This window comes from Neodiprion pinetum, chromosome 2 (assembly GCF_021155775.2).
Source record: "Neodiprion pinetum isolate iyNeoPine1 chromosome 2, iyNeoPine1.2, whole genome shotgun sequence".
Lineage (NCBI taxonomy): Eukaryota > Metazoa > Arthropoda > Insecta > Hymenoptera > Diprionidae > Neodiprion > Neodiprion pinetum.
The window spans coordinates 3432623-3683164 of record NC_060233.1 but is presented as its reverse complement, the minus strand read 5'-3'; the positions used below and the strand labels follow the sequence as shown (position 1 = coordinate 3683164).

Below are 250542 nucleotides of genomic sequence, written 5' to 3'. Positions count from 1 at the left end.
GCAGGATTTCTGTGATATCACCTTAACACACACACAAACCAAACTGAAACATCGATGTACAAAGTCACATGAAAAGTTGTTGCCGTTCCTTTTTTTCTTCTTTTTTTATGTTCATCATCTTCTTCCTCGATTCTTACTTTTTACTCCATCTCCGTTTAACGAGTCCTTTTTTGTACATATATTATTATATGTAATATATATCGTTTCATTACCGATTTTTAATCCACGGTTTGTTTACATCATATATCTTCTATGTTACAAGTATATTTTTTTATATTTAGAGAACTTTGAAAATATATTTATTTGCGGTTTTTTGCTGTTTCCGATAGTATGCTAACGGGATTTCGATATACTCGAGAGTAATTATTGCGATGTGATATAAATTATTACTGTTAGAAACAAATTGATTGGAAAAGAATCGTGAATAATTCATTTCCGAGAAAGTTATCCCTCTACACGTATGCATGTTCAACATAAATTATAAGTTTTTGGGATCGCTGATTGCGAATCTGAAATGAGATTTAATAATTCAAAATGGCGGATCGAATATGGCCGAAGAAAATTTCAAACCAGATCAAATCCGGTGAAAAAAACTCTGTCCAAGGATTTTTGGAGTCGCTGATTACGAATCTGAAGTCAAACTTGGAAAATTCAGCATTTCGAATCCAATTAGGAACACCGAAGACCCCCGCGTAGAGTTTTTTCATCGTATTCGATGAAATTTAAATTTTTCCTCCGCCATATTGGATTCGCCGTATCAGATCCGGCATCTCAAATTTTTCAATATTATTTTTTCGTATTTTTTCAGACGCGGAGACCGCGAACGAGCCGATTTTGTTCCGATTGATCAACCGACTCGAATTATTTTTCCTCAACATCGGTTTTTGTTTTTTGCTCTTTCGAATGAAACTATAAAATATATCAAAAAACTTTTCCGCTATTAAGACTAGGTACTAAAATTTACGAAAATTTAGTTTCAGATGCACAGTTTCAAAGAAATACTAAATAATCGATCGATCGATTAAATTCAACCGATCCAACCGAGTAGCGTTTGGTTATTTTTTTCGAACCGATTATTTTCAGCTTAGCGGCCATCGCGGAGCGCAAGCAACGCTTTTACAATAATTCACATGTGAATCGTACGATTGTTATTTAAAATCTGTGTCATTGCGACAAGGCAAGATAGAAAAATCCGCTATTCAAGGTATAATTTGAGGCATAAAAGCGTACCGTTTTCGGCGGCAATTCCTCCCGAGTAACAAAACTCGCTTTGCTCGCGTTACACACGTCACGAGGCTTTCCATTGGAAACCTTCGGTTTCATTCCTCGGCGATGATCCGCCCGGAAATGAGGCCTTCGATTTCGCTCTTTAATGCCCAAAGCATCTCGATTCGGCGCATCTCTGTTAATACCTGTAAAGAAATTTCGCATGAAAAACATTTCTGACAAACAAACGAACAAAGAGAAAGGAAAGCGAGTTAATGTAAAAAAATTAAAGCATATCTTTAAAACTAGATAATTATTTAGACAAAATTATTGTAAAATGGATTAACCGAATATTTCACAATACTGTGTATATATATTAAAAATAATTAATTTATACATAAAAATATCAAATAATTATATAAATCCTGAAATATTTTTTTAACATCACATTTCTTCTATCTTGACGTACAATCTGCACACATTCTACTTTGTTTCAAGAAATTTTGACGATGAAACGAGGTTGAGAAAAAATAATAATCATAATAATAATAATAATAATAATTCGTTTCAAACAGCGTATAAAAAAATATATATGTAACGTTCGATATATCGCGCGTGCAAAATAATCTTTAAGAGAAAGAAGGAATAAAAATTTTTACACGTATAAAAGTTGATTTTGAGAAGATGTAAAAAATTTTTTTCTACGGTCACTTTTTCTCATTAAAAGTTTCCGCAATTTCGTTGAAAAATATAATTGAACAATGGCATAATTTGATGCACGCATGGATGCGTGAAAATTGCGCACGCAGTTTTATAATATTATTTACGCTCATGTGCGTACATAAATACATATCTAAGTAAGTATTACAATACATACGCATATAAATACATACATATATATATACATATATATGTATATTTACACAGTGTGAAGTGACGATATTGTTGTCGGTGTAATTAGAAATTATTATAAAGTAACGAACCGAGTCTTGCGTACAAATTTGTCGTATTGCGTGTATATACATATAAATGTGTATACTAATATAGCGTCGGTTCTTGTAACGTGACGTCACAACAACGTTCAACAACTTTAATTCTCGACCGTCTTCGTTATACCTACCTTAGGTGGAAAATTTAGTTCAAGGATTTCGGTGTCCGTTTGATTTTATACACGCACGTAAGGGTATAACACCTGCATATATTTATATGTCTAATAAACAAATATATATATATATATATATACATATATATAAAGCGACGGGAAGATCAGCGACAATACAATTATTACATTATATTTCAATAAACGATTTCGTAATACATGTGTACAAAAATCGTTATCGGTTAAACGTCATGTTATATAGCTAATTTTTATTTTATAGCAAAAAAAATAAAAAAATTAATAAAAAAAAAAAATTGCTCCTGCACGTAAACTTGTATTCTATATATATATATATAATAATAATAAAACAACGACAAAGATTTTATTTTCATTCAGCGAGATATATTCGTCGTTAAGGAATTTGCAATCTGTATTTACGCTTTCCCTTAATTTGTTGACGTTTTCTTGGAAAAAAAAGAAATGAATAAATAAATAAATACATGAATAGTAATAACGTCACTCAATAACGCGAGCATCTGAATCATTGAAAATCTGTCGTATGAATAAATAAGGTAAAAAAAAAAGAAAAAGAAAAAAGAAAAAGAAAATACTTCAAGGCACGTCGTAATGTTCCCTGTTTTCTCTCTCCGCGGGTTTTGCTGACTTTAAAATGCTGCGCGTGTATCCCACGTAACGTAAAGAAGAGTACTACAGAGGTATGTGTACCTGTACCATCGATATATAAAGAATGAAATTTGAGAGCTCGAGATGAAGCCGACACTCGCCCTGCTTTCCCTTTAAAACACGGTACTTACCGTCCTACGGTGTACGCAGGTTTTCTTTCTCTTCTCTCTCTCTCTCTCTCTCTCTCTCTCTTTTTCTATCTAATTATTATCGTTAAATTTTAAAAGATATTACGCGTATACAATCAGTATACAACGTATAGAGAAATACAAATTTCTATACAACATTCAAGTTTTTTTAATTTATTCTGCACACACAACGCGTCATCGGCAAAGAATATTATATAGGCGTTTGGTAGAAAGTGCGGAAAAGAAATGAACTTTTTGGAATTATACATACGTATATAATGTAAGATATATTATATAGGTAATTAGAAAACTTGTTTTAACGTGACTGGTTTTCTCTTGTTTTTTCTAATTTATTTATAGGTATGTGTAATATTTGTTGTTGTTGAAAAAATATACAACAAACTTGTTACAGGTATCGAAATGCATATAAACTGTAGTTTGGATGTATAATGAAATAGAAAATTTGGCGTTTTTTAATTCTATAATATGATACATGGGGTGGGTTTTAGAAAGAAATTAATTTACGATTTTCCACCGTGGCAGCACCTAAAATGTTTGTTGTTCAGGTTAAAAGAAAGATTCTGCGATTAGACGATAGTTCTATAACGTTACGTGAGATAAGATCGCGCTCGTTTGATTTTTCGCTTTTATTATCACGTTTGTTGTTTTTGAATTTGTGAAAAAACACGTTGCGACATTTCGATTGTTATTTCTTTCCCGACTTGTTCGCATTCGACCCAAAGATCACGATCCGTAACGCGACGATACAGCACAACCGGTAATCTTATTCTCCTAAATAAAAATTTCATATTGAATTACAACCGTTTTATGAGATTGAATTAATAACGAAAAAGTCGTCGGATACGCTTCTCGAACATCGACCGGAGACTTGGCATCACAAGCGTGGGTCTTCTTTGTGACGTAAATTGATATCGTGATTGATGTAAGTGATAAAAAAAATTTTATTCGCGATACTTCGTAAGTTGCAAAAAAAAAAAATCGTATCAAAATGAAAAATCAACTGAGCGCGATCTTCAACGTAACGTAGAAAGCTCATCTTTCGAAAGAACCTTTCTTTTAACCTGAACAAACTTTTTCGGGAGTACTGTGGTGGAAAATCGCTAATTATTTTTTTTCCCAAACACGCTAATACACGCGATGTAACAATTTCGAAAACATCGAAGCACGTTGTTCTATTAATAGAAAAAGCGCAGGCGTCTCCAGGTGATTTCATATATCGATGAATATCTCTTTAAAAATAATAATAACTGGCCGGCTAACGACGTATGAATGAATTTCCGAACGTCGGGATCAAAGAGCCACAACCGAACGTCATTCGTTCTCTTTTTTCAACCGGGTCTCTCTCTCCCTCTCTCTTTCTATTTCTAAACGTAAATCGCATCCGGGTCTCACGTTCCGCCTGTCGAACAAACCGTGCAACGAACGTTCTTTTCCACGGATTCGTTTAATCGTTTTTCACAAATACTCAATTGATTTTCACCTCTTGATTATTCATGGGAGAAAAATTTTTTTCCCGAAATCGATCGCACGCGCACTGCAAATAATCCAACTCAGAGCTTGGGTGTGATTCAGGAAAAATTACGGAATCAAAAAGGTTAAACTGTGCATCGAAATGGGAGAAGTTTTCGATAATTTGACAAATATATATATATATATATCGATCGATACTTTTTTGGTTATCGCAACGCTGAATCAGTTTCTTCGGTTTACTCTACTTTTTTAGTCAAACAAGGCATTAACGTCAATTTATTATCGCGCGAAAATATATCAACGGCGATCGTAATGATAAAGAATAGCAACGGACACCAGACTTTCCGGTAACGGCTGGAAAACTAATTTTCATTTTCTACCCGGAACTATATTTTGTCGACTTTGGTAAAAAATGAAAATAACCAAGGACCGAGAGGTAACCGAAACTAAAAAATTTCTCTCGGTTTCGATGAATGCGAGCATTAACGGGATTCGCATGACGGTGACCCGGTTTTGCGGCAAAGACATCCTCGTTTTGTAATATTCCTAACCCGATACAATGATACATAAACGTAATACATACATGTATATATATATATATATATATATATATATATATATATATATATATATATATATATTTACATTGTACAATTGTACATAGAGCCAGGCTTCCCGCATTTCACAATATCTATAAATGTACACCCACATAAAATGTGCATCATTTTATACATACCTCGATATTCGCGTGAAATTCCCGTTCGCATATTTTACATAGGTTATATTATTATGTGGTCCGTATTTGATAATAATAATAATAATAACAACAACAACAACAACAACAACAATAATAATAATAATAATAATATAGTAGACAAGCTTCGATTTCAGTTTCGTCGATTCGCGACCAGAACGTTCGTTCGTTTATTCTCAATCGTTGATTTCGCGATATTTGTAGTAAATAAGTATTATTATACATATGTTACAATATCGACAATAATTTACATCCGGAATGCGACGAGTGACGCGGTGAACTGAAAAACCCGGTGACGAGGCGAGCTTATAATTAGATGATGATGCGTAACAAGGGACGAAAAAATGTTTGCGATTCGTTTGCAAAAATTCGGAATTATTGTTGTATAAATTTTTTGCTTTGTGTCGGTAGAAAATGAAAAAAACACCGCTGATTTTTCGAAAGTTTTCCAGGATTTTGGAAACGCGCGGTGACTCGAAATAACATTTACACGAGGATGGACGATTTTAAAACCGATGAAACGTTTTTTTTTTTTTTTTTTTTTAACACATCTTTTCGTCACAATTAGAAAATGTGATAAAAATGCGCTAAATATGTATGCTAAATATATATATATATATATATATATTCTTTTAAACTTTTATTCCTGATAAAAACAAAAATCAAAAATAAAATCTCATCATTTTCATCCCATTTTCGAATATTGACGAGAATATATGTTTCGGAGTATCCGATTTGAGAAAAAAAAAACAAGGTTTCATACGATTTAAAAACGTCCGTCTTCGTCCAAAGGTTATTTCGTATCGTCGCACTTTTCCGAAACGGCGGAAGAATTTCGAAAAATTATAGTCATCATTATCGACGGAAACTAACCAAAAAAAAACACAAAAATCCATTGGGTATATGAAAATCCAAGAGAGTGAGGTCCGTGTGACCCGTTGGCTTGACGCGGAATGCCCCATACGTATATTATTTAACGTATTCTATTTACAGATGAACTAATTATAGTTACTTGCCGCACATTTCACGCGTCATATGCGTAACAAATGCAGATATAGTACGTATGCAATACGTATGCACAGGCTGTACAATTTTTCATCGGCATGCCTGCATGTAATATCATGACGTTAAGGTTACGTCAAGAGAAATCGATAACCCGATTATATATATATATGTATATATAATATATGTGTATATATGAATATATACATATGTATACATAAATATCAGGGTATAGCCGCATTGATTTACGTACACATAATATCTCATGGATACGTATAAATTGTTCGTCATTTTCTTAATTAAAATAATACGCGAACAGATTAAATCACTCACATTTGTGCACTGAGAGATATTTTTAGTTCCGGTTACCGCTCGGTCCTTAATTATTATCATTTTTTTTTCCAACAATATTCAAACAGTTTTTTTAACGATACATGTTTATCCTGATAATCTTGAAAATAGAACCGCGATTTAACGAGTATTTAATATGAGCTATACGGAATTGAATGAATAGGGAAAAACCTGATGAATTCTTTGGCGAGCAGCGGTTAATTAAAACGGTTGTCGTCAATTAGAGTGAAAATTTTTTTATGTAATACACTGACACACACACACACACGCACAGGCAGGCTGATAAGAAAAATGAGGCTGAAGTTGGCTAACGTTATTGCGATGATTACATCAACGTTTCGGAAAATCGTTGTTTCGCAAAATTGATTGCGGAAATTTCTTCAATATTCAGTGAATCGCAATAAAGAGAAATGTATTTATATTCAGATATTTTCCGCGTACTTCAAATTCACTGTCAAGTTGCAAGATAGTAATTTTCTCCCCTCACACACACACACACGATGTTTCGTTTCGTCAGCGTTACCGACTTCAGACTCATTAGGAAAACGGTCATTATCATTATCCGCCATGCAGGATCCGGTAAAGTATAATATCGGTCATTCATCGATCGTCGTTGTCTGGTTAAATTTTTGTCTTTTCATCACCTTTGACGATGTAAAGAAAACCATTTCTTTTTCTAAATTTAAACTTGAATCAATTTTTTCTAATTCAAACGAAACTTCTTCACCTTTTCCAACGACTAGAATCCGAAAAATAGGTTTTCAGAAAAATCGTATAGCTTGATAAATCTCACAAACGAAACGATGGACATGAAAAATCGCCGCGTCTCGTTTCATTTGAATTTCAACGTTCAACCGACAAACGTATACAAAATTTTTATGAATAAATTATCATGTTTTTCCTAGATTACATATTATTTAAAACAAATAGAAAAAAAAAATGGCACAAATTTTTTTTCTTTTTTTCTCTTTTTTTTTACAACTTTTCTTTCTTGCACTTTCGTTTTGTTTTTTCTTTTTTTTTAATTTTCTCTCCACGTTTCTCTTCGCACTAACGTTCGTTCTTCGATATTATATTCATTTTCGTACGCGTGTCGTTTGTTTTTTTTTTTTTTTTTTTTTTTTTTTGCATTTTTTCCTTCATATTTTGTGATTTTTTCTTTTCGCAATGTATGAATAATTTTACAAAAAATAAACAGCGGCAATCGTTTCGTCGGAAAATTTTACCCCTGTTTTTACATACTTGACAATTATTTGATATGCCGGTACACGCATGTCTCGAGAAAATCGAAAAAAAAAAAAAAAAAAATCAAAACTACACTACGGTGTAACAAAGAATGGATAATTTTCTGATTAAAAATTTTTATCATTTAAAGTCAAACCAAATTTTATCGAACGATCGATTAAATACATCGTAACTCATAAATTCTTTACACGTGTTTATAAATGACGCACGAAATTTTTATTTTTATTTTCTTTCCATCTTCTCTCTTCATGACGAATTTATTTATTGCAATCGCGATTATTGCCAGGTAGACTGCGGAGAGAAAGAGATGGAAAAAAAAAAGAAAGAAAGAAGAGTAAGAAGAAGAAGAAAATAACATACTTTGGACACTAATCTCGATGTATATATATTATATGCGATTTATGGAACTTTCGAGTTATTGGCGTATAATAAATATAGCAAAAATGGTAGTGTAGATATTTATGTAATACTATAATTATACATCAATATCTATATAATATATATATATATATATATATATTTATTTATTTATTTTATATGTTAGAGGATACGAGAATATGCTGTATACAGAGATGAAATATTGACAAAGGGATGTGATATATTTATAGTATATGATGATATTAATACATCGTTTGTGAATATCTCTAATTGTCGTTTTTCATTCGTTAGTGTCATGTATAATATCGTAAAACACTCGAGTGTATTGTACATAATCTACGCCTATATACATTGCCTATATATATATATATATATATTATATACCTACCTTTCTCTCAATTATGTACGTACAACGTTATACTTTTACCTTTCTTTCTTACCTTGTACATAAAGTATACACATATATATATATATATATATATGTATATATATCGTATGTGAGGAAATGAGGTATAATATAAAATATATCGCGGTATGAAGAACGAAGGTGTACGGTGTAAAAGCATCCGACGTTAGAAAGTTCGTTATTAATTTATATAAAAGCTCCATTCATCAAATTGGTACAACAGATATATTATTCTTCCGATTCTCCTACGTATGTTTATACACACACACACACATATATATATATATATGTATATACAAGTTTCAATAACTGATATTTTCTCTCCCGATTAAACTATTTTTGCATACAGTGGAACTTCCACAGCGGGGATATTGATAAATTAACAAATTTTCCGAAATATTCAATTCCGTGCTTTACTATATTATAAGATTATATATAATATTAAACACAGCGGCCGCGAGTTTCCCGATACGTGGCAACATAAAAATTCTCGAATCATCGTTCAGGAATTTTAATCGGACTGATAAATTATACATGATATATATTATACCTGTGCGAAGATGGAATATTTTATACGGCGGTTATACCTTTACACATAATATATACATCTTCGCGGTATCGTGTATATATATATATATATATATATATATATATATATATATATATATATATATATATATATATATATAATACAAGCGACTTTTTAAACTTTTCAATAAAAAAAAAAAGAAGGTCTAGAACGATGCAGTCACGTGTCGTTGACCTGTGGAAATGTGCGCTTCGATATTACGTTGAGGCGGTAGAAATAAAATCAAATTAAACTGTGGTGGGAAAAAACGATGAAAGGGGAAGAAGAACATATAATTCGACGTTAGATTCCTGTCGAAAAAAAAAAAAAAAAAAAAAAAAAAATTAGAGGTACATGCGTACAGAGCCTCCAGTTTTTTTCTCTCGCGACGGAAAGAGAAAAAAAAAAAAAAAAAAAAATACTACTTGTATGTATAAATACTGTGACGATAATTTGTACCCGAAAGAGTCGATAATCGGAACGAAGATAGAAAAATAAAACAAAAGAAAAGAAGAACAAAAAGTTGAATAGAACGATGGAAGCAAAGTGTTTGAAAAAAAAAAATAAAAAGTGAATAAATAAATAAAAAATAAAACAATGATTAGATATCGCTCATCGATATCGTATAAATTATTGGTGTATAATACCGTATAATATATGCCGACGATATGTGAAATTATCCGCAGTCGTAAAAGTAAATCGATTGGAAACGCGACGACGATGCTGATCGTAATACTCTTGCAATGCTTCCTGGTTTATATTACCGCAGATCGAAGCCCATAGCCATCCTTATACGTACATATATGATATTATACACCTAATCGCAGAAAATTTATAATTATTAATACATCGTTGTATTATTTATACATACGTACATCCACATTGCGAGGTGATAAAATAAAAATAAAATTCGTTACGTGTATAAATTTACTTATGTATGTATTTATATATATATATATATATTTTGGAAGGTTTTTAAAAAAAGTCGAAGAATAATAAACGATATATGTATATATAAGGCATTCCATCTCAAACCAACCTACATGTGACACTCATCGTCGGTTTGTTTTTGTTCTTTGTTTCATGTTGTTTTTTCTTTTTTTTTTTTTTTTTTTTTTTATTTTGAATTTTTAAATATGCTTCAGAGTATGGAAAAAAACGTCTTTCACTGCCGATTTTTACTGCATTGAAAAACACGAACACCCAATTTTAGAACGAACAGTCCGAATCGATTGATTTCAAAATGTTATCCCGGATTCTTTGCTGAAGAACGAAAATTTTGAGACCAAGACGCAACTGGATAAGCTTTTGGTTCGGACGATACAGGCGAAACGAGCAATGAAAAAGTGGTAAAGATCGAATTAAATATGAATTTGAAAAAAAACGAAAATTTTTTATTCTATTCGTTTTTTTTTTCTCAATTTTTAATTAGTCGTTTCGCCCGTAGATTCTAAACCAAAAACTTGCCCGCATTCATCTTGGTCTCGAAATTCTCGTTTTTCAACAGAGATTTCGCGAGAATTCTTCTTCGGCTGTTCGTTCGAAAATTGCAGGGTTTTCAGGTTCTTAAAAATAAGTAAATAAATAAATCAATAAATAAACGCCTATTGTGAGGGTCAGACGCAGGTTGATTTGTGATGGAATACCTCGTACGTATTTCGAAGGTTTTTCCAAAAATCGTGCCACGCGATTTCTATACCCATAAGAAACCGCCAAAAACGCGACGATAGAAATAACGAAGTCGTGTCATAATGACGTCGTCATCTATTGACTTGAGAGAGAGAGAGAGAGAGAGAGAGAGAGAGAGAGAACCGGATCTATCTTGAAGATGGTCTTCTTCGAACGGTAGAATTATACTATATATTTATATGGGGCATTCCACGTCAAATCAACAGCCCATGTACCTCACCCCCTTCGATTTTGATTATTTTTTAGTACGATGTTTATAACAATCCAAAGGGATCTCGGAATTGTTTTTCAGATTGCTTTAACCACCGGTGAAATTTGACAAAAAAAAATCAAAAAACCAATTCCGAAAAGACCAGTTTAAAAAATCTGAAAAGTTTTACAATGATTCTATGATTTACAATGTCACTTTTAAGCATCGCTTTCGATAATGGGATCTCAACGTTTGCTATTTTTTTTTTTTTTTTAACGAAGAAAAAACAAAAAACTCCAACTGTGACATGGAAAAACCCAAAACTTGCGAAATAGAAAAAAAAAAAAATGATAAATATTGAGATCCCATCGTATCGTAGAATGAGTATGATTTCTGTCAAATTTATAAAAACGACATTTTAGGAATTGATTTTCCATTTTTTATAAATTTCACCAGCGGTTGAAGTAAATCTGGAAAAAATTCCCTAGGCAGCTTTGAGTTGGTAGAAACATCGTACTGAGAAATGATAAAAATCTAAAGGGATGAGGTAGATGGGCTGCTAATTTAACGTGGAACGCCTTATATACAGGAGTATCAGGATCAGCGCGGGCTTTTTTTAAATCCCACATCATGTGCACGATGCAGGCTTCCAGCCTTCCTCTAAAGTCCATCACGTGATTATAAATTCGCGATTTGTAGAAACGGCCTTGGCTGTACGTTGTACGTATACATGTAATACCAACCTATAACTATAATGCCGTAGCAGAAAGGTGAGAGGCGGCGAACTTCACGTTTCTCTCACAAGTCGGCACACCGTTCATTTCTACCCACCTTATTTTTTACGTATACGTCGATATGTGGATGACTTAACGAACAAAATCCACAGAGGAAAGGCGAATAGATGGAATATGATAAAGGTACGTCTGTACGTATTATACACATGTATGAGTATATATTACATAATGTATGTAATTCGATGTACCGAGACAATCTTTTGAAACTTGAATCAACCGCGCATGCGCCAAACAATTCAATCTCATTGGTCGGCGAAGTCTTCCCGCGGCGATATTCTTGTCCGCGACGCAGGCGGGCCAACCTACGCAAAATGTGGACGTTTCGAATTTTCAAAGAGCGTAAACGTTGAATTCCGACCGTTCTTTGAAGAATCAACTTTCCGACCCGATAACAAATGCTTCCCAAACCTTTCCGAGTCACCGCCTCGATTATTCGAGATTCTAACCTCGAAAATTCGTATCAACCACATCGCCGGCAGAAAGAGTTTGACAGCTGAAAATTCGGGTTGGCCAGCCTGCACGAACAGCCGATAAAACTCGCGCATGCGCGGTTCATTTTCAAGTTTCAAGAGACTGTCCCGGTGTTATCAAGACTTCCACGAAACGTAACGAAGGTACGACGATTATAACAAATTACGATTATGTTACGTGCTTGATTAGAAAAATATTACGATAATTGGTAGCGACCTCTAAATATTTTCCTACCTCCTCCAGTTCTTACGACAATTTTTTTTCAGTAGCGGTCAAAAATTTTTCGAGAACGATTTATCTCTCGTCTTCTCACTCACTCTCTCTCTCTCTAGTAGGGAGAGACTTCCACTTTTACGAGAGCCTGTAGCTCCCATATTCTGTACTTTATACCTCTGTGAGTTTCCTTCCTGGTGTCTGCATGCGGATAAAGGTCAAATGGCATCGGTCAATTATCCGGCTGTGCAGCAAGCTTGAGCGAAAAAATGACGGACGGTGATTCCGGAAGCGGAATCGATCGTTCATCACGCTTCTTGCGCAAGTTTGATCAGCACATTCCGTAAGCCGATCTGTCTATACAAAGACCTTTCAAACCTACGTTATAGTGTCTATATAATGACTGTCCATCAGCGGATCCGCGAAAAATTCGCTTCGGGCTTTCTGCAATCGCTATTTATGTATGTACAATATTCGATATGTAGTGTTCTTTTTTCCCCGTTTTTTTTTTTTTGTTTTTTTTTCATATTGTTTGCAATAAACAACCTTCGACGAAAATTTATTTTGGCATGAGAATTGTTTCATCTATATGGGGCATTCCACGTCAATTTCACAAGGATCTAACTCTCACCTTCTTGGATCTGGTCTGCAATTTTTTATGTTGTTGTTTCAGCTCTGAAAAGCTTTCCCGTTTTCGTCAGATTTCTCGTATCCTCCCTCAAGGCTCCTTAACTAATAATATGTTGACAGTGATTGCGACATTTTTGAAAATTATGAAAAAAAAATCACATAAATTCTGTGGCCAAAACCAAAAATATTCCAACTAAAATTGAAGTGTGGGGCAAGCAAACCGGTAATTTTTTATCAATTTTTGAACTTATTTATACATTTTTTTTTTAATGATTATGATTTTTTTTTACCTAAAAAAAAATGTATTGACTGGTTAAATAAATCAATGAAAAAAATTATCGTTTTCCCTGCCCACTTCGATTTTGTTTGAAATATTTTTGCTTTCGGCCACAGAATTTATGTATTTTTTTTTCATAATTTTCAAAAATTCAGCGATCATTATCGAATCATCATCGTTTAAGGAGCTTTGGATGAATCGGGGAGGGTTGAAAAGATCTTTGAAAAAAATGAAAAAAAAAAACCAATGATACGCTTTTTAGAATTAAAACAAATCTACAAAAATGACTTGATTTTCGACTTTAGAACGACATTGAATCAACAGTTAAATATTCGAAATTATACGAGCATACTTATCTCGTTGTATTGCGGTTTAATAAATTTCAGACAATTCGCGAGTTGCACGGAGGTAAAAAAAAAAAAAAAAAAAATACCTGGAAACGCGTGAATCGTTGCGATTAAACGTTACGCTAACTTAAACATGATCGGCATTGAGCGATCTGCGTGGCCGATTGCCGAGCATTCTGAGAAATGCACTTTTGCGCAATCCTGGAACAATAGGATGAGGATGAGGATGAATCTCGAATGCCGATGAGGCAATATCGCGAAGAGGCAAAGGTGAGTTGAGAAGAGGAGACTATCCGCCAGCTATTAGAGTCAACGATCTGTCCCGGCTTCTTTCTCCTCCACTACATATAGCTGGTTTTATAAGGTCAAGGAGAATGATTATTTACCGAAAATCGATCACTTCTACGAATTTCTAATCGTAAAATATTCCACAGAAAGATTTTTAAAGTAATCTTTCAATTATCGGAGGGGGAAATAACTCGAGATACGAATGAAACGATAAATTTTTTAGTTGAATTAAATTGAATTTATTCATGAATGTGATTCGACTTAATTAGTTTTTTTTTTTTTTTTTTGATTCAAATGAATATTTTTCGTTCGGATAAATTTCTTCGATTCAATTTGATTCATTTTAATTTATGAATTTCAATTTTTTCTAGATAATTCTCTACAGCTCATTCTAATTTAAGTGAGTTTCAGAAAAATTGCAACTCGTTCCTGTGTATATATCCTGTTGTTTACGAATAAATTTTTTTTTTTTCTATAACTCTATTAAATTTTTTCTCCTCTCTGTAAACAGATAATTCTAATTCAAATAAACTTGACTCAACCTTCCATATTTCAGTTATTTCTCATTTAATTCGCATTATTTCCGATAATCTTGAATATATCAGTTAATTCTCATTAATTCAGGTGAATCGTAATTAATTCACAAAGCTATTGACACATCAATTCAACGAGTTAATTCCCCCACGCAAGTATCGTCACGTACATACATACAAATATGTATAATATTCTTCGAACCAAGTTCTCGGATCTCCCATCTTATTTAATTTTCATCTCTCTTCGATTAAAAATAAATTTATAAAATTATGTCGTCGTTGCGAAGATCGGTCATTAAAGGCGCGCATTTTTGGTTATCATATTTTTCTTTTTATTCTATTTTCAATTTTTGTCCAACTTCACAGACATTTATTATTATTATTATTATTATTATTCATATAGCGCGTGTAATTTATGACTAGGCATAATATCAGGTAGGCAGATGGATCGCCATATATATCCAGGATATGGATTGGTTAATAATGTTAGCCTGAAATTGCGTGCCTGCTCTTTGTCACGTGCCGAATGACGACACCCGGATCAAAATACGTGTAACTATGAAGACGACGGAGTTGGAGGTGATGACATTCGTTACTAATGCATCATCGACACTGTCTAATAATCACACATCTATACCGGGACGATCTGTCGATACTTGAAAATGAACCGCGCATGCGCGTGTTTTATCGGCTGTTCGTGCAGGCTGGCCAACCCGAATTTTCAGCTGTCAAACTCTTTCTGCCGGCGATGTGGTTGATACGAATTTTTGAGGTTAGAATCTCGGATAATCGAGGCGGTGACTCGGAAAGGTTTGGGAAGCATTTGTTATCGTGTAGGAAAGTTGATTCTTCAAAGAACGGTCGGAATTCAACGCTTACGCTCTTTGAAAATTCAAACGCCCACATTTTGCGTAGGTTGGCCCGCCTGCGTCGCGGACAAGGATATCGCTGCGGGAAGATTTCGCCGACCAATGAGATTTAATTGTCTGGCGCATGCGCGGTTGATTTTCAAGTTTCAAGATATTGTCCCGGTCCTTACTCTTGCCACAAAACTGTTATTGTAACGTTACGTTCACTTTACATATGTACAATAAATATATCTACTATGTACAGGGATCTTCTGTGCAGTAATTACGTGAAAAAAAAGAATGCAATTTTTTTTAACTTCTGAGATAATAACAAAGTTACATATATTATAGTGTAGGTGTATATAGGTATATATAATATATATATATGTATCGATGTATGCATTCGTAATTTGTATGGTATATGCAGAGATGAGGAGGTATAAGGAAAGAAAGCGAATAATAAAATTTACACGCACGAGGCCGTGACCCACCTCGGCAAGAATCACATGACGACCGTCGCATATATTATACATATATGTGTATATATAGGTATGTATAAATGTATGATAATATCTATAATCTCATGAACGCTCCGAGCGCACGCGTTTAGCGACTTATTGTTATAACAGTACGATTAAATAATAGAAAAAAAAAAAAGAAATTTTTCATCGAAAAACATAAGAATTTGTAAACGAAGAAGAAGAAATAAGAATCCACGTATTATAAATGCCACAATGCGGGAAGGATGAAAAATTTCCGGAAATGATGAATCTTCAGAAAATGCGATACAAGAAAAAAAGAAAATAATGTTAATAAAACTTGAAACTGCATTACATATCGTCGTAGACTTTGGGTAATTGAAAAATTTATTATTATTTTTCAGTTTACCTGATTCTTACGCAATAAATTTGATCGTTTTCACTAAATCGATTAAAGTTATGGTAAGTATGTACGATACGCACGTTGTACAATAAAAATTGAACAAAACGGTGATCGAATTTCAATGAGAAATTTTCGCTTTCTCTTGCAAACGGTTTATCATTTGTGACGGAAAAGGAAAACGAGAGAAGAGTCTGTTTTATTCAAATTTTTTCTTTCCCCACTTCTACTTTCGTTCATAGAAAGTGTAATTCTTTCCACACAATAATGATAATTATTATTATTACAATAACAGTCAACGAATTCTGTACAAAGAAATATACAAACAATAATAAACTTCAATTTATACAGTATATAAATACGAGTGTTTTCTGCGAAGTTGAAATTGCAGGATTTATACGCAACGTAACTAACAACATCCTAGTTGGTCGATAAGTAATGATGCTGATGAAGATGATGACGCATGTATTTATCTTTGACATGTAACAATTATTTTTCTTCATTTCTCGCAAGGTATTCCCCAGCATTTCAAACTCCGCATCGCCTCGAAACAATATTTAAATATGGATCGAAGATATTAACTATTAAATATATATATATGTATATATATATATATTATTAAATATTAAAATATTAATACTTACTCTCCTGATACGAGAACGATAAATCAAGGTTCCCTGACGCGTCACAAAAATATTCAGATCTGTCCTTTCTAATCGGTTTATTATAATACTATACACACAATACATGATACACAGAACTCACAGCACGAGGAAAGAATTAATCAATCACAGCTCGAAAGCGCGTTTCAACGACCCGAAAAATTCTTCTCTGCAGTTATTTTACACGATACGTACACGTATCCGCTATACGTCGGTCGAAGTTTACAAGTCTACGTCTATATACATTCATCTGTAAGTTGTAACGAAAAAAGGTATAACCTTGATAATCTCTCCGTACGATAAGCTGGACAAATTTTAAATTTTTCTAGTTACTGTAACAAATGAAATTTTTCTCAGTGTAGATTTGTATTTGTATCTATGTATCACGTATATTTTAACGTGTAAGTGTAGTTGTAAGAAATGATACCTCTGATCGAATAGACTTTAATAATGTACAAATATATCTCCACATCATGAATATTCATTCACTTCCGCGGATTGTTCCGTCACCAGTATAATACGTACAAATAATACGACGCTCACCGTGACGTCATATAATAAACCTGTGCTCGGTATTGTAACGGTTACAATTATCGTGCGGCTGGAAGTTATATGCGCGAAAAGATAGAGAGAAGAAAAAAAATTCCCCAGACCCGATAATTATCGTGAGAGGTTTAGATTGGAAAGTAAAACTTGGGGGAGGAGGGAGGGAGGGAGGGAGGGATACAATGGACATTTTTTTATACATTAACTTGAGTAAATTGTGTCTCTTTGTTGCGATAAAACGAATAAATGAATTTGAGAAATGAACAGAGAAAATAGAATAAAAAAAAAAAAAAGTTCATCGATAAGCGAATCGAATATCGCCAGATATATTTTTTCTTCTTTTCTTTTTCATACTTTTAACTTTGTTCGTCGTTCGAATCTTTCATTCCACCTTCGTTCCCCCCCCCCCCCCCCCCCCTGCCGACATTTGTGTGTGTGTGTGTTTCTTTTTTTTTTTACCATTTTTTCTCCATTATTTCTGTATTTTTGTTGTTTTTACGACTGGCAATGCGGGATTCGTTTATAACTATAATAACGCGTGTCCTTGAATTAAACCGAATCAAGGAACAAAATATCGTGAATGGATTATTGGCTCCTGCACAGATAATCCGTCTAATTGTTGTAGCGACCTAGAATTCGCAATCTCTGCGAAGATACGGTTTTTTTTCTTCTCTCTCTCTCTCTCTCTCTCTCTCTCTCTCTCTCTCTCTCTCTCTCTCTCTGGCTCTCTTGAGCCAGGATGGAACGTGACAAAGCAAAGCAAAGCAGAACAAAGATGTCACTATTTTGAGTAAAAGGGGTTACCCAGTTTCATTGCGTCTCATCTTCTTCGCTCGTGATGTTTGTTCAATGATTTGAAAGAAAATCGTTAACTCTCTGTTCCAATAGACGATGATAATGTCTAAGCCTAACCCCGCGGCATGTACGAACTAGTTTTGGAAGTCGGGCATGTTTGCTCAGTAATGAAACACATGCAGGATAGTTAAATGGAACGCATGGTTAGTTAAGTTTAGTTTGGTTTAGTTTAGTTTGGTTTCTTCGTCGTTTCTTTTCCCCGTTTTAAAATCCCTCGGGCTTGAACGTAGGTCATTATCTATACATTATTAGAATATAAAATTTATGTCGATATTTGAAGGACGGTATCGGAATTTGAGACCTTGCGTCACGATAATCAACCGCGATCGAAAAAAAAAAACAAAAAAGAACAAGACATAATAACTATTATTTATTAATAAAGCGATCTTTTCATCTTCCTAACTCACGTGATATTTCGTTTATGATAATTATGATAATGATGATAATAACGGGAGTTTTAATTGTTACCTTTGAAACATTAATTGCTATAGTACCTACGGTCAGAGGAAATTAGAAGGTTGGTGGTGCTGCAGTAGAGAGTTTCGATCCACCTCTCTCGAGTCGTGGAAGCGCGTGATACTCTCTTAAAGACGAATCCACCGGGACCGTCCCGGTCAAAAGTTAGGGAAAAGAGCAAAAACCGTTTGAATAATACCCGGAAATGGTGAGGCAATATCCTTACTGTTGCGACACGGAAATTTAACGAATATGAAGAAACTCGAACAACGTAAGCAAAGATATCAACAACAATTCGAAGGGGTGGGAGAGGAGGGATGAAATTCCGAAAAGTCAAAGTTACGAAAGTGCGAGAATGAGAAAATTGAAAAATCTGAAACATCGAAATTCCGAATGATCGAAGATTTTCAGTTCCGTAAATTTCTGGCTCGGTGAAATTTCACCATTTTGATCTTTCTTTGTTTTTGATTAAGGTGCAGAATCCTGGTCATTCTGATTTTCGGTTTTTATCTCATTTTTTACACCCACTCGTTGTGTATGTATACTATGCGGTCCGAGTATATTTTAATTTTCGGAATTTCACTCCATCGAAACTTTATTTTTCAGAATTTTTCTACATCGTAACTTTGAGCCGTCGGGTTTCCAACCGTTCGAAACTTTTTTGCTTCGTAAAAGAATGAAGAGTTTCCGGAAGTTGAATCCCGCCCGAATTTAAAAAAAGAAATTCCAATTAAAACATTCAGAATAATCAAACTCTGACGTTTCCTATCCAATTCGAATGTTCCTCGGCTCATCTAACTCGAAAAAAAATTTCCTGAAAATCATTTAAAAAATCCAGCATTACGGTTTGTCTCTGATTTCGTTTATCGCTCGAGCTTTTTTCAAACTATTTTATACGTTTCCTCCCAATTTTTGACTAGGACAGTCCAACCGATTCATTCTTAATTGTGCCGTACGAAAAGGGAAGCACGTTGTACGTGAGTATATCAGCGTATAATACACGCGTACGTGCAGACGGACAGGCTTCTGGCTGAAAACGGCGTATAATCGAGCCTGTGTTTCTGTTTCTCACGAGTTAGGCCGGCAGTCACGCGCGCGTGCCTCAAGTTCTTGTGTAACGCAAAATATCCAGGTGGCGGATATTCGCGTCTATAACGTACTGTCTTCGAAATATTCAAGACTCGTGCGTTTCAACCGCCGAGGTACTTTCTTCCGTAAATTACGAAAACTCAACTTTGAACTACACAATAATACTTTCTTCTCAACACGTGGGCCAAAGTTCTGCTGCTGCACCAGGTTTTACGAATTCGAAAGGGGAGACATTTATCAACTAGGTTAAATAGCCACGGTCCGTTAGAAAACGCGAATGATACATAATTTATTGCCCGGTGTAGAGAAAGAAATCAAAAAATGAATAAATAACGTCAGAGATTTATTAATTCGTTTAAAACGGTCAAATTTACCTGTATATAAATTTGTTCGCGTATATTTTCTAGAAAGTTGATTACGGTATCTCGATAATCAATCGCTCGCCAATCGCGATGGCATTTTTGTACCGTAATACGAAGTTACTGTTTACCCAAACGATGTGAAAAGTGGGCAAAGAGCTCACGTCTCCGTATGACGAAGAACTGTAAATTGTTGCGTGGGGCGTATGCCGGAAGTACTTTAAACGACTGCTTAAAGAGTAAAAGTATATACGAAGGCGAGGGGAGTTTCACTTTTTCTTCCATCAAGACGTCTTGCGTCGATGTTGTTTTACTGACGAGTATGTAAGAATTTTCCGTCCGTTCGTGATCTGTCTGCCACAATCTAAAAAACGAACTTCGCGAGGATATTTACACGACTTAACGTAATCTTGTGCAATATCTCGTGACCGACTCCGCTGCTGTAGTAACCACGATATCACGATATATGCCTGCGTAATTTCAACGAGCGAGAAACGTGAAAGCTGGTTTTTAAATTTGAATGCCGAATCGATCCTCGATAATATCGAAGGCGTGACCGGCGATGCTCGGCTGTCGCGGTTAAAGCGCGGGAGAAATGTTGCAGGTTTACCAACTTCGCATATTTATACCCAGATTCAGCGGTTTTCAATTGTTGCAAGTCGCGATTCTACGATAGAATCCGAATGTGTGGCTTAGAATTCTTAAAAAAAAACCTTGAGGAGTGATCGGGTTTATCTAGCCAATGATCCTACGCTTGTGCGAACAAAAATGCCAACCTTTGCAGATTTTCCAACACTTCAGTTGGGAAACTGTTCCGTTGATTCACTTCAATGTTTCAGATTTTCCAGGCATGCAGCGTGATGGATTATGGCACGAATTACAATGAAGAACTCACCTGGTAAATTGAAGTTCTGATCTCCACGTTGAAATCTCCCCTCCTTCTTCTTCTTTTTCTTCTTATTCGCCGCATGCCTGATTCTTTTCTGTCAATTCACACAGTCACTGCACAGCACTGAGCACATCCTAAGTTCGACGTTCTCAATTTCACGCTCATTTTCAACACGGTGAGCAGGGTCTTTATCAATCGCGAGGTTGGCGGCCGTTTCTGTTTATTTGTTAGTACCAAAAACTTCCGCTCGACATATGAGGCAGCACAACCTGCGCGGGGTGATCAGGTATTATAAATATTACCTTGGAGGTGAAGGGAGCTGCATTGAACTTGATTAATATATTTATAGGTATATTATTTATCGAAACATCAGATTAAAATACGAAGATGAATTTCATCGCTAGGCAATGCGTAAAGGTGATAAAAAACGAAATAACAAATCAAACTCACGTGTGCGGCCTCGGAAGAACGTTGTCTTACAAAAGTGCCTACTCGCTGGATAACCTCTATCCGAAAAGCAGCCTAAAGCTTTACACGCCCGATTTTGTGAGTAATTTGTGTTGATATTTCTCTATTTCGTTTAATTTTTCCAATAGCAATCACTTCGAAATACTCGCATGGCCGCTTTTACATGCCGGCTAAAAACATAACCTGAACTAGTACATCATATTTGATACTTCAAGGCACCCGAAGACCCGAATGTGAAATTCAACGGGTTCATACCGATGGATCAACTCCAGATATCCTACAGCAGAAGCAGCGGACCTGGAGGGCAAAACGTAAATCGAGTAAACACCAAAGTTGACCTGAGATTCAACGTCAAGAATGCTCGATGGTTGAACGACGAGCTGAAGCCAAAGTTGTTAGAAAAGGTGAGTTAAGAATACCGAAGCCTGGAACAGGAGCACGACGATACCATTTCGGCAAAGTTTTATGACCGCCTTTTTTACAAACCTTTATTTTCCAGTATAGCACGAAAATAAGCAAGGATGGAGACCTGATTATTAAATCGGACGTGACTAGATCACAGCAGCTAAACCTAGCCGACGCTTTAGAGAAGCTGAGAACCGTGATCAGAGAAGTCGCTAAACCTCCGCCTCAAATTACAGAAGAAACAGAGGAGAAGTTGCGAAAAAGACACCTCAAGGCAGCCAGAGAACGCCTGATAACTAAGAGAATGCGATCAGACATAAAGAGGAGCAGACAAAATTCGGATTCCGATTTTTAAATTCTTCAATGTCTTCAGTTTTACACCGTAAACTCTTCGTCAATTGAACAGTAAAAATTGATTTTCCCTTAACAATAAACTCTGGCTTGCACAAAATCTACTGTGAAATTAGATCCAGAGCCAATTGCGGTGTATTTCGTGCTAAGTCTGTTATCGTAAGTGTAAATCAATCGTGTTGATCAATAAAGCTGAAGAAAAGTAGTTTTAACCTGAACGCATTCGCTAAACCGAACCTAGCAGCCGGCGCGACACTTACTCAATAACTTTATTCCGGATCAGTGTTTATATTCGTCACAAATTCCGATAGGCACGCCACTGCTCGGCTGAAATTTTTGTTTTTGTCAAAACCTGAATCTACACGACTGCCGATTTGACTTACCAACAGAGGCTCGAGTCTCCGAAGTCGGTAATTCAGCAACACATCGACCGCACTGCGTTCCAGATTCCGTCTTTATCGGCAAGAGTGACCGCCTAGAGACGAAGCGTATAGTGCTATTTGCGTCAGAAACGGTATTTCATACCGAAAAATAAACTCAATACGTCGCGAAGAAAATGACAAAATTTTCAAGACAAAATACGTATGCTGCGAAGCCACTGAGGACCCGATCGAATCACTCACAGATCGAACATGTTGAATCATGAATACGCAATCAAAAATCGCCGTGGACTGCGAATCAGTCACGCAATCAACGGACAATACGAGCCCACATAACGTGTGTACGAAACGTTGCCGAGCAACCGCGGCGAGTCTCTAAACGTAAACATTGGACGTTCTGTCGTTCAGTCCGACTTCCCGAGGTTCACAGAGTTATAAACACGGAGAAATGTCGTTCCGGGATATGCGGAGTAAGTACGAAACCTTATTGAACCTGAACAGTGAAATGAAGGATAAAAATAACGCACAGATACGCATACCTCTAGCTTGTTTGTCCATTTTCAACGAAACTTCCGTCCTCAGATTTCACCGAGATGATGCGAGTTCTCGGTTACCCGAGGCTGATTTCTCTAACGAACTTTCGGGTGCCGAATTTCCCCCTTGTCGCCGAAATACTCATCTGGCTTGTCAAGAGGTTTGATCCCGACGCGGATATTCCAAGTGAACACAACGCGGAGCAAGAACGCGTGGCACTTGTTCGAAGAACAGCTGAGTTTATGGTGGGAGGATTTGAATTTTTTGGGATTATTGCGCAAAGGACCTCGTGAAATCCTTATGAAAGATGGCTCGCGGTAAAATTGGCTAGATTTTCAGTATGTAGTATAGTACATATCCTCCCGGTCAAAAGTTTTCTTAGCCATAAGTTCCAAGAATCAGTAATTTCCGAGAGTTCGTGGATGGAATCAATCACAGCTTTCGGCCTATTTTTTTAGAATCAACTATGCAGTTTTTTGACGATTTATTTTATCTCAAGTCCCCTTGAAGCTTTATGATTCATGAAAATCACGAAATCGATAGATATCAAAAAATCTTAACACCCCTCTTCCGATGCCTGTATCTCGGAAACTACTGATTTTTGAGACTCGTGTTCATAAGAACTTTTGACTCGAAGGATATGTACTATAATTTATTGAAAATCCAGCCAATTTGACCGGGAGCCAATTTTCATAAGGATTCTGCAGGGTCCTTTGCGGGAAAAAGTTGCATTCTTCTACTTTTACGCTCTTATTTGCTTGTTGCAGGCGGTGAAGGCAAACGTGAAACTGAACACGAAGAAGCTCTACCAAGCTGATGGATACGCGGTGAAGGAGTTACTGAAGATGACGACACTGCTGTACGACGCCCAAAATCGTAGCACGGAAAAGGCGATCCTGATGGGCGATAGCATGGAGATAAGCGGGGCTAACTTCGACATCTCGAACAGGATAAGCGAGCTAAAAACTACGAGGCAGCTGGCTAGTCAGCTGACGATAAACGGGGCGACGCTGTTCGACCTCCTGGGGCGGGAAGTTGAGCTGCGGGAGGCGAGGAACAGCAAAATTTCGCGGCAATTCGACACTTCGGAGATCGAAGTGGCGATGAAACACGTGATAGAGAGCATAGGACAGGAGATAACTGACACGAGGAAGCAGATCGAGAACATAAAGGACACCGAGCAGACTCTGGATGCGAAGATCGAACGGCGGCGAACGGAGCTCAGCCGGAACGAGAAGCGTCTTCAAACCCTGAGGAAAGTGCGCCCCGCCTTTATGGAGGAGTTTGAGAAACTCGAGGTCGAGCTTAAGGCCCTCTACGAGGATTACCTCCAGAAGTTTCGCTACCTCGCTTACCTCGAACACCTCCACGAAGACGCCGCCAAGGCCGAGCAGGAGAGGTTCGAACGAAGGCAAGTATCCCCGTGAATTTATTCCTCTAGTCCGAGACCGAATTTTATTTTCACCTTCAAATTGTACGCAGGCAAGCCGCGACGAAGAAACAGCTCGAACAACTGAGAGGGGAAGACGTTACGCTGGAGGGACTCCTCGACGGAAGTGACTCGATATTCAATTCGAACCAGGAAACGATCGGCCACAATTTGGCCGATGCCGAGAAGCAGCTTCAGGAACGAATCGGCCAGGGGGTGCGGATCAAGACCGGTAAGAATTGGCCGGAAGCGACGGAGAACCATCTGTATGATTTCAAGTCCGAATCACTCTTGACTGAACTGCAAACCAGTAGGTCCCCCCTTTCGCACTGACAACTTCTCAACGTCCCTCCCAGTGAACGATGAACATATTGAAATATTAAAATTCATGAAAACAGATTCGTTTTGAAGTTTGTCAATTCGAGGTTTAGAAGAAATCTGCCGATTACATGAAACGAGAACTTCCTTCGACTTCTTTCGATTAGAATTGTAAAGCAATTTCAATCCGATCCAATCTGTAACCATACACAATTCCATCCTATTCGATTCATTTTTTTTACAAATTCTAATTGACCCAGAATATTCCCTGTCAATTTATCACAATTCAAGAATATAAAAAATTAAATAAAAAAAAAATGAGATGGCAAAACCGATTTTCGCATAATGCAAAATTATCGCCGATTTCTTGTCTATAAAATATTGCGGATCAGCAGAGCGAATTTGTTTCAATAAGTATTGCAATATTTCTTCGCTTACTGGGCTCCTATCGCAAAACATCTTCCATTATTATCGCTTCTAACTCTTTTCAATCTCCCGATTTTGTTCAGGCATGGACGGCGGATCATCCCGAGGAAACGCTCAAGCGTTGCAGCGTCGCGTTTACGGAAGCATGTCAGGACGACAGCGCGCGGGAGTTGGAACGGCCCTGGATTTGAACGATAGCGTCGGCTCGTTGGACAGCGACAGCGATCTCTTCATCGACGGAGACTTGGAAGACGACGACGACCTCCTGAACTCGGAGGGGGACCTTGAGCTGGGAGTATTGCACCCGAAAAGCAAACAGGAAAAGCGATCGGTCAGCAAGATAGATCATTCGGACGAAGATTTTTGAGCGAAGAATGATTAAACGAGAATAATTCTTTCGGTTGTATCGAAGCGGATGGGATGTTTACTCGATACGGTTGAAATCTGACCGAAAATCCGGGTGGGTAATTGAAACTAGTTTTTACGCTATTTCGTACAATGCGAGGCTTAATTGGATTGTAAGTACTTTTTGCTCGCCGTTTCGTTTCTTCCTCATTTCTTTTTAATTCGACTTGTTTTCCTTGTCACGATATACAGTTGTTATTCGGTGTACGGATCGGGGATTCCTGTCATCACTCGCAACGTCAGTCAAGGCTGAATTGGAGTTTTTTGAATCGCGGGAAATACGCATAACACAAACCGCGGGCATTCTCTGAACTCGAATCTGATTCATCGATCTTAATTAGCTGCAAAACGCGATTTGCAACGCCGTGAGTGATTCGCGCTTTCGCAATTATATGCTCGATAATGATGATAACGCCGAGTGAAGACTTCCGTTTCAGATATATTTTGTATAAGGATATATACCTATATGTATATACACACCTAATTCTGTTTTTGTCACACGGAGATTGAATCCAAGTGAAAAAAGTTTCGGGACCAATTGATCCAGCGATATTTCAGATCGAAGATTCTGGTGTTTTTTCCTTCCTCATATCTGAGCAGATACCAAGGGATAACAACCGAACTGAATTTAAAAATATTGGATCTAAATAATTACGACTTATCGTAATATACTGATTTATTTTTCGATATAAGTATCTTTTGGCATTGACGCTATCGCGAAAATGCGTACCTAGTTGGTAGAATACAATGTTACGTATGTGTTTTATTGTAACACGCATAATTCGTACTCGTGTCGGCATTGTGTGCGTAAACTTGTGTACCTATGACGTGTAAGTTATACGCGAAACGGATTAACGTTACTTTCGATAAAGAAAAATGAAAAATTTTTTATTCGTAGATTCGACTTATACGTTGTATTGTGTAATAATAATATACAAATCTATATATATACACCTGCCTAGATGCACATATATACATGTAATATTGATTATTATGTAATTAGGTACTTTTATATATATATTCTATAATATATGTATACATAGTATTGTGGTAAGACTAAAATCACACAAAAATAAATTGTACAAGTTTAAAGATGTATTATATATATACAACCGGGTGTCTTAAGAACTAGAAAAACAAGATCCCGAGTTATTATTATTATCATTATTATTATATTACATACAATATAATAATAATAATTACATCGTTATCGGAATTTTTTCATTTACCTAAACATTTGTCATCACTTTTTCTTAAACAACAATCATTGGTAACATAAGGCAAACCTCGAAATGTGTGCCTGGAAGGGAAGAAAATTTTTTAACCAATCACTAACAAATATTATCCATAATAATAAATATTATTCATTTGAAAGTTGAATAATTAGGAAAAAACAGCTCACATTTTTCGTTACTATTAACTATTTAATGATGTATTTTTTCAATTTTCCATGTTATGTAGATATGCGTCCGTGTTGCTTACCTCGTATTGGCTTTACTTAAAAACATGTAATAATTTACATTCGTCTATTTGTTTTTTCATTTATGCGAAAAAAAAAATTGTCCCACCTATTAGTCAACTACAAACAATAACCACTATACTCTGCTTACACGCATACAAATTTGTGCACTTAGACCGGAATTAGGCTATGCTCGTTTCGTTTTTTATCATTAGGCTGCAATTCTTGTACGAGTGTGCAGGACTTTGTTTTTAATTTTCCTCTATACAGTACGATTACGATCTTTGGTTTTCACGAATATTCGATTGACTTTGCGTTATCAGTTCGAAAGACGTTCGAACTTTCTAAATTCAATGCTGCGTGACATACGTACATAATATAGATAGGTACGTATGTTTCTATCCCCTAATTACACGTATAAATATGTATAATGTATATGTATACGTGACGCGGTAAATAAAAATCAATATATATAAAATTACATATTATTATAAAATTGCAAACAAGCACCAGATCCAAACTAATTCGAGGCAAGGCCTTTTTTAAATATACATATACATACAATTAATTATACGAGATAATCTTTCTTCGTAGAAAAATATCGTCAGTCTACGGTAATTATTATTTTATTCCTTCACTTTTTGCTTCTCTTCTTTCCGTTTATTGTTCTCATCGTCTTTTCGGGGAGTTTGCATCTTCTGTACCTTCAGTTTCGCCCGGTTTAGTTTTTCATATTTTAAATACAAACATATCTTCACATAATTATACAATCATATTACATATCTCACCGCATATTATTAATAATTGTCATTGTTATTATTGTTATTATTATTATTATTATTATTAGTTTTATAATATCGTATTATTTCGTCGACTGAACACGTCGCACATATTGTTTAAATATTATATTATATATTATGTTATGCATAAAAATTGTCCATTTTATAATTCAATTTTCCTTTCACACACGGCACGTTATAATCGTGTGGTTGAGTAATTGTCTCTTTAATTAATTAATTAATCAATTAATAATTCAATCAATCGATCGATCGTCTATCTTTATCACCATTATAGATTAACGTTGCGCGATCACGGAATAAAAATTAACAATAATAAGGATCCGATAATAGTTGATCACTCATATACACACAGATCTCAATTCCCTATCTGTATATTGAAATAATAAATACCTCTAATTGGATAGTTATTTTCGTCGTTCAACACAAGAAGATGACGAGGGAAAAGTACGGTATTAACTGCAGAAGTAATAGGTATAACCAGATAAATAAATAAGTAAATACAATTTGCAGGCAACCGGAAAGTTTGTTGAAAACAGTATTGAAATAAAATTATATCCTTCTAAAAGTAAAAGGGAATTATAAATCATAAATGAAACTTTTTTAATATTATAAGGCTGTCGTCAAAAATGATTGTTGTTGTTTTTGTCGTCAACGTTGTAATTATAGCTGTAAAAATACGTCCTCGCGATTATCGGTGTCCCGTGGAAATTTTTCACGTAAAATTCGGGAATAACATCGGGTTTTCGCTACCTGCTCGCAGGCTGTACCAGCGGCGAGGTTTGGGGTTTAGATTCGGTCAGGGTCGCCGGGGCCGCAGGAACGGGTTCGAGGTCTGGGAGTGAGCACTTCTCCTTGAGCTCGGCGTACCTCGTCCTGACGTTCCTGGCCAAATCCTGGCCGTACCTGTAGGCTGTTTTATCGACAATGGACTGAGTCTTTACGCAGTCATCGCCGCCGAATTCGCAGACCCTGTAATGGTGGAGGATGGCCGCCTCGGCCGGGACGTTCAGGGTCCCGTGTCCAGGTGCGAATTCCCATACAAAGTGATTACCGGCCTCGACGATGTGCTCCGGCTTACAGATGTACTTCGAGCGCTGTTTGTGCGGGTGAAGCTTCGTTTTTCGACGCGTTTTTCTCAACGTTATCAACGCCGCTTCCTCGGCCGTTTGGCTCTGCTTCACGCTCGGGTCGTCGCCCCATTGCAGGTAGAAGAATGCGTTTTGAAATGAATAAGAGCCGGTTGACTTGGTGCTGACCCTCTTTCCCAACCACCTGCGAAATCATACGTACAAGCGAAGATTAGTCGTTAGTTTTTCAACCGTTCATTAAATAGACACTCATTGCTCAATTTCCGTTTGTTCAGCTTCTCTGTCGCCCAATATTAGCTTTCACACTTTGTACTATAAGGTATACATACTCCCGTGCGACAAGCGAGTGCGCAACAGCTCGGAACGACTCTTTGATCGACGATCGTATTCTTCAGAGTCAAGGCTAGTCGAGGCGGTGAAGTAGTTTCTTTCTTTTTTCTTTTTTTTTATCTATTTCTTTTCTTTTTTTGTTCACCGTATTATTTACTCGTATTATAATAGTACAATACATTAGTCATTACAGGATATACACTTTATATCGCTCGCTGTTACAGCAACACGGAAATCGGGCCAATTGTTTGTCCTCGCTTTTGTTTTCTTTTATTCAAAAAAATTACATTCAATGGCTAAAATGAGGAGGGATTCAACAATGAACTTGAACTGTTCCATGGTCAGTTATTGTAACCGTCTTCTGAGCGAAACAATTCTATAAGTTAACAAGTCTATGTACCACCATTGGTAAAATGGTAGAATAGTAACGAGGCGAATGAAATGGTAGCGAAAGAGTTCAGGGTTATAGATTCCGTTGAACGCACTACGAATTTAAAAAAAAAAACTATTTGTTTTTCGTTACAGTAGCCTTGATGTGAACTGATTTTGTCTATCAATGAATCCCGTAAAAACCGTTTGAACCGCGTTTTTGGATTTTAAAATACGAGAGAATTTTCTACCTACTGTTACCGCATGCAGTCCTTGACTGTTTTCATTTTTTACACACAGCCGAAAAGTGTAATGGTTCGCACGGGTTTCAAATGACAATGAGTTTGTGGCTGCTTCCTTGTTATTTCAACAGAATAACTTGAACCGTTATTGGAACGACTCTTAAGTTCACTAGAATTTTCTAGTGACTTTAACAAATGAATTTCTTCTCAGCGATATACTTGGGTTCACTAGAATGTTCTAGGAACTGTAACAAATAGACTTCTTCTCAACGATATACTTGGGTTTACTAGAATTTTCTAGGGACTTTAAAAAATTAACTTCTCAGCGATATGCTTGGATTTACTAGAATTTTCTAGGGACTGTAACAAATGAACATCTTCTCAGTGATATACGGATGAATTCTCTGCTAGGAAACTGCGGCACCCACCTTATGAGTTCGGGTATCGTGTCGTTGTGTCTGGGAATGATGTACTCGTCGAGGTCGAGAAAAGCGACGTACTCGAACTGGTACATGGACCGGTACAAACAGTCGTTAAGTGCGGCGAACAGACCCTCGGTCCGTATTTCGAGCTGAGAAATCATGTCGAGGTGATGCCATGGAAGTAACGTCACCAGGGGATAGTCGCTCCCGGGTGCCGAGCGAGACTCGTAGTCCCTGATGACGCAGCCAGCCTCCTGACCCAGGGTGTCGTTATAGAGGGTCACGTGAGTCGCGCCCAGCAGCAGGTGTAGTTCTACGAACTCAATCAACTGCATGACCTGTGTGGCCAGACAACAAAGGGTTAAATCGCGATCCAAAGCTACAGGAATCTGCAGAAGCTACTTAGGAGTAATTCGCTCGGTAATGAACTAGGTGATTCCAATCCATTAACATCGCCGTCGAACGGCTTCCATTGATTTCTCTTCTATCATGCGGTTTTCGTTCATTACTATGTGTACCAGGTGATTTCCATTGACTTGTTACAATGTTATCCCTAATTTTCAACGGTTACGAATCGATAGAATCACTGGAAATCACTTGGTGAATTAGTAATCAACGAAAGCACACGACGAGATTGAAGTCCATAGCTGCATTCAGTATCGACGAATCGAAACCATTTGGCCTTGAACGCAAGACGCGAAATGATGTCCATGCCATGATTACCAACACTTCAAATGATTACGGTTATCTCGATTGATTCCTCGTTATTTCAAGGAACATTACAGTCATTCAAATTTCTTTGATTTACAACTCGATTTGGGACGGTTAAATTTACAAGTTTTTTCAGCGAATCCCCCCTGTGCAGAAGGAAGCTTGGAGATGACGCTTATAGTTACCCTGTTGAACTCGAAGTGCAACGGCTTCACGCAGACAGCCAGAGGCTCCTTTTTATTCGGCCTGTCGGAGGGGCGATTTTGTATCAGAATCCTGTGCGCCGGCGGGGCTTTTAGCCTCGACACAACGCTAACCGAATTCGGAACTGCGTTTGGAACCGGACCCTCCGCCGTTTCTGGAGGCGTTTTTGGCAGTGGACAAATTACGAAGGTCGCGCTGTACTTGAGATTCCAATTCTCCCGAATTGTCTGCGAATTCGGATAAAATTACAGTTTGTAGCGTCAATTGGTTGATCAAATAAATAGTGTGGTTATCGTATACAGTAACTTGACTATTTCTACTCATTATTAACCCTCCAACGACCATATGATTTTTTACTGACGTCCTGAGTTCTTTTTCCCCCACTTGGGGCTTTTCAAAAATTTCCACAAAATTCAGGTAATCAGTTTCAGGTGCCTACTCGACATTCCAATAGTTTGCATTACAAAATTTTTCGATCAGTTAATTAGTAGAAATGGTTAAATAATGAAAAATTCCCGAGATACTGCGATAAGTGAGAAAGTCAGGGTGGACAATATCGTGCATGTTGGCCGACGGAGGGTTAAAAACGAAAGGTTTTTTCTCCCTTGCGACTTCAATTCATTATACGGAGAAATTCAAACTAAAGGAAAGTAAACTAATGACGATCCCTTTTGGATCTCGACAAGTATAATGGCGTTTTAATTACCTTGACCTTAGCGGAAACGGTAATAGATGCCGTGGCGTTACCGGTCGCATGCAAATTGTACCACAACCGGCACCAAACTTGTTCCGGTCCCCTGGTTTTGGTGGCCCCGATGACCCTGATCAATCCCGGACCCTCGCCGCCGTTCGCACGGTTATCGTAATAGGCAGAATAGACGAAGAACTTGAACCTGTTGGAGAGAAATTCGGAACTGTGAGAGTAGTTCCTGCAGCAATGACACCGCGTGCAATAGAGGAAGACGCTGCTACCAATTTGCATGACGCGGAGGCATTGGCGTGATTTAGAATTTTTTAAGCAATCCGTAAACGGCTCTCGCGAGTCCCTGTAACGCGAACTTATGCAAATGGGACTTATAAACGCACAAGAGGGTCATCAGTTGGAGGGTTCTTGTTATACACGCGGATCCTCTCAGCAGAGTACTGAGGACCGGGGGCTGCAAAGCTCAGCGCTCCTTCACAAAATCTACGATAGCTGAAGCGGATAATTTTGTAATATCGATTTTACTGGATTTAAAAAAATAAAAAACAAAAAAAAAAACGTCGTTTTTATATACCTAGTACTCGACTCGGAATTATAATCGATTCACGTTGTTCCATCGATAGACAATTAACCCTTTGAAACATAAATTTTTCCTTGCAGTAAAATTCCTTAAAACTGGATATATAAAGATTCTCGAGGTCACTGATTTCAAAAATGAGGTCAGATCTCAGAAATTTTCCCAATTCACAATGGCGGATCTAGTATGAGCGAATAGGATCAAATTTTGTATTTTCAATCTACCGTATTGGATCCGCCATCTTGAATTTTGAAATTCTGACGTCGGATTCGTTTTCAGCGATCCCGAAAACCTTCGAGTAACAAATTTCAAAAAGCCGATTCAAAAAAGATGTCTCGTATATGAAATGCTATGCCGAAAAGGTTTATTACCCAACTGTACTTGCACAACACGTAAATATAGATATATATTCTACTAACATATGTTTAGAACACTGTTCGAATGTTGCAGCTGTTATCTGCAACATGTATCTGTGCATGTTATCAAGCTATAGCATGCCGATAAGCGGTTTAATTTATTATTATCGCATTGTTGCGTCGATCGTTATTATCATTTGATTCCGATTCTGAGTATGACGTGCGATGCGTTATTTTCTAAATCGTTATCGTATTGTATAATCGTCGTACGCGTGCGCAATCAACATCAAGTTATATATTTGTGAGATTAAATCTTCCGCCTCCGGCGACCCTGTAATAGGAAATTAAAATACCATAGATCACTGTCGAGCGTAATTCATGTTGTCGATGACGAATAATTACTTCTCCCGTACAAATTCTTTCAACGTGGATTTTCACCGCGTTAAAAAGAAACTGAACACTTGAGCAGCTAATAATCGGATGAAAGAGTACGTGACAACGTCCGGTGACTCAGGTGCTTATAAGCAATCTGAATTCATCGGGATCAATAACGAATTGTAATTAAATTGAAAGCAAGTACGTTGTGTTTTCAGTGCTTGGAAGAATTTATAACCACGTCGTATAATCGATAGCCAACTGAGTGAATTTTTTTAACACAGATGACCATTTGTAAAGATAATAAATCACTCGGCAGCGGAAAGTTTGATTATGGTACATATATTCTAATTGGAGATAAATATGTTCTCCCAAAAAGGCGGGTGTTCCTGAAGCGAGTAAAATCGTGCAAATTGCGTTCTGTCAATCAATCGAACGACGAGTGTATCTCACAAATCGGAGGGCGATCATTAATGCACGGAAACACGAGTTTCACCCCAGATTCTTGAGCAGCATCGAACTGATTCATAGATAATCTTTGCGGCGTTTATCTCAACTCAGCCAATATCCCAGTCCTTTTTACGACAGTTGTTCACCCAAGTAGTTTGCCGGTAAAATCGAGTTTACCTGGTGTTTGTCACGTTCAGCCAATCGGCGTGGGTCAGTCTCAGGCTCTGATTAAGATGGGGCAGACGGGATTCCACGTTTGTAGGGAGGCTGGGTAATCCGCGAGGATCGGCGAGGGATGCGACCGGTTTTCCACCCTCCGCAGTATCCTTGACAAGGAGTCCAACATGGTCGTCGAAACCACCCTTGACTCCGGTGTAATCTTCGGCCTGTCATTTTAAAATACCGAATCAGAAGCTGAGCAGTTGTGGGAAAATTTTTACAGTAACTCTTGGTGCGTTTAGTTATTTAATTGATTGTGTCAAAGATTGTAGAGTTTGGAAAAGAGTGAACCGATCAAGACCGTGCTAATCAGGTTCGAGTCACGTTTGCATTTGTTTGCGAACGTTATCGAGATACGTCTCGCGATAACGATTGTGCATGTGATATTCATACCATAGCGACATTGAAGTGATCGATACACGTGCCTAGTACGAAAAAAACCTATACGGATCACTGCATATCGCTAACGAGGATGAATTATTATTATTACCCTCCACCCACAGCCCCAAATACTGCGTCAGTTCTTCCCGGTATAATTGGCTCCACCTGTCGACCCCGTTAAATTCGCGAAACCCGGTGTTTCTACGAGGATAAGACGTGGACTGATCGTTATTTCCAAAAGTTGGATACACTTGACCTGCAGAGAAGCGAAAAAAAGAAAAAAAGCGGCACCTAACAAGAGGAAATTGATTTGTTTCAAAAATTGACGGATCACCAATATACTTATGTATGTGTAAGATAGAACTTGGACACGTTGAAAATGAAGGACAAAATCACGAACAATAGGCGGAAGAGATAATTTCTCGACAGTTATTGAATGACGCTCAATTTGTCACTGCAGCATTGCATTTTATGTCTAGATAAATCTGTCTAGCAAATATATGACACTGGTTTCATGTTGACGCAGGATTACAACTGTGAATTTCTGAATTTCACGAGCTAAATTCTCAATTCTACAAGTTCCGACCGACGGCCACACAATTATGCATTTGTTCTTGCCATCATTTTCTTCAGCATGAAACGTTGCCCGATAATTATCGACCGGTGGAAACGATTATATGTCCAAAATTGAATCCCAAGTGTAGAGAAATCATCGGCGCCACGGCCATCTTGATTTTGTATTTTCGATTATTTCGCACAACTCTGCACAAGGTACAATTTTTCACGGTGAATATTTTCGTTAAAAAGAACGAAGAAAAGTCTTCAATATCCGATTTAAATGGAGTGATCTGTACACTTTTGCATGCGATTTTTAAATTTATGATTTACAAAACGCTAATTAAACGAACGACCGCGCAACGAGGGAAATAAAGAAACAAACAAGGCGCAAAAATACATCTATGCAAGGCCATAAATGCCAGCGGCATTAAGCGGTGGCAGTAATTAACCCCGTCGGTAAGGAAAAGCAGGGGTGAAACCGTTAATCACACTCACCCCAACCTCCTCGTAATCTGGTCTGTCCGGGGCGGCGATCAGCCTGTGACCATTTCTGTGACCGTTTCTATGACCGCCAAGTGCCCCAGTACCTCCGACATTTGAGCCGTGCCTGTCGTCGATGAGAAATATCTCGGTCAGAACGATCAGGCCAAAGACCGCGAAGAACATCACCACCAGCATGAAGGACATGTTCGCCCTCTCCTTTAGGACTCCGGCGCTCCGGCCGCCTCCGGGACCCCCCCGCCGGGCCCCCATGCCCAAGGCTCTCTGAAACGCAAGAGGATAACGATTAAAGGGTCATACAAGAATGCCAAGTGACTCCCGGAGCTGTTAATTTCCACATTTCCACGAAATCGCGAATGTAACAAGCAGTTTACAACTTAGTATATGTAAGTGTATACAAAACACGTACAGTAATGTTCATTAATGCATTCCCCTTTGCGGCTAACTTCGTCTCGGTCCGAAACAAAATGCGAGTTCGATTCTATACGGGTTATGTAACAATGACTGACGATGCAGCTAACGTGAGAGATCGGGAGTCATTGTTACATATAATTCGTATAGAATCGAACTCGCATTTTGTTTCGGACCGAGAACAAGTTAGCCGGAAATGGGAAGGCACTAATGAACATTACTGTACATATGAATTACGTATGAATGAGAAACGAATTGGAATCTTATTAAACTTACCAGAAAGTCAGAAATTCGGCACTGAAAAATCATTGCGGAAATTGATGCAGATTTTCGGTAAACAACCGCGTTAATTATTGCACAAGAAAACACTAGCTAATCGAGTGATCTTTGCACGTTAATGAATAACCGTGCTCGCGGTACGCAGGCTAGATTATAATAGAGTGATATTTTATTTCAGACCCCGGAAACGGCCGGTGATATGTGTACAGATGTTCTCAATTGAGTCTATAATATCGGACGGTAAAATGTGTGTCGTTTTGAAGTCGCCACGTCGGCGTAAATTAGTATAAATCGCCCTTCGGCGTTTCGATAAAACGTGAACCCAAATTATAAGGATATTCGAATGACTGTTACACGCTAGATGGCTCGTTAATTCAGCTGACACTTTACAAACACCAATTGTGTAAACAGTCAATACCAGTTTTCTTAACGACGTTTCTACCTAAAGACTGAGAACCAAATTAATGTCCGATTAGATAACGGCTTGGGTGTAATATAACATCAAATCCGTTCAATGTATCGAAATTATGTATATAATACGCATACTTCCTCAGTCCAGTAGTAGTAATACTTCTCCCGAATCAGCAACATTCGATTATATAGATCAGACGACTATCTTATACACCGAAGGTGCGAGCATTTACCGTGGCCTCCAAATCATTGAATCGTTCTAGGTTTTAAGATACATTGTTCGATAGGAAATCGGCTCACCTAATAGAGTTCCAGACGTCCGGCTCGAAGTTATGTCATACATGGAGATGTCGGCATTTGATTCTGAAAGAGGAAAAATAGAAAAGAATTAACCATCAAAATCCAGGGTACCAAAAACTTTCACCTTGCTTCGCGGAAATGACGATTAAATAATTACAAACGGTGGTGGGATAGAGGTAAAGGAATTTTTAAAACAAACGCTGCGGGAAGGTGATAAACAGCAATAAATCACCGGTTTCTACATAGGTATGATGTGTTTTATCCGTTGTATGTAGTCGAAGTGATTTTTCGCTTTTCACCCGGAAGAGCGATGGAACGATCGTATTTTTCAAACCCTCAACAACGCGGTAGATGGCTATGTAGCTAGGTATGTATGTAATGTAGGTACCTGTATCGTATGTGCATACGTGATACATAAATTCGTTCCGAACCTTTCATATTTACGGCCCCAAGGTATAACGTGATGTACGTATAGATAAGTCGACAATTTCCAGCAATCAAACGACCGGAAAAGAATATTTTTATGTTGGTAAATGGGATTGTATACATAATTTATTTCCGGCACTTTACATATGACATACATTCTACGCGTTCTAATGCTGTTATAATTTGCAGTCCAAATTTACGATCATGTTGTACGCGAAATATATTTCCATCGACATCCTATTAAACTGTCAATTCATATCCGATCGAAGGTAATTTTTTCTTTGCTTTTGTATATTCTCCGTATACATTTTTATCAATTTCATATCGATTCAATTCGATATTTACAGAATGCTATATATTTATACGACTTTTTTTTAATGTCTTCGGTGCACTTCTGTCTTTGCACAGCTGACGATGGCCAATTTCTGTTGGTTCAATTGATTCGCAATAAAGTGGATATGACATCGTGTGAGCGCGTGTTCGCAGAGTATAAAACGAAACGAAGGATAACGCGAATGTTTTGAATATTCAAAAGGAATGCAGTTAATTACGTTGTACGACAAACGGAGAGAAAAGTAAATCAGAGTCAGTTTTGGACAAGTATAATGTACATTTACCGTCAGAGCCGAAAATAAACGATGTAGAGACAACGAGGCTTTGAGCTCGACGTTTTATTTCTCCGATTGTTTCTCGGACGCTCGTTTTTGCCCATTTTCAGCCCTCATCTTTCTTATACGGATTTTCTGGCTCCGTACTTCGACAATGCCTGCAGTGTTTAATATTATATATAGTTTCGCAAAGATGGTAGGAGCAAAATTGATTATCTTTCGTTGCTCAGAAGCTCACTGGGCCGCAACTCAGGAAATTAATGTTTATCGCAAATTATCATGCGGTTTTGTATCAAAGAGATGCTCCTCTCTCTTCGCTTTTCCCGGCAATTTTGAGCCGCTTTCGGACCGCTGAGCTTGACGAGTTTACGTTACTTGACTGCAGCATCACGTTGGACGTACAGAGGAAACCCGTTGACGTAGAAGAATGATTGTTTGAAGCTTGGGTCAAAAACATAAATGGCGACGGAGATCACCGGAGAAAATTTTTCGCTCTGTTCGATCAATATCTCGAATTTATATTCCCGTCGCTCGACTCTCGATGTACCCGTTTGTATAATATCTGCGCAAATGTTTGCCATACTAATGTTAAATATACATGCATAAATCTTTTCACCGAAACTTGTGCAGAAAAGCTTTTCGCGATATTGAAAGGTTCTACAAATTGCAGCTCCTGCCTGACGTTGACAGTAAAAACTAAGTTTCTCCGCGTCACAATTTTGTAGAAAATTTCCAATATACCCGCTTCGGAGAAACTGTCGATACGGAATGACCAATCTAAAGTTTACTTCGCTTTTTCAGCGCGAATGCTCGATAATTGGCAAGCCAATATGGCCGCCCTTTTCCCCGCTTCAGATTTACTTTCGGCAATAAAATCGTTCCAGGCACTCGCCGATTATCGGGAGTTCTTTCACGCGAAAGTAAATGATGGCAAGAATGGTCTTACATCAATCTGAGCAACAATTACCGTCAATTATCGCCTTTGATAAGGAGAGTAAATTCTCGAATCCGATTACGGATTCGTGAAAAAATTACTCGAGTCGAGTGCCACGGGTTGAGTTGGCGTGGTGTAATGCATATTAATATATACTCGTATACGCAACATTACACGTTTGATATTATTCAGCACGAAAGCCTGAGAAACTCCGGATGGTAACACCGCGGGATATACCGATATTAAATATGTGTGTACTCCTTGCATGTACGTACATACATGGGTCCATAAATGTTGCATAAAAGGGATGCGGAAGGGAAGAATATACGCGAAAACTTGTACAAGCAGACGCGTTATGCCTCCGGCGGCTTTCTGAAGCTTACATATCCATGCCTCCGGAATGATTTCCCTTTCAGGATTCCGGAGAAACGAGATATGCGTACCGTGAAGCATCATCTCTAATTCATTCGAGAATTTCACACTTGCACAGGAGTGCGGTGGCTATTTTTTCAGGAATTGTAAGTTCTTTCCAGGGTGTGGCGTTCTCTTTAATATCGCGTGGCGGGAAGAAAAACACAAACAAAAAACAGTAATTGATTAAAAGTGTAATTTTGCAAGAAGAAAAAATGGAGCATAAAGAAAATGTTCATAAATGGGTGTAATTGAACGTCGTGTCAATTGTAACTCAACTCGAAACTTCGAGCGTGCAGCTGTTATTACATGTATGAGAAGGAATTATACATCTTTCTCGTGCAGATACACATTATAGGTATACGTATCTATGTATATACACTAGACACCCTATATATACACGCATAAGACCTGAGAAAATGACTCAGTCACAAAGTTTCTTGCCTGTTGCGCAAGAATCGATCGATATACAAGCTCTTCACCTTTCTCCGTAATATACATATATATATATATATATACCTGTACCCATATACTTACATATATGCATAGGTATTTCTCTGATTTTCCCGGTGTTTGATACTGAATTTTTTATATAAAGTCGCTGCCCAGAATCAACTGGAAAAACCTTGATGCAATTTATAAATTGTTATCCCATCCCATAGATTGGGATAAAAAATTTCGAAGAGAAGAATATTGAGCTGAAATTATATATCTACATGTAACTGGGTTCAGTTATATATTACGTAACGCCGTAATTTTTGATGAAAGAAAAAAGTGCTGGGAAAGCTCGGTAACCGAACCGGAAAAGTTTCGTTGCTAAACACAGGCTATATATTGTACATTGAATATAGACCACCCACAGCTTCTGGAGATCAGTAACAATTAACAATTCCTCGCAGGCGTATGATTTAAATCGACGAATAAGAACGGAAATGGAGTACGTCAGCAGTAAACGCTGTCCCCCCTTTTCTTGCTGCAGTGTCAAGTATGAAAGAAGACGTTTCTTTTTTATTTTACACTTATTTTATTCGCGTTGTCACTTCTATTCTATTTTATTGTCTATTTTACGGTCAGTTTTTACTGTGTCTAGATACATACGTACGTATACTTATAGGCATATATTGTACAAAGCCTGAAGCAAAGGCTTTGAGACGACTCGATAATGACAATAATAACCTTTGAATTGAAAGAATGTCAGAAAAAAAAAAAAAATTAAATTTCGATTCATGTTTTTCCGCGTTTTATATTCATCACTGAAGAGCCCCGCGATTGCGTGGGCGAACGGTGAGTGCAGGATGAAAGCACACCTTGTTATACACGCATCTATGTATTACAGATATGTATAATACCTACATGTATATGGTCTACCTACGTGTGAGGACGTTTTTGAAAGGAAACGCGTGAGGTCCCCGACGACGCGAGATTTGTAAAAGTCGACGAGCGAAATACCTCGAGGAAACATTTAAACCGTAAACAAGTTTAAAACCGCATGCATATAGGGTTGAAAAATAAGCGAAGCGTGAATCTATATACACGGGATACGAAAAAGGTGGATGGATGTTGTGCACACAATTTCATCTGCCGCCTCTGCTCAACACGCCTTGAAAAATGCCTGAGAGAAGAAAATTTTCTCACTCCGAAACGGCTCCTAACTTTTATGTGCAAATGTATATAATATGTATACATGTATTGTATATACACGTTACTGCAAAGGGAGTATAAAGTTGAAAAAGAACGTCGAAAGAGTGACGAGGGAAAAACGGGTGAAAAGGGAAAAAAACTGACACAGGAAACTCCCAAAAGACGTCGAGTTCTCTTAAACCTTGTAGCTATACCTTGTCTAAACTTTACTCCAGCAATCAGTTCATCTTTCTTTTCGGTTGGGGGGAAATCGTCCATTAATAGACTCGAATTTCAACCTGCGGGTGTCTCCTACTTCGAGAAGTCGAATACTTGGCTATACAAAATTCGCGCAGCTCCAATTGCCTCTCTGCTGACGTTGAGTGGCGAGTTTCGCGAAAAACTCCCAGTATGTAACTTGGGTACTCGACTATACAATACGGGGAGCCGGGTTTCTTATAAATAATCGAAGGAGCCCGGCACCGTATCCTTTTACAAGCAGCACCCGCCGCGTAGGCTGTTTCTTGAATAATTTTCACTCCATATACGTATTAAGAAAGAAGTTGTCCGATAAGTCTTGCCTGCCGGGCGTTAATGGCTCGCGACATATACAGCAGGCCACGCACAGAATTCTTCAAGATTATTCATGAAAATTATTAGCCAGAGATATAGTACAGGTACTTAGGTATACAAGGCCGGTTATGGATACAGATTCTCGTACCGACATTTACCGACACTTACCCAAGACGCAAACCTTTTTATGGAATGTTCGACGGTTAGGATTATCCCCACTCTGACTGGCTTAAATTCTCGAAAAGGGTTCGCGTCTTGGCTAAGTGTCGGTAAATGTCACTATGGAAATCTAAATCCAGAACCGGTTGTGTATACCTACTCAGGTACTCACCTAAGCTGTGCTTCTATTCAGGTACGTAGGCCGAGCAATGTGGCGCCGAAACGCCGATAACTTGATCGTCTAGGCTAAATTATTCTAGTATCAAGTCGCCGAACAACTCGTGCAGGCTGTCAGGCTTGTATTTTTCTACGTCGAGATAATTTTTACTAAAAACTGGAACAAGTATGTGTCCGCGAAATATCTTATCAACACCTGCTAGGCAAGATTTAAATTCTGCTCTTGTGGTTTTCCTCTACTGCTATTAACTTAAATCAACTTAAATGCACAGGATATCCTGTTTAACCGTTTCCGTAATGAAACATATGTGTGTATAATGTAATTCTCGAATATACATAGGTATACCTATACGTATATTCTTCTATAATTACGTTTGCACGATATGTACAATTTGGTGTATATTACTAGAGTAAAACTTGATTTCAACGTGATTCGAAAATGCTGCAGAATTTCGCCAACAAGATTGTTCGTTCTTAAATTAGTCGTCGGAAGATTATCGATAAAATTTGCGCATTTTTTTGCCTGATTATATTCAGCGTACCTACATTTAAGATAATTAGTCCCAATCAGATTACCTGCGCCCCACGATTCCGAATCACGTGTTAACGATTTGAATAATAATCCATGCACGTATATGTCGACTACACACAGGGTGACCCTTTTTGAGAAGAAAATGAAAGATCCAGCGACAGTTTAATATATTTTCAGCATTGTTTATATGGAGGAAACTGTCTCCCTTCATATTGTTTCACTTTCCCGTACAATTATTACCATTTTCATGTTTTCACGCTGCACCACATCACGCGCCTTCAATCACTCAAATACCATTTCAAATTCAAATATATCATACCAGCCAGTCATCTTGCAATGAAAACTTCAGGGTCACGGAAGTGGTAAACATATAACTGCGTAAACTGATTGCGTCGTGTTTAACATCTAGTCAACACAGCTGTTCAAATTTACGTTGGATTGTCAAGAATCTCTTTACGTATACTAAAATCCCGGTGGATTTTAATACACAACTTACAACTGTAAAAATTTTCTCAACAACTCAAAGAAGATACGTGAGACATATAATATCACGATATGAATTATTCGACTTTATAATAATCGTAATATCCAGATAGACACACTCGAGATGTTCCCCAGTACAGATCCGGACAACGTCTATTGAAAGCCGTTCATCGGCGTTTTATTCCGTAATTGAAGAGTACGTTGCAATTTTTATTACGGCTTCATTTCCTTTATAATCGCTCTATCGATTATAGTTGAAAATCGTGGCACAAACGGTTAAGATTATTCAAACTCGATACACAAAGTTCATTGGACTTTATTTATACTTTTAGATCATGAATTATAACAATTTCAACTACCGCTATGCCGTCATGAACTCAGATACGTTATTTTCGTCCGCTATGCGTATTATCACACAGGTGTGAAACACAATTTTTTCGACCACTGGCTCTGATTAGATAACCACGCATCGCAGGAAACGTCAAACTAGCTTGACTTGTTCGAACAGAACGTCGAGCGTCATCACATTGCTTAATCCGATGTTTGGTGTCGAATCATGAACGATCAATCGTACACCGTACGGAATTTAACGATTTCTTGGCGATTTTGCGGGTGCATAAACGGGGCTGGGAAAATTTTATTTCAACTCGGCCTAATTCATACACGGAAAGAGTCGATTACAATATTCTCAAAAACCGAGGGCGTATCTAATCGTTTCGACGATGCACGGTTCCACCGAATAAATGATCGTAGTTAAATGTGTACTCGGACTAAATCCTCGCCCAGCAGATCGCGTGACTTGATGAAATAAGGCAATGACGAACGGCCTTAAACCACCTTCTGCAAAGTGTCGTGACGCTCTTCAGACGTAGTTCTCCATGCAGGGACTATGTTGACACACACACACACACACACACACACACACACACACACACGCGCGCGCGCGTAGTTTGATTCAAACACGAGGAGGTAAATGAAAGTAAAAATATGTTTTTATCGACACGATTGCCCAAATCTAAACATTGCGACATAGAACGATAACTTTTCATCGATGTCTTAAAAACAGCGTGTCAACCTTCACTGGAATAATGCATGTATCGTGTCTGTCTGACGTACCTTATACGTACCTACAAACGTGGAGAGCATAGGATCATAAAACTGTTGCGCTTTCAGCATTGTCGGATTTTTCTTGTCCATGAAAAGTAGCGAGTAGAAAATACGTAACTGTTATTAAAATATTGTGATCGAGTAGGCGGTAGGTTATTAAAACTTTCACCATACTAAGCCGCGTTTCTTCTATAAGTTATTTTTCTAGCCCGGCTGCCAGGGATTGCTATGATTCAAGCTACCCACTTCGGCGCCTCCTACACTCTCATATAACACAAGAGAGTTTTAATTGAAACGATCAATTACTTCCAGCCGATGGAAGCTCGGCTCTATCGAATTGTTCCGCGGTACCTACCAATAATGAAATGCACGCGGTGATTTTTCAGCTCTGCACTTTTTATCCCCATCAACTCGAACTTGACCGTATGGATTTGCAATTATGGATTCCAAAAAACATTTCTGCAGCTGACTATACGAGCAAATTTTAGAAAAACGACCACGATGCTTATCAACAGAATTACGCAACGACGTACACGATATCACTAACCGCTATGTTTTAATAACCCAAGAAAATTGCCGAGATAAGAATTTCGCACGAGAAATACCTTGTACTTCGTTCACCGATACCGCATATCGACAATTAATATACATAACGAGATTTTGGCCTAGTCGAGGAAGTCAAGGCAACATATCCTCTGTTTATTGACTAATTTTTAATATCGTTGCCGATTATGATCAGCCGGATAATAATCAGGCGAAGCGAATACCAGCATGATCAGGTGTGTAGCTGAATATGGGGGGGGGAGAAGATGTCTTGTGCAATAATTCCAATTGATCCGAGTGTAGGTACTGTCAACGGACGATAAGTTCTTCTTCGACATGAATTTACGTCGGGGCATAGAATTTACGAGGGAAGAGAAACAAGAGGAGTGTCACTCCAAGTATAGTGGATAATCCATTCGGCACACAATAACCTACCGATGCTGACGGGTGCCCTGCAGGACAGTGAAGACCGTCGAATACGCTGGTACTCCTGCAGAGGCTACAAGCTTCCTTATATCATGCCATGTCTGCAGGTGGCGATCAGACATCAGGGCGGACGTTGATCTGCTCCGATTCCAACACTGGTCGTATTCGTTGTCGTCGTCGTCGTCGTGATGCGGGCGAGTCGAATTATGACTGGGTTCACATTGAACGAATACTCATCGGACGTAGCAACGTTAACTCAAGTCTGACGGAAGCATTCCTCGGGCCCGTATCGTCGTCATGTCTTCTCCGATTGACGATAGGCGAAAACTGCGGAACTGTGTTTGAAAAACTTTGGCAATCTCCTACCGGCACTTCCTCAGGACCGAATTGGAATCTATTTTTGAACGGATAGACCCTAACTCGTCCGCCCAGCACCCGGTACTCACTCTCCGAATGCAGAGTGGAGTCACTAAGCGGTCTAGGGCGCCGCGACGGACGCCGTCTCAAAACTCGACGCCAGCGCAGGCGCCATGTTTCTCGATCGATCGACTACCCTGATACTGTGCAATGGTGGTGGTGGTCGCGATGTCGTCCTCGGGGTATCACAGCCGTTTCAGGCCGCTCCAGAGTCCATCGGGAACCAAGGATTGAGCCGAAAAAGTTCCCACCTTGAGGCCTGCGGAAGAGCGTCGGAAGTCGTTGCAGCCTCTAATGGTTTCGAGATATCAACCACATTCGAATCGTAGGATATCACACTTTGAAGAGAACCACACGCGCTGTGCTGGTGTGATAAGGCGACTCAGTTTTTCCGACTTTCGATGATCAATGTAACGCTCTGGCCAGGCTGCAATCGTGTATTCCTGCATAGCCGAAATATAGGGATGCATGAGAGATAACGGGGCACGATAGTACCAGGCGCTGGGTTCAACCTCGTATAGACGTAGTCGTTGCTACTGAAATATTACCGGCAACTTATACTCTCCCTCCAGTGTAGGTATACTATCTCTCAATGTTCTGCGATGCGGAGTTGAGCTGGTTATAGCGGATATCTAAGAAGTATACAAACAAAGGTTAACGATTACATGAACGGTATAGTTGTCCTCAATTTAATGATAACGGCTAAATGCTCAACTTATATAATATTATACAGCAATTTTCATCAACTGCTGGAGGTATACGTATTATTTGCCAGCAAACGCAGACAGAAAGCAAACTCAAGAGGCAAATTATGTGAATAATCACTCTTTCCCGCGATTAGGTCTGGACGCTTTCCTCTGTACGATTTATCTCGGAATACACACTTAAGCACTGGCATTTCAGATGGAGATAATATACGCGTCGGTGACTTGTTAACCCTCGAGGCGATACAACTATCTACATTCCTCCGCCCACCAGCATAATTGCCGCCAAATCCTTTCATGCACATCTGTATTCGAAAACCTGATTCAGGAGAGGCTTAGAAGTACGGGTTTGGCATTTCGAGTCGAAAATCTTTCACCTTTGTCAGAAGTAATAGGCTTAAACGACTCGAGGATTGGGTTTGGTAATCAGTGAAATACTTTTTGGGGAATTCGATCATCCGGGGTGCCGCGACCCAGCTTAATCTAAATGTAAAATCCGGTTGCCAAAAGAAAGAGGAAAGCGACTTTTATACCGTGTCTAAAACCTGCAAGTTGCGAAAAGATAAGAAAATTACAAATAAAGGTAAAACACAAAAGACGATACTTTATTAGTAAATATGTACAATCAATTACCACAACAATTAAACTTTAGGTATCGGTTGGAAATTCGAACCGTGTTGCGATGTAGGAAATGCACGAAACTGATTGACCGATAGGTGCGTCATGGTGCCTCCATATTATTCCTTGTAACTTTCAAGGTGACAGAAGTATGAACTTATCTGACAATCAGGTTTCAGTTGCACAGAAATACTTTGTTCTCTAAATCACGATCGTCGTTAATGCAACGTTTCATTCCGTTCGAACCGCGTTGATTTCTGCTGAAAATAAACGCTGCATTTTATTCAAGTCATTAAGAATGACTATGAGGGCGAATACGATGAAAAAAGAGGCTGACCGCATCCTGCGTATACAGTAACGACCCTGGAAACTGCGCGCTTTCTAGGGCGAATTATGTCACGAACTGACCGACAGTAAGTTACTGAAACGTTGACCACAAGCGTTGATTAACGCATTGCGGTAAACAGACGATGTTTGTAGAGTAGATGAATTAACAAGTGATTCCTTATCATGGGTAGGACAGAAGTCAGAAACGAGGTCTCCGTCCTAAGTCGGACTCATCACGCTGCACGTAACGCAGTATAAAACGGTTCGATTACCTTGGAGAACAAACATCCCGTCCAACGTCCGTGCGGTTCTGAACTGTTGGGCAAGCGAGCTGTCGTAGCTTTCGAGGGTTTGCCGAACCTCTGGACTCCAGTTCCAGAATATCAGCATCTGCTTCCTGGACTCGAGATCGGTCTGAAGGTACTTAAGATTTTTCGCTACCGTTGCGTCGATGCGATACACGTGACGACCGTCCAGAACAACCGGAAGAGTTTCCCCGCTCAATTTGCACCTGTGTGAAAGATCGTGGATGTTGACATGAGCCGAGTTGACCACGTGGTATCACAACCATCGCTAGTCTCTCGAAACGAGATTATAAACATCGACGAGGTGAATGAACCTACGGAAATTTCACCTCCGACCTCTTGGCACCGATTCGGTATCCGTACGTGAATTCAAATCGTAGTATAAATTTCGAAAAGGGCAAGCTTATATATTTGGTATTTCTATGCAAGCTCTGGAAATTGAGAGGAGATCCGATACGGGGATAAGCCACAAGGCTATACGGAGTTCATGCTATCCAGTCGAAATGGGAACGAACTCAGTGAAATAAAATTGAAACTTGTACGACAATCGGAGAGTGGAATCTTGTTACGAAAGTCTCGAAAAGTTTCCCGTACTAATCGTTCGCGGAGGGATTGTTACTACCGTTTAGTGCAGCGAGTGTAACAGAGATTAAACATGGTGTCGAGTAAAAAATCTGTAACGAATTAAAAGACATTTTCAAGTTATTCAAGGACATTAAAAATATAATATTTCCAGGGCATAAGAAAAATTCAAGGATAGTCTCCAGTACTTTTGAAGGATAAGCAAAATTGAGACCATATGATAAGACTTGCCTGTAGATAACTTGCTCCCGCAGATATTCAGCCGCTGGAAAACTCAGGGATTGCCTCGGCGTTATTATCAGTATACTGATGCCGTCGACCGTTTCTTCCTGGACCAGAACTCCCGGACGAGCCGTAAAGTATAAGAGTAGCACGAGGTTTACCACAATTCCAATAATCATCCCGTCCTCGAGGCTCAGGAAAACACAGGAGACCAGCGTCACCGTCAACGGCATCAAATCGATCTCTGAGAACATGAGGTTTATTCCGGTTTTTCAGCGCGACAATTTCACCTGTCTAATCAGCCAACGCTGTGTTCGAAATCGCGAGTGGACTACTCGATAGCGATCAGGATTATAGAGGTCGGTCAATACCGCGTACATCGAACAATTTGTTCGAAAGCTCGTTGACCCGTAATTTCCCGGTATCTAGGTACCTAATCGGTAAATGAACTGGCCGACAATTAAGGCCGACAGAGTATGGAGGACCCTTCAATAGCAGACTCAGCCACAATGGTGAAATGGAAAGGTGAACGTATGCGTTTGCGGTTGAAGTACGTTTAAAGGTATACCTCCTTCCTCATACATCTAGGACAAATCGATTTATCGACCCGACGCCATACGCCGTTAAAAAGCCGACGTTCCTCGTAAAAAATACATTTGATCGTCAATTTTTTGTGTAATGGTGTATACATAAAAGGTATACACAATTGATCAACGAGACGATCGAACGTTGAAGGTGGACATGGAACTCTTTTTCGATGGCGAAGCAAAGGATCAGGAATCCGCGGGTACCTAGTCGAACAAACGTGCAAGCTTCGAACTCACTCTTAGTCCTCCAGAGTACCCTGAACGTCTCGAAATCCAGCATGTAGTACATGGCGACGATGATGACCGCAGCGAGGCTGGACTTTGGAATGAACTCGAAGGTCGAAGTGAGGACTCCACAGGCCAGTAGGATCAGGGCGCCGGTGACGATGCCCCCCATTTGCGTTTGGACTCCTGACGCATTGTTGACAGCCGTCCGAGTGAAGCTTCCGGTAACCGGCATGGAGCGAAAAAAGCTGCCGAGGATGTTGCAGACTCCAAGAGCGGTCATTTCCTGGGTGGCATCCAAGGGACGTCCCTTGGCTGGGAAGCGAGTGTAAATACCAATTGTGAATTGTTGAAGAAATGTAAACCGTCGCTTATCTTATTCAAGCTTTGATCAACTCACCGAAGGTCTTCGCGATTGCGATGTTCTCGAGTACGGCTATAAGCGGCAGGGAGATCAGGCTGCTCCCAAATCCCTTGACGATGGTTGGGAAATCGCTCGTCTGATTGTTGTAGGTGATCGAGAAGGGGGGTGGAACAAAGGGTGGAAGGCCCTCGGTAATTTTTCCGGTAAGTTTAAACGGCTGGAGGTCATTGAGGTAGAGAAGGTAGGCGACTAGGGTGGCGAGAATAACGACAACGGCATTCCGCGCCAAGCAGATGACCCACATAGTCTTCCTCCAAAAGTTTCCACTACGATTTGCGGGAAGGTTCTGCCGCGCAAAAAAATTCCGGGGTGTTAATTTGAGATAATGGGAATCAAATCCTTGGACTACTATGGACGCGGCTGCGCAAAAAATACTGTGTATTAGCAATTGGTCCGCCGTTTTTACACCCCGTCGACGCCACCTGTTGGATCCTGAAACTAGGCCGTTGTACGGACGGCGTTAGGAAAGCGCTGGAAATTTATGACCGATTTTTTCGACCCGCGCCACCCTCGTTTAATTGGTTTCGGGTCGTCGCTGTGGCAGAGCCTGTTTCTTGCTCCAGTCGTGAAAAGTAAAAAAGAAAAAAGAAAAGAAACCATCACGGGAGACACGGTAGAAAGAATGTACGTGATCAACGAGAAAAGCGCTCGCGATCTAACAAAGAAGGTACCCTGCAAGGTCGACCTCTCCGATTTAATTTCTTTTGTAATATGTTACGGTAGACTAAATACTAAGCGATACGTCTTTTCTCTTTTCATCTGCCATTAAACACTTTAAGGGGGTGAAACCACCATCCAAAGTAAGGCGTGTCATGGGGCGATTGGGGCAGTTTTTTTTTTCAATTGAGAAAATTACACTTTTCACTTCTCGTTATGAGAAAACTTTCCCATTTGGATTGGTTAAGAAATAATTATGTTCCTGTGGGTGAAACTGCCAAATCATCCCTTGACATGCCTTACTTTGTAGGGTGGTTTCCACCCCCTTAAAGCGTTCAATGCCGGATGAAAAAAAAAATACGCGTCGCTTAGTTTTCAGTCTTTTATAACGTATTACAAAAGAAATCAAGTCGGAGATATTGACCTGCGATACCTTCCGCTTAAGACGTGGCAAACGGTAAGGAAGGGACAACCCTTCAGCTGTCTCACCTTGAGTCCGACAAGCAGGAGGATCGATACAACGCCCAGCAAAGTATCCCAGAGACTGGTATCCGTGATGTTCTCAAATACTCCGACAATCGATTCGACGAATCCACTTCCGCTCACCGTTATTCCCAACAATGATTTCAGCTGGGAAGACCCGATTGTTACGGCTGCGGCGTTTGTGAAGCCGGATATAACCGGCATGCTTATGAAATTCACCAAAAAACCCATGTGGAGAATACCAAGTAGGAATATTATGCAGCCGGACAAGAAGCACATAAGTACCTGTTTAAAATTTGCGTAAATTCACGGTTAAGGGGATGTTGTAGTCGGTCCTTACCGACCGAGTAAAGTGTCACTTGTTTTCTGACAATTGTCACTGACAATTAACGAAACAAGTGACATTCGTCGCCGTCGATAACCACTGACTATGAGACCACGTAGAGTGAAACAAACTTTCCCACATTATACTCACAGCACCGTCTGCTCCATACTTCGTGACACTCGATTGAACCATAAGAGCCATGATAGCCGTTGGTCCTATGGTGATGTCCTTGCTGCCGCCGAGTATCAGATAGACGAAACAGCCCATAAAACCGCTGTAAAGTCCGTACTGAAATCGAAACGAATAACAAGTCGTCATTTCTGGACGCAGGATTACGGGGTGTACTGATTTTTAGGATTTTTTTAATAAGAAAATGAAGACGTTTGGGGCAATTTCAGTTTGAGGGCTTTGGTATTCATAGTTTTAAGAACATCGTTCAATTTTCACATTGAATTTAATAACAAAATGGCGGCATGGCGCATACAAGTAGCGAAGCTTGAAGGAGCTTTTTGGACATGATCGATGTCGGGATAAGTAATTCACTCTTTCTAACCTGAGCGGGTAGTCCGGCAACAACTGCATAAGCTATTCCCTGAGGAATCGCAGTTAGTCCCACGGTGAGACCGGCCATTGCATCCTGGAATAGTTTATTCCACGTGTAGAGTGGCAGCCATGCGACGATCGGTATCCTGCGCCGAAGCAATTCCTTCGGGTCACATTTCTGAGACGCCATTTCCCTGCCTGAAAAAAAAAAATCGGTTCGCAGCATGTATCAATAATCAAGAATCAAGATTAAGATTTGTCGTTGTATTTAGAAGGTTATATGCGGTGCGCGTGAATAATTTGATTGAATACACAAAGCACTTTCGAGATTAGAGAAAGAAATCTGAACTCCGTTATCGCCTTTAATAACCAATTATCTCTTCATCCGAATTTATTTTAAAGGACCCTTTTTTTGTATCTATGTAATTTTATCAATCTGGTAGAGCTTTCGAGATCGCTTTAACGATACAACATCGGATTGTGATCAAACACGAGTTATAACTGGAGCTTTTACACCGTGGCGGTATCGTAAATTGATAAAGGACAGTTTCCCAGGTGTTGTGTATTATAAAACTTTACTAAATCAACACGATAACATACAATAATTAAGAATTATCGTCGTCGTTGCTTGATTAAAAATTTTATTAATCAATGCTGATCTATTAAAAACAGCGAATACGTGTATTCCGATTACCTGAATGAAATCAAGTGTACTTACTTAAACTTAAACGCATTTTCTCCCACCAATTACGGTGTATATAATCGTGTGACGTTGATTTTCAGTCGATCACAAAACCGTAAACTATTACTCCCAATGCTCACAAATCTGACTTTATAAATCTTCCGGATAGCCTGACTATTTTTTTCACAGAAATTATAACTAACGAACAAACTACGAGACTACATAATTATACACACATATGTAACGACACTTGTAACCTTCCAGCCGAATTCACGCATCGTCAAGCAAAACATATAGTACTTAAAAAACACACATAAGTAACGAAAAAATTAAGAAACAATTTAGCACCGGATTTTATTTTTTTTTTATTCAACTAACCTTCGAAATTAAACTTGTACATACAATATTATTACACGATTGTTATTCATACTTGTGCGAAATTTGGTTGACTAAGCGGAGAATAAAAAAAAAAAACAAAAAAACAGCAGTCTTATATCTTCATCGGCAGTCGTCCGTCCACTCTGGAAGACTAAACAATTTCTCAAACGTAGATTTTAATCAAACAGCAGCTGTAACGCAGATCTTTCAAGTCCGTAACGCTTATTCGCGTTACGATAGAAAAAAGAAAGCAGTCAGACCAGTTTCTACGACTGAAAACCGCGGGAGTTTCGAATTGCGGATATCTTCGGGATTCGAAATTCGAATACCGCGGGTTTTAGCTGCTCATCCGTAAGTCGGAAAAATCGAAATACTACGCTGTATTTTATTTTTCTTTACCTTTCTCGCCGACGGACGCGACAACTTTCCGCATATTCATGGGTCTCTTGGCGTATAAGTCTTGAAAGTCCGATCACGAGGCGAGATTAATTACGCAGAAAAAACCGGCAGCTCTTCGGCAGCAACGCACCGTGTGAATTCACTTGGACTATTGACAGTACGATTCCTCGTCTACAAAGAACAAAGATTTGACCCACGAAACTCAAGTGTCGAAATAGCAGTGGCGTCGCTATCGCTGGGACTTTGCAGGTTTTTACTGATAAAGAAAGTCCGGTAAATACTGTTAATTGTATCTGTCAAAAACAGCGAAACACTGCGGGATGCGGAGAAACTGGAAGGCTTTATAAGTAAAGGTAAAATTTACGCTGACAATTAACTTCCCAAACTTACACAGTTTCGCAGTTTGATGATTTTCCCCCGTCTTCTCGCTCTTCGTCGGCCATACGATTCCAGCATTGAATTCCTCCATTATTTCCCTATCAGTTCCTGCAGCGCGGTGTGAAATCGAGAAGTAAAAAAAAAAAAAAAAATGAATTTTCTTATTTTCCTGTCCCTACTACGCAGACTTTTTAACCAGCGTTTCACCGCAATTTTTGATTCATTCGTTATTGATTGAATTATCTGCTTTATATCAGTTTCCTCGCGGTTTGGGTAGAATTTCAATACAACTATAATCAACCGATAATCAACGCCATGACTTGCGGCTAACGTTATATACGCTATTAGAAACGAAAATACGTTCAGACGGAATACCGAAGGAGAGGGAGAAAGAAGAACAAAAACAAAACTTATCGATAAGAAGAGGGCCCCGAAATTTTTTGTAACGTGGTTGACTGAACTGGAGATAAACTTAGATTACATACAGCCGGTTTATTTTATTACATTATTATACTCTGCAAAGACTCGAGCGGGCCGCAGTCGAGTTATCATTCTCATTGAGGAACGTACATTGTATATATACATGTGGGTGTTAACAATCAACAACAAAAAAAAAAAAAAAAAGAAATAATCAAAAAAAAATTAAGACGGAGGATAATCTGTACGAAATTGACCTACTGCGCGTTTTTATAGAGGGATTAATAAATACAACGTTCGCATGATTTTAAAAGTCGTGTTTTTTGATACTCGGATTACACACCGGTTAAAAACAAAAATTATTATTCATCGTTATTTATCCGAAATTTAGTTCACTTGCAATTACCGTGCGGTGAGTTTTGACGTTTAGAATTGAAATTAATGTGTCAAATAATTAGAACGTCATAAATCACTGCAATGTGGACTCTCAATCTCGAGATTATAATTAATTCATTCTACGCAATAGGCTGTAATTATTTCCTAAAACGGAGTGAGTACGGTAATAATTGTCAGATACTGGTACACGTATAACAATATCGACGATATTCTGCACCGAGAGTAAACGTCGAGGTGTCGAAGAAGAGAAATTAACAATTGTTGTTACTGAAAACACGCCGCGCATTGACTACGTCAATTTCCTTTCTGTTTTTTTTTTTTCTTTCATCACACTTTTGCTTTTCCTATCGTTATTAACGTAGGCGGTTTTTTTCTGTCCGTATTTAATACTCACGAGTGGGAACTGCATAGTAGGACATAGTTTACCGGGACTTATATTCCGTAGCACTAACTCGTGCAGCACACGACGGTTAAAACGCATTAAAAGCATACACTGCAAAATTCCTCGTCTCCTCCAGCCAAATAATATTATATGATATTATATTATATTATATTATATTATATTATATTATATTATATTATATTATACAATCATACGAATAGCGATCGCTATTCTTTACATGTATAAATGGATTTTATTATCAACGTCGTGTTTTTCGCGTTTCAGGTGTGTTGCGATACGACGATCACTTTTCAAATATTTATAATTTAAACAGATGCCGATGCCGAATGTTGCATCGATCCGCGATCATCCGTTTTTGCGCGCAAGAAAGCTGGCGAGACACTGATACAAGTATGTTTCTATCCACTCTCGTGAATTGTTGAATTTTAGTTGAAATATCCAGCAGCTAAAGAAGATATCGACGTGGTTATATATACGAGGCACGGTATATTATAATATAGGATTCACGTTGGCTGGATACGCCGTGAATTGTCATTATACGGACTGGCAATAGTGCAAATTATGAGAAATGATCACGTTGCGTAATTTTAATGCCGTGTACTTATTGTACATATTGCAAGTTAGTATGTGTCGCACATTATTTCACTTACCATCCGCGGAAACGAAACGTTGTAATTTACTCGAGATACATTATACAAGGTTTGCTTTGCACGAATCACTCACGCCGGAAGTAGTATTAATTTATAACCGGAAACCTTTCCCTCTCTCTTCTCCGGTGTAATATTTGAAAGAGTAAAACGAAAGAAAATAAAAAAAGAATTGACACGATTCGATTCCAGGCGATAAAAGAAAAAATGAAATCATTGATATCTCTACAAGTTTATTTCTTTCAACCTCACGAGAATTAGATAATTGTTACATATTCAATGTATTGTACAGACATTTAAGTTGAAATTTCATCCAGTTGTATACAGGATAAAATGAAAACTCGAAACTGTAATGAAAATGACAAATTGATCGATAATTTTTCATCAAAGAAAAATGTTGTTTCTTTTTTTCTATTTCTGAGACGTATTAATTTTATAACAGTTTAGAAAACTGGTCACAGTTTAACAACACACTGTTTTAATATCGATAAGCGATCGATATTAATATAATTCTGAACACTTACTCGTGTGTAATTGGGTGTGTAAGACGAGAACGCTCTGCTGATATGTTACGATCATAGTACGACACTTCGATTGACGTTCGGCAGAGTGCAGTCATGAGAACGGATTATAAACATGCAACAAACAAGAGTCTGTAAAGCTGATAATGATTTTTTATCCTCGCTCTAACGTCTCTACGTCTATAACCACAGATTATATTATTATACGTACGGATCTGTATAATACCTTATCTCATCCCAAACGTGACACCGCTGCGTCACGCTATACTTGGCTCTTAACCCTGATGCAACAGTTATACTCGTTTCGAGAAAATAAAAAAAAATTGGAACGAGGACTGTTCACTCGGTGGAAATGAGGCATGGTCCGTTTCTGAATATAGGTATTAGATCTGATTGACCGATTCCTCTCATAGAAAGTCTCGAAACAGTATAACGAGTAGGCACGAGTCGATCGGTATTACTCCAAGTCCACTTTTCACGGACGGAACATTTCGCATCTCGGGTCTGCAAAACTGCTCACTGCTCTATTCCAAACAGCTGGAATATCCTTTCTTCGATTCCATTCTACTTCAGGTTGATATTCGCAAAGTACGAACAAAGCGATCCATTCGAGCGTTGCATAAAGGCATGTATACATATATATATATTTACAACTTGTCGTTGTACAGTCCTTGAGCACCGCTTCGGACACCGAGGGCTATTATTATAAACCTCTCGCGGTGTAAAATCCTGCTGAGAATCAACGACCATACATCAAATGGAGCCTCAGCAGCAGCTAATGAACGTTCGCCTGAAATATAAGGTCAGATTTCCGATAGATCCCTACGGTAAATCCTGTTCCATTCTACACACCGTGTGTTCAATATTATGCACACTCGAGGCTAATCAGCGCCTAGATCAAGGCGCACGTAATACTGGTCTAGAACCTGAAGCAACTTATCAATATTCATCGCTGTTGGAGTCCCTGCGATTTCCTTTGGACAAAGAACGGATCGAAGGATAGCGCACAACGATGTGGATATCGGTATTCAGTCGTCTGATATATTTCTTTTCATCGATCAATAAAATCAACTTGGCCTGGCAGTCACGTTTGCAATATCAAAGTTACGTAGCGAATCGCGTGTACGTTAAACTTATTTACGTATAGATCTATCTATGATAATTTGATCGGGAAATGTGCAGAGAGTTCCACTCCACGAGTACAATTTCATATAACCGCATAGATTGACGAGACCTAAGGATCGATGGATCCTTGGGTACAATAACGGCGAGGGTCGGTCATCACTCATCCTGATCCTGCGGAATCGAGTCGTGACGTATAGAGTTTTACGACACTTGATGGAATGATAAGAATGCAATGTCAACGGTGCAGGAGATAAATATTTATTCGATTGTGGTCGACGAAGCGTTTACTTCACAGGTGTGGGTACCCGACTCCTATGCAGCTAGCGATAGCTTCGAATAACCCAACAGCGATATCTTATTGGTCTATTTACCGCGGTGTATCTACCTACGTTGGGTTACAATAGAATGCCTCCATCCATGGAGAACGCGGATGGAAAGCCACGGCTCCTGCAGAGATTGTTGTGTAGTATTGTTATACCTACACACCTATTCAGTACTACCGAGTTATTAATTGTGGGCAGTATCGCTACTGGTCAATGTCACGGCTGTCTCTCTCCTCGGTTTCTCGTTTTTGATCGATCGTAAGAAAAGGGGAGGAAGTAGAGAGGAGGAGTAGAAGAAAAATTAGAGGGATAAACGAATCCGACAATCGTCAGATGATATATTTGATAAGCAGCCGGCTCCTGGAATATCATGTGTATAAACAGCTCGAGTTTGGCTTTGGTAAGTGTAATAAATACCCACAAGTTAGGTATTATCACCGGTCAATAAGAATTTTAAGTATCGTTTACAGGTATAAAATTTCCATTTCTTACACGTAACTGATAAAGAAAAAAAGATTTTTATTAGATTAGGTTTGCTTTTATAGAAATTAGAACCATATTTCGGATTTTAAGAAAAATTATCTATTTTCTCAAACATTTATTGTAAATAGCAACTAAACAAATTTCAGTTTTGAATTTAAATCAATTTTATTCAAAAATAATAATTAATCACGTGTTAATATTTGAATATATAAATTTTCAGTCTACGAATCGAATGATAACCAAAATCTTCGTTTATTACTTGTAAAGTTTGCTTTTGTCTTTTTTATGTTAATAAATAAGTATTGAAGTTTTTGGTTCATAGCTAACAAAGATAAAAGCAAACTTTACGAGTAATAAATCAAGATTTTGGGTATTATTCGATGTAAAGAATCCAAATTTATTTATTTATTTATAAACTCGAAAAATAATTTGTTTTTTGTTGCCCCGTGTTATACGTGACGTTAGAATTCTTCCGCGTAACAAATCATCAGCGCAAATGTATGATGTAATGTATAACAAATTATTACAAAAAGAGCCAGAGAGCTGAGCTCCTTTACCGATCCCGGATCTTCAACTGACCTGCAGAATTAAATCGTTCGCATGTATATCGCAATAATCGTTAACTCGTTATTCCCTGAAGCACTCCGGGCTAAATCAGGTCATTTGAATGCTTAATCTCTTCGTATATTATACCTTATACAGACAAATTATTCGAGTATCTACTCGACCGTTAATATTATTCTAACTTATTCATTCGGTTCTTTAAAACCCTCTTTTGTCTCCGTCCAGGGGTAGAACGATTTATACCAGAAACGGATTGTCGCGACTTGAGAAAGCAGCATAAATTTGAATTGAAAAATAAACAAATGAACGAAAGAATCCCCACCATAACAATTATCCATATCCTAGGTATATTACGTGTCGCGTACAATGTAAAGTTGAAAAATTACCAAAATATATTCGGAACTAGATGCGCAAAAATTGAGTTTGACCAGCGTTCCGATCCTAGGGAAATTTTGGGGGAAAAAGAATGTTAAAAAAGTCATTCGCAGTCGGTAGGACTCGAACCTACGCTCCCAGAGGGAATCTGATTTCTAGTCAGACGCCTTAACCACTCGGCCACGACTGCTGATTGAACGTTGTTTATTTATCAAGTTACTTATTCAAACAAATTGCTAAACAAATGACTAGCTTGACGATAATAAATTTCTTCACCTCTCATCTTTGCCACGCAATTTCTAACGCGTTCGAGCGATACCTCGAGCAGGTTAACAAAATATACATCATTCACACGTGACTCAACGTGTCACAATTACAAGATAATATTTACATGCAACCGTCGTATCTCAATATTGTTATTGCTATAAATTAAATCATACGGAGCATGTACTCACGGAGCAATGGCGAAGGTTCCCCATCATTTTCTAATCGTACATCCGAAGACGGCATGTTGTTACGGAAATCGATAGACAGTACGGGGCGAGCGAAGTAATTTTTGTTGTTGTTTTTGTTATGATTATTACTATTACTATTACTAATATTATTATCATGCGAAAACTGATCAGCACCGCAGGTGTAAACGAGCAGCCGACGACGGGTACATTGTACTCTAGACTCTCGGATGCATCTGTTGGTATATGCTATACGTATATTCGCCTTGCAATGAATACATAACAATGAAATGGGTGACTAACTGTTTGCAATATTTAGTTCATTGCCAGTTCTTATCTAACCCCCGCGATGTGATGATCAGAATTCACAAGGTGGGGACCAAAGCAATGAACTGATATACGGAGTGATTAATCAACCCACGCGTGGATGCGCGGATCTTCATTACCGACGGTGCAGTCATAGATCGCTGCAGCGAAAGTTCAAGACTCAAATTCGAATTTTCACGAACGATACCTTATTCGGGGGTTTTAGATAATCCAGGAATTCAAAATGGCGGATCGAGGGAACTCGAAATTGATTAAATTGGAGGAAAAATTGTAGCATTTCCGTTTAGGTACAGCGAAAATTTCGTTTAATCGATATCATCGGACATTAATACCCATTGTGCACGTTGTACAGTCATCGGCAATAAATCATAAGTTGATCTGACCAAAGTCTCCGCAAAGGTGACTCGATCGTAATCCGTTTAATCGCAAGGTATTACGCGATGCTCAACGGTTGAATTAACGCGAAATAATAGGTATACATATATATGTAGCTGTACAGAATTCTCAATTCGCAACGCTTCGTTGGTTAGCTTACGTATAGGTATGTATACGTGTATATCGCAATTTCGATTAACAGCCGTATATACCATGTATACAGAAGTTTGCAGCTCCGCAGCCGAGTTTAGGCAACGATTATGTAACCCATCCAGGCCCAATGTATTACCAAATTACCGTGTGATACGAATTACAATTATACGAATACATATGAAATACCGCGTGGAGTACACTCACTGTTACATTTTCCATTTACTCACGTTTACCCCGCGAAACAATTCGCGAACGTAACCTGTAAGTAGAGTAGCATATGTACAACGGTGTTATATTTTATTAGAAAGTCGCGTGACACGCACGGATATTCCCAACAGATGACTGTGTTATACATGAGTCGCGTTAAACTGGAACGATACTGCGACACTTTATCGAAGCATGTCAAAACTGCATGAGCAACTGCAATATCCTTGGGGCAAGAAAATCTGTGTAATCCTGCGCGAACATGACATATTATGGAAGTTGGACCGAGCTACGTTTCAAACAACTTTCAAACCCGCTACCCGCCGAGTAGAACAAAAACGTCGATGAGAAGAAAAAAACCGTTGAAAAAATACTCAGTCAAAAAGACTGCCGAAACCCGGGATTGAACCGGGGACATTTAGATCTTCAGTCTAACGCTCTCCCAACTGAGCTATTTCGGCGGATATGGAGAGTTGCAGTCAAATTGCTGGAAAATCTTGCATCCCGGAATTGCGTAACTCGATTAATTTTAAATTGCAATAAAACCGTCGAGCTTTGATAAAAGTTGCACTTTCAATAATGTATAATTATTATGTTTTCTATTGGACTTGGTTACTGTAAATAATCGCGGAAGTCGATGATGATGATGCGTAACTGAGCGAAATGAGCAATGACTTCAATCAGGTATCACGATACGGTAAACACTGCGTTTTACGGATACGCTTTGTACTCGCATTGATAATAAGTTGAATTAATATGAGTCGAAATAAGGGTTATTTATCGGAAATACACAGCGATGAAACGAGTGATGCGACGCCTGATTATCGGCGTAATCGGCAATCGGCTTGTTTCTAAGTAATTTGGGTTGCTGATTGCAAGGCGCAAAAGCTCAGCGATGAGCATCTTGTATTATAATTTCGAATGCATAAGCGGTTCAACTGTTTCACGATCAGTGGTTCTCAACTCCGTGATTACCGACACCTCACGTCGTTTGAGTACCCGTGTCTCGACTTTGTAATCATGAGATACTTGATGCGAGAAATCGTTGATAGAAAACAGCACGAATTCATTGTCGAGTAATTTGTGTGTTATAAGCAAAGAATGAGAATCGAACGAAAGCATTGACGAGAGAATGCAAGGAATCTCTTGCAACACGGCAAATCGTACGGCACGCAGCTGAAAATATGTGCTTACAGGTATGTAGTATATTACATGGAGATTAGGCACGTACGAGCGATTACAAGAAATGCTTACGATGACGAAAAATGAACAGTCGAATAACACCGAGGAGGAACAATGCGCGAGAGATCCTTCTCGCTTGGAATGAAATTTGATTGTAAACTGTTTTAAAAAACTGGGATAAACCGCAACTTCGCGGTATGCGACTTCAGAGCATTAATAGACGAACTGAAGAAAATAAGTGAAAAAAAATCGTACGACGAGGATGGGATTCGAACCCACGCGTGCAGAGCACATTGGATTAGCAGTCCAACGCCTTAACCACTCGGCCACCTCGTCCGATGATACGTACTACTTTGCCAAATTATCTGACGGGTGACCGATGACGATGTTTCGTTGTTTCGTTTGAAATTTGAACGCGACACGTGAACAAGGTAACAGCCTCGAACTTGCGCAACGAGAAAATTACTGCATCGCATTGTGCGCTATCAGTTCCGTCTCGCTGACTAACAACAACTGAAATTCTTCCGCATAATAGGATCGCATGCCAACGACGACGTCGGCGCAGCATCTGTTACACAGCTTCGATTACTTGCTGTTCTTGTCGAAATTAATCTTTCGCTGAATTATGGAAAATAGAAAACCGACTCCCTGCATGTGCGCATAACAATCAGAAATTGGCACTGTATACCTACGTACATTGCTGGGTAAAAAATACTTGGATAAATGTAAAATGCCTACAAAAACGTAACTAAAATCGGTAAATGTAAATAGTTACTTTGAGAAAATTTTAAATTTTAAATGCAAAGCGACATTTGCATTTTAAATGCTCATTTTAAACAAAACCGTTTCAAATATTACCCAGCAATGTCTATACATAATCGCTGAAACGGTTATAATACAGGTTCCTGCATCTATTTTATACGAGACTTGAGCATCCGTCAACGTAACAAGCCAGTTCCGAATCATCGCATTTAACCGTTACATCGACGATGGACGCAGGTAATCAATTAGGTAGCAATTATCTATGCTGCACCGCAAGGCTTGTACAACGTGTATATAAATGAATACGGAATATACCGCTATATACAAAACCGTAATTAGATGTGCAATTCAGCTCAACACTCTGTATAGTATCGGTATGATGTTGTATTAGACAGGGTTGCAAAGTTTCACCGAGAAACGTTCAACGAACAACTTTATTTCGTCAAAATTTTCATCGATAATACCATTTTTCGACGTGATAGAGACAAAAAAAAAACACCAAATAACTCATTCTCTTACACTTTCAGGTTTTCCAGGACCTGAAACCTAGTTTTCTCCAGAAATTTTCCCAGTTCTAGTAAAGTTACTAAAACCTAAATCGTTCAGCTTGTTAACTCCGTATTCGGTTCAAATTCAATTCGAATTGAAGAAAAATATTACATACAAGAAAGTCAGTTTAAGCCAAATTTGTTTCCTCGACGAAAGAAAAGTAAACTCGTTACCTCAAAAAATCATTTCAAATTCCCATGATAGAAAACTGGTATTTTAAAATTTTTTCCATGACTAAATTAAAAATCCCTAGACAATTCCAGCTTTTTCAGGCTTACCAGATGTATGGCCACCCTGTATCTAGACCGTCCATGTAAGGCATGATATATCATATTTACATACGTAAATATTTACGTACATACTTTCTGTCCTCGTGGTCTTGAACTTGATTCAATCCCTCCTGCAGTCGCGCTACGAACTCATCGGCCTGAAATATCATCCGCGTATGCCGTGTTTTTTTCTGCGATGTTCGCTCGTTTCTTTAGTTTGAAATTTTTCCCGCCACATTTTATACTCGTATAAATCAAGCTGCTGCAATTGATCAGCGACAGAATCGCTAACGAGATAAACGATGAACAATGCGGTAAATAAACAGTTATCAGCGACAGTATAGAACATTAGTCTATAGGCATAACGATGATAATAACACGATACGATAGAATTGGTAATCGCGGGTATAAGGCAAACACACCGCTTGTATAATTCTCTGGTCTATATTGCGTCATTCTTTCACTTGTGGATTAAAGAGTCCGGCTTATGTATTCAAACTTTCACAAGCACGCGAATATACGTCGGTATGTTTAATGTTATACCTACATGTTTATAATATAGCTCGTGAACCGGTTCACAAGGATGATTAAGGCGCTGCAATGTACGTAATTCGCGCATTCCAGCGTATTATGTGCACGTACATTATCTTGCAAGCTCTTCGCTTTTCCCCATGTTTCGATTGAATAACGATATCATACGAGTATAATGGTTTATGGGTATAATGTGCGTACAAAGAATTGCAAAAACGCTGCTGAATCATCAATTTTTAAAAGACTAATGCAACATACATCATAATACATATTTCACATATTCGCATTCCGTTATACAATTCATTGTAGAGCGTATAATTCTAAGGTGTCTTGCGATCAAGCGTTGCGTTTATTTTTATATAGCCATATGCCTTCGTTTTCTCATCGTCAGCTGTATAATGTCTGTATAAACATTATTTACAAGTATTATAGGAGGTCTTTACATTCGTATATAAATAATATAAATAACCGAATGCTTCGACGTATACAATACTTTTTCAATACGCATTAATTGTACAGTTTGAACACAGCGTATAATAAATGCTAGTACGGTATTTCTGAATCTTAAATGACGAAGGTATGTTACGATTGTAAACAGACTGTAAATACCGTGCTGTTCTCGTTTATTATTTTTTCTTTCTTCGTGACTTTTTCTAACAAATAAAACTCCGGCAGGCATGGACATGTCCGTCGCATAAATATTCTTTCACGGTAAATGATGTACCTACTTTTCTCTTTCACATTCACCGATAGTGTTCGAAAATATATGACGTACAATTTTCGCTGTACAAAAGAATTACGTATACACGTGTGTCTGTCGATACTCGTGTGCAAAAAAATATTCTCGTTTCATAAGACGTGAGTGTACCATAGAAATTTCGTGAATATTCAATGCCAACTTACAAATAAATATAAACGTTGAAGGGTGTCTCGTGCTTAGTACTGTAATGGTACATTATGTACCTATTCGCATGAATATGCATCTCCTATCGCGTACGTACAGAATACATAAAAAAGACTGAAAGATTTCCGGCAGTTATTACATAAAGAATGAGAAATTGCAAATACACGTGCGTTTTATGCTGTAACCGCAGGATTACATAAGACATTTGTATTTTATTATATTAAGTGGTAGACAAAATACGCACGTTTATAACATGTGTAACAAGTATGAATGCTTTTTTTGTAATTTTCTATTTCAAATAAAACACAACATTTTTTTTCCATACATCCGCAGTCAGTAAACGCGATGGAATTTGAAATAACGCGTGGATCGTGTAAAGACTCATTTTACTCATGCTAATAATTCTTTACAAAGACGTTTCTGTTTCCGTCAAATTATTGTTAGCAAATTTCTGTACGTCAGGGATGTAATAAGAAATTTCTCAGCACGTATAATAATAATAATAATAATAATATTAATAATAATAATTCAAACCCTGATCGTATCATCGCGATATCGGGATTGTTTGATTTGTATGTAGATAATATATAATATGAACGTCAAGGGAATGATGATAACATCTGGAATGATCGGCGATTCCGATTCATCCCGATAATTAATCTTTATTTCGATACCGTAGTCTTACAATTAATTGATGACGAAGACGATGCGACGGCAATGAAAATAATTTCAAAATAATTCAGAATGTCTGCCATATCAAGAAGGCGCCGTGGCTTAGTTGGTTAAAGCGCCTGTCTAGTAAACAGGAGATCGGGGGTTCGAATCCCCCCGGGGCCTCGTATGTCGATTATTTTTTCAATCCGCGATTGTTTTTTTTTTTTTTTCTACCGTACGTATATTCAACGTTTTGTCGATTAAAATTTTCACCCATCAATTTGTACACACGCTTCGAAAAATATCAGAATGATACAAAAGATGTGTATATCAATTGTTTCAGATCGATATGACGAATGAATTCTAACCCAGTTGATTTTTACAGTAATATTCATCAACGCCTTAACCATCCGGCTAACTTGTTTTCGACTCGAAACAAAATGCGAGTTCGATTCTATACAAATTATGTGACGATGACTCCCATTCTCTCACGTCAGCCGTGCATCGACAGTCATTGTCACAAAATACGTATAGAATCGAACTTGCATTTTGTTTCGGACCGAAAACAAGTTAGTCGGAAGGTTAAGGCGTTAATGAATATTACTGTACAGAAAAAGTATCTGAAATTTCGATTTTACGATACGACGATTGTCCTATTTTAATTTTATTTGGGGGGTGGGGGGGTTATCAATAAAAATCTAGAATTTCGACCAGATTCGGCAATAGCTTCGTCCGCCATTTTGAATTTATAGTTTAAGTCAGTAAATATCAAGTCGGAGACAAAACATTGTCATTACCAAAGTTATACGGAATTAGATATCCTGCACAAGTTTGGTTATGACCATTTTTAGTAAAAAATTGAAAATTGCCGGGTTATCTGAGAAAAATTAACTCTCATTAAATTCAAGATGGCTGTCAAAGCTTTAGTTTTAGACTACCGATATGAACCCCCCTCACAACGTTTAAAAAAAGTTAATAATGGTATCAAAAAATCGACATTTCAAATCTACATTCCGCACTGAGAAAAATTTCATTTGTCATAGTAACTAGAAAAATTCAGTAAAACAGGTATCGTTAAAAAAAACTGTTTGAATATTGTTGGAATTACGAAAAACGAGGTACGCCTAACCATTTTACGCTACTGTCGATCCTTTTCTGGTTATTTCAACGCAAAATCAGTTTCTTCGGTTTACTCTACTTTTTTAGTTAAACAAGGCTTTAACGTCAATTTATCGTCGCACGAGCGTTAAAATTTCGCAACAGTTGCAAGAAAATATAGCAAAATCGATCGTAACGATAAAGAATAGCAACGGATACCAGAGTTTCCGGTAACAGCTAGAAAACTAATTTTCATTTTCTACCTCGAACTATATTTTTCGATTGTGGTAAAAATGAAAATATTTAATTAAGGACCGAGCGGTAACCGGAACTAAAAATTTCTCTCGGTGCGACTGGACTACATATTTATGCCCTGTAACATCGGCCGTCGAAACGACGCGACATGTTATATCACGTATACCTACGTGTATGTAATAGCTGTATAGAGACGAAAATTGTTGTTTATCTATATCAGCAGATCATTCCATACCCTGTACATGATTATACTTCTACACGCAGACCCGTTTCAAATCAATTGCAATTGATTATTGCACCCTGTCACATTTCACAAGCTGATAATTAGCTGGGATAGTACCTACGAGATGAGCCTGAGACTCGGTATGTGAACATACTTACATGCATGGTGATGCATGCGATGCATACACGTACAGGTATATAACCTATTCCAGCTGATATTGTAGTTGCATGACCGTGGATCGCGTTACAACCTTGGCGAATTCAACGCAATTCCTGAGAGTGCCGGCGCATGGCGGCCGGTCATTCTTAATTGGTTCGTAGTAGGTAAACCGGGTGCATTTCCTCCAACGACGACAGCAAAAATATACGACATAGTTCTTTACTTTGCGTTATAAGAGAAATTCACGTGTTAAAGGATGTGAAGAAAAATCCCATCTCGGTAGGTATATTTTAATCACCGTTCAACTTTCTTTCTCATACATATATGTTAGGGTCGTTCACTTTTTGACTTTTTTTTTTAAGCTGGGCCAGTAAAATAATTTGTAACAAAATACGGTAAAAAAAGAAATTGTCGTAAAACCTGGAGGAGGTGGAAAAATATTTAGAGGTCGCTACCAATTATTGTAATATTTTTTATTTATTTTTATGTGTATACCTTACGGACTTATATATATGCATATATATTAGTTTATTTATGTTTTTTTTTTTTTTTCTTCTGTATCGTGGTCCAATTAATCGTTCACCAATCAACGGCAAACTGGTTACTAACAATTCCGCAGTTGGCTGTACTCGTCTTTTATCCGAAAGATTAATCGTCTCGGAGAAATTTGGATAACAGTTTTTTTTCACCGAAACAGGATTATCGCATCAACTTTAATGTCCCTATTTCGTTTTCGGTACTGATTGTTTTTGAACAACGATTAACTGGACCACGATACGAATAAAATGAACTAACATGAGGTGTAGACATAAAAATAAATAAAAATTAATACAATAATTGGAAGCGACTTTTAAATATTTTCCTACCTCCCCCAGGTTTTACGACAATTAGTTTTCCTCAGTATTTGTCGCAAATTTTTCGAATGGAACATCAAAAAAATTAAAAAATGAACCACCCTGATGGAGATACACATGTATCTATATATATATATACATACTATTCCAACCCTGTTATACGGTTCTTAATTGTCTGCACAAATGCATCACAAGCAACCATGCAACAGGTATACCGCATACATGTCTACGTATGTAAATAATGTCGGTAACCGGAAATGGCTATTTATACATACACATTCCCATCAATGCTCTCCGGATTTAATCTCGACAAATCAGGTGTGTGTGTGTGTGTGTGTGTTTGTGTATGTATACGGATATACTGCAGGTACATAAAGAATAAATTATTATGTAATACAACCGCTCCTGCGGCCGATTAACGTTGTCTAATAATAAAAATAATAATTCAACTTCCACGGGAAGTTCCTTGAGAGATCCAGGGGGCGATAAAAGAATAGGGAGAATAAAAAATATAAATACGAATACACGCAGAGGCTCGATATTTCGTTTTATCTCCGATGCAAACCGTGTACCTGTTACAGGTATAATCACTTTTTGATCAACGGTCTGCAAATATTATATGCGTATAATACATATATTGTGGAAGTATAGCTGTATATAAAAGTTTGCACAAATCCTCGTGCGGATTCTCTGCAAACATTGTGTAAATATGTATGTAATACACATGCCTTGGTTAGTAAATGAAAAGTAAAAAAAAGTTTATGTACAGTGTGTGTTTATTCGTAACAGTAGACTGGTATCAAAAATAGGAGAATTTAAAACCAGTTTATCAAACACGCGATAGAACTAACCGAATATCATCCGGGATGATTAATTGAATATGCGATAATTATATATGCGAGTGCCTGGGGCGAAATAAAATTGAGAAGAAGAGAACGATGAGAAATGAATTTAACGCTTTATTGTTATTATATATAGGCGATCATGAAACCACAACGTATAAAGTGCGACAGACTAGAACTGGACATTCTTCAAGGATGAATGGTCCCCACAGTCCGAATCAGAAGTTGTAGGAGAAGGGAAAAAAAAAACGTTGTAAAAAAAAAAAAATCTCCAGCAATGCTAGTTGCGCTCATGATTTTCTAGGCGAATGAAACAACATTATCACAGCTACTATAATGTAATACAAATGGATGTAAGAACGTTTGAATAACACAGAAGCTAATCGCTTGATATCGGCAGTTGAAAAAAAAGGTTTTAGAATTAAAATTTTCAAAATTATTAACCTTCGGTGTTATTTATCGGATTCTAATATTTGTTGGGCTCATTTTTGCACTGAAACAACAGAGTCTAATCAATTGTTCGAACATTCGAGACGCAAAATCTTAATGTTCAGATCACACGAATCTCACCTCGTGTTGTACAAATTTGCTCAAATCCATCTCTACTTCACGGTGATATACCTATGTTGTTTCATTCGTGTTCCCCATAATCGGGAAAATAATACCGGTGAAAATAACTTAAACGGGTTTTCCTGCTTTCCTAACTTTCGATTCGTACCCACCGTTTATTATAGGTAGTTATTTTTCTATTGCTCGGCAGCTTTTCCTTACAATGTTAAAAATTTCTCTACGAAACTTCCCACACTGTATCGAAAGTTTCATTCGTAAATCAAAAGTTCGCTCTACATTCAATTTATAAATACAGTAAATTTACTACACAATTTAGTAAATTCAAATTGCTTTATTCTGTTTTACATTATAAATTTTAATAAAGTTTAATGCAAATACATAATAATTTACGTAGACTGAGAGAATTTTTTAGTTCCGGTTACCGCTCGGTCCTTAACTATTTTCATTTTTTACCACAATCGAAGAATATAATTCTAGGTAGAAAATGAAAATTAGTTTTCTAGCTGTTACCGGAAACTCTAGTATCCGTTGCTATTCTTTCTCATCACGATCACTGTTGCTATATTTTCTTGCAACTGTTGCGAAAATTTAACGCTCGTGCAACGATAAATTGACGTTAAAGCCTTGTTTAACTAAAAAAGTAGAGTGAACCTCAGAAACTGATTTTGCGTTGCAATAACCAAAAAAGGATCGACAATGGCGCAAAATGGTTGGGCGTACCTCGTTTTTCGTAATTCCAACAATATTCGAACAGTTTTTTTAACGATACCCGTTTTACTAAATTTTTCTCAGTGCAGCCACACCGATTTTTTAAATTTGACTACGGACTTTTTTACAGTAAATTTACAATAATAATTAATGATTACGGAATACGTGGATAATTAACGACAAGTCTACCAGACCGCTGGTCGTAGTCGTCGTAGGTATCGCGACGACGAGCACGTGGCTGTGTTTTGAGAGTAACGCGCATGCGCGTTGGATCGTTGGATCGTTGGATTGGGTTTAGTGACAGGTAAATTTTCACCTGTCACCCCTGCCAGTTCTCAGTTGCAGTCGGCGCCTCGATTCGGTCTGTAACAGCGGTATATTAGCGTTGGACTCCGGCTGGAAATCCGATTTCGAAGCAACGAATTCGATCGATAATTATATCTTTGAAAAAATACAAGTATCTCCTTAAATCCGTATAACAGTGTGGGAAATAATTTTGAATCTCGACTGTAAAAGGTATAACGATACGTGAATTATAAATATTAATTTTTGTATAACAACCGATTGTTTGATCAAGTGCGCTGCAGAGATGTAACGGTGTTTAATTAAATTCTACCGTACACTTAAGCTACGGTGTTATTTTTTCCCCCCCCCCCCCCTCCCCCCAATTTTTATTTCCGCTCAAACATATCGGTTAATTATACAAACCCTAATCGATATCTAAAATATACCTGCATAAATATCACATGTTAATGTGAATAACACAGTGACGTCGTATTACGTTTTTGGGTTGTTTAAAGAATAAGGTTTGTGTACCTCTTCCTAACAGATACGGAACAAATCTTATCACATACCCGATCGTAACTAACAACAAATCGAATCTGGTGTGCAGTGTAAAGTTATTAAGGCGTGCATAGTAACACTATAGTGTAAATAAAATTTAGCGAATAATCGATGCGGGAATAATCTTCGGATATAATCAGGTATGTATTAAATTGCGTTAAATTGAAAAAAAAAAAAAAAAAAACAAAATTGCATCAAATCGATCGCCAAGATCTCGTCTGCGCAGTGCAGATATCGTTTTAAAAATTATTACAGCGAGTCGATTTACAGCTGTGCCGATCGACACGTGGCACCGATCGAAGATCGATCAAACAAACCGATCGGCTGTATCTGCTTCAGCGACGGTTTTATAAGCGAATTAATCACTGGCATGGGAATGCGTTTGTAGTTTGAAACAGCAGCGTTGAAAACGTTAAAATCGAAACGAACACTCTTTCCCGCAGCAATAATGGTACCTCCGGACAGCGGTCCGAAAATTTAGGATGAAAACACCCGCAGGGTTCGGCTCAAATATCTGATTCTTAGAAATGAAAATTTTCGTTTCCTAACTATCTACGACGAACCTTTAATAGGAAGGCTGTCGTGACGTCAGCAGAGGGATCGTCTTGCCCGCAGGAATTCGAGCTCGGGATGTTTTCTCCGGACGATAGACGTATAGATAAAAGTTCTAGAAACGTCGGGTGCGACGGAATCCACAACGAGATTATAACTACCGGACGAACTTGAAACACGAAAGATTTTCAGCGTTGGGAAACTCGGAATCGAGTGAATTTTTTTATTTTAATAGAGTGTGAAAAACTGAAATACGAAGTGTAGCCGTAATTTCACCCGTTTAATTCTATCCTATAGAGAAAGCACGGGCGTCGTTTAGAAATACGTACATACCTACGTATTTACCATATACGTAGAATGTTGGCCTGACTGACTTACTGACTCGGGGAAACTTTCGAAGCACATGCCGCACGTGCAAATCTGCATCTTCTATTCCGTCGGCTATTCGACAAACTCGCGGCTCGTTTTCCAACCTGAATCCGATTCGCGCCTCGTTAGAGAGAGATAGGCGAGGATATTTATTATTTATTCCTTTACCTTATACAACTTTACGCCTCGATTGATTCGAGTTATTTCAACTGTAATATCGCCTTTATTTCAAGAGCCGTTGCCGAACGTTGTCGAGATTAATATTATACGCAATGTTGGAGAACTTTAATTAACTAAACGTAATTAGTCACGTTTCATCAGGTCCACTTTATATTTCTGTTGATAAATGTGACGCGAATTTCTGTAATTTTAACGTTCAATTTATAATCGCTGCCATTTTTTTTTTTTTTTTTTCTTCCCTCTTCTTCACTCGGCGGTACACTGAAAAATGGTTAATTAAATTCAAAAATTTTCGTCAATCCGCTGGGACATTTTTATATTTTTTTTTTAGTCAACCGTGTGTAAACGTTACATTATATCGCATCGCGAATATTATATACGAATTGTTTTACTACATGTATTCACGCGAACGTGTGTATAACTAATTGTGATTGTGACGCGGTAAGACGAAACTCTGAATATCTCCGAGCTTGTTGTTCGTAGAACTTTTTCACCGACACTGAAAGCCGAGAACGAAGAGGAGACTGAATTCCACGGATTATTTCACCCATATCGAGATTTAATTATAGCCGTAGGATCGTCTCGAGATCGAAATACTATAAAGGTAATTTTTCTTCAGGTTGATGTAAGTAGTGTTCGAATATCGGAAGGACTCGAGCTTTACGCGTGTTCTTTTTTCTTCTCTTATCTTAATTACGGTCGTTGTATACTTGTATATACTCTGTTTCGAAGAATAATAATTAGCACCGTTCACCGTCATGATTGCCATTTCGGTCTGTATTACCTTGTGCCTTGTAATCCCGCAGAATTATCCGCAAATTGCGATCGTACAACGGAGATAAGCACGCTGTTAACTTTGGCAATATAAATATATATATATGTATATGTATAGACATCGTCGTTTCTTTCGATTGATAATTTTTACCAATACGTTTCTCAATAGCACAGACGAGTTTTAATGCTAATTGTCTTATGTGCCAATACCACGCTTGTATCGATTCAAATACGTGTCTCAATAACGCGATTGAGTAGAATAAAACCGAAGGTTTAATTTTTGAGTAAATATATAATATGGTAAAAGTTATTCCATCGGTATGGAAATAAAACGTGCGACGGTATGTGAAGATTCCAAGATTTGATAATAGTGCAAATTGTATTCCATAATGTCAAATCTGGCGAAACGAATGATTTCTTCATTCGAGATAAATAATTTTCCTGCAGTTTCACTGGATTTTTAACTCAGTTAATATTTCTTTTCTTTTCATTCATCGATATGAGAAGAAAATTTGTCGATATATTCAGTAAATTCGAACCAATCGTTTTGCTGTGTTCATAATTATGTGATCAAGATTAGAATTAACTTAGGCATAAGTTTACCGAAAATTAGACAATCGCTTTGAAAGAAAGCAATGATAAGGGTTGTGAGATTAATTTACATGAGATTAGGATCGGCCCACGGGCAGTCACACTGCGAAAACGAATGCGATAACCGACAATGGGAATTTCTAGTCTGTTAGTTATGCCTATGAGCTTTGAGTCGGTAGGAAATGGAATTGCAGTCTCTGAATGTTGGAAAAGGTTGATCGGCGTTCACATCACCGTTCCTGACCTCAGAAACTTCTTTCGTTGTTTTAATCATCAGGGTGATCAGGGGACTTTGTCAATGACATTTGACTAAGGTATGAGAAATTAATTTAAAGATGATTAACCATGGAATACAGGGATAACGGTAAATACCAGGTATAAGGAACTAGAAACGATCCGGCAAGAAAAGTATTACGCACAATATAATACCCATATCAATGTCAAAATCTATTGAAGACATTTCGCACCGAGTCGATCTCCTCTAAGCGTAATTCGAAACTACTATTCGACAAAGACCGTTAGCACAAAATATACGTTTAAATAAATTAACGAGCATTAATTTTACCGTTAAACAAGCATTCAAAGTGCAAACTGCGGTTTTTATACACACGTAACATATATTATACACATATTTGTGTGTGTACAGTTCAAATTGGTCAACGTGATGATTACCCTCCAATGACTAATTTGCGCAGTACGTCTATTTATGGATGTAGTTGGAAAATAGATTTCATGCTAAATACACAATTACTACAGGGATTCCCCTTTTATTTTTGCTTTTTGCAGATCGTTGACAAATTATTCGTCGAGGAAATAGTAATTAAGGGGGTGAAACGGAGTGCAAGAAAAACAAATCTCGGTACAATGGAATCCCCCTGAATTTTGTCGGTGCAGGAAATTCTTGCCAAACGACTAGGTACCGAACCACGGTCTAAAAATTAGTCCGAAGCAGACGCTATACTACGTTCAGCAAACCGTCCATCTCTTCAGCAATGACCAAGTACAGTGTCACGGACGAGGATCAAAACGAGGACGCGAGGCAAGTTAGACTGACGGGCTTCACTCCCGCCGGAAATCCAAATCCCCCATCGACCGTGGATGACGATCATCACACACAGTCTCAACCGGAAATCGGTGACAGACTCAGCGCTCCCGCACCTCAGGAAGCCTCCAAGATCACTTTCGGCACTCCTGGTAATTAATAGTTTTATAGTTATAAATCGAATAACCGAATGGATTGGAAGTAAAATTAGTAAATAAAAACGACCACAAATCGTGGATCTGTACCCTATGCAGTGTAACGCATTGCAGCCTCATGAAATTCGTTTGAGGCAAAAGACTCGGACAAATTCTTCAGGTTTGTTAATCGGATGTTCCATCTTCGATAAAGCTACTGGGTTAATCATGATCAAAACAACACCATTGATTAGCTGTCACCCTATCGGTTTGCCACTGCATGTGTGTACAAGTATTTCACAGCATGTTTTGCACGATTGATATTCTCGAGTGAAAATTTCTATCAAATAGTATGTGGCTGATATAGGTGCATAAATACACCGGTCGGAAGACCCGGCAAGTGTGAACGTCGTCTGTAACTTCCTTCGTTTTTCCTTCTTCAGCATTCGACGATGTGGAACGAGGCCTCGCGTGTTCATCGGGAGCAAAATGGGTCTGTCACCGGATACGAAGATCGTGCACGAAGAAGATACTTTATAGAAGAATACCGATATTCGAATGGCTACCAAAGTACAACAGAGGGTATGCGGTGAACGATTTGGTCGCCGGTCTGACGGTCGGTCTCACTGTAATTCCGCAAGCCATTGCCTACGCAAGTGTAGCCGGAGTTCCTCCGCAGGTATTTTTCCCCCTCATGAGCCTTGATGTTCGTTTTTTGTTTTAAGGAGTTATACCTAGTCAGGAGGCCGTGAAAAAGCGATTTTTCAAGGATTTTTCACGAAGAGACGTTTCAATTTAATAATATTAAAATTTATACGCACATTGGGGTAACATGAAAGTCCATTTTGATATTTTTCATTGGTGAAAACAAATATGCGCGTAACTTCGAGAATACTTGTCGGATCAACATGAAATTTTCTGTGCATGTACTTAAATATATGTATCTACATGTCATTACGATAATGAAATTTTTTTTTAATAGAATTTTGAAAAATCCTGACCAAGTTAATAACCCTTTAATGATTTTCTCAAACCCACTTCGAATCGTTTCAGTACGGTCTCTACTCCTCCTTCATGGCTTGCTTCGTTTACACGATATTGGGCCCGTGCAAAGACGTGCCTGTCGGCCCAACAGCGATACTGGCTATCCTGACCAAAGAAACTTTGCACAAAGCTAATCTCGGTCCGGAGTTCGCTATCCTGTTGACGTTTGTCTCGGGCTGCGTGATGTTGTTGATGGGCATTCTACAGCTGGGTAAGTCCGAAGGCGAATCCCGATAAAGAAACGACCGCGCTTAAAATTCATGCTTTCCACTTTTCTCCTGCGACAGGTTTCTTGATAGACTTCATATCCGGCCCTGTTTCGGTTGGCTTCACCTCTGCGGCGGCGATTATAATCGCAACATCCCAAGTTAAGGATATTCTCGGGCTGAATTTTACGGCAGCGAAATTCTTACACGTCTGGCAATCCATCTTCGAACACATCTCGGAAACCCGGCTGTGGGACGCTGTTCTCGGTGTCGTCTGCATGATAGTTCTTCTACTCCTCAGGGTAAGCTCGCCAAGTGAAACTATATATTCATTTGATATGGCGGTGTCATCACCTGTCGAGATAAAAATAAATGTAAACAACAACTCTCAGCAGCCTGTGAAGCTATAATTGCACCTTGCTCCAATTTTGTCTATTTGTTAAAGGAGTTATTTATCCCGCGTTAACTTGTGGAGGTACAATCTTGCGACATAATATCGTGCGTAGGCTCGATTGCGTTAAAAATTAGGAGGAAATTGAATGACCGTATTTCAAATCATCGCATCGCAGTACCGTGTACACACCTAGATGTGTAATGTTTATCCTCGAATTGTTCATATTATACCTACGAATACAATCAATGAATGACCACCAATTGTGACGCAGAAATTAAAGGACCTCCCGATCACACCAAAGGACGCTAAGGAGCCGACGCCGTTCCAGAAATCAATTCTCAGTTGCCTGTGGTTCATATCAACGTCCAGGAACATATTGATAGTGGTTATCTGCAGCGTTGGCTGTTACTTGATCGAAACCCACGCCGGCACTTCGCCCGTCGTCCTTACCGGCTATGTCAAGCCTGGATTGCCCAGCTTCGAAACGCCGCCCTTCACTGGGGTTGGTGGGAACGAAACTTTCCTCCATTTCGCCGACACCCTCTCGGCTCTCGGATCCGGATGCTTCGTTTTGCCGCTCCTCAGCCTCCTCGAGAGCATCGCCATATCCAAAGTATTCTGTAAGTTTAAAAGCAATTTTCTGAAAATCTCGTTCGTAATAACGCGAGCATGTTTTACGCATTCTTCCATTCGTGTTTTCCGTGCTCGAAGTATGCGCGAAGTAAATAAGTCTTTTCTGTACTCCACGCATGCGCTGTCGCGAACAAATCTGACCAATCTGACGTTACGCGATCCTAACCTCAATTTCGTACTTCGTGGGAAAAACGCGTAACATTCTCTTGTAATAAAGAATCGCGTGCAACAAGGAGGCGACGGTCTTTTCGCCTCGCAAATTTTCAATATTCGTCTTCGACTCACCTACGACTCATATTGCAAATAAAACTTACGCTCGGCTCGGAAAGACCGAGTTTGCCACCTTGTTGCACAATCTACTTTTCGACAAACCTCATCATCCAAATCGTATTTACCCCGGTTTCCTACCTTCTTCTTCTTCTTACTTCATCAAAATTTCCAATAATCCACGGACAATTCTATACATACCAGCCGGATTCATTCAATTTCCTCCAGCTGGCTTAAAAAGTCAGTCCGCGAATTGGAATAATTTCCCCTGGGGATTGATACATGATCGTCGATATCCATACTGCATACATACATTATATATATATACATACCTATATCATGAGTAGACGAATAGTTTGTTAAGGTGTATGAGTTCCATCTTTACGTACGTTTGTCACGTGATGTATAAATTATTCTTTAGATCACGGCGTACAAACGTGTTCCTATTTAAAATTAAGTTATCCATACATGACCTGCACATACCTGTGTATGTATTATACCTATGCGAGAGAACTGGATCCGCGAAAAAAAGAAGATAAAATATAAGAACGTCATGAGCAATATTGATATGAGATGTAAATATTTCAAAGGCGAAGGTCACCGATTACAGACGTTTCATTCTCTTTTCTCGACAACTTCCTCTACGTTTGCATATATTATTATATATTACAGATACGTATTACCGAATTTCAATTATCGTCGCGAAATAAATTTCGTCTCCGCATTTTTACAGCCAATGGCAAGCAGATTGACGCGACGCAGGAGATGTTGGCCCTGGGCGCCTGCAACATGGTTTCGGCGTTCGTATCATCGATACCAGTTACAGGCGGCTTGAGCCGCGGTGCCGTCAACAATGCTTCCGGGGTTAAAACGACGATGGGCGGTGTTTACACCGGGCTAATGGTCCTCCTATCGCTGCAATTTTTAACACCGTACTTCTACTATATACCCAAAACCGCTCTGGCAGCGGTAATCATAGCGGCGGTTGTCTTCATGGTCGAGTTTCACGTTATCAAACCGATGTGGAGAACAAAAAGTAAGGCGATATATTACACAGGATGGGCAAACAAACAAAAAAAAAAAACCCGGGACCGATTTGAAAGATAAATAAAATGAAAACGTGTTGACCGATTTTCGAAAACTTTTTTTTTCGCTCGAAAGTAGAAGAAGAACAAGTTTTCAGAAGAAAAACAGGTTTCGAAAAAGTGGGATATAGGAAAAAATTATTATTCAAAGAAAGTTTTCGGAAATCGGTCAACGCGTTCGGATTTTATTCACGTTTCTAATCGATCCCGATTTTTTTTTTTTTTTTTTGCCGACAGTGTGCACCGTTACTATTGTTATTTAAATTATTATTGTTATCGTTGACATTGACGGAATTACTCGTGTTTTGGAATCCTAAACTGGGTATGAATGGAATTACGTTTTGTATGTGAATGTAGCCCGGAAGTACATATTACCGTAGTACAAGAAACGTCTATTGAAATTATAGTCATTTTGTATAATACATTTTTTTTTTTTTTTTTTTATCTATCAATGACGTATTCAATAATTCGTGTGTATTAGTTTTGATCAACTCTTTTTCCGTCCGCGAAGGAATAAATATCGTTAAATATCCCACTGACTTGACCTCAAAATCACCCATCTCTGCAACAGCGGAAGAAAAAAAAAAAAAATGATTACAACCGCATTCAAATTTTACCGTCGTCTCCGACGAAGATTACAGTAAGCGGAAGTCTAAATGATATTAAATTTTTTACCACCACTTACGAATATATGCTGATTCAGTTCCTATTTATGCGGAATGTGAAACGATCAAGCGAAACCCGTAAATTACGGTTCTTTCGATATTTATTTGTTTCTATTTTGTTTTTATTTTTCAAGAAATCGACCTAATTCCGGCTTTCGCCACGTTTCTTTGCTGCTTATTCATAAGACTGGAATTGGGAATAGTTATCGGTATTGGAATCAACCTGTTGTTTCTTCTCTACGCTTCTGCCAGACCAACGCTCAACGTTCGCAAAGCAACGGTAAGTGAATTATCGGATTGTGATAAGACAAAAAAAAACAACAATGACCTAAAGGAAAAAGCAGGTTGAAAATAACATTATGAAATCGCCGAACGACATAATCGCATAGATCACAAAGAAACGACAAGGCAAGAAACATAAGGCATTCTAAATCGTTGTTTGCCAGTATTTTTGTATAATATATCTATATATGTTGGCTAATAAGCAGCGTTTAATATCCCCGAGCAATGCGTGATGAGCAGTTTCACAACTTTGAAGAGGCGTTAAATTTGATCATCACGATAGCGTCTAAATATCTCTACCATTATAATTTTTATACCGCAGGCTTCGCGAGTTTTTGGAATACTATAATAATGTATATATTTTACGGCGTTGAAATATTAATTACTGTAAATTTCCAGCGTATGCGATATATTCTCGAATGCCTATGTGTGTATGTAATTGATTTCCTAAAAATATACGCCCATAAATTTAGAACACTCGTTCTTTTGGAATTCAAATTCTCCCATCACTTATATTCACGTTTTACAGAGCGCCAGTGGGTGTGAATACCTCGTAATCACACCTGACAGAAGCCTAGTCTTTCCAAGCGTCGAATATGTCAGGGCAATTGTCAGTAAACAGGGATTACGACAAGGAAAGACCGTCCCCGTTGTCATCGACTCGACTCACATACAAGCTGCCGATTTTACAGCCGCCAAGGTGAGAGTTTTCGGTATTCATAACAGATCGATATGCAAAATATAAGTGTGGCCAAGTTATTAATTCGATGTTGAATTTTTACACTCGAGTGAATACAGGTAGTAAATACTAGTTACGTTAAAAAATAATTTTCTGTCGTGTTTTGAAGGGTATCAAAATTCTCGTACAAGATTTTGCTAGTCGCGGACAGCCGCTGTTATTTCATAACTTGAAACCAAGCGTTGTGGAAATATTTCGCGGTGTAAAACCGTCCGATCTTCGATGCAGCGCAAGCGAAACGGAACTAAACGACTACCTCAAAGGTAAGAAATATAACGACGATAAATTTTGGATTTATCAGCGATATTTCAAAGCTACGTGACTAATAATTAACGTTGATTTAATTCATTTTAGAATTCTCCAACTTGTCAACGACTCCGGTAACGAGACACTGAGAATCTGAGGCCACTACAAGTATGTAAATACCTGGAGTAAGAATCTCAACTTTGCGGCGCGTCGTGCACTTAGAAAAATATTTAAATCTCCTACTATCGTGAATCTTTGATTTTACGAAATAATTCAGTTTCATCTGACTCGATGAAATAATTTCGTGCAAGAAACAGTTTCATCAAATTGACGAGATTATTGTACGGAATTATTTTATTGCTTTGTCGAAACTGCAAAGTCGGGACAATTTTTAAATAGCGTAAACCTAATTATTTCATCGAATCAAAGAATCAAGCTCAATGAATTTTTTTTCTCACGTGTATAATCGAGAAGTTCTTCGCTGTGGCAGTGAACGCCAGGTTACGCAACAGTATTAAAATACATATACTATATCTATACGTATACATATGCTCCTTGTACAGTAGGCAAAGATATTGAATATTATCCACAGAAGTGAATGCGGCGTAGAATAATTAGGATTATTGAAATATGGCTCAATAAAAAATGATAATGAAAACTCGTCATGGCGTCTATTTATCGTGACAAATACGCAGAACAGTAATTAGTTTAGGAATAACGAAGTCGCTCGCAATCGTTCATCACTAAACATGGTAAAACAGTCGACTTTACGTTCAAACAATCTCCCAACAATTTCTTGGGTACTTATAAAGTGGTCATAAAAATACGTAAGAGTAACATTGTTGTTTGTTACAAAACCAATTACTTCCTCGTTTTTCATTTATTCGAAAAAACAATTGGTTGCACAATCAGTTTTAAATTACTTCGACGTTATTGCTTTGGTTGCACCCCGGTCATTACCAAAGTTTAAACGGTAATAAAAATAAATTCATTTGGCTATAAAGATATCAGATGTCACGGCGACTGCAAATCAACTTTAGACGACACGTTAATTTGATAATGATACTAGAGTCGCACTATTTTAGGACTTATTTCAAAATTTAACCCGAAAAACTATGCATTTTAACAGAATAAAATGCTCACGGTGTGTCAAGTTCGAAAATCGCAAAAATACTTTGAAATCAAGACCTAACTCAGGGCCACCCTCTCAAAATTCTGTCACAATAAATTAGTGAAGCTCGTCAGTGCACTTGCAGTAATTAATTCCCATCTCTCGAGCCCCTCCGTCAGGTATTGCGACGTAAAAATCTGGATTCCCCTTGTACCTGTGGAAGAAAAGAAATCTACAACACGTTCTGCGCGGAGTTCGATGATATTTTTCGAACATTGTCTGAGCAAAATGAAAAATGGCAAATACAGATCCACGATTGTCAGATACGAACTTCTGTTTGATGTTTTTGATTAACTCGTCGACAGAGTCTTTTTTGACCAGGGTAACGGTGCAGCCTCCAAAGCCAGCACCAGTCAACCGGCTTCCCAGAACGCCGCGAATTTCTCTAGCTGCCGAAACAAGGCTATCTAGTTCCTGGGATGAGACTTCATAGTCCTTTTGCAAAGAGTCGTGACTCTCATTCATCAGCTGTCCAAACTTAACAAACGAACCTTCTTCCAGAGCCTGTGCAGCAGCGACAGTTCTAGATATCTCAGTAATGACGTGACGGGCCCTTTTTATCAGCATCTCACAGACATTTTGCGCTTTCAAAACTAAAAAAATCGATTTAAACACATATGAACACAAATCGAGAGTCAGAATGTTGAATCGGCGATGAAATGACACGTAATTATTCACGGTCGTGCTTGTGTATATGAGTCTACGACCTGAATATCTGTGCAAAACTGATAACGCGTTATGCTCGATAATTTACTGTCTAAATCAGCAATGGTCGCCTCTCGCAGGCTCTTCAAATTCAGTCTTCTTGCAGCCACGTAACAGGCTTCTCGACGCTCAGTGTACTGGCTGCTGGAAAGTTTGTGCGGAGCGTTTGAATTCGTTATAAGAAAAACACAGTCCTCTTGAACCATTGGAATATGTTTTGTACTCAAATTTCTGCAGTCAAGAAGCAGGGCATGACCTTCCTTTCCCATTACCGATATAAACTGATCCATTATCCCACATGGAACCCCAGCAAACTCATGCTCGGCTTGCTGGCATGCTACGGCCTAAACAATAAGGAGGATATGCATATTCTCTACTTTTTACGTAACCCTCATAACGAGCTTCCCCACCAAGGACAAAAGAAGGTGAAAAAATGTCATCTTTACCTTGATATTGAGCTCTATAGTTCTGCAACCACTCAAAGCCTCCAATAAAGTGTATGTAGCAACCTCTAGGGCTGCGGAACTGCTCAAGCCAGCACCAACAGGCACGCTTGAAATAATGAGTGCATCAAATCCTGGCAAATTGCCTGAAAAGGATATCAAGGGTATGAAAATCAGGAGTTATGCGTTTTTCCAATTGCATAACAACGAAATGAGTGGAAAAAAAAACACTATCTCTTTATCTATCGCTTATGCAACAGTACCATGCATTCAGTTATACTATTACGTAAACAACGAGTGCAATATAAATGTGTGGATATGTTTACAACCAGCAAGCTGCTGTGGGTTCATAAGATAATCTAGTATAATTCCGTGGCAAAGCTTATCAGAACATTGTTTTGTTTAGAGGTAGATTTACATTGATTATCAGTCATCGTAAATCTACATTTATAGATTGTATGATATAACAAGAATGAACTGCAGGTTTATATGAAGATGTATCCAGCTTATACCAACACGTGAAATTTGCAATTGGTCCTTTCACGTAGTTTGCCCATTTTGGTTCTCCAGATTTCATTTCATCCCGATTACTTATGTCAAACTCCGCTCGGTCTACGTGTCCAATAGACCCACTCATGGTTATAACAACGCATCTGTGAGATTGATTCGGTCTGGCTGCAATTACAGTTACCATTGGGAGTGCCTAAAGGATATGGATTGCAAATTTAATCATCGCACACAAAGTCTGGAAAAAAGTATACTTTATCTACTGCATCTCTACCGGCGTCATCAATCATTTGCAAAAATTGAACATGTACTGACAACGACTTCAACTAGTCTCTGGGAGTCTGTTATATAAACTATCTTGTTGGTTAAGAAAAATTTTATAATAACGTGAAACCAGCTGCTTCAATATCATCGTCATAAGGTCACTAAGTATAATGATAGTGAATTGTGTACGAATTTTGCAGAAATTGGACAGAATTGTGGTCAAAAAAAATTGTACACTTAGCAACTTCGCAACTATTTGAATGAAAAAATCAAACGGCAAATCATTACCATCGGCAAAACGAATCCCTCGTTGTAATCTGTGTGCTCACCAATTAAATTTACTCGTCCAGGTGCACAAGCGCAAAATGTGGCATCTTCCCCAAATTCTTTAGCAAAGGCTTGAAGTGCTTTTACTCGAAGATCATTTTTGTCAGGTATAACAGTAGCCATTTTCAATTATACTTGAAACCTTTGACTTTGGAGACAACTGAAAGTAGTAAGCAAATTGACAAAATCTCTTACACGAGCAGCTGCAGTAAGAATTTTAGAACATCTGAGAAGATTTGTATTCTGATGTACGTCAATCGTAACTACATTTCGGCACATATAATCCAAGAGTAAAATAACGCCGGCTAAAACTAAATTGCAAGAGCTATAGACAATGGGTTGAGGTAAAATGAACGGAGATTAAAATAAGCAGTTCTCACTGCTGGTGTGAAAATTTGTCGATCGATGAATTAAACTTACTGATTTACGAACATACAAAGAACTGTGGATGTTCCAAGACTTAACACCGACAGCAGGGTTGCCAGATGGCCGTTGCGAAACAGGGTCGGATTTAGGGGGGGGGGGGGGGGGGGCAACCGGGGCTACAGCCCCGGGGCCTCCACGAAAGAGGGGCCCCTACAATTGAGACTTCGAAAAAAAAAATTTCAAATTCCAACTAGTATATAAACACTAGTAAAAATTTTTTTACGCTGTTTTCGCTTTTAGAAATTTTTCTGCCAAAAAAATATCTCAGACTGACGAATACGTACAATCACGCACCAGGACCAGAACGAGAAACGTGAGGTTGAATCCGCTTGATTACGGGAAAGCACAAGACGCAAATCTGTCACCGAAGGAGAAATACAAAGTATCCGCTTTTATCCCAGTGGTCGACCAGCTATGCGTTTCGCTTACCGAAAGATTGCATGCTTATGAAACTGTACGTTCGAGATTTGGATTTCTCAATCACATCGACAAGATGGATGCTGAAAATCTGCACGCTGCAGCAGAGGCATTGGTGAAAATTTATCAGGATGATTTAGAACCTAGTCTTGGTAATGAGTTGGTTCAATTTGTATCTTTGATCGACTCATACAAAAAGGACTATGGAAAAGACCAATCTCCGGAACTATTTTACTACCAAATTCTCGAAGATCAAAATTTCAGAGCTACATTCCCAAACTTTGAAATTGCACTGAGAATGTATTTGGTTTTGATGGTATCAAATTGCACGGGAGAGCGCTCATTTTGAAAAATGAAAATTATAAAAAATAGGCTTCGAACCACGATGGGACAAAATCGTCTATCAAAGCTTTCTCTCCTGAGTATTGAAAGTGATCTACTCCGGGAACTGGATTTCAGCGAAATCATCAACGATTTTTCGGCAAAAACAGCTCGGAAGATTCCGTTCGTTAACGCTAGAATTTAATTTCAGATAATTCTCGTTTCCGATTATATTTATATGTTTGTTAAATAATAAAATAATCTATCCTTGGTTCCACAACAAATTATTCATTGAAAAGCTCAACGGAAAAAAATTGTCCACTTTATTTGGACCATAATTTGGGGCCAGGGGGCCTCCACTCCTTTGTTGCCCCGAAGCCTCTCGACCTCTAAATCGGCCCTGTTGCGAAAATATCGTACCAGGCTGCACAAATTTATCGTACACTGATCGTACGATGGTAAAAAAAATTATCGTCCTAATTATCGCCTATTATTATAAATTATCGTACTAAATTATGGACACAAGATAAACATGCACTACTAACAGTAAGAGAAAGGAGAAAACACTGGAAACAGAGAAGCCAATACATTGACGAGATCGAGTGATCGACCAATAACCGCCTAGCGAGCGGCCTAGCGCTTTATCGCTCTCTGTTGTTCTTGTTATTTGTTATTGTTCTCTGTGTCTGTATTTCAGTAATAACCTTGACGGCCATCTAGCGGGAAGAAAACTTATCACAAAAATACCGGGTGACGTTCTGACGTATCAATTAAGGAGCAAAAAAAGATATAGGACAATCTCACATAATATGGTACAATTATCGTACAAATTAGTACGATAATCGTGTATCGTACGGACGGTAAATATATCGTACATGTACTATAGTTATCGTACGTATGGCAACCCTGACCGACAGTGACTTAGATTGATTTTCGTAATGTTGTTCGAACTGACGTAAACTGATAACTTAATTAAAAAACAATGTCGTCTGGTAGGAGGAAACCAAGGATATTGAGTGGTTACCGAAGTTCGAAAAGTTGTGATATAACGCGGAGGTACCAAATAAATCGTTCCTGATAAAAAGTATAATAGCGAGTACATAGAGGACGAGTAGTGCGCGAATGCATGGACGCTCAATAAACAAGCAGCTGTCGGTAAACATGACAATAAATGTCGTGAAAAGGGGGAAATACCTCAGATTTTAGCTGCGTGTATCATCGACGAGGAGGCCTAATCGTAACACTATGCAATGTCGGTCTCAGATCCTCTCATTAAGGAATTGAAAGGTAATTATCCGATAGTTCCTTTTTACCCCTCGGAGATACAGGTTATGTAACTCGGCCGTATTTTGTCGCTGTGAAAACTCGAGAGATTAACGTAATCGAATCAACTGGAACGTCAGATAAGTACTGATTAAATTTTTTTCACCTCTACGTCGGTCGAGCATTTTATCAGTTTCGATTAATGGATTTATATTATCGATCGATATTTTATTTTACTCCCCCCTTTTTCTTTCTACATATTTAATTTGAAAATAAGGTCAAGTGGCGCCCTCTCACGACCCGCCATCGGTACTAAAAAGTATTTAAAAATAGGATCAAAGCTTGAATCGTTTAACTAATCCGGTAATTGATTTAATGTAACTAGGCAATTACAGGAAATACACAAATTGTATGCTTTTTAATCTTGCAAGGCTGGACCAGAAAATTAACCGAATGTACGGGGAATATCGACGACAGCAATCCAGATTTACCGTCGTTTTGCAAAAGTCTGGAGAGATGCTTGCAAAAAGGTGTTCTGATGCGTATGAATGCTATAGGATTTCCAAAGTTAGCTGAAGCTTGGTACTGGATGGAAGAGGTTCTGGCTAAAAATCAAAGGTTTAAATATCTGACTGAATTCATTTTATGCAGGATTGAATGACTTGACTTTAATTGACTTTCTCTCACTTTAATTATACATACATGAATTGCGGATTGGTTGATGAGATAATGAATTTCAGCTACGCATACACTTCGGCCGTGGAGGCGGTCAAAGCGAACTGTAAAGTTCGCTCACCCGTTGGACGACTAAGGCTTTTGATTAGGATTTGTCTTACTCGTCAATGCCTTCATGTGCCTATCCAAATATTAGTAAGCATGCCAATAGAGAATTACGTATGATTATGATGCAAACTATTTTTTTTTTTCGTCAGGCAATTTTTCACGTGTACGTTGTTCGTGCATCTGTATAATAAGTACAACTTTCAACAGGCACAGAATAACTCCGCGTTTCCACTTGCCTTGGATTACTACGAACCCCAAAGCATTTTGGGCGATGAAATTTTAGGGGAAATACTACTATCCGTTTTGCTGCAATGCGGTAAATTGAATTTTCGATTGAATTTGAAAAATGCCAGTTTCCTGGACGACACATGGCTGCTTCCTGAGTGCTCAGCACTTGAACTCGTGCCTTGTAAGACAATGGGCATGTCGGTTTCGTAAGTTTAGATGATTAGATATTGATGATGCAAACGCATGTAACTTTAAGTAGCGTCAATCTCGTTCACGTAAACGCTCGATACTTATTAATAAAAATCTCTTCTTTACGTTTCTGTCCAGCTTCATAGAGGGGAAGGCTCTGGTCGTCAATTTAGACGAAAATTCAGTCGCTGCCGAAGATGTAAGAATATTTTGTAAAATCATATTTAGCTACAATGCATAAAATTATTTATAATCAATGCAATGGCATAATTATTGCGATACTCTTATCAGGACAAAATTGAGCTTGGCGATGTCTTGGATGAGATCAACGGAAACGTTATAACTGCTAGCGCCAAGGGAAGACTTGGAAAAATCATGAAAAAGGCAATAGGACAACCCATATCTCTTCATATCATTAAAGTATGGATCAAATGGTTATTTTTCCTATGACACGACTTACTAGTCAGGCACCGTCAATTGCGACGTATTGTTGACGTGATTTTACCACAGCAGTTTTATAACTGTTTTAGTATCGGTATAAACAATCCAGAGATGTTTACGGACCAATTGTTCACCTGATTCGCAGCTCAAATATCGATCATATGAAAAAATTACTACTCCAGAGAAGTCCGATTCTGAAACCCGATTGTATCGGAGATGATAAATCAGGGGTAAACAACTCTAATACAGAGAACGAACAGCTGAAAGCTGGATTCGTGCTCAAGTACTGCGGTTCTATTTCTACTGGAACGGAAGGTGATGTAAGACAGATCGAAAAAGCCATTTGGCGAATCTTAAAGTCTGAGGATTTCCAGTCGACAAGTGTCAGGTTCGAATGCTTGGAGATAGGAGTCAGAGTCACACGGGCAAACGATGATAATGTAAGTTTTATTTGGATCAACGAGATATTTAGCTTTAGCCATTGAGAGATATTTTTGTTCTAACTGTGTACTGTCTGGTATTTCTAGATCATTTCGAAGCACAGCTATATGGAAATATCATCATGCGGGCGTACTGCTAATATTCCAGACTACTTTGCGTTCATTGCGGGGTAAGATAATTATCAAAGTTACGTGCAATTGTTGGTGAAAAATTGTAACAATTGTTATGTTATCTATCTTGTTTCAGAGACAAAAACTGTAACGTGGCGACAAAGTTCAATGCCTATATATTTTTCCATCACAACGAAGAAGAAGTACAAACAATTTTGCAGAGTTTAGGCCAAGGTTTCCAGCGAACACACTTTGCTGTATGAATGTTCGTTTACATTGTCAAATTTGGCTAGGGAATGCCTAATATTCAAGCTTATGTAAAGGAAACAGGGCTGCCGTAACGGTGGCTGAATAATTCAACGCAGATTGACAAGCTGTTAATAAGAATACAATATATTCCATCAAGGAATTAAGAAAAACAACAATATATCAATTAATATGCGATATCAAAAGAATTTCAAATAAATGTATATTTTCTGCCTAATTTAACATGTACAATGTATACATCTTGTAGATACCGCGTTGATTTTAATCTTCGTGGTTTTTACAAAATAAAAATCAATTCCCCAATTTTAAGTGTACCTAGAAGATTTTGTTTCTTTAGTCTCTCGGCCGCTCAATTTTCCCTCAGATAAATTAACGCAGACTAAAATGGAACCTGATTCTGCACACAACGCATCGCTTCGAAATGAGGATACATACGATCGAAGTCCACGCAAGGAGGGCGCGTTTTTATTTTTGAATAATTGAAGCGAGCGAAGGAGAAGACAAACGAGATCGAAACAAAAACAAGAGGTTGAAAAAAAAGGGTTGCCACGGGGTGAAACTAAAAAAACAAAAATGGGTCCTGAAGGGCCGAGCGATGAAGGGCAGAGAATGGACCGCTTCGAAACCTCGAGAATCGCCTAAATCCCGGCGCGCGCGTCTTTAGGGTCAAGGCGCGATCGCCCGGCCATCGTTGGCGGTGAGTGTGCGCCGTAAGATTGGTTCTGTCATCTGTCGTCAGCTGCTCGGCTGTCGTCGGCAGCAGGCAAAGAGCCAGAGCGAGGCACCGAGCCGACGGCTGACCGCGGAGTGTGTGCGTATCTAGTGCGTATGCAACCGACCGTCTCAACGAACTAACCCCGGACCGATATAAGGATAGAAAACATGGCTGCGAACACGATGATTGAATATTTCTACGAGGACGTTATTTACCGCGTGGACAAGCGAGGTAACGTTGAGTTTGGCATCGTCATGGGAAACGACGACCCCGACTCATCGGACGAAAGTTCGGACAACGAGGAGAGTCCGAAGCGGAAACAGGGAGAGATCCACGCTGTCTGGCACCCCTCCGGCGTTGAGGAACTCGTCAATTCTAAGAAGGTGATAATTCCCGAACGAGCTACTCCTCCCAGCTCTCCTTTCCCATTTCATTCTGTTATCTCTATCTATCCCTATCACTCTCTCTCATTCTCTTTCTCCCTTCTTACGCTACCCCTAAATCGGAATCGCTTGCCACCCGATCAATCAACCGGTTCGCTGCGTATAAGCTTTACTTTCACGTCATAAAATACCGCATATCCTACCGATATACACTTCAATCAACGTATCTGCAACTTGCCAAAATGAAGAAACGGCGCATAACATACTTCGCATTTCACTGGGCGCTAATTTTGAATTTCGAACATACCCGGAATGTTCACGATATTGAAGTTTGTAACGTTATCGTATCGAAACATTGGGGGAAAAATCACTATTTTCTTATTTTTACAATCACTTGGAAGGAAAAAGAATTTCAAAATATAAGTATGTTTTATTTTATTATGGTGTACTGAATTCAAATAATTCCAAAATCGCGAAGTAACGGTTTTTCCTCAGCATGAATCGTTATGAACTTCAACATGGTGAATGTTTCATCTAATTGAAACATGCTATTGTTAATTGGGCCGTAAAGCATCGAATGTCTCGTCATTTTGCTCAAGATTATACCTTAACCTTTTTTTTAAGCCTCCCCATTGTTAGGTAGTTGTTACATCAACCAATTATCCATTTGTTGTTTAATTTTTTTTAGATACATCTGGCTGACAGATCACTGATGCCAGGTGACGTTGTACGTCGTATGATTAAGGGAAAGGACACGCAGAGAGGCTACTGTCGAGACATCGAATTAACCGCTTGTGTTCAAGTCATTGGAACTAAACAAATCTTGACTAATGTTAAAAGTGAAGATTTGGTGCCACTGGAGGTGCATAGCAGTTCGACGTTACTTTAACATCAGTTTTTACAGACATCCAATCTAGTCATGTCTGATGTCAATGTTGAAACGAGAGTATTTTTTGCAATACGATCTGTCCTAATGTCAGAATTCAACATTTGCAGGAATTTTCTACGGACATAGCCGTGTGCATGGATTCTTGGGTCGGTGGAATTAAGATGGTCCATTCAAAATTATGGCTGGCAATGCCGGATGGATCACGTTGTGTGATAAATGAAATAGATGCCTGTGCTCTGGAACAGTTTGAAGAAAAGCGAGAAAATGTAACGTGTAATTCAACACTGATCTGTGGAATGAGCATCGGATCAATTTCCGATACTTCAATGCTCACCTTATACCACCGATCCTTTTTTATTTCAGGATAACGATTTTCCACATTCCTCCGAATTCTATCCAGGTCAAAGCCTCTGGGGGCCGTTACATTGTCTGGAAGACGCGCAATGGATTTTGTGCACTAAGGAATTAAAGGCAAAGAGAAAGTTGAAGCCGCAAAAAATAACCAAAGTTGTTGTTGAGAAAATAGAGACTGATTCAATAGGAGTTCACTGGCAGTGCAGAGCCTACTCCAAAGACGGAGCTGGCACGGATCAGGTGCAACCAAAGTTTGTAGTGGAGGGTGAAGATCTCAAAAAATTAAAGCTCCTCAATGTATTTGAACCCTCGACACTACAAGTCGGGGATCGTAACTTTTACACCGTTAAGGAAAATGAAAATGTAATCAGCCGAGAACAGTGGAGAAAACAGCAAAGAGAAATTTTCAACGTACCAAAGCATGGCCCGCGGAAATCCCGGGTAAACGTTAGCGTTACCAAACCTGTTGACAATAAACCTATAATTCTGGATCGTCAAACATCCGAGCGATTGGAGGCTAATTTGGCCAACAATCCTGTCAACAATTCGCACAGTTCCTTGGCAAACAACAGTTTAATGCCACCACCACAAAATACCACTGCAGAAAGTTCCGATGATTGGGATACAGAAGATACAGGGTCACAAAGTGACACAGCTTCGGTTAGTAGGAAAAAATCTATGAGCAAGTTCAACGCAGATAGTTGTTTTTGTGAGCACAATAAAACCTACCTGCGCCTGTATAAAAATTACAGGTATCCAGCGGCTGTTCTAGCGTAGCGTCTATGGGCAAAAAAAAGAGAGGACCTGCCCTGATGACGAAGGTTCTGAAGAAAAAAAAGTTGTGCAAAGCAAAGAAGAAAGTTGCACCTGTTGCACTGATACCTGGAACGAAAATAGTCGTGGAAACTTTGTCGACGAGTACAAAAGCAAACGTAGTCTGGCAAGACGGGTCCGTCGAAATTGGTACTAACACACATACTTTCTTTTTCCATATTGAAACTCTGTGTCAATACATGACACTATACTGACAAGGTTTATCATCTATTCAGGTATTCCTTCCACCCAGTTGTATCCTATACATCACTTAGATGACCAAGAATTTTTCCCTGGTGACTTTGTCGTCGACCAAAAAGAGGAATCAAGAATGTATGGTGTCGTACAGAGCGTTGATCATCAAGGCAGAACGGCTAAAGTAAAATGGTTCAGAACATACACTTCAAGCCAAAGTCCTCAGTGAGTAAACTACAAATTATTTGCCACAATTTTTAACAGTGTCCATAACCTTCGAGCCAAGTGATATTTATATTTCAAAGTCCACTAAAATCTTCGATGAATTAATGATGGGATTATTTTCACTAGGCCAACGATGTTACAAGAACGCGAGGTCAGTGTTTACGATCTGAAAGATCATCCTGACTTCCAGTACAGACCTGGTACCTTAGTTATTCGTATAGCGAACTTCGAAGGCGAAGATGCTGGATGTACAGCTGGGCAGATATTAGATAATTATCCAGAAGGTCGAGTCAAGGTCTGGTGGGCCGATGGTCACGTCAGTATGTGTTGGCCCCAAGACTTATATAAGGTTGGGGAATACGATAGTGATGAGGGAGAGCTCTGGGACGACGTATCATCAGAAGCCTCATGGGAAACTGAATCTGAAGATTGCGTTATTGCTGATCCAGACGGTGAAGATTATTTTCGTTTCATTTCAATCCATTATGAATCTCTTTTACTCAAATACCGATGGTTAAAATTTTTCAATCTTCATCGTACTTCTGACTCCAATCATTTTTCCTGCACCCCGATTTTAGGTACAGAGCAAACAGAGAACATAAAACCAAAGCTAGCTGCTCACATTGAAAAGGCGAGAATTGCAATGTCTCGATTGGAAGAGATTTTCACCCAGAACCCATCTTTACAAACAACTGAGGTGATGAGGAGACTCCTTGAAGTTTACAAAGATTGCAGGTACATGGACAAGCTGATGGGGACATCGTTCTTTCACGAAAGCCATTTCCAAGGACTTTTGGAACGCGTCCGAGAACGAGGCAGAGCTAATGTGGCTCAGAGAATGGCCGACCAAGTAACCAGACTGTTTACGCATCAATCAGGAGGATCCGAAACTGACGCCGAGCAGGATAACATTGAAAATACGAACATAACGAATACGAACATAACGAATACGAACAACCTTCAGACGAGCAATAGCACTTTGAAAACCAAAAGTACAACTGTGAACGAGGTGGCAATATCACCTGGTAGCCAAGATAGTACTGCCAAGAAACAATCGAGTAAAGAGGAAGAGGATGAGATTAATCAACTATTTATTGATATTAACCCAAATCCCGAAGATTCCGGATTATTTTCTGCAGAAAACTCTAAAAAAGAGTCAGGCTCAAGTGAATCTAGCGGAGAATTCCTTCTCAGCGAAGATGTTAACAACGTGGCGGATCGCTCGCCAGGTATGGAAAAAACTGAACAAATAAAAGACGAGAGCATGGAGAAAGCGATGGCAAGATCTGAAGAAAACGTCGCTAGTTCTCACGTTTGCGTGAAATTATGTACTCTGATAAAGGCTCAACTGGTGCAAGCTCACGCAGAGGTTTCTAAGAGGTTTGGCTTGTCAAAAATGTCTCTCTCAGATGCCGCGAATAATTCATCCCCGCAGAAAAAACCGAAAGAAGAAGAAGACAAGCCGATTCCGCCTCTCTCAGAACCCTCCGAAATTTCGATTGAAATACCACCGCCAGTTTACACAGAAGGCGAAGGCTTCTCAATTGAAGACACTGCTCCTGATAGCCATAAATTCAAATTGACAATGTTTCAACCGACAGACCCCTCGAATTTCTTCAGAACTGTTTCCAAGGAGTTGAAGCTACTGAGAAACTCGTTGCCCCCAGGTATTTGGGTCAAAGGATTTGAAGACAGGATGGATTTGTATTCTGTAATGATTCGCGGGCCCGAGAAGACGCCTTACGAAGATGGTCTCTTTTTATTCGACTTTCAACTGTCCGCCGATTATCCGGCAGCTCCTCCCTTGTGTCACTACATTTCTTACTGTAGCGATAGACTAAACCCAAACTTGTATGAAGATGGTAAAGTGTGCGTTAGTCTTTTAGGGACTTGGGCAGGACGTGGGACAGAAATATGGACCAGCTCATCGACTCTGCTGCAAGTTATCGTTTCGATTCAAGGTCTGATCCTTGTTTCTGAGCCCTATTTTAACGAAGCTGGTTATGAAAAGCAGAAAGGATCTCAACAAGGCCGTGAAAATTCTAGAATGTACAATGAGATGGTTGTTCTGAAGCTCGTTCAAGCCCAGACAAAACTTCTTCAACATCCACCACTAGTTTTCAAAGAAACGATTATACAACATTTCAAAAGACATGCAAAAAAGTTACTCCAGCGCCTTGATCTGTGGATGGAAATATCTGAGCAACACAATAGCCAGCATCCATTGTCACCGATCACACCTACAACGTTCAAAGAGATAGCCAACTGTGGTAAGTGTGTAAATTATTCAACCGAAACCGTGCAAAATCAGTAAATCTTCGCGTCAGTTTAATGAAGTTATTCTAAAGTATTCCAACGTCATCAACGTTTTGCGAAAATAAATCGTGTATAAGATTTATTTCTTTTCTTTGCAGATGAAAAAATTCTTCCTGAATTTCCTCTGATCCCTGCATCACGTGGATTCTGCATCACATTGCGAAAAACTTTAGCAACTTTCAAAGAGGTACTTGCGAAAGAGGGAATAATGAGCAGACCTCCGAGTCAGTCAAACAGCGGAAATACAATGGAGTTGAAAATTACCGCAAGCGAAGTGAATGATGGGGAAAACATACGTGGTGTAAAATCGGATACTGTGATTAAACAGGCTAACGTGAAGGCAACAACAAACGGCACTAAAGAAGTAAAAAAGGTCATATCGAATGATCAGTGCAGTAAGGAAAATTCGCTAAAAAAATCTGAGATCATGTCGACGAGTATTTCTGCGACTACTGTCAGCGAGACGAAAAAAACTACATCCGAGCGTAATACCAGCTAGCCTCAAGGTAAATCTAAATCTTTAGCTTATAAAAATTACACAATTATTCGGTAATATATTAATTAAATGAATAATTATTCTTGAAATCCGTATGTTTATAGTATCTATTTATCAAATGCTAAATATCGTTATCGATGCTGTGGTTATAGTTATGCCGCTAAACTTTAAGTGGGTAATTAGGAAATTGACTGTATTTAGTACCTTGATTCAACTCATAATACATGACAATTTGCGATCTGTAATAATTTCGGTTATTTTGTGAAATAAGGCGTGTAAAAGACAACGTGCGTTGTTTATTTATATATTTTGTTTTACCATCCTTCGAGTTTGTAGACAAATGAAAGAACAAACTGCACGGAAATCGACCGAAGAGTTAAAGGACACAAAGACGGGTTAATTCTCAAGTATTTATCATAAAGTCTGCCGTTGTCATGGAATTTTCGGAATATACTGACGTAGATAAATATTATGCTACGAATCTCTGTCGCCAGTAACTCTTGCAATGATATCATACAACATTGAGTATTTCTACGAAAGGTTGTTCGCAAAATTTAGACGCTAATCGAAAGTTTCGAATATGATTAGCTATACGAAAATAATATTAACTCTAGAAAGAAATTATACCGCAATATGCAGAGCTAACAAGTTGATTGAATAATATGATAGCTATTGAAACGCTAGAACGTATGTGAATATATTATTAAATTATAGAACACCGACTCTAATTCTTCTATTTCAGTCAGTCATATGCAATCATATGCCATCCACTAATATATGATATTATAAATAAAATGATTAGAGGTAGGCTAGTCTAGTAAAACATTGAGGTAGAAACATATTGGAAGAAAAAAAAGTTTAATCATTATTAGAGTCTAGAAAGAAATAAAGACTAGACACTCTTCATTGAAGCATCAAGGTTTCTTTTCTCTCTATGTAATTGCCATTCTCAAACGAATAGGAGGACAAAATGCAGGTTGTCTTTTCCATAAATGAAACCAGTATTTAATATTGCGTTAAAATCATCCACCGTGACTATATTATAAGTTTAACATTTAGATACTTAAAAATTGCTTTAAATTGTTGTACTATTCACGATTATCAATTACGTACATTCACGATATTACTTCAGTATTATTGAGATACCCATGTATTATTTTACGATGTCTTTTTCATTCAAGAGTTGCGCACCTGTAAATGTGTCGTTATTTTTTTGTTTATTTATTTCATATTTTTATATTTCTAAACATTGTTCTGTATCGATAAATCTTTCCCGCACCCTGTACAGGTTGTAATTTGTTTCTTCTAGTTATACGATTTAGTTATTTCCTGTTGCTATAAATCCTATATTACACATATATTATATGTAAACGTAATATTGTCTAACATGAGATGGTCTCAGAGGATAAAACTTTCTGCTCAGTGGTGAAAACTATATTTTCAAGTTAGGGTATAATTTAGTGTAATCGGTTTCGTTCGCATTTGTAGATATATGTTTAATTTAGCACAGCTTAAACACTGATTTGCCCCTTCTAAGGGAAAAATCAGATTGAAAATATGTATAGAGCAAGTTGTTGATGATACAAAAAAAAAGTTTAAAAGGAAAACTTGACTCTAGCAAACTAAAGGACATCATGCTTTTTTAATGATACTGTGATTGACGAATTAATTTGTTGTTGTAAATTTGCTATAAAGTTATTTATGTACGTATATCACGCCCAGCTTTACAGTAGTTCAAAGACAAACTTTTTCTGTAACTATCATTTGTCAGCTGTCATAGTGGTGTGGTGTTCCTACATTATCATTATTTTCGTCAAGAGAGGAATGTCAACAATAAATTGAAGACAGTTCATTTGTTTTACTATATGAAATTATATAAGAACTACACACAATTCCAAAGATCCTAAAATTATTACTTCGTCTTAACTCAAGCCCCCCCTAAGATTCTTTGAATCTATAAACAGATGAACAGATTCTGTAAGAAGCCTCAAACTTTTCTACTTCTGTCAACTATCGATGGTGCTGTTTATTAAAAGATAAAAGGAAAAACGAACTTTGAGCAAAAAAAAAAAAAATTACAAAGAAGATGAAGAAGGAAAGAGTTTCGTTCATTTTATTGTGAAACGATGGATTTATATTGAATACAAAGAAATTAAAAATATGAAGAAGTAAAATAAAAATGAAAATATATAGAAGATAAAGTGAATAATACATGAACAAAAGAAAACATACGAAAACGTTGGAACGTGATGTTGGGATGCCTTGTATATGTGCCAGCTATTTATATTATTATAAACATTACTTGTAAGCCATGAAGCTTCGTTTCCGCTATACATATGTATATGTTTTAATCATGATACTGTTGAAGAAATGATTCATTATCTATACCAACAAATAATTAGTCCTACGTTATATGTTAACGAAAAAATAACAAAAACAGAAAAAAATGGTACTCATAACTTGGTATGTATATTACATTGATATATTATTATAAATAAATTATGTAATCTTGATTTTGAATCAATAAAAAGTCACTAAGCAATTAAGTAAATAGATGAAATGGAATTTGTTATTACCTTTCTCCTTTCTGTTCAACGGAAAAAAATGTTCTAAAAAAACCCATCATTTTATACCTGCCTAAATTTTCCGTGAAAATATATTTTTGTGAAAATAATGAAATAACTTTAATAACTCATTTGTTACATTACAGAAGTCAATTTTCAGGGTTTGCGCAATTTTGTCCTCCTTTTTGTTTTGTCACATTTGTCATTTTTCGCGAATATGCTATTGACCAATAATTTAATAAACTAGCTCAAAGCCTAGTAAAACACTAGACGAAGGATGCAGGCGAATGTGCTGGCATAGGTGGAGGGGGTAGACTCATAGACCTACGTTCGGTTTTGTTTTTTAGGGATATCAGCAAACATTTGATCCCTGATCATTCTTATTGATTCATTAGTTTGACATGCCGGTATTGTAGAATGCATACTGGTCGGCTCATCTCAAGGCATCTAATAATAATAAGAGGTAAGGTAGGAATAGATAACTCGCTATAGAAGTTTCCTGGTACGCGCCCTTTCCACGCATTATGCTCGAATCTTGTTCGTAGAATATGATTAAGTTTTGCGATTGAGTAAAAGTATGAGTAGTACTATCTAACGCAAGGTGCAATTGAACAATTTAACTAACTAAAACAATTTAACTAACTAAAATTTAGGGATAAACGATGCGACTCACCGTTGACTGCACTCATTCATGTTGCACTGTAAGCCTCGACATCTAAAGTAAATCCTTTCCACCCAACTGTGAAAAAAATTCTTGGAGGAATCACTGAATAAATTTTATATTCCTGGATGGGAATTACTGATTGAATTTCACATTTATACAAAATTCACTCACAAATTAATTTATATATTCCAGAGACCAGGTAACAACTGACGATGAAAATTGAACCGGCGAATTTCGATTCGGGCGCATTGGCGATGTTAGTCGACTGACATAATACCGCGCGTGCTCCACCAGACAACGAATTAGAATTATAAACCAAAATACTTAGAACCACCTTGCACATTTTTTTTCTCTTCGAAAACGACAAATTATACTAAGAAGCATACGTCTAGCACGTCTAGCACGTCAAGATCCCGCCGTTAAATTGACGGTAAATGCTTACGATATCGGCGCTTCGATCGTTTGTTGATTCTCAATTGCTTATACGGGGACGCTATGGAGCACAAATCCCGCCAAACTCCATTGTCTTATCAACTCTCATATATTTAAGTAACACTGGGTAGCCGTGGACTGAAGAGAGATATACCTACATCACTAACTACTTCGGGACCTACACATGCCACGGAGCAATATAGTGCGTGCCAAAATTAGTTGCCAGCGATAAAAACTCCCTGGGACAGAGGCGAAGTTACTCGAACTCGGCAGCGCAAAAAAAATAAAAGATTATTGACAGCGTGGGAGCTAATATCGGAACGCACTCATAATTCAGTCAAAGCTGTAGGGACTAGCGATATGCATCGTTCTTTTACATAAGTGCGTGCGTGTCAAAACTCACAGTCAAACTCTTACATCATGATCAAACTGTGAAATGTGTCGCAGCGCGTAACACTTCGTATTCATTCCTATTGTGTATTGAAGTTGTCACTTGGAAATATGAATAAGTAGATAAGAATACATGAAAGTAGAAATATCGTATAAAAGCTATCGAGTAGCAATCTATCGCTGCATACCGCGAAACGACGTTGAAAGAATCGAAAGAAACTAACGTTGTTCGTTTCTATAACCTGCGACGAACTTTTAACATCTGTCAAACGAACATACCGAGAGAATATCGGGAGTAAATTTTACACACAATGTTTGCCAGGAGTAGAGAAGTTCGACACATAGCGAGGGAAACACTTTTCGGAAGCTTGCGACGTTATACCAAAATGCAGACAGTTACTCTGCAAGAAGCTGCACTCGAAGAACGATGCATTCTAGTAGATAACCAAGATCGTCCTCTTGGAGAAGCTTCCAAGAGAGATTGCCATCGCGTTGGTCAAGACGGTAACATTCCTCTTCACAGAGCCTTCAGCGTATTTCTTTTCAATCAAAAAGGAGATTTGTTACTCCAAAAACGATCGGCAAACAAGGTGAGTTTCAGCTCTTGATTGATCAAATTTTTTCCAATCTCATTCACTTATTTAAACATTCTATAATCTGTTCATTTTTAATTTGTACTATCAATTTTTTTTCAGGTCACTTTTCCAGCGCATTATACGAACACATGCTGCAGTCATCCCTTGGCAGAGATACCTGAAGAAATGGAGGAAAGGAATGTAATGGGTATTCGAAAGGCTGCTCAACGCCGGCTTTCTTACGAATTGGGAATTCCTGTTAATCAGGTTGAGCCAAACGACTTCACATACCTCACCAGGATTCATTATCACGATATTGGGGATGGACACTGGGGCGAGCATGAGATAGATTACATATTATTTCTTCAAAAGGAGAACATAACTCTTGATCCTAATGCCGACGAGGTCAGTGAAGTTCGTTGGATCTCCAGGGGACAGATGCCAGAATTCTTGAAACTCATAGACTGTCCTCTCACTCCATGGTTCCGACTCATTCTTACTCATAAATTACCCCTGTGGTGGGACAATCTCCAGGCTCTTGAAAAGCTGCAGGATCATACTTGCATACAGCGTTTTCAATAATATACTTCTGAAACATTTATGAATCTTTCACGAAGTTGAGCAAGTTTTGTATAAACCTTTGTAACCGTATATAATTCGCCGCACACATTATTAAATTATCTAACATACGTTGAGTTAAATACCCAGTAAGTCCCTATTCTTTATATTATGTGTAATTAATAATTCTACTTAACAACAAGTGTAACATCACAGTTTTCTAATTGAAAAACAAGAGGCAATATAACAATTCTGTCCTAGACTGATGTACAAATTGTATTTTTATATGTAACATAAATAATCTGACTCTGTATAATAAAAAATGTCTCTATATTTAATAATGAAAAACATGTTTAAAAACCCATACCTCAGACCTAACTCCCAAGGCCAAGTTATGCAAGATAACGAACATTCTATTTCGTTTAAAATATACCTGTAATTAAAATACGATTGGGTAGAAAATTATCTATAAGCAATTCTGTCTGTTCTACTTGCGCGAAGTTGAAAAACATAAAATTTGATAAACAAATGTATAGTGTGTATACGGAGGTTTATGTCAATTATATAACTAAATTTTTAAGTTTCAAAGCTAAAAGCACGGCTAAAAGCTAGACTACCCTAGTTCCCTTTCAGCTTCTGTTTACATTTCGCAAGCCTTGAACTAGGGATATTTTTTAGTGTTGGCGGTACTGCGGATAGTTGACGTGTCGTTCGTGGTGTCGTTACTTGCGTCGTGTGGTCTGCATTGCTTGCGTGTCGTGCGGGGACCGGTGTTTTGTGCGCGTATGGCGGTGTTTGTGATAGGTCTTGTATTCAGGTAAAATTTTCAAGAGTAAGAGAGTGATCGAGGTTGTTAAAAAATGCTGCCTTCGAAGGCGAACGCACCGCACGCGAAGAAAGTCCTGTTCCCCGACAAACAGCCGACTAATTCACGACAGGTGAAGAGTTCAACGCTAACTAATGCCGCGGGTCTAAGTTCGTTGATCACCTTTACTGTTCTGCTCCTCGCTTGGATATCGGGATTCGCATCCCGATTATTCGCTGTTATTCGTTTCGAGAGCATTATCCACGAGTTTGACCCATGGTACGTACAGCTTTATCTCATAATTTCCACTTTCCACCTATCCCACTTCACTAAATTCTCGTGAAACAGTCACCTCCCGATAACCAACTCGATATCAGGTTAGAGATATCCATATCAGTTATTATAGGGTGGTTTCAAGTAATTAAATTATTCTTCATTTCAACACCTCCTCACTCAGCAATTGTTCTTTCTTTCTTCACCAATCGAGTCAAATCAAACTTCTTATCGCCGTCCTTATCAGATCCTTTCACCACTTCGAATCTCTTGCCTGTACAACATTGGCTCAAAAACTATTCTTTATGCAAACCCCATATTCATTGTGAGTCATCTAATAAACATAGGAAATATTATTTGGAAAAATATTTTTTTCACATAGCATGCAGTTTTTTAATAAAATTTAACTTTCCTGTTCAAGGTTCAATTATCGAGCAACGGCGTACATGGTACAACATGGATTCTACAATTTTCTCAACTGGTTTGATGAAAGAGCATGGTATCCACTGGGTCGTATCGTTGGTGGGACGGTTTACCCGGGTCTCATGATAACATCTGGATCAATACACCACATTCTCCACTCTCTCAACATTCCTGTACACATAAGAGACATTTGCGTGTTTTTGGCACCAGTTTTCAGCGGCCTAACTGCCATTTCAACTTACTTCTTGACCAAAGAATTATGGAGCGCCGGAGCTGGTTTGTTTGCCGCTTGCTTTATAGCTATTGTTCCAGGATATATATCCAGGTCCGTAGCCGGCAGTTACGACAATGAGGGCATTGCGATATTTGCCTTGCAATTCACTTACTACCTTTGGGTAAAGTCGGTTAAGACCGGCTCGATATTTTGGGCTGTCCTCACTGCCCTATCCTACTTCTACATGGTGTCCGCCTGGGGAGGATATGTTTTTATCATAAACTTAATCCCACTTCACGTATTTGCACTGTTGGTCATGAATCGGTACAGCAATCGGCTTTTTACAAGTTATACAACATTCTACATTCTTGGTCTACTGCTCAGTATGCAAATACCATTCGTTGGATTTCAACCGATAAGAACTTCCGAACACATGGCTGCTGGAGGTGTGTTCGGTTTGCTGATCTTTGTCGCAGTTTTCAGGTAATACAATTGACAAGGAACTTCAAATTGCATCAGTATTGTCTTAGACAATAAAGACTAAACGCGATGATTTGGCACTAAAAAAACCGCTCATACTAATTATATGCTCCTCTTCCAGGTATCTTCGAACAATGTTAACCAAGTCTGAGATGAAGTACTTTGGTGGTTTTGTAACTCTCACAGCAGCAGCCCTTCTGCTCATTCTCGTCATTCTCACTTACTCAGGACTCGTTGCTCCCTGGAGCGGACGATTTTACTCCTTATGGGACACAGGATATGCTAAAATTCATATTCCCATAATTGCCTCTGTCTCCGAACATCAACCTACCACGTGGTTTAGCTTCTTCTTTGACCTGCATATTTTGGTTACCACCTTTCCCGTTGGATTGTGGTACTGTATCAAGCATATTAACGACGAGCGCGTTTTTGGTAAGTTGGTGCAATTCTTCGCTTCTTGAATATATCTCATCAAAAATTAATCCCTCTGATCTGGGAGTGCAGAATATTTTATATCTAATTCAAATTCCCTTTAATTTGTTACAGTGGTGCTATATGCTATAAGCGCTGTTTACTTTGCCGGTGTTATGGTTCGGTTGATGCTTACTCTGACGCCAGTCGTATGTATGTTGGCCGGAGTAGCTTTTAGCGGTTTACTGGAATTATTTTTAAAAGAGGAAGATAAAGATGGGAGTGATCGAGAAGGTGGAGAAGGAAGCGAGGAGGAGAGCGAAGAAGAAACAGAACGAAGCTCCCGACGTGCCTTATATGATGAAGCGGGAAAACTGCGGCGCATGAAACACGAGAGACCAAAAGGTTCAGGCGACGGTCTCGGAGCGAATCTCCGTAATGGTGTAGTCATTGGAATTTCGATGCTACTAATGATGTTCACTGTTCATTGTACCTGGGTGACGAGTAACGCATATTCTAGTCCTTCTATAGTTCTGGCATCCTACAGCAATGACGGCGGTCGATCAATACTCGACGATTTCAGAGAGGCATACTACTGGCTTGCCCAAAATACACCAAATGACGCAAGAGTAATGAGTTGGTGGGATTACGGCTATCAAATAGCGGGCATGGCCAATAGGTGAAAAGATTAATTTTGCTATTCGCTGTTCATATCTATGTACATTTTACATCACTCATTTCAAATTTATTGTTGTCAAAAATCGGTATTTATTAAATTCAATAATATTCACCAACAGGACAACACTTGTGGACAATAATACATGGAACAACTCGCACATAGCTTTAGTGGGCAAGGCAATGAGTTCGAATGAGAGTGCTGCTTACGATATAATGACATCGTTAGATGTAGATTATGTGCTGGTTATATTTGGTGGGATGATCGGTTACTCTGGCGATGACATAAATAAATTTTTATGGATGGTTCGTATAGCCGAGGGTGAACATCCGCAAGATATTAGAGAAAGCGACTACTTTACAGAGCGGGGTGAATTCAGAGTTGATTCAGAAGGCTCTCCTACTTTGCTCAATTCCCTTATGTACAAACTGAGTTATTATCGATTTGGAGAAGTCAAGATCGACTATCGTTCTCCCGCAGGCTTTGATCGTACTCGTAATGCGGAAATAGGCAACAAAAACTTTCAACTCACATATTTGGATGAGGCGTATACCACTGAGCATTGGCTTGTTAGGATTTACAGGTGATTATTCTATATTTGTGTGTACGTATGTTGAAACTTCCTCTACTATATTCATTCTACTCGGTATTGATATTTTTTTTGTTTTTCATCTACAGAGTGAAGAAACCAGAAGAGTTTAATCGACCCAGAATCCCAATAGCAGAGCGCACAATTAATCGAAGGACGAGTTCATTTCTCAGCAAAAAGGTGAGCATTATGTTTCGTAGGAACGTTTTCAGACATTTTTTGAGATGTCCGTCGTATCGTTTGGTTCACTGTAACAAATACACCACATGATCCAGAAGCGTAGTTGAAATTATGGGGGGGTGGAAATTGATGTTACAGACAGCGCGTCGCAAGAAGGGATTGATCAAGGGTCGACCCACCGTTGTGAAGGGGCAAAAACCGCAGAAAAAAACTACTACGTAACGCAATAACCATCTGCAGTTCTTCCCAAACGACTTTGGACGATAATTTCGAGAAAAAAAAGTAAAAAAAATAAAAAAATAAAAAAAAAAGATACAAAAACAAAACCAACATCACCGTCCCCCTCACTTATTAGGAGTTTGAACACCTATCTATGCATAATTCTGACCTGTGGTGAACATGAGAAATGGAAGACTACTGTGTAACTCGAATTAAAAGAGAAAAAAAAACTCGAACGAGAGAGAAAGAGAAAGAGAGAACGCGAGAAAAAAGTACAGAATAAATTGTGGTGTAACTATTAATTAATGAACTCTTTTAATCACCTGTTACGAATTGTATTTATTTATACTTTCTAATGTAACATTGTAAATTCGACATCGAAGATTAATTTGCTTAGTCGTATCATGCCACCGACATGTTCTGTAAAAGAAATATACGAATTGAAAGTGGATGGATAAAACATACGTTTGATTTATTGACAATATCAAAAAACAACAACTAACCAACATAGAAGTTGGTATTTTCAATTAACACGAAACGATTGCAATTTCATCTGAATCCAGAAATGATGTCAACTTAGATTATTATGGATGAATAAAAATCTAATTCAATAGGATCCAGCTTTATTAACTGATTGAAGTATTATTTGCAAAATGCTTACCTCCAAAATACATTGATTTGAATTGTTTTCAGGCTGATTAGTATTTTCAATGTATTAGTGTTGTGTGCGTAAGGTGGCATGTTGCTGACTTTGTATTCACATATTGTATATGTATATATGTGTTCTTAGTTGGAAATATAATTGTGTTTGTGATAATGATACGTTCATACGACAGATGCGTGAGCGTGTATTTTGCCATTTCAATGGTTAGTAGTTCAGAAATACAATTAATTAAGATTATCTTTGTGGTAAACTTATTTCTCCCCAAAATTAATCATTACCTCTAACTGTTGTCTCTTTAAATGTACATAATATTGGAACATTTTTTTTTATCCAATAAAGATTGACGAGGTAAATATCGAGTTTCAATGCAATCAAATTAAAAATGACTCATCATTTTACACACTTAATTCCAATATTTTAGAATTGATATAATATCATACCATGGTTTTATTTCAAATTTTCACCTATTGAACTAGTGAACTCCGTTGTAAAAAGAAAACTCGAATTAGACAGTAGATCATATATTTTTACAAAAGACTGTATTAAAAAATTTGTGAGGCTGTTCTACAACCTTACATGAGAAATTTATACTGATGGACTAAATCAAAATCGATGTTATTCGATGAGATCTAGTATTTTTATAGAATTCAATTAGAGGACATTTTAGTAACAAAATCAATGACTAGTGATTGAATAGAAATTTGGTAAAATTTCGTTTGTAACTCTTAGTAAACTGGATGTATGATATAACAGATAATGTTATTGAGTATGCAGTTCAGTCCAAGACTTTCAGAGATTTGGCTGTATTAAAATTTGACCAACAAATACGCAAGTCTTTTGATTTGACTTATTATCATGCTATTATGTCATTTTTTTGATAAACAACTGCATGCCATATTGTTATTACTACACAGTGAGTAAATATCACTGCACATACACAGATGAATTCACGATGGCATAGATATACGGATCTAAATGGTTATTCTGAAAATTATATCTCGGCACATTTTCGTCCGACGAATCTATTGCAAGATCTATATTCACAAAAACATTTACCATTAATTTTTATAGTGTCCTTCGTAACAAAGTTGTAAATCGATAGGTTATGTTTCGCCAGCTGTCAAAATCAGCTGATTCGTTATTGGTATCACTGTAAGCTTATTGCAGAGTGAGCAATATTAAGAAAAAAATTTCTAGTCACTGCGTGAATGTTTTTCCTAGTTAAAAATATATTGAAAACACGTGCGTGACTCCCTGCTCAATAATGCTTGTGAATAAAATGTTTCCAACTTAAGTGAATTAAAAAACATAGTAAAAATGTAAAGTATTTAAATTCATGGATATCATAAATTATATAAGAATCATTCAAAGTATTAATAATAATTATAAACACGAGCACGGGTTGGCATAATGGTTCAACATTTGCAACCGGCGTTGAAATCCTAATATTATTTTATTAAGTCTGCATTTAACGTGTATGGTAGATAAAATTTGGAGGCCAGTCGTCGGCGGAAATAATGTTAACGAATAAGAATAAACCAAATGAATCGTAAATCGTAATAAAATAATGTAGTTTATTAATAATTTTGTTTTTTCCGCCCTTACAGGCGGAGCTCAGGGAATTTTAAGTCCGCATGGCGACTACTGTCAGCAGCGGCCATTTTGCTGCCTTCACATCTGACATGTCTTTCTAATGTTATTATCGATGCATACTGGGTTTTGTACTAATGCCTCTATAATTCTTATTAAAAATTGTGCATTCGGACTAAGTATCGAGTGTTTTTGATCATTTCATACGACGGAGGCGAGGCTCGAAGAAATCTGTTTGACTCACGACCTTGGCAAAGCGTACAGTAAATAAATATACCACACTCGAGTATCCAGTTAAATTATCCACATACATACACACACACACACACACGCACACACACCAGCAATATTTTGGAGCCTAAATTTTGATGAGTAAAAAGTAAAGGTGTTTTATAAACAGCGCCAAAGCTTTAACTTGGATCGATCATCCCTTAGTGTTAAAGTGCCTTGCATTTATAATTTGTATGAAGAAAGAAAAAAAAAGTGAACATAACCAAAAATCAGTGACCTGCCCCAACGTCAAATGTTTTAATCGAGATGTCAAGACAGAGGCAACTCTTAATTTTGGCTAAATAATGATTCCGTTTTTCTGTGCGCTTGATAATTTCCATTTATTCCGGTACCCAATCTTGTGTTTGTAAAAAACCAACCGACTCAATATCAAAGATACAAAATGTGTATTTGAACCGAAGAGAGATCGGCTAGGCTCATGTTTTCAAGTACTGTGATCACAGACTGAGCTGACCTTTGTTTAGTTACACAGTAAAGTATAAAATGCATAGCATGAAACTACCATAATTAATATTGGATATCCTCAGGGTCTAGAAAACTGAAGACAAGGAACAAAGATGTTGCATGGATCGGCGTGGATAGCCAATGCTGATAACGTGTTCGTTGTGCATACAGAAAGCGCTACACATACAGCGTAATCCAAGACCTAGCCCAAGGAGTACGGGTGAATTTTTTGATCATTTGGGGATGCAGGTGGAACGGAGGAAAGCAGACGAAGCATACGGCGAAGTTACCTCGCCTCCGGTGCTCAATCATGGACAATAAGTTGAAGTTTTCAGACCGGCTAAAGGCTCTGCTCAAAACTGAGGCTCGCCAAGAAGTGGATCCTTATGTATTTAACGAGCCAGAGCCGCTTACCGCCATAAACAGTAGGAATGTCAAGAACCAATCTTCCAAGAATTCCAAGCCCAGTCTAAACCATAAAATAGTTAAGAATAACAGGGCCAAAGGCAAATGTACAAGACAGAGGGTCAAACCTGAGTCCGGATCGGTAGCTGCCTCAAGAATAGTGAACAGAGACAAAGAATCCGAGGTCGACGTCGAGGGAACAGGACGGGGTCTCGAGCTCAGGTTTTCAAATTCTATTCAAAGGAAGCAGAGACACCTCGAAAACCTGCTTAGGTTGAAGCCGAAAAGACACAGACGAGACCACATGCTTCTCTACTATCCTAGAGCCGGAGACGAGATGTCAGACAGCGATTCGAGCGGGGATGAAACTGCAGTATATCAGCGTCACTGGTTCTCTGTCGAAAATACAAGCGGAGTGAATAGATCTGCCCGATTATCGCAGCTACGGTCTCATCTCAGACGACGATTGGCTCAGCTACAGAAAAGTAGACCTGAATCGGAGAGCCAGCTGCAGGAGAAGGCTCAGTGTTTGCTAGAGGCTGCTTGGAGAGATCCTGAGGCAACAGCCCGAGCCTTGTACGATTCGCCAGGGAGCAGTAAAGCGGTCGATAGTCCTCTTCTGGTCGGCACGTTGTGCGGTGTTGAAGGCTGCTGTCAGATATCATTACCGTGCACCCGCCACTGCTCGCGTCACATAATGATCAATGGGGATCAACTTCTGTTCGAGCATTGCACGGCAAAGTTTAGCGACAACACGCAGTGCTGTATACCGGTATTCGACGTCGCACACGAACTACCACTTTGCCCTGAACACGCGAGAAAAAGGGACAATTATCATCGCAAAGCTCAAGAGTCAAAACCGAAAAAAGCAAGGAAGAAACCGACATCTCCGACCATATCGAGACCGAAGCCTAAAGCCAGACCCAAGAAACGAAAGAGACCATCATGCAGTAGATCCGAGACTAAAAATTGCGGCGTTATTCAGGATCAGAATCATTACGTGAACCAGATCGGTACCAGCGATAATCACACAAAGACTTTGAACAATTTAAATGCTCCTCAAGGTACGTCGCACTCCTCGGGCCTCAATTTGGGCCTTGGTCTTGGGTCCCTTGGTCTTGGCACAGCGCTCAAGGCCGATCTCGGTGATCATGAAGTATTCGCCTCCCTCGACCCAGCCGAACATGATTTTGGCAACGTTCTCAATAACTTGCCCGCCGACGCGTTCAATGACTTATTTATTGGTAATACATGTTAATAAATAATACAACAAATGAAATCATTTCTTTCCGTTTATGCTATGTGTTCAAGTTACGTTTATTTCTAGAAACAGATTGCGTTTTATATATCTGAGAATCGGTTTTAATCTCATATTTATTTATCGGTATCGTCTCAATTTGCTTACAACAGTTTTGGTATTCATTTATACAGTTATCGGATCAAATATTTAAAGGGCTGTTAGAACGTCGTTTTCTGCTGATATCTTCGAGCAATTCTTTGAAATCATTTGCAATCACAATTTCACATTACTTAGTACGTACATTGCAACTTCAAAATAAGTAAATTAATCAAATGAAATGTGTCTTTTTTTTTCCACTGCTGTGGCCAAAAACTTCAAGAACTGTCGAAGAATAGTGGTCCTCAAATAATCCTCTAATCATTCTGGACACGCATCACAATGGATATGAGAAAACTATAATTCTTAGGAATTGTTATTGTAGTAGCCCGCATGTGTAGTCGAAGCAAGATTGGCAGTATAATGAAATAAAATGCTGCGGCCATTAGAAAAATGCGTAATGCTATGCATTATATGCTCGTTCTGCTATGATGATTTGAATGTGAGCAATGAATGCGTAAAAGAAGCAGGGATAAAAAAATCTAAGTTGTCGTTATTTTAACGATCTCATGAAGAGCATGCAGTCTATGTTTTCACTTTGGAAGTGCACGTAGGAAATTTAACAAAAAAAAAACAACAACATTCTTCAAACTCCCAGCTCTCGAATTCGCTGTTTCTAGTCTAACGTTAATCCTACCAAAATCTGAGCTAGAGCGAAGTGATTTTGAAGTGGTGCCTAAGTCAACTTATTCTTTAATATCGGTTCCTTAATGTACAACAAAATCGTCTTGTATAACTGCGACAAGAAATATACAGATAATTCGGAAAGATTTAATTTTATAAATTTAGGCACGGTAGGTTTGGGTGATTAAAGGTAATAAGAATGGTACATGCCTTTTCTGAAGCACAGTAGTAGTAAATACTGCGCCGAACGTCCCTGTTGTGTATATATAAATAAAGGTCAGATGGTATTTGATAAATACTCTCTCTCTCTCTTTCTCTCTCTCTTTCTTTCTTTCACTCACTTTTTACTCTCTGTGTTCTGTAGCGGATCATGGTGTAACTGCAACTCTCAATAGCTAATGTTAACTAATGGTAGAAAAAATATGTACAAAAATAAGAACCGTGTTGTCTGATAAAATTCCCGGCTATGTTTTGTTGCAGAGAGCAGAAACGGGGAGTACGAGCCTTCAAGAGAAGAGGAAGAAGAGCTGGAGCGGGCTTTGGAAGCAGTGGATAAGGATGTTCGCAATTTAGAGCGCATGGGTCAAAGTCACGGTCTTTTAGAGCCTGCTTTGCTTGCCCAGCTCATGTCCGACATTGCTTCGTAGCCCCCTCCACCCCTCGCACCTCATTAACGCAACCCTGAAATGATTAGGTTCGCCCGTGTTCCTTATAACGTAGAAAAAAATGCTGTTTGTGTCTGTGCTCGAAAAATGAAATATTGTACTACTAACTGTGGATGTATAGTTATTACAATTTCTGAATATTGTTAAAGAGTGGTATCTATATTGAATGAGTATAACGGCTCAGTCGGAGTAGTGCGAACAAGAGGATAGGTGTTTTATCATATTTTGAGGACGTTGAATTATACCCAATAAATACAATTAGTGATAAAAATTTCGTTACCAATCTTAAGTTTACTAAATTGATAATATTGTGGGAAATTTTTCATTCAAAATATGACTAAGACGCCCTTTTGTTCTCATTATACCTAATGGTTAATTGGTAAAGAGATATTTCCTAATTTTCCTTCTTTAAAAGTAATAATTCTTCATCTTATAATCATTATGGAATTGGATCAGCTGCACCGTTGCACAGGCACACGACTGAATTGATAAGAAGCGTACCTCATACACATAACACATCTGTTATATCAATCGTGATTCATACATCAAAATGTTATAATTAATAATATTAATATGAACGCATAACGATCGATATTTTCGCCAGATCCACGCTGTATTATATTCATCTAGACAATTATTAATTATTTGTTAGTTACAATTAAACAATAGCATAACAATGAGAAATTCAAATGGAGTTTCGAGTTGCAAAAACTGTGAATTGCAACCTTTGCAAACGTCCGCGCAAAGTCTTTATCACCCGTTTAAACGAAAGAACAGGTATTTCTTTTCTAGTTTCATTATTTCAAATGGGGATTAAACTTTCAGAATTGTTAGCTGGTCGCTATTTATTTATTGAAACACTGTAAATCAAATATTTGTGTAAATTATTTGATTAAAACTACACTGGCGCTATGTCAGGAAGTTTTTGTCAAAAAAAAAAAAAAACAAAAAAGAAAAGTGTACAACAAATTGAATAAAATATCACAATTTTGAAAGATTGTCCCTCCAGATATGATTGCGGTAGTGCAACACCATAAGGTGTATCAAAATAAATTTGTTATACGAATTAAATATATGTTGCGTGCAAGCGAAACAAATAAGTAACCAGTGAGACTCCATATTGGAGGTTCAATACTGTTGTATCCTTACTGTTAACGGTTACTGCTATATTTAATTGTATAGTCGGCAGTTATATTATCATTAATGGGAAATAAGAAATGTCAAACGTGAACGTAGCACCATTGTCCGCTGCTCCTAATGTACCTATATGTTTATGTCTTGTAACATATTATAATTACTACTCTGATTAGGCAGTACCAATTATAATAAGCATATTTTTTACATCGCCTCGTAGCACTTAGTCATATCTTTCCCCATTTCACACATTTATTTTATACAAAGGAAAAAAAAAAAAAAAAGAAAAGAAAGAAAAACTAACAGCGCATTTTCATAAAACTAATTCATTGTCTCCGCACATTAATAATCCCATTTCTGACTCATCAGTTCTATCATTCGTATGCTACAAAGTATGAAATTAATCTTTTTGCTTCAATAATTACCGACCATATTTTCATCAATTGATTTCAATGTACAAAAGAATTCGTTATTAACTGCTACAGAGGCTAATTATTCTGGTGCAAACTCAGGATCCGAACGTTACAATGACTCGATAGTAAAAATTTATAGTAATCCATGCCCTGATTGTGTCTAGATAAGCACGCAAGGCCAAAGTTTATGACTTTGAATAAGTAATGCAGAACCGCTGAAACTTTCAACCCTGCACGTGTTAGTCGAACGACAAAATCATCAGAAGACGAGACCATGATATTTTTCATACCGTTGAATTGAATCTTGAAAACATGATTATATCAAACTTATCGTAATCACGTTTACAATCATGCTTGTGATTTTGATGAGGCATTGATCTCTTGTAACTGAATGTTCTAAATTGACATTGACATATTTTTTATTGAAAACCAAAAACCGCTTATGAACTGTATACAATAATGATTGAATCTACCCTGTCTAAACATGAAAATTGATTTGATTTTTACAATAAAGAATTGCGTATGCTGTTATGGTAGATAATTCAACGAATTTAGATGTGAAAAAAATCACATTGTAAATTTGGAGCAAAAAAGAAGAAGAAAATAGCCAAGTTCATATCGATGTGGTATCAATGAGATTTTTAAAACTATTTTGAGTTATTGTTCGCTGGCTTCTATAGAGACTATATCGACGTAATTCTTATTGGAGCACTTCATAGCTCTGGCAATCCACTTTTTCCGCGCGACTTCTCTTGCTGCCTGACTACCCCCATATTTCACCGAGCCAGGTTCAACTGGATACTCAGCAATTAATTCCGGATCATCCCCAAACGTTGGCATACTTATAATTTCGTGCACCTCGTGTAATTGCTGAAAATATTAAGATTCTCCAGTTACGTTTCTCGTAGTAGCATCGAAATATGTACCTGAAAGCCACAGAGTCCTAACTCCAATTTTAATTAGTTGAATTGAACAATGGGACATTCGATCAAATTATGTATCAATTATACAGATAAGATTTTTTTATATCTTCATTCCCTGCAAACGTTACAATGTTATTAATAACAAACGTTAAAAATGTTTATTTATTGTCCATACGTAAAATTGTATCACGATTCTCATCTTGTTTCTCGATTTATTTTTTCTTCAACTATGAAATTTATACTGAAATACGTAATCGTCACCTGATATTGGTTGATGAATTGAATGAACATGAATTAAGGAGCCTCGTAATTATATCGTACGACCTCTAGAGAATGAAAAATGTTTCCCAGAAATAACAACATAAAATGGTAAACGAAACCTTTGACGAAGTTACAATTGTATGCTATAACGTTGCAACATTTTGTTCAGTAATAATTTCAGCTTTTAATTTCTAATTCTTAAACGTGGATCTCTAAGTCACTGCCAAATACGATGAAAACAGTAATAGAATATTACCTGTTACAGTACCTATGCTAGTTTAGATTCGATAAAAATTCTTCATTCATTAAACAGTTTAATATTATAAGGTATTCATGTATAAATTATTCATCTAATTATGATTAATATGCATAGAAAAATAAATACGAGTAATTGGAAACAGGATTTCAACAAAGCTTCTTAGATCTCCCAACATGGAACTGAAAATGTGGAGTTAGAATTCTATGGATTTCACGACAAGTAAAATTTAAATCCATACTCTGTTTACCGTGACTAAAGCGAAACTGTGGAGTATGTAGTACATTTGAATGAAAATATAGCTGCGGATATTGGCAATTAGAGTGAAATCTACGTTTCGTATCAACTTACAATTCTCTTTTGGACTCCCTCAGAGTCCCTCTTTTCCCATTTCTCTTTTTCCAAGTCAACGCTCGTCCGATCATCTGGCTTATCTTCATCCACGTTCGTACGCATAAGCATCATATCATAATCCGAACGCGATTGACCTAAAATACCTACTTTGATTCCTAAGTTTTGCAGCTCCGTCTCATCTGCCAGTAAAGCTTTTTCTAAATACTCAATTCTCGGGTCATGTGTTTCAAAATACGGAATTCCTATAATTCGACACATATTTCACCATCATTTAAAAATTTTCACTCGATTGATATACAAAAAAAATAGAATTTTAAGTCAGCTCAACTAGATTCGTATTTTTAAGTTTATTTAGTTACGCGGATCAACGTTTCTCAGTTTTTGAGCTTCGCAAGTTCTGTCATATACAATGTGTACGCTATTTCTTACCTATAGATAAGACACGATAGTCACAGCATGTGTTTATGATTTGATAAGGCAACGGCGAGTTTCTTAAGAGCTTCCTCTTAGCAGGTATTTTTGGCCCCTGCAAAACGCGAATCTCATCCTCAGACATAGTATCTGTAATTAAATTGCCGCACAATCGTTTTGCTGTGTTGAAAGAGTCTGTTCTGAACAATCGATGCATCTCTATTTCTGAAATACGAATATATACGATATTCATATTAGGTATCACGGATAGTAGAGAGCGCGACAAAATGCTTCATAAAATCTACCGCATTCAGTAAGCGTTGTTCAATTACAGGTCTTTACATTTGCAGGTCTATCTATGAAATTCTATACAACAATTAATTTTACCATCAAGTTTTACTGTAAGAAACAAAAATTGAGAATCTCTAATCCGACTTTTTAAGATGGTAAAATAACTGCAGAGAGAGAACTTCTTCGAAGAGAAGAATGTTTTTTATTGCAAAAAGTAGCAACCGACCAATGAGACATGAGTGTTTTCTCTGTAGAGCAATCCAGACGACTTTATGCGACATCCTGATTAGAGTTTCAAAAATTCTCAGATCTTTTTCTCCTTGCGATTGTCCAGACGGTTCGTCACTGGGTGATTTTTTATTAGCAACCATGTGATGGTACGGGAGACTGTCCTTGGCTCCAATTAATATATCGCAATATTCTCGACCGACCAGAGATCGTAGATTCTGCATTTCATCACTCTGCCTCAACTGTCCACCTGATGCTAGAGGATTTGGAGCTTTTCTTGCCGTAGCTGCTCGCTTCTGGCACAAATCTTCCCATACTTCTATGTAATGTTGGAAATAGATTATAAGAGACCTCAAAAATCGATCCACCACCGGCTCGTGGAAGAAGTTGATAAACTCTATACTGATCGGATTTATCACCAGGAATATCACGATATCTTTAATATCTTGAAGGGTAATCACATTTGGTTCGGTGGGGCCAACTTTTCTCATCAAGTTTCGCCTAAATTGCATCTGTTACAATATCATAAAATGAATTACCGGAGATCTAGCACAACAATTCAAGCAAAGTAAAAGTTTTGAGTAGCTCAAATAACGTGTTTCCTTTTAAGACCAGTTTGATAATTTTTACCTTATCGTCCGGACTTAAGGTTTCAGCAAATTTCAGTTCTAAATATGCATGTGGACAGTAGACATCGGATTTTTTCGACTTTTGAGGATGTTTTCTGTGACCATTGCCTGCTTGTTCACTCTCTTGTTTCGGGGCTCTGCTATGATATTATCAATGTGCATAAAAATCGTAACAAGAATATATGCCATAGGCAAAATCGATGTAATTTGTACTAATAAAATCGTATCTTAACGTCGAGTCATTAGCGAATTTGTGAACTGGTTAGATGCTTTGAAAATATCGTACGATTTGGAAATTCATTTATTCTGACTAACAGTATTGAAGTTGCTGAATTCAATTTATTCAGAAGCTGGGCTAAGTAATGGTAAGTAATTTTACTTCCGAACAAACCCCAATAAATACAAGCAGTCGTTGCTTTCGTCCCATAAAAATCTTTTTTCACATGGAACACTCGCCTGCATAATTAATGTTTTTCATAAGTTCGAACCTAGTTAAAAATTAACATGAACGATAAATTATGTTTGAATGAAGCTAAAAAGAAAACATCAGACTGTAGCACATGAACTGCACTGGGTATTGATCAAATAATAATCGCCCTGAATTTGAACTATAGCACTATAATGTATTGTGTTTTATCGTGTGAAATGATACCTTACAAAGGTAAGTTTCATTCGTGGAATAATAGGGAAATAAAATATAATATAATACTTTGAAAGACTAGGAAGGCTGATATGATTGTATATCCATCAAAGCCCCATGCTTCCTATAAAGCATATTCGTGTGAACTCATAACGTTATAAAACAATATATAAACTCAAAATTCAGTTACTTTCAACTTTTCAAGATTTAGGCCTTGTAGAAAAATAAATTGAACCATAACATTAATTATTTGAGTACTTTAATTTTCATTTGCTCTGTCCTAAACCTGTAATAATTGAAGTAACTGAACTTTATCTTCACATTTTGCTGTGTGAATATTATGAACTTCAACTTCATGTAATCGCAAGTGTTCATATAAAGCGAAAACAAATATTGAAACACGTTATTGGACATCAAATAATTTGGGAAATAAACATGAATACGAAATGAATAATCAAATATGTTTAGACTTGATACGTTTATTAACAATTACGGGATTCTCACAACAGACTAAATACGACTACTTTTAGATTCCCTAAGGTAAAATCCTGGCATTGTATCTAAGATAGATTTATCCTCAGGAAAAATGGGTTCTGCAGTATTTTTGTAATACTCCTCAGGCACTGTGAAGTTCTTTTTGTCAATTTGAAATAATCTACATCTTACTTTAACCTGTTCTTTTTTATTTATTGTAACGGTAATGTAAAAGTCTTTGCCCTCCATTGCTGGATTTGGTCCTGAAATTGGTTTATCGGGTAGTGTTATAGATTCATCTTGCAGGTGAAATCCTGATCTGCGAAGCCATGTTCTGATATGCCATTTTTCCAACACCCATGGATTGGTGTTTGACATTAAAACAGGCAGCGTCCTAGTCGACAAAACATTAATCGTGCGTTCTACATAAGGACTGCTATATCGGCTGACTTGATCATCTGCAGCCGCCTTAGTCTTATCAATATTTTCCGGAGTTGCATACGTCGCTAATCTTGGCAACAAAAGCTTAGTATAACCTTTGTTACGTGGAACCGTAACTAGGTCTCCTTTGTTGCCCAGGCCTTCGACGTACGATGTTAAAATCAATTGCAAATCTGGTTTCTTGCGCACATTGGTATCCTCGACAAGCTCGTACACAAAGTGTCTTCCTCTGAGGACTTTCGATGGACCATTTTTCTTCGCGAGGCCAGGAGGTGTTCGCCTCTTCAGTATAAATGTGTTCTGAAGAAATGACAATTTCACATACATGTTACATATGCGTAGTGTGAACAAATCGAACGTGCGAGGTTACGACGCGCATTGCTTACCCGTGTTTGTTGTGATAAAAAACCATTATATGCGGCCAAAAATGGGGAAGACAGGTACTGAAGATTCTTTGACAGGTTTACCGAATTATTCCACATTTTTTATATTAAATTCCCTCAACGAGAGAGGGCCCAATTTATTGAAAATCAACTTTAGGTGCCTAACTACCCGGTATAGTGAATAATATTATAGATATTATAGATGAAATTGAACAAAAACTGTTACCGACGGAACGGACAGTATCTGCAGAGCCTGCACCACTGATCACTAATACGGACTAGACAAGCTTCTGGGACTATTGCCTCTACATCATCGATTTAACTGTTTTGTTTTAATTTTACAGATAATCAGGGGTCTGTTAAAAGTTGGGCAAGCGCTATTAAACACCAACAAACGATCATAAAACGATTCCGCACAAGCAGAATTAAATTCGATCTCAAAATACAATTGTGAGGTGCTGACGTCGTTTGAACTTCTTAGCCGAATTTGTTTTATTAATAACGACTCAACTATTGACTATCAAACGTCGGGAACTTACTGTCAAACACTAGCAAACGATAAAAAAATAAATCGATTCATTTGGGTGTTAATGAGGAGCAAAATATGTGGAGATTTTATCCCGTCATAATCCTGTCGAATGAGTCGATAAGTGCAGGAAAATAAAATTATCCTCAGAGCCATTTGGCGAAGCATTTCGGATTCGCTGAAAAGGTTTATCTGGGGTCTGCCGTCTTTGCAAATATCTCTGCTCAACGCCCAAACAAATATCACTATATACAATTGTGTTTTATAAATAGAATAGTAGTGCCCAGTAGTGCCTAGACTGATTAATTGGGCAGTCAGTAAAAATTATACAAGCGGGGAATAACGTAAATCGTCTTGATTGTTTTTGTTTTTTTTTTCGTTATTGATCTTGATACGAATTTCCATAAATTATATAATAAAAAAAAAAAGATAAGGATTATGACTCAAGGCCACCCAAGGTGATTTGAATTGTGCCACGCGAACGGCAGTACGATCGCCACCGACAACCAGAAATGCATTACACATTTCCGGTTTATTACGGTCAATTCGTGGATCTACTTTTTGGGTGGAAAAAAAGTATATTTTCAAAAGTAATTGGTTAAAAACAAAAAAATCCAAAGAAAAAAAATCACACCAAACTGTGCGGGAAATTCGGAGAATTCCTGTACTTTGAAAAATTTCACATTACGGAAATGCGGTAGGCCTTCGAGGAGTAATACATCTAGCTGTTATAACCTTGTTACATTGGGGACATCTTACCATCTGTTTCCACCAAAAAAGTTGTCAACTCTGTGTCTATTTTGAGATACGAATTATTCGAAGAATCTGATACATAGGTCACTGAATTGTGAATTTCAGTACGACTTTGATACTTCTGTAAATCGTACAGCCTGCCAAACTGATCCAGCATTACTTCTTATTACCATACATTATACACGCTGCACTGTATCTCTAACAATTTCATTGCAAGGTTCTCTGGCGCAAATATTAAACGTCGTAACTTTAATTCAAAGAATTCATCTTGTTATATTTAACGTCTACGTCTTGTCATCGTCTCTTGTAAAGAACCGTTAAAAGTCATGTAAAATGACGACGGCTCATTCGATAGTTACAGATTCATAAAGCAACTGAACCCATATATAAATGAAAAGATTACAAAATTGTAACTGATCTGAGACAAGAAAGTATATTCCAATAGAGATAATTATAAAATTGTCTAACTGGAGCCAAAAATGTCAAAATCAGAAGATCACAACGACACAGACAACGCTTGCGTTGTATGTTTCAAGAATGTTGAGATTTACAGTATCGGAATGTGCGAACATCCAGTTTGTCACGACTGCAGTACTCGGATGAGAGTTTTATGTTGCCAGAACGAATGTCCTATATGCCGCCAAGACTTGCCAAAGGTTGTGTTTACCAGAGAAGTCAAGCCGTTTCGTCACTTGCGAAAAGGAAACCTTTTCGACAAAAGATACAACATTTATTTTGACGATGAAGGTATACAAGAGAGGTTCATCAAGCTGCTCGCGCATTCTTGTGACATTTGCAAAGAGAGACAAGTATTCAGCAACTTCAACAGCCTCAAGGATCACATGAGGAGACTTCATGAATTACACTATTGCGATCTGTGTGTTGATAATTTGAAGGTATCGTTCCCAATCAATCTTTCGCATTCAAACATTGTCTACAATAATTGCAGAAAATTACATTTAGTCGTATCCTTAAAAATTGACTGCAAATTACTCGAAACTAAATTATACACCTACAAATTTCTATTCACAGATTTTCTCCCATGAGAGACGGTGCTATACAAGGTCAGACCTTGCCCAACATCGAAGGAAAGGAGACGTGGATGATAGAAGTCACAAGGGGCATCCTCTGTGCGAGTTTTGCGATCAGCGCTACATGGACAACGACGAGTTGTTCCGTCACTTACGAAGAGATCACTTGTATTGTCATTTCTGTGACGCGGATGGATTGCACCAATATTACAGTACTTACGATTATCTCAGAGATCACTTCAGGCTCGAGCATTTTCTGTGTGAGGAAGGTCCTTGCGCGGAAGAAAAATTCACCTGCGTATTTAGATCCGACATTGATTTGAAAGCACATAAGGCTAGCATTCACGGTAAACAATTGGGAAAAGCAGCTGCTAAACAGGCTCGGACTTTGGAGCTGGAATTCACTTTAGCACCACGAGGTGATAGCAGAAACAATCGAAGGATGCCGGGGATTTCGTCACTGACTAGAAATACCAGGGAACACAACAGTAACAGAGATTACAATAATCGGGAATATAACAACAGAGATTTTCAGCAGGAAGCTGGGGCAGTTGGTGGAGTTGATTATTTTCTGACCACAAATGAGCCAACCTATTTAAGGCAACCTTCTGTTGACTTTCAAAGCACTCAAGAGTTTCCTACGTTGGGCAACGCAACTCCGGTGGTTCCAAACCTAGGTCAGACAAAGAGTAGAGGAAACCTGACGATACGAAGCACAATGAGACCCACGACTTTGGATGTGACAGACGAAAACTTTCCTGCACTAGGTCCAGAGTCTTCTAGTGCTAGTGGAACTATTTCGAAAACTGTTAATTTGAGTGTCTCTAGCTCAAACAAGCTTGGTCCAAGTACACCACAACGCCAACAGAGCGCTACTTCAAACGTATCCATTCATGTTAATCATAAACCGAATGGTACTGTAACTACGAGAGTCTCGGGACCTAATATTAGGATTCGGCCCGCTCAACTGTCTCGAGATTCCGACTTTCCAGCATTGGGAAATCCTGAACCTAGTACAAACCTAAACACGGCACAATGGACAAAAGTTACCTGTACAAAGACACCGCATAACGTTGTTCCCAAGTCTAAAAAAGTTGCACCACCACCGCTGGCACCTTCGCCACCTATAGCATCCGGCAAAGATTTTCCGAGTCTCTCCAAGTCATCGAAATCCAATAAGCAATCAACTATTTCTGTTGTACCGTCCACACCTTCGTGGGTTCAACCACAGACATCCGAAACGAACAGTGCGAAGGCTACGAGTGATTTTACTAAAGGAAAGACCAAAAAGAAAAAAGCTAAGCAGATCACAAATAGTAGTAATTCTAGCGGCAACGAATCCAGCAGTTCAAAATCGAATTCAAATGCCTCAAATTTAAACAAAGATAAAGAATCATTTAAGAATGCCGAGGATGTTGTCAAAAAAGAAAACAGCGCATCGAAGAATTCGACTGATGAACCTAAAAAAGTTGAAGATGTTAAAAGCGGGGGTGGAACTTCGAAAAGTAAAGCAGCATCGGCAATGGTGTCTGAGGAATTGAAGCAGAATGAAGAAGTGCCTCGGAAGGATAATGAGCAATCTAAAAAAGAGAAAAAGAAATCGAAAAATGTTTCGCAAATCAACGTTAGTTCCATGGACAACACATTCAACTCAGCAAGTTCGGTAAATGGGAATAGTAGTACAGTTAATGCTCAGCCAAATACAGTCCAGAGAAAACGTTCGGAGTTAAAAATTGATAGCCTAAAATCAACAAACAATAATACCAATTTTGAGGATTTTCCAGCCTTAGGATCTCTTCCAACCAGACCCCCAGGATTTACAGAACCTCCTCCAGGTTTTGGATCAGCTCCGCCACCTCCGCCAGGATTCTTTGTCACACTGAATAGTGTTCAACGTCCGCAAAGTAATGGCTTGACCTTCACAAATAGTTCGGGTCAAAGTTACTCCATTTTACCAAACAACGACAAGCAGCAAGATAAACACTACGAATATGTACCGCCTCCAGATTTTTCCAAGAGAAATAAAAATCTAGTTGCCAAGGTCAGCGAAGAACTTGGTGTTTCAGAAGCGATAGAAGAGTTTCGATATCTTAGCGGACTTTTCAGACAGGGTACTTGCAATGCTCAGGATTATTACAGTCGTTGTCGCGACTCGATGGGTATGTCAGCATTTGGAACAATATTTCCAGAACTTCTCGTTCTTTTGCCAGATATTAGCAAACAACAAGAATTATTCAAGATTCATAAAAAAGAATCTGGTTCAAAACTCAAAGGGTTAGATGCGTGTGCAACATGTGCCCAAGTTGTAAAAAGCGGCTCTGACTTGAGAGCTCACTTATCCAGCCACGCCCTGGAAAATCATTTCCCTGTTCTTGGAAAAGTAGCACCTATCCAACAAAGTAACAGTTGGGTGAGAAAATGAGTACATAATTCTCACATGTGCAAACATCGTAACAAACCTGTAGATTATTGTAAGATTGTTAAAAAAACGAATACCCATCCCTGCAGTTTATTTGATCTTAACGTGCACTCGAGTTTTGGGTATCGCTAATTGTAGTCTATCGAAATTTTAACATCATAGATAAGATGCACTACTAAAATTTTATAAAATATTTATACCATAAAGATGAAAATGGTTAATGAAATATCGACAAACTTCACATTTTCTCACTTATTCTGGAAATACAGGGAGCCTACATTTAATTGGAAGTTCATTGACCATTGCGCCGATTTTAGCAATAACTATAAGAATTTCTTTACTAAGATATTAAAGAAGAGCTCAATCGACAACTATAGATGAAAAAAAAAAGAAAAAAGGAAATAGAAATACAAATATATGTGGACACTGCCAGTGAACACAATATATTATATCAGTACATTGTTAGCTATGTTCATCATCTATGAAATTAAGCATTTTTTTTTTTTTTCATTCTAACTCGGTCAAGTTTTCGTTTTACTGCTGAATAATAACCAAAGTTCTGAGCAAAGAACGGAATACAATTTCTTTATATATTCATTTTTTTTTAACAAATGTTCATGTCATCACGTATGATTCGTAAGCTGTTGCTATGTATATATTAAATACTTATGAACGATGAGTTTTCCTATGTAATTATGTAATAATATATATAAATATATATATGTATGTATATATTTATATATATATATATAGATATATATATAGATATATAAGGTAATTATTAATAACATAGAAAAATAGGATAACACCAATATTAAGAATATTTGATACTTGATTGCCTAGTAGCCCTGTATCGAAATGTGTACCGTAAAAAGTTTTGTACAATAACGAAGTTATAAAATAAACGAGAATAAATCTTAAGACTTGAAATGATTTTCATAAAGTAAAGCGATATGATATTTCGTTATGAAAATTCATCATGAGAATTGGGATATTATTTTTTGATTTATTTATTATTCGCTTATCAACTAATTTCTTACAATACAAACCACTATTTTCAATGATGAATAGATCTTAGCAAGATATCTCACAATTTAAGTTCTTAGCTTATAACTATGAACATGACTAATCTTATAATTTTTTCGTTCTCTTCTTTTCTTCTTGTCAGCTTGACGTTACAAACAGTCTGTATTGTTGAAGGAGACACTGGTTGTGGCTTATTTAATTGCACAGCCATAGGGAAAATTAATCAAATTTATGCGTAAATATTACTTAAAACTATTTATTAGTAAAGCATGACTAAAACTTGAGTTGAGTTAAAATTTTTAATTTTCTAAGACTCTCGTTACTTCACATTTTCCATAAATATCAATTTCACAAAATAATACATTCTTTTTAGAAAAATGTGAAGATAGATAATACTAGAATTAGTGCAAAAGTTTTAAAAAATATTACAAGGGTGTTGAAGAATTGAAACGGAACTTTACCCCAAAATTTACATTTTTCAAAATTCATTTACATTAGCATTCTTCAAGGAATTGTACATTTGCTTTTTACATCTGGCGATTTGTTAGTACGACAATGAACACCCAAAATTTGGACGCATTCACATTCCAAGAATATTAATTTTAAACAAAAGAATTTAGTTCAGATTCTGCCACGTAGGAATGAAATAATGAATCAATGTGAAAAGAAGGTAGTACAAATGTAAATGAAGACGAAGCGGTACAATTGCCGGTAACTACGATATCTTCAATTACTTTTCCCTACGCCAGTGATCCAATATAAGATAAACATTACAATTAATTGTTGGTGACGAATCACAAGTTGAAGATTCTATCACTTTTTAGCCAACTCATTGCTGAGCCAATCGAGCCCTTCGTAGAGTCCGTGTCCTTGGGTGGCGCAGGTGCTTTGAATGTACCAATGACGCCCTCGCAGGGCGTTAAGACCTAATTTGTCGGTGAGTTCGGCTGCCGACATGGCGTTGGGCAAATCCTGTTTGTTGGCAAAAACCAAAAGAACGGCGTCCCTCAGTTCGTCCTCTTGTAACATATTGGCTAGCTCTCGTTCTGCTTCAGCGATACGATCTCTATCGCTGCTGTCTACGACGTAAATCAGTCCTTGCGTATTTTGAAAGTAGTGCCTCCAGAGGGGTCGGATTTTGTCCTGACCACCAACGTCCCACACCGTGAAGCAGATGTTTTTGTACTCTACCGTTTCAACATTGAAACCAATGGTGGGTATGGTCGTCACGATTTCACCCAGCTTAAGCTTGTAGAGGATGGTTGTTTTTCCGGCAGCGTCGAGACCGACCATCAATATACGCATCTGCTTTTTGCCAAATAGGCGTGTTAAGAGGCTACTTATGGTCAGGCCCATTTTCGTCGTTTGAAAAGAGGTGTCGACTCGACCCAAACCTCAAAATAAATATACGGTCCTTCGTTTCAACTGCGATCCGGCTTCCCTCGATTCTATTCTACGAATAAGTCAATGACCGATGAGTTAGCTTCTCGTATGCACGAAGGGTTACGCTGATCGTTTATATTACACACGAATGTCTCTGCGTCAGATTCCACTATAGAGAAAAATCCACTGATACCGTTCTCAGTCGGAGCAAAACGCGTAGTAAACGTCACCGAAGAGTAACAAAAGTCACCGGAAATAGCTGGCAGAAATCGCCATACGTAATACGAACAAATCACACCGTAATAACGAATAATGTGATTTGATCTGTCGGTAAAATCGAAAAACTAATTAACATTTATATTAAGCATTGATAAAATGTGCTCGGTAGCTGAATGGGTAATAATAAACATAAAAAGAAAACAACAACAAAACTCATTAGACGTATGAGATAGGTAAAGGAACTTCGCGAGTCATTTTCACACCGCCATGTTTTATTAGCGGAAAATTTGAAATTCAATAGTCAGCACAACTTCGTATGACGCAGTGTACGTATGTGTTTTTCATTCCTTTTTTTACTATAGACATATTATTTTCAGCTTCAAAGTCAAGTTTCATTCAACAAGTTCATCGGTATCTACGTGATTCGAAGTAAACATAACGTTCCAACGTTGAATTTATCTAGCAACAACAAGATATATATATTGTATACATATGTTACGTACATTATTATACTTACGATTGTTTCAGCGTTATTCAAATGATCCATGGACGTATTAAAAATTGAGAGATGAAGGAAAAAATACTTTGACCGTGATAAAGGTTCCCGTTCGAAGGCTAGTCATTGTAAATGACTAACCGTAAAATTTATTTGTACGTAAGTAACAAATATGATTAATCAATTGATACAACAATGTTGAGAAAAAAACAACAAACAAAAAGAAAAGAATGATACAAATTTGGTGTGACAAGAATAAATAAAACATAATAAAATAATAATAAAAGAAAAACACAAATAATAAAATTTGGCGGTCAAATTGGTAAGTATGTAAATAAAAGCGTATAATGTAACATTGTATAAATGTAAAAACCTGTTGCAGTGTACATATTTTGTATACTATAAAAGACAATAATTATATTCTATGAATGATTGTTATTAGACTGGCATCTTCAACGATTCTAACAATTCATAAATAAGATGATCTTCAAAATAGCGGGAACGATCCTTAGATAATTGGGATATTTGGGAAGTCTTGGATGATGGATATGCATCTGTAAAAAAAAATAAAAAAAATAAAAAATCCTGTTATACGATAAACGTGGTTATACACTAAACGATATGAGAGGGATGAAGAGAAAGAAAAAGAAACAAAGAAAAATATATATATATTTAAAGAAAAATCGGCCATCCATAAAATGAAACTTTATCAAATTAGGAAGAGGTAACAAAATCAGCAATAATTGTTCAAAAATTACACAACATTTGTGCAGAAATAGATATTTAGAAAACTTTTCTCTTCACATTTAGGACAACTTTTATTATTTACTGCTTTACTGGTCATAATATGTAATGTTATTACGTATAATATTATTAATATAGTAATAATCGTTATATATATAATATGTATGTACATATATTTATATAGATATATATGTATTTATAATAATAATAATAATAATAATAATAATATACCTTGGTAGATAATACACGTTTATTATATATAGTATGTTTTTTCTTAATATATGATATATATATATATTTGTGTGTATACATATATATATATATATATAAATATATATATATATATATCATCAGGATGGTATAAATAATATTGTATTTGATAAAAGCACTTTTTGTTGCTTATATATTATCGATCCATGTTACTTACTAATTTTCATTACAGACTATCAATTGTTATCGTTATTGTTACATACATAATATATACTTCTATACTGCTCCTTAATTTGCTGCGTGACTATCTTTAAACACACGTACGTATAGTTGATTATTTTGCAGTTAAGCTTCAATCGTTTATTCACCTTGTCCGACAGACGCGTGTTTCCGTCCTTAGTTGCTTACATTCTCATTTCTACATTACATTATACATATATTTTTATTTTTTTTTTTTGTTTTTTTTTCCGTTTTTTATCTCCGCATAATTATTACGTTGCGCTTTAACCGGCTGCCATGTATGGTCCTTCTCAATTACTCAAAGAAACAAACATTTTGATATTCCAAATTCATTGTACGTATCACTCAAAAACCCCACATTATAGTTTGCCTCAAAACCACAAGCGAGAGAATCTGGCCTAGATTTGACAATCTTATTATTATTATCAATTGCACGAAAAAATCAATTGCTGATACTTAAAATTTTTATATTCATTTTTCCCTGCCAGCTGTGTGTGAATGACATTTTTAATGCAATACTTACCGCATTATTGCATGCGGCATAAAATTATTCAACTTTTTACAAATTAGCAGAGATGATGACGTGTGATGTCTGTGTATGCGTGTACTGTGTTTTTGAGAAGGGGGGGGGGGGCTTGTTTTTAATTTTATTTTTATTTTTAAATAGTTTTTTTTTTTTTTGTTTCTATCATCGATGCAGAGTATAATAATATGTTGTAAGTACCGAATCCTTAAATTACACTGTGCTCGTACATTGTTTACGACACAAGAACATCAAGCTGGCGTAAAACACACATATATACACATATAAATATATATATATATATATATATATATATATATATATATACACACACCTAGGTACTAAGCGCTAAGTCTTACAAGATCATTTACGCAATGATTTATTATTATCATTACCATTATTTTTTAATCGTTTTTTTTTTTTTCATTTGTTTATTTATTATTATTATTTTTTTTTTCCACCTTTTCAACCGCTACTCAGTAAAATGTTAATTAAAAATTCATTATTCATTACGCACAGAGTACACAATTATTATCTAACGTAGAGTGATTTCTGTTTTTATTTATTTTTTTTTTTTCAATATTTTTTTTTTTCTCTTTCGTGTGCCATTAATTATGATTGTGTGTAGATCACAGTATACATTAACTGTGTTAATATACAGATATAAAATTACTTTATACCTTAATATTCTTATATTGAATCGAGTTTAATAGCTAGTTTCGAAGACATGAATTAAGCCATGTACTTTGGCTTGCATTTATACTTATTTGTTAATTCGTCTTTATCCTCGATAGGGAATTTGCATGATTTTTGTTTGTTTGTTTATTTTATTTATTTCTTCTCTCTCTCTCTCTCTCGCTCTCTCTCTCCTTACACTAACACCTTATTATCAATCATACGTTTTATTATATACTATAATTATTCTCTCGTCCCGGCTGTCAAATTGCCAAGTTTAAAATAATAACGTCTATTCAACACATAATTTAACTAATTATCATACAAGAGTACGTTAGCGCAATCCGCGCCACTTGAATATATAATAAGAATTTTCAAACTCATTCTCGGCTAGATAATTTGTTTTATTTATATTTTGTAAAAAAAAAAAAAAAACATATTTAGACAATAATCAGCAAAGTTAAAAAAAAAAAAAAAGGTGTAGGTATCTATTTTGAACAACAATTCGTTACCATATACGAAAGTTCGTTCGGTGTACAAAAAAGTCTTCCTTAAAATAATCTTCACAACTCACTCACAATAATGATAACTTACATTTCAGATTTCTCTAATCAATATTACAGATTAAGAATACATCTCGGAGAGTTTAGTGTTTCCAAGAGCCTTTAAAACTTTAATACAAATCGGTAAAGAAAATTAAAGAATCATTCAGCTAACGTGATAATAATTCAAAATATTCTGGTGATGGTTTTTCATTTATCGCATTTATAGGGCAATGGCACATCGGAGTGACTGGTATAAGGCCTTTGAATAAAAATAATAATAAATAATAAATAATAAATAATAGCAACAACAACAACAACAACAACAACAAAAACAAAAACAAAAACAGCATAGACAATCGATGTTTCGGAGAGCCAGAATTATACTCGTGCCAATATAATTATTTATAATTACTCTTCGTCGTTACTGTATTTCAGAACAAGTTTTTAGTTCTTTTTTGTTGTTTCTTTTATTGGATCTGCTTAGGACTAAATATTATATCATTATTTATTTATTTAATATTATTTTATTTTATTTCTTTCATCGTCATCATCATTATTACGTATGTATATATATTTATATATATGTATATATATATATACCTTAGTATATAGAGTTTTAAAGAATGTATACTGAAATATTTTTTACTATTTAAAAGACGTTGCACGCTTATTAAGTATTAAATATTTACCTTCGAAAAAAAACCTACGGAGGATCACATTTATTATGGAATCGATTTCACGTTCTTTTTTGTTTTTTTGTTTTTTTTTTCATTCTTTCTTTCTTTCTTTTTTTTTTTTTTTTTTGCAGTTTTTCTTCTTTTCTACTTACAGTCCCATAGCATAGTTATTCAATTAATTTGCATCAGTAACTTAATGATATAAACTTGTCCATTCGACCTTAGAATAATATTCACAAATATATGTTTGATTTTTTTTTTTTTTTTTTTCTTTTCAAATTTTTAATTACATGTTACCAGACTTTCTTCATTCAAGGTAACGATAATATTGCTCACTGAGTTAGTCGGAGTATGTGTATAATATAAGGTGATGAATATATTCGTTATTTTAAAGAAAAAAAAAAAAAAACTGGCCGTTTACCAAAAAACTTATCTATTAGAATACCATACATGTGTGTATATATATATATATATATATATATATACTTTTTGAAAATCGGATAAGATCAGAACTTTTGGAGGACAGATTATTGTTAAGTTTATTTTGAGTATTAAAATTAGTTGAAACCACTGAGATGTAACCTGCGGGCGTTTTTGGATATAAATGAAATTCATACGATTCCAAATATTCGTCGCCGTTCCATTATTATCGATTCGTGTAAAATAAAATGTCTCTCAGCGATATTGATGAAATCGTTGCGAGTATGTAAAATTGATATTCAGAGATAAGAAAAATACTTTAAGCGAGGAATAAAATAGCTGCTTCGTTCAAACACATTTTCTGCTTAGCAGTCTCGAGAAATCAGGCATCTGTAATTTTTCTTTTTTTTATTATCATTTCCTTCTGTACTTTTTTTATTTATTTATTTTTATTTTTTTTTGAAATCCAATATCAACACAACGTTACTGGAACTTGGCTCAGACCTTTTTTGGTTTAGGCACTATGATTAGTCTAAACGATGGATTTGTTTTTTTGGTTTTTCTTTTTTTTTTGTTTTTTTTTATTTTTTTATTTTTTGTTTTTTTTTTTTTTCTTTCCTCGTTAATTCACGAATTACAATCCGCTTTTGTCAATTAAAAAACATTACGCTATGGACAAATTGTTGTACGAGTTTAAGCCTCCTCGGTTGTTCCAACTCAAGACAAGACATTTGTATTCAATTACGGGCAAACGGTCGAAGGATTATTATTATTATTATAGTTCGTCATCAGTGTCGTGTTATGCTCTTGAGAAATATTTAATTAAGCAGAGTCACGTTGAAAAAAAATATTATAATCCATATTTAATAAAATTGCAATAGTAATAATAATAATAATAATAATAATAACAACAATAATAAACCTTAATTCGTCGTTTCGAGTCCAATGAACAAATATTCTTGCACAAAATTGACGAATGAAGATTTCATCTTTGACCGATCGATATACGCAATATTTTCATCGCGTTGCCGATATTGTTACTAATTTGAATGAATTTGTCTCTAATTAAAGCTCGAATTAATTGAAACACACGGTTCTGACAAATATATTGAAATAAAAGACGTTCGTTCCACAGTTACACAATACTTAATAACGCGGATATGAATACAAATCGTCATCGGATTTCGCGCAATCATTGACGATAACCGATTCCTTTTTTTTTTTTTTTTTACCTTATCTTTCGTCGTTTACAATTACGTATATACCTATATATATATATATATATATATATATATATATATATATATATATATATATATATATATATTGTTGTATTACATTACATTATGTTATATTGTATTAACTTTATACTCGAGAGTTATATTATTATCATTATATCAATATAAGTGGTATTTACCAACACTTACCGCCAAAAATATATTACCTATGTGTGTGTTTAATTAATTACGTCTCTTAGAAATACATTATATTGTTTTAATGTCTTCTTACATACTATGAAGGATAATGCCTGGTCATCGGTGATTAAATTGTGTGTGTGTGTGTGGGGGGGGGGAGTAAGTTCGTTTAAAAAGAGTGCTGGAAAGCACATAAATCAGAATAGATAACGACGAAGACGACGACGACAGGTGGTTTATAGATAAAGAGAGGACTTATTGTTTTATCCATATATTCAATGATCAGCAGATTATAAACGCATTTTATTATTTAATTTATTCATACCGTCGATAGATATATTTATAAAATATTCATTACACGTGGCTATAATTTGTCACGATGCCAATTTACCAATCGAAGCTTCAGACTATGAATTGCCAAAAGCATTTTATTCATTATTATTCAATGTTTCTACATTAATATCACAAATATATTCATATTTTAAAGCTTCTAAATTTTATTCTTCCGATTACTCTTCTGCTCAAGTAATCGCATTTTCATGGACCTTACCGAATTGTTTCTCTCACTCTCTCTCTCACACTCTCTCTCTCTTTCTCTCTCTCTCTCTCTATTTTACATTGTTAGGCCCGGTGTGTTTTCATCTTTAACTTAATTATTTATTTCAGGTTTTTTCTTTCTTATTTTTTTTTTTTTTTGTTTTTTTTTTCTTTCCCATCCTTTTCATTTTGATTCTAGATATCCAGCACTCTTCTTCCCGTCGTGAGATCTTTAGTATATTAATACGCGATGCATTAACGCCGCGGGTGTTTTTTTTTTTCCATTTATTTATTTTTATCTTAAACTCGGAACAAGTCGTCGGACAGAACCGCGATTGTTGTACAAATAACGATAGAATACACGTGTGTATAATTAAGTTTTTTTTTTTTTTCGTTCTTCCAAACATTAATATGTCTTATTCATTTATTGAATATTACTTCAATTCGTTTTTTTTTTTTTTTTTTTTTTTTTTTTTTTATCAAACCACGATTACAGATAATGCCACTCTGCATGCGAAATTGTATTCTCGCAAGTTTATCATTATTCGTCATTTAGAGCAGGACTTCTCATCAATTGCCACTTTGGCGTACACGTATATTTCCCTAAATATATATATATATATATATACACACGTCATTGTGTATATGTATTATTATTATAGGTATATTACGCACGACAAGAATATCTAAGGGAATGATATACTGTACAGGATATTTTTTTATACTCGGCAACGTTATTAAATACACGTCCTTAATCCGATTAACCAATCGACTTAGCGAATATATATATATATATATATGTGTGTTTACTTTATTTTATTTTACGTCATTTATTTATTTTCTTTTGCGTTTTTGAAATTTCTCTTCATTCATCTCCTTCGTCATTTCGCGCAAGAAATGAACAACGTATTTTCTTTTAGCAATTTTCATCACAGGGGGGAGAAGAATGTTCTTGCTTCGTTGGGGGAAAGAAGAAAAAAAAAAAAAACAACACAAATAAATATTTGAAACGCAATTTTTGCGTACGCGGGTGACATTTTCTTACCGTCAAAAATCGTACGACGAACAAAAGTGTTGGGTACAATATCGTTGATAGATTTGCGAGAGACGTTGTTCGTATAGTCTTAAAATATCATTCATTAATTATTGTACTTGACTCTACCGGACTGTAGTCAAGTGTTTATTATTTATACATATATTTGCTTGTTTGTTCGTTTTTTTCTTTTTTTTTTTCAACGAAAAACACGCATCTCAGAATCACGTCCGCGGAAGATAATTTCAAGTATATCTATTATTTTCTATGAAAACTTTTACGAGAGACGCGTTCCTTCGCCGATCAGAGAAACCTGTCAACAAATACATACCCGTGGGTAAAATTGCAGGATCGCGCTTGATACATTATTTTTTCGTTCAATCTTGTTAAGTAAAAATCCTCATCAAATATCATGTATGTTCGAAGTATTGCCTCTAAGCAATAATTGTATCGTGTAATTATGTACGATACGTAAGTTAGTTGTGATAATGAAAGAGGAGTTACACTGTTGGTAAAATAATTTTCTCTCGATTGCTTTTTTTTCTTTTCTTTTTTTTTCTTTTTGTTTTTCGAGTTCGATCAAAAATCAAGTTTGAAACGAGAAAAAAAAAAAAAATATATATATATATATATATAAAAAAAAAACCCGCAGCGTTCCGTATCCTATTCTTTTCCCTTCTTTCTCTCTCTCTTTCTCTATTCACATTTCGACGCGTCTTCCTTGTCGAAGAATCGCTTGGGTTGACATTCACGTATCTCACGAAGCTTTTAGCTTCATCGGGATTGTAGCGTATATTTTTTTGAGCAGAAGTGGGGGGTAGATTACACCCTTGGTGTTACAATTTTTACCAATATTTTTTTAAATTGTTTTATTTTAATATAATAATAATAATAATAATAATAATGATAATAATAATGAAATAGGTATCATTATTCTACTTAGGTACAGCTGCTTGATACTTTCTCTCTCTCTCTCTCTCTCTCTCTCTCTCTCTCTCGAAAAAAAAAACAAAAAAAAAAAAAAAAAAAAACACAAAACGAAAACTCATTTCAATGTTATTTTAAAACGAGATACTTTTAGTAAAACTGCTTATCGTTACAGAGATACGCGCGTGTATCATCTGTATATATATATATATATATATATATGTATGTATGTACGTACATATATGTATACGTATGATCATAGTTGAACGATTATTTTCAAATTAGGATTTTATACGTCAACGCAAGTGTACGCAGATAGTTAATCGTTTCACGTTTTTGTAATTGTGTACAACGTACGTGATATAAAAATATACCAAAGCCCGGCACGGGAGGATAAAAAAAAAAAGAAAAAACCGAGAGATGTATAGGAAAATAAGCTTATAAAACTGCATAATAATTTGTAGTCGCTTGTGCATGCGCGCGTGCGTGCGTGCGTGCATGTATAGTACGTATGTACATATACGCATGCATGCGTGTTCGTCGCAAAGAACAAAATTGTGAAACAACTAGATACGAAAAAAAATATCTCATTTCAAAATATGTCGTGACACACGCACACTGGCTCTATGCGGTACAACCACATTATTTGTTTTTTGTTGTCGTTTTTGTTTTTGTTTTTTTTTTTTTTTACTTTTCTTACAAGACACAATAACCGCAATTCAATCAATTAAAACAAGTATACAATAATAATGACAATAATAATAATAATAATAATATACCAATATATATGCGTGTGTGTGTGTAAATATATATATATATATATATATTTAGTATCAAGATAAGAGAATGCACTTTTTAGTTGTGTATTTTTTTTTTTTTTTTAAATATAATGTTAGTAATGTTTTTTTTTTGTTTTTTTTCCTTTGTTCTTTTCATCCTCGCGTTCACTTAAAAATATTTAGGTATGGTATTTTTTTATTCTTCTTCACGTATCGACCGTCTCCGTTATGTAATACGTTATTTTTAATTACAATTCTTACCAATGTATTCATTCATTTACTTTGTTTCAATCATAAATCGTAAATATCTGCGATAGTATGTATCTCGAGTATAATTTAGAGTGAAATGAAAATTTAACCAGTTAACGCACACACGTATGTACGTACATACGTATTATATGCATAAGGTATTAATTAATAAGTATTTTGTTGCTCTCGGAATAGAATAATAATTAATGTTCTCGAAACTAGTTAAGGAAAAATTCAAAATCACCCGCCCTTCCGTATCTCCATTATACCGACAACACCGATATCGCGCGATTAAAGTCTTAAATCTTAATTAAACCTTGATTAGATCTTAATATATTAAAGTTCGTCCTAAAGTATCTAGAATAAAAAATAATGTGTGATCACTTATGAAACTAAGAGCGTGTGTGTGTGTGTGTGTGTTTGTTTATGTGTTTATTTTTGTTAACTTAAAATACTCAACAATATTAATAATATCCTGTATCATAGAGTTCTTACATCGATAACCTTTATTAATCGTAATAATGTTACTTAACATTAGAAACTTACACGGTTAAATATGTTAATATTTAATAAGGTAAAATCAGTTGACGCTAAGGGTTGCTGCGTATATATTTGGTACATGGAACTTGCCGTTGTTGTTTTCTTTTTTTTTTTTTTTTTGTTTTTTCTCTTTCTTCTCTGCGGATGTATTTTTTATTTTTTTTTTGTCTTTTCGTACCCCCCCCGCCCCCCCCCCAACCGGTTTTCGGTTTAATCCCTCAAATTCATTTCATCTCACGTCCAGTCGTCATTTTCACATCAAGTATTTTAATCATAAAAAAAAATAAAAAGAAAGAAAAATAAAGAAAGAAAAAAAAAAAAAAACCAAAAACCTCAAACCGACAATTCGATATACAATTTATATTATTATCGTCATATTCGTTTATTATCATCTTTCAAAATTTATCGTTTCGTCTGTTGCGCGACGTCCGAATAAATCCTGACAATTATTAATCATCGTTCAATTTGGTTTACAGTTTCGCTACATACCGTTTTTTTTTTTTTTGCCCCCCCCCCCCCCCCCCCCCCCCCCCCCCCACAAGTAGCCTTACGTTTAATACAATTTTACTTCGAAGGTATGATTATTATCGTTATTATCTATTATTCATTTATTTATTCATTTATGTATGTATGCACGTATGTATGTATGTATGTATTTAGTTATTTGTTCATTTATTCGTTAATTCATTCATTCGTTCATTCATTTGCTCTAATTTTAACACAATATGCATCTTTATCGCTATGATAAGTGTATTTATTAAGGCCTTATTGTTGAGGTTCGTCGAGAACATACGTTACATGACGTGATGTGAGGTTTCACGATTTTCAACTGCCTCCGAGATTCATACTGCAACGGCGATATAATTTGTATATTCGATTACTCGTACAATACCATTGTAAGAGGATTAGGGAAAAGATGTAAAAAATGAAAAAACAAAAAAAAAAAAAACAAAAAAAAAACAAACATCGTTCTCCTCCCGCACCTAAGAGAGTACCTATAATTTTTGGTTGAAACATAGCGAATGCACCAGAGCTTAATTCCTTTTGTATTCACAATGACCGCAATCAGGATAAAATTGAATAAATAAATTTTATCTCTAATCTTTTAATTATAATAAAATTCATTTCCCACAGGTTGCATTGATTTTGATCAATAATATCAGTTCTATGGCTATTTAAAACAGTCTTAAAAGTAAACGATTTATACAATACGAGCATTCGCGTGCGCGCTAAGGATTATTATAGTCATGATGATCGTGGTTGGGGGCAAAAAAAAAACAAAAAAAAAAAAAAAAAACATTTCATCAACTACGATATCAGTTGAAAATCGCGAAGAGACATCTCTGAACCTTCGTACAAACACCGCGAACGTCTTGGAACGTCTTTTGTTACACTGTTTTCGTTTTCACATTTTCCTCTCATTTCAATTATACATTTTATTATTTAATTGGCACCCCGTGAGGCACGTACGCTCACAGTTTCCCAAACACACGTCGCAAACTTAAAGTAAAAGTACGACGAAACATCCGAAACCCTTCGAGTTCCAATTCCTGAATTCGAGCAAAAAAAATAAAAATAAAACGAAGGGAGAAATAATAATAATAATAATAATAACAACAATGGTAAAAGTAATAATAATTGTAATAGTATCTTAACGCTAAAAACATAGCATAGATGTAGAGACATTATAGTCGGTGTTCTGCTTTGTAGTTTTATTTAATACTCACTTATATAGTTGGCATAAGATTGCAATTTATATATATATATATATATGTATATATATATTTTTTACGTTAACGTATCGTGGAACATTGTTTAAAATGGTAAAGTCTGACGCAGAGGGATGTTAAAATTTCACATATTCGTTTCAAAATCTTTTAAGAACACTTCATTACTTATTTCCTTCGTTATTAATCATAGTCTACGTAGTGTCACAGCTTTAAAATTAAATCTACGGTGTGTGTGTGTGTGTGTGTGTGTGTGTGTTTTTTTTTTTTTTTTTTGTGCCCAAACAGTATAATTTATAGACAAAAGTGCTGGATAACTGTATCGAGGGAAAAATTAAAAAAAAAAAAAGAGAGAAATTTTTAATATTAACAATAAATAAAGCGGCGTGAAAAATCTTTCAACGTTTAATCGTGCATCGGGAATTGAAGAGTGTAAGATCACGGGACGTTGCGTTTTTTTATTTTTTTTATTTTTTTTTTTTTTTTGTTGTACGTTTTTCATTCGCTTTTTACTATTCCTTCTTCTTCTTCTTCTTCTTCTTTTTTCTTTCTTTCTTTCTCTTTACACAGAGTCATCGGCACGTCTCATCCGGATTTTTGATTGGGTAAAATTTTGAATTTTTTTTTTCCTTTCATTTCATCTGATCTAATTTGACTAGCTGCTGCGTTGGCTCGCTGCTCACCTCTGTATCACAAAATAAAAAGCGTGTCCTTTGTCCCTTCCTTTACGTTTCTTTCCTTCTTACCCATTTTTTTTTTTTTTTTTGTTCATTCTCCGCAACGCTCGTTACATACAAATAACAAATTCCCGCAGAACGATACTCGTTAAAATGTCACTCGGACGGTGCGATATTATACCCTGTTTAACGCGTACGTGTATGATTGACAAGATTCGCCGAACGTGACAATTCAATAATACTGCGACGTCGATGTTGAAGGTAAAAAAAAAAAAGAAAAAAAAAATGAAAAAAAAATGAAAAAAAAAAAAAAACGTACCGCCCAACGATCAAAATCGGTTCTCGTTTGGCATTTCAACTTGCATTTTCATTCCTGACGAAAGGTTGGCAGAGAAAAGGCTATTTGCTTGCAGCTAACGAGGCAATAAGGTCACTTGTGCACACACACACATATATATATGTATATATATACACACATACGTATACGTATACATACATACATATATATATATATAATCTAAGTATCGACGCACGCTTTACTTTTTTTCCCTTCTTTTTTTTTTTGTTTTTCTTTTCCTCTCTTCTCTTTTCTTTTCTTTTCTTTTCTTTTTACTTTACGCTACATTTTTAAACAGAACACATTCAATGCCGCGCGCAGGCTCTTAGGACTAGATTTTAGGCAGGCTTTCTAACATGCATGGTAATTTGGGGCATTAAATAACGTCAAATTTACACATATTGTTATATTATGAAAATAATAATAATAATAATAATAATAGTAATAATAATAAAAATCTTGAACTATTGACTATACGTACATACATACATACATACATACATACATACATATATATGTCGATACGCATATCGATAGTTAAGATTTCAAGATTATTCGACAAATACGTTGTTAAAAATATTTAAAATTGAACGGATATGAAGTGACGTCGATAATAATACTCTTTAAGACTTGTGCAGGGGAGTAAGGAAGGTATAATAAAAGGAGAGTTGTCGTTATTGAGAAGAAAAAAAAAAAAACCAACATATTCACGCCACGCTCTCTGTAACAACATATTACAAAGTTACAAACAACTATGTACCGATCGATCTCTTCGGACGATTAAACGATGAGAAATATATTGACTTGTCGTTCCAAAATCAACCCTGTTCTAAACGGTCAGTTAAATTAATAAGAAAAATAAAATATACATACATATATATTTATATATACGGTATGAGCAGTCTTCGATGAAAGAATAGAAAAAAAAAAAACAACACTAAAATGAACAAAAAAAAAAAAAAAAAACATGCAACGCGAGCCTTTTCTCCGTACGAGTATTGACTATAAATATATTTAAAATGAACGAAAGCTGGAGATTTTATGCATTTAAGCAAGGCCACAAATACGCCCTCGATACCCGATATTCTTAAATTACACGCTACTCCGTTACTTAGGCACTGAAATATGGAATTTCCCTTTAATTATAATTATTCATTAATTTAAAATCTAATATAATCACTCGCTACTGGCCGGAGCAGGTTGGGCAGTCTCTTTTAAGAATGTTTACAAGATGCAATTTTCGAAACAGCTGTCAATTGTGGAGTTTCATTTTACTTTTTCTTTTCTCGTCTTCTTTATCAACGAAACGACGCAAAGGTGATGCCCGTAATGGAATAATGATTGTAAATTCTTGGTTATTTCGTTAATTATTTTCGATATTACGCAACGATTGTGAATTCGATATAACCGATTGTGTATCACAATGTTTTTTTTTTTTTTTTTATTTGTTTTTCACTTTTTCTTTTCTTAATCACACACATACAACGACCCAATTGTGCGGCAAAATTTCCAAGACGAGATAAAAGCTTTTTTTGTTTTCAATTTTTATCATTAATCGTCGTTGTTGAAAGAATTTTTTTTTTTTTTTTTTTTTTTAAAACACGCCGCCAACGATCGATCCCAAAATGACTGCCTGTTCCGTTTTGACCCGTAAAATTTTACCTAACGCCCTGTTTGGAAGAAAAATAAAAGAACAAAACAAAACTCAAAATTATCTCTACGGTGGATAAAATAAATGACAATATTATCTATTTAAATTACAATATTCAAATAAACGTTCAATTGTACGTAGAGAGCGCAATCGAGTAATGATGCACCCCGACAATTGTGATATTTTAAATAATAACAATTGAAAATTAATCAATACAATAATAATAATAATAATAATGATTGGCAACACAATTAAGCGTATATAGAGCAGCAGCGTTATTATTTTTGTCTCACAGATTTTTCCTCCACCAGTTGCCGCATATAATCTGCGTAATGGAAGAGTCGATTCTTATCTCACAACAACAATAATATTAATAATAATAATAATAATAATGATAATGATAATAACAACAACAACAACAACAACAATGATAATGCGCGTTCCGGGAAAACGTAAATTTTAATTAAAGACTGCCACTATAGCTAAAATTGAGCCGTATCTATAATTAAGTATTCATTAGCAGTTATTGGTTGTATGCATACATATATGTATATGCATATACGTATATATTAAAGTACGAAATTGAAGAAACATTGAAATAAATGGAAATAATGACAATATATTGGATTTCTGGCATCGATATATATATATATATATATATAAATTCACATAATAAAATACATCGTATGGACGTATATCGAAAAACGGGTGTAATATATTCTCTTGTGCAAAGATTGGCTTATTGCATATAAAAAATGATTTATCGCATCGACTCGACCCGCAAACATTTACACTCTGCCAATGACGAAAAATTACCGAATGAGAAAATCGTGATGATTTTCACAGAGACCTTTGGCGAAGGGATGTCAATTTTCGCTTTTCTTTTCTTTTCTGTTTTTTTTCTTTTTTTTTGGAAGATGCAGCTCAATATTAATCCATGTGACATTGATTGCACTGAAATCTAATGATACGCGCGTCATCGTCTTACATGCCTAAGGATTACTTATTACATATTTAAGGGTAAGCTTATGGATTATACATATATATATGTATACATGTTTATATGCATATACACGAGTATATACAACCACCCACACACATATATTCATTAATTTTAATACATCTTATAACGTGAGATTTCCTCACAATTAGGATAGTCACATTATTGGGTGCGTTTCATTCCTCTCTTATCTACATTATTGTTATTTATTTATTTACTTATTAAATTTTTTCATCTTTAGCTAATACGCAAGTCCTTTTCTCTGTCACCTCAATGAAATGCAATCGATTGAAACGGTAGGTTTGATTTTTTTTTTTTTCTCTCTCTCTCTCTCGCTCTCTCTCTCTCTTTCTTTCTTTCTTTCTTCCAGTGGCATCGATACAAATAGTTGTTTTCTTTTTAAATATTATACCTAATGTGATAAACGTAACGATTAATATGCAATAAAGATCCAAGCACACTTTGTGACAAAATTGACAAACGAACGAAAAATGATTATAAAACAAAAAAAAAAAACAACAAAAAAACAACCTATTATCCTCCACCAGATCATAAATGTTATTTATTAAAACAATGTAATCATTGTATTACAATTATTATTATTATTATTATTATTATTACTAACAAAGGAACAGAGGCTAGAACAAAAAAAAAAAATAAATAAAAATCCTTTCAAAGTATATGGGATGAAAAAAAAAAGCTGTGACAATTTACAGCAGCTAGTAGCGATAAAATAGACAGTCGTCAATTTGTTAGAATATAATCTAAAAATATGTTTCGTATTGATATTATTTCAAGATATTGATCCCTCGTAGGCTTTTGTTTTTTGTTTCTATTTATTTATTTATTTATTTATATGTTGATTTTTTTTTTTTTGGCTTTAGATGAGTATGAAAAAAGTTCCCACAACTTGTTATTATTAAGTTTATTCTTTCGAGGCATTAGAGAAATTGGCTAACTATAAAACATTTTTAAATACATAGTCCGTATGTATGTATGTATGTATGTATGTATCTATCTATTTATGCATGTACGATGTGTGCCGAATTGTTTTTAAGCTAATGATCTCACACGAGCACACGAGCGCACGAGCACACACACACACACACACAGAAACACACCGACGACACAATAATTATGCATATTTGTACGAATGTATGTTATGTTACTTGACGCTTTATTGCACATCATTGTCGAATTTGTTCCTTTTTTTTTTCTTTTCCTTTCTTTTCTTTCTTTCTTTCTTTCTTTCTCTTATCCCCAAAGACATTTTCATACATTCTCAAATTATTCTTTCGTCAGCTGTTGTTGTTATTGATTATTTTTTTATTTTTTTTTTTTTTAAAGCGGACGGGACGTTCAGCTAATACTACAGCTAAACCAAAAAAGTTTGATTCGTTGACGGACAAACGTTTGCCGCATACGTACGCACAGGGAAAGGAGTGGTAAAAAAAAAAAAAAATAGAAAAAAAAAGGTCCAAAAAACAAACAAGCAAACAAACAATTTGGAAGTATCAGAGATACAGAGATTATTATCGGTTGTGCAGAGATAGGTTGCAAATGAGGTCGTGACTCGGCGTGCCATTTTTCAGGTACTTGGCTTCCTGACCTTCCTATCTTCTCCTCCTCAGTCTATCGCAAATTTTATAAAATACGCGTGCTCTAACTTTAAGTGATTTTTGTCTCTCTCTCTCTCTCTCTCTCTCTCTTTCGTCCGCGACATTGTTTCGTTACGTTTTTATTTTTATTTCAACGGGTTTTCTTCTTCTTCTTTGTTTCTTGTTTTTTTTTTTTTTTGGTTTTCTTTTTTTTTTCTCCCTCTCCTTCTTTCTTTCCTTCGAACGTTCAAACTTACGTTTTTACACGCGTACAAAAGTGATTGTGGTTCAAATACGAGGCTCGCTCGCTCCTCTCTCCATATCCCTAGAAACAACGCCGTCGTTGGCCATTGTGAATCGTTATTCCTCATCATTGCTACGTACGCCGCTGTCTTCGGTTTAGAAAGATCGATTATTTTCGATTTTATTAAATTATTCATTTTCCGATGTATTATTGCATAACGTTGTTGTCATGTCTAATTGCCATTATTGTTATTGTTATCGTTATCATTATCGTTAATGTTATTATTATCATCATTATCATTATCATTAAAATATTATCATATCAACATATTGTTTTCATTTTTCCTCCTTCTCGTCATATCGAGCAGAATCTTACAACCGGATACGTCCGCCAAGTATCACCTATTACAATTTTATTCTCACTCGCAACGAGATATTCTAATCGGCGATGACGTTGCTGACACACACACCCCCCCCCCCCCCCCCCCCCGCCCTTTAAATTTAAAAACATTTTACTTTAAGATTGAATATTTGTTATTTTTGATATAAGGAATTTGAGATCACAGGTTTGCAAAGGGAGGCGCGGGGTCGGAGGGGAGGAGCGGGGAGGGGGGATTTGATTTTCTTTTTTTTTCCTCGCCGAGGCCAAATCTTTCAAAAACAAACGCACACACTCACGCATCCATAGTCGAAAGAGTTTTTTTTTTTTTGTTTGTTTGTTTGTTTCCCTCTCTTTGCCCCTAAGATTTCGGTAAACAGTACGAATAATCAAACAAGCACGCTTAACCTTGCTCTGGTTTATTCGCGACGATGCTCATTTTTATCCCCCGCCAAGGAATGGCGCGAAGGAAAACAAGGGGAGAGGGGCGGGGGGGATGAGGAGGGGGAGAAAAAGAACCGACAACCCCGACGCGATTATTACAACGACAAATAACACAACTTTCACGAGTAAATGTTATTAATTATACAAGTTTCGCAATGGAAAACACGTATTTACTTTCGAAGCAAAAGTTTTACTGTTATTATTATTATTATTGTTGTTGTTGTTGTTGTTGTTGTTGTTGTTATTATTACAAATGACGGCGTTCCTTTGGTTTCCGGTAAAATTTTGCGTGTTCCGACTTGTTGTTCTTTTATTGTTTTTTTTTTTTCTCATCTTCTTCCATTATTATCGTTATTTTTTACGCCGGTACAAACTATTCACTGCGCACGATTGAGCCGCTGGTAGGTTGCTACGATTTCTCAAAAATACAACAATAAATCGATTGTTTCAACGCGACAAACTTGCCCCGGTGTGATTTTACACAGAGCACATAATATTATCATCAGAATCTACCAAAACATGCGAATCGTTATTTCTTATACCTCTAGGATCGTCAAGGTTTTTCTTTCCTTCTTTTCTTTTGCTTTTCAATTTTTTAACCTTTTTTTTTCTTTACATAGGTGTGTATATATATACACACACACACACCTATGTAAACAAAAAAAGTGTACACATATATATATATATATATACACACACACGCTTTTATATTAACATATAGATATTCGTATTGTTATGTGTATAATAATTATGATATTTGTTTGTTAAATTTTTATTATTATTTACCATTTATTATTTTTTACCTTATAATTTAATTATTATTCAGCTTTACTCTTTAAACATATTTTAATGTTGTTACAATAATAGTTGTTCTTATATTTGTTATAATAATAATAATAATAATAATAATAATAATAATAATATTAATAATGTAGTTGTCTTGTGAAAATACGTTGCAGTGAGTAGTACGGGGGGCATGTTATGTGTGTTGCGTCGCTGGCCTTTCCATCTTATAGAATGTGACAAAATATTCTTGAAATAATGACGGAATCATTGTTCTTTTCTTTCCTCTTTTTCGTTGTTCGCGGCACAAAGTATTATGACTGATTGTATTAAGTTAGAACTCGTATTTGAAAACTCTCTGTTAAAACGGCTTGTTTCGGAGTCTTGATATTTTTATAATAAAAATGACTAGTTTTACTGTTTTTTTCTTTGTTTTTTTTTTTTTTTTCTTTTTTTTCTCCCATTCATTCATTCATTCTTCTTTTTCTTCTTACTCTTTGTCTCAAAAACGTTGGTAATTTTTCTCATTCTTGTCTTCCAAGAGGAAAGAAAAAGAAATAACCTTCGAACCCTGCACAAGAGTGCAAGAGTAAATCTATGAAACCGCACGACGACGAGGCAAATTATTCGAACACAGTTAAGTCTTACGATAAATTTTCAAAGAATGTTTTGCCAGTTTGTAATATCAGAATCGGCAAGCGGTGTGCGCGTAAAATTGAACAACGAATGGAGCAGTTTGGAATGAACGTACACCACCGAACACACAACATCCTAAATACATATGGTCCTATCCCTAAACATCCAAGTGTGTGTTTTAATATTATTATCTTCGTCATACGTATGCATATATACATGCATATTACACACACACACACACACATATATATATATGTATATACACATATGTATATGTATGTACGTATGAATGAATCATTTGCCTTAAAGTATCGATATCAATTTTACAATTATATAAATAAATACCCTTATATAGTCACTAGTTACATCTAGGATACCACGTGTTTACGTTGTGTTTCACATATAATACTAAATTTGAACTGCGTCTATCCATCTTCGATAATCTTATTGTTATTTTATTCATTCATATATATATATTTTTTTTATTACTTTATTTATTTATTTATTTATTTATTTTTATTTCCATTATTATTAATAATTATTGATTTCCCTTCAGTTTCTATTTTCCTCATCCTTCTTTCCTTCGTCATTCATTTTTATATTTCTTCTTCTTACTTCGTCTATTATCTGACTAATCTTGGTGTCTGACGTTTCGACAAGTCGATAGTAATGATTAGCAATTATCCGACTATGATTGGGTGATTGTTTGATATACCATAATTCAATTAATAAACCGAGGTAAAATCTAGCAAAAAAAAAAAAAAAAACAGTAAACGCGGTAGAAATAAACCGTAGTATATAGACTATACCATACATCTTAAAATAGAAAACTGATTTTGTATAATGAAACAAAAGAAAAAAAAGCCATTCAACATTCACTTCGTCTCTCGTTAAATCGATTTCTAAAATTCAGCTTTCGTTCACACTCTTTGCAAAAATACAAATAACAAGATTTGAAGGGAAAAAAAAAAATAAATAAAGATAAAAATAAGTAATATACTGTAACATGATAAACTATTGCAAATGGATCGAGTATATAGATTAGGACACATAAATATTTTGAACTTTAGTAGTTTAATGCAAGTTTGAGTTACCCCAACCACAGTCAAAAAGCGACGAATAAAATATCCAATTTTTCTCAGAAGAGACTTAAATGCTACTATAAGGACATACTCGTGTATTGCGGAAAATGAGAAGCTGCTATGTATAAACTAACTTGAACCAGATATTGGTAATTCGTCCATGGCTCGGTTAATAAATGACCAAATTAATTATTATTAAAATAAACGGTAAAGTCGGCTATTTTTTTATATTCTGAATAATCATTGGATACGTCAAAGAAAGAGTGAAAAAAATTGATAAAAAAAAGAAAAAAACAGAAATAAAACGATAAACAAACACGTCAAGTTGTATAAGTATAATATTACAACGATGAATAAACTTTATTACTTCAAACACACTCGAAACGACGCCGAATTATATAACAAATAGAATGAATTTGAACATATTTTGAACAGGATTTAAATCAATTCAATCGATACGTTTCTCAGCTTCTCTTAACATATCTTTTCTTTCCGTAATTTCAAACGGTATAATTGCATAAGCGTGTGTGTGTGTGTGTGTGTGTGTGTGTGTGATGTGAAATAATGTCACACAAAGATTGGGGGGCGGGAGGGATAGAAAATAAAGAAAATTGTGATACTTGAGTAATAATTTATAAATATTTGATTTTTGGTCAATTTGAGCCTTGGAGCGTGATTTTGAATTATCCGTACACGTCTAGTCCACTGACTCCGTAAGTATCCGTTCGACTAAGAGAGTTAAGTTTCATAAAAAATTAAAATACAAATAATTAATAAGAGTATCTTATTATTTAATTAATAATAAGTGGTATTAAGAGCAGTGATAAGGAATTATTAAGGTGCTGCCTCGTAGGTACAGCGTACAACCAATAACATAGCACAGTCAGTGGCCACAGAACCAGACTTTTTCACTGATTTATTCAGAGATCACAGATCGATACACAAAGAGGTCGTTCCTGTTGATGGATATGTCGGTGGAAATGTCAGTGGATTTTTTGATAATTGTTAAATTATTAAAATCCGATCAGTCGCAATGAATTTTTTAGGATATCTCAGATATTTCCACGGTTCGAACATTATTTCTTATTGTTTTTTTTTTCTTTTCTTTTCTTTTTTTTTTTTCTCCATCTTAGTCGGTAATTTATTTTATTTATTTATTTATTTTAAATCCTACATTCATTCGTTCCTCCATTTCTTCGTCTCCTGCGTTATGCCTATATATATAGTGTAAAAAAAAATTATATATATATATATATATATATATATATATTTTTGTTTTTACACTTATTCTTCCTTCTTCTTTAATCCATTATAATTTTCAATCATCGGGTATATAAAAATTGACTATTTCAAGAGTTCATACAAATATTGTTCATTGTCTTGTATCAGTGGTACGAGCTCTCTCTGTTATATACTGTGTGCAAACGTTTCCTTAAATTATGAGAAAAATCCTACGTATTGAGAATATTATTTATATATATGTATATATATTTATATATACATATATCCTATGTCCTTAGTGTTATATATATATATATATTTGTTTGTTTTTTTTTCTTTCAATTTTTTTTTTTTTACTCTTACATGGATAAATATGCTGCTTGCAACATATGAAAGAAAGGGGCTGAGTAGAAAGAGAAAAAGAAAACCGACAATAACTTCTCGAAGCGTGATTCCGAGTGTCGCCGGGAACTGGATATTTAGACTAGCTGACCCCTGACAACAAAAGAACCAAAAAAAAATAAAAAATACACTCCGAGAAGAGAAATACTTCATTTGCTAGTTAAGTCTAAGCTCTGTATCATAAAAACTGTTAATTATTACTGGGTTTAGAAGCGAAAATTCATCAACTTGTTTCGTCGCGATATACTTTGAGGCATAGAGAAAAAAAAAAATTTTTTTTTTAATTGTACAACTAAGCTCAAAAATATTTTATGCAACAGACATTCGGCCAAACTTGTTGTACTTACACACACACATATATATGTATATATATATATATATATAATAGCTGATTGAAATTATATAGTAACGTGAATACCCTGTAAAGAGTTATAATCAATCATTATTCACTGTATCCGACGAATTTTGTTCAGAAGATTTCGCTTCGATGGCCAATTAAACGTAAGGAGGGCAGGTGAGAGTTGATATATTAGTAAGCCTAACGTATATAACCATAGTAATTCATATGTTACATATTGTATTTATATATGCTGCTAACTATATTTTAGTTTTCCTACACCGCTTACTAGCTTTTTCTATTTGGTCGTCGTGTTCGAGGTGGAGTCTACCGCGAATCTCAATAATAAAGATGGATAAAAGTAAAAACGGAAAAAAAAAAAAAAAAGAAAATTACAATTCCTTAAGCATAATAATATTGTTAATAATAATAATAATAATAGTTATATTATTATTAATAATAATAATAATAATAATCAAATTCATTGAAAAACGCTTAAAAGCTAAAATGGCATGTGAAGTCAGATCCTATCGATTATTATCAAACCGCTAACAGCCGCAAAACTTTTTCAATATACAGTGTACATTAATTATCATCCATCCGTCCGTCCATCGATTCTGAATATTAAAAGTTTTTCTTCCTATTAGCAGAGCATAAATTATTGGCCTAAGAACAAACAATGAGATAGATAGAAAAGGAAGGAGAAAAGAAAAAGAAGAAAAAAAATAAAAAATAAAAAAATTACAAATAAATAAACAAATCACTCAAAGTCGAGTGACACGCGATTTGAGCCATGACAATGATTCTTTTACGGCGAACATTCGTTCGTACGGAATTTTCATTAATTATCATTACTTAGTACTTTTTTTTTTTTTTTTTATCGTTCTTTCTTTTTTCTTTTATCGCTCCGTTACCTTAACTTACACGAAAAACAAACGCGAACTATCTTAAAACGTCTCGTCAGACAAGACACGAGATATCACATTGCAAGTGTGTTACTTAAATTCTTAAATTATTATTATTATTATTTTCATTTCCTCGTCTTTTTTTTTTTTTTGTCCCAAGCGCGAATTCGAAAAATTTTATACGCCGATAAATTCAAATTTCGCCCGTGTGACGTCTGATTTGTTAAAAATACAATTGAAACAAACTTAATTCGTGTTTCACGCTCATCTTCGTTTTTTGCGATCAATTGAGACGAGGTATGAAAAAAAATCTTTTTGAAAATCATCGGTTTCAAATACTGATGTGCACTCTTCGCGATGAATTTCCATCGCGTTTTAACCATTAATTGTTAATGCATATTTGTGGTTGTATTTTTTTTTCGTTTTCGTTTTTTTTTTTTTTGTTTTTTTTTTTTTTTTTTTTTGTTTTTTTCAAATTACGCTGTATACATATACCTATATATATGATATAGCGCCGCTCGCGCTTTACTCACATGCTACCAGCACATCTTCACAACATTTAATATTCATAATAATAGCTAGGGGCAAATATAATAATAATAATAATAAATCATAAATCATAATAGACAATAGCGGTAATAGCTCGTAATAAATATATTAATATTAAAAATCGTATTGTTGCATTACTTATCCAAAGATGTGTGTGTATGATAATATAGATATATTTTTTCCTTACCAATTAATATGCAATATATAGATAATAGATCAATCAATAATAATAGTAATAATATAGACAATATATATATATATATATATGTATACACGCACACGCACACATGTGTCATATTAATTTATTCACCTTATCCTTTTCTAAACGCGCAGAGTAATTGTAAACCTAAGCACTAGTTTACAGTATTATTATCACAACAAATATCTTCCTAAAATTCGAAGTTCAATCTTCGAAAATAAATTACTCGACTACGCCACGCGTCCCACTCTCAACGGGTTTTTTCATAAAGTTTCTTATCTTTTTTTTTTTTGTGGTTTATTTGTTTAGTATTGTTTCGTTTCGTTTTATTTCTATATTGGGTTTTTTTTTCCTCCAAATATATAGGTTCTCATTTCTCTCTCTCTCTCTCTCTCTCTCTCTCTCTCTCTCTCTCTCTCTCTCTCTCTCTCTCTCTCTCTCTCTCTCTCTCTCTCTCTCTCTCTCTCTCTCTCTCCCTCACTCCCTCTCTCTCTCTCTCTCTCTCTCTCTCTCTCTCTCTCTCTCTCTCTCTCTCTCTCTCTCTCGCTCTTTCACACATTAAACTTCGTCCCATCATTTGTCGCATTCTTCCTTAGGACATATATACGTGTGTATATGACGTGTCCGTATACTTAGGTATGTGTGTGTGTGTGTGTGTGTGCGTTTGTTTGTGTGTGTGTTTGTTTGAGTGTTTGTTTGCAATTGATTGGATTTCCTTGTGTTAATTGCGTTACACAGGCGTTATCGTAAAAGCAATTCTGCGCGAATATTTTTTTGCGAAGCTAAACAACAGCTTTGTTAGTAGAAGAAAAAAGGAGTTTTTTTCTCTTTAAAATAGAAAAAAAAGAAAAAAAAAGAAAAAAAAAATCAAATGCGATACTGTTCGATCAATGTAAATCTGTCGCGCAAATAAGATGTATGGTATCATCACTGCTGTTGACAGGCCAGTTTATAATTCTTCATTTTAAACCATGTATAATATTATACTATACTGTATTTTTATTTTATTACTTGTTTTTTTTTTTTTGTATTTTTTTGAATTTTTTTATTATTAATTTCAGTTAAATATAGTTATAGTATACTTATCTATTCGTTATTATTATACTTATGTTCATAATCGTTAGTATGTGGATTTAGTATTTTTTAATCATTAAATATTATTACCTTATATTATATATAATATATATATGTATGTATATATATATTTTTTACATTGGTTAGAACTTCTTCTTCTTCTTCACAATTCATTTATTAAGTAAATCAATTTAATATAGAACGGCTCGTTATGAGCGGCGTTGTCGTGAGATTGGCTTGTCATAGTTAATATTTTTTACTTAACTTTAAAGTCACTTAAATTAAGTTTTCCCTTTTTTTCTCTGTTTCTCTGTTTCTCTCTCTCTCTCTCTCTCTCTCTCTCTCTCTCTCTCTCTCTCTCTCTCTCTCTCTCTCTCTCTCTCTCTCTCTCGCTCTCTCTCGTTCTAACACTATGTATTCTTTCATTTAAACGTATATACGATGTGTATGTATGTGTATGTGTGTGATTCCATCATTTTATTGCGCAGTATTTTTTTTTTTTCTTTTTTTATACGTCGATCGGTCTCCGGATGGAGATTTTTACTTTTTTTTAAATAGGTTTTAATTCGCTGTTTATTGCGCGTGTCTTGAATTATCGTACTTGTCGTTTGTATTAGAACCAGTACGAGGCAAAACAGGTTCTTCGACAAACGATCAAATGACCGACACTGATTTCGTTCGACCATTTCTGCCCTTTTATATCACAAGAGGCCCGCCAATACTTTGGGGGTATTTGGCGATATAATTTTTCGATTTGAACGTATTCTTTTTAAAATTAGATTTCACTTCTCTTTTCTAGTTTAGTTTTTTATTTAAATGTTTTTGTTGTATTTTGTTTTGTTTTCTTTTTTTTTTCTTTTCTCGCTTTTAGTTTTAAACTCTATAATTAATGGTACAGAGACACATTGAACATTGGCACGACAGGTGGCATTTTAGATTTACATAAGTTTCATTTTTTTTTTTTTTTTATTTTGTTTAATTTTTTTTTTTTTGCTCCCCCCCCCCCTCCCCCCCCCCCGCTTTCCTTTTAATATAATAAAATTTATGTTATTGCGATAACATTTGGTATCGTTGCGTCCTTGCTTTGTTAAAAAGCTTAACAAGCTGAGACGTCAATGCTCGTAAAGTTTTGATTAGATTGGTACAGTCTAAGTTTGATACTCGTTTTAAAACAGTTTTCACGACTGCACGAGTAATAAAATGGAACACTCTTAGACATGATCTAAGACTTAATAATTCTGTACGGATCAATACAGCAAAATTTAATAAGAGACAACCAAAAATTTTTGTCGTAGCATACAGTAAATCCTTTTGATATATATGTTTTTATTTTTCTTTGTCCCTTTCTCCTAAAGCATTTCAAACTTTCCACTTCTACCATAATTGCCACAACAATGTATGTATCTTTCAATGACAATTTAGAACTTCATATGTTCAAATACACGTGTAAGTATATTGTAATTTTTTTTTTTTTCTTATCATCGGGGTGTTTTCCATTTAAACTGCATGCATACATATCTCACAATCAATATCAAGAGATGATCCCTGTAACCTGTAATGACTTTTTAGGGAAGCACGAGTCTTCTCATGACGATTGAATCAAGTGTATAGACTATATTAGTCACATAACAATTAAATATCGCTCTTGTAATTGTAACATTTTTTTTGGCTGTTTCTCAATTCTTTGTTCGACCTTAATCACAAAGAATGAAGAGTTAAGTAATTCTTTGTTTTTTCTTTTCCTTTCATCATTATTGTTATTGTTTTTTTTTTCTTTTGTTTTTTTCTTTTTCCAATTTGTGTCCCTACAATGTAATTGACATTATGAGAAGACTTTCAACAGTTCCATTTAAATCCAATAAAAATGTTCTCAATTGTCACATTTCATCGGTAATATTAACATTCGCCGACTATTTTTAGTACAGATGCTTAACCAAAAATAAGATAATGTGCATGTACGTAGAATTGTTGGATAATATCTGGTCTCAAGATAAACGTATCAAAATACAACTACTAACTCCTTCGACATTCTTGGAACAAGTAGAGTAAAATTCTAGCAAAACGAGAAGGAAAAAAAAGAAATGAAAGGAAAAAGACAAAAGAAAATCGAAAATATGTAATGTATGTGTATACTATATATATATGTATATATATCAATCCATATATATATATATAAATATATATATATATATATATATGTATGTATGCATGTACTTGTACGGTCACAATCGTAGTAGAAATACGAGTCGTAAAATTTATCGAAGTTACATCGTTTTATACCATTCTTTCTCAACATTCGTCATGTATTGAGTATTTCGTGTCTTATTTCGCATGATATTGGGAGCTGCCTACATGGACTCACCTCCCAAAAGATCTCCGGGCAGGTAAGAATTCAACGAGCTTGGCGTAGCTCTTTGTTGATCGCCGCTATCGATGCCTGCGTTACTCCATAATGAATTACCACCGGGTGGGGCTCCCCAAAGCTGACTTGAGCTACCGCCCCACGTGTCTGGGGGAGGACCGGCTTTGCTGGTAGTTCTGAGACCCCATCCAGAACCCGCCGTTCCAGCGGTTTGTTGCTGACCGCCGTGGCCGAGATGTTGCAACAGTGTGTGAACCTCACTGTCAGCAGGAGATTCGGCAAATATTGTCGTGTTGCCAAGAACGCAGTTGTTCAGTGCTCCTTGTGCCTAAATATATCATCAACATCGATATGGTGCCAGAAACATACGTGAACTGTGTTGTGCATAATAGATCACAAACAGCTGAATTTATTATGTGTACGATTCTTGATATTAAAATTCAAATAGCACTCGCGCAATATATGGTTACATTAATGTATAATTTAGTTAAAAAAAATAATAAACAACATACCACGGTAGTTTTTCTATACTGAATATTTTCCGAGGAAATCAAAAGATAAATATAGTACCCAATGCGCAGAATAAACATTGCAAGTACAAGGCTTCACAGTGCTCAAGTTGGGCAAGTTTAGAGGAAAGCTTTGTAAACATGGGAGGGGGGGTTACTAGAGATCTGATATTTTTTCATCGTAATGACTAAATACAGCAAAATTACATACACACTAGAGTGTCCGTTAGTTTAGTAGTTTTGCAATTTTTTCGATTGCACCACTGAAATATGTTCATATTATAGAAAACCAAACCTGTATATACATATATAAAATTTTCAAACAATATCAACACGTGCCAGGGAGGGTGATTGAAATTTTGAATATAAGATACATCGAAATTGTCGATGTTTTTTTAATTGTTTTTCCTTTTCTTTTGTAAACTAAAATGAACCGATAAAATCAATTTGATGCGTAAAAAAAATGTTTATATTTCCAATTGAACGTAGGGGAAAAATAATAAGGGATGAGTGGACACGTAATCCGTAAATAAAGACACTCAATCAAACCGTTAAAAATTATTTTCTTGTGAATTACAACTAAGAATAAGTAGACTTTTGAGATTCAGTATATATTGTTTTTTTTTTTTTTTTTTCATTCCTATGTCAAGATGGAAGTGTAAACCTTGTTCTCAAACATCGAATTGATTTTCGAAGTCCATTTTGATTTATAAAAGAGCAAAAAAAAATTAAAAAGAAGAAAAATAATAAAAGTAACTGACTGGCAAAAATACGGGGGTTTTAGAGGAAACCTTCAGTTTTAGTACTTATAGAGGAAGAAAGAAAAATAAAAAATGGGGCACTTTTGGAGAAATAGGGGAACCACTGTGTAACTGGCGAATATAGCCTGTGAAAAATTCGTTATGGCATTTATAGGAAACGTTTACGTAACATTATCAATTGATAACTGAGAGTTTAGATTATTGGAACAGTTGTACAAACAAGTAGCGTGAAATATGAAAAGAATTGGTCCAAGGTATGACATGATGATAACGCAATAGAATCAACGAGAACATACCTTGATAGCTTCATCTCTCGACGAATATTTAGCCAAAGCAATTCCGTGGTTCAAATACAGTCTGAAGTCTTGTACAGGCCCATGCTGCATGCACAATGTCTTCAGCGTAGATCCATCGATTTGTGGCGTCAGGTTTTTCAGCAAAAGCCAAGTTGAGACCCAGGCAGCATTACCAACGGCACCGGATTGAAGACCCCATGAACTGGACGATCGATTAACTCCGGCCAAACCAACCCAACCATTACTGGCACTTGCACCGCCCTTGCTTCCTAAGCCAGGAGGAGGTCCTCGAGCTTTGCTCATCGGAGCGCCCCACAACTCAGAAGTAACAGCGGTAGGCGGTGGAGCAGATTCACCCCAGGTATTCTTAGAACTGCTCAACGAGAAAATATTAATTCAGTTACATAATGACACAATGTTCAAATTCGATGACAAGTGTGCAGCAAGCAACTGTTCTCTATTTTTCAACACATCAATAAGCCTACCTGGCAAAAACGCTGGGTGTCGTTGCTGGCGGGTTGAAACTCCAAGTCGAGTTACTCAGACTGGGGATCGACGTGTCCGCGTTAGCTGAAGGTGGCGGCGAGGTTTTGGTGGTCGATGAAAATATTGCGTCGGGATCTTTAATGGCAGCAAGCGACAAAGGCGAGCGTACCACTGATCCGGGAGTAATACTTGGATCATCCTCAATGCTCTTCATCTGATTCCCCTAAAACGTTATCAAATATAGGTGGACCCGGACAATCCTTAAGTACTAAATCCTAATCACCTATTTATCAAGTATCAAGTAGGCCTGCGATATTTATGCTCACTTTAGTTCGAATCTAGATGCTTAACAGTTTATTTAGTTTTGGAAGTCTGATATATACATATGTAATTGCTGCCAGTATTGGGAGTGGATTACCTTCCATGGCTTGCCAGGTTCAAACTCTGGTACCAGATCGGTGAAAGCAGCACCACCGGGTTGCCAGTCTTTCCCATCTGTAGAATCACTGGTACCAGCGTCTGGCCATCCGCTGTCACCAAGTCTGGAAGACCAGGTCCCGTCTCCTTGTCCTAGTAAAGGATTCATGTTAGGACTGCTGTGTGATTGAGTGAGACCACCTGGTGTAGTCGGCGGTTTGCTTGTAGTACCGGGAGCTCGTGAAAATTCATTAGTACCAAGATCGCCTTCTTTGTCCAGGGATGGTAGCTTCCACTGATTCAAACGAGACTGTTGTTGGCTCTGCAAGAGAACGAAATTTTTTTAATGACAAATTCAAAGTATCCAATGTTCCGATTTTCACAAGGTATTGTTGTCAAATCATCACACATTTTATAAATCTTCTAACAGTAGACGGAAATTTGCAAATTAAAATACATTTTCATTTATTGATTCTTACTACTTGAGGCTCCTTGTTCATGGTCAAGTCACTGAAGGTATTTTGCAACGCAGACATAGGATCATGTACAGATGTTTTATAATAATCAGATGCTTGAGATGGCGTTGCTGGATGTTGTTGCTGCTGTTGTTGTTTCATGTACGTTGCTTGTTGAACTGCAATTTGATTTTGCAGATTGGCGATCTGTTGTTTAGTCTTAGTTATTTGTACGCTAATCTGCAGTCCCGTTTGACTGTTTCCTTTCAGCGTTAACTGCACTGAATGTTGCTGATGCAATTGTTGAAGCACTTTGATTTGCTGCAACAGCTGGTTAAGTAGGATCAAGGTCTGAGGAGCCAACGGCTGGTTCAATATCTGATGATTCAAATAGCCTTCCTGAACAGCCAATTGAATTTGTTGTACGAGCATTCGGAGTTGTTGGGTAGAGGGCTGATTTTGTGGCGTTCTTGACGTCTGGACATACAGAAAATATGAAATTTGATTTATAAAAAGGTGGGAAAAAAAAGGATAAAAAATAAAAAAATAGAATTATACTCAAATATAAATACGTCGCATTGTACTAAAAGTTTTCAATATCTATAAACAAACAATCGATCTACTTCTACGCGAGACACGTTACATGATTCAACTAAAAATATACATTATCATTTAGCGAACAGAACATATTCGTTTGACAACCTAAGCATTGCAGCAACGAGCAGCAAAATTACACGCGTCACAGAATTTATTAGAATACTAATTTTATAAGTTGATGATACAATATTTATTTAATTTTTTTTTTTCAAATATGAAAGGGGGAAAAGTTGAATCTCTGTAAAATGTATCAGTCTTACAAAATCAAGTAGTACAAACTACGAAATCAAGACAAAATATGAGAAATAGTTACATATCGGAATCCTACAATGCAAAAACGAAACACAAAACATTCGGGATCTCCTATTAGAGTCAGTAAAATTTTTGTACATTACCAGGAATTTGAGGAAAATGGTAATTGTTACATTTCTTCGAATAAAAGCGCATATAATTTTCATGCAACACAGGCGCAATAATACGGGGACGACCGACTCACGGCACAGGCAAAAACGACAAGCAAATCTCAATCAGTTCAACGACCACAAAACAGTCGATGTGTTTCAATATCCATCAGTTTCAAGACCTGTGGTTATCAATTTTTACTAGAAACGACCAAAAACCAAAACATCTTATCAATTCAAATTCAAAACAGACTAAAACAAAAAAAAATAAAACAAAAAAAAAAAAAAAATATCTACACACGCAAATTAATCATATTCATTCATCGAAACTTATCTATTACATTGGCAGTCTTTACGTTACCTATCAAAATGTAAATAAATTTTAAAAAATAAATAAATAACAATAGTTCTATGAAAAAAACTACTTCAGCGCTATGAACTTTTTGGCAGGGTTCCCAGAATTCTATGTTTTGAGTTTTTGGATCACGTAGTTCACCTGATTAAAAGGTGGCTGCGGCGCTGCCGTGACACTGGGCTGTTGTTGTTGCAACTGTACAGCTGCTTGTTGTTGCTGTTGTTGTTGGAGCTTGAGGAGACTGGCGCTGGCGACCGAACCACTCATGCCACCAGAGGCCCCCACGCTAGGCATTCCGGCCCCCTGTATTCAATACGAACACCCTATACCCCTCGCCCTTCCTAAGATCTCGCCCATCTTAACCACTATCGTCTGATAATATATACGATAAATTTTATGCAGAATCTTGATAATTGAACCAACTATATATGAAATTAGAAATGAAATCAAAAGAGAAAGCTTAATTCTCCGCGAATAGCTATGTTTTAAAGAAAAGTGTAAACTAATACCTCGGCATACATTGCGGACGGATTGTTTGATATTGAAACTTTGACGTACAAATGTTACCGCAAGACTGTCATCTTGTCATTACTTATCAAAGCTAATGTCACCGTCACCAAATGCTGAGAAAATTTTCGTAAGTTATTCAATCGCCAATCAATGTTAAGTTCCAAACATTAACACCAGTTAAAATTTTTAAGTCCTCACAACCATCACATGTTACTAAACTCCACTCAACAATGTCATAGTTTAATTCTTGCCTAGCGCACGTATTCTGTAATATATTTTTGACGAAAATGTCAGTTTGTCATTTTATTTTTGTTTTTCTTTTATAACTGATTAAAGTTCAAACGAGGATCTTCGTCCTCGGATGCGTTTCTATACTCGATATTGGACAGAATAAGTGAGCCGCTCGCAAGAATAAATGAATTTCGACTTACCGGCGGGAAAGATATCTGTTGGGCAACGTGATTAAACCTTGGCGGATATCCGGCAGCTGCAGCAGATTGACTAGCAGGATCATATCCAGTGTGACTGTCCTGACGACGCCAATGATCCTGAGGACGTACTTGAATGAGAAGTTCATGTGCTTCGTCTCTGTTCATTTCGCGGTTTCTTAAAGCGGTTTCCACGTCTTCCTTCTGCACATAACCAGGGAAATGGAATAAAATAAAACAAAATTTAATACCAATCAGTTACACGTTGAGAAATCACTCATCAAATTTCCAGCCTTGACTTACCGGCGTAGCAGATATTCGTACCTTGTACCCAAGATCACAGAGATATCTGAACTCTCTGCTATTCCAAATAACTTCTTTGGTGAGCATTTGTTTCGGTGGATGAGCCCAGCTGGTAGTCGGGTCCATTTCTGTGTCACCCCATCCTCCGGTCGGTCCCATAGGTTTTGGTTTATGACTTGTCGGGCCTCCCCATGAAGCAGGAGGATTTATCGGGGGCTCGTTCCAAGCAGAAGGTGTTTTTTGATCTTCCCAACTAGCAGTGTCGTGAGGTCCATCTCCCCAGGATCCGTTGCGGCCAGCACCTCCACCGCCGCCTGTACCGCTGCCACCACCTCCGGCACCTCCTCCACCGCCACTTCCACCAGGGCCGGTTGGATGACCCCACATCGGGCCACTGACATCTGGCTTCATGCCTGGCTGTCCAGGCATTCGGTTTTGCGGCATACCAGGTGGGCAGGGCATTCCTGTATACACAAACATAGGATATTATGGTTGAAATGTAAAGTATGCTAGTCAATGAAGTTTGAAATCAAATGGCGAGATACTATAACAGGGTGTTTAGTTTCAAATACATTTTAAATTCCCCAACATTCATCTGTTGTTGTTACAGACAAATTTTTTGACTCAGGGTATATTTTGACCAGTCTTAAAGAAAAAACTCATAAGATCATAATTCAATCTTCATTGCAGGTTGAAATAGTCGACCTTTCTCAAATTTTATTTAATTTGGTCAATAAAACCATAATCACTCTTACGTCTCAAGAAAATACATCACAATATACATATATTTGTATGATAGAAAATCATACCTAGCCATTAATTCAAACCAGAAATAAGTGTTGAACACCGTAAATTAGTGTTAATTCTTGGTTATGGGCCAAACTTTACATTTCTCATCAAATTAACAAAGACTCAAGTTCAATTTATATACGTAGTTGAGTTTTAAAAATGTATTTAGTACAGTGACTAGAATATTTGCCTGAGAGCGGTCTTGACAAAAAAATTATAGTAGTTCTACCGAAATTCCTCTGATATTTTCCTGATTTCCCAATACTGCATCAAATTGCTTGAGATTTTCCCGATTCTCCAGAAATGTACAGATACTAGACTTCTTGTTGTTAAATATTAGGCAAACTGTTTATGAAAATTATCGAATAACCACACCATGCTGACATGACGTTGTGTACAATAATAGTAAAAAACAGGTGTAAATAGCAGTATAAAAATACCTCCACGGCCCATATTGGGTGTCGGTAGCTCCTTCCAGTGGGAAACTTTGCCACCTGGCATCGGACGTGGGTTTGGAGCTGGATTACCCCAGAGGCTAGTACCGTCGTCGTAATTTGGAACATTCCTACGCTGAGTAGGCGGCGAAGGCTCTTCCCATCCAGACGGCTTTCCTGGCATCATTTCTTTGGGCGGTGGCGCTACCCACTGGTTTATACCGGATGGATTTACCATCTTTGCAGGAGGTCCCGTCGGGTGTTGATGACTCATTTGGTGATGCTGTGGTCCTGGTGGTTGTCCCCACATAGCATCGGCACTTGCGCCGTTCAGACGGCCAGAAATACCGCGCGGATCGCCACGCATATCGGGCATTCGTGGGTCACGGCTCATGGGGTCCATTACTCTCATATGATCTCTTGGGTCCAAGGATATTCTATGATCTCGCGGATCACGCATTTCTCTCGGATCTACAGTTCTCAAGTCTCGAGGATCCCTGGGATCCATTCTTGGATCGCCCCAACTGGTCCCTATAGAAATAACGTCACAAGTGGCTTTGAAATAGTTCTTACTTTAATTTAAAGTGTGATTGTATTGTGTATTAAATTCTTATAATTATCATTAATTGTGGTAAACACTGAAAATGAGAATGAGCGATGGATGTAAAGGTAGTAAGTACAGGAATTAAAAAAAGAAAAAGTACGTGATTAAAAAACCAAGAGTTTCATAAGTAAACTTTATCGGGTAAATCAAAGATTTTTCACCTGCAAACATATTGCTAAAGGGATCTACAGCGGACTATTTCACAATATCACGCTTTAGAAGTGACAAAGTATTGATTCGGTCAAATATGTTTTTATTTCGCAGGAAATCAATGCACGAAATCATTCATCGTGTGGTAATTGACAATACAATCACAGATACCCAATGAAAGTAAATACATATTTTAAGAAGAAAAGATTGACTCTGTATTAACGCAAAGAAAGTGTTATTTCTCAAGAGTATTACATAGCATTAATGTTGTGAGTGGTATGATGTGCTTTACTGAGTGAATAAATTAAAATGATTACAGTGATGATTCTTATTGGAAGAAAAAAAAAAAGTTTACTCACCACCGCCGGACATCCCGCTGGACTGGTTGGCAGCAGCTCCAGGCCACTGAGCTGTACTGGGCGGATTAGGAGTCGGCGCTCCAGACCACATGTTTGAAGAATCAGCAGCATCGTCATCCTCGCCCCAAGTACCGCCAATATTTGTCGAAGGAGTGTGTCCCCATGGTGTTTTGGCTTGCTGTTGAGGAGGAGGTTGGCCTCCGTTTCGTAAGTTAGCTTCCCACAACTCTGTACCATTGTTTACAGGTGGTTTCCACATGGGAACGCCATCTTTGGTCATACTTGGTTCCGGGGATGTTGGAACTTCCCAGCTCGTATCTTGGTTCACGTGTTGCTGTGGATCAAAATGCAACTTTATCAACAAATCACTTCTTCCCTTTAACTAACCAGCTATAAATGTATCAAGCAAATATTGAATAAGCTTTCTTTTAAAAACTGTCGATTAATATTGACAAAACGTATCTATTGCAAGGAAAAACAAACACATACGCGACTAGGTTGCAGACAGTGCTTAAAACGGAATGATAAAATCTTGTCAAATATTTTCGTTTAAATACTAACAGAACCCCAGCCGTCTTGACTGAATAAGGCTTCTCGCATAGTGTTCAATTGTTCTAGTTGTTGCTTTGATGAAGGATTGTTGGCAACAGCTGTTGTCGCGTTGTTTACAGTCGAAGATGTTGCACTATTAGTCGGATTGTTATTAGCGCTACTTCCTGGTTGCGTGGATTGTTGAGACGGGTTGTTGTTATTCTGAGAAGATTGACTCTGGCCAGATCCACCAGGATTGCTGGATTTTCCCTGAGGCCACTGTCCGTTATTCTGATTCCCTGACGTTGCGTTAGTTGACTGAGATGTTGTTGGTCCAGATTGCGGATTTTGAGATTGGTTCGGATTGGTTACTTTGTTCACATTACCTGATGTCAAAGAAATAGATTACGTTACACTGTTGTGGCTATATAACATTAAGATTAATCATTAATATTATAAATAATTAGATCTAGGATTTGATTCAAATCAGTGTGTCAAATTGCAGAGACTAATGTTAGTCGCAAATATTTACGGTTTCTCAATGTCGAATATAAAAAAAAAAATACATGGATAACAATAAAGCTAATAATAAAAGAGAAAAGAAACTTGTAACAAAATCAAACAATATATCAGGAAGAATCAAAATTTCGCGAAAAATGTCAAAAATAATAACGCCGATACTTGATGTCTTACCCTCACCTGGGATGTTCTGGCCACTGGGTCCTTGATTCTGATTCTGATTGGGATTTGCGATGACTGGTCGATTCACGTTATTACCACCCCAGTTGTTTGGTGGTCCAGTGCCTACGGGTGGATTTCCTGGTGTTCCACCCCAACCGGATTGGGCGGCGTTGTTGTTGTTGTTGTTGTTAGGCGCTGCAGGTGGTGCTGATCCCCAGCTGGTGGCAGTTCCGGTGTTTAGTGAACTTTCTCCACCCCCGGCCAGACCAGAGATTATCGGTATTCCCCATCTTTTTTTGTATTCCAGTGAAGATTGATACATTTTGTTGCAAGAATATGGACGATTGAATAAACTTTGCAGCGCTTTTTGTAGTTGTTTACAGATAATTTCACTTTGCGCTAAGTCGCTTTTGTAAACTTTTTGATACCTAGAGAGCAGGTCACGCACTATTGCAAACAACTCTATCGTTTTTTGGACATTTGAGGTCGGCCTGTTGGTGTTTAACAGTTTGCCATTATCGTTGCAATCGTCATCGTTACGGGCAGCACAGCCATCGTGGAATGATGTCATCTGGTAATATTTTTCAGATTGTGAGATATTCTTGGGTGTGATATCGTTGTCGTTGTCATCATCATCGTCATCATCATAATCTTCATTATCGTTATCATGTTCATCGTTCTTCAATGTGTTTGAAAAACCAATGTCGTTTTCGTAAGATTCCTCGTTAAGGGAGACGAAGTCATTAGCATTTTGGTCATGGTTTGATGAATTTCTATTACTTGTAGTTGATTCCTGGTCATATTTAAGGTAACTTGATTTCAACAGTACAGTTTTATCATCAACTTTTGAGTGTTTCTCCACTTGAGAGGCAGGTACAGTGTTAGTTTGGGATGCGACGGTGGCTGGTTGGCATTTAAGCGTCATCGTAGGCTCGCAGGTAGTCAGTGTAGGAATGTTAACAGCCGACAGAACGTGCATTTTTTCGTCAGATTTGTTTAGTCGAGTAGCGTGAGACGTTTCAGACTTATCACTAAACCTAACACTTAGCGTAGACTTAGATACAGACTTAAGGTTAAAGTTAAACTTATCGTCGATCTTAGCAGACACTTGATAATTATCATCCTTAAAGCTAGCGTGTAGAGGCTTGTTAGACTTATTGTTATCCTGAAATGAAAGAGCACCAACAGTAAACATTGTTGCTTGGGTATAGCTAATACCATCATTTTGAAACCCTAGCCTATAATTAGTAGTCATAGTACAACTAGTCTTGTAGCACACAGCGACGTTAACAATGTCTTCGATAACATCTGGATTATTGTTATTAATATTCATTTCTTCTCCAATAACAATATTGTTATTATTACTACCGTTAACATAAACCTTACATTCTATCATTAATGGAACACATATGCGTTGCATCAGCTCGTTCACAGTAGCGTGTCGAGAAGGTTGAACTTTCGTAAGATTTTCATCGGTCAAAGATCGCAGCAGAGAGGTGGATTCGTTTGTCGAAACTATAAGCGAATTGGAAGAACAGGTGGCGAAATTCTGAGCTTGTGCGAGGGACAACAACTCTAATGTAGCGGTATTGTCAAAATGCAGTTTTAAGAGTTTTGTGACAAAGTTTGGTCGATTGAACCAAATATCTAGAACGTCAAGATCATTTTGAGAATCCTGGAGACGATGATCTTCGTAAAACAGACGGCCATCTGAGTATAAGATCACAAGTTTAACATTTTGAAGATCATTTTGGGTCAATTTTCTGCACGCTCCATCATGCTTGGTAACAGGAGAGTACTTAACAGCTAGTAATTTCACACTTTCCCATCGGCTTGAAGAATTATTTTTCAATCGAAAATTTTCGAGAGCTGTGTCTTCTCTGACACCGCCGCTTTCGGAGAGCAGATAGTAATCTCCGTCGCGGGTTGAGCTGAGCAATATCACAGATTTGGAGTAATTATTATTACTTATGAACCTAAGATTAGCCTTAAGGTTATTGTTTTCGCCCTTATCAAGGCGGGACCCTAGTAAGGAGTAATTCTCGACAACGGACGATTCGTGCGACAGCCACGGGGGGCAATCAGACTTGGGTATCCTAACTAGGCTAGGCTCCCCCGCAGATTGACGTACTTCGCCCCTTGTCACCTTTAACTTTAGACTTAGTTGTAGTACCCTAATGCTTAGATCACTAAAGCTATCCTTATTATCACTTAAGAGCTTAGAAATAGACTTAGAGTTATCGGCGGAGCTTCCCAGCTGCCCAGGCGAACCCGGTTTGTTTTGCTTTCTGTATTTGTGATGATTATGTTCTGCATTGTTGTGGTTATTTATTTTATTATTATCGTAGATTAGAAGGTGATTTGTTAGATTTTTTGTGATTGCTGACGCCACTGACTGGCAGGCCTTGCCTTCAGCCGCTGAGCCAAGCTCACCTGAAATTGTGGGAAAATAAAAGGATTCTATATACCTTCTCGGCAAATGTCTCATCTACTAAAAGTAAGACCCTAATTATCCGTAAACTATCTACACTTCTTCCCAGCCAATCAATCATCCTACAGAAATCAAGGTTGCTGCGATTTTTATGTTACACAAATCCCTGACTTTTTCTAGTTCACCAGGTTTACAATTTTTCATGTATGCACCATTTCTTTCCGATACGTAATGATAAAATAAACTGTCGATCTACAAAACATTTGACTCTTTCAAATTTGTCTTCACAAATATTAAGATAAGCCAGTGACCTAGCTAGTATTGATTTGTTCGCTAACTAACACTCCTCAATCGTATAGTAGAGCCCAAGAGTTTTCTCTCGACTCGCGACTGGATCGCGCAATTATCTAATTCACGTTAAAATACAGTGAAGTATTACGACGATAATAATTATTGAGGATTGGATGAAAATTCGTGATTCGAAGAAAATTGCGAGGACAAATTACTTACCAGATTGGCGTGGCAGGACGGTTAAGAAGTCATTGGTGGTGGTGGTGGCGACGGGGTGGCTGGTAGGTCGTGCCATAGTACTGTTGTTTGCGGATTTGATATCACAGGACCTAACGCTATCTGGTCTTCTCCCCTCCTCCACCCCACTCGGACAACTTGCCATTAATAATACTACATCCCCCTGTAAACAATAACAACGTAGATGAAAAAGTTGAGTTGTGAAATTCATATTTTCAATACAGAATCAATACGGAATCCGGATACAAATCAGAAGCTTGCACGTTATGCACAAGTCGTGTGGTAAGCTCACCTTGGAATTTTGTACGAAGGCATTTGTTTCAGTAGAAATCTCATGTGAACTAGAATTGTGTGGAAACATTGGGCTCAGTTCTTCTTTGGCAGGCAATGCATAGAAACCAAGATCTGTATAAAAAAGAAAACATAATCTCATCTTAATTCTATGCTGAGCAAATGGTTCTTCGCGTAACAACGTAACTGGCGATAATTTTTCTAAGATTAACAAGCGGCCGTGATCATTGTCGGAATAATTACATCCTAAGCCGTACCGATATTTTCAAAAACAATGTTCTCACCTCATAGACTATCACTATCAGTGCGCTCCTAGCTCCATACCAGTAGAGATCTGTAACGATAAGATAAAACAACGTGTAAAATCCATTGAACTATGAAACCAGAGTCGACGAAGAGTTTTGGGACCCTTATAAAATATCGATTATAAAGTAAAATATAAAACCAATAATAAAATCTGTAGGATCGTCGCGACGATTTAAAGCTACTAGATTTGTCGAAGAAATCTCATCGCCAAAAATTCCTAGGAAAATAACCGGTGGATAAGTCGAAAGGTTGAAACTAAGAAGAGATTTGTCGTGCGCAACGGGTAATAATCGAAGTTGGTGCGAATGATTCGTTGAGCGAGTAAATCGAGCAACTGTAAACTGAAAAAGGGGCATTTCACGACAAGAGAGTTATACTCGGCGCAGATCGTTACCAGCCACAGCAAAGGTTAGATAACAATTTGAAAACGTAGAAAAGCAACATACGATGACGTACGCCCAGGTATAGTGTAAAGTATTTGAGGAGGTCGCTAGACGCGCGGGGCTGTTGAAAATGCTCGGCATACATAACGAGCAGCGGTACTCACTAGGTAAATATACGATATATTCGTTGAACTAAAATTTTTCAACCAACAGTTCGAAATAAATAAACAGATAGATAACGAACGATTTATCAGCCACGGTGGAGCGGCAGCGACACTTACTGTACAATTTGTCGTCGGGCCCAAAGAACAGAAAGTTTTAAGAGCTATCTCGCTAGTGCGGAATAGCGGCGTACTCGCAAAGAGTGCGAGCTATTCCCGGGAACGAACCTCTTCCCTCCAACAGGCAGCAGCACTAATCGCTACAATCGCTACCACATCCACAGACAACACGGATTCACTACCAACTCTCGACATAATATCGCGTCAACGACGAACGGGCTTGCGGCGGCAACGACAACGACACAACGGCAACGTTGTTACTCCTCTACTGAAAGAACCATTGGATTTTCTCTTCTTCGCGTTCTTTCTAAAAACATGTGTATTCTCCACTCTCTCTCTCACTCTTTCCTTCCCTCTATCACAACGTTGCGCGTTAAAAAATACTTTATTTTATTATGTCTTCGTTTTTTTTCCTTACTTTTCTCATTCTCTCACCTCCTTGTACGTATACTTGTTCTTGTTACTCTTCGTTCGTTTGGTACTTGATTTTGTCTATCTCTCTCTCTCTCTCTCTCTCTCTCTCTCTCTCTCTCTCTCTCTCTCTCTCTCTCTCTCTCTCTCTGGTTTTTCTTCAAATTTTATTATTTAATAATAATGATAATAATACTGCCCGTGCATTATAACTTTTGATGATTGTTATTATCGTACGTAAATACACATTAGAAATTATTACCCGAGATTATATTACACGTAATATTGCGGTTTTGTTTATTTTTCTCGATGATGATTTGTTGTTAATTATCATTTGTTGTGTTTATTTTATTTTATTTCAACTTTATTGTGGGTTAGAGAGAGATCAGAAATTATTGATCTGCCAGATACGTGGCGAGCAGAAACTAGTCGGGCGAACGCCGTTCCCTGTGGCGCGCGTCTCCCCTTCTACTTTGACATCGTTGTCTCCCTCTCTCTCTTCAACGCATCGTTCTCCGATACATCGTCCCCCCCCCCTTCGCGGTCGCGGTCGCTCTCTCTCTCTCGAGGTTCCCTCGACCGCCCTCCCTTCTTCAGGCAGTCGTTCTATCTCTCTCTTTCTCCAACTCCATAGGTCGCGGGCGGGGCTATTTTAGTTCCTTGCCTCTTAGGTATACGGAACGTCCCCAGAAACGCGCCAGTCGAAAGATTCACAGGTTTTATAATACTCGATTGGCAAAACGATGAACGCACAGCGATTGTTGCATGCGTATATAAATAAATATATATATATATATATATACATATATAACTAATTTTAACGAGTATATATATATATATAACTAGTTTTAAATGGCGAATCGTTTGTCGTTGACGAACACAGGCGCAAACGCGGCTAAGATTCATCTGTAAACGTCGATTGGTAATGATTCGTCGTTGCTTCTGTTCACGGGGGAATAAGAGCGGACGAGATAGAGAGAGAAGGCAAAGGCAAAGGGGCGGCGGGGGAGAAAGGGGGGCAGCGGCAGTACATGTCGGTAACTACGTAGGTACGCGTTCGTTTCAACTTAGGTTCGAAAAATATTCTAATACTTTCTATACTGTCGATGGAAATAGGACAAAAGGTTGCATAATAGAGCAAAATGGCCGAATTCTAACCTCAACAGTACTTATCATCTGAAACCGCCGGATACCACCGATGTTGATATAACAGAGAGAGATAATCGAGCGTGTAATCTAATTTTACACAAGCCACATCATTTTCGACCGCGAGTTTAATATCGCTAACAAAGATTTATGTACATTCAAGTTACGAGGACAAAAATATTAATCCTACATCACAGGTATAGCACGAGTTTAGGTACAATACGTGTAGTTATTCAGATACACGTACAAGCACATGCATGCAGTGAAAGCGATATAAATTGACTTTGAAAGCATTTGAAGTAGATCAATTTCGACCCGGCACAACCCCTATGATACTTCCGAAGCAACAAAGTACATACTTATATCTCCCTATAATCCACAACGTGGAACGATCGTTTTTCTATCTATTGTTACTACGATTCCACTATTCGAATGGTATTAAATTTAAATTCAATTTAAAACGTGGGAATTAGCGAAGCGTTCGATTTTCATCGAAGCAAGTCTCTCCTCGAGTTTTTCAAACAGCGCGCGCTACGTTCTCAATGGTTGTGCATAGTTCATGTTCGAAGAGACTTCCTCACTGCCTGCACCAAGCGGCAACGAGCGGGCGCTCCACCGCATCTCTAGATGGCTGTGGAAAAAATTTGTCATCTAGAGAACCTAGATCCGCGACGCCTACACTTCGAAACAAGATACCTCGGCGTCTCTTACTTACGAACGGAACACATAGACACACTGCCTATACGTTCAAAAGCATAGAAATATTACGTAGGTATGGTATAAGCCGAGTCGCTACAAAAGCATACGCCATAGGTATAAAGAGCAGAGGTAAAAATCGAGGGTTAAATATATGTAATTACACACCAAATTTCCATGTGCCAAACACATACGTCTGTCTAACCCTGCAAAATTCTTGTTAATACGTCCGTATGAACGTAGCTATACAGCACGCATGCACAGAGTGACTACGGGTGTAGATACGAGTGGTACGTACGTACCTACGTATGTATACTATACGTATTCATGTACATTCGTAAATACAGTTTCACGCTATACATACCGAGTAGCTTGGCAACAAGCAGTTGCCGCACGGGGCAAGGTCGCCCCCCACCTCCCCCCCCCCCCAGCCCCCCTTACCTCCCCTCTCGACCTCTCCTTTCGGCCCGACGAGCGAACACATTCCCCTCCCGCCCCTGTGGCGCAGCTATTTTATTCCTGAGCAATATTTATTACAACACCGTGTAGATATCTATAGCATAAAACGATGTGTCATATAGTCGAGATCGTAGATTGTTATACCTAACATTCGGTGAAAGAAATAGGGATTCGCCGGAGATGAATGAAAATAAAAGAAAAGGAAACGGAACTTACAAACTCAGAAGCACAGTGGTTTTTACAACAGCAAGGAGGCAGGCAGGCAGTTGGATTAGAGATGGTAAAATTTTTAGTACAGAGGTGGGTGGGTATAAGGGTACCTAGTTCGCAGTAAAACGTAGCGAAAAATATTTGGAAACTTGTAAGGGGGGGGGGGGGGGGGGGGGGCGGTAACAGCAGCGCGGGAAATACGAACGTAAATAAGACGAGTGTGTAGACACAGAGGCAGACGATGTGACGAAATTGTCGTTATCCGTGAAATCGGGGAAATGTTTCTAAATTTTGTCGAGAAAATCGAAATAAAACAAGATAAAAGAAATAAATACACACGTGAACATGTGTAACCTGTAGGTACGTACACGTATCGCGTTTTTGGGAAAATTTAATACGCTCCTTGCCTGCAGCGCTTTGAATTACTGTTTCATGTGCTAAGCGCGTGTTTGTGGCTGTCGTGGTTATTATTTTTTCTTCCATTTTTATCTATTTTTTTTTTTTTTCCTTTCTTTCCCTCCTCATGGGACTAATAACCGTTTCGGATAAAAAGTCAAGAGAACATAACATTGAATAAGAAACAACGCGTTATCCGATCGATCGAGCAAGGATGAAGCGTCCACTGGCGGGTTTTTACCAATGTAATACCGTCGCCGTACCTCTGTGAGGGGACGCTATGTAGCGAGTTTTTCAATTTCTATATGGTTATATTACGCACCCATAAACGATCAATCGTTAATTTCACTGTGTTTGTATATGTATGTATATCTAGATACAGAATCTGCGAAGAAAATTAATGGTTCGAACCATCATCTAGCGGTAATAATTCCTGTCTGTCTGCCTGCCTGCCTACCGTTCGGTAATTATAAGCATTCTTACATATAACGTACGCACGTACAATGTATTATAACAGCAACAACACAACGACGTCGAAGAATAAGGTGGACCAAGTGGGGGATTCGCGGGTTCTCTTACGAATTCGACAGACAGTTTGTTGGATCTCGTCGTCGACGAGTCACCACTAAAAATACGGATTTTTTATAAGACACGGAGTCACAGACGTGGAGGATTTATTAGAAAATAAGGAACCAATGCTATGTGAAATAAACTCGACGTTCGATAGTATTTATTAATTTATTAATTTATTAATTATTTGTTTTACTACACTTGGGCGAATACTTCACGAGTAACGCGATACTGGTGATTTTTTTTTTTTTCGTTAGGTTCTTTTTTTTTTTCTTTCACACACAGCTTTCCTTCGGATCTAAACGCCGATTACCGTAATCTTATTCAAATATAAACACCAAAGTTATTAAATATCTGTGAAGAGAAGTTTTTCGAACGATGATGAAAAATCTTATTATCCCTCGATTGAGAAGAAATTCTTTGTTTGTTATTTAGATATCGATGAATTTATCGAAGATGTAACTTACATCGTTATGTAATTCGCAAAACCATGAGAGGAGATTTATTAACACGTTCTAATTTGCACACGTATTAAAGGTACGGCGCGGAGGAAATAATAAAGGTCGAATAAAAAAAAAAAAAAAAAAAAAAATTAGGAGAAACTGCAGGCGGGAGGGAATCGCGTATATTTTTAAATACTGTTACAAGTATTTCATTACGTATATAAGTTGTTCGCGGGGCCGTTGCTCTCTGACTCCTACTCTGATCCCCCTGCCATACAAAACTCTCATTAGCCATTCGGTTTTATTTCAACCATACAGCATAAGCTTGTAACAAAACCCTGAACGAAAATGTTTACCCCGTACTCGCCGCTGGTAGACTGGTAGCAAATTTTTCCAATCTTATTTGGCGAAACAAAAAAGAAAAAAAAAACGTGTGGATGAGGGTGAGAAAAAAGTAAGAAGGAGGAAAATAAACGCGTACTACCAACATTCCAAACTTTACCGCCAAGAATATCTTTGCATAAGTAAGGAAAATTGCCTACCAATCGCAAAGTAAAGTGCATTAATTAAAATTTTATACTGAATCGATTGAGCGCGACGATTTTCCAAGCATTCAATAATGTTAAAAGCAATTAATAATTGTGTGGGTACTGGTACAACTGCTGCGTGTTTAATTATGGAAGGAAAAAAAAAAGAAGAAAGAAATGAATAGAAAATAAACGATAGGAATCTCTTACTTGTTTGTTAACATTCCGGAAGAAATGTAACTGCGACGATTATCCGGTGTAAAATTTTATTAACAATTAGTATATCTGCTGACCTGTTTCATTCTGACCCAGTTATCAGTTGGCTAAATAATGATGAACGTAATTCGGTTAGTTTCTTTTACCCAATGATTGTTGTCACTACTGTACATGTATATATATAAGCGACGCGATCAAAGTACAATGACATGTGAATATGATGAATAGATTAGATAAAGACAAGCACAGTAGATTTTGTTACTAGCCATCAACGGTGTCTCTATGCACGTATGCATGTTTGTGTGTATCTACCCTGAGTATCTGTTGGTTGAACATGTCGCGATTGTTCGTAACTGTGTAACTGCAACGTATGGGTGGTAAAGAGAAGAAAAAAAAAAAACGAATTACCGATTAAATAATATGTGATACGAGTGATTACGCGATGTTCTATAATACAGTTTTTACTTTTCAGCATAGATATAAACTACCGTTGGATTGAGAAAATCTTGATGGAACAACAGCGATGATACTACATCCTATTCGGGGGAGCAGAATACACGAGGTAAAAATTTCGTGAGTAGAAATCACTAAGAGATTGAAATTGAATTAAAGTTAACGTAAAGATGTATAAAAACAAAAATCATTGTTTTGAAAATTTACATCAGACTTCAAAGTAGTTTAATTTACGAAATTCTGAATACACTTTGCTTTTTAAAAATAGATTACTCAATTTCAGACGTTGTTATACAGTTGCGAAATAACGATTTTTTCCTAAAAATGAATCGTCGCGTTAACTTTACGAACTTCTACTCTCTTAAATCACGACGTCGTGTAGTGTATACTACCTCAAAGTCGGATTTCTGCTCTAAATCCTCCTCTTACCTTAAATTAAGCAGCAAGTAAGTAAGTAAGTAAGTAAGTAAGTATTGCGTGTCGTTCCGCGCGCGGAAAATAATCACAATACGACTAAAAAGATAAGCGACTTTTGGAAAGGGAATTTAACGAACCGGTCATCGCTCGGCGAGGTGTATGATTAATCGACAATATTTATCGGTATTAATTGTGTACGAGTTAATAATAACAGAATGAAAAGCTTGAAGGTTCAGCAACGCGCGCGTTGCCATTCGTACGAGAATTGTAAGGCAATCAATATTGTAGGCATCTAGTATACGACGTGTAGCGTGTAAAAATAAATATAAAAGAAAAGAAAAGAAGAAAAAAAAAGAACTCGTCCCTTCTAAACAATATAATATCGTACCTAAGTCGACAGACGAGACGACTTTTGCCGTCGGTCTTTTAGCGAGCAGGTAGGCAAATTTGCTTAAATCTGAATTAATGGCAGAAGGTGCAGCAGAGCCTGCCTGGTTCGTTCTGGAGCTATTGAGATTTTCAACGCCATACGCTCGGTCACATCGTGCTTCTTGCCTTCTTCCTACTGGTTATCAATGTATTCACGGATATACATACAATACACATACATATTAATATTCAAGCAGCGTTAGCAGCAGGGAGCAAGCAAACCACTCGCTCTCAGCGCAGAAAACCAAGCTCACGTATAAATCCGTTTCACACGTATGTTGGTATCCCTATCTAATTATCTACCTACCTACCTATTATCTATCTATCTGTCGCGTACGTACGGGCCTATGTGTATCACGTAAATGCATACATACGTATGTAAATGAATACGAAAGGGAGTATACAGCACATATAGCTGCGTCGAGTGTACTGCGACATACATATACACGTATACATGTATTGTGCGTATACATACATACATATATATATATATATATATATATATATATGTATGTATATATATATATATGCCTGCGGGTACGTGTTGAAAGAGAATAGATATATAGGTTATATTTATATTTTTTACTAAGGCTAAAGTATTTCCGTCTCGAAGGGTTGAATAAGGCGTATAATTTCGAATCTTACCTACGGCAATGTGTTCACTGGCGTTCACGGTCGAAAAAAGTATCACTATCACACGGAAATCTTCACTTTTCACACGCTCAATAACACATTACGTACAGCCACGGAATTTTATTGGAAATGAGCCTCCATTGCTCTTCACTGCACGGAGACCACGGAGTTACAAAAGGTTACCGTAACGCGTCGCGACGAGCTGGCTGCTGAGAATACACCGAAGCTCGATCAACCATTGAGCAAACAGCTTCTAGAGCATTGTGCTATGTGTATCTAACGGATAGCCGAACGCCGAAAAATTCTGTCCTCAATTCGAGTCTCCTTGTGGCGCCACCTCTTGGCGAAATTTTCTACCCTACTTTCGTCACGGAAATTTCTAGCTTCTGTGGCGGTATCGCTGCTGGTTTATTTACGAAACAAATGAACCAGACCAAACGACGTCCGGAATTAATATTTAAAAATTTCAATTTACATGGAACTTGCGGTCGTTATGCACAGGCGACAGCATACGCGGGTTCCAAAAAAAATCTAGCTTTCCGTGCTTCCAATGAGACTACGCTAGGTACGTGTTGACATACGCATCGCAGTTAGTATACATATACGTATCTATATCAGTGATGTAGATAAATTCTTTCCTTTCATTTCACTGTTTAAATATTTGTCCAATCAGGGACGAAATTCCAAGACGGATATGATTTTTGGATATTGGACGTGTTCGGAATTGTTTGTCAGCACGTTGTTGATGTTGGATAACTGGGTTGTTGACGCTCGATTGTCAATAGTTGAGTCATTATTAACCACTTGAACTTAACTGCCAAGGCTTCATAGATACGTCAAGCGTGTCCGTGCTGCAACTGCCAAAAATCGCAAAATGGCGTCTCAAAGTAATTCAATCTTTTTGGGTAAGTCAGGTGAATTTTGACAACATATGTTTCGCGTATTTTTGAGATCTAGGAATCCGATTACGACTATAGGAGATTATATCTTCCGCGTATTCATAGAGATTCGATTCCTCGAAGTTAAAGAATTTTTGATCATCTCATCATTTTCTAGCATTTTATTTAAACACTTAGTAATACTATTTTTGAGTTCAAACTTGTGAATGTTTGATAACGCAATACCGATCTTTGATAGTCGATCGTTTATTCGTAAGTATTGAAACATAATTGTAGTTAGGTATTAATCCCGGGAGTTTGTCCAATTCTGGCACATCTAACGTTCGGCAGCTCCTCGTTGAACTGTAAATTGCATTGGAATTTGTTTTCCCGTATGGGTAATCGCTTCTTCTTCGCAATATATATTTCCAAAAACAGAAGTTTTCCCAAATTTTTTAGTACTTCATGCCATTTTCTGCGACCCCTCTGGGAGGGAATGAAATTATAATCAACTGACTAAATATAACGTATCCGGTTGTATTTTTTTTTTTTTATTTCAATTTTTTTCTCGGTAAATAGGTCCTTTTAAGACCAAAGATTGGATAGGTTAGCTTTTTTGGCTCACCCCAGTATGTATGCATGTATATATGTATGTACGTGTGACAAGTTTTTTCTAACAATTATCACGTTTCACAACGCAAAGCGCATATTTCCCAGAGTAGAATCGAGTGCTATATTATTCTGCATGCCTACCATATTTAATATACACGTGCGTAAAAAATGTGTGTAATAACATCCAGCAATCAGATAGTACAGTATAGTTTAGGCAAGGCATAATTATTGTGTGACGTATAAAGATTTTGTTTCTATTCGACACAAACTTCACTGTAAACAGTAAGGCGCGCTTTTCTAGACAATTCCGAGAAAATCGAATGAGGAAAATTTGTGCGTACTCATATACGTTGTACTTTTCAAATTAACGGTAAACTTAATTATCACCAGCTCTGTATGGAATCTCGTTACCGACAATTTTTTTTTCTTCTCTTCATGTTTTCATTCTCTACGCAATTCTAAAAACAGACGTATTACGATATTGCAAGTTATTAATATTTTATAATTAATTTTCATCGAAAATAATCAGTTTGTTATTTTTATAATTTCTCTCCCGATTGTAAAATGTCGGACCTTGTCGAGGCCTCCGTCTACAATTCGTAGTGATAATTGCCGATTATAACGGTGAAGTGAGAGCCCAATTTGACCTGAAAAAGGTTGCGAACACAGAATTTCCTCTTGGTGGTGGGGGAACAAAGGACGTCGCATCCAGGTATGCGTTCAGGTACCTTTGGGAAAAGTTGGAAATTATATGAAAATATGCAATGCTTTATTCTTGTTGAATGTAAATATTTTCGAATATTAAGTGTGTGGCGAAATATTACTATTCGACAATGGAGGATAACCTGAAACTGAAAATAAATTTTTTTACGAGGAGATTGAATATGAAAGAAGCATACACGAGAACTTTCGCAAGTCGATATTTACATTTTATTAATATTAATTTTTTTTTACATCGCAGCTTATTTTTCATCATTTAACGTCTCACCTATGGAGTCTTGCGCAAATTGGGATAATTCAAGTCGTCGTAGAAACATGCGAAATCGTAATCATCCCGGTATCTGGTGTAAATATGTAACGAATGCAGAAATTAGCTCCCATTTAGTGCTGTCGGCAATCTTTTATCTCTTTGGCGCTGCAGTTCGCGAGGAGCTTTGCCTCTGTCCTAAGAAGTTTTCAGCGTTGCCATGTAATTTCGAATTCTTTAAAAGAATTGACATTAAACAAGAACAACGTATTGCATTCTGATTGGTTGATTAAACTTTGCAAACCAATGAGAATGCTTGCCTGGTAGGAAGTGCGGAATCACATTATCTTGACCCTGAGCGGCAGCTCGTAAAGATCGTTGAATTGGCGGCTAAAAATTTTAACGCGGTTCGGCTATACCTGGAAAAGTCCTTCTGCAGTTCTCATTGTCCCTTCTGCAGATGCAAGTATTTTTATTAAGTACCTTGAGACAGCTGCAGCTGCACAATGATGGTCACTAGAGGTGTGCGGGTACTGAAATTTTTCGGGTCGTGTACCTGAAAATCTCGAATTCCTCAAGAATGTTGGGTTTTCCGAAAATTTTGCTCGCATCTATTTTCGCTTCTCCAAAAATATCGGGATTTCTAAAGTGAACGGAGATTTTCGAAAATTTCGGATTACCCGAAGTTTTCAAATTACCCGAAGATTTCCGGTTTGCCAAAAAACCCGACCCGAACCCGACTTCGAGTACCCGAAATTTCGATTACCTTTCATTTTAATCATTTGATCACCTCGTGCTCAGCACAGAAACTTATTAAAGTCTCGGACGTTACAGTAAAGCGAGACATGATTACCATGCACCATTTTTGAACTGATTTTACTTTTTCCTTCCTAACATTTCTCTCTTTATATCTTTCAGAAAAAAAATTATTACGCAGCCCTCAAGACTCGAATAAAACGAACGTGGCTCGAAGACTTAATTGCCAAGCTTGGAATCGAAATAAGGTGTTTCAAATGAGGCGAGGATACGTCTATAAAATAAGGTAAACGAGTCTTATTATTTTTTTAAGGTATCGAATTTGACGATTCGAAAGCATAAATACCGTGATTGTTTCAGATTTATGCTATTTTTATTTATTTATTTATTTATTTTCTCATCACGCGACCTATGATGTTTAACAATATTCAGGCAAGTAAATTATGCCAAATTTATATGCCCATAATTTCGATTTTTATCGTTATTCATTTTTCATTCTCCGTGCATATTTTCTTCTAACGTTTTGATGAAAGTCTTGTACTTTCAGCAAAGCCCAAATTTTTGTCTTTCACAGGACATCCACCTGTGTAATCGGTTCTTTGAACAGTGATAATCGTTCCAGTTTTCTTATTCAAAACATGCGACATATGCATCACAGCCCTTTTTCCGCTGCAGGGATCTTCCTCCGTTATTTTTGTGTTGTATTGCTTAACGTCTGGTGATATCTCTGGAAATTACATCAACGTTTATCATCTAAACCGAATACTTATATTACTCTGCACGAACTTCACTCGTCAGTCTTGCACCTGTAGAATTACTGGACTTAGTCAACAAGCCAGTAACTCGGATCCGATTAGTTAGCAACTATAACACATGGACACGAAATTTATTACATCACCTTTTTCCACCGTTTCCATAAGTGGTCGTGATGTTATTTTCGATGTATCCAGGGTAGTGTCGTGAGGTATTCCAAAACTCTTTCCTTTGGAAACGGTTGATAGAGACGTCATATTCATCACTAAACAACGGTATTTGTTCAAATTTACTCTTCGAGTGATTTACTTAGCGAAACGTAGCGCAAAGTTACACTAACAATTATACAAGGCTTGACTTACGATAGTCCTCCATGTCCACTTCCAATTCGTCCTCGTTTACGTCGCAGGCGGACATTTTGGCTGTAAATTGAAGAGTGAAGGACAAACTCCTGGGATTAAATTGCACCGAAAAAGTTAAATAAAAAAATATCTTCCCTTTTTTGGGGGGTGATCGTGGCGGCTGTAACGGAAATCATTGTTCATGGTTTCGATGCTTCTAAACGCGGGCTTAGAGTACGAAAAGAGAAATGCAAGGTTATAACCAATGCAGAACGAACCACTAGCTACAATGCAATTCCAGTCGACTAAATCACGGTATATCATTGAAATTTTAATAGTCAATTTCCGACACATCACATTCGCCACTTTCTGATACGATCATCCTCAAAGTTCCATAATCAATTGCAATGCAATTCCGTCCCTTTAATTTACCGTGCTTTTTTCCCTGACTTCCACATCCGGATCTCTTCATTCTTGGTTTTAATGTCTTGGTGACTTTTTTTTTTTTTTCTTTTTGTTTATTCAACCTGGGTTAATAATCTCAAGACTGGAAAATATTTACATCAATTTGGAATTTGGTTAGTTTAGAATTTGGAGACAAAAAATTTGTTTCATCGATACCAAGCTGTTAACACGACATCTGTTTTCAGATCATCTTTGTTTTTTTTACCATTGCTACTCAGTTTCTATATACATTTGTATTTTCGATTTCGTCCTAATCCTCTAATCAAGTAACCAAATCAGTAATTATATCGTGATAGAAACTCATTAGTTTTTTATACACAACATACGGATGGAATTGGTGATATAATGAACAAAGAAGGATATACGTAAATGGACAAATTCATGCGATTTATTATCATCGTGAAACGTTCCTTGTCACAGAGACGTTCTACTGTTGATAATTGAATTGTTTTTTTTTTTTCTATCAACGTTTTACAATTTTCAATAAAACCCGTTTCCGTTGTCGTCGTCCATATCAAGCCATCTCCTAGCAATGTCGATTCTGTGCCTTGTTCCATTCGGCTTTTCATCAATTTTACGATCCAATTGCATAATTTGACACCCCTCGTTGTCCCTGACATCACTGGTGTGTCTCAATCTTCGTCCGAATTTCAAGCACTCTTCGAACGTTACGTTGAACATTTTAGACCCGTCAGGCATTTCTAAACAATTTATTTTCATCATTTTCATGCTTCATCCGTTTCAAACAACATTCGAATTCCGAGTAAAACATTAATTACCAAAGGCTTCTGCTCTGGTTGTTCTTTGATTCCTTTTCGGTGTACTTGTATACATTTTGTAATCATCTATTGAATCGGAAAAACATTTTTCATTAGTTCTCGAAGCAGAAAAAAATTTCTACCACTACGAATTTTTACAGAAATTTCAACACTTCGTATTATATTTTTAAAAAAATTGTAAACATGCATAATTTTTCGTAAAGAATTATTAATTTTCGTTAAAAATCGTAACAGCTTGTAGAGTTTTTTTTTGAAACAAAACAAAAAACAAGATAGTTTCATGAAAATCTACAAGCTTTTACAAGTACGACAATAATTTTTTGCACAATGTCGTACGAAATGACCCGATTTTCCGGAAAAATTTCGTAGAGAATTGTAGCAATCATTTTCACCGGGGTAGTTTGATGGCTTACCGCTATTTTCTGCTCTTCCGTAGGTGCTACCCGGAAGATGATAACCTTCCGCCATGCTGTTTGGTCGGTTTCTCTCAGCTCTGTTTTCGACTGAAACAACGCAATTATGTAATTCTATACGATCTTACGTAATCGGAGTCGGGCGTTAAACACGTTTGCTGGATTCTTATTCTAGCCTAAAGTATTAGGCCTGACACTCGAAACCGAGAATCTCGTTGCAGAGTCAGGGCATTTTATTCCTTGGCTTGAAAAATTCCGATTACGATAAAGTTAATTTTAATTTACTTGGTAAAAATTAGTAAAAAGAATACCGCAGAGCTGCATAATTACTCACGATACGACATTATGTCTGATTCGTAATCCTGTGTAGAATCGTGCATGTAGTCAGCCTCCATGCAGGAAAAATCCTCTGGGAATTGATAAATAGTTGCTCTAATTGCACCGGTAACAAATCTTACTTTTTTTTTTTTTTAAGCTAAACAATAAGAATATACTTACTTATTGAACTTAACGGAGTCCAATCGGCACCCGACGTATCTGTGGAGAAGAATAATAAATTTGATTGTTTGTTTCTTTGCCGAAAAGTTGCAGCTTTAGCCATTTCACGCAAACATTTTTCCTTACATGCGATTCGCTTGAAATTTAGTATACCTACGTGGACTTTTGGGGGCGCTGATCACGAGTCTAAACTCGAAATTCGAATGTTCAAAATAACGGATCCAATATGGCGGACGTAAATTCAAAAGGTTAGTTGATTTTGATGAAAATTTATGTTTCGTGGTTTTTCGGGTCACTCATTACGAGTTTGAACGCGAATTTCGAAAATTCAAAATGGCGGATCCAATATGGAGGACGTAAATTCGAAAGGTTAGTTGATTTTGACGAAAATTTATGTTTCGTGGTTTTTGGGGTCACTCACTACGAGATTCAACTCGAATTTCGAAAATTCAAAACGGCCGACCCAATATGGCGCACAAATAAAGACAACAAGAAAAATGTTGAAAAAATTCTGTAAAATTTTTTCGCGTGTATTAAGCTTGTGTAAAAATTGGCAATCGGATTTTCATGGTAGATTAATTGAAAATGCTTTTCTTTCATCGAAAAGTAGAAATTTCGACCATTTGTTTACACGTGCCATTTTTACAATAAACAAATAAATAAATTTGATATTTCTTTTTTAGAGTTCGAAATATTTCAGGGACCATGCGAAACGAAAAAACTTGGCAGTTGTTTGCAGAAAAGTAGTTCGATAAATAAAAAGCTACAAAAAGAAAAGGTTAATAGGTTAAAGCGTTAAACAATTCACAGTTCATTACTCACCATTGAAGTCGGATTCACGTATAGAGCGATTGACTGGAATGTAAAGGACGGATCAAGTTGTGTCAGATGTAGTCTACAAATGAAACTAGGAACTCTTAAGGATGTACCGGCTGTACATTCTCAACCAAAAATTAATCTCGTCCACAATATTGAATACTTTATGATAAGATAAGATTCGGTAAAAATACCCAAAAGTTATCGATAAATTGTTTGTCAAATTTTTAGAGAACGTTTTTCTTTGTCATGTGAAATGAATTCCCATGAATTTTGAAAGAATTTTCATATTATTTTGAGATTTCCTTTTTCGAAAATTTGCCAGGGCTATATTTACGAAACTGTACGTCGAATTCCCCGAAAACTTTTTCACTGTAAAAACGTATCCAAAATTCACGATTTTTCCTCAGTTTTTGAAAATTTTAAGTTTCAAAATAATGTGAAAATTCTCCAAAAATTCATGCGTATTCAGAAAAATCAACGATTTATTTCACATGAAAAAAATAAACTTTCGCTAAAAACTTGTTAAACAATGTTTTGTTTAAACAATTCATTGATAACATTTTCGGCATTATTATTATTAAAATTTAATCTTCGTATCAATTTGATTGTGGTTGATTATTTTTACGATTCTTATCTTATCACAAAGTATTCAAATATCGTCGGCGAGATTCACTTTTGCTCAAGAATGTATAGCCAGTAAATCCTTGATGTTCAATAAAACTTCGAACTTACGGACAGAATTGCCTATATAACTAGAGTTCCCTACTGCTTGCGGTCTTGGACGACGTTGTTCAGGGGTGCGAATAAGTCTTCCTCTGCTTTGTCCCGCTGAAGATCCTCGATCTGCTTGACGTCCAAAGTTTTCGCTGTTAACAGTTCGTTTAAATTCTCTGATTCGTTTCCCATGAAATTCGACACAATTCGTCGTATACACCGAGAGAAACTTTTTGTTCCGGTTACCTCTCAGTCCTTGACTATTTTCATTCTTTACCGCAATTGAAAAATATAGTTCCATGTCTATCTCAATGTACCTTTGTTCTTGCTGTGTATCAAAGAAAGAAATATGCTGATCGTGAGCCTGCACCGATTCGTTAATCGCATCACTGTCGCAGATGTCAGATACATTGTCGGCTGCTTCATCGCGCATAAATGATTCGGCGACCTAGGTGTTAAAAATTGTTCGTTCAAAACTGAAGCGAGCTTAAAAAATTGAGCCTATATTGCTTTCCATCGCTTACACGGCACCAATCAATGGTTCTCGCGCTGTTTTCTGCGGGATCGCATTGATCCCCTGTATCTTCTAGATCTCCGTGTTCCAAAGCCCATCTTGCTATCTCTTCCCAATCGATAACGTAATTGGAATCTTGTACATTCCCACATTCTGGTCTGGAATAAATAATGGAAATAGCTCATCGCGTCCAGCTGTCACTGCACGCTTTGTAAAGTTAGGTGAAATACATTTTTTAAACAAATCGCTCACGTTTTTATCACGTTTGGTAACGGTTTAAACATTGCATTAAGCGTTACTCCATGACGATGAAACGTTTCTTTGAATTTGTCTTAATTTTGAATTTTCTATTTCATCGTGAGGGAATTTTGTGTTTGAGACCGAAATTTAAGAGATTTTGATGACTGGTTAACTGCCGATTGACAGATTATGACAGTCGAAAATCAGTTGAAGCATTCCATGTCAACTCGACCAATGATTCTCCCACACCATTTTTAATTAATTGGTTCACGATTTTCCATACGGTTCTCTGGTCACGAAAAAGTATTTCTTAATTCGTTCAAAATTTTTCCTACAATTGTTAATTTTTTATAATTATTCAAACGCATCTAAAATACGCATTTTTCAAAAATCTTATTTTTCATCCGGATCATTCTGACACCCGTCCCATGATGGGGCGATTTTTTCTTCTATTTTTTTCCAGCCCTTTAAACATTTCGAACAAACCAAACACCATGTTCCAACGTTCCGAAAATTCTCAAATAGTTAACAAAAATTCTGTATTCAATTCTGAATCTTTTGCTGCAAGGACGCAGAATTTTTGGTAATATTTCGAGAATTTTCGGAAAGTTGAAAAATGGTGTATGGTTTGTTCAAAATGTTTAAAGTGCTGGAAAAAATGATCGAGATGAAAAATAAGAATTTAAAAGACAAAAATGCCAATTTTTAGATGGGTTTGAGTAATCATAAAAAATTAACGGTTGTAGGAAAAAATGTAAAAGAATTAAGAAGTGATTTTTACTGACCAGAGAATCGTATGAAAAATCCTAAAGCAAATCAAAAACGGGCGAGGAAAAATCATTGGTTGCGTTGACATGAAATGCTCCAATTACATTTTTTTCACAAACATTATACTCTGATCTGATCTTGCTCAGAATTAATTGTATGCTTACAGTTACGATTCTTTCACCATTCGTATAGTCGGGAATTTTCATTTCTAAGTTCATATAAAATTGTACATTTGTTTTTCAAAAAGCCTCAACATATTTTGGATTTGATTTATTAGCTGGCTTAAAAATCTTTATAAAAATCCTTCTCAACGCGGCTTCTTCCGGGACAATAAACCCCAAGTTTCATTTGCTTCCCAGGATTCGGCGGTTCCGTAACAGGGCCTAAAAGCTTACAACGATGCGTTCGACGATCTTGTTTCAGTGGCACTTTATACAGGGACTTTGAGTCCGCAAAGAAGCAGTCGTTTTCCATTTGCGAAGACGAGCTCGATTCTACATTGAAAAAAACAATTACGCCATTTTCCTCAGATCAAATGATTCTAACGATCCCGCTAATCTTTGTTCGGAACACATAAAGCCGGTAAAAATACCCGGCAATTTCTTACTGCCCGATGAATCTTCGTCGCAATGATTAACTGGCTTCTCTTTTACTTTTCGCACTCTCTCTCCGCAAAGATCTTGAGGTCCATTTTCAGGATCTTGCGACGTGCTAGCAACCAATGTTCTGAATCCAAACGGAGGAACGTAAGTCGTAGGATCCTTAAGAAATTCTTGTTCGATATCGTTTTCCCTCAAATAATCACGCCGCTCAAATATAGTGACTGAAGTCTGTCCCCCAATGGCAGAGTATCTTTTTGATGAAACATCCGTTGTCGTGGTAGCCACAGATTTCTTAATCTCACTACGACATGGCTTCTCGATCTTGTACTTTGGCATTGGGTATGTGTCGCAGATTCCTCGTCCATTGCACATCTCACGGCCGAATGGTCTGACATTAAAAGTTTACCAAGCATTTATTAGAAGGCTACCGTGAACATTGAATGCTTCGACTTTTGTTTGAATCACTCACTTATCCTCGAACACCGAACACGCAGGATAAGCTGATCTGATTACACTGTTGCAATTCTTGCAACTGGAGTGGTCCTCCTTGTTGCGAAACATTATTTAACGATCTTGGCAATAATTTTTAAAAAGAATGCTGAAACACTTCATCTTCTTCGAAAATGTATTAAGTCCAGTTTCTCATCGGGATTAAATTTTTCCTTGCTGAAAATAGACGGAAAAGGTAGAACCAAAGGAATCTCTTTGCTTTAATTCTTCTGTGTGAAACTAAATTCTCTGATTCTTACCGGTGACGTTTTATTACATTCGATACCGTTTCGCCTGTTGTATCGTACAATTTGTTTCTTTACTCTATCGACGTCTGGATGTTCTGGTTGTACGCCCGTTTCTTCGCATGGTCTTTTCAACGTGGGTTTACCAAAATGTGGGAACGCCAATTTCAGTTTTCCTGAAATATGACGAACAGTGTTACACAAATATTAACAATTGTTGAGGAAAAACCGTTGACTAAAATGTACTGAATATCGTAATGGTGGGCTCTTAGTATTTTGAGTATCCTTGCCCAGTTACCACCGACAGTCTTTACCTATGTACCCGTCTAGAGTTTTATTTTTCTTTGCCATACAGATGATTTTCTTCATCGGCACAGCACGTCGAATGAACGATTCACACTTAATTCCAAAAGATAGGTTACTAACTCTGGGTACCTGCCATGGAGGAACGTACAACCACAATTCGTGTTTGTCAATACCATCTCTTAACTCTCTGTTAGTCAACTTTTTACGAATAAACGGTGGATATTTGCTCGGTGAAGAAAGGCCAAACACTTGGCCACGGAGACTGTAGTATAAAAAAAATAAAAATATTCCTTTCTTCTCATTTATTTCAGGACCATTACAGTTTAGATACGATTTTGAGATGAACAATGAATTATCAGAAAACAAACTTCTCGAGATATATTATTTTCGTAAAACATAGACTTACGGCATATTGGTAACATAACTGTGGGGGGGTTCAATGTCTGGACTGGGAGGAAGTTTCAATTCTGGCCTATTACCACAGAAAGAACGCTCTGACATTGTATTTTTCTTTTTTTTATTTATATTTTTCTAAAATTATTTTTGGCTAAATTCTTATTGTAATTTTGTCGAAAATATGATGTTGGATTCAATATTGATGGTTACATATTATGTCAAGTTGACTGAAAGTTTTGTCAGAATTTATTCAACACAAAACAAAATAGGATCAACGGTGGTTATGATATATTCATAATGTATTTTCCAGCTAACAGAGCAACGATATGTTACACCGAAGTTGATCTTTAAAATTTATCACATTTATCCAATAATATTTCTCTAGATAAGAGAGCAAAGTTCTGTTAACGGAGTAAATAATAGTTGACTCAATTTTCCCCGATTGAAACTCTTTGTAGTATTTCAACATCATAGTGTAAATGTAACATTTTTGTTAGATCTTGTCGGCCGTGTAGTGCAGCAAGATTTTGGAGGAGGCGGTGGTGATTTGTGCCCTTCCCGTTTCTTCTTCTTGGCACAGCAACAACCATCCTTATCACTACTTGGTTTAACTTTGTCAATCTGAAATTCGAAAAACCAGTTGACTGACTTTGCATAGATCGAATTTATCCTCACAATTCAATCGATTCGAACCAGCTAAATATTTTCGCGGCTTTTTGCTTGGGTACTAAGAAAGAAAATGATCGAACACCTTACCGGCTGAGCACTGTAACTCTGTTCGAAGCTCTCCTCGGTCGGTACGACACCCCGTGGACGTCGCACTTTTCTGCCAAGAGCGATCTCGCGTATGGTAGGCGCAGCGGCGCATGGAACATTCATTTTACGAATTCGATCGTAGGTTCCCGGACAGCCAGGAGGTTCGGGAGGGCAAGGCGGTTCCTCATCGGGACAATTATTTACAGCTGATTCTTCGTCTGGATCGTTATGGGGAAAAAAAAAATGAATTCTCTACATCCAAATTAATCCTTATTGCGCCTTCTGGGTAAGAAATTATATCCGGAACCGGTCAGGCAGTTACCAACCTTATCGATAACGTCACATGATAATCAAACTAGCTTCTAAATATGCTCGACAGATGGCGACAAAAACTACGCCCGCCAGAGTTAAATATTTCCGTATTTAAACAGGCCATAAAACTCGGTACCTTTTCCGAATTCCTCGTCCAGACAAACAGCTGCTTCCTTGCTCACTTCTTTCTCGATTTTTGTCTTTCTCCGCGGTAAATAATGCTGGATCGCATCGCTCAATCTCAAGGCAACCTCCGACGGTGTTCCGACTATCTCTTCGGCTGGAAAAAGAAATTTCTGTTACTCGTTGATCTGATTTTGATCTCTGATTGTTTGCCGTATCGTTTACTTATTTACTTGTTTATTTATTTTGTTTTCATAATTAGAGGAGAATTCGATTATTCCTGAAAGAAAAATTTCTCCGCATTGTATTTAACAAGCTTTTTGGTATTAGTTTGAGAAGAGTATTGTATTCTTGTTCATTGAGAAGGGCGGGGGAGGGAGAGAAAAGAAAAGAAGAAAAAAGAAAAATTGAGTCACTCGCCACCAAGCGAGAGTTCTGTTTATACGTTGATGTTAAAACGCGCAGGCATTGGGGGGGCTAGGAATGATCCTCTTCCGATTACTCACTCGAATCGCTGCACTTGACGCTGACGTCATGCAGTCTTCTTGGCATCGTTCTCAACGTTCCCTTCTTTCCCTTTTCTAATCGTGGAATAGATGACCATTAAAGCAAAAATATACACCTCGAAATAGAATCTTTACTCCGTACAACTTCCGATACATATGTATGCACACACAACGTATACACGCATGTGTATAGTGTAAATAGGTGTAATGCGAGTAGAAAAAATACCACTAACCACCTCGAACCTCGGTGTTCTTCTCGATTATCGGACTCATCGACAGCACTGTAAAAAAGGAACCAAGGAAATGAATAAACAAATGCTTTGTACAAAGAGAGAAGAGTAATCGTAGTCAGAGTGATAAATGGAGAGGTTGAAATTGAAAAAGTGAACGAATTCGTACGATATTTTTCTAAAAAATCATTCTGCTCGTCGTCCTCGTCTTCTAGGCAATCAGGATTCATTGATTCGTATTTTCCGGTCAATACGGTGTAGGAATCGTCCTGCGTGACATCTTGAAAATAAGAAAGGAATCACGTATACTTGCAAAATCGCGTCCAGATATTCCAAACTTCGTTTTATACATTTTCAAATTGTAAAACAAAATTTCGATAACAGATTTTGAGTAATTCTGACAATCTTCCGAAGCCGATACAATCAATTGAAATCCATTCTTACTCCAGCATGCCTGATCCTCCTCATTGTTATCTTCGAAGTCCTCCATTTCCCCAAAATTGTTTCCCCGGCCTGACGAAATAATGTACATTAGAATCAGGCAAAAAATATTGGTTTTGTAGCAGATATCGGAATAAGGCTTATATTGGTAAATTTTTCTAGACTTCAATAATTATCTTTAACCTTTTCAGTCACACATTTTTCCACTCAATATTTTGGCCTGAATTTTGTTTCACTGGGGTGCTTTTGGATTCGTCGATCACGAATCTGAAGTCTGAGTTTGACCATTTCTAAGTCCAAGATGGCGAATCCATTATGGCGGATGTAAAATCGAACAAACTATCAAAATCTTACGATTCTGGCCGAATCTTTTTACCCGGGTGTTTTTGAATTCGCTGATTACGAATCTGCCGTCGGTTCGTAAACCCAAGACGGCTGATCCAATATGGCGGATGTAAAATCGAAAAAACCATAAAAATTCGATGATTCCAGCCGAAACTTGTTACGTCCATACTTTAATAGCCGTACGAAGTAACAAAGATCATTTGAAGTTGTAAATAAACCGTGATAAGGCTAAGACGTGGAAATTTTTGAGGTGGGACGTTGAGCATCCGACTATTGTGACCGAAAGAGTCAACTCGTGACGCAACGAATCCACAACCGTATTACGATTTCAAAACCCAATAAGCATCGAACGCAGACTTTCACGCGATTCTTTTCATACTCGATTTAGCGCTTTCTTCGCTCCCTTTGCGTTATTATCCGTATAACGTCGATTGATCCAACCCGTCGATCTGACATACACGCTTCAATGCCGCGGGTCCAGGGGGACACGTGTCGAGTGTACGTGGGTGGCATTTCACTAAATTAGTCAAGCATAACCAGCCCCATTGGTTTCCCACTTTTGGAACAGGGGCGCCTTTGTTAGCGCCAAAGTATCCCGCGCAGATCTGATTGTAAACCTTCAGGGTTATAAGCTCACATCAAACGAATGCTGATCGGTGCTCAAACACGCCGCGCGTGTATCGTATAAGAATATTTAATACACCCTCTTCGATCCTTCTTTTGATATTGAAAATTTTTATACATTTTTCTCACCACCCGATCAATCTTTTACTTTTTTTTTTTTTTGTAATAATAATGAGAAAATTTTCGCTGAAATTTGCACGAAACTTGTGCAAGCTGCTTACCGAGATCGATTCTTTCCTGCTCGAAATTGTCTTGATCCGCTGTAAAAGAGAACCGGGCAAAAATTTATTCACATCGAATAATTTTCACATAACCTGCTACACTTGTAACATTTTTTTTTTTTTTTTCTCTTTCTTTTCTAGCGAGTGAGAATATTTCTGCTCACCATGATCGGTGGAATTGATTGTAATTGTTTTATTCTTATTTTTACAACATCCCCCACCGCCTCGTAAACTTTCATCGGTGTAATTCATTTTTGAATTTGTGTATGGTTTTCCAACGACAATTTTGAAACTTTTTCCTTTTTCCTTTATTCGGTGTAGTTCCCTTTTTTTTTTTTACGAATAACCTTATTTTAATATAATTTGATTGATTTTGAATTTTGGAAATTACGTCACGCTCCCTCCGAAATTAATAGAGATTTTTGCGAATGTTATAAACATTGTGCGAAAGGCGCATCGAGGCGCGAGGCTGCTACTGGCGTCGATCTTTCAAACTAAAATTTTCATTCGACAGACCGAATAGTCGGCTTTGAATTTGCTGCGATTTTCTTTTTTTCGTCTCGTTTTATTATAAAAAACTGACTCGCGGAAATATATTGCTGTTTCAATGCCGTGCTCAAGCCCGCGTAAATTTCCTATATAAAGGAAACCTTTTGCAACGAAAATCGATTCTCCGATGAATTTTTCTCCGTTTTCTTAAACTCATTTGAAAACTACGCGTTCGAAACACGCTTAAGCCCGTTGAAAACTAGCTTTAGTGGGTTTTATTTTTGTAGCAGCTCTCAACCGGCATTGATAACGCGGAATGTTTCGGTCCCTCGGGATTCAAGGGTTGAGCCTCTTCCAGATCCCCCGCGTTTCAAACCGCGCTTGATTTTCAAAAATGCAGAGAACCAATCGTGTCCGTTATGTCGAGCATTAGCTAGCGATGGCCACTCTGAGCTGAAAATAATCGATTCGAAAAAAATAATCGAACAGGAGTCGATTAAATCAGTTAACCTCAATCGATCAATCGATTATTTCGTATTTTTTTGCAAACGGTGCATATAAAAGCGAAAATCGATCGTGAGGAAAAACAATCGATTCTGGCTATTAATCGGCTTTGAAAAATAATCGATTTTCCTCGATTAATCGGAAAAAAATAATCGATTGTTTTTCGTCGTTCTTTTTACCTGCCGATATCGGGAGATTCTCGTCGCGGAAAGACCTCGACTGGTTCCTCAGATTTTCCTCCAGCACGTCTCCAGGGAAGGTTTACGCAGACATTATATATACAGGTATAGGCGAGAGCTCACCGCAGCGTCGAAGAATGGCAAAAGGCAATAGACTTTATATTTTATTTGACGCAGATACACAATGCTTTGTGGTATACTTTGAGGAGGCTTTAAAATTGTTTTGTTAGAGGGTTCCGCGTCGGGCGAACGACGGGCATCGCCGGTTTTCGAGGAGGAGGAGGAGGAGGAGGAGGTTGCAGAGGATGAGTTACTTGTGTGAGGGGGTGTCGAGAGATCAAAGAGATCTGAGGATCAAAGAAATGGATATTTGCTACAAGTCGAGGTACAAGGTGCTCCTCCTCCAGCCTCTGTTCTTCTCCACTCTTCCTCCTTCTCTCTCTCTTTCTCTTTCCATATCTCCCTGTAAAGCCGCGATTTCACCCCCCCTCCCCTCACGCAGATTTCCCGCGAATCATCAAAATAATTATAATTACTCCCACTGCACTGCGGATCCTCGGCTATGATATCCGCTCTCTCTTGCTATTGTTAAACTGCAAACAAGACTCAGATCTGAAGGTTATTCCGCGATCGGTATTGAGAGGGTGAGATCGTTATTTTCAACCTCTGTTATGCTTCAACGCAGCCTTACACGACCGTTAATACGCGATACGTTTACCCGAATCATTATCAACAGACTGCAGGCTCATCCGACTCTCCAGTTCCTCGCTATTCAAATATAGTGTACAATTATACAAACGGGGTTCCGAAGTGCGTCAACTCGATCCGGCAATTAACTTAAAACGTTTATTTTCAGGGGAGACTCTATAATACTATACACTGGTAAAACGCTCCTCGTTACGCCTTCACGTACATTCTACATACACATTACATCCTACCTCAGTTTCAATTCGGGTTAAACGTCAATATCAACGGGTTTTTTTTCAAACCTCCCCCCCCCCCCTTTCCTTCCTTCCCGCATACTTGACTTCTGGCACTCCTTTCTATCAATTCCGCGTATTCTATGCACTCGTGAAAGCAAACAGTATCACAGATAATGAAGAGTAGTTAGGGACCGTTCGTAAAACATGAGACGCAAATTTTATAAATATTCGACCCCTTTCCACCCCTGTGACGTTTCGTTACGGATACCGATGCCCATCCCCCTTGCCACCCCTGAAAATTACGTGACATAGAGCCACTCACTCACCCTTTTTTTTCAAAAATAAGAAGCAAGTGAAATATTAAAAATACTTTGGGTTATTTCAGAACGAACAATTATATATTGTTTAGTTTAACTAAATATATACGTATAGCGTCACGTAACTTTTGCTGAGGCGTGTTTTACGAATGGATCTATTTAGGGTAATACGGCTAAATTCTAGAATCAATAAGGAATCAATGCGACGCGTTATTATTTCTCAGCGAAATCGCTCGTAATACCGAAGGTGTAAAAAATGTTCTCGAAAAATTGAGTAAATTTTGTTGAACCTCGACCAAGTGCGGGGTTCGCAACAGCCTAGCGTACGGCCCTGGTAGAGGCCAGAGGGCAGGAGACCTGATGATTGGCCGCGCTTTGAACGTTAGTTGGCTAAAGCGCCGCGAGATCGTGCGGCAGGGTAGAAGTAAGTAACCAAAGACACTCGTGTGAAAAGTTTTCATGGCGACGGTGTGCTTTTCGGTTGTTAACGGGGACACGAAAGTGAAGTGTTTGGGTGGTTGAGAGAGAGAAAGAGAGAGAGAGAGAGAACCCCGTGAGTTTTTCACCGTTGCGTGCCGTTGTTGTTGTTGTGCTGTTGTTGTTGTTGTTGGTGTTTTCTCGTGCCTGGTTAAACGGCGGGAGGGAGGGAGGGAGAGCGAGAGAGGTAGGTAGGTAGGTAGGTAGGCAGTGAATATTCGGTGCATCGTGAAACTGCCTTGTGCGTATAAAACACATCGGTTTCGGGATCGCACTCTCTCAGACCGAGAGAGGGAGGTTCTTCGTCGTTCGTTCGGGTTGAATAGAAATTATAAATCATCAGGAACGACGAGGGACCCGGTTGTGACTACCGATGACCAGTTGACAGGATAACAAAATATATTCTATCTCTCTTCGTGAGATGATGTTTCGACGAGGAGGAGGCGGCGGCGAGGTTGAAGGCGGCGGAGATCTACTCGTACTCGAAAATCATCATCATCATCATCATCATCAGCAGCAGGAGCAGCAGCACCAGCAGCAGCAGCAGCAGCAGCCGATCCTCAGAGGAACATAGAGTATATACAATACGATACAACGCAACGCACAAGCACACCCGTCACACACATCCAGATCCGTATACCTGTAATCACCACCGTGTGCCTGCATCTCTCGATAATAAACAGGTAAGCCTTGTTGGTTAGGTCTAGAGCTGATCGCGAGTGGCGTTTTTCTTTTTTTTTCTTCTCACGAGGCTGAAGTTAGTAACGTTAACGTAACGAAACATCCATTGGGGGGGGAGTCACTATTTTGCAATTCTTTAGTGACTTTGAAGTGGTTAAGTTTTGAAAATATGAATTACTTTTCTCTCATTGCAAAGTATTTACCGCATCTCGGAGATTCTTTTTCGATCGGTTTACCGAAATGCGAATCGTTACGATAATGTCACTACGGCCACGACCTTTTTTTTTTTTTCCTTACCATATTTTCATTTCTCTTTTGTTTCACGACGACCGTTCTTCTTTTGTCAATTCTTCGGCTCTCCGATACACGTAACCCCTTAGTTTTTGATCGTCAAATATTTTCTCCGTGACTACATTCGCGGCGAACATCGTGTGTATAATACACTAATTTCTCTCTCGCTCTCGCACAATGCCCACCCACACACACCGGCGGGCGAGTTTTCCTCTCTTACATTCGTTATGACCGTGGTCGTGTGGTGTTGCTGCTGCTGCTGCTGCTCGATGCCGCTGCTCCGACTTCGGCTTTTTTCTGCTTCTTCTGCACTCTGGTGTGGCGGCTCCAAAAATAATACAACACCGCGCTTCTGTATAAGTAGGGAGCATTCATCCACCACACGTTGTGTGATCTAGGGACGAGAAGCGGGAGAAAAAGACACACGGCGTTGCGTCGTCGTAGCGTTTCCACTCTTCCTCTCTCTCTCTCTCTCTCTCTCTCTCTCTGTCTATCTATCTATGTGTCTATCTATCCATCCTTCTCTCTCTCTTTCTCCAAATATCTGTGTGTGTACTCTACGGTGACCCGAAAAAGTTATCCAACCACGGGCAGTTCTCCTCTGCCCGTCCGTTTCTCGTCTCAGGTGATAAAGCTGCGCTACCTGGGCTGACATGACCCGATCCCCCAGAATCAGAACTGCTCGAAACTAATTCGTGCACGAAAAACGTTTCGCGTTCTCGCTGTTTTACGTCGCCACGCACAGTGACGATGACCGAGTCGCGGCGGTTTGTCTCTGTTGTGCCGAAAACTGCCGCTCAGGCTGCCTTGGGGCGACGCTGAAACGTGCGCGATGCTGCTAGATAATAACGATGATTTATTTGTGTCGAAGGAGGCGTGTGTTTTTCTCTTATTCTTTTTTTTTTCTTATTTATTTATTTATTCTTAGTTTTTTCTACGATTTTCTCCTTGACAAAGAAAGAGAAGGTGGATGATGGGAAAATAAAATTAGGTATAGATGAATAGGAAGAAAGAAATCTATATATTACACGGGGATTAATAATATCGCACTACGCTCGCTTATCGGCTTATGTATTGTAGGATTTCGGGGGGGGGGACATGTGTCTCTGTACCTACATGCAAATGTGTGGAGGCACGAAGCACGTGGGTAGAAATCGCAGAGTCTATTGAATTGTTGGAATCGGGAGTTTTCGATTTGAGGCTGACGCGTACTAAATGGATGCTTTTTTAAATAATCGTTACATCGTGACTTTGAGATGGTGCTTGAAATTTGGCAAATTTTTATATAATTAAAACAAAGCGTTTCTTACGTACGATACTTGGATTTTTATAAGAGAGTGAAGTTCGTAACGTTAATGTAACGATTGATTATATCTTAAATTGAGTAATCTATTTTTAAAAAGCAAAGTGTATCTAGATTTTGGAAATTAAACTCCTTACAATTAGTTATAAATTTTCAAAACAATGATTTTTGTTTTAATATATCGTTACATTTTAATGTTTATTAACTTCGATATGTGAGATTATTTTTTTTTTCATCTTCAAAAACTTCCGAGACATTCTACATCATACCTTATACGTAATAATATAAAGTTGCAAAATAGAACAGTGATTTTATTTTGTCCTTCAATTAGGTTTAGTTAGTTTAAACGATAATTATACTAAATGCCTATCCATCCATTTAGGATATTTTAGACAATACATAGACTTCCCGGATTCTGGACTTCTGGAATTGTTTATTGAAACTTTTTACCAACCAGATATTATCAACATCAACAATAGATATTATTATATCATACCGTTTTATATATCCGTAAATATTAATGAATTATACTTATTTGACCGTTGAAATGCAGTGCCTAACCACATCTGTCATTCATTACGGACGTGTTGATACGCGTTACGCGAATGCGGTGCACTCACGTACAATAATTATATATATTAAAAATGTTACACACGACATCTGCGAACAACATTTACATAAACGATTGGCGAAATTTTCGATGAGAGATTTCTTAGCAAAATTGTAAAAGGTACACACATCCGGTTTGAATTTCTGAAACACTCCAACCGAAATATCTCGAAAACTCTCGAATTAGGGAAGCTGTTTTTCGTTTCATATTGTAGATAATCTAATTTTCTACAAAAAAAAAAAAAAAAAAAAAAGGGTCAAGACTACCTAAATACACCTAAATGTTCATCTCGTATTCGATACGAGCGTTTAAAGTTTAGCGCATTGAATAAACTAACGAAGATTCTTATTACCTTGTAAATCTTCATCTCACGCGTATTCTAAAGCTGATACAATTAATGTCACCCAGTAGTCACAATCTCTGTTATAGAAAAATTGATCGTCTATGAAACGAAAAAAAAAAAAAAATACATCTCTCCAACTTGTACATGTTTAGAGTGTTTGAAAAATTCGAATCGGATGAATCACCCTTTAAAATTTTTCTACCGAGTTTCGTTTCCACGAGGCTTCGTTTCAGGCTTAAATCTAACTTTTCCACGGGCTACGTAAGAAGATTAGAAAAAAGGGACAAAAGAAAAAAAAAAAAAAAACTCCCATCCCAATATACGTGCACTACGTACACACACCACACACGCACGCGCGTATATTATTATCTCTTATATTCGCATCTCGCGAAGATCAGTTCTGAACGGAACGTACGCTGGCTTTCAATGAACCAGCAGCAGCATCAGCGGAGTATAACGTGTAGGTATAACGATAATAGATAGTAATAATAACAGCGAAGACGGCGTCGACAACGTGGACGAGGACGAGGACGAGGACGCGCTGCTTCTGCTTAGTTTCGTTTCGTTTCGTTTCGTTTCGTTTCGTTTTCTTCGTCTTGTTCACGCCTTGCAATATTTATTCTCTCTCTACATCTCTCCCTCCATCTCTCTCTCTCTCGGCGGTTATTCGCGTCGGACGAACGAAAATTTTCTGAAGGTTGAAACAACAAACTCTCTCATCCCTCCCCGTCTATCTTCTTTTTTCACATCTTTCTCTCTCTTTCGTCTTTTTTTTTATTTTTATTTTTTTTTTTTCTCTCACTCTCTCGCAACGAGATCAGTCGCCGCGGAGGAAGAACCGCTGACAATTTTCGCGTTTCATTATCACGTTTGTGCGACAATTGCCTCGATCACGCAGTACGAGTGAAAAACGAGATTTAATAACAGATTGAATTTGGTTACGTCATTGTAACGAAACATTGAGGGGGGAAAACATTGATTATTTTCTTAATTTTACAAAATTATTTTTAACGAAACAACATTTCGAAATGCGAGTGTGGTTTTTGTTTTATCACGGTTCATTGAATTTCGGACAATTAAAGAATCTTGATATTACGTTGCGATAACGTTTTTATCTTCAATGTGATGATTTTATGGATTCTTTATTGTTTCACCTCAACGAATTCGACTATTGCTTTGCTTTTTCTTATTCTTTTTCACATTATTGCTTCGGTTATGTTTATCGTATTTACTTTTTTTCTTGCCAATTATTACTCGTATAATATTAATAATAATAATAATAATAACAACAATAACCACAATAATGATATCGCGACGTTGCAAATTTATAATAACGCAACTTACAATTCAGGAAAGGTTTAGATTTACCGACGAGGAATTAAAATATTGACGCGCGTTAAAAGAAATAAAAAAAATCCTCCGCGTTACCGATAATAATTTTTCATATGCGTAATTTGTTAATCTTGCATATTGCTACGATTTTAACGTTATTAGTACACCTCTACAATATAGTTACGTATGGTTAGGAATTTTTCTCTCTACTAAATAACGCAGGTACATACGTACAAGATACAGCTACGCAACTTTGAAGAAAAAAAAAAGAATATTTTATTCACTCTCTTTCATAATAAATGAATAAATAAATGTAAAGTATAAAATGATGTCGCAATAAAGAAAATTCACGGTCAGTATAAAGTCGCATCGAATTTCATTCGGCGGCATAACTATTTTAATAAGAGAAATTTTTAGTTCCGGTTACCGCTCGGTCCATAAATATTTTCATATTTTACCGCAATCCTAAAATATAGTTCCAGGTAGAAAATGATAATTAGTTTTCTAGCTGTTACCGGAAAGTCTAGTATCCGTTGCTATTCTTTCTCATTACGATCACCGTTGCTACATTTTCGTGCAACTGTTGCGAAAATTTAACGCTCGCGCAACGATAAATTGACGTTAAAGCCTTGTTTAACTAAAAAAAAGTAGAGCGAACCTCGGAAACTGATTTCGCGTTGCAACAACCAAAAAAGGATCGACGATAGCGCAAAATGGTTAGGCGTACCTCGTTTTTCGTAATTCCAACAATATTCAAACAGTTTTCTTTAAAGATACCTGTTTTACTCAATTTTTCTGGTTACTGTAACAAATGAAATTTTCCTCAGCGTACAGTACGTTATACATACATGTATATATACATATGTATAAAATGGCGGCGCGCACGTTACATGTATGTATAATATTCGATGCGGGAATATCGCGGTGCGACCGGCACACGGGGCATAATTATTTCAGAAAATGTTAATAGGTGTCTACGTCTGCACTCTTGAGTTTCTTGACTAAGGCGAGGTGGGGCGGGTAGCGGGGAGGGGGAGGGGGGGGGGGGGAGCGAGACGGAAGATCAGAGTCGGGAGCGGTCGCTTTGATGTTCGCCGCTGCGCGACTCCTTCACGCCAATAAAGTAACGGTTAAAGTTCCCTTTAAGCCTTAATGCCATTATCCTTGCTTTATGCTGCCTCCCCCCCCTCCGCTTTCCCCGCCCATCCCTTTCCCCCCCTCTCTGTCTCTCTCTTTCTGTCCGTTTTTCTCTCTCATTCATACGCGAGTACGTTTCGTATATTTGTAGTTTTTTTCTTTGATTTTTCCTTTTTTCCTTTTTTTTTTCCTTTTTGTTTTTGTTATTTATCTCGCCAAACACGCTGGATTCGTTAGTGTTAATTAATTCATCGAACTTTTTGAACGGTGTAAGGGAAGAGAGGAGAGAGGCTGAAGTTATAAGCGTAACGTTGACGTAACGGTAATATGAGGTGAAAAAATTTCATTATCGTGCAATTTATTAAGAATGATATCGTCAAGGAATTTTGACTATTACAAGATGTATGAGTATGTTTTGTTTTTTTAAGATTTGGCGAATATCGATTTACCATTAATGATTTTTCCGTTTACAGTAACGTTGCTAATTTCAAGCCTCGTTCGAACGTCGTAACGAAAGATCGAGAGTAGAGAAATAATTGTCATTGTGACAATTTTGGAACGACTTTGCAGGAATTGGATTTTTTTTTAATGATATGATTGTGTTCTTGTTTACGTTGGGTGAACACATTTTTTACAATCCCGTAAGGTGCGGATTTCGAGTAACGATTTGTTCGAAATATGCTCATCGTTACATGTAACGTTACTAACCTTTAATCCTTCTTCGTAGGAAAGAAGGAAGGAAAGAGAAGTGAAAAAAAAAAAAAAAATAGAGAATAATGAAAAGAAAGGAAAGAATAAGAAACGATTTACTATTTATGTTACACGTGGGCGCACCTTCGTCTTTTTTTTCTTACACATACATCCACCATTTTTATGTAGATTTCTTAATTTTTTATTTTTTTTTTGTTCTGCAGTTTCTTTCGCTTCCGCTCTGTAAAAATTTCTCATTTCTTCTTGTACGCTCAGCATAACAGTTCAGAGATTTTATACCTTAAGATCGTCGCTTTAGAATTTGTGAAATGAAAAGGGAAAGAGAGAAGAATTATGTGTGCGTTAAAGTCACACACTTCATACCTTGGATACTTTATATGATAAGGAGTAGAAATAACCGAAATTGAAAAGAATCTTTTAATCTTTCTTAAAAAAAAAAAAAAAAAGAAGAAGAAGAAAAAACAAAGAAGAAAGGAAACCGAAGAAGTCACGATTCCAATTTTTATACCCATTTTTTCTTCTCTCTCTCTATCTTGCAAATTATTACATCTTTACACAATGAATAATTATAACGGTGCCAGAAAAATTCAAAACTCATACATTATGTATATGTTAAAATATAAAATTTGCATACACGATATATGGATTCAATGTGGGCGTATAATAGTCGGCACAGGTTTCTGTTCTTTTTCTTTTTTTTTTTTTTTTTTTTTCCTCATCTTCTTCCTTTTCTCATTCACTTATTTTCATCCGGAAACTTGTAACGTCGACGTGGGAATAAATTCGATCAACGGAACAGAAATGGTAGAAAAAATTGAGAAGGAAGCGAAGAAGAATCGAAGGAGAAAAATAATATCACACAACTTGCGGACGAAAGATGAAGAGGAGCTGTAGGTAAACACTTTTTGCGACGCGTGTACGTACAGTAGCTGTATTATTGCACAGTAGCGGTAAAAAAATTTCCTTTACAAAATTATTATCATAAAAATAAGTATCTCGATCAATATATTACACTGTCATTTTTCATCCGTTATTTATACATTTTGTTTTTCGTTTATTACCGTATATCGTACATACACCGTAGTTTTTATATATATATTTTTCGATAACAATTATCCATGTTGTGAAATCGCATTTGTGAAATATCATTAATTGCATCGTGTATAATAATTAATATCCGGTTATGTAAACTTGTTTTACACCATATATATATATATATATATATATATATTTTTTTTTTTATCGCAAAATTAGTGCACTGTAATTTATTATATAACAATAATTGCTGTTGCGTCACGTAATTATAATCGTTACATTGCCTGCACTTCGTGCATATTTCCTCTGAACATGGATTTATTTTCGCTGTAACGTAATTTGTTGTTGTTTTTTTTTTTTTTTTTGTTTTTTTTTTTCTTCTTCTTTTTTTCTTTCTTTACGTTTTACTTTCGTCGACTGCCGCTGCTGCTGCTGCTGCTGTTAGACTTCTACCGACGCGACGACTTGTAATTTAAAATGAATCCGTCGGTTCGTCTACCACCGACCAACGAAACAACCTGGAAAATCCGTCAAGTGTTATATAAGGGCTCCCTCTAATGATCGTACCTACCGAATAATAATTTGAAACAAGAAAAATGAATGCAGAAATTTTTTGCAGAAATGAAATATCGTTATACGATTTTTTACGACGCTGGTTGTAATAAACAATTTTTGGGAGGGGTTGCGAGATGAAGAAATAAGAATAATAATGAAGAGAAAAATTTTTAGAACAAAAAACACAAGCGACCTTTGACTGGCCACGAGCCAGCTCTCGAACTTCCCGTTTTCACAATGTAGGTTACAAGTTTATTGAGAGGGAGAAAAAAAAAAAGAATCATATCCTATTCGAATTTTGAACTACGGATTCAGATTCGTGAATAACGATTTTAATACCCTTGGATATGTTATTACCTGAAATTATGGCGATTTTTTTTTAACTTTGAACCATTATAATGGATCAATCGTTGAAAATTTTGCAAGTCCGACCTTGGATTCGTTATCGGTGACCCAAAAAACCTCCGTCTACCAATTTGAACCAAATTCGGAATATTTTTAGATTTATATTCCACCATTTCGCAATCTGACTTCAGATTCGTCATCAGCCATCCACCAAACCGACGAGTGCCAATTTTCATCTAAATCCAAATGTTGTTAGTTTTTTTTTTTTTCAGCTTATTGAATACGCCAATTTTAAATTTTGCAAATCCATCTTTCAGATTCGTGATTAGCGAACCAAAAAATCTGACGTTACCAATTTTCATTTAAATCCATTCATCCATTCCCAAGATATCATCAATTTTATTTGATTTTTTGAAATTTTGTTGTTTGAATAATTGAAAACGCACCGCACGGATCGAACTTTCTTTTTTTCTGAAAACGGAGAAACGGGAAGAAAACTTGAAACAAATAATAAAAAGTAAAAACAAAGGAAGGCAGAGAAAAAGAATGACAAAAGAATATGAAGAGCAATGACGTCTAGACATGTATTATAATTTAATCTTTCTCTGTATCTCGCGTTTGACGTATTTAAAAAAAAAAAAAAAAAAATGACGCGATCACAGAACGCACCGCGCGTATTTAGGTGTTAATATGGCCGTGGGTGAAATAAGCATCGCAGCGTGACGTTTTTGCTTTATGATCGTATTGAAAGAAAATAAAATAAATAAATAAAAACATATCCGTATGATTATTCATAGGGAACAGATGTTACGCCTCTCGTCTGTATTATATAATACACACGTACAATAATAACAATAATAATAACGATGATAATGATATTGATAATAATAACAATTCTACTATTACTAATAGTAATAATAATAATGATCATAATTTTAGTCTCAAAGGATGCCGCCACGGTTTAATTGCCTCATCCTATATGCACTTCTCTCTTCTTTTTCTCTTTCAGAGTTCAATGTATGCGTTACGGAAAGTCAAACACTTTTTTTTTTGTTTTTCTTACATACGTGTACAAAGGGTGATGTATGTGTGTGTGTATATATATAAGCCCAGCAAATAAAGTTCGGTCGGATGGAAATTCTTGTCTCTTGTATTATGTGCAAATGTCGAATATTATTATATATACATATATGACGAAGAATGAAATCGTGATTTCATTACAGTTCCGGATTAAATATTAGAATTATGTATACACATATACAGTGTGTTTTATTATACGTTTTTCAAAAACACTCCAGTGAAGTGAACAAGGCAGCGAAGTGTCCTGTAAAATATCAAAAAATTTTATTTTCACGTAATCCTATGAAAATGAATGGGTTCGTAATTTCGTATAAAATTGCGCGGCAAAAATATCGTTGAATGAATAAAATCGTTTACAAAATTTGTACAATTTGAAATTACGGTATTGGGAAGTTGTTTTTTTTTTTTTTTTTTTTTTTTTTTTTCCAAATTGTACATCGTACACGATTGAAATAATTCTTTCAAATCCCCTCCGAAAGATGAAAGCAAAGGACATATTATATATAAATATAAAAGAACGGTCTGAATAAAAATTTGAATTTGACACTTTTTGTTGAACAAAATTTCGTAAACTTTCCATACAACAGGGGAAAAAACAAAAAAAAAACCGAACGAAGAAAACGAAGCTCATCTTTGAGCCATTATAAAAACGTCGACGACCGATAAAATAAAGAAAAAAAAAACACTAACAATATTAGGTCTTTATTGCAATATTAGGTTTTTTATTATCTCGCAGAAGATGCCGAAATATATCTACGCGTGATGTGTTTTGTACAGTATTAATTAATACGTTTACGTACATCTCTCCCCCGTTTTGCGGGATTAGAGATACATATATAAACCGGAGGGACGGTGGATGAGGAGGATGAGGATGACGATGATGAATGAGGGGTGGGAAGGGAGGGTAAACGGCAGAGAAAACGAAGTTTAATTCTCTACCATATTCACACAGAGAAGACAGACACAAAGCAGGCGGTACAAACGCGAAAGCTCTTTAACTTGGTGCAGTAGCAGCAAGCAACGGAACAAGCACAGGACCAAACGCGCCTAAGGTTAGAGGTGGAGTGCGCAAAGGTGAGGGGTTGCTGTAAGGCTTGCGGGGAGGGGGTGCAGAGAAGAGAGGCGATCGGTGAGCTATGCGGAAGGCTGGAAACGGGAAACTGGAAACTGGAAAGTGGAAAGTGGAAAGTGGAAAGTGGAAAGTCTGGGTAACGTGCGGGGTGCAGGTGGTATGCATGTACATTTCGCCCGGCGTCGCATGCCCAAGGAGCTTATGTTGCGCAAAGTTAACCGTTGCCAAAGTCTTTGATGATATAGAAATCAAAGGATGTATGAGAACTCGCCGCACGACCCTCCTCCTCGTACCCCGTTTGCAATAACACGTGGTATCGAACGACAAGCATCTTCGTGTCTTCGTTTTCTACTGTAACCTAACTAGGTTACTTATTTTACCGGGAAGAATCCTCGTCAGTTTTTTCTTTTTTTTTTTTTCTTTTTTTTTTCCTTACACGTCACGGGTTGCGTATACTCTGAAGAAAAAAAAACTTGTTTGAAATTGTTTATATTTAAGGGTGTTGTGTAAAGGGTATGCCAATTTACTCGAGACTAGTTTCAATCATACGCACACTTGGGGGACAATGAATCTGAGACAGCTAGTTTTTTTTACACTAGACAGTTACGTTGGCAACGCGGAGAAACCTACAGCGCCACGGTCGGTTGAGCGCGAAACTAACTCAATCTCAATAAACGTAACATAACACATGACCGTCGAATCTAACCTTAGAATACCGCGGGGATAACGACTTGTTGGATTGAGTTTTTGGAGTCGCTGATTACGAATCTGAATCGGATTTAGAAAATTCAGAATGGCGAATTCAATCAGTGACACCGCAAACCCCTGCCTAGATTTTTTTTTACCGTATTCGATCAAGTTTGAAATTTTTGTCCGCCATATTGGATCCGCCATATTCAATATTTGAAATCTGATTTCAGATTCGTGACACCAAAACCCATAAAATACCATCTTGTTATAAAAGTTGACTCATTACAATAATGTTTGACTCAAAGGGTTAAACCGTATAATTCTCGATTTTTCCAACTTTTGCAGATTCAGAGCGATTCATTCGCAGATAATTTTCATTGCGTTATAATTCCGTTTATTGAAAGGTAGCTTCTTTACCGATCCATACATAACTAATGTCAATCGAAAGATCGTCAGGATTCTGTTGGTTAAACAAACAACATACCCGCCTTACGTACAGTATTGCGTTGAAAAGTTGACGAAATTGAGAATACACAGAGCGTAAGATAAATCGTTTATTTTACCATTTTCCCTCGGTGTTTTTCTCTTTTTTTTTTTTTTTTCTTTCTATCTTTTTTTCTTCCTTCCCCTCTACCCTCGCATAATATGCGATACAAAGCGTACTATACCGCACGCCTTGGTTCCTTACAATATATCTGCAGGTTTGTCGTACACGATGTGCGTGCAGCGTGCTTATAGGTATCCTAGTATATACTATATGTATATATGGACTATACGTAGATAAGTACAAAATATGTGTATACATTGCGCATGCACACATTTAAATTCACGTATATACGTACGTGCATGCATACGTTATATACACCGTGCGAAACAAAAGCATTCTCTCTCTTCTCAATTCTCAAAGGTTCACAAGAGCTCAAGTAGGCGTATAACGACTGCCCCTGGCAAGGCGGCGTCTCTGTTTTACGTATATGTATGTATGTAGATACAATACACATACATGTGTAATCTACAGTATGTACGTATAAACATGCATGCATGTCATATCCATGCATAACAAGTGCCGTGCACTTTGTACGTATCCGTCATACGGCATCGCTAAGGATGCACACGCCTCACACCGACCCATCTTTCATTGTCAGTCAGTGTTGGATTATGGGTAATTACACGCAAAATTCTCGCCTGATTGGGCCCCCCCCCCCCCCCCCCCCTCCTTCCAGAGTAAACGTTTTGAGGAATAATTATTGTCTCGCTTACTTATCCGCAGGGCGCTGCAATCGTTAATTGATCCTTCACCACTATAGAGTGCCGATATCTTTTTTTATGCACCCTTCTGCAAGTAACAACGTACCTAAACAGGATAGCTATGACAAATGAAAATAAGATTGTATGAAAATGATTTTCAAGGTTTCTACTCTACCCGTGGGATACCTGCGGAAATATCAAGAATAATTTAGTCGAGGGTTTTGTTTTAACTGGTAACAAATCACGGGAAAGTCCGGGGTGATTTTGTCGAATTTATGGTTAAATTGGTGGAATTTTATGTCGTTCCGAACTTTGTAACAGCGTCTTATTAGCGAAATATTTACGATAAGAATGGATACATGTTTCTTCTGTCTGATTCAGTTTCGAATGAAGGAAAATATTACCAAAATACAATTTTTCATGATACACAAACTTTTTCTTGTACGTTACTCTAATTCTGATGCGTACGTGTATACGTATATATAATATAATAAGATGACTTAGTCGGTAAAAACTGACCACACGACATTATCTTGGCAACATAACCTAACCGATTTGGTTATCGCGATCTTTTTTCAGTCTCTCATTGGAACTCGGTCGGTAAAAACTGACCACACGACACTATCTTTGTAACCTAACCTAACCGATTCCGGTTATCACGATCCTTTTACAGTCTCGCATTGCAACTTGGTCGGTAAAAACTGACCACACGACATTGTGTTTGTAACCTAACCTAACCTAACCTAACCTAACCGATTCCGATTATCTCGAACCTTTTTCGGCCTCACCACGTTGTAACAGAAGGGCACTCGTAAAAATGCCGCAAACAAAAGGAGACCGCGAATTCTGTTTTGATCCGTTCAGGAAAGACAGACAGACAAACAGACGGCAAAACGCAAGAGAGAGCCGAGAGCGGCGGCGGCGGCGGCACGACAAACCGAATGGCCCGGGTATGGGAGCAACGGGGGTGAGTTTCTCCCCTTCAATTCCGCCGACTACTCCCATACCTACGTACATATATCCCTCGGGTTGATCATCGCCAGTTTCGCCGTCCGTTTGATGCATTGTGTGCGCGCCCCGCGCGCTGCATGTACAATAATTGTCTCTATTGTTCAGGAGTGTCCTGCGTAAGTGACTATTGCTTTGATTCGTATTGTACCTGCATTATCAACCGAGCAGCGAGCACCCGACGCTCGCCGATTCAAAGTGCCCCCGCTCTTCCTTCTCGAGCACAGCCACCTCCCCCCCCCCCCCCCCCCCCGGACTTCATACCCCCTTCGTACCCCGCCGAAGGCCAAGTGCTCGCAAAGGCTAAGTGCTCTTCGCAATCTGGCCCGCGGACTTCTCCCCCTTCGAACAGTTAACCTCCCTCTTTCCCTCTATCCGCGTGTCTCTCTTTCGCGCTTACGCGCCCTTCCGATATCCTGCACGTTTTAGCATTCAGTAAGCGTATCTAACGTGTATCACATGCTTTATATAATGTACGGTGTATAATACCAACGAAATCGGGCGCATAAAAGTTTTCCCTATTATCCGGTCGTACGATGTAACCCTGTATTGTGAAATATTGGAAAATGTGTCCATGACGTCAGAGCCACGTTCTAGGCGCCATTTTATCACCGCGTAAACCTAAGTTTTTAATTTTAATAGATGCAAATCGTAATTTTTACCCTTTCAAATTACTCGTATCACAAGAATTAATGAAACGTAATCAATAATATACCCGTTCTAACATCCGCACGCGAAAAAATATGATCAACGGTCATCTGTCGGTCTTATTCCATTAGCTTGCTTATTTTGTCCGCCAGATGGCGCATTGCAAAGTGACAATCCCAACACATATAATTTAGAAATTTAAATTACACGAGATCGTTGAATCTTTTATGTTCCAAACTGCTCCGCCGCCGTCTCTCCGTATTCACTTTAATTTTCCATTGATCTGTCTTTGTATTTTGCATCTGTCCTTTTCTTTTTCCTCTGTAACAAGTGTCGTCAACTCTATTTTACTTGCTATCTCGCTTGTTACACGTAACGAATACTAATGCGATGTTCATTTCTACATTTATTCGTTAAATATAATTAATATATAGTCTATCTGTTTGTTGTTTAATCGTTTACTCGTTTACCCATAATTCTCCACAGATTTCTTTGTTTTTTTTTTTTTTTTTTTTCTTCTCATTCACACACGCAAGCTTATACGTTACACCGTGTTGTACTTGAATTTTTGAACGCATCGTTCGTTCGCCTGTGTGTGGCACATGTGAATGTTCGTATAATACAGAGGTACGGTGATAATTTGCCGACAGCGGTTCCTTCCTTCATGCCGTTGTAGGTCGTCGTCGTCGTCGTCGGCGTCGGTTGTGTTGTTGTTCCTTAACCTCCGCGGCCGGATATCTATCTCTCTTCTTCTTCTTCTTTTCACATCTGCTACTCTTATTTTTCATTTTATTTTTATTTTTCACTTTTCAACCTCTCTTTTATTTTTTTTTTTTTTTGCTCCTTCTCTCTCGTGCTACCGCTCATTCTTTGTGCGGAACCTTGTCTGGGGGAGGGGGGTGTTTAGGCCCGAGGGGAAGAGGGAATGACGCGACGTATATAATAGAGATCGGACTTTTCTAAATTCAGCGTGAATTACTAAATTTGACGCGCATCGACGCCCGGCGACACGGTAGAAAAAGACGCCGGTGGGGGTTAAGAGAGAGATTCGTTACGGATGAGTATAATAATGGTGCGCAAATTCGTGCACAAATTTATATTTCACTCACACTACTTGAGTACATATACATTATCGGATACAACGTCGTGCGTTTCGCCCGTGCCCCAAGAAAAAAAAAAAAAAAAAAAACAAACTAAAAAAAATTAACTTTTCGAATAATTACAAATGTACAGAATTAATGAAAACGAAATGAAAAAAAAAAATTATAATCTACAATTCGTAAATTCTTTTTTCGTTCTTACCGCGAATCTCTCTTTAATATTCTTTTGCATCATACCCAATTATATATCCACTTAAATCATATGCCAAGATATGGTGTATAAATACGCGATGCACGTGCGTATCATTCGATACGACCAGTTATCGTTTATATTGCTTACGTATTTAAACGCGATTACAGTCGCGATGACGGACAAGCGGCATGTATAATAAATTATACTTACGCGTGGCGATAAACGTCCGTGAAAAATGAACGTTTCATAAGTAACAGGTATATATAGTACCTGTGTACACGAGGATATAATACGTAATTAGCGATAATACCGGATAAATATGTATTAAAATCTACAAAATGATATGTACTTTTAAATAGTAAAATACGAAAATTAGATACTGCATTTTCTGGCTACAACAAACATCATACTTTTATGTAGTAAATTAATAAAGGAATGAAAATGGTATTGATAAAAAAAATATTTATTTACATATTAATCCGGGTCCTATACATAATACTATACCTATGTAGGTATGTATATATGTAATTCGTGGCACGTGTAATAGCGGCGTTGCACGATTTGTTTGGTAAATGTTATATTCTCGCATGGCTATAATGTATATATGTACATATGTACCTTTATACAGGTTTATAACCGAAATTTTCACGAGTTATTAAATTTTTTTTTTCTTCTTTTTCCATCAATTTATTGTCGATGTGCGTGTAACAATGAAAACTTCGTCTCGGATGTAAATTTTTTTCACACTTCCCTACCTAATTCTTTATTTTCTCCCTCCCCACAATTCTTTCACTATACGTGATAAAGTTGAAGAAAAATTTCCTGCGGTAATATCAAGATTCGTTAAGCTATCGTCGTCTTTTTACTTTTTATATATATATATATATGCGCTGTTACAATGTATTGTACATACATTGTACCATGTGCCAACGTATTTCTATTTATATACTGCATATATCCATGTACACCACGTCGATATTACTATTCTAGTCTTTTACTGTAAACCATTCAATCGATCGTGACGTTCATTATAGCGAAAAGAAGGTACGAAAAAAAGAACAACGATTTTAAATAGAGAAAGATACAAAAATGAAGGAAAAAAAAACTCTCAATGCGTGGAGGCACAAGAGAAATAGATAAATAACGACCACTGTTCTCTCTCTCTCTTTTTTTTTTTCTTGTAAATCTTTTTTCTTTTCCCAAGTGAAAGATAAACGGATGAAAATAAATTCTTGCGGCAGCAATAAATTTATACCGGGCTGCGAGTGTGTAATATTGTTCAATTTAGCGAAGAAAAGCAGAGAAAAAGAAAAACAAACAATTCTTTCGCGATACGTGGAAAGCTTAAATACATAGGATATTATACACGTCAACTAATTGAATTTTTAATTAAAATAAATAAACAAATAATAATAATAATAACGCATCGTTCGGGAGGGAAATAAGAAAATTTTCAACAAAATCAGAGTTACAATATTTCTTTTTATTCACTCACCTCGCCCTTTTCATTTTTCTAAATAGGGGTCATATCACTGACAATGAGTTTTAATATCATGTGTTCAGTGGTCCTTGAGATCCTTGAGGTCCTGGGAATGTCCCTTGAATTTTACTTGTCCTTAAAATGTACTGGAAATATTCTATTTTTAAGATTTGCTGCGAAATGATATATTTATTTGTCTTCGACGAGTAACTGTTTTTAAAAAGTGGATTCCAGTCTCGAATCGCGTTTTTTCGTTGAATGAAAATGTCCTGAAAATATCCTTGAATTTTTTACGGATATTTTAATAGACACCGTGATCAGGTTCCTGTCTTTTTTTTTTTTTTTCTTATTCTTATTCTTATCATTTTTCACGCGATATGTTTTTTCCTCTCAGTTTTTCTACGTAGCCGGTTTTTCCTGTACTTTACAGTTATAATTTTTCACCTCGTCTCCGCAGTGTTGGTTTAAAAAAAAAAAAGCCCAAGTTTCTTTTCACCACATCGTATATATAATATTAACCTCACTCAGTCTCGCGAACGCGAATGAAATCGATCCGAGAGAACCGCGAGCGAAATAACTTTAGGTTTCAACTTACCAACCAGCCGTTTGCCGTTCGTATCGCTCTACCCACATATATGTAAGCAGAATTGGGAATTCACGATGATTCAGTTGTGTGTACGCGATTTTGCTCTCAACGCTCACTCCGGTATTCATTCGATTATATAGTCACAAGTTTTCACTCTATCTTTAAATGGTAAATTTATAACATGCACTGTGAAAGAACAGAATAGAGACGAAAGGTAAAATAACAGCAAGCCGGTTGGCCAATAGTCGATACTTTATTTATGGTCGAAGTAAAATTTTTGCTAGTATATTTACAAGCTACGAAGATACATTTAAAAAATATACAAAAATTGAAAATATATTACTTAAATTATAAACATATGCTCACAATGTTAATTTTTTTTTTTTTATCCCTCTCCAATGTTTTCACGAAAACGCTAAAAGAGATAAAATTAAATTTTCAACAATGCTAATATACAAATATGACGGGAGAAGAAAAGGTGTTGCGGTCAATTTGTAGAAAACGAGTCTTCTCAATAGAATAAGCCGTGTTGGTGTAGCTAGAATGATGGAAATACTGTCATCTTCAATACCGACGGAGTAATCTTTTATTACATAGCCCCAACAGTTAGACACAGAAACAAAAACGAGCCATAACTTGTATGTCATATATTCCTCACGTTTATGTTCCTGTTTTTCCTTGCGATTGAAGCCAAGCTGTCCTTTGTTTGAATCGAAATGAACGTAATAATAATACGTGTGATTAATTCTTCCCTGATCCGTACCTTTATAACATAGAACGAAATGGATAAACGTATGGAATATAAGCTTTAGCCTGTAATTCTAGTACTTGCCAATTAATGGTCACGAGTTTTTAAATTCTAAAATTGTTCTTCTGCCGATCCGTGGGAAACCGTTGTTATTACATGTATTTACGTTCGGCGTTTTCGATGTGTTTAAAAAGGACGCGAGGTATGAGATCGACCGTTCGCCGTGAGGCATTAAGGTTCTGTGTACTGAAGGGTGGTGGGGTAGGAAAGAAGAAGAAGAAGAAGGATCGAAAGAAAGGGGAAAAGTTGAGGAAACAAGGAAGGAAAGACGCATCGAGGCGTAATCGTCCCAGTGATGCGCGAACCTTCTCGGCTAAGCTCTCTTCGGGAGTTTATAAAGAGAGGGCAGTTTCACAAAGTCAAAGACGCCGCTTTGGCGTGTCGCATTTCGTACTCTCTGATCTTTACTCTCTTATATTTGTATATACAATATATACATATATATATATATATATATATATTTGAGCAGGTTACATCGTAACAATACAGTACCAAGGTGATGTATTTCACAGAGATGCACGTATGCATCTGTACGCGGACTGGCGACTAAAATTAGAAAATAACTTTATACAAAATTTAATCTGAAAAATACAACAGGATAGAACTAAAATTTACAAACGGCGTTATTTATTAAAACTTTGATTGGCTTCGTTATCGAACGTCAGTAGTCCTTGAATAATTCTTGACGACTTTTTTACAATAATTTTTGCAAGAATTAAACTAAATTTTGTAACAATTGAAACAAACTTCAGTTCCGCATTTGAATGACGTTTATTAACAAATTTTTTTTATTTGCATTATTACACGGATTGTATATACGTATACATGTATTATATTCGAACACATTCGAATAAATTCTATACAACGTATAATTAAAGTTTCGTGTATAATTATATTTTTTTGCAACGTGTCCTGCGGTAAAAATTACCAAAAAATATTTGTCGAAAAAAAAAAAGAAACGAAAAGAATCAAAGAAAGAAGAAAAGCGCAGATATTGTTTCTTTTTTTTTTTTTTTTTTTCTTTTCTCTCTTTTGCATCTCTCTTTTCAAATACCGGTGCGGGAAGTGCGCGACTAAAGGGGCGGCAAAGATGAAAGAAATTTTGTGAACGGCTGTTGCACACACTCTTTGAGACGACCGAGTGACCACCACCTTCATCGTCAGCTGCTGTCGCACGCGGTCCCGACATTTGCCTTATTCTATTGTTCACGCCGGGACGCCGATGATCTGTGTCCTGCAGGGTTTTCCGGCGCTTATGTGCACATGTATATGTACGATGTGTATTATATACACATGAGTGCCTCGGTACATAGAGTCGCGTCCTCCCGTCCGTAGGATTCTGATCATTACCAGGATCAGGATCCTCTCATCGAAGCGGAAACTTTTCTTTTCTCCTCTCTTTCCGTTGCTTGTTACAATCTATCCTCAATGATGCACCTTATTATACGTAGTGAGTATATGCATGGGTATACAGTGTACGACGTAGTTGATACATACGTTATAGCAACGGTACAGAGGATACACCATATAATTGGACTTTGTAGAACGACGTTTGGTACAGCGTGAATTTCTAACAACAGCACGTTCTATCGTAGGCTAAAATCTAATCCGTTTTAGCCACAGTGGGAAGTTCAGCGTCCCATCTGAAAAATTTCGACCTCCCAGCTTTTTATCACGGTTTATTTACAACTTCAAATTATCTTTGTTACTTCATACGGTAAAAGCATCGAATTTTACTTTTTTTTTTTTTTTTTATTATTTTACATCCGCCATATTGAATCCGACATCTTGAATTTAGAAATTATCGTATTCAAACTTCAGATTCGTCATCAGCGACCCCTGAAATTCACCGAGTTACAAAATTCAAGCCAAAATATTGAGGGGAAAAGTATGTGATTGAACGGGTTAATGCGCACGCCCTAACAATCCGAGAGCAGTTGTTTGCCAGGGTGACCAACCGTCGTAAGTTTGAACGTCAGTTTGCCGCGATGTATTGTAACCTCAAAAATTTTGACAGAGGTCGTTGATAGTTGTCCTCAAAGGTTTAAAAATTTTATAGGTTATACATCTCGCGGTAGTGAACTGTCGTTTATGATGGTTGGTCACCCTGGGAAACAACCGCTCTCGGATTGTAACTGGTGTGCGCTTTAAATTTGACCAGACAACGGAAGGTAAAGTCGATAGGAATTCACTCTGCATGTATGCATTCTGCATCACTGTTACCGACCGAGCGTGAGTGAGATTGACAATGAGACTATAAATTCATTGAATTGGTGATCGAATTAATCGCAGGGGTTTGTTTATAAAATGTCGGTTATCGGGAAATTGATCTTATCTACTTTTTTACAAGGATTTATTACCCGCGGTTGTAATAATCAAATGCGGTTGTCGGAGGGTCGCACCCTCGGTAAAATTTGCGTAATTCTTGCGGCGGTGTTGCAGGTTATATTATGTAGGTACATACAATGATTCGATCGGATATCCTGCAAATTGAACGGGGTCTCGTTTTGTGCAGTGAGGTGGATACGAGAGTCGAAGAGGGGAGTGATGCCGAGTAGTCTTTAAGCTAATTACCTTATACAATGGTACGTACATGCATACCCTGTGCATCGCGACGTGCGACGGCATAAATGAAAGAGGAAAAAAAAAACCATCAATCGCGATGTACGATGAAGCCATGCGAGATGACCGTTGAAGTGTGGTATTTTTAAGAGCTTAATCGCCCGTCTGGCCGAAATAAAATCACACTGGGGTTCGTATCACAACGAATAATATTTATTAATGAATAATAGGCGTTTACATTTCTTTATATTGCGCGTCCCATTACTAAGAATGACAAAAAATAAAAAGATTATTGAATAAGATGAATAAATATTTTTACCTGAAATTGAAAAATATTTCGAACAAAACTCCAAACTATGAAAAAACTTTTTCGCTATTAAGACTACGTACGGAAATTTATGAAATTTTCGTTTCAAATGCATCGTTTGCAAAAAATGAGATTGATTGATAGAAATGAGAGTGATTAATAGGTTAATTTTAACTGCTTCGATCGAGTCGTGGTCGATTATAGTTTTTAGACTCGATTAATCGATAGATCGATTATTTTTAGCTTAGTGTCCATTGCTAAACATTACCAACTGACGCCGGTTGGCATCGGCCATAGAAGGTTGGTTGTTTAGAGAGAGTATCTCATACACATATATGTCTAACTTGTCCATCGGACCTTGGTCTAACTATTTTCAAACTCAGGTTACAACAGAAGAATGAGAAAAATCTGTTCGCGATACCGGGTTAGTTTCAAGATAAAAGAAAGAGTTGAGAAGAAGAGGATAATGAAATTTGAGAATTCTTTCTGCAAGGTAAATGTAGAAATGGCGTCGCGGATGATATTCACGCGGCATCGCTGACCCGACGTATGTATTTAATTACAATAAAGTCGAAGGAAAACTGGTTTGCCGCGATACGATACAACGGACTTATAATGCCGGCTTATCAAGATCTCGGGATGGCAGCAGGCGGCGGGAACCATCAAAGAGTCCTTTGAAGTTCGTTTGCTGGTGGTTGTGTGTCCTCGCTCTCACTCGTTCATACACCACTCTCTCTCTTTCTCTCTCCCTCTCCCTTTCTTCCTTCCTTCGCTCACTCGTTTTAACGTCTCTCCTTCCCCCGTTCGTTCGTTCGTTCGTTTTCCCGCATCGCCACACTCTCCTTCCCTCTCTTCTCTTCTCTTGCCAATCGGCATCGTCAGTCACCGTCGCCGCAGCGTCTCGCGCTCTCCTTTAGGTGCTTCACTATAATACCATTCGCAAAGCGTTAACGCGTTTGAATCCAGACTCTTGGTATCTGCGATCTACCGATGCGACATTATACGACCAATTGTCACCAAGGTGAAAAAGTAGTTTATAAAACGCGAGAATGTTTCACGCGTTTTTTCAAGCTTGTTTTTACGTACGCCAAATATTCGTTTCTATGACGGTAGAGTTAGTCTGCGAATGCGCATGCGCGGTGTACTAAAAAGACTACTTTTAAGTCATAGGAGTTGAAAGTACTCTTTTCTGTACTGCGCGCATGCGCTGTCACTAACGAATCTGACATTACGCGATCCTAACCTCAATTTCGTGCTTCGTGGAAAAACGCGTAACACACTCTTGTTATATAAAGAATCGTCTGCAACAAGGATGCAACGATCTTTTCGCCTCGCATATTTGCAATATTCGTCTACGGCTCACCTACGACTCTTAACTGCGAACTGACGCTCTTTGTTACACGATATATTATTGCAGTAATACTGATAATACAATGATATCTAGGCTCACAGGCAATTTAGAATGACAAAAATTTATCAGGCTTATCTTTTTTTTTTCACATGTTTACGTACCCATTATTCAATTTTCATTTTTTTCTAACCGTCAATCCATTTTTTTTATAGAACTTCGTTAAACCGCAGCTGGTTTCTGATTTATCGATCAAACTGCAAGTATTCATTATATTGCAATTATGTCCAAACTCTTGAGTATTACAGAAAATTATCAACATTTTGCCAAACGTTTAGTGTCGAATTGTTAGGGATTAATTATACGAACCTTAGTCTGAATCAAGAGTTGGGTAATAGATAAGAGGATTTGTGGGGATCTGACCAACGAGTAAAATGAATAGCAAAATACATTTAAACCGTCGCGGAGACACAAGAGTTTCAGTATTTTTAATGTTCTAATTATAAAACCTTTTCCTCGTATTATTTATATCTTAGCCCGTGCGGTAATTTGTACTCGCACATTTTCCACTTCACACACCGGATAGAAATCCATCGGATGAATTAATAAACGATACAATATATCCCTCGAAGAAGAAGAAGAAGAAGAAGAAGAAGAAGAAGAAGAAGAAGAAGACATTTATAATATCGCATTAAATTATCTCCGACGTCGGAAAGGATCAAAGTTTTGGATACAAACAAGCAAAGAGCTCGTATAATTGAAGCATTAACGCGCGATATTATATTATATACACGCTATGCGATGTTAAATTATATCTAAAATATATATTTATACATACATATATATTTATATGTATATGTGTACGTGTATAATACACCTTCGTGTATGATATTTGAAATGAAAATTACAGACAACTTTTACGTTACTCATGTACGTTTTCCTATACGTATGCATGTCTCTTGCGTATAATATGGCAAAGTTGTCCGATGTTTATCATACGGAGAGGGATATTAAATTGACGGTTACGGGACAACCGTGTGTGTGGGTGGTGGTGGGTGATGCGGCTTTATAGGTAGGTGTGCATGTCTCTCTGATGGTAGGTACCTACCTACCCAAGTATGTGTTTCGATGTGTGTCGGAGCCGAGATCGCGTGCGGCGGCGAGATCAAAGCAACGCTCTCTTACACACGTGTGTGTAAAATAAACCGTGTATACATACTTTCATCTATGCTATCCCATTTTCTCTGTCACTTATCTCGTTCGCTCGCTAGGTATATGATTCGTTACTTTTCTCCACACCTATCCCGTACACATAATACAATATATATAATGTGTGTACGATATACACACTTACTATATTTGATCTATTATTGCTTATACAAATATAAACACAGCGTATCTGTGTATGTACAATACAATGCAATACAATGCAATGCAATGCAATGGTGAGAAAAATTGAAGAAAAAAAAAATTGATACATGAGAGAACACGCACTCGCCTACAAACTCAGGCTAACGTATGTGTGTACAATCCATTCGCGTATATAATTTGAAGGTATTGGAACGTGTAACAACTCAATAACCGCTAATGACCGACGTTTTACAATACTTTTTGATGTTTTCTGTAGATTATAACACGCTGAAATATTGTATACATAAAAGTACACGTGTTGTGTACAACGTGGGAATAACATTCTTATTTCGTATTCACATCCTTTTAACAATCATCGTAAATAATATGTACACACACACGTACGTGTTGTACGTATATTTAATAAATAATACTTTGTGGGTACGAACGGTCAGATTTATTTATTAGCCAAGTGTTTGTACGTATAAATAAACCCGAATTACAGGGTATTTCGAGATCTGTAAAAATTTGGCAGTCATACGGACTTGGACTCGCTTTCTTTTTTTTTTTTTTGTTTTTTTTTCTAGTTTGTGATATAAAGTTGATTCTAAAATTTACACTCGTAAGTGAGACACAAGAGTGATAAAAAATAATCGATTATTTTTCAAACTTGGCCATACAATATAAATAAAAATATAAATTTATGTGATTAAAGTATCAAATATTATCATATAAACGAATATTTTTACCTGAGATCGAAAAATATTTTCGAATGAAACTATAAATTATCAAAAAACTCTTCCGCCGTTAAGACTACGTACCGAAATTTGCGAAATTTTGGTTTCAAATGCACCGTTTCAAAAAAATACGAAACAACCGATTAAGCGATTAATCTACTGATTCAATCGAGTCGTGTTCGATTATTTGCTTGAACTCGATTAATCGACGCATCGATTACTTTTAGCTTCGTGGCCGTTTTTTCGAGCTTTTACACATATATTTTAAACGTATGGAGCATTGATTTGGAGAATCGTTATGGATAAACCTCTGTACAATTTGTGTGCATGTGCAAGTTTTGTTGTACGTATAATTTATCGAATTGAAGAGAGGAACCGAATAATTCCCATTCGTTTGTATAAGTTATACCTAACTACAGGTACTGAAACGGCAGTGTGCCTGGCTGGGACAGCCAATCTGGGAATTCTATTGAAATGGCGGTGGCGCTCATGCATGAAAGCGGTTGTAAAACAAAGGGTTTTGTGCTCCAGGTGGACCAATTATCTTACCTATCTACTACCTTTCTTTCCTATAACACACATGGCCTCGATTCGATCGCGTACGTACACACATGTGTAAACAGTTATGCAGCATGGTTTTATTTTATTTTTTATCATTGGCTCGGGCCGCGCGAGTGATCCTCAAAAGAATACAAAACAGAGGAATAAACAATTGAAGGGAAAAAATTTATTATTATCAAATAAGTACGTGTTTATTGTATACATATACATACCGGGACAATCTCTTGAAACTTATAAATCAACTGCGCGTGCGCGAGATTTATCGGTTGTTCGTGCAGGCTGGCCATCCCAAGTTTCAGCTGTCAAACTATTTTTGCCGGCGATGTGGTTGATACGAATTTTCGAGGTTAGAATCTTAAATAATTGAGGCGGTGACTCGGAAAGGTTTGGAAAGCATTTGTTACTGGGTCGAAAAGTTGATTCTTCAAAGAACGGTCGGAATTTAACGCTTACGCTCTTTGAAAATTCAAACGTACACATTTTGCGTAGGTTGGCCAGCCTGCATCGCGGACAAGAATATCGCTGCGGGAAGATTTCGCCGACAAATGGGATTTAATTATTTGGCGCATGCGCGATTGATTTTCAAGTTTCAAGAGATTGTCCCGGTATACATATATATCGTATACATGTAAGAATGATATTGAAATTTTCAAATGGTACATTTTCATTATTATGTATGTACTTGGGTATAATAATAATTCATATTGGTAGTATGAGAAACATATTATTATACAGTAAAAATTATCTAAGAACCGTTAAGAGAAGACTTCGTGTTGAAATAAAAAATTGATTGAACGATCAAAGCGAAAGAAAATTAAAAGGTACTATTACACAAATAATAATGATAATAAATCATATTACACCGGGGTTGTAAAATTGCTAGGAATAATGATAATGGATTCTCATGGATTTTCAAGGGGTGCCGAATTAGTAAGCGGCATGCTCAATTTCCTCGAAGAAATTTGGACTCGTGGGGCAACCGGTAAGCCTACCTTGGTAGGTTTAAAGGGCTCTTCCAAAGAATTTCCGCCTTATACCTGGGCGATAGACCGGCCTCCCCCCTCCCCCCCCCCGCCTCTTTTGTGTACTTATACATAGATGCATTCATACATACATACATACATACATACATACATACAATCGTACGTACACGTTGGTATTAAGTTCGGGCGCAGCGATATTCTTCATTTACCGTACGGAGGGTAAAGGTAAGGAGGACTATCTCCATATATAGAAATTGTCCGTGAAATAGAATATAATCAAGATGGCGGTGCTGGCAGCAAAAGTTTCAGAAAGCGCCAATCGGATTCAACCCTGATTGATTATTAGCGCCATTCCGGTGAATTGTCGAACTACTATTTATCGCTTTTTGGTGGACACGTTATGAGTTGAAAACCCATACAAGATACGGGTGGAGGTAAAAATATAGAAAGATGAAACTATCGAAGGATCGCAATGTGTAGAATTTTTAAAGAAGCGTAATCTAGATTTAAACATTTTTTGAAACACGTTGAAAGTAGGAGAGTATGCGTAAAGAATAGAAAGGTCAGACCATAGAATGCTGAATTGTAGAGTCGTCAGAATTCCTCTATGTCGATAATGCAGAATCGTATGCGGATTCTCGATTTTACCGTTCCATATTTTGTCATACTTCGACTTTCTATATAATTTACAATTTTCTACGCTTGGACTTTCTACATTTTGAAATTTCTACCAACAAGATTTTCGTGTCTACGAAAATTCGATATTTTGATCCCTTTATCAATCGGCTATTCCAGTTGTTTTCTCTCTACCTTGCGATACCTTTCCTTACCTCATTGCCCTTCGTAATCTGCCGCGCACTTGAATATCATTCGGTTTACTCGAAGGGAGGTTAGAATGAGAGAGGGAGAGAGAGAGAGAGAGCGTCGTCGTCACATGGTCACTGCATGGCCGCTCCTCCTCAGCTTCTCTTCTCTTCTCTTCTCTTCTCTTCTCTTCTCTTTCTCGCCGTTGGTTCGCCGGCGGTAAGCCAGCGTAACCGTGCAGCCAACATTCTTGTTTCAGTTTCACGGCAGACGTTGAGGAGGACGTACTGCCGGTACGCAGCGGCGCTGATACGAGTGTTTTTCAAGTCTGCCACTGACGACGACCGCCAAATACGAAGCAACATTTAAAAGAATTCACATTCGCGTGTAACAAGTTGCTTTAATAAATTGACAAAATCATTTTGATGACAAATACTTGATTCTCTAATATATACATATATAACGACGTTACAGGGATTGAAAAAAACAAAAAGATCGCGTTCGAGGTATCTTTTGTTAAATTGAAATTCACGGTGCGGTTGGAATTGTTGTTCCTTTTGTTTGTTTGTTTTTTCGTTTACGGTTTGGGTGGGCAAAATTGTGCAGTTTTTATATCGTGCAGAGTTGCATATAAATTGCGAAAGATTGAACTATCGAGATATCGTACGATATCAATTCTTTTTTTAATCGCGTATAATATTTGAAAATCGTTTTTTTTTTTTTTCTTATCAATGCGATCAGAGTGCAGTGCAGTGCTTTTCTTAATTCCCTCGTCATATTCATCCGTGCTCCAGTTACTGCTTGTGTCCGTGTAAAGAGGATTTTTTTTTCGTGCAACAAACAATTACAAAAACGCCGGTTGGAAAATCAGCGCTAGGCGCGGTAACTTCAACGCTGGTCAAAGCGACGCCGTTTATGCTCGTTCATAAGTACTAAGCGAGAAGTGCAGCTTTCTTTTATATTATACGTATAAACACACACGCTAGAATGTATAAATCGTGTCAAGAAATTACTAACTACGAAATGGAATATATAACTAAATAAATTCGATCCAAGGAAGTGTACGAATAACAAAGTTTGGTCTACACTTTTGTTGAGTGGCGTGTATCGTGAGTGAGATTTTTTTTATAACATTATATCTAGATACTGCAAGTGCACGTGTGTGTTCGTTTGTGTTCGTTTGTGTTTCACCGATTCCTCCGCAAAGAAAAGAAGAGAGAGAAACGAGACGTTGAATATTAATATAACTAAAAAGAAAAGGGGGAAAAAAACAACTCATTTCACGCCTTGGAGGCATATAAATTATAATTATCATTGTTGGTTAGTGTTGCTCCGATTGTTTGCGGTGGCGATGGTGGTTTTTAGTTGCTTGTGCCTGACGTCAAACTTGTGTTTTAAAAATGTGCTTGTTTTACAAGAGTAACGTGTAACTTTTAACCTAACTAACCTAACCCAACCTAACCTAACCCTCAATTTAATCGTTTCAAACCACCCGTCAATGGATCTCAGCAAAGATAAGGTATGTCATTCCAGTTGACGCAGCTGACGTTTTTATCTACGCGATATCGCTAATAAATACCCATAGGTATCGCTTATCTATCTATCTATCTACCTATCTATCTGTCTTTATGCTAGCTGCCCGACTGGCTACCTGTTGTAACAGGTTTGATAGAAACTTGACTCAATCTTCACTAGCATTTTTGTTTGCACGGGTATTATAACCTATAAAATTCGTTCGACGTCCGAGGTCGCACATTGATTTCTGAAAATGATTCAACGCTCTCTTTGTCCTACTTCTTTTCTGTCAGAATTGTCGATTACTAATCCCTCTCCCCTCGGATTCAAATCAATCACTTTGGTGTAACAAAGAATACGGAGGTATCTGAGATGAGCGTCGGCATCGTTCGCCCCAATTTCGAACCATGTGTAGTTCTAATTAAGAGAAAATAAATATATAATATCAGCTATGCAGAGTTCTTGAATTTCGCATAATCATTCGCAGCAACAAATGACAACACTTCTAGGTACAGAGCAATGTTTAATAATGCCTTGGACTTTCGGCTAACTTGTTTTCAATACGAAACAAAATGCGAGTTCGATTCTATACGAATTATGTAACAATGACTGCCGATGCAGCCGACTTAATGGATTGCCACAATCAATGTCACATTATTCGTACGTAGAGTCGAACTCGCATTTTGTTTCCGACTGAAAACAAGTTAGCCGTAAAGGGGAAGGCATTAATGAATATAATTGTCCATATCTACGTTCGTGTATTCTATGGTTACCCAAGTTTTGAAACGCGGGAAGTTTAAAAAAGTTATTATTGCTTTATCCACAACTATCTGTTGTTTTTTATTTTTTTATGATGTTTTTATAATATCTATATATGCATGCGTGCACGATCGATTGCACGTGTAAGTGCACTCTCATGGTTTAATACCCGAACAGTTCTTTCTGATTACATATTATATATATATATATGTGCGTAATTTGCATGCGTGCGGACAAAACTATAAGCCCGCCCGCTATCGAGGAAGAACTGACCGCCGAGCCGTCGACCTCTTCGATCGGTTGTTCGCCGCCTTGTGTTGTTGTTATTATTATTATAGGTATGCATGCATGCGTCGCGCGGCAAACTACAATCGTAAACATGCCCGGTAATTAGAAACCAGACGGAGACGGACGAGAAACTGAGATAAAGCCAAAAAAAAAAGAAAGAAAGAAAGAAAGAAAGAAAAACAAGAGACGAATGAATAAATAAAATAAAGAATGAATGAATAAAATGAAAAACGTTTGGCTGTATGCACGTGTTTCATACCGGCATTAAATATCCACATATTACTTACATAAACGTATATAAATATGTATACAGAGTGTTCCCACGGAGTAATTGTTGCAATAAATTATTATAATCGTTAAACTTTCATTATAATATTATTAAAAATATGTATCATATGTATATAGTATAAAATCTCTGCTTCTATACAGGTTTTATACCTATTTAATTTTTCCCCTAATTTCACGAAGTAGATAATATTATGTTGAAAAAAAATAATTATCACCTGGTGCTATTTCTTAGTTGTATACATACATTCACACCCACACACACACACACACACACACGTCATTTCTTCTTTATTTAATTTACATGATATAAATCAGACTTAAATGATTTCATAACGCTATTAATCGCTTAAACGTTTACGTATTCACGTATATGGTATATATGTATCCATGCACCACACAACGTACGTAAGTAAAACACGCGCAAACCTTTCGAAAGAAACTTCTGAAGACACGCCGCGTTGCTGCTGCTGCTGCTGCTGCTGCTGCTGTCGTCCTCGAGACTGACAACATGATCGTCCATGCGATCTCATACCTATGTGTATGATCTACGTGTACATACTACAGACACAGATTTATATGTCCGTAAGTTGCTGCCAGGTGTACATAGGCATCTAGCATGTGTCCGTATGAGCTCTGCGCTGATGATGATGATGATGATTGTCGGCAAGACTTGACGACGACTTGACGTTGTTTCTTGTGTATTTTTTTTTTTTCTTTCTTGTTTTACTTCTTTTCCGCCTTACCGCTAATGACCCAAGTTTTTTTTTCTAATCCTCCCGCCCTTCCTCGTCATCCTTGGTTCTTTTTTTTTTTGCTCTCGTCTCATCGAGACGAGATAATGCTGCAACAACGTATCGCGGTCAGGAATAACGACTGTGTGTTTCAAGTACGGTATGTCAAGATACGTATGTACGAGACATTGTTTTAGATGTCTTGAAATTTTGATTTTTTTGATCATCATGAACAAAATGTGATGTACAATGAAATTTTTTTTATACTCTACTGCAACACTGGGGTAATACAAATACCGATCGGAATTTTGCGTCGCGATCAATGCGATGGTTTTTTTTTCTTTTTCTTTTTTTTTTTTACCACTTCTAATTTATTTATAATCCGTTGACGAATTGTCGAGGTTCGAATCGAGTCATTTATGCTTTGGTCAATTTCACGTCACCCGTTATACACGAACCTTTGGGTTGGCTGGGCAAGCGGGCAGACAAGAAGCAAGCAGGACGAAACTGAGAGGAGAGAGGGAGAGAGAAAGACGCGCTGCTTGGTGGTTCAAAAGAAAGACCGACCGCTCGGCGGCGGCATCAGCGGTTCTGGGATTTAAAAAATTTTTGTCTGAAAAAATATATGCCCAATGCCCATGCAAGGTATATACATTATGCTACATGTATGCAAAGGTTTATTTATAATAGCCGTAACCTCTGACTCGAGCTTGTTTCTCCCTTCTTTCTCCGTCTCTCTCTTTCTCTCTCTCTCTCTCTGGCTTTCACTCTCTTTATTTGTATTTCACCTTATTGATTTATTTATTTATTTAACTATTTATTCATTTTTTTTCTCAACTTGTTGTTAATTTTGGTTCTATATATCTTTGTTTAATCTTTGAGTAATTCGAGTAAATGTGGTTTCACTTCGCAGTACGAATTGTCGTTTTGATAAAGGACTTTTCTGCCGAGTTAAATGATACTTATTTGAATAATAATAACTGCTTTTTCGTAAAGGCAACAAAATCCTTTCTTTGTATGTGTGAAGTTGATTTTTTTTTTCTACATGATTTTATTCTGAATTTGAACTGTCTGCGATTCGAAATATCACGATGAGAATGGTGAGAGATGATAATTCCGATTGGTTAAAAGGAGTTGCAATTATTAAATACCGGATCTTCCTATTTTGTTTTACAGACAAGTCGAGGCAACTGTATTTTACTCTTTTTTTTTTTCTCCTGAGTAACGAAGCCTTTTCAAACTTTGTCAAATTGTTACCAGATTCAATAGTTGTGTCGTAATCAAAATTTAAATTTTCGAACTTTACTAATACCTGGTTCGAATGGAAATTAGCAGCTAGCTTTCACATAGCCGGGAAACAGACCAGATTGAAGTTAGTAACGTTAAAAGGTAACTAAATATTGAAACCAAAATCATTGTTTTGAAAATTTAAAACTACTTAAAAAAAGTTGAATTTCCAAATCCGGAAACATTGTGCTTTTTAAAAATATATAAATAAATTTGAGTCCTCCTCCGCTGCTGCTGCTGCTTGCAAGCACAACGTTTGCTCCGCTTTCTGAATTATGAATCAAGGAGGTGGATCTCACCGCAGGATACCGAATAATGATATCCTTATGCAACGCGCGTGCCCCCCTCCCTGCAACTGGGTGAGAGTGCGTGTACACCGACCCTTTTTTATATATTTTTTTTTCTTTTTTTTTTTTCCCCGTCCCCCTCCCCCCCTTCCTCCCTCTTCTTTTGAAAGCAGACGAATCATGCACCCTGCAACGGGTATTACCTACCCTACCGCGATTGCTAGTCTCTATCCTCTATCCTCTTCTTTTCCTTCTTTCTTTCATGCACCCTTCTTCTTGCTGCGTGTCGTATGTACTAGTAGCTGACCCCTGTTATTATAATATGGCGCACATGTTGAGTCTTGGGTGTAGGGTACGAGTATAGGGCACACATTCTCGCTATTCTTGTCCACACGTACACTTGGGTGCAATGAATCTGAGATGGCTAATTTTTTACACTAGACAGTCACGTTGGCAACACAGAGAAACCCACAGCGCCACAGTCGGTTGAGCGCGAAACTAACTCGATCTCAGTAAACGTAACGTAACCCATGACCGTCGAATCTAACCTTGGAATACCGCGGGAATAATGACTTGTTAGATCGACACGTATCTGAGGTTGGATTCGACGGTCATGGGTTACGTGACGTTTACTGAGATCGAGTTAGTTTCGCGCTCGGCCGACCGTGGCGCTGTAGGTTTCTCCGTGTTGCCAACGTAACTGTCTCTGGTGTAATAAATTATCCGTCTCAGATTCATTGGCCGCAAGTGTACATACATCTACAGGATGGTCACAGACTCGGAAAATCTGTGGAATACCTGGAAATGTCAGGGTATTTTAAAAGTGGTTAGTGGATAATCTGGAATTGTCTGGGGATTTGTAATTTGCTTATGGAAAGAAACTGAAAATACCAATTTTCTGGCATGGGAGCTAGAAATGATTTTTTGCTGTAAGAAGTTTACGTTTTTTGTTGATTTTTGATGAACAAATTTGACTTAAACTGACTTCTTTTTGTACATTATATAATTTTCTTCAATTCGAATTGAGTTTGAAACGAATATAGTGTAGTCGATAAGCTGAACGATTTAGATTTTAGTAACTTACTAGAAGTGGGAAAATGTCAGAAAAAACTAGGTCTTGGGTTCTGAAAAATTTAAAAATCACATGGAGTTGTTTGTTTGTGTGTTTGATTGTTTTTTTTTTTTTTTGTTTTTTACCAAAAAATTTGTGGCTACCCTGATTATCTAATTACTTTTTTCTTTTCGCAACGTTTTCATTTTTTCTTTTTTTTTTTTTCGTTTGTTGAAGAGATTTTTACCGACACTAGAAGGCTACCCCAGCGATTAAATGAGTGCGCTGTGAGTGTTTATATGCGTTTTTCGTTTGAGGCAAGGAGAAGAATTAAAAGGAAAAACAAAACCGGACGCAAGTCGAGTTAAACTCGCGCCCTGAGGGTTCCGTGCAAATTTAATTTTTTTTGCACGTTATAAAACTTGAAATTCGATATTTTCGAACTTTTTACTTTACTTTGGATGTGAGACTTCGCTTTACTCCAAATTTCATTATTCTAGATGAACCGGAAGTACCTCATAGGTTTTGATTCGTGAGTTTGCGAGTGTCAAAATATTTGACATAAATGCATGTATCTTTTTATTCCGTTGACTTAGAAACTTGAATTTTTTACACCTACGAGGGATCGTAGACTTTAGTATTTGATATTAATTTCAACTTGATACCTCTACCTGTTTCTGAGAAACATGGTCTTGACAGACGGACAAAACGAAGTGATCTTACAAGGGTTTCGTTTTTCCTTTTGAGAATACGGAACTCTAAAAAGAAGAAATTTACTTTCGAAAAGATATAACATTTTACACACCCTACACGTTCATTCCATTCGTTTGTCGCCGTTATGTTTTAGTTTTATAACCCATAACATTTATAATTTTGTTTTTTCCGCTTCATTGACCCTTTGAGTCGCATATTTATTGTACTGAGTCAACATTTTAAACAATATACCAATCATTTCCATATTATTAACCAGTTTAATCGATCAAAAACTTTCATTTCTAATAAATATCGAAGCACTTAAATCGTGATTGTTTTATTGATAAAGTCCAACATTAAATAAAAATAAAGAAAATACTTTTCCCACTTCTCCACTCGTTTATATCATTTATAATAATCAGTTGATTAAATCGGATCAATTCTGATCCGTACTGTTATGTATTATATACAAGTGTGAGTCCCATGTGTAACCAAGTACATATGTAACAACAGGAAGCCAAACTTCAGCGAGCGAATCCGATTATGTAACAATCGTGTTTTACCAGAGTTTGCAGCGTTGTTTTTCCACGGAATTTGATTCGTCGTCTTCATCGTTGCTAGTCATTCGTGTTTTTTTTTTCAGGGTTTACATGAAAGAAACGAAGTTCCTCTGAATATACATATTATAAATTTTGATTTTTTTTATTATTACTGCCATTGTTTTATTATTTATTTTGATTTTTTTTGTTCACATTCTTCAAACGATCGATAAGACAATTCGTTAAGATTTATTTTTTTTCTCATTTATTTATTTATTTTTTTTTTTGTTTACGCCCGTATTTCTTTCTCTCTCTCTCTCTCCTGACACGTCACGCGCGGCCATGAGACTTTGAAACTCTGACGACAAGACGAGACGTAAATAACAACAACAACAACAACAACAACAACAACAACAACAACAACAACAACAACAACAACAACAACAACAATAATAATAATAATAATAATAATAATAACAACAATAACTGACGAAAAATGAATAGAGTAAAAGAAGGACGAAAAAATGGGAAGTCGGAAAGAAAGAAGGAAAGAAATAAAGAAGGAAGGTAAGCACTGAGGACCAAGTAGACCGTGTGTAGTGGCGAGTGAAGTGACGAAGGAGGGAAGCGCCCAAGAAAACTTGTGTAATTACACGGTGTGACTTTTTACAACCCTGCATGACTCCGCATGTCTCTCACTCTTTATTTCTCTTTCTTTCTCTCTTGGGTGTCACGATCGTTATACAACACATTCGTAATTTTAATCGCCTTTTTCCAAGCTCATTGTGAGAGGAAAATCGAAATAAGAAAATTGTAAACTCGTCGTCGATTTTGTCGTAAAATGTTACCCCCCCCCCCCCGTCCAATTGTGCATACAAATTGTATTTTTTTTTTTTTTCCCATGTCTCACGTATAAAATTCGTCAATTTGAAAAAGACAAATATTATTGCAGTGCAATAATGTAAGTTTGAATTGAAATATACGAGTTTATCAGAATAATCGGATAATTTTGAAGCTTGTATAAAATATTCATCGAATTTCTATAATTCCTTTAAGTGAAATTGAATTATACTTTGGTAATTTCTTTTTTTTTTTTTTTATTTTACTTTTTACCGTTACCTTCTATAACTATTACAGTAGTAAATCGGGGAGTTTTACTTAATCTGGGGGGATCAAAATGTGCTCGCATCGACGTAAATCTTTCACCAGCATGTACCGGCATACGTATAAGTATCGCTGTTTGCATGCGTAACGTAGGTGTATGAGATTTGGTTCGTTGCGAGTCAACTGAAACCGAGATCCTGCCAATTCACGTCGAAGCCTTACATTATTGTATTACACACACGATACTTCTCAATATCATACATTCCAGAGAATAATCGCCTTTACATATCATCGGGATGGATATAGATGGATACATGTAAAATGTAATCGTTCCTCTGTCATGATCTAATTGACTTGAGAATTGTATTTTTCTTTCCAATTTCTTTTTTTTTCATTATATCATCGTGATTCAGAATGTATTTGTGTAAAAGAAAAAATCTTATTCTAGACAATTGTGTCCAATACTACACAAGGGTAAAAACTGTTTAAAAATGAAAAATCGCCCGATCGTCGAATTTTGTCTCATGGGTTAGATTATTTTTGTAAACTTAGCATAAACCATGACTGTCGAATTTCGTATTTTTGGGTTAGATTCTCTTTCTAAACACACCGTAACTCACGATCGTCGAATTTTGTATGCCTAGGTCAGATTACCTTTGAAAATATCTCATAACACATGAGCGTTGAATTTTTTATTTTTCACTCAGATTCGACTCTCATCGGTTATGTTATGCTTACAATGATCCAGCCTGTTTCGCGATCGTCCGTCGATGGCGCTGCGGTCTGATTCTGCATTGCCAACCCAACCGACTCGTCGAACAAAACGCAATCAACGGAATTAGAATCACCGCGGCCAAGCGTACGTAACTAATTCATGTACACTTTGTCACAATGAATCCGAGACGGATAATTTTTTACACTAGACAGTTACGTTGGCAACACGGAGAAACCTACAGCGCCACAGTCGGCCGAGCGCGAAACTAACTCAATCTCAATAAACGTAACATAGCCCATGACCGTCGAATCTAACCTTAGAATACCGCGGGAATAATGACTTGTTAGATTGTCATGGGTTACGTTACGTTTATCGAGATCGAGTTAGTTTCGCGCTCGGCCGACCGCGGCGCTGTAGGTTTCGCCGTGTAGCCAACTCAACTGTCTAGTGTAAAAAATTGTTCGTCTCAGATTCAATGTCTCCAAGTGTGCACGGTAACAGTACAGATTCGCTTGATTCGCGTTTCGTACACCCGTTACATCGGTGCCTCGGTCAGCGACGACGGCGGGAAGGGAAGGGAAGAAGGGCACCAACTTGAACGGCACGGCTTGCCCGCCGCGTCCAGGCGTTCCGAAAACCTGTAATTACGGACCCGGCGTACATCAAGCGGTGCCGCCAGCCGCTAGCCGCCGTCGAGGCCTTCTTCTTCCTTACCGCTCTCCTCCCTCTCGCTCTATTCTTCTCGCCCTCCGCGCTCTCTCTTCCTCTCCCTCTCTCTACTCGGTCTTCTCTTACCCCCAAGTATACACGCATATAATATACACGCTCATGGCAGCCGCGTTCTTCTTCTCGCGCGCAGAGACTGGTGTATACCTGCGGCGTTTTCTCTCTTCTCTTCTCTTCTCTTCTCTTCGTCTCTTATCCTCTTCTTTCCTCGCGGTAAAGAGGAAGACGACGCTGCTTTTATTACAACGCTGCTGCAATCCGCGCGAGACGATCTGACCGAGAGAGAGAGAGAGAGAGAAAGAGAGGGAGAGAGGGAGAGAGAGGGAGAGAGGGATGCCGACTCGGGGTGCCGCCGTGCCGAGAGTAGATTTACCGCGCTAAGCACACCTTGGATATTTTCTATCTAGGAAAATATGGAGATTAGAGAAACGAAAATCTTTCCCGGCTACACGATCCACCTCCTCCTCCTACACTATCCTTGTAATCTAACCTTACACACGCCTACGCAGCAATGATTTTCCTATACAGATAGAAACGAGGTAAAAGTAGACGTATTAAGCATGTGTAAATGATTAATGAGGCATTTTTTTGGGGTGCGGAAGTAAGTTGTTTTTTTTTTCATATATATTATATAGCAATTGTAAAAGGTGCGCAACGCTTTGATTTAGGAATTTTACACGTATGCGTCTGTAACGAGAAAATTTTCTTACCGTGCTTATAACGATTTATACCACAGTATTTATATTTATAATTATATTGAATTTTTACATAATATTGATAAGATAAATTTACACCTATTATGTGTGTACATATAATGCAAAGTCTGTTTATTATTTTTCAAACTTTTCGTTGTTCGAATGTGCAGCATGTTAGCGATTGACCAGAAGCGTGGGTATTAGAAGCAGCTGTTGAGGTAGGTTTTCGTAGAATTTCTATACCGTAAGATGCCGCATACAAGTGTGTGTGTATATATATCTATACGTATAGAAGTTCGTTATGCTCTTCCTGGTTAAAAACTGGAAAATCGGAAAAACTTGGAGAATTTCTTTCCACCAGGGAAAAGTTAAGGAATTTCGAAAACACGGGTTTGCGACCAAAAAACTCAACAGGTTTTTTTTAAATGCTGTTTCTTATTGATTTTCACTTACTGAAACCGGGAAAAATACTCAAAAATTTCCGTCGCGTCGAAGTTTTTTCTTGAACTCGTGTTCGTAGGTTCATTTAGAGTGAAACTCCCGTTTAATTCGAAATCTGGTATTCTATTTTTGATTTTGAAAATCCAATACAAAAGTGACGTCGTAGTTTCATTTAATACGAATTAGAAGTGAGATTCAAGAATAAATAGAAACAGGGAAAGAGAAAATGGAAAGCGGAAGCGTGTTCGGAGAAGTATCAAAATAGAAATTCCTTGTTTAATTGTATGAGAAATATTGTTCAGTTCATTGTAACAAAATGGTGTTTTTAATTTTTGTTATGCTTTTTTTTTTTTTTTATACAAACGCCTTGCATTTTACAAAGAATACCTTGTACGCGATGAATGGAAATAGAAGTCATTTTTGGATTTAGCACACGCGAAACCATAATGTTTATCGAAAACAAGCCATAGAGCTGAAAAAAAAAAAAAAATTCTCGCAGACCTGCGTAATAAGACTTACATTTTGACTCTGTCGAAGAAATAAACTCATTTTTATACAAAGCACTATCGATCTTAAGTACAAAAAAAAAAAAAAAATTTGCACATCACACCTTCTCTTGTTTTTTTTTTTTTTTTCCTTACGGAAAATCGCAGTATTCGTGTTTGTAAATTAATACTCAGACCGTAAGGTAGTGTTGAAAGTAATATCGAAGGTATTAGTATTAATTTACGAAAAAAAAAAAAATCAATGGCATACTACCTCTGTAAATAATTTATACTTACAATTAGACACGTAATTTCTGCGTTCATAATTCATATTTAAACCTTTACGCGAATAGTTAAATAATCCTGAAGAAGTAAATCTAAGTATCCATCCATCCGTGTGATACGGGTCTCTGGTGAATGCCATTCGAGTGCACAGGACTGTTTATTCCTGTATGCGACTGCATTCCAATCCGGAACACCTGTTATCTTACTGTATAAGACGAAGGAGAAGCGAAAGAAGAAGAAGAAGAAGAAGAAGAAGGAATAAATAGTCCTTGCTTACTTCATCTCAATTCAACTTCTTCTTTTTACTGTCTGCAACGAAGTACAGGATAAGTTAGCGTGAGATTTATTAATTGCAACTGCGTTATTGATCGGGCTGAAGTAAAAAGTTTGTAACGTTATTGTAATGACGCATTTTTAGAAGGAAAAAAAAAAACGTCGTTATTTTGAAACTTTGAAGGATTACATGCCTGAAATTTAGGAAACCGTTAATACGGTATCAACAAACGTCAGATATTGTAAATTCAAGTTTTTCAGTTATTCTAAAGGTTCGAAATACGTAGTAATTTTTTTTATTTCACCGTTCCGATACGTCGACGTTTATTAAATTCAGCCTCGTATGCGTTATAAGTATTTTCGCTATCAATAAATGTCGCTGCCCAATTAAATTGCGATAGGTGTTGTAATTTCGAGTCATAGAATAAATCAAACAACTCCTAATTTACGAATAAATGGCCAAAGTTGCACCTAATTTGCAAATTAGACGCAGCAATGGTGATAAAGAAAAAAAAAAAAAAAAATAAAAGAAAGAATTCAAAAAAACAAACAAACGAACGAACAAAAACGAAGTGACGGATTTATTAATACTGTAAAACGACAATGGTAAATGAAGCAAAGATTAGAGATGAAAAAAGTAAAATAAAGTAATACATTATTTAATCCTTTCATCAAATAAAAACTTTCAAAAAGTATTTTCACGATTTTCTCCTTCTCGTTTTATCGAGGGTTGTAAAATTTTCAACCGGATAACGAACGCGACGTTGCAACTACATACCTACATATAACGTTTTTCACATCGCCTCTAATTCATCCTCTATTGCACGTGAAAAATGACACATGGTAAAGGTGCGTACGTGCAACGCGATGCATCTTGTTTGATTGTGTCTCTGTGTTTGTGTGTGCGTCTGTGCAGGAGGGCAACCACTCGCCGCCATAGCCCGGCAGCATTCTTCCATGGGGCTACTAGTTTTTCAGGACACCAACCCTCCTCTCCTTTTTCACCTTTTCTCCCTCGGTCAGATTACTCGGGTTACTTTGTACGTTATATGCAGGTTATACATGCTGTGTTTGGGTAAAACAGGGAAGAAGGAAGAGGGAAGAATAGATCGGTTTGTTAAAGTTACTAGAAGAGAGAGAGAGAGAGAGAGAGATGGAGTGAGGAGGGCTGTGCCGATCTATTAACATTCTTTTAAAAAACAAGAATTCGCTGTTGGTTCGGCGTGCGTGCCTACTTTTTTATAAATAAAAAAACTGAGTCGCAAAGAGCCGCCAATAGTCACATACTTTTCCTTAGTCCTTAAATCTCGTTTCTGTGGTTCTATCATTGTATATATAAAAGACACACATGGAATATCAACGGATTGTTCTTCTCATTCATCTTACACATATATGAGATATAATTTGAGATGAGACGAAAAAGTGAGGGAGTTACGAAGAGAAGCAAAGTGAGGATTTTAAGGTCCAGAGAAACTTGCTGGAATTTTAAAATCATTTTGGATGATTACAGTATATACTGTGTATGTTATTATGTTGTGTACTCGGTAAAAACTTGAAAGATTTTTTTCCCTCTCTCTCTTTTTGTGAGAATTTTTATTTATATATATATATGTATATATATTTAAGATTTAAAAAATTTTTTTCAGATTTGAGAAAGTCGGTTTTTTTTTTACAAGTTTTTAAATCATTGCAAATTGCTCTTGCCTCTTTGGTCGTGTACTTTCATACAAAAAATTATAAAATCTATCTGAGAAATGGACGTAAAATCTTGATCGAGATGTCATCGAATACCCCATACATATACATATTACACGCTCGCAATAATATAAGGGTTTTGTTCCAGCCATTTTATGTTTCCAAGTATTTCTGCAAGATTTATTTTTTTTATAACGTTATACGTGGTAAATAAAATTTCGAAACGTCTCGTTACATTGACGAAATATAATGTGTATATGTATTTAAAATCGTTGAAATATCAACAAAAGCAAGAAGAAAAAAATCGTCAACGATTAAAAATCTAGTACGCAAATCAGTTTGTAAACGTATCGTTAAAATTAATATTTTCTTTTCTTTCGGCAAGAAGAAGAAATACCCCACCCCTGGTAACATTGATCATTGATATCTGTGCGAAGGCGTTATTTTTTGCCTCCCTAAGCATTTAATATCTTATACAGATCAGGGCCGATGACAATGTACATATATATGTATATTATTGTATATATATATATATATGTAATATTGCATTGATGTAAACCGCTCGAGCGAATATGGAAAAGGTGAATGAGAGATTCGTACGTATTTATATTGAAATAAAATTGAAAACATTCGCGGTGCGGTTTGAATATTATATTTTATTTTATTTCTCTGTCTCTCTCTCTCTCTTTGATATCTTGAGATGGAAAGATTTGGACGTTGAATTCTTCACATATTTCGGCACATCTATCTTGTGTATTTATGTATACGTATTTACATTCGTACGAGTCCGGTATGTATGTATACGTAACATAGATGCAATATCTTGGCTCGAACGCTTCGCCGAATATAAATAATGAAATATTTCTCCCGATTCTTCGCACTTCTATATATGATATGATACAAGCATTATACGCAAGGTACAGCCATCGATCCGTTACATTTCCTTGGATTCATTTCAAATCCGTGATAATATTGCGGTGTTGAAATTCTTCGGAATCGTTGAGGGGTTTACGCTAAATCCATATTTCGATATTACTTTTGCGTCTACCGCATATTCGCGATATTTAAATTTGGCGTATTCGATAAGCTGAAAACAAACCCACTAAAAACCGTTGGATTTTTCTGAAAATTTGTGCTCGTCGGTTCGTTGGATGGCTGATCACGGGTCTGAAATCAGATTGCGAAATTCAAAACAGCGATCCAATATGGTGGGGAAAAAATTTTGGTAGAAATTGGTAGGCGGAGGTTTTTTGGATCACCGATATAACGAATCCAATGTCGGATTTGAAAAATTTGTAACGGTAGATCCATTGCAATGGTTCAAAGTAAAAAAAAGTCGTCATATTTTTGTGTAATACGGTATCCGAAGGCTTTGAAATCGTTAATCACGAATCTGTGTTTCTAATTCGAAATTTTAATTCGACGTCATTCTTTTCTTTTTTTTCTCTCTATAAACTTGGAACCTAGAGTGTGAGAACGGTAGGTAGAGAACTAAGTTCGAGGGCTTCCTCAAGGCCAGTATAAATTTTTATCGCTTGTTATTTTTCTCGTTACGATATTTCACAGTTACTGGACTCACGTTGCTCGCGTGTAGAAGAATAGAGAACCAGAGAGTCTGAAGTAGGCCGTCACGAATTTGTAATTATGTAATGAGTTGCAGAGCAGAGCTGCAGGGCTCATCCGTTTTCTTTTTGTTCACTGTTTTTTTTTTTTTTTCCACTACCTTTTTTTACACCCTCTTTCTCTCTCGCACACTCCGTCTTTCCGTATTTCTTTTACCGTTCGTAATTGATCCTTGCGGCATCGTCATCATCGTTATCGTAATTTTTTTAACTCCTTAGTCCATCGTCACGAGTACGAAGCTAATCCAGGAACACTTCAGGAACATGCGTTTCGTTCTTCCGTATTTTAGACAGAACATACCGTGTATGATGATAAATCGGCGGCGCTTTGCGCATCGCTTCACCGATCAACTGTATCGCTAACTTACGGGTAGCCCGCAATAATATGAAAGCGAACCGACGCAGAGCGTCAAATTGTAAATTATACACACCCCGGTGATTATTTTTCCTCTCTACCTCCTTACCTCTACACAATTATACCACTACCTCTGTGCCCGTAATCGATATCAACGTGCAAATTCTCGCAAATTGATACGTGGAAAAAAAGTAAGGAAAGTTTATTTAAAATGTTGAGGAACAGATTTAATTTTTTTTTTTTTTTTTTTATTGAAAAACATTTATTTATTTATTACTAATTTTTAATACGTTATACAGTATGTATATCTACGCAAAGTGTATGTCGTTTGTTGTCTTATCAAACAGGTGAAAATTTCAGAAGATTTAGCAAATCCGCGCTCTCAAGTTACAAATTATACTTTTCATTTATTTTCATTCAAATCGTTTCATACCTGAAAAATAAAATATTTATCGTCACCGATAAAAAGAAGAAAAGAAAAAAGTGTAATCTCTTCTTTATTTTATATATAAAATTTTCAAACAATTTTATCACTTATCGTTAGTCAGTCTGTTAGTATATAAATGCTCGGTTTCTTATTTCTATGAATTTATAAAAGTTGAATGGTAGAGTTTCATTATAAATCCCTGACTGACTTCTACCGACCCTCCCCCGCTTTGAGGGTAACGAATGTACTCTACATACGTATGTACGCAAACGCAAATATACAACTGGACGACTTGTACGCAGAAACTAGTGTCGCCATCTAAGGATTATTTTCGCAAACTTCTCTTATCGCGATGCTCGTAATGACGTATGAAATTTTCTTAACGATGGCAGGATTATCGATATCTATCTCGTTTTCTTATTATCGTAAAACAGTTGTTTAATAATCATGACAACAGCAACAACAACAACAACAATCATAATAATAATAGAATATGAACTTGAAACTGTTTCACGTGAATCTGTAATAAAGGTATTATAACGTAGGGAAATAAAAATATATGAATTGATGTTAAGGATGTTGACCTTTATTCTTTCTGCACCATGTTGTACCGAAAGTGGTTCATTCTGAATTATTTGGTGGCGAAAATTGAAGTAGCGAAATCAAATTATGGAGAAACGACAAAGTTTCCAGTGGTCGGAAAACCGACGGTTCAAAGTTCCGAGATGCAAGATTGCGAAAATTCAAGCTACGATAGAGCGAAAGACCGAAAAATAATGTTTCGATGGAACGAAACTCCGAAAGTTAAAATATACTCATACAGCCTAGTTTACTCGACGGAGTGTGTGTAAAAAATGAGAAAAACCAGAAATCAGAATGACCAGGATTCCAAACGTAAAAACATCGCGAATCAAAAACGAACAAAGATCAAAGTGGTGAAATTTCACCAAGTCAAAAATTCACGGAACTGAAAATCTTCGATCATTCGGAAGTTCGGTGTTTCAAATTTTTTAATTTTCTCATTCTCGCGCTTTCGGAACTTTAACTTGTCGAAGTTACGTCCTTTCGGAATTTCGTCTTCTCGGAACTTTGCACTTTCGAAACTTTGAGCGTCAGGTTTCGGACCATTCGAAACTTTGATGTTTCGTCAAAGCTTTTGATTTCTCTATGATAATTTTCGCTATCAAAAAATTCAGAATGTTCGCGATTTCCGAACTTTTTTAACTCGGAATTTCAATTCCACCACATGAGATCCGGGTATAATACGGGTAATTGAATATCAAACGACACCGCCTGAATTTGATTATGATTTCAAGTTTTCATTTGGCTGTGCGCGACGACTGTGTGAACCGGAAGTGAAAAGTAGTTTGTGTCGGTCATCGAAAGCTATAAAATAGATATTGTATACGCGAAACTTAATACGATGAGTCGTCGACGTCGCCTCCCACCGTTTGAAATATGAAACGAGAACTACGCCAGCTTTTTCATTCATGCACCACGTTTTTCTCAGAAGGTTGAATGACTTGTGGACGGTATAATCTACGTCGTTCATTTTTAATCTTCTGATCGTCGTTGTTATTGTCATGATTATTAATTGTTTTTTTTTTCCCTTCTTTTCGTCTTCCCGTTTTCGATATAAGTTACCTGTGTATCATTTCTTGGACCTTGATTTATGAAGTTAAAGTTAACAAACGTCATTCTCCAAATTTAATTCTTTTCAAAATTCTACCGTCGTTGCAAATGGATTATTATATATAATGCTACTGCCATACGCAGTGTTGTCACTGGTCATGGAATTCTGAAAAATCTGGAAAAGTTAGGGAATTTCGTGATGGAGATTTAGTGGCCACCCTGAATCACAGCATTCAAATCTTGTAGGATCGATGATATTATCCTCCATTTTATGGAATTCTGGAAAACCTGGAAAAGTTAGGGAATTTCGTGATGGAGATTTAGCGGCCGCCCTGAATTACAGTATTCAAATCTTGTACCTAGATGATATAATCCTCCATTTTACGAACGAAAACACTCGCATCAAAACCGGGAAAAATGTAAAACCTAAGATCCAAAAAGATATGGGAGAGAGGAGCCCTTGAGAGTATTTTTCTTCAGTCTGTGCTACCCACCCACGCTAATCCTAGTAGACATTGCAGCGCCTTTTCCTTTTATCTATTTTTATCGTGTATAGTGTCTTATACCGACGCACTTATAACTGCTGCGAGGGGAAAAGAGCCTCAACAAGACACGTTTTCTAAATGCAATATACTTGGGTATAAACTTATACGTAAAAACCTATATATGAATAGACGAGTGTGTTTGAGCGTGTGGTGGTTGTGTGTTGGAAATAATATTTTCGAACTTCAACTTCAACGAAAACCCTGCATCCCACCGAAGAAAATATTGTCGAATTCGAAAATCAACTTAACTTTGCCGCCTTTTTTTTCTTTTGTTATTTTCTTGCTTATTTCTTTCTTTCTTGCCACTTACATCTATTGCAACTGACCCACGTCCAAAGTTTCTTTGAACGAAACGGCGAGGCAACCGAATGGCTCGTTTTTTTTATCAAAGTATAACAACACAGATAGTTTTTATTGGTACTTCGCCCTCCTCCTCTTCCTTCTTCCACTCATACTTTTTGTATATTCGTTCTTTGCTTTTCCTCATCCTTTCGTAAATCAGCCGTGTAGCCGAAACTTCGTCACGAGCTTTTGTTTTTATCAATTATCATGAGGCTGAGGTTAGTAACGTTGACGTAACGAAACAATGGGGAGAAAAATTACTATTTTACCAGTTTATAGTGACTTTGAAACAGTCAAGTTTTCGAAATATGAATACATTTTGCCTTGTCATGATTTACTGAATTTCAGGCATTCCTACAATTGTGAAATAACAATTTTACGAATCGTTAATCGTGACAAAGGTGCTACTAACTTCACCCTCATCATTTATCTTTGTCGCTTTGTTACCGTTGGAGAAAACGTTGGAGAAGAATAAATGATGTTTTTTCCATACGTTTGTGAACTTCGCTCATACATATCACATATACTGTTTAATTTAAATTTTTTACTGTGAAATTTTCCGACCTTAAATATTTAAAAGAATTCGATGAAGAAGAAGAAAAAAGAGTACGGAGTGTCATACTTTTCAGAATATCAATTTTTATTACTATAAAACTGAGTAGAAATTTTAATCGGTGTACATATAAAATGCATCCATAACGCAGAATCGGATCTCTTGGGACAAATGCAGACTGTGTGTGTAGCCGGAGATTTTGAAGGCTAGGAGAGCTTTTCAAACAAGGAAAAACCCTTTGACAAACCATTGTGAATTGCAAAAGCCTCTTACGTTAAAACTTGATGCTTATAATGCGAAATGCGGACGATTTTATTTTTACTCCGAGCTTTTAACAGAATATTTTAGGTATTTCTATATATATATATATAAACGTTTGTTACAATCTATTTATTCTTCCCTGCATAAATATCTCAATATACATATGGGGCATTCTACGTCAAATCAGCAGCCCATGTCTCTCACTCCCTTAGATGTTTTTTTTTTTTTTTTGATCATTTTTTAGTATAGTGTTGTTACTAACCCAAAAGGATCTCGGACATTTTGACAGATTTTTCCAACTAACAGTGGAATCCGAAAAAAATCGATGAACCAATACCGAAAATGACATTTTTAAAAATCTAAAAAATTCACTCAGATTCTACGATTTCAAATATGATTTTTAAACTAAAAACAACAACCGGATCTCAATCTTTATACTAGTTTTTTTTTTTTTCCTGTTTTTAGTTTTTCACGTCTGAATGAGAAGGCTTCTGGCATTTCTCAAAATTTTTCGAAAAATTGACAATCACTAATATCTGAGATAATTATGACCGATGCAAAAAAAAAAAAAAAACAACTCCAATTCCGACATGGGAATACTTAAAACTTGCGAAAAAAAAAAGTAAATATTGAGATCCCATCATCATGTGGTGCTTTGAAATCATATTTTAAATCATAGAATCATTGTGAGTTTTGTTGAGATTTTTCAAAATGGCATCATTGGAATGGTTCTTCAATTTTTATTTAAATTTCAACTGTAGTTATAATAATCTCACAAAAATTTTGAGACCCTTTCGGGTTGGTAACAACGTTGTACTAAAAATGATCCAAATCTAAGGGGATGAGGGAAATTGGCTGCTGATTCGACGTGGAATGCCCCATATACTAAATTCATGCGACCCGTGAACATTTCTACAAGTTGACGCATTAGCTGAGGAAATGTCGTTGAAATCCAGGGAATTTGCTGTTATATTGTTATTGTCTGAAGTGAAATTACATTATTGTTTACATCGTCAAACAGTACGCTGTTTAAAAATTTTTGGATGGACGCCAAATTTTTATTTTCTTTTCTTCCACTTCCGTCACCGCTATAATCATGAAAGTCGAATAAAGCGATGAAAATTTCTTAGCGTACTGGTTATTCTAAAGCGAAACGTATCGCCAAACTTATCGAGTATAAAATTTTCGTCAACCTATTGTAATCACATTCGACTCGAGACTTGGAGTAAACAAAAGGGAACGGATCGATCAAATTCATTCGCCGTGACCTGAGCATTTGGTATAATAAAATGAACTCCTGTGTCCAGCCGAAACCTACCTAAGGGTTGTTTCGTCCCCTTGTTTCGCCTCGACGTTAGCTCGATTGAGCCAGCAGCCTGTAAATCGTTGTCGACTCCTGTATTCAGAAGTATAATTTTTACCAGCGCACGCCGAACCCCCTAGGATTTCCTACATTCTCTCTCCTCCCCCCTATCAATCCAGCGTCAGTCCTGGCCAGGACGCTGCCTTTCCTCAGTTTGATTCCAGACGCGTAGTTCGACGGTAGCACGATACCTAAATTTCACATCTGGCTTCATCGAAAATCATTTCTCTTCGTTCAATCTATTCATCGTATTTCATAAATATAATGATACACAGGCATTGTATGTCATAATAGAGCCATTAACTACGGTAAAAAGAAAATCATCCCAATCTTTAGAAGGTACTCCTTAAAATGGTACGTATTATTTTTCAACAACCCCTGTAAACTCAGGTAGGAATTCGGTGAGGTGTAAGTGATTTGTTATGACAGCTTTTCATTTCATAATTTTCTTCTTCCCCCTCTACGCTCCCTCTCTCTCTCATTCTTATACCTGTGCAACAGATTCTCAAGTTCCTTCTAACGTGTTGGTTTCCTGCATGCCTGCATTCTCTTTATATATAGCTCACGTAGAGGATTTTTACCTTAGTTTTCTTATTCGATAATTTATTGTTCATCGTTTTTTTAAGTCTTCAACCGAGTATTCAACACGTTTCGTTTTAAATTCAACTAATGTTTCAATTTTGTACTTGTTGCTCATCGATGCTTTACCTTGTATGTAAATTTAGCATCTCGCTGTTGATTAGAAGCAGTTCATCCTTCGGTAGAAAAATTTTCCTTCGTGTTCGTCGAAGCAGTTGTAAACTCTATATTAAACTTATTATCGACTCAAATAGGGTATATGGATCGTAATAATGGTATTATACCTGGGCTGTGCAGGTAACGCATCCCTTGGGTTATAATATAGAAATTAATATAGGATATCCATGGTATTATTATATGAAATAATATTTCTATAGTTCTGATTCACAATGGCTGCATCCCCGGGAGCAAACAATGAACGATGTTATTTCCTAAACCTTTGCCCCTACGCAAGTCTTTCTTATACCCTAGTGGTATAATTGTGTGAAAATATTTTTATGCCTCATTTGAAAACCAAAAATTAATAGTACAGAATCTTACCCAGGGATAAATTTTTTTTTCCCCCCCCCCCTTATTTGGAGGGGTGCGGAGAGGGAACACGACTCAATAGATTACGTCAGAATTTTTGACGATCAATACTACACAAAGCACACTGCGGACCGATCAATAGAAATTCTCATCGCTGAAGAGAGAATGCGTTTCTCGATGCGCAGGCTACTGCAAGATGGACGATCTTTGTTCGATGCAGCCCCACCCTTAGATTTTATTGTGTTTGGAAGAAAGAGAAATTGAAGTCAAGCCACTTCGAATCCTTGACGTCCAATTGAAACATGACTAACTTATCAGATTTATGTACCCCACCTCGAGGTTCTAAAAATGATTTTTAGTTTCAGCATTGAAATATTATACGTTTTGATGTTCCATTTTCCCTGATAATTTTTTAATTTAAATGAAATTATCACCCCTTGGTTTCCTGGTTTCACAAGCGTTGTGCAACCGACCTATTCGTAGAGAATTTGGAGTGGTTGTCGTTATTACGGAGAGCTTGTAGCGAACTTGAAAGATAACATTTTTTTATAATCAGAAAAATGAAGAAGTCGACACAAACTTTCTTGCCCTAATCGATTGGGAAATGTATGCTGGCTGTCAATTGTTGTACAAATATTGGTCAACTTCCTGTGTATTAAATTGTCTTCATCGACTTTGTTTCAGGTCTGGACTAGCCATGTCCACTAAGAGGCGACGAGGATTAAAATTCAGTATAGGAAGAGAAATAGCCCGCGATAGTCGCAAGAGATAGGATGAGTGGGCCGCGACATAGCGAAGCTCACTGCTTCAATGAGAACTCTCCAAGGCCACCGGTGCCTGGTAAGAATTGATCGATTTGTAGAATTCGCAATTCAACAATATCGAGAGCAACAAAAATTTCTTTAGATTATTTCTTCTCGTCAATCCAAGACTTTTGTAACTTGTATGTCCTGAAAAATATGAATTGTGCGGTTATCTCCGAATATCCAATATAAAAAAACTAAAAGTGTACAAACATTCTTTCGTTTTAGGAGAGGAGACTGGCAGCCGTGTCAGCAGACTCCGTCAACAGAGTCAAGCTCTAACACCGAGGCGTTCTTCGCTCGCTTATACTACTGCTTCTGTTCCTTGCGATGGTTCGGCTCCGCTGGGATTTGAACCAGAGGGAAGCTGCGGCGGCACTTGTATGGAAAGCGTTTCGCCACCAGCCTGCCTCAGGTGGGCGAGGAACTTGCACTCGCTTCTACAAGATCCGGAGGGTATAGCATTGTTCAGAAAGTATCTGGACCAGGAAGGCAGACCCCATGCGGAACCATTAAATTTTTGGTATGCCTGCGAAGGGTTGAAGAATCATCATGATCCGGACACGATACATCAGCTGGTCAAACTTATTTATAGAAGGTAGCCTAGGATTGTTTGATTTCAGCGTATCGATCGATAAATTTGTTCAATTGTCCGGAAGCTTTTTTATCACAGCTAAAAACTCTGCCTTTGCAGATTCTTTCTCAACTTGCAGCTACTGGTGCCGGAAGATGTTAGAAAAGAAGCTAACCGCCGCGTCAAAGAAGGCCGAGTCGACGGAAAGGTGTTCGACAATGTTCAGATGGAAGTCGAACACCTTATCAACGAAACCACTTACCCAAACTTCCTCAAATCCGAAATGTACTTACAGTACGTTCAATCCTATCAAAACCCGGATTCTGGTAGTTGTACCAGTTCCGGGTCGAGTCGGGAAATGTCTGTATCCTGCGGGCCAACCTTGCTACCGACTCTCCACGAAGACAGCGAATTCATTAGTTCGGCTCACACTTCGCATTCGGCTAGTGAAACACCTGGGGAATTGAGGGCTGGCGAATTAAGACTGACCAGGGATGTTCTCATGGCGACTCAACAAACAAGAGCGATGGAACTGCGGCCTAAGCCAGAGGCCTATGCTGGGTAAGATTGAATATGTTTTTTTTTACATCTACCCATACGTTTAATCATTTTCAAACCAGCTTCGATACCCTTTCGAGGTATTATCTATATTGTGAATATCCAAATGATTCATTTTTACCAATCATCTGAAAGTAGAATGCTGTGCGAGTTTTTTATTTTCTTTTTTTCTTTTTAAGTTACACTTATGTGAGAGCTTTTGCAATGCTGAAAGTTTGCATACTCTAAGTTTGAAGCTGATTAAGCGGAGTATATTTTACATGTAGTTTGTAAACTATTTTAGATCTTGGTAATAATCCAATTAGCGAGTAGATCGAGAACTACAAGTAAATTATCCTCCTCTTCGATTTATTGCTAGTTTTTTTATAGACCGCTTTCATACTTTTTTAAGTATATATTTAGTTGTTTGTTTTCATCCATATAAAATTATCTCTTTTTTTTCTGCAAATTTGAATTTGTTTTACACGATGCCGCTTAGAATCCTGTAGTACAGAATATACCTTTCATTTGATTTTTTACTTAGTCGATACCGCTGCACCTTGCGCGTTTTGTTTTTAATTTCCCATTTGTTTTGTTTGGCATTTTGCGTGGCGTTTGCGTAGCATTTACTTCCAAGCTGGCGCTAGTCCCTACCACGTGCCAGCCAACAGGTTACACGCTCAATATTCGTCCTACAACCCAGTTTCAAGGCAGGATTCTGAACTGCAGAGTTTGAGCAGTGACGCCCGGACAGAATCCGATAATATGTCGCTCACCGACTCGTCTGTGTAAGTTTATTTTTTCCTTTTTTTCTTTCCTTTTAATTACAACACGCATCGCAAGGTATAGAAATATTTGCACAATTCTACGACTTATTCGAACCGATTAACAACTAGTTTGAAACTCATTCAACAAAGTTTCGTTGGTTTGCTTTTTTTTTTAAGTAAAAAAAATTGCATCGAAGCTGAGTTGCAAAACTTTTATACTTTACGATTGTGTTCTGAAACTGGATAAGGCTTGGATGTTGATATCTATAAGCGGTAAGTACATTATTTAAACAAGAAATATTATGCATGCTAAAAAATTGTTATCTCTCTTTTTCATCTACGACGATGATTTTGCCAGTTATCTAATGTTGGTATCATTTTACTGTGCGAGAGATAACATATCAGTTGCGTTAGAACTGATATGCGGCGAGACTATGACAAAAAGAAGTTTAGTTTGTATTTGATCATTACCCCGTGATTGCTGTTGAAAGATTTATGGCTTGGATTATGCAGTGAAGGAGTTGCTTTTCGTATTATCTTGGAAAGATTTTTCAGTGCATTAATAAATAGTTGATTAACATGTATAATTCGAACAGGATGGATAGAGCTCATAGACTTTTTGGTTGGTCTACTCAGTGCGTTGTGGATCAACCAGTTTTCACTCGTCGACAACAAAATGCTTTGGTCGAATGGCTGTTCAACAAACGGTATAATCTAAATAAGTATCCTATTATTTATAAGGATCATCACAGGGATTGTACATCATGGTCTGGAAAATCTAATAATCCGGATTTCTCAGGGGTCCCCGAATTGCTTAGCCACTGAGGTGCCGAAGCATCAAGAAAGCTGCCTGGAATACGTTACATATAAAATATATTGTATTTTAATGATAGAATCTATCATTAATATGGTAGTATTTGAGTAAATATTTACTGCACAAATTAGTAAAACTGCGCGTATATTAGTTTTCAGCATGTTTTTATAGCTGCTTATAATTTTATCACTAGAATTATCTGCCCATAATAATTATTTTATCAGTATGTGTAAGCAAATATGATTTTTAAGAATTCATCATCGATGGTAACTAGACGAAAGATTGCGATATTCCACGAAACATTGTCATTAAAAAACTGAAAAAAAAAAAAAAATGCAAGTCACAGTCTACTTGCATTCCAGCGTATAGTATTACAACAATCATTTTCTTTTATTACAGCGATGGTATGTCGATAGGAAGGCCACGCAGTAGTAAAAAGCAATACATGCGACAATGCAGAGCAATGAAAGAGTCGGCGAATCTGAACCGTGATCCGATGGTACACTGCACGGTTATCCCTAGAACGCAACGAGTACCTCGCGACCAAACACGTTCTTTAAAGCCGGAAATTTTTGCCCAAGTCTTGATAGAGAAATTAGAAAATGTAAAAAGAGCGCGCGAGACGCAGGAGAAATTAGACAGGCATTTGCAAGATGGGGAAATAATTGGCGGGGATGCGATGAAGGAGCCTCTAACCGGCGGGGCAAGAACGCTGGCCGATGCCATTAGAGAAAAGCTTTTGGTCGAAGACGACAGCGATCAAGCTATTCTGGATCAACACGTATCCAGGGTTTGGTCAGATCTAACTCCGTTGAGATCGCCTGGCCTGGCCTCACCTCGACCCCATTCTCCTGAAAGGAGGCGAGGACTGCTGCACAATTATCCTCATCAACGATCATACAAACAAAAAAAAGAAAAAGATGGTTCGTCTACATTTTCGGCGGACAGCGGAAATATTCACGATTTTCCCGAAGGCAGCGATTTGTTGGGAGCTGGTTCAATGAGCTCTCTAGGATCGCATTTGCCAAAATCTAAATCCATCCCATCTGATTATGCAGAATCACTGAATAAACCGGATCTTTACCCACCATGTAAGAATCTTTTGTTATATTTACTGGAATAAATAGATCCCTGACAAATATTTATATTGAATATAAACTAAAAATAAACGATGTAACAACATATAATCAATGCACCAGCACCAAAACCTGTTCACTCTATTATTTTTCTTATTTTTCTTTTGTTATTCCTATATCACATATTTCGTTTATCGAAAGCTTTGAATTACGATGATACCTTGCTAATTTTGGCAATATTTCGCTACTCAGTTCTTATTGAAAATCGTTAATTCTCAAATTTGAATATCCTGAGTTATGAGAAGTATCATTATTCAAGAGTATGCTTATAGCTGGTATTTATTTATTTATTTTTGTAGCTCACGATCAGAGACCTCGAAGGTGCGATATAAGTAGAAGATCGACATCTTCTAAAAAATCAATGACTGAATTAACTGATAGCGGTGTGAGCGTGGTGAGCGATGCACCTCCGTTAGTTGCTAGCAAAGACAGTCGCCTATTGTCTTGGTTGAAAGAATCTGATAAGAAACCTGATTCTAAGCACGGTCGACATGGAAAGAAGTACGGTTCACGAAGCGGCTCTTTAGAGAGAAGTAGTAGGGAGACTTGGGGCGTTCCTGCCCAACCTTTTGTAGCCGATCCTGGAATGCCTCCTCTGCCGCAACCACATACAGTGAGAACCGATATCATGATATTTTTACAATTTATATGAATCGACGAGGCACTGAGGTAGAAAATTTTATATATAATTCTTGTCAACAGGCTACGCAGCTAGAAGAAGCCAGAAGAAGGTTGATGGAAGAGGACAGAGCGAGAGGTGGTAGTAGTAGACAACGTTACCCAAATAGTGGTAAGCTGTCGTGTGAACCGACTAATCTAAATCCATCCTGCATCCAATCTAACCAATCGACATTGAGGAAGAGTAGACAAGATCCGGCAGATTTCACCACCGTTGTGTTCAGTTTCTGTGACGAACAACTCCCTTATATGACCAAAATTCCTGGGCGTAATATCACTTTGAAACAGTTCAAGGATTGTCTACTAAAGAAAGGCAGCTATCGGTAAGTTTATTTTAATCGAAGAAAAGCAATAAACATCTAAAGCATGCGTATAGATACTAAAAAGAAAACCTTGTATCCTTCCTACAAGTTGATTGTATTTCTCTCTTATTTTTGTCTTTATTGATGTACACTTAATTTTTGCAGGGAATATTCAATCGTTTGATTGGGAACTTGAACAAACAATAGAAATCATTATTTCTATGAAGTGATAGATATTTCTTATCGAAACTTTAATTGTGACACTTGTATTTTTATTTTACGATATTACAACATTTCTACTTTATTCCAAATTTTCTACTTTGCAGGCAGTGCATATTCGTGTTTATCCCATCACTTAACTATCATCATATTTTGTTCATTTTTCTTTGCAGGTACTTCTTCAAAACATCATGCAAAGATCTAGATGTGAAAGTGATCCAGGAAGAAATAACGAACGACTCCGAGGTTTTGCCGCTGTGGGAAGGCAAAGTAATGGCACAGGTCAAAGCGATGGAGTGAAGCGACCATTTGTTCGAATACAAACGAAATCGAAACAGTTCTAGATCAGTTTGAAGGATACAAAAGTATTTCCAGTCGAATGGATTCAGAAATTATTTTTCGCTAACATTCATTTTTAAACTAAACTACTAGTCTTTTATTACGCGTAGACATCGATAATTAATCATGTTAATTTTATTCACGGTTTTAATCACCCACACCTGCACACATTTGTTCATTTTCTCAAATCACTTTTTTTTCCCTTTCACCCATATTTTATAAGTCGTAATTTTATCACGGAAAGTGAATGAAATTTTGTCACAGCAGCGCCATAAATTATTGCCATTTTTCATTCGTTTCAATTTATTTAGATCAGTTTTGTTTCATTTTCTTTTCGTATACTTTTATTACGAATTTTCAGCTCGTTTAAATTAGCCCAAATTTTGGCAAATCAGGGGACTGGTCCAATTGAATAATATTGTTTCATAATTCGTTTTGTCGAAGGGAATGATAAGAGAGGTGAAATGGAAAATACTTCGTAAAAATGGTTCGCGTTATAATCATAAATGTGGCCACTGATCGAGTTTAATCACACACAGTGACAGTGATCAAAAGATGAAAGAGAAAAACGGGAAACCGAGTACTAATATTTCCTTGAAGACTTCCCTTAGTTTTCCAGCCGACTGTACAAAAGCCTGTGTAGTTTCTCGCCTTATTAAGGTCCGCCTAGACCCTAGACTTGTAGGAAAAATTATTATTACAAATTAGTAATAAGAGTTTATATATCTATTAAAAGAAAATAATAATAGTGACATTTCTTATGATTTTATTATTATTATTATTATTATTATTATTATTAATATTATTATTATTATTATCATCATCATCATCATCATCGTCGAGAATGATTCACCCTCACATCACTCATTCATCCAACATTGTAACATACACACATACCCCATACATAAGAAGATTTGCATAAAAAACACCGAAGAAAATAATTAGAACAAAGTATGTAATAATATTTTATCAGGTGCGGAAATTTGTGCCTTTTTAGTATTTTAAGATTTGATTGTAAGCGAATCTAGGCGAGGGTTAAGAAATACTTATTAATTATGAGCTTGGGAGACTTCTAGAGATTATGTTTCTGTCCGTGCCAAAATTCAACACGGTGATATCGCCATTTTATGCATGTAGTTGAAATTTCCTTTTCAGTTTCGGAATCAACATTCATACTCTGAATGTCCGAAGTTTTTTTTTATTAGCAATTTTATTCTTAATTTTAACTCGCTAAATGTGTGATGTTTTCGCATACAGGGACTATTATTGATTATACAAGTGTTTTTTTTGTTTTATCGATTTTGTCAAATTTTTAATAAGCGATTCGATTGACTGTGTTTAAAAAAAAAAAAAAATTAAAAACGACCTTATTGATAAATATTGGACTCGCTTCGATACGTTACGCGGGTTGCGAGTCGTGCGGTTTTTGCACAAGTTGAAAAATCATCTCCAGGAGTCTTTCGTTTAATGGTATTTTAATAACATGTCTAGCAGCTGCTGGGCGCTGACCTCCGCGAAATATTATATTGAAATAAAATATCAAATAATTATACTGATTAATTGAATTATAGATGATAAAATTATGTTTGACAGCTATTTATGTAGGGCGGTAGTATAAGGGGACAGCGCATGGTGGCTCATAATGATGAAATTCCTCTTTTTTTTCCTTTTTTTTTCCCTTTTAACTGTACGTAATTAAATATTATTAATTGATATCACGAAAGCTAAAGTGTTCCTGTACCTAATTAATTATTATTATTATTATTATATATCAAAAGTATTGAGAATAATAATAATGCGATTTTCACCGGATTAAACGGCAAAAAATTTTCATTTATAAATCATTTTCTGTTGTTTAAAAAGTGTGCCGAAAAATAGGTGTTTCAAGAACTTTGAGTTCAATGCCTTGATTGTTTTCTTAATGAGAAGCAGAAAATCTTGAACATTCCAATGAAACTTTTCGAATCGTTTTTTTTGTTTTTTTAGTGCGTTTACAGTACTGCAGATTGTACTTTGTAATTTTTAGATACAGGGTATAGAAACAGATGTTTTTTCTATACTTATATTTCGCGCGAGCAAAAGCATAACTTTTCGTGTTTTGTTAATTTGTACGTTATAGATTATTTTTGGTTAGAACTGTCGATTTAGAGGCGAAAATTTATACGAAAATATTTTTATCACGTGATTGTTTCTACGAATCGCTGAATTTTTAATAATTCTTGTAACATCTTGCACGTATATAGAATGGCGAAATTTTACAATACAGAATTTAAAGAAGCACTCAGAGAAATTGCACAAAGAGTGGCTCATTTTAATTCACCGTACGGTAAGATCGTTGCTTTTGCAATGCTGTTTTTATATTGTAATAACTGAAGCACTTAATAATAGTCACGCGCCACGACAAAACTACAGGTTATTTAATCAGGCTGACTGATAATTACTAGTCTTGCAAAAATCTGTATTATGCATGTAATTCCGGGAGCCTTGTGCTTGCGCAAATCTACAAAGATAAACGTTTTCATTTAGGTATACAGCTATTAACTCGTAATCAAGCATTACTGCGGGTATTTTTTTTACGAGCAGTGAGATTGCGGAATAACTGCGATTTTTTTTTCTTCTTTCTGCTTCATTTCCTCCGCGATCTCAAACGATGTAGTTTTAATTGAGTACCGCTGTGTTACCTGACTTTGCTATTTATAACTAGCAATTTTTACGAAAAAAAGAGGAGAAAAAAAAAAAAAAAAAAAATTGAAGCGTATGCAATTATTCGAAATTTTTCATGGAAGTAAATTTTCTTACGGTATATACATACAATGAACTTTGAATGAATTCGATTCAATCAATACGTAGTAAATTGCGGTCAGCAAACTGTTTCCGAAAGACGCGAGCTATTCAAAGGAGATATTTGAACCGTGAAGAATTGAACAGTTTTTGAATGCAGATCGCGTTCGAATAGTTGAGTGGACACGTCGCTTGGCCGGAATTAGAGACGACACGATAGACGAGGCGAAAAATCGAAACGATTATATTCAATTGCTGAAAATAATGACACGAGGCGGTCGTTTGCACGGTGTATTTTTGAAATGTCCACCCGAAAGCGACATCCCTCCTCTGGCAGAGGCAATGGCCAATTTTCTCAGCGATCAATGTCCCGATCTGCCACGTGCCGGACCCGTCGAACCGATCGTCTCGAGACAAACTCCCGACGGTTGCGCCTATATCGCCTTCAGGAGGATACCGGAAAAGGGAGTGTTATGCTACATGGCCGTCAGTCCGGATGGCCTCAAGTTCGAGGAGAGCGAATCCGAAAACGAAGAACGCGACGAGCTTAACGAGATGAAGATGGATTAGAGGCGGCGAAGAACGTTGTCCGAAGGATCATTTAGTCATTGAGCGAAAATTAATTGTCGTTCTGTTGCAACGTTGGTCCAATTTTGATTAATATTATTATTTGTTAATTTTATCGGTTAATTTTAAGCGACAACTTTTCGATCGTTTCCTGAAATCTGGGGTGAGAATTCGAAGGAAAATTAAATTAACTTCCTACACGTGTCAGGGTAGATGATTTTATTCGTTGCGAAGATAATTTACTGATTGCGTGTATGCATGTACCTGAAAATTACGTAATTTGATTAAACAATCTTATTTTAGGACGAGGAAACAATGCTTGGATTCTCGGCTCGCTCGCGTTCTTATGTTATAAATAGAATGTAAATTCCGTAATTAACGCCAATGGAAGTGAAGAAGCAATTTACGCCGTCCTTTTAGACAATTTGCGGTTTCTCTCGTTGCCTTGGACCAGCATATTTTTTTCTATGTGGCGAATAAGTGCTGTCGCGTGTATCTTGAACTGTTCTATAGAATTACGTAAATACTACGAACTCGACTGTTATTCTCAATTGTCGGTCTTTTTAACAGGGGATATACTCGTGGTTGCGGTAATTATACAACTATAGATGAGCTATAAATTATTTTTCCGTACCATAGGTGTCAGGAATACAGCGGTTTCATAATTACCATTTAATCACAGTATTCTCGGAGAGTCTATTTTTAGTCATTTGAAATTATAATTAACTACGCATCCTCTTGTTACAGATTTTATTCTATGAATCAGATACGAAGAGTTATGTTTAACTTGGCTTCTTCTCTGATAATAACTTTGATACGGTATTAACAAAAATTTTATTTTTGGCGTCAAATTTTACACAGAAATCACTTTGTTACTTTGATTCTGTACTTCCGAAAAATGGATTATCGAATTATCAGCCCGCAGTATTCAACGGAGGCTTAAAGTGAAAGGATATTGCAATAAACGAATAAATAAACCGGTGTACTTTGGAAATTTGCATTTCTTCAGTATTGGCGGCCTGTTGCGGCTCCGCTAGCGAATATTTTCAATTTGTATAAGAGTTCGTAAAAGTCTGTGATCCCGTTACGACTTGGCTTACAAATATCGTTATATCTCCGAAACTATTGATGTGATTACGAAAAAATCTTGTCTAAAATCTGGCCAGACGTTCTAGCTGTCCACAGAAAAAAAAATGAAACAAAATCGGTGAAGTAGTTGTGGAATTATAAGTGAACATACGGACACACAGGCAGAGAGACGTTGAGTTTTGCATCATATGTAGAGAAAAGAAGAAGTCACGTGTAACGTGAATAATATTTCCAGGATAAGAAAAACTAGTTTCCGGGTAATAAATCTTAATGATAACTGTAAGTATTATACACACAATGAATAAGTTACATTCATATATAAGTCATTTGTAGACATTATCTTCTTGTCAGTTTTATTATATATGTATATTCTTGAAACGTTATGCTTACATATAATTGCAAATATGCTAGTTGAAGCTATTCAAAAAAGTAGTATATTGTCCAACGTCGCAAAAAAATTTCCACTACTGGATTCATACGTAAAAATTGTACATTGATTTATATCAATACCATGCGATGCAATTTTGAACTTACAAAGAAAACGCGAGTGACTATAAGCGAACAATTTAAATTGACTATGATTTACCCAATTGTCTGGATTATTCTGTTGCGTGATTAATTTGCCGTTGATGATTAGCGAAAGGTCAGTGATTAAATCATTCACTGAATTTCGAGTATTCTCATACATCAATTAAAGAGCTTTTTTTTTGTTTTATTTATTGTTATAATAAATCGATAAGCAGAAAATATTTCAAGCTCACCGTTAGCGGATATTAGTGGTAGGAATTACTATGATTTCTTCGTATTTCTTCGGTCTGAGAAA

At 37.1% G+C, this 250542-nt stretch overlaps 19 protein-coding genes, 3 long non-coding RNA genes and 4 other non-coding genes across 73 annotated transcripts; 12 read left to right on the top strand and 14 right to left on the bottom strand.

The window, feature by feature from the left end:
* The first annotated feature begins 21615 nt into the window (after positions 1 to 21615).
* LOC124213362 (large ribosomal subunit protein mL62) lies at positions 21616 to 22763 on the top strand. The gene is made up of 3 exons (XM_046614658.2): positions 21616 to 21873; positions 22011 to 22199; positions 22295 to 22763. Exons 1-3 carry the CDS (start codon positions 21715 to 21717, stop codon positions 22553 to 22555), a joined length of 609 nt encoding a protein of 202 aa, XP_046470614.1. The 5' UTR covers positions 21616 to 21714; the 3' UTR covers positions 22556 to 22763.
* A 124-nt stretch (positions 22764 to 22887) lies between these two features.
* On the top strand, positions 22888 to 27586 carry Cluap1 (clusterin associated protein 1). 3 transcript variants are annotated; one of them, XR_006881866.2, is made up of 6 exons: positions 22888 to 23401; positions 23514 to 23710; positions 24233 to 24876; positions 24948 to 25204; positions 25722 to 26098; positions 26236 to 27586. XR_006881866.2 is itself a non-coding variant. In XM_046614656.2 (5 exons), exons 1-5 carry the CDS (start codon positions 23380 to 23382, stop codon positions 26003 to 26005), a joined length of 1326 nt encoding a protein of 441 aa, XP_046470612.1. In that variant the 5' UTR covers positions 22888 to 23379; the 3' UTR covers positions 26006 to 27586. The 3 variants fall into 3 exon arrangements, 2 of the variants coding, with proteins under 2 accessions (XP_046470612.1, XP_046470611.1); XM_046614656.2 differs by having other exon boundaries at positions 24948 to 25126; positions 25722 to 27586; XM_046614655.2 differs by having other exon boundaries at positions 25722 to 27586.
* Positions 27193 to 46236, bottom strand: LOC124213359 (uncharacterized). Of its 8 annotated transcripts, XM_046614647.2 has the most exons (9): positions 46154 to 46236; positions 45198 to 46048; positions 37190 to 37252; positions 35783 to 36052; positions 34307 to 34515; positions 32375 to 32561; positions 31650 to 31895; positions 30760 to 31091; positions 27193 to 29574 (listed from the first exon to the last, which is right to left on the bottom strand). In XM_046614647.2, exons 4-9 carry the CDS (start codon positions 36038 to 36040, stop codon positions 29049 to 29051), a joined length of 1758 nt encoding a protein of 585 aa, XP_046470603.1. In that variant the 5' UTR covers positions 36041 to 36052; positions 37190 to 37252; positions 45198 to 46048; positions 46154 to 46236; the 3' UTR covers positions 27193 to 29048. The 8 variants fall into 8 exon arrangements, with proteins under 8 accessions (XP_046470603.1, XP_046470604.1, XP_046470608.1 ...); XM_046614648.2 differs by lacking the exons at positions 45198 to 46048; positions 46154 to 46236 and adding an exon at positions 43950 to 44036; XM_046614652.2 differs by lacking the exons at positions 45198 to 46048; positions 46154 to 46236 and adding an exon at positions 42870 to 43021.
* Positions 46237 to 46893: 657 nt separating this feature from the next.
* On the bottom strand, positions 46894 to 61654 carry LOC124212756 (sodium-independent sulfate anion transporter). Of its 13 annotated transcripts, XM_046613152.2 has the most exons (11): positions 56040 to 56058; positions 55832 to 55895; positions 53457 to 53552; positions 51618 to 51805; positions 51215 to 51352; positions 50746 to 51024; positions 49576 to 49885; positions 49188 to 49490; positions 48373 to 48607; positions 47527 to 47765; positions 46894 to 47187 (listed from the first exon to the last, which is right to left on the bottom strand). In XM_046613152.2, exons 2-11 carry the CDS (start codon positions 55884 to 55886, stop codon positions 47159 to 47161), a joined length of 1872 nt encoding a protein of 623 aa, XP_046469108.1. In that variant the 5' UTR covers positions 55887 to 55895; positions 56040 to 56058; the 3' UTR covers positions 46894 to 47158. The 13 variants fall into 13 exon arrangements, with proteins under 13 accessions (XP_046469108.1, XP_046469112.1, XP_046469109.1 ...); XM_046613156.1 differs by lacking the exons at positions 55832 to 55895; positions 56040 to 56058 and adding an exon at positions 61647 to 61654; XM_046613153.2 differs by lacking the exons at positions 55832 to 55895; positions 56040 to 56058 and adding an exon at positions 59154 to 59421.
* LOC124212755 (sodium-independent sulfate anion transporter) lies at positions 57448 to 80478 on the top strand. 3 transcript variants are annotated; one of them, XM_046613149.2, is made up of 12 exons: positions 70100 to 70285; positions 70599 to 70752; positions 73865 to 74272; positions 74698 to 74933; positions 75308 to 75509; positions 75586 to 75806; positions 76170 to 76518; positions 77532 to 77834; positions 78683 to 78828; positions 79360 to 79530; positions 79679 to 79832; positions 79924 to 80478. In XM_046613149.2, exons 3-12 carry the CDS (start codon positions 74071 to 74073, stop codon positions 79962 to 79964), a joined length of 2025 nt encoding a protein of 674 aa, XP_046469105.1. In that variant the 5' UTR covers positions 70100 to 70285; positions 70599 to 70752; positions 73865 to 74070; the 3' UTR covers positions 79965 to 80478. The 3 variants fall into 3 exon arrangements, with proteins under 3 accessions (XP_046469107.1, XP_046469105.1, XP_046469106.1); XM_046613151.2 differs by lacking the exons at positions 70100 to 70285; positions 70599 to 70752 and adding an exon at positions 57448 to 57676; XM_046613150.2 differs by lacking the exon at positions 70599 to 70752.
* Positions 58807 to 58888, bottom strand: TRNAS-AGA (transfer RNA serine (anticodon AGA)). The gene has a single exon. It is a non-coding gene; the product is annotated as a tRNA-Ser (tRNA).
* TRNAF-GAA (transfer RNA phenylalanine (anticodon GAA)) lies at positions 60598 to 60670 on the bottom strand. The gene has a single exon. It is a non-coding gene; the product is annotated as a tRNA-Phe (tRNA).
* On the bottom strand, positions 61646 to 61727 carry TRNAS-GCU (transfer RNA serine (anticodon GCU)). The gene has a single exon. It is a non-coding gene; the product is annotated as a tRNA-Ser (tRNA).
* Positions 65170 to 65243, top strand: TRNAT-AGU (transfer RNA threonine (anticodon AGU)). The gene has a single exon. It is a non-coding gene; the product is annotated as a tRNA-Thr (tRNA).
* Positions 80468 to 97760, bottom strand: LOC124212761 (galactokinase). 5 transcript variants are annotated; one of them, XM_046613173.2, is made up of 8 exons: positions 84906 to 84924; positions 83653 to 83820; positions 83194 to 83392; positions 82651 to 82837; positions 82138 to 82280; positions 81741 to 82035; positions 81258 to 81579; positions 80468 to 81140 (listed from the first exon to the last, which is right to left on the bottom strand). In XM_046613173.2, the coding sequence occupies exons 3-8, from the start codon at positions 83353 to 83355 to the stop codon at positions 81044 to 81046; spliced, it is 1206 nt and encodes a 401-aa protein (XP_046469129.1). In that variant the 5' UTR covers positions 83356 to 83392; positions 83653 to 83820; positions 84906 to 84924; the 3' UTR covers positions 80468 to 81043. The 5 variants fall into 5 exon arrangements, with proteins under 5 accessions (XP_046469129.1, XP_068989770.1, XP_046469127.1 ...); XM_069133669.1 differs by lacking the exons at positions 83653 to 83820; positions 84906 to 84924 and adding an exon at positions 97742 to 97760; XM_046613171.2 differs by lacking the exons at positions 83653 to 83820; positions 84906 to 84924 and adding an exon at positions 85591 to 85849.
* On the top strand, positions 85191 to 88427 carry LOC124212760 (uncharacterized). The gene is made up of 9 exons (XM_046613170.2): positions 85191 to 85683; positions 86091 to 86277; positions 86400 to 86529; positions 86650 to 86876; positions 86998 to 87058; positions 87151 to 87279; positions 87390 to 87740; positions 87828 to 87910; positions 87988 to 88427. Exons 1-9 carry the CDS (start codon positions 85647 to 85649, stop codon positions 88112 to 88114), a joined length of 1332 nt encoding a protein of 443 aa, XP_046469126.1. The 5' UTR covers positions 85191 to 85646; the 3' UTR covers positions 88115 to 88427.
* LOC124212751 ((E3-independent) E2 ubiquitin-conjugating enzyme UBE2O) lies at positions 88869 to 96603 on the top strand. Its single transcript, XM_046613138.2, has 9 exons — positions 88869 to 89216; positions 89905 to 90078; positions 90213 to 90371; positions 90469 to 91119; positions 91212 to 91422; positions 91509 to 91692; positions 91819 to 92144; positions 92271 to 93962; positions 94107 to 96603. Exons 1-9 carry the CDS (start codon positions 89001 to 89003, stop codon positions 94505 to 94507), a joined length of 4014 nt encoding a protein of 1337 aa, XP_046469094.1. The 5' UTR covers positions 88869 to 89000; the 3' UTR covers positions 94508 to 96603.
* Positions 97761 to 98302: 542 nt separating the features above from the next.
* Positions 98303 to 100025, top strand: Idi (Isopentenyl-diphosphate delta isomerase). Its single transcript, XM_046613177.2, has 2 exons — positions 98303 to 99144; positions 99250 to 100025. Exons 1-2 carry the CDS (start codon positions 98866 to 98868, stop codon positions 99709 to 99711), a joined length of 741 nt encoding a protein of 246 aa, XP_046469133.1. The 5' UTR covers positions 98303 to 98865; the 3' UTR covers positions 99712 to 100025.
* A 391-nt stretch (positions 100026 to 100416) lies between these two features.
* On the top strand, positions 100417 to 104119 carry Stt3B (catalytic subunit 3B of the oligosaccharyltransferase complex). Of its 2 annotated transcripts, none has more exons than XM_046613148.2 (7): positions 100417 to 100771; positions 101187 to 101885; positions 102004 to 102314; positions 102429 to 102972; positions 103091 to 103552; positions 103648 to 103738; positions 103842 to 104119. In XM_046613148.2, exons 1-7 carry the CDS (start codon positions 100548 to 100550, stop codon positions 103866 to 103868), a joined length of 2358 nt encoding a protein of 785 aa, XP_046469104.1. In that variant the 5' UTR covers positions 100417 to 100547; the 3' UTR covers positions 103869 to 104119. The 2 variants fall into 2 exon arrangements, with proteins under 2 accessions (XP_046469104.1, XP_046469103.1); XM_046613147.2 differs by having other exon boundaries at positions 100418 to 100771; positions 103877 to 104119.
* LOC138190464 (uncharacterized) lies at positions 103276 to 105859 on the bottom strand. The gene is made up of 2 exons (XR_011176454.1): positions 105062 to 105859; positions 103276 to 103806 (listed from the first exon to the last, which is right to left on the bottom strand). It is a non-coding gene; the product is annotated as an uncharacterized lncRNA (long non-coding RNA).
* l(3)L1231 (lethal (3) L1231) lies at positions 105844 to 113165 on the top strand. Of its 4 annotated transcripts, none has more exons than XM_069133668.1 (3): positions 105844 to 106469; positions 107030 to 108595; positions 109852 to 113165. In XM_069133668.1, the coding sequence occupies exons 2-3, from the start codon at positions 107257 to 107259 to the stop codon at positions 110016 to 110018; spliced, it is 1506 nt and encodes a 501-aa protein (XP_068989769.1). In that variant the 5' UTR covers positions 105844 to 106469; positions 107030 to 107256; the 3' UTR covers positions 110019 to 113165. The 4 variants fall into 4 exon arrangements, with proteins under 4 accessions (XP_068989769.1, XP_068989768.1, XP_046469121.1 ...); XM_069133667.1 differs by having other exon boundaries at positions 105844 to 106474; XM_046613164.2 differs by having other exon boundaries at positions 105851 to 105940; positions 106229 to 108595.
* Positions 111880 to 115981, bottom strand: LOC124212759 (protein phosphatase 1 regulatory subunit 36). Its single transcript, XM_046613169.2, has 6 exons — positions 115328 to 115981; positions 114938 to 115073; positions 114306 to 114819; positions 113807 to 114013; positions 113375 to 113619; positions 111880 to 112453 (listed from the first exon to the last, which is right to left on the bottom strand). Exons 1-6 carry the CDS (start codon positions 115396 to 115398, stop codon positions 112241 to 112243), a joined length of 1386 nt encoding a protein of 461 aa, XP_046469125.1. The 5' UTR covers positions 115399 to 115981; the 3' UTR covers positions 111880 to 112240.
* A 58-nt stretch (positions 115982 to 116039) lies between these two features.
* On the bottom strand, positions 116040 to 117136 carry mRpL9 (mitochondrial ribosomal protein L9). The gene is made up of 2 exons (XM_046613175.2): positions 116878 to 117136; positions 116040 to 116791 (listed from the first exon to the last, which is right to left on the bottom strand). The coding sequence occupies exons 1-2, from the start codon at positions 116971 to 116973 to the stop codon at positions 116087 to 116089; spliced, it is 801 nt and encodes a 266-aa protein (XP_046469131.1). The 5' UTR covers positions 116974 to 117136; the 3' UTR covers positions 116040 to 116086.
* Positions 117137 to 117646: 510 nt separating this feature from the next.
* LOC124212752 (E3 ubiquitin-protein ligase ZNF598) lies at positions 117647 to 124179 on the top strand. The gene is made up of 2 exons (XM_046613139.2): positions 117647 to 119049; positions 119186 to 124179. Exons 1-2 carry the CDS (start codon positions 118633 to 118635, stop codon positions 121604 to 121606), a joined length of 2838 nt encoding a protein of 945 aa, XP_046469095.1. The 5' UTR covers positions 117647 to 118632; the 3' UTR covers positions 121607 to 124179.
* On the bottom strand, positions 122590 to 124397 carry Arf102F (ADP ribosylation factor 4). The gene has a single exon (XM_046613179.2). The coding sequence runs from the start codon at positions 123983 to 123985 to the stop codon at positions 123443 to 123445; it is 543 nt and encodes a 180-aa protein (XP_046469135.1). The 5' UTR covers positions 123986 to 124397; the 3' UTR covers positions 122590 to 123442.
* Positions 124398 to 124557: 160 nt separating this feature from the next.
* On the top strand, positions 124558 to 125567 carry LOC124212769 (uncharacterized). The gene is made up of 3 exons (XR_006881745.2): positions 124558 to 124660; positions 124760 to 124886; positions 125170 to 125567. It is a non-coding gene; the product is annotated as an uncharacterized lncRNA (long non-coding RNA).
* Positions 124768 to 172342, bottom strand: gw (trinucleotide repeat containing adaptor protein gawky). Of its 11 annotated transcripts, XM_069133660.1 has the most exons (18): positions 172152 to 172342; positions 164448 to 164497; positions 164165 to 164277; positions 163855 to 164035; positions 160926 to 163346; positions 160263 to 160618; positions 159702 to 160035; positions 158595 to 159119; positions 157387 to 157829; positions 157066 to 157266; positions 156266 to 156427; positions 154796 to 155248; positions 154575 to 154638; positions 154318 to 154469; positions 153899 to 154122; positions 153414 to 153786; positions 151848 to 152175; positions 124768 to 125281 (listed from the first exon to the last, which is right to left on the bottom strand). In XM_069133660.1, exons 3-18 carry the CDS (start codon positions 164231 to 164233, stop codon positions 125166 to 125168), a joined length of 6402 nt encoding a protein of 2133 aa, XP_068989761.1. In that variant the 5' UTR covers positions 164234 to 164277; positions 164448 to 164497; positions 172152 to 172342; the 3' UTR covers positions 124768 to 125165. The 11 variants fall into 11 exon arrangements, with proteins under 11 accessions (XP_068989761.1, XP_068989763.1, XP_046469089.1 ...); XM_046613133.2 differs by having other exon boundaries at positions 124771 to 125281; positions 154318 to 154638; XM_046613137.2 differs by having other exon boundaries at positions 124771 to 125281; positions 154318 to 154638; positions 160932 to 163346.
* A 3172-nt stretch (positions 172343 to 175514) lies between these two features.
* On the top strand, positions 175515 to 246997 carry Axn (protein axin). 7 transcript variants are annotated; one of them, XM_046613145.2, is made up of 9 exons: positions 175515 to 175638; positions 239798 to 239953; positions 240145 to 240514; positions 240611 to 241051; positions 241651 to 241815; positions 243008 to 243699; positions 244044 to 244357; positions 244447 to 244745; positions 245117 to 246997. In XM_046613145.2, the coding sequence occupies exons 2-9, from the start codon at positions 239887 to 239889 to the stop codon at positions 245241 to 245243; spliced, it is 2475 nt and encodes an 824-aa protein (XP_046469101.1). In that variant the 5' UTR covers positions 175515 to 175638; positions 239798 to 239886; the 3' UTR covers positions 245244 to 246997. The 7 variants fall into 7 exon arrangements, with proteins under 7 accessions (XP_046469101.1, XP_046469096.1, XP_068989764.1 ...); XM_046613140.2 differs by lacking the exon at positions 175515 to 175638 and adding an exon at positions 190100 to 190824; XM_046613144.2 differs by lacking the exon at positions 175515 to 175638 and adding an exon at positions 190104 to 190217.
* Positions 177314 to 180385, bottom strand: LOC124212767 (uncharacterized). The gene is made up of 8 exons (XM_046613180.1): positions 180381 to 180385; positions 180153 to 180286; positions 179424 to 179456; positions 178602 to 178640; positions 178438 to 178512; positions 178104 to 178193; positions 177691 to 177756; positions 177314 to 177612 (listed from the first exon to the last, which is right to left on the bottom strand). The coding sequence occupies exons 5-8, from the start codon at positions 178496 to 178498 to the stop codon at positions 177392 to 177394; spliced, it is 438 nt and encodes a 145-aa protein (XP_046469136.1). The 5' UTR covers positions 178499 to 178512; positions 178602 to 178640; positions 179424 to 179456; positions 180153 to 180286; positions 180381 to 180385; the 3' UTR covers positions 177314 to 177391.
* LOC124212764 (uncharacterized) lies at positions 183852 to 187273 on the bottom strand. Its single transcript, XM_046613176.1, has 8 exons — positions 187253 to 187273; positions 186066 to 186134; positions 185791 to 185901; positions 185625 to 185672; positions 185392 to 185466; positions 184899 to 185042; positions 184451 to 184668; positions 183852 to 184315 (listed from the first exon to the last, which is right to left on the bottom strand). Exons 2-8 carry the CDS (start codon positions 186109 to 186111, stop codon positions 184163 to 184165), a joined length of 795 nt encoding a protein of 264 aa, XP_046469132.1. The 5' UTR covers positions 186112 to 186134; positions 187253 to 187273; the 3' UTR covers positions 183852 to 184162.
* LOC124212768 (uncharacterized) lies at positions 197986 to 207503 on the bottom strand. The gene is made up of 4 exons (XR_006881744.2): positions 207019 to 207503; positions 198837 to 198955; positions 198497 to 198720; positions 197986 to 198102 (listed from the first exon to the last, which is right to left on the bottom strand). It is a non-coding gene; the product is annotated as an uncharacterized lncRNA (long non-coding RNA).
* Positions 246998 to 250542: the final 3545 nt, after the last annotated feature.

Excerpts from the sequence above, each read along its gene's own strand:
- LOC124212759 (XM_046613169.2), bottom strand. The coding sequence starts at position 115,398 with ATGCAGGCGAGTGTTCCATGTGAAAAAAGATTTTTATGGGACGAAAGC. Across the intron at positions 115,074-115,327 it reads GACTGCTTGTATTTATTGGG|AGCCCCGAAACAAGAGAGTG; the intron begins GTTTGTTCGGAA and ends ATATCATAGCAG. Across the intron at positions 112,454-113,374 it reads AGGGAGTCCAAAAGAGAATT|CAATTACACGAGGTGCACGA; the intron begins GTAAGTTGATAC and ends TAATATTTTCAG.
- gw (XM_046613133.2), bottom strand. The coding sequence starts at position 164,233 with ATGTTTCCACACAATTCTAGTTCACATGAGATTTCTACTGAAACAAAT. Across the intron at positions 160,619-160,925 it reads CCAGAACATCCCAGGTGAGG|GTAATGTGAACAAAGTAACC; the intron begins GTAAGACATCAA and ends CTTTGACATCAG. Across the intron at positions 154,639-154,795 it reads TGAACAAGGAGCCTCAAGTA|AGCCAACAACAGTCTCGTTT; the intron begins GTAAGAATCAAT and ends GTTCTCTTGCAG.
- LOC124212760 (XM_046613170.2), top strand. The coding sequence starts at position 85,647 with ATGTCGGTCTCAGATCCTCTCATTAAGGAATTGAAAG. Across the intron at positions 86,530-86,649 it reads ATGTGCCTATCCAAATATTA|GCACAGAATAACTCCGCGTT; the intron begins GTAAGCATGCCA and ends AACTTTCAACAG. Across the intron at positions 87,059-87,150 it reads ATTCAGTCGCTGCCGAAGAT|GACAAAATTGAGCTTGGCGA; the intron begins GTAAGAATATTT and ends TACTCTTATCAG.
- LOC124212751 (XM_046613138.2), top strand. The coding sequence starts at position 89,001 with ATGGCTGCGAACACGATGATTGAATATTTCTACGAGGACGTTATTTAC. Across the intron at positions 90,372-90,468 it reads TTGAAGAAAAGCGAGAAAAT|GATAACGATTTTCCACATTC; the intron begins GTAACGTGTAAT and ends TTTTTATTTCAG. Across the intron at positions 91,120-91,211 it reads CACAAAGTGACACAGCTTCG|GTATCCAGCGGCTGTTCTAG; the intron begins GTTAGTAGGAAA and ends TAAAAATTACAG.
- Axn (XM_046613145.2), top strand. The coding sequence starts at position 239,887 with ATGAGTGGGCCGCGACATAGCGAAGCTCACTGCTTCAATGAGAACTCT. Across the intron at positions 241,052-241,650 it reads AAGCCAGAGGCCTATGCTGG|CATTTACTTCCAAGCTGGCG; the intron begins GTAAGATTGAAT and ends GCGTTTGCGTAG. Across the intron at positions 241,816-243,007 it reads TCGCTCACCGACTCGTCTGT|CGATGGTATGTCGATAGGAA; the intron begins GTAAGTTTATTT and ends CTTTTATTACAG.
- LOC124213359 (XM_046614646.2), bottom strand. The coding sequence starts at position 36,508 with ATGATTTTTCAGTGCCGAATTTCTGACTTTCTG. Across the intron at positions 36,053-36,475 it reads GCCGAATTTCTGACTTTCTG|AGAGCCTTGGGCATGGGGGC; the intron begins GTAAGTTTAATA and ends CTTGCGTTTCAG. Across the intron at positions 32,562-34,306 it reads CTGAACGTGACAAACACCAG|GTTCAAGTTCTTCGTCTATT; the intron begins GTAAACTCGATT and ends TCTCTCCAACAG.
- LOC124212764 (XM_046613176.1), bottom strand. The coding sequence starts at position 186,111 with ATGGAGGACTTCGAAGATAACAATGAGGAGGATCAGGCATGCTGGA. Across the intron at positions 185,902-186,065 it reads GGAGGATCAGGCATGCTGGA|ATGTCACGCAGGACGATTCC; the intron begins GTAAGAATGGAT and ends CTTATTTTCAAG. Across the intron at positions 185,043-185,391 it reads CGTCAAGTGCAGCGATTCGA|CCGAAGAGATAGTCGGAACA; the intron begins GTGAGTAATCGG and ends TTCTTTTTCCAG.
- LOC124212761 (XM_069133669.1), bottom strand. The coding sequence starts at position 83,355 with ATGGCTACTGTTATACCTGACAAAAATGATCTTCGAGTAAAAGCACTT. Across the intron at positions 82,838-83,193 it reads AGGGATTCGTTTTGCCGATG|GCACTCCCAATGGTAACTGT; the intron begins GTAATGATTTGC and ends CATATCCTTTAG. Across the intron at positions 81,141-81,257 it reads ATCAAAAACATCAAACAGAA|GTACAAGGGGAATCCAGATT; the intron begins GTTCGTATCTGA and ends TTTCTTCCACAG.
- Arf102F (XM_046613179.2), bottom strand. The coding sequence starts at position 123,985 with ATGGGCCTGACCATAAGTAGCCTCTTAACACGCCTATTTGGCAAAAAG.
- LOC124212755 (XM_046613151.2), top strand. The coding sequence starts at position 74,071 with ATGACCAAGTACAGTGTCACGGACGAGGATCAAAACGAGGACGCGAGG. Across the intron at positions 74,273-74,697 it reads GATCACTTTCGGCACTCCTG|CATTCGACGATGTGGAACGA; the intron begins GTAATTAATAGT and ends TTCCTTCTTCAG. Across the intron at positions 78,829-79,359 it reads TCAACGTTCGCAAAGCAACG|AGCGCCAGTGGGTGTGAATA; the intron begins GTAAGTGAATTA and ends CACGTTTTACAG.
- LOC124212756 (XM_046613153.2), bottom strand. The coding sequence starts at position 59,208 with ATGCCGTCTTCGGATGTACGATTAGAAAATGATGGGGAACCTTCGCCA. Across the intron at positions 53,553-59,153 it reads GGAACCTTCGCCATTGCTCC|GAACTGATAGGGAAATAATG; the intron begins GTGAGTACATGC and ends ACCGCGCTGCAG. Across the intron at positions 47,766-48,372 it reads CGGGAGCAAGTTATCTACAG|GTGCAAATTGAGCGGGGAAA; the intron begins GCAAGTCTTATC and ends TCTTTCACACAG.
- LOC124212767 (XM_046613180.1), bottom strand. The coding sequence starts at position 178,498 with ATGGAGGCTGACTACATGCACGATTCTACACAGGATTACGAATCAGAC. Across the intron at positions 178,194-178,437 it reads ATCAGACATAATGTCGTATC|TCGAAAACAGAGCTGAGAGA; the intron begins GTGAGTAATTAT and ends GCGTTGTTTCAG. Across the intron at positions 177,757-178,103 it reads CGGAAGAGCAGAAAATAGCG|ATGATTACAAAATGTATACA; the intron begins GTAAGCCATCAA and ends CCGATTCAATAG.
- LOC124213362 (XM_046614658.2), top strand. The coding sequence starts at position 21,715 with ATGAATTTCATCGCTAGGCAATGCGTAAAGGTGATAAAAAACGAAATA. Across the intron at positions 21,874-22,010 it reads AGCTTTACACGCCCGATTTT|GCACCCGAAGACCCGAATGT; the intron begins GTGAGTAATTTG and ends TGATACTTCAAG. Across the intron at positions 22,200-22,294 it reads AGCCAAAGTTGTTAGAAAAG|TATAGCACGAAAATAAGCAA; the intron begins GTGAGTTAAGAA and ends TTTATTTTCCAG.
- Stt3B (XM_046613147.2), top strand. The coding sequence starts at position 100,548 with ATGCTGCCTTCGAAGGCGAACGCACCGCACGCGAAGAAAGTCCTGTTC. Across the intron at positions 100,772-101,186 it reads ATCCACGAGTTTGACCCATG|GTTCAATTATCGAGCAACGG; the intron begins GTACGTACAGCT and ends TTCCTGTTCAAG. Across the intron at positions 102,973-103,090 it reads ATAGCGGGCATGGCCAATAG|GACAACACTTGTGGACAATA; the intron begins GTGAAAAGATTA and ends ATTCACCAACAG.
- Idi (XM_046613177.2), top strand. The coding sequence starts at position 98,866 with ATGTTTGCCAGGAGTAGAGAAGTTCGACACATAGCGAGGGAAACACTT. Across the intron at positions 99,145-99,249 it reads AAAAACGATCGGCAAACAAG|GTCACTTTTCCAGCGCATTA; the intron begins GTGAGTTTCAGC and ends ATTTTTTTTCAG.
- LOC124212752 (XM_046613139.2), top strand. The coding sequence starts at position 118,633 with ATGTCAAAATCAGAAGATCACAACGACACAGACAACGCTTGCGTTGTA. Across the intron at positions 119,050-119,185 it reads TGTGTGTTGATAATTTGAAG|ATTTTCTCCCATGAGAGACG; the intron begins GTATCGTTCCCA and ends TTCTATTCACAG.
- mRpL9 (XM_046613175.2), bottom strand. The coding sequence starts at position 116,973 with ATGTGGAATAATTCGGTAAACCTGTCAAAGAATCTTCAGTACCTGTCT. Across the intron at positions 116,792-116,877 it reads TTTTATCACAACAAACACGG|AACACATTTATACTGAAGAG; the intron begins GTAAGCAATGCG and ends TCATTTCTTCAG.
- Cluap1 (XM_046614655.2), top strand. The coding sequence starts at position 23,380 with ATGTCGTTCCGGGATATGCGGA. Across the intron at positions 23,711-24,232 it reads GAAGAACAGCTGAGTTTATG|GCGGTGAAGGCAAACGTGAA; the intron begins GTGGGAGGATTT and ends TGCTTGTTGCAG. Across the intron at positions 25,205-25,721 it reads CTTGACTGAACTGCAAACCA|GCATGGACGGCGGATCATCC; the intron begins GTAGGTCCCCCC and ends GATTTTGTTCAG.